This window comes from Canis lupus, chromosome 29 (assembly GCF_003254725.2).
Source record: "Canis lupus dingo isolate Sandy chromosome 29, ASM325472v2, whole genome shotgun sequence".
Lineage (NCBI taxonomy): Eukaryota > Metazoa > Chordata > Mammalia > Carnivora > Canidae > Canis > Canis lupus.
In genome coordinates, this window is record NC_064271.1 from 8,988,611 (window position 1) to 9,276,968 (window position 288,358).

Sequence of the window (288,358 nt, forward strand, 5' to 3'; positions counted from 1 at the left end):
ATATTGGTTCTTTCTATTTACATAGTAGTGAAACAGTTATTATTGTTTGTATTCTGTATTCTCTTTCTATTGTTGTAAGAACAAATCACCACAAGCCTAAAAAACAACTGTATTATCTCACAGTTGGTAGGTCAGAAATCCATGTGTGCTCAGCTGGTTTCTCTGCTTCAGGTTTCACAAAGATGAAATCAAGGTGTCAGAGGCACTGTGTTACCATTTGGAGGCTCTGGGGATGAATCTGCTTCCAGGCCTAGTCAGGTGTTGGCTAAATTCTGGGTCCTTGCTGCTGCAGCACTGAGCAGATCGTTTCCTTGCTGGCTGTCAGCAAGGGCCCCTCTCATCTTCTAGAGGCCTCTATTCACTCCTTAACTCACTGCCCCTACCTCCCTCCTCCTCCGTCTGATAGCCAGCAACCAGCAACCAAGAGGGTGATGAGGGGGCTGGTGGGGGGGATCTCTCTCCTACTTAGAATCTCTCTGTCCTGCCTTTGTCCTCATCACCACCACCCTCTCCTGCCTTCCTTTTTGTCATTTAAGGTCTCATGGGATTATACCGGATTCATTCCAATAATCCAGCAGGATAATCTCCCTGTTTTAAGGTTGGCTGATTAGTAACTTAATTCCATTTGAAAAGTCCCTTCACAGCAGTATATAGATTAGCGTTGGCTCAAAGAACCAGAGGACAGAAATCCTAGGGGCATCTTTAGAATCCTGCCAACCACACATGTTGACCCTCAAAATGTAAACACAACAATGTTTTCTTAATCAGAAGTTAAGAACTTTGGTGCATTTTAATTTTGTTACCCTACATTCTGTGGTTTCCCACCTAACAGCTCTTCTACCTATTACAAACAATTATAATGAAACAAGAATTTAGATAATATCCCTTTATGATTTGTAAGCATACTGATTGAATTGAATAATATAAAATATATGAACGTTATTAACTTTTGGGTTTTTTAAAACTACCAATAAAACGGTCTATAAAATAATTTCAACACCGTGATTAAATTTTGCTTTGGATTTTGCATGCAGCATAATGATGCAAGCTTGCACAAATAGTAAGCTGGGCTTACTGGGAAAGGATAAAAATCTCTTTCCTAGAGATAAGCTAAATTATGTCAAATAGATGATTGGTCACAATTATATCATACTAATGGACTCAAGGACTTACGAGAATTTTATGTATTGTGAAGATGAAATCAATCGTCCTCAAGATCCTTTGTGACACTATGGGGCACATGATAGTGTTCAGTTTATACTGTGGAAGAATGAATGAATGTGATTTGGTGGTGGTAGAAAGTTTACTGATGTGTTTATGAAATGCTCCATGCTTCTCATCCATGGAAAAAGGTTACAACTGCAAGTTATCTAATATCCCTCTAGCTTCATATCCTATAATCATGATTTGTAATAATTTTCCTTCTGAATTCTGTTTATTCCGCTCAAGATATTCACACATGTTCCAGGATAGAAAAAAAAAGTAAGTAGAATTTTTCCTAAGGAAAATTTAGAAAGCAATTAAAAATAGGATTGCCATAAGATTGTATCAAGTGCATAGAGATGCAACTTGTTTTCAGTGATAGCTGTCCAAAATCTATGGATGCTCAAGATATTAGTCAATGGCCCTAACTGGGGAGACAGAGGCAATATGATGAGGAAGAAAGGCTCTGGTATTTCTTCCTGAAACCCCCGCCCCCACCCCCTGCCACAGTAAATTGAAGGCAGGACTTAGGCAAAGCACTTAGGTTTTCTAGATTCCACTTTCTTAATCTGTAAGAGAAACAAGGCTTGCCAAATGAGGGGATATTTAATCTAAACACTTAATCTCTACTGGTGGATGAGGCTGCTTCTAGTGACTAGAGTTTTATGGGAGGTGGAGCTGCAGCCTACACCAAGTTGTTAGGAATGGCAGTAGGCATTGGCTCTTAATATTATTTAAAAAAAAATCTTTGCAAGTTTAAAATCTGGCCTCTATACATTGAATGGCATTGTGTGCCTAGATCATTAGAGAAAGACATGTGTCAATCTTTTAAAAATCTCTAGCGATGATTCTCCTGTGCTGGGCTCTCACTGTTCATGTTTCCTCTCCTCTGACATTTCCACTGCTGCAACCAAAGGCCATTTCCTTTTTGGTCTGTCAACAGTGGAAATTGCAAACAGCTGCTTGCCAATCCCTTGGATAATAGGTTCACTGTGCACATCATGTTATCAGATCTTTAAAGTCACCTCCAATATCTGAAGAGGTCACAGAGGAGAATTTTGAAGTTGAAAGGGGCCTTAGTAAACATCTAATCCAACTTCTACCGAAGGCAGGAGTTCCATCTGTACCTTCTGTCTTTGAGGCATCCCTTGGCCTCTGCACAAAAACTTCCAACAACAGAGGATTCATGACCCCAAAGCAGCATACTTCTTGTTCAGATTACTTAAATTGTTAGAAATATTATTCTTATATTTAAGTGGAATCAGACTGTAGTTTCTACAGGATCTTATTCTGCTATCTAGAATCAAACAGAATGTGTTCATGTATTGTTTTTATCAGGTAGTTCACCTATAAGAAGAAAGATCTGTTCCCCCAAAAGGTTTATTCCAGTCTGAACTTTACCATTTCTTCATGTGAAAGGGTTTACATTCATCTTACTTCCTTTTTATTAGTTTCTACATGTTTTTTATTTTGTGAATGTCCCTCTCTTATAAAGTTATTTGAATAACAGAATTTGCTACAGTTCAGTAAAAAGAAATAATCTATAGTCACAGGCAAAGATGTGGCTGAAACTCAAAAACAGAATATTCAATAAAGGGACACCAGGGTGGCTCAGTGGGTTCAGTGTCTGCCTTTGGCTCAGGTCATGATCTCCGGATCCTGGGAGTCAGGCTCCCTGCTCAGTGAGGAGTCTGCTTCTCCCTCTCCCTTTGCCCCTCCCCTGCACTCATGTGCTCGATCTCTCTCTCTCTCAAGTAAAAAAATAAAAAATCTTGAAAAAAAAGAATATTCAAAAAAATAAGTAGGACACAAAAGAATGGAGTATGTTTCCATTCATATAAATTCAAAGTCTAACAAGATTGCATATATAGATAATATAACCATAAAGAAAAACCAGCTAATGATGATTATGAAAGTCATAATAATGCTTACCTCTGGAGGAAGAATGAAGGTGAGATCACAGAGGGACATGTAGCTAGGTTTGGGGGATGTTTTAGAATGTCGGTAATGTTTCATTCTTTAACCTGAGTGGTGATTTCATGATATTTACTTTATAGTTTCATCAGTTTACATATTTTTTTTTCTGAATGTATATTTTGCATTTGTGCTCATTTAGCATTTTACTCTAAAAATTTGCATGCATACATTTTGACCCCAAAATTCAGTTTCCAGAAAATTATCCCAAGCAAATAATTAAGGATATACACAAAACTTTTAGTTCAAGGTATGCATAATACAACAATGATTATAATAGCCCAGCATAAGTTAAATATTCAAAGTTAGACTGCATGTCTTGATATAAAAGTATATTCATGATCTTTTTCTGAAAAAAATAAAATAAAAGAAGATACAATCTGTAAGATTACATTCTTGAAAAAATCTGAAAAGGATTTCAATTAAATATTAATAAGCACTTCTCAGAGGCTTACTAAAGTTCATTTTTCTTTTCCTTCCTCTTTTTCATCTATACTTTTAGATTATTCTATAATGATATGTGCATTGTACTCTTTTGTAATAAAAGTATTATTAAAAATAAAAATAAAAATAATGGATCTGGTGGGCATAATACTCTAAATGAGGCATGGATCATGGCCACTTGGGTCCTACAGAGTCTATTTTTCAGTGCAGTGAAATTTTTTGTTTTTGGCATCATACATTTATTAGCTCTCTTTCTCTCTCTCTTTTTTATTGGTGTTCAATTTGCCAACATATAGAATAACACCCAGTGCTCATCCCATCAAGTGCCCCCCTCAATGCCCATCACCCAGTCATCCCAACCCCCTGCTCACCTCCCTTTCCACCACCCCTAGTTCGTTTCCCAGAGTTAGGAGTCTCTCATGTTCTGTCTCCCTTTCTGATATTTCCCACTCATTTTCTCTCCTTTCCCTTTATTCCTTTTCACTATTTTTTATATTCCCCAAATGAATGAGACCATAAAATGTTTGTCCTTCTCTGATTGACTTATTTCACTTAGTATAATACCCTCCAGGTCCATCCACACTGAAGCAAATGGTGGGTATTTGTCATTTCTAATGGCTAATATTCCATTGTATACATAGACCACATCTTCTTTATCCATTCATCTTTCGATGGACACCGAGGCTCCTTCCACAGTTTGGCTATTGTGGACATTGCTGCTAGAAACATTGGGGTGCACGTGTTCCAGCGTTTCACTGTGCAGTGAAATTTTGCACAAGCTCCATAGGAGCAACTATAGGACACTGAAAAAAGAAATGGGGAATAGTCAAGTTAAACACAAGATCAACCGAATTCAATCCATATCTTTTTAAATTTAGTTTTATTAAAAGCAAAGTTGTTCAATGGCATAAAGTCAAAGCCTTGTTAGAAAAAAAAGCAACACATCATGCCTCGTCCTTTCCCTATTTCCTACCTCCCAGACAATTTCAACTGTTTCCCCTTATTCTTTCAGTATATGCCTGTCTGTTTTAAACAACATGTTTACGATGCTTCATTCTGTAGCTTTAAACATAATCTATTGACTTCCCATGGCAGAAGGTAAAGATTTTTCTCTTTTTCAATATACCATGCACATGCATATTCCTGTCTTTGCAACCTCCCAGTATCACAAGTTTGATTATACATATTTAGTGTTTACATCATCATGACAGGAATGCAATAGTTATCTAAGTCAGGTGCCATCCATCACTGAAAACCTTCTCACTTTCCCTGGAGTTAACAATTATTTTTGTTTGTTCATTTGCTTGGGTTGCAATGTGCTTATCTTCCCCAGTTGTATAAACCCCAACTTATCCCCCTGTTGTAACCTCTCAATTCAACCAATGCATCTTGTATTTATCAGGTTAATAAATTTTTTTAACAGTTTCATTTATTTATTCATGAGAGACGCACACAGAGAGAGAGAGAGAGAGAGAGAGAGGCAGAGGGAGAAGCAGGCTCCATGCAGGGGGCCCGACGTGGGACTTGATCCCGTGTGTCCAGGATCAGGCCCTGGACCAAAGGCAGGCGCTAAACTGCTGAGCCACCGGGGCTGCCAGATTAATAAAGGTTTTAAGAAATCTTTCCCAGAACTTCTGACTGTCTCTAATCACACCTGGGTGCTCACTCAGGACCTCTTTTATCTTTCTGCTTAACTCTTTCACCTCTCTCGTTTGTTGACCTTCTGTTTCCTGGATCCCATGACTTCCCTCTTGGTACACTCCCTTTGTTTGTTTGTTTTAAGATTTATTTTTTTATTTGAGAGGGAGCACCAGCGGGAGGGACAGAGGGAGAGGAAGAGAAAATCTCAAGCAGACTCTGAGCTAAGCATGGAGCCCTACGCAGGGCTGTATCTCATGATCCTGAGATCCCCACCTGAGCCAAAACCAAGAGTCAGATGCTTAACTGAGCCACCCAGGCGCCTGCGTGAACTCCCCTGTTTTGATGGGACGCATTCATTTATAGCTTCCTAACAAGGGGGGCATGGAAAGTAATTTTTTGAGATTTTGAATGCTTCAAGATGTCTTTATTCTAACTTCTCACTTAGTTGATGGTTTTTGCAAATACAGAATTCTATGCTAGAGTCATTTCCCTTCAGAATTTTGAAAGCATTGCTCTACTATCTTCCACTTCCCAGTGTTGCTATTGATAACTCTGAGCTCAATTAGATTTCCAGCTTTCACATACGGGCTTATCATATCTCTCTGAAAAATCTTGGGGTCATCTCTTTGTGAAAATTCGTCTATTCCTCTCTGTGTCTGGATACTTTGTGAAATGTTGAGTCTCAATTCCGGGACCTTGTCTTGAATTCCTTCTTTAACAATTAATTCACTTCTGTTTTCATGCTCCTTTCTTTCTGAGTCTTCTATTATTCAGATGTTGAAATTTCTGGAAAGTCTTGATTCTTATCTTTTCTCTCCTCTTCTCCTGCTTTGCCTTTTGTTCTGCTTGCTGAGAGTATTACATCAAATAATTAGTCTCTACCAGGGTCTGAAGCTGTTTCCACTAAATGGAGTCACTGAAAACTATAGCTCCTGATCATTCCATTGAGGTTTCTCTTTCTACTATTATGCTTTTAATTTTAAGACCACTTATTTTAATCTGTGAATGCTCTTTTCTTGATGACATTCTATTTTTATCTCAACAATGGAATAGCTTCCCTTATCTCTCTAATAATAGTTTTCCTTTTCATTTTTTAAGTTATCTTCTTTCTGTATTGTCTGTTTCCTCCAAATCGCTCTTGTTTTTCTCTTCTTGTTTTGGTCTTTTTCATATTTTACAGTTCTTGGTTGGGCACCAAAAAGCTGCTTGGGAGCTCTACAAAAGAGAATAGGGCCTGTCAATTATGGATGTCACTGTGGGGTCATCTGGCTGAGCCCATTCGTTGGAGAACCTCCAATGTTCATATCTTTAGATCTTTTTCCCTGGGGTTATTTGGCTGACAGAATTTTCTAGTGTCTGCCTGGAGTGAAGAAGCCAGCATCCTAAGTCAAGCTGAGGGAAGAAGTCTGGAAGTGATGATAAGGAAGTCTCAGTATTTAATATGCATATATTTTCGTATAATGCCCCATTTTCAGTGAAGAACACCAGCTTTCAGCTCCACCAGAAGTCCTCCAGTTCAGTCAGAGAGCCACTATTTTGCCCTCCCCAGAGACATACATCCAGTCTTCTATCAGAGCAAGAAGGGAACCTGGGAGCTTCCAGCTTCTTAAACATGATTTCATAATGACTTCCAGGCTCCAGGCCCACTTTCAGCCATCTTCCAGGGGTACTTGGCACTGCCAATCCCTAGCTTTGAGGAGTTTCTTGTAAATCAGATGCTTCTCAGCTTTACCAGAGCCAGCTGAGATTCAACTTTCTCAAGTGTGCTAAATTAGTAATCATTCGTTCATCTGCTTTTTAGCTTTCTCGTTATCTTCTCTTACAGTCTCTTTGTGCACACTATGTATATATACATATTTTAAATAATCCAATTTATTAGGGATTTGGCAAGATGCACAGGTAAACATGTGCATCTTAATTGGAAACTACCTATATATTTTGCCCCATGAACTTCTTTTATGACAAGTTTTTCCAACTTTTACATGTTTCATTCTATTTCTTGGGGGTGGAAAAAGTTGGCATATATACTTCTAAATTTGAATCTTGTACTTTTTGCCCATGTTTCACCTTTTTGATGTAATTTGGAAACCCAATCATGTGATAGGAATGATAGTAATAATAAAGAGAGCTACTATTTTATATGCTTCTGACACTATACTAGATCAAAGTTATATATATGTATCCTTCATAGTTTTGTATTATCTGCACATCTGATAACCACATTCTTTGCCTTCCTTTAAGTCATGGGTTGGCAAGCTACAGCCCATGATCCAAACCTGGCCTGCTGCCTGATTTTGTAAATAGTTTTACTGGAGCACAGCCATGTCCATTTGTCCACATGCTGTCTATGGCTGCTTTTGTGCTACAGTGGCAGAGGTGAGTACATACAGCAGAGTCTATATGACTTGAAAAGCCTAAAATATTTATTTACTCTTTGGTCTTTTATAGATACAGTTTGCCAATCCATGCTTTAAGTTATTGATAAAACATAGTAAGTAGGGATCCCTGGGTGGCGCAGCGGTTTGGCGCCTGCCTTTGGCCCAGGGCGCGATCCTGGAGACCCGGGATCGGATCCCACGTCGGGCTCCCGGTGCATGGAGCCTGCTTCTCCCTCTGCCTGTGTCTCTGCCTCTCTCTCTCTCTCTCTCTCTCTCTGTGACTATCATGAATAAATAAATAAAATCTTTAAAAAAAAAAAAAAAAACATAGTAAGTATGATAAGGTTAGAACGAATCTCATTGGTGAGTCACCAAACCTTTCCAATGGCTGACATCAGTTTATTAACCAGTACAGTTAAGCAACTAGCAATAAACCTGTTTAACTCCATGTCTTTCAGATTTTACAGATCAAGTACATAAAAGGTTAAGAAAATTACAAAAATGCTAACCTCACATTGAATGCATTGTCTTATAAGATAAGAAGTCCCCTGTCAGTGTGTGTTTAAAGAGTGATAACATGCAAATACAAAAGAATCACCATAGATGATATTCATGATCCTGCACATCAGATTCTGGGGAAGTATGGAATTCTAAGGAATTCTAAGAATTCACAAACTGACTTCTAAAAAATTTTAGACCTGTGGAAGGGAGAAAAAGGTTAAGGCTACATCATATTAGTGAAATATTATTTACTACTTTCTCCTTCCTGGAGATTTATAATATATTAGCACATGAGAGATCTAGAAAATTCCTGCAAAAGAAAAATATAAACACCTTTTTATGCAAATATTACCCTTTAGAAATTATCTCTTCCAATCCTAAAACTATGATTTCATCATATCTGTATTTATATCATTAGAAACATTGTTAAACCCTTTGCTGACCGAGATGAATAACCATGTTTTCCATGGTTTTCAGAAACTCGAACAACTTTACGGTTCTGTGTCTATTAGAGCAGTGTTTTACCTGGAAGCTAGTTTGAAAGAAGCTGACAGTTAATCAAGACAGAATCAGAGCACTAAGATAAATGGTGTTTATCATTCATTGCTTCCCTTTTCCTTATTCTGAAGCCACCAGAAAGGAATGAGGGGAAGGTAAAAGCAATAACTATTGGGCTAAGGACAAATGGGATCATTTGGCACTGCTGGAAGCAACTGGAATGCTCTGCATTCCACAACCAACAGGCAAGAGAGCCCCTCAGCAGATTTCATCTGGAGTTTGTCTGATCTTGGACAGTAATGGCCACTGCTTTTATGCTCTATTGGTATAGATCTGCTGAGGACCACTGATAGATGATGGTTCAGTCATCTCTCTGGCTATTGAAATCCTCTGTATTGCTCCAGCATTTTCATTACTCTTTTCCCTATCAGAGGTGATTCTAATCATTAATAAGAGCAATTTATTTGATCTCTATCTTAGGCTTTAACTTACATAGAAATAACAAAATATAAACTTAGTACTACACACCAGGTACACATTCAGGAAAAGCTACCCTTACAAGTTATTTCTTTTCACACAAAGTATAAAATGGAAAGGGTCCCAAAGGAGTGAGAGGTTTTTCTCCACTTTCAGCAACTTAAAATGATTTATTTCCTGATACATTATGCCATTGAAAAATCAAGCTGCATTACCATTCCTGTTTTACAAATAAATAAAACAAAGCTTAGAATGATTAAATAACTTGCCAAAGGTCTCAGAAAAGAGCCCAGGATTCACACTCAGAACTTCTATCTACAAATTCCAAGCTCTTTCTAACAAACCATGCTGCCTGACCAAATACTTTTTGTTTTTCTCATTCTCCAACTCTATTAGCCTAGTAGTTCTATTTAAAAAAGCAAAAAGCAAAACCAAAACTACAACTAAAAATGGTATGTGGTTCACATCATATTTCTGTTGGACAGCACTGATCTCAGATTCGATGCAATCCCAATAAAAATCCCAGCAGACCTTATTATAGAAATTGACAAGCTCATTCTAAAATGTATATGGAGGTACAAAGAATTTGGAAATGGCTAAACAAATTTGAAAAAGAACAAAGCTGTAGAACATATACTCTCTGATTTCAAGAGTTACTAGAAAGTTATAGTAATTAAGACAGTATAATATTAGCATAAAGATATGCATAAAGATTAATAGGGAAATGTAAGACTACAGAAGTAGATCTATACTTGTATAGGCAACAGATTTTTAACAATTACCAAGGTATTTCAGTGGGGAAAGGATGGTATTTTTTCATATATGATGCTGGAATGATTATATATCTGTCTGCAAAAATGAAAATAAAATAAAAATGAATTTGACCCTTACCTCACACCAAATATAAGCATTAATTTGAAATGAATTACAGACTAAAACTCAAAAATTAACTTTTAAACTGCCAGAAGAAAAACATGGTAAGCTATATTCATGAAGTTGAGGTAAAAATAAAATTCTTGGATAAAACACCAAAAAAGCATAAATCATTGAATTTAAGAAATGATAAATTGGACTTTATCAAAATAAAAAAAAATCTGCTTTTTGGAAGATACTATTAAGAAAACAAAAAAGGAAGCCACAGACTAGGACATAGCCACAATATGTAAATCTCACCAAAGGACCTGTATCCAGAAGGTATAAGGAACTCTTATAATTTAATAATAAGAAAATGAAAAGCTTAATAAATAATGATTTGAACAGTTCCACTGCAAAAAATACATTTAGATATATACATATTATATATATGTTATATATTATATATACATATGCATATTATATATGTTGTATTATATATTACATATATTATATAATATGTGTGTGTGTGTGTGTGTGTATATATATATATATATATATATATATATATATATATAATGGTATACCAATAAGCAGATGCATGAAAAAAATGCTCAGCATCATTAATTATCAGGGGAAATCAAACTAAAGTCATAAGGAAATACCACTATGCACCCACTACAATGGCTGAAATTAAAAAGAGTGACTCTACTAAGTGTTCACAAAGATGTAGAGCCACTAGGACTGTTTATATATTCCCGTTAGGACTTGGTGGGATTGTTACAGAAGGCAAAAGGGGGACCAGACAAAAAATGGTACAGATACTTCAGAGAACAGTTTGACAGTTCCTTATAAATTGTCAATTGGATAAAAAATCCAATTGCTAAATCACCATGACCTAGCAATTGGATTCCCAGGTATTTACCCAGAGAAATAAAAATGTGTGTTGCCACAAAGACTTGTCCTTGAATGTTCAGCACCTTACTCAGAAAAGCTAAAAACTCTTCAATAATAGCTGAATGGACAAACAGATTATGGTACAATTATGTAATGGAATGCAATCTGGCAATGACAACAAATGAACTAGGATACATGTAACAACATGGTTGAAGCTAAAGTAAGATCCGAGCAAAAGCAGTCAGACACCAAAGGGTGAATGCTGTATAATCACATTTTATGAAATTCTAGAACAGAGAAAACAGTGTACAGTAACAAAAAGTAGATCAGTGCATGCCCCAGATTTTCAGTACAGATGGGAGGATTGACTCTATATGGGCAAGAAGGAACTTTTGGGGGCAATATTCTATATCTTAATACTGGTAGAAATTATATGGTTGTGTATATTTGTCAAAACTTATCCCATTGCACATTTGAACTGGGTGCTTTGTACACCTGAAACTAGTAGAACACCGTATGTTAACTACACTGGAACTTTAAAAAAATTAATTAATTAATCACATGGGTGTGCTTTATTGTTGTAAACTATACCTCAATAGAGTTGATTTATTTAAAGCATATGTACAGAAACAGAAAAAAATCCCAGAGTACGTATGTCATCATGGTAATGCCTAGATGGTAGAACTGTGGTTGATTTTTACTTCCTTTATCTTCCCTTCCTGTGTAATCTAGCATTTCTATTATTATATATAATGTTAATGATAAAAAAGATAAAAGTAGAAATAATATCCCTTCATTTAAAAAGAAAAAAAGTCATGTATGTGTTTTTCTCACCCCGGTAGTAATTTTCTTATCTAATCATGAGATGGTGGATAGGCTTATTCATCCCTGAACCAGCTCCTGGCCCCCAGTAATATCTAGTGAATTGAACTGAAATGTTGGATTCACTGTAGTCATCACCAATACTTAGACTACCAGTCTATTGCCTATTGGGAATCACTCAGAACATTTTCCACCCAATGCTCTTTTTCTGAGCTTTACCTACTGTCTTCCATCTAATTTTATCACCCTATAGGGTGTGTCAGAGAGAATCCAGAGATGGACAGTAGTTAAAAAGGTAAAAACAGATTTATCCAAAAACTATTGCAATAGGGGGGAAAAAATCTCAGTGTAGAACTATGCTCAACTCCAGATACAGCAAGGAAAAGTGAGTGTTTATAGCCAAGGAGCAGCATGAAAAGTAGTAAAAGGAATCAAGAGGATGGGGGAAGGGGGGTGTCTGGCTAACCCAATTTGGTGGGATTGTTGCAGAAGGCAAACAGGGGGATCAGATAATCCCCTGGGTGGGGGGGCGGGGTGGACGGTGAGGAATTTGATCAGATATGAAGGGCTATCAGGCATTGAGGGCAGAGGATTCTCACCAAACTGACTTAGCAGGATTCTTCTTGCTCTTGAGGTCAAGGCCCAACTATGGGGCCCAGTCCAAATAGGGCTTAAAAGAGCCTGACAAAAGTTGAGTCTTTGTTGGGTGCCTTTTCTCTTCCCACTTCAAATTGCCTGCACTGGGTTGGCCGGCTCTCCTTCCCTAGAAGACCTGGGCTGGTAACAACCCCTGGAGGGGGTCATGCATTGTGATGACAACTTCTTCTCCCAGAACTGGGCTGCTGCCCTTTCTCGGGCCCTGTATGTGCTCCTTGCTGGTGAGAGAGCTTCTCCTTCGCAAGGTACTGATACAAGCTTCCATGGAAGAACTTCAACTATGGGGGGCCCCTTTGTGTGATTATACCTCCTGTTCCATTCGCTCCTTGAAATCTTTCTTTCTTGGCTAGCTTCTGCTATTGGATTTTGATCCTAGGAGGCATTCCTTCCCCTGCCTATAAAGTCAGAGGATACAGGAGCATTATTTAATCCTTGTCACTTCCTCATTCCTCTGGCATCATAGGCCTTTGGTGTGTGCCTTCTCCAAGACAGATAAAGAAAATATCTAGTCTATCCGGTATAGCATAGGAGGCTCTTCTGGGCCAAGGTGACAGGACTGATAAATGGAATGGAATCAGGGACCATGGATGTATTCCTGGGCAGAGAAAGGAAACTTCTTCTACCCCAGGAAGCTAGCCAATAGCAGGCAACAAGCTGGCAAAGGTTCCCTGTATGTCTTACCATCTTGCTTTACAGTGCCTCCTCCAAAGCTATTTTTCATCAGAGTCTTTTACCCACCATGTCAATGGATCATAAGGAATCGCCCAGGAAGTGCACTTTCAGAGACTGTAGTCAAGAGACTTGCACTCCTGCCTAGCTGTCCTGCTCCCGAAGCAGGGTTGGGGACATCACAGAGAAGCCAAACTCTTGGTGGCACTGAGCTCCTGGTGCAGGCAGTACTGGCATTTGTGACAACTTCTGGGCCATAGAAACAATGGTCCAGGTGCCTGAGAAGTCTTGCAGACACATGTTTAACTGGAGGAATATAGTTAAATTGATTCCATGTCTCCCCCAATATGGCGCACTTCCTTCTTGATCTCGAATACATACTTGCCTGTAGAAGAAAGATAAGGGAGTATAGTGATCTCTATAGGACTCATATAGCTGTGTATAGATCGGTTGCCAAATGATATTAAATTACTTTAGTTCTTGTAGAAAGGAAGAACCTGAATTTCATTCTAATGGGCAAATCTGTGGTACTTGAAAGATTGCAAGCCTTGTAAGGACACTGTCATATTCAATATTTGAAAAGAGCATTTGTAAATGATGCACAGGCCCTTTAAATGATGGGGAAACACACCCTCTAGGCTGCCCTAGGTATTCTCCATGAATGAGTGTTCGGTGCTGAAGAGAGGGCTCAGGGCTACCATACAGCACAATCAAAGTATTATGCCAAGTTCAAATCTGAACAAGCTTGAATATACAAGCTTCCCCTCTTTCCCTGTGTCTTTCCTATTACATTTAAAGGGAGGGCTTTGAACACGCCCTACTATCAGTAGAACATGCAAGACAAGGAGCATACAACTTTAACAGTTGCTCACTAGAACCCTGAGAATCTATGTGAGCTCTTCCCCTTCCAGCTTAATGCTCTTTTGTTTGCATGAAAGGCGCAGGCACCTTAATTAAGCGTGATCAATGAGATTACCCTGTGTAAGATCTTAATTAGGTATAAGATTGAAGAATAGATTAATCCATATGAAAGCTGCCATTTTGCCTGCAATATATGGTGTTAGTCATTGAATAAAATGTTTTTGAGCCCAATCTTCAGTTACATAAAAACAGGAAATTCATTTATTCTAAGAAAGACAGAAATGTAGAGTCATAAATTTTAAAATTCAAAAAAAAAAATTGAAATGCATGTTTGCTGACAGAAAGTTTTCTTAGCATTCCAGTAAAGCAGACTCACAATAAAGTTGGTTCTCCAGATAGATAGGAATGTTGTTACATGAAAGTAAAATCAAAATCAAGATATATGTATAATTTACCAACTTTCCTATTTTGGTCTGAACTTATTTATCTGGGAGAAAGGGTAAAAAATACAGTAAGGTGTTCTTTAGCATTCTTCTCTAAAAAATAAAAACAAAATTGTGCTTTTGAAATATACTTCATGTACTTCTGAAAATACTGAAGAATATTTGCATTTGTTCATTAAAATAATGAGATAAATAGGTTTGATATGTTGACAACTTAAACGTGTAATTTTCATTTTCATCAAATTTATGTCTTCATTCTGAGTGTATAATAAGTAGCTATTTTGGGATTGATTGGCACTCATTATTAGGAAGGGGAAAGCAGGATAGGGCTAAGGAGTCTTAGGACTATGACAATCTGTTATCTATGCCCAGAAAAAAAGTTATCATCATTGGTCTAAGCCTTAAATAATACTACTTTGTGCAGATTTTTTCCCTGAAGGATCTGTCCAGCTCCAGGATTCTGTAATTTTACAAGCCAGGCAGTGGCTTGTAAAAAATTATACTTATTGGTGGAACAGAACAATTATTTTAAATGTTCTGTGTTATTCTCCACAGTTCATACTCTTCTGCTTATTGGGATTTTAAAGATAGTACAATAGTGAGCAACACTGATTTCACCAAATTTCTAAACAACTGAGAAATAAGATAATGGAAAAAGGCAGTTGAAGAATAGGGCATCATTGGAGAATGTGGCTCAGACTAAAGGATTCCTTAATAGTGAACCTAAAAATTTATCCAGGGCAGCTTGGGACAAAGAACAGTGTGGGACCAGGAGAAGCCTGCCCTCACCCCTCCCCTACATTTCTCTCTCCCACAGAGCCTTCCCCTAGAGGGATAGTCGAGGAGAATGCTTATTTCTTATAGGCAACAGATCCCAAATGAAAGTAGCTAGGCTAACATACTCAGATTCTCCTTGCAAAATCACCACATGGGTCGCTCCAGGTCTCCAGAAATGGAATGATTAAGATGCATAGAGATGCACAGATGTTTCTTTTTCATCTGGAAAGGCACATCAGGATGTGCCTTTTAACCCTCTTGTTCTGTGGCAATGGCTGGGGGGTCTATGACTGTAGCATTTTCATTGTCCAACCCAAGAAAGGCAAGTTAGGTTTTATCCTGCATGACACATCCAAATACTGTGACAATCTTCTTGGAGTAGTGGTTGGCCAGGACAGTGAGGACATATGTATCCTCTGTGGCAAATAATATCATAATGGATTCGTATCATCTGCTGTGAACAGGTACAGGAAGGTGAGTGACTGAATATATGCAACCAAATTCCTAATCCTATACCCTGGGGTCTATGAATGCAGCTCTTTGAAATCAGGAATAATACAAGGAGATAATAACATTTTTGTGACACTAAAACACTCATAGGCACCCCTTTTGCCTCCAGGACAAGGTTCAAGTTCTCTTCTTCTACACCAGCTTTTTCTCCCATATTCCTCTCATGACTCTTCTGTGTCAGTCAACAAGAACTCTGTCCCTACTAACATAAAAATAGACAAGCCAACCTGGCAGAAACTTCCAGCTCTTACTGATGCTCAAGAATCAAGCAATTGGGTGGCTCAGTGGTTGAGCAGCTGCCTTCAGCTCAGATTCTGATCTCGGGGTCCTGGGATTCACGGAAGCCTACCTCTCCCTCTGCCTCTCTCTGTGTGTCTCTCATGAATAAATAAGTAAAATCTTAAAAAAAAAAAAGAATCAAGCAATGTGTACTATGATCTGAAGGTTAACATACCCTCAAAATTCATATGCTGGTGTTAGGAGGTGGGGCCTTTGAAATGTGATTGGATCATGAAGGAGGAGGCCTCATGAATGGGATTCTTAATTTTCTATAAGAGACCCCCACAGAGATCTACTGACAATTCCACTGTGTGAGGACACAGCAAGGAGGCTGACAATGAACCAGGAGAAGGGCTCTCACTAGAATGTAACCATGGCAGTGCCTTGATCTTGTACTTCCAGCTTCCAGAACAGTGAGAAATAAATTTCTGTTATTTATAAGCCACCCTCTGGTATTTTTGTTATAGCAGCTCAGATGGTCTAAGACACTGTGAATCCTTTGAAATTGCATGAATACATGTGCAGTTTTCTTGGGAGAGGATCCACGGCTTTCATTAGACTTTTCAAAAGATCTGGACCCAAAAGAGAAACACTCTGCTCTTCACAGTCCCTGGCACAGATCATGGACAGAGAACAGCATGCTTTTCTAAAATACCCTCCTTGTCATAAATCCCTTCACCAGGACCACTTTTCCTTATAGAAACATGTCAAAAGTGTCATATCACAAGAGGAGCAGGGAGATATTTTGCATCTTCTGATAGCTTGGCTACAATCCTTGCTTCACTATCATCATCCATCACTACTATAATGATATATCCAATTCTGCTCACATTCCTACCAACACCACAAATCCTAGGGCCTGGCTTTTGGAAATATCTAGTGGCCCTGTTCACTGAGAATTTCTTAATTCTGCTTTTATGTCAATCAACCTAGTTGAGCACTTTTCCCGGTAGGGACTGGGTGAATTAGTGCACTACTGTATTTCCCCCAGAACTGTTCAAGTGCTGGGCATGGAGTAGACAAAGAAGAGAATTTTGGCTGAGGTGGAATCTACCTCAAGTTCATAGTACCTTCAGGTAGGTTTGAAATGCCTGCTCTGCAGGTATTTGCCATTGCTCATGGATGCCATTTTTAACAAAGGGAAGAAAGTAAACCACTGTTTATGCAGGTTCTCCACTAGTTTGGAACTGCAAAAAAGTTCTCAGACTGGCTGTCTACTGGGGTCCTTTTTCCAAACATCTTTTCAAAGCTTGATCTGTAAAAGCAGTAACCACGTTCTCAGAGAGAGCTTAAATCTGTCCTTTTCTCTTCCTAACTTTCTAAGATTTCCTATTTTCTACTGAGATAAATGAGTTGCTGGAAGAACTCTTACTATAATGTTTTTCACTTCTTTATATACAATCCAATCTTGAAAGTGGAAGAGAGCTGTTTGTGGGAAGTTAAAAACAAAAGAAGACAAAACAAATCCCCAGTTTCTTAAGTCTCCGGTTGGTGAAGCCCAGACCTTGTCAACTTTCTTTGATATGCCATTTTAAAAAGAACTTAATTGTGGAAAAAATAATGAAAAAAAAAATCATTCAATTTGAATTTAAGAGAAATGTTGGTAAAAATAAGAAGAGTATATAAATTTGAAAGTTGGTTCAAACTGCTCTCCTAGATTCTCTTCTTCCTCTTACTTTCCTGCTGAAGTGAGAGATTTATTTATTTTCATTGAGAGCCAAAACTCAGTTTACAAGGGGCATATGCTGAAATGGTCATTCATGGTTTTCTCCATTTGTCTTTCTTCTATCTTTTCCTCCTTCTTGCCTTTGGTTCCCCTCTGACCAACTCCACCCATATCTAAATTATTTAGTTGCTAAATAATTTAGTCATTATGATTTTTCCTCGATGCCCAAGAGTTTTACAAGTATTCTAGAGGTGCTCACCAAGCCTCCTCCAGCCTCATCCAAAGAGAAGGACAATGGATTCCTGTCTCATCCACCTCATGGACAGGGAAAGAATTGCTCTCATCCACTGTCCAGAAGAACATGGCTGTTTCTATGCTTATTCTGAGAAAGGTGCGAGGAACTTACTCTAGTCAAAGGTGAGAGAGACAAACTCAATCTTGTTGCCCAGAAGAACTGGTAGCTTCCAAGGAGGTTTCTCTTCACTCAGAGCCACCCTTTCTCCACACACAATCCCCCTGGGCAAACCTCCACCCCGACTTGGACTCACAATTTAAGATTTGGAGGTTCTGAGGAAGTATCACCTACAATCCATGCTCAGGGATGCACCTAGTAATAACTTCTTCACCCCAAGGAAGCAAGTCAGGCACAGTTGAACTTGGAAAGTTTTCAAATCAGAATTCCTTTGCTCTAAAATGAAGTCTCCAAAACTACCCTGAATCAACTTCATGAATTTTTACCTACAGATGCAGCAGATTCTCTTGTCTCAAGTCATGGCATTGATTAAAGTAATCTGTATTTCTTAATTAGGTAGAGTAGGTAATAAATTAATTTGCTTGATTACAAATGTTATATCAGTTTGCTTAGTTATGCTAAAAAATGCTATTCATATCAGTAGGTTAAAGAAATGCCTCTCTTCTGTTTTCATTTCAGTGGTTTAGTAGAAAAGAAAAATCAGTTGAGAGATCTTGAATTACACTCAAATAACAGAAAAAAAACATTTTCAAGGGATTTCTTAGTAGAAATGTTGATGTTCTGGTTCTCAGCTAAGAAGAATCCATTTATGAAAATATTTTTAACAGTCTATGAAACATCATTAAATTTAGAGGAACCCTCTTGGGTGAGATCAAAGTATCAGATTGCAACATCTAGCTTCATTTATCTGATAGTTATTGTGCTAATCTCCAAATCAATATTTCTACAAAAAGAGGAAAGAAGTTTCCCTGAGTTGTTCTTAGGACTTACTCTGTATTTTCTTCTCTGGATGCCATTTCTAAACCCATGTAAAGCAGTTAATGACAAAGTTAGTCATGAGATTTCCTATTACTATGCATGTTGTTTGAGGTTACAGTTTTAAATTCCTCTTCCAAAGTTACTTTGTACTAATCCTGAATTTGATGTGTTTAAAGATGATCCAGTTTTTCAAGTGGATCCAAACAATTTGGCTTAATATCTCACCAAATGACATTTTTCAATGTACAGAGACATTTCCATAGTCTGATGAAATTCTGTTATTGAAATGTAAGGATATGCCCTAAGTGTGATCTTATTACAAGGATACTACAAACACACTCTGCAGATGTCCACTTTAAATGTAAAAAACTTTCCCAGGAAACTTTGGATAGTTCACTGTAATTCTGGAGCTTCTATGGTTCTCTGACCTACAGCCTAAGTTTAACTTAAGGAAAGTCCTTAAAAAATGTTCCCTTTGAGAAAATGAGTGGGAAATATCAGAGAGGATGACAGAACATGAGAGACACCTAACTCTGGGAAACAAACAAGGGGTATTGGAAGGAGAGGTGGGTGGGGGGTTGGGGTGACTGGGTGACGGGCACTGAGTCGGGGCACTTGACGGGATGAGCACTGGGTGTTATGCTATACGTTGGCAAATCGAACTCCAATTAAAAAAATATACAAAATAAATAAATAAATAAAAATGCTCCTTTTTAGAACTGTTTCTAGGAAACAGGGTAATAATGAATGACCTCCAAGTAGACTGGCCACTAGGATAGTCCTCACAATATATAGAACTCAGACACAGTTGTAGGGAATTTTTCAAATAAATAATTATAAACCCACCACCATGAAGATCCAACATGCTAGGTTAAATCAAAGAATAATAATAGATAAAAGCCTGCAGTTGTGCATATATATTCTTTTCATTTACAAACTGAATCAAAAAGTAACTTGATTTTGTGGGTCATTATTGTTTGATGTCCATTCTTTAAGAAGACACTCAGTGGTTTCTTAAATACTTTGATACAGTTATAGTATTTAATGGCAAGATTGTGTAGGCATATGGGGTTGCTTTGTAAATCTGTAGAAGTTTCTCTGGTTAAAAAAAACTAATAAATCTTGTTCTGTTCAATATCAACATTGACGTCATGGTGTTGAAAAGCTTTATTCTTTAAAATCATAGACCCTCAGAACTTAGTGTTTGCAATTATATCAGGAACTAGAGCAGAATAAACAAACTGTACACTGAGCTAAATCAGAATGCTGAGCATGGTAACATAGCCCCACTTTAAGACTGGGAGCAATGGAATTCTTTTTCTTCTCTGATAGAGCCAGTCATAATCTTCCTACTTCTATTAGAACTAGTCGAAACCCTATTAATTTACCCAACATGATATATGTAAGATTCAGTGAGAGACTGCTGAGACTCTGCTTCCACGTGCAGGTCTTTCTTGCCCAGCAAGTGTAATAAATTCAATTTTGTCTTATAGTTGCTTTCAGATCCTTGTTAACACTTGTTCTGTGAAATATATTTATCTGGTCAAACGTGGATGTGTTTCTATTTGTCATGCAGACAAACACTTGGAGCACGAAAACATCTTAATACTGCTTTGCTCTTAAGCCAGTCTCTTAGACCTGTCTGAACTGTTGCTCAAATATGAATAAAAGTTAATGTTCACATGATTGTTGTTATGACTAAATGGATTTTTTTAAAAAGCAAAACCACTTTGCAAATTAAAAAGTGTTTACAAACGTTATTATAATAATATTTAGATGCATTTATTATACACTTCCTTAGATCCTATCACAAAGAGAAAGAAAAATTAATACTGCAGTAAAAGACTTTGTGAAAATACTTAGGGATTTAACATGCATTCTTAACATTTTTGAAATAGATGCTGTTTTTCAAGACCCTGAAATTCATTAACTTGGAAAAAAGGATAAAAAAAAATGTAACCTTTGAAAACTAACAATTTAAAAGCATTATTCACTATCTACATTACCTGTCCACATCATACTAGATGTTGGAGTGAATATATAAATATGCATTCAAAGACAGCTCCTAATCTCAAATAATATACAATTGATTTAAGCAGATAAAACCAATGCATACAAAGTAGAGAATAAATAATACTAAATGCCATGATCCAGATTAAAATGCAATGTCAGTTTTAATAAACTATTAAAAGTTAAAATATATATATATATATATATATATATATATATATATATATTAGTATTCCTTGGCACTATTTTAAAAAAGAGAATCTTAGTAAGAAAGAAAGAAATCCATCAGACTAAAAGAAAGAAGTCATGAATCAGCCTGAAGGTATTATGAGCCTGAAGCTTTATCAGTTACATAACCATAGGAAATTACAATCTCATGGTTTATTTTATAATTATTTTTGTCTCTAAAAAAAACCATTAATATAGGGGAGCCTGGATGGCTCAGTCAGTTAAGCATCTGCCTTCAGCTCAGGTCATGATCTCAGGGTCTTGGGATTGAGCCCTACATAGTGGGGGTAGGTCCCTGCTCAGTGGGGTGGGGGGAAATCTCTGCTCAGTGGGAAGTCTGCTTCATCCTCTCCCTCTGCCCCTCCCCCCGTTCATGATTTCTCTCTCTCTCTCAAATAAATAAATAAAATCTAAAAAAAAAAAATCATTGATAGAGCTCATAAAGAACTCTTTGAGGAAGAAAATCTAACTGATTTGTTGAACAAAAGAGGTTGATTAAACAAGGGAAACATTGAGACTAACAGTATTATATCATTACATCCCAGTGGACTACCTTCTATAGTTACCTTAAAAATTATGTTAAATGTAAATTCCTTGTCTAGAACCTAGAACTATTGAATCAAAAATGCTGGGGAGACAGGGAGTAGTTCCCATCTACCTGAAGATTTAGCAAGCACTCCAAAGATTCTGATGCAGTTACTCTAGGGAAAACCATAGAGAACCACACCCTAAAAAGTAAAATTGTTTATTGAGGACATGGTCTCTTATCACTTAAAACATTCTGAGTTTAAAGTTAGAAAAAATGTTTTATTTAGTGAGTATAATTAGAAAGAGACTATATACATACCTTTCTTAGACACATACATAACATTTATAAATGTTCACCACATTCAATATAGTATGGGCTACAGCATAGGTCTATAGCAAAATGAAAAGAAAACTTTAAAAAAATTTAAACTATGTTTGGAAAATTTAAATTACACTTTTAAATAATTAATTTATTAAAGACTATATTTTAAGAAGAAGTAGAAAGTACCTGGAACTGAATGAAAACACTGTATGTTGAGACTTGCGGGACATAGCTTAAGCAGTACTTAAAAAGAGAAATTTATAGCCATAAGTTCTTACCCTACAAACAGGGAAAGTTAAAATTCAATGAGCTAATTGTCAAAACTAAGACACAGAAAAAGATAACTTATTGGTACCAGAAAAATGAAAGTAATCAGATGATAAAAATAAAAACAGAAACTAAAGAACACAGCAACTGTACCATAATGATAATCAAGACAGCCAAAATTTTTTTGAAAAGACTACAATAAAATAGACAAAAATCTCTGCTGAAACTGATCAAGACAAAAAGAGATGGTATACACACAGATGCAAAAATGTTAACAGTGAAGATGGGATATAGCACAAATAAATCATAGATTGAAAAGATAATGAGCCAATAATATGGATGACTTTATACCTATTATATTTTAAAACTTGGTTAAAATACATTATGGAAAAGACCATTATACAAAATTCATTGAAGGAGAAATACACATTCTAAGCAAGCCTATGATATGTAAAGAAATTGAATTTAATAATTCTCTACCCACGATAATATAGAATTTGGTTGTTTTGTGAACTATTTCAATATTTTATAAAATCATCCAAGTAAGAGAAAATAAAGAGCACTCTGAAGCTCATTTCATAAAACTAAAAGTACCTTGATGCTAAAATTATATAAGAAAAACAAATAAAAATTTAATTATAAACCAATTCATTCATGTGCATAGACTCAGAAATATCTTTTAGCTAAATTAATCCTAGCAATATATGTAAAAATGTAATCAATCATATCAAAGTGCTATCTTTCAGGAATTCAAGGTTAGTTTAACATTAGAAAATTTATTCAAATAATTCAGCACATTAATAGATTAAGAGAGCAGAAACAGATAACATTCTCAATAGATTCAGAAAATATTATTTGATAAAACTCAAAATCTGTTTATGATAAAAATGTAAACTCTTAGCAAATTAGAAATAGCAAATAATATTCACTAGCAATTTACAACAAATCTTATACTTAATGATCAAATGATAGCAATCAGGAACATGACAGTGATGCTTTATATCACCATTTCTAACAGACATTGTTCTGGAAACCCTAAAATTCAGGTCTGCATACATTGTACACAAGACTTCCAAATGTCACCACAGCCATATTGCCAGACACCAAATGTCACCTGGTACAGAGTTGGCACTTCACACACCCATCTTCTGTTAGAGATGCTTTTCATATCACAGCCTCCTAGATAGTAACTCAAGTCTATAAGCATTTAATGGCAAACATCATTTCAAAAAGATCTCTGTGTGTCAAAGCTGGACCAAGTCCTTGCAGAATCAAGGACACCTGAGGCATGACATCATTCTTCAACTGAAGTTAGAGGGTGACCTGCAGTCATTGATCAAGGTAGAGGCTCATAAAACCCCAAAATCTGTAAAATCTGTGAAGTCCAAATGATTCCAACTGAGGAAATTATTTATTCATTGTGCTTATCTAAGAAACTCTTCATCAGCTGCCTCTCTCATCTCTCTATTTCTGATTTCTGAAGATAAGATCACCAATATGGTGAATTAAAACAATAGAAATTTTTCATAGTTCTAGAGTCCAGAAGTCTGAAATCATTTTTACTGGGCCAAAATCAAGATGTCAGCAAAAATTTGCTCCCTTCTGAGGCTCAAGGGAAGTATTCTCCGGTTCTGGTGGCTGCTATCATTCCTGCTTGTGCGGTATCACTCTCATCTCTGCCTCATCGTCACATTGCTTCATATCTTCTGGGTATGTCATTTGCCTCTGCTTGTCTCTTAGACACTTGAATTTAGGGCCCACCTGGATAGTCTAGGATAATTTCCCCTATGTCAGGATCCTTAACTTAATCATATGTGCAAAGATTCTTTTTTCATATAAGGTAATATTTGCACATTCCAGGAATTAGGGCCTGATATCTCTGGGTGGCCATTATTTAGCCCATGACACAAAGTGACCCAACATCATAAAGAGCAGCTGAAGATCTTGACTGGTAGCAGTCTCTATATATCCTGGCAGGGTTCTACTGGGCTTTATCTAGGATGGCTACCTTCAAACAGGTGACAATATTAGGTTCTGCCTTTGCAGGACAAAAAGTGATAATGCCTGTAGCTGCCAGCATAGTAATATGTAGCCACAAGCTTGCAATTGCTGCTGGAATATATAGAAGATACTTATTTTAATTTAACAGCACATCGGTATGATCAAAATTAAGAGACACTTGCCCACTGAGTAGCACATACCGATGTATATGACAAAAAGCCACTAAGTTAGTGTTTAGTTGAGCCAAAAAATTCCATAAAGATATTTGTCAAGGAGATTAGATTTGGAGAAAGTGTTTCTAGTTTACTTCATTACAGTAAAAGCTATAGAAAGTGTACCAGAATATTTGTGCTTTAGCGAGGGGTTTGGGGCTGCAAGGGACAGAGATCTACACAAGAAAAGAGGACTGGGGGCAGCCCGGGTGGCCCAGCGGTTTAGCACTGCCTTCAGCCCAGGGCCTGATCCTGGAGACCCGGGATCGAGTCCTGTCAGGCTCCCTTAGTGGAGCCTGCTTCTCCCTCTGCCTATGTCTCTGCCCCTCTCTCTCTCTCTCTCTCTCTCTCTGTCTCTCATAAATAAATAAAAATAAAATCTTAAAAATAAAAAGAGGACTGGGGTGAGGTTATTGTTAGAATGTACACAGTATACACAATTAGACCCAAAGCTGTTCCTCTTTATCTCTTTCTCAGACCCTTTGCATTTGCCTCTGCTTCTTTACACTCACTGTGCTTTTCTCCAGATATACCCACTTACTGATGACTTCAGTCTGAGAGGGACCCATGATGGTTACCCCACTCAGCTTGTCTCTCAATAGCTTTTGGCAATTTCTTTTTGAGTGACTTACTTCAAAAGATGAAATGTTTGATTTTTCCAGCTTTTGTGGAACTAGAGCTATGGTCAGATGTTATGGATTGGTTGACCTTGAATTCCTTGTCAGTTCCCATCCAAACACAGAGCAGGGAAAGGTTTAAGACAGGGTTGTGCTCTAAAAAACACAGCCCCAGGGATAGAAGGGGCTATACAAGGATACATTTTCCCAACCTAAACTTTAGGCACCCTAAACAGTATCAACCACAATCTTCTGTTGGAAATCTAGATCGTTAAAATTCAAATGACTCCTCATAAAGCCAGCACAAATGTAAAGGTTAAAAATCTTAAAAAGCAAAATACACCATCTGGCTGTTATATTATAGGCATTTACTGGGGAATGGATTTTTTAAATATAAGTATGCTCAAAATCTAATGTCACATTCACAGTATTTCACTACTCTCTCTCTCTCTCTCTCTCTCTCTCTCTCTCTATCTCTACTGTTTCTAAACCTTCAATGAATTTTCTAAAAGTTATCTTACTTGTGGTCTTACCTTCCAACTTCTCTATATTTCCCCTCTGTTCTCACTGACCTCCTGGACTAAAAGGATAGCTGAGATCTGTAGGACTTAAATCCCAAAGAAGGGACACTCTTTGTCCCTTACCTAGCCATTTCTAAGATGCCTTGCTTTCTGCTTTATGGGAAAACTATTCTTAAATATTGAAGAAATGAAAAAAAAGAGAAACCAGTATAGAGTTAAAAATCCCAAACCAGGCCAGCAGCAAAGAGCTTGCCCAGCTAGTTAGTTCCGGAAAAATGTGATGTCAATTGTAGTGAAGATCTACTTAGACATGTCCAGCTTTATATGTTGAGTACCACTATGAATTGAGAATGGGGCAAGGCACTGAGTTAGGTAGGGCAGGACAGCCCCTGGACTTGGAGATCTCCCCCTAACAATTAAAAGAGTCATGAACCAAATGATCACAATCTAACATTCAAGCAGAAAAAGAGGTCTGTACATAGTGCAGTGACAGCTAGCAGGATCTAGAAGGATCTGGAAACACGGCTGGGTATTCAGGAAAGGTTTCACCAAGCTACTATCATGTTTAGCATATGAAGGATGTGGAAAAATTCCTCAGGCAAAAGACAAGGTAGCTGGGGCGGGGGGAGCGAACAAAGATAAATATGTGCGGAAGTATCTATTTGTATAAATATACCGAAGCCTAGTGGTTCAGAAGACAGTGGTTGGAATTTTCAGAATGCATGACAAGGGAAGGGTAAGGAAGTGAGACAAGAAGCATAAACTGAAGCCACATGGTGAAGGACCTAGATAGTCTGTAAAAGAATATGGATTTATCCCTAGGTCGTAGAGACACAGAAGGGTCTGAGATGAAGAGAAAGATGATCAGATTTGGGTTTGGCAAGACAAGGTCAAGAGTAGATTAAAATAGAGAAGGAGGGCAGCCCCGGTGGCGCAGCGGTTTAGTGCCGCCTGCAGCCCGGGGTGTGATCCTGGAGACCCGGGATCGAGTCCCACATCAGGCTCCCTGCATGGGGCCTGCTTCTCCCTCTGCCTGTGTCTCTGCCTCTCTCTCTCTCTCTCTCTCTCTCTCTCTCTCTCTCTCTCTCTCTCGCTCTGTGTCTCTCATGAATAAATAAAAAATAAAAATAAAAAATAAAAATAAAAAAAAAATAGAGAAGGAGCTGCTGGTGAGAAATCATTTGGGACACCTTCATAACAATCAGAGTGAGGAAGTAGGGAGGCCTGAAACAAGGCTCAGAAATGACAGGAAGGGAGACATTTCAAAGATGGGGTCAAGTGGAGTGTTCACACTGAGTGAGGAGAGAACCCAGAAACCCAGACATCTTCAACCAGGCTTCAACCTGGGCTTGCTAGCTTGATTCAAAGATGTGGACAATGCCGTTAACTGAAGTACTGCTGCAAGAAAGAAGAGTTGGAATAGGTTTGGAAAATTTGAGTTGAGAAAGGGGCTAGATGGGGACAGGGACAGGAAAGTACCAATGGTGAACTCCAAAGGATTGGGTATCATTTAAATCAGGCAAAACAACTCAGTGATTATACTAACAACCAGTGAATTGTACCCTTTAAAAGGGTGAGTTTTATGGTATTTGAATGATTTCTCAGTAAAGCTGTTAAAGCACATGAAGTCAGGCCAGGGAGAAAGAATTCACAAAAATGACAGAGCAAAGGTAACAAAATTTCAAGGAGTATAAGGTAAATACCTTTCAGATTTTACTTTTCTTATTCTGTTATTTTTTAATTCTCATTTTACCATTCCTTATTCCGCTTCCAATCTCCAGTTGCCTGTTTTGTAATCCCCACCAGAAAGGGCCTACCATGCCATTTTAGTGGACCCAAATCCTAATGACTCTGAGTCAGTAGTAAATTCACACATGCTAGTAGTAAATTCACATATTCACATTTCTCATAAAGGGAACTTGTGGCTAGAAAGAAATTGTAATTTTTATTTGAGCACGTGCAGAATGTTACAAGAATTTAAAGCTCTATAATAAAGTGAAATGTTCTCTTTGCTAAATTTTTGTAAATGATTTTAAACAACCGTATCAGGGGAACTTGAGTGAAAATTTTAATTGGAAAAAAAAAGAAAATTTTAATTGGATAAACTGTAACCATACATAAATATAAAAATAGTTGAGAAAAAATTCTTTACATTGGATAAATCCATAATCCTGGATGTTTTTATACCAGTAATAAATTATTGGTACGCTTACTGATATGTGATGGACTGACGTGTGATCTCAAAATCATGTGATCTATTTATATGTGCTAGAAGCTGACAATCACAAGTTTTCTGCAAAAAAAAAAAAAAAAGAAGAATGAGATTGACACCAAAATATAACTATAATTTAAAATTGGGGGTGAAGGGTGCAAAAAGAAGCCCATTCAGTGATCCTGTTAAAATGTAAGTCAGGTCATGATTATGTTGCCCCTTCTGCTCCAAACATTCCCAAATTTTCCCATCTCACCTGGAATAAAAGCCAAGGCTTCCCCCTGTCCTATCAGACCCTGAGCTTCTTGGACTTTCCCCACTCCTTACTTTCCTGACTTGGTCTCCTATTCTCTGCTCCTGTGTCACATGCCCCTGGGCCTCTGGGCCTCCATGTGTCTTGAACATGCCGCTCCCATCATATGGCCCTGACTTTTGCTCTGCCCACTGCCCAGAAAGCTCTTGAGCTGGATAGCCTCATGGTCAGCTCTCTCACCTCCTTTAGACCTTCCTAGCTTCTGCCCTGGACCTCCCCCTCTTCCACCCCTGCTCTATATCTCCCTGAGGCACCTGTCCCCAAAATGACCACAATACTTTTTATTTGGTTTTCCTGCCCCCTTTTCTACACTTCACAATGGCTCCACAGAAACACAGATGTTTGTCTGTCTTGGTCGCTCATGTGTCATCAGAACCCATAAGAATGCCTGGCACATAATAAGCTGTCTGTATATATTTTTGAATGAATGAAAGAATCTATTCCTTTAAGTTTTGACAATACATTCTCACCCAGTAAGCATTATAGAAATCAACACATTCTGGACAACGATAGAAGATTTTTCTCATTACCACATATTAAGAAGTATAAGGTATTTCCAATTAGGATTTCACCTTTTTGAAGTGCTGAGAATCTAGTGTGAATCTTAAGTACTTAAAAAATAATATGCATCCTCTAAAGGAAATCAGTATATGCAAACATGTGTTTAGCCCAGGCTACAGTTCACTGCTGTTAACATCTGGTTATGTATCATGAATCTATAAGAAGCTAACTCATACATTGAGCGAGCTGAAATTCTTTGTATATTTCTTTATCAAAATAAGTTTTAGAAAAATAATCTTGGTGAAGTCTCTTCAATTCTTTTGCATGTGTATATATGCTTTCTTTACATATATTTTTATATTTATTCCTCTGTGTTATACTTTCTGTATTGGTTGATTGTGAACTCTGGATGCAGAGATTATTTATCATTTTTTTCTTAGTATCATTTGCACAAATTTTGCCAAATAGATTAAAGAGAACTTATGATCTATGTTGCTGAATGGTTGAAAGCACAAAAAGGTGAGACTAAGAAAGTACCATATACCAATACTGTTGGCATAGTTCCCAGACTATCAGCGTGATTTTCTTACACTTGTTTTGTCCAGGGCTAACTCTTCATAGAGCTCTGCCTTGATTAAATAAATAAGAGAAAAATAATTGGAAATCTTTGGCATTTATACTGTTTGAAAAACTAACTCTCATGAGATATCAGAAAACATACACATGCACATTTTAATGAGATCTTCTATTTCAGAGTCTAAAGAACATCTGGTTCATTTGGGGACATATATCATAATGTTGAGAACATGGAGTGGCTAAAACCCAAGAGAATAAAGTGCAGGGAAAGTATATTCAGCATTATTGGAAATGCGTTTTATTGCAAAACAGTAAAGATTTATGACTGAGTCAGGAGGATTAGCAGTACAGTTTCCTCATTTTCTTTAATATATAAATTATGTTAATAATGGCTTTTAAAAACATCAGCAAGGTACACTATAATTTTTAAGTTACATAATAAATAGTGACTAGAAACATTACTAGACCAATTAAAATTTATATTTAAAATTCCCTCTTAAATGTATCTATAATTCTTTTTAGAGGTCTGTAAGGGTTTCCATCTTGCTGACCTGAATTTAATTACTGCTTAATGTGTTTTATGCACACGTGTTCAAAATTTTAAAATGTTTTCTACAGATTATTAATCAATATGTCCCATTTCAGGTCCAATTGAAAGGCATATGAAGATAAGGTGCACTAACAAGGAGTATAAGTTAGCTGTGCATTATTTCATGTTCTGAAATTTCATTTAACAGAGTACAAATATTATTCTTTTAGAAATTCATTCTTTGAGGATGGTTTCTCTGAGCATAAATAAAAGAGATTCATAATGTTATAAAGACAAAGCTAACTGGCCAATGTTGAGGTAATTAGCTAAATGTCCCCTATGGAAAATAAAATTTCTGACAAAAGATAATGAAGAAATACTTCAGGATTTGTAATAACTATTCTGATGTCAAATTTATAATATTACTTCTTTCTTCATGAGTTTGAAGAACATGAGTGGGATTATCATGAAATTCTCAGAGCCCTGGGGTTAGTATGGTGTCAGCAAGCAAGTTTTTCAGAGCCAGATCCTACTTGCCTTTTACCCAGGTGAGCTCCGTAAACACCATCTGTAAGACCCTTTCCCTCTAAATAAAGGAATATCTAAATATTCCCTTATCTAATAATATTCCCTTCTAAATATTACTAGATATTTAGAATAATTGCTTCTTTGGGGGAGGTATATATTGCAAGACTTTTACAGAAATATGGTAAAAGAAATCATAGGCAATGCTCCTCCAACAATTTTACATTTAGATAAGAATATTCTCTTACAGCAAGTTTCAAATTTTAAAACCTAGAACTTCTGGGGGGAAAAAAACACGTTAAGCCGTCTAATAACAAATACCCCAGGAATAAATGACCTCTTCCACGACATTTCTCCCAACTTCTAAGTCCCTGTCTGACTATATAACTAGCATCCATCATGGAGCTAACTAGGAGAAAGCATCTGAGGAACAAATTTGGAGGGAACCCTCTAAGCCTAGTTTGAGGATGTCTCCATAGACTTTCTGTTGCCCAGATGTGCGCTCTTACTTCCAGAGGCTCCTCAAATATTCTTCTTGCTCTATACTCTGCTTTCTGGCCTTTTGAAGGCAGGGCCAACTTTACAGTTAGTAATAGCAGAAGCACACAATGTCCCTTGAGGAACATTGGACTTTTTCTCCAGAAATCCTTCTCCTTTATCCCCTTAAGACAACTGACATTTCACCATCAAAGAAAACTTCACACCTTTGGTTTTCCATACCAGAGAGACACCAATGGAGGGCTGTTTCCAGACTTAGAAGTCTAATGGAAACAAGGAATAATTCGCATGTTAAAAGACCAACTTGCCCGGTTTCCCATTTAACAAGGAAAGGTCCAAATACCACTTGGTTCGGTTTTTCCCAAACATCCATTAATATTCTGAGATAATATTTTTTAAAAATATGAAAGCTTACATTTGCATTGTAAACTAAGAATGACAGTAAATGATACTCCAAGACTCTAGGGCAAATTTTTACTAACTACTACATGCATAGGGCTCAAAGCAGAAAAAGAATCATAGGTTACCCCACACTCAAACCAGTATAGTGTGGCTGGGAAGAAGGAATTAGGAAAACATGTTGATTTCTGCTACATCATTCATTTCAACTTCCACCCCTACCACCCACCAGAGACTGAAACTGCCAGTAAAAAATACAGCCTGCATCCTAAAGGCAAACAAAACAAAACAAAACAAAACCACACACACACACACACACACACACACACACACACACCCCTTAAGAAAAAAACATTACAGGCGAGAGGAGAGAGGAAAGTCCTCAAAGAAATGCATACTAAGAGATCTTATCTTTCATGTACCTAACCTGGACCAAAGAAGCTACTTTCTAAGCAATGAGAATGCAGGTAAAAGAGAATAATACAAATGCTACCTCTCACTTCAGTCTAAGAGAATGGCACTGAATAAATATTGTATCAATCAAGAAACTTTCTGTGGGAAATGACAGAAACCTAAATCACCTTGTGCCAAAGAGGGAATATTAATTTTTTTTGAAGATTTTATTTACTTATTCATGAGAGACACACAGAGAGAGGCCAAGACATAGGCAGAGGGAGAAGTAGGCTCCCCTTGGGGAGCCTGATGAGAGACTTGATCCCAGGACCCCAGGATCATGCCCTGAGCCAAAGGCAGATGCTCAATGACTGAGCTGCCCAGGTGACCCAAGAGGGAAGTTAATTGGCTCAGATATCTCCATGTATGGGTGGGTGGAAAGGACAGAGGTGAAGTTGGCCTTGGAGAAAGCCAGATACTACATCCAAATATCTTTCTTGCCTCTCTCCCTTTCTTACTCCCTCTCTCCTTCATTTCTTCTCTTTCTTCCTCTTTCACTCACCTTTCCTCCCTCTCTTCCTGTCTCCTTGGCTGCAGACCTTCCTGTCTCTGTCCCTTCCTTCTTCTTTCCTTCCTCTATGCCAGCTTTATTCGAAGTGCTACACCTTCCCCATGGGAAGGAAACAGGCTCCCAGAAGTCCTGTTCTCATATCCAAAAGTCTCTAACAGCAGCAAGAAAAGGAGCCTTCTCTGCCAGTCTAATCTTGAAGGACATTGAGAGGTTTGGCTTGGGTTACATGCCCATCTCTGTGACAGGGGAGAAAGTAACATGACCAGCATGGCCCGAGTCATGTGTCCCTGTCACTGTGGTTGTAGTGAGAGCACAGGGTAGCTCAAAAGAAGGGAGAAATGTTTTAGGAGAAAGGTGAAAAAATCCTGTTTGTGCTTACTGCGAAGGCCTGCAGAGCATCAGAGCTTTGGCTAGGTCAGTATTAACCTCCTCTTCAGATATGGATTTTTTGTTTTTACAGCTTTATTGTGGTATCATAAAAGTACATTAAACTTCATGTGTTAAAATGTACAATTTGGGCAGCCTGGGTGGCTCAGCGGTTTAGTGCCGCCTTCAGCCCCAGGCGTGATCCTGGAGACCCAGGATTGAGTCCCAAGTCATGCTCCCTGCATGGAGCCTGCTTCTCCCTCTGCCTGTGTCCCTGCCTCTCTCTCTATCTGTGTGTGTGTGTGTGGGTGTGTGGGTGTGTGTGTGTGTGTCTCACAAATAAATAAATAAATAAATAAATAAATAAAATATTTTAAAAAATAAAATAAAATGTACAATTTGATCAGCTTTGACATATGTATACTCTTGAAATCATCACCACAATCAAGATGACAAGCATTTCTATCACCCACAGAATTTCCTCATGTTTCATTGCAATTCATCCTCCTATACTCCACTTACCTAGGCAGCCACAGAGCCTCTCACTGTTACTACAGATTAGTTAGTATGTTCTAGAATTTTGTATAAGCAGACTCATGCAATAAAGAATCTTTTTTGCCCTGACTCTTCTGACTCAGAATAATGTGTTTGAGAATCATCAATGTTGTGCCCATCAATTGGTATGTTCCTTCTTAAGGTTGAGTTGTATTCCATTATATGAAGGCACTGTAATTTATTTATCCATTCCACTGTTGATAAACATTTGTTGTTTTCAGTTTAGGCTATTATAAATAAAGTTGTTATGGGTTTTTGTGTATAAGTCTTTGTGTAAACTGTTGGTGTATCTTTAATTCTTTAAGAAACATGCGAATTTTTCCAGTGTAGGTGTACCATTTCACTTTCCTATCAGCAGTGTGTAAGAGTTCCAATTGTTCCACATCCTCACCAACACTTGGTATGACCAGTCTTTTAAATTTTAGCCATTCTATTCAGTGGGTATTTAAGGGTTTTTATGTTTTGTTTTGGGTGTTTTTGCATTTACCTGCTACACTGATGGTGAGTATCTCTTAATGTGTATATCATCCATTTTTAGACTATACATTCAAATTTTTTTGAGTTGTTTCTCTTGTCATTAGTCATAAGACATCTCTATATGTTTTTGTTATAAATTCTTTGTCAAATATATGTTATAAATATTTTCTCCCAGTCTGTGAATTGCTGAGGTATAATTTTTTTTTTAAATGAATATTTGGTGCTTGTATACTGTCCCCAGCACAGAGCTCCTAAAGCCTTTGGAATTTCCTGAATCAAATCATTCATTTGTCATGAATGACAATCATTCAAAAAGTCATGAATGACTTTTTTTTTTTGAGCACAGTCCACACACAATATTACATTCCTTTCAAGTGTACAGCATAGTGATTCAACAACTCTATAAATTATGCTATCACAAGAGTAGCTACTATCTGCCATCATATGTTATTGCAGTACTATTGACTATATTCCCTATGCTATTCGTTTCATCCCGGTGCCTTATTCAGAACTATCTTTTGTTATTCATAATAAACCTCTTTCAACCACATTTGAGTATAGGCTAATGAAGTGACTTAGGATAAGGCCACTAGAAAGCCTCAGAGTGGAATAATCACCAGAAAGACCAAGTGATGAGATGATTGGAACTTTAAGCCCCACCCATCTACCTGATGGGAGGAGGTCAACTGGAAATTGAGCCCTATAAAAATTTCTGAACAAGGAGATTTGGAAAACTTCCCAATCCATGTCCTGGGAGGGTAGCATGCTCCAACTTCACTAGAACAAAACTTCTGTATTTTGGATCTTTCCAGACCTCACATTATGTATGTTTTTATCTAGCTATTCATTTGTATCCTTCACAAAAACTAGTAAACATAAATAAAGGATCTTTTTGAGTTCTGTGAGTCGTTGTAGAAAATTATGAAACCTTCAGAAGGTGTCCTTAGGACCCCCAATTTATAGCCAGGTGGTCAGAAGTATGGGAGGTCTGGTGCCTGCAGCTGGCATCTGAAGTCGGGGGGCAATCCTATAGGACTGAGCCTTTAAGTTATGGAATGTGTGTTAACTCTGAGTAACCAGCGTCAGAATTGAATTGAATTGTTGAATACCCAACTGAGTATCTGGAAAGTTGGAGAACTGGTTGTTTGTATTGAAGAACACCTCAAACTTGCCTTTTCATTTTTCTTAATGGTGTCTTTCAAAGAACAAAGGTTTTGCCTTTGTTATAGTCCAGCTTATCAATTCTTTCTTTTGTTTTTCATGCTTTTGGTGATCTAACAAATGTTCGCTTATTCTGAAATCTCAAAGATTTTTTCCTATGTTTTCTTCTTAAGATTTTAGAATTTGGGTTCATATTTAGCTCTATATCTATTTTGAGTTGACTTTTGTTTATGATGTGAAGAGATGAGGATTTTTTTCTTTTTTTATTATTTTTTTAATTTTTACTTATTTATGATAGTCAGAGAGAGAGAGAGAGAGAGGCAGAGACATAGGCAGAGGGAGAAGCAGGCTCCATGCAGTGGGAGCCCGACGTGGGATTCCATCCCGGGTCTCCAGGATCGTGCCCTGGGCCAAAGGCAGGTGCTAAACCACTGCGCCACCCAGGGATCCCAGATGAGGATTTTTTTTCTAAACTAATATACAATTAGTTCATCACTATTTGATTAAAAGTCTTACCTTTTCCACATTTAATTTTCTTAGAACCTTTGCCTAAAATAAATTGATTTATATGTGTGGATTAAGTCACAGCACATGGGAGTAATAGTGCCTCAGCATACCTCCAACATTCCAGACATACTTTTTACTCTGTTCCATTCATCTGTATGTTTATCTTTTCACTAATACCAAACTGTTTCAATTACTGTAAAGTAAGCTTAAAATCAAATAAGGTAAGTCATACTTGTGAGAGATTATTTCTTTCAAAATTGTGTCATCTATCACAGGTCCATTGCATTTTAACACATGTTTTCAATTGGCTTTTAAAGTTTATAAGAGAAAAGTCAACTGGAATATGGATTAGGATTGCATCAGATTGATACATCACTTTGGGGATACTTGTATTTTCACAATACCGAGTCTTTTAATCCATGAACATTGTATACATCACTCAATTTATTTAGGTAATGTTTAAATTCCTCTATGCCATGTTTTGTAGCTTAGTGTGAGGGTCTTAAATTTCTTTTGTTAGATTTATTCCTACATTTTTGTCTCTGTCAGAATTTTACATATCTATCCATTTATAATAGGAATTTGATCTAATGCAATTATAATGCAATTCTCTAAGGCTGTTGTTTTGTGTTTAATGCTGGAACAGAGCAGTTAATTCTGAATGGAAGATAGACATAAAGTGAGGAACGGCAAAGACAAGCTAAAAGCCATGAATATAAACTGAAACTGAAAAGTATCAGGAAGATAGACATAAAGTGAGAAACGGCAAAGACAAGCTAAAAGCCATGAATATAAACTGAAACTGAAAAGTATCAGTTGTCTGAAACCCATGAGGACATACTCACTGGACCCTTATCAGTTCTTATTGCTTCCACCATGGTGAATTGCATGTCCTACAGGAGAAGCTGACACCCTGAAGAACGGAGTTAAATCATATCTGGTCATCAGTAAGAGCAGAAAGAGGATTTAAGGGTAAGTGGAAGAGTTGCAGACCTAGTAGTTGTTGCTCTACACCAAAGAGATAAACAAGCAGGTGGACACCAACATGAGTGAGGTGCAGAAGCTGTTTGCCCCAACCTCTCAAGCAAATACACAAAAAAGCTACTACTTCACTTCTGTATTCCAAATATTGAATGAAAATATGACTATTATTTGTCTGAACTGGAAATATTCTGAGAAGGAAACCCCAGGAAATATTCCACCTCAGGTGAGTCTGACACATTACAAAACCACACCAGTTCATTCCTTATCAACTTGCCATCCATACATATGTCTTCAAACCATACTCAATGTCCAAATACAAATAATAGCAAAGTCACATTCCTACCAAACATGAAGCAAACAATAAAAACAGGGTAAGACATTCCCCCAAGATGCAAAGAACTTCCTGAGTCTTGGATTGATGTTCATTCTTCTTCCAGATGATTTACACTCCTCATTTGACATTTTGTAACTTAAATATTGAAATATAAGATAAACTATTATTAACATATCTTATGTTAACTAGGAGACTAGGAAAGATTAAGAAAACAAAAATATTGGTTAATATAAGCACTCATATCAAGACAAGAAAAAATACTCAACTATTACAGTACTTAGTTCTTTAAATGTTTACATGGTAATAGCTGGTAATTATAACTAAATTATTCTGCTATCCATTCAAAATTCCCTTTGCTTTCAGAAAGTACATCAGCTGGTAGTGGTTGGACACTCTTGAGTGACCCAAACCTTCATTCTTGAATGCTCTAGTTATTAGCAATCTTGCCTGAATTGGGTTTTTGTAATTTCCAATGACTTTAAACTCAGGACATGAAAGTACTAAGAAGTGCCCCCAAGGGATCTCTTACATTCCAAGCATGCTGTTCCCCTACCCCCACTGTGGAGTAACTACTCGATTGTTCCTTAATGGTCATGATAAATCAATCATCCCAGCCAATTTAGTAACAACTTTCTTTCCCTGTTAGTTTACTGGCTAAAGCATCCCAAAGTGGCCAGGTAACAGTATTAACTTCTAGTTTAGTGGAATTATTGTTGTTCTCACTGGTGGAAGCATTCATCTTTTGGAATTAAGATCTCCAAATAAGCAGTATCTATAGTTGCAGAAACAGGAAGTACAAATTTTTCTTGTAGATCACCAAGAGACAGAGTAAGACATTTCCAATCCCTCATTCCTAGATGCCTGAATCCTGAGTATGGAAGAAACAATTGATTTGAAGTACATACTGCATCCTGGAGGAGGTTTTCCTACTTATCCTACGTACTGCCACCTAACTGATGCTATAAACAAGTCTTCAAAAGGCCAGTTTGCCTGTTGCTTCGGGATAGTGGGAAACATGCTAAGACCAGTTAATTTCATGAGACTGGACCCATGTCTGCTCTGCATCTGCTATAAAGTGAGTTCCAACGATCAGAAGCAATGATAAATGGAATAGTATGATGGCAGATAAGGCATCAATAAGTCCATGGATGGTGTTGACAGAAGTGTTACAGTCAGGGAAGGGAAATTCATATTCAGGGTAATTGTCTATTGAAGTGAGAACAAAGTGTCTCCCCTTCCAAGATGAAGTAGTTTAAAGTAATCAACTTGCCACCGGGTAACTGGCTGATCACTCTGGGGAGTTGTGCCATAGCTGGTACTCAGTGCTAATCTCTGTTACAGGTTGGACATTCAGTAGTGAGTGGCTGCAGTCAGGTCAGCTTTGGTGAGTGGCAGGCCATGTTGCTGAGCTCATGCATACCTTTCATCCTTGCCACTAGGGCCATTTTGTTCATGAACCCATTGGGCAGTGACAGGAGCAGCCAGGAATGAAGGTGCCTGGTATCTATAGAATGGGTCATCCTCTTCACTTGATCATTAAAATTCTTCTTTGCTGATATCACTCTTTAGTAAGCATTCACATGGAACACAAATAGAATGACATTCTTCACCCATTATATCAGGTCTACCCACTGTTCCCTTCCCCTGGTCACTGGCACTAGTACTACTGTGAGTAAGAGCCTCCTTAAATTGTGTGTGCTAGGGACCTCAGTTGTCTCACTCACCCTAGTCCTGGCCAGGGTCTATATCTCCATGTCCAAACTACTTAAAAGACCAAGAAAATTCTGTCTACAAACTTCTACCATTTATTTTTAGAAATTGAGGAAAATGGGAAAGATACCAGAAGCCTGAAGAGGATTAACTATTGAGCAATTCTGCCCAGAAATTTCAGAAACCATTCATTCATGCATCCCTTTACATGACATTGATAGCATGCCAGACTGGGCAATTTGGACTTTATGCTGAAGACAGCAGGGAATCATTGAAGAGATTTAAGCTTATGAGAAAAGGCTGATGTCATTAGATTTATAGTATTCATAGAAGTCTCTCTGATTGCAGTATAGACTATGGAACAAAAGGGGAAGGGATCGAAAACAGGGAGGACCTATTTTTTTCCTGAATGAACGTGGGAGAAGTGATAGCCATTGTGCCTCAATAAAGCTTATATGAAAAGAAAGAGTGGTCAGTTTTTCTCAAGCTACCCAGGAAGATACTCAAGGGCTGAGGATATTGAAGTGGGAGCCAAAGAGAAGTTTCAAGGATGGGATAATAGTTGCAGAGTCATAGAAAAATATGTAGATAACTAATAGATGAAAAAAAAGGGTAAGGTGCATTCTAGATAAAAGCCACCTGATGATAGAGGGTCTAGTTTAGGAATTGACTGAGTATGGAAAACAACTTTTTTCACCAAACCATGAAAAATTCTAGTGCATTCCATGGGACTCACATTTATGTCTGAGTTCTAACTGTTCTATTTCCTATTTATTGTAATTAATTCACCCATCAGGCAATTAATTCACCCATCCACTCCCAGGCCCAGGTAGTTTTAAGGCACAATAACTGTGTAAGTTGTTTAGACAATTATGTAAAATCCAATTTTAAGCCCTCACATATTAAGTGCTCATAAACAGCAGTTTTTGTTACAAGTATTAAAAATGGTACCTTGAAGAATTGTGTAGTTATGTAAATTTGTGAATCCCTCTCTAAAACAGATAATTAATGAATGTTACCCTCAAGTAGAATCTTGAATGACACTATTTTGGGGTTTCTCTCGATTTAGATTTATTCAAAGTATTATCAATTATTTCAATAAATCCTAGAATATAAGCTTATTAAATTTACAAATAACATCAAGGCTGGAGAAAAAGTATATTTGATAGCAAATTAGAATTCAAAAAGGAAGCAAAACTGGTAGAAGCCTAAATCATTAGGTACTGTTAGCAGAGTTTTAAAAATAGTAAGAATATACCTACATTAACTTTATTTCTGCTTTTCAAACACAATGGGTTGACTCTTGCGTTGCAGCCTTTTCACTAGTTTTTTCCCTGCCAGGAATGTTCCACTTGCTTGGCTGGCTACACTGTGTCATTCAGATGGCAGCTCAAAGTATCTTTTCTGCAGTGGCTTCCTTGCGCACCCCATCTTATATAGCACTATCCTCCTACCTAGCAGCAAGTTATCATATCACTTTCTATCATTGTTTTCATTACATTTATCAAAGTCTAACAGATTTTCATTTCATAAAGCTCATTTGGAATACGGCAGGTGTTTCCTTTGCCTAACGAATATTTCGAATATTTCTCTGATAAGATTCTTTGATAACATTCACAAACCCAAGGCCCCACATATATACTGTTAACTGGACTCTGTCTAGACTCTGCTGGTCCCATACTCAGTTTTCTTCCTTAATTTCTAGAAGTAGCCATCTCCAAGCTAGAGACGCAGCTCTTGGTGAAAGCAGAGAGAACAAATAGGGAGGTCATTGTCTCCATTGTCTGTTCTCTGAATGGTACAGACTCTTGTTTTCTCCTTTGGCTGGCAGGAAGTGAGGGAGAAATTGCTGGATTCCAACCATTATTCCTGCCAGTGGCATCCCTCCATTTCATCTGACCAAATAGCTTCAGGCTAGCAACTGTAATTCTTCATTCAACTCCACTGATCCTTTTTGATACCTTCTGGAAAACTGTCTCAGAAAATGGTCTAATTGTTGTAGTAGGTTGACTGACAGTTTGGGTCTTTTCATTCTATTTTCAGGATCTTTATTTCTTTTTTTTTTAAAGCTAATGGGAGTCACATAGGGGCTACTATCCAGACTACTTTTTAACCACTTCAATCTCCTCACTAATATCCTTTGTATTTCTTTTATGTGTATTGTTGGCTACTTCAAAGTAGGCTATTTGTTGTTCTTTTAAACACACAAGAATCACTTTATACTTAGACCTCTTTAGTTTCACCTTGGAGATTTGGTTTATTGTCCGAACCTGATGTGATCTCTTTCAAATCTGTTTCATAGTTTTCCTTTAATTCTATGCAACTTTGTGCTGCTTGAGATGTAATAGACTATGTTCATATTTAGACATTTTGCAGTGTTAATTTAACTCCTTTCTTTGTATGTTTTAATACAATTTTAATTGAAATATAACTGGCATTCCAGCATATATTTACATATATTTAATTAAAATGTAACATGTAAAGATTTATATGCTTATATATATTTCATTAAGGTATAATTGAATATACAAATCTTGAGTGGAAGCTTGCTGGATGAGCACAAAGTGAACTTCTATGTAGTCACCATTTATTAAAGAAACATCAAATTGCTAGCACCTCTTAAGCCCTCAATGCTGCTTTCTGATTACTAATACTACCCCGATCCCCCAAAGAAATCCCTTCTATCCAGACTTGTAAAGGCATAGATTAAAGACCCTATTATTAAACATTATATAAGTGGAATCATAGTACACATTCTTTTGTATCTTTTGCTTCTTTTGCATTTGAGTTTCACCCTTGTGGTTGCACATATCGGCAGCTTATTTATTTTTATGCTGTAGAGTATTCTATTGTATGGTATGAATATACCATAGTTACCTGTCCATGCGACTATTGAGAATATTGGTTTTTGCCAGTGTTTGACTCTTACAAGTACTGCTGCTTTGAGCATTCCTGTGAATGTCTTTTGGTTCATGTACCTACACATTTCTTTGGGGCATATATGGAGAAGTAGAATTGCATTTGTTAATCCAATGACCTACTTCTGATTCCCTAAGAAATTATGTTTGCTATCTTTAAAATGTGATAATAAAAATGAGGCAAAACAGAAAGCAAGGGAAAGGCTATTTCTCAGACTTTGAAGTGGAACTTTTTCCAAATATACCTACCATTCCAGTATCATATTGACTTTCATGAAATAAAAAGAATCAAAACTATCTCATATTCAGCTTATGAACTGCTGAATGAGGTGGGCCCTCATTAGTGAAATAATGGTTTGCCAGGGTGTTTTCATCACTACAGTGCTTAAGCAGAGGCCATCAGCCCATGATGAAGTAGGCACTTTGAATATGTGATTGGACTACACATCCTCTCAGATCAAAGGCTGAGATTATCTGACCCTCCGGACTTTTCCTTTTAGTATTTCTTTAGCCTATATTATGTTGCATTTTCTGTTGTCAGTATTTATCAGTAGGGTTATCATTTTTCCTTATTTTATATCATCCTATCTCTAATATACAATCCATTTTCAAGTCCTATTGGCTCTGCTTCAGAAATACAACTCAAATTTATTAAATGTTCCTGCATCTTAATTATTGCCACCATGGTGCAAGCCACCATCTGCTTCCCTAGACCACTGTGAAATTTCCAAGCTGGTCACCCAGCTTTCATTCTTAACTATCCCACCACCTCTTGCAAATTTGTCACATCTCAGCTAGAATAGTCTTGCAGGAACATAAGGCAGATTATACAGCTTTCAGGAGGCATGCAGAATAAAATGTAAATTCCTTACCAAGGCCTTATTTCTTCTCCAGCCTCACCTCCAACTTTTCCTTGATCACTAATATCTAGTTGTGCAGGTCATCCTGGACATAGACCATGGGGTATGTCCCAATTAACTCATTGTAAGTTGAAAATATAAGAAGTCAAAAATGGGGATCCCTGGGTGGCGCAGCGGTTTGGCGCCTGCCTTTGGCCCAGAGCGCGATCCTGGAGACCCGGGATCGAATCCCACGTCGGGCTCCCGGTGCATGGAGCCTGCTTCTCCCTCTGCCTGTGTCTCTGCCTCTCTCTCTCTCTCTGTGACTATCATGAATAAATAAATAAAATCTTTAAAAAAAAAAAAAAGAAGTCAAAAATGTGTATAATACACCTAACTTACTAAACATCATAGTTTAGCCTCACCTACCTTAAGGGTGCTTAGAACACTTATATTAGCCTACAGTTAGGCAAAATCATTGAACACAAAGTCTATTTTATAATAAAGTATTAATTCTCTCATGTAATTTACTGTACAGTGTACTGAAAGAAAGTACACTGGTTGCATGGGGACAGAATGGTTACAAGCGTGGCCCTTATGATCACGGGACTGCCTGGAAGCTGTGGCTCTTTGCCCCTGCCCACCATCACAATAGAGGAACCTACTGCATATCACTAGCCCAGGAAGAGCCAAATTCAGAATTAAAGTACGGTTTCCACTGAAATTGGATATGGCTTTTAAACCATCGTAAAGTTGAAAATTCATAAGTTAGACCATTGTAAGTCAGGATCCAATGTACTTGTCTTCCTTTTTCTCAAATACACCTAGCTCATTCCTCCCTCAGGGTATTTGCATAGCCATTCCCTCTGCTTGGAATACACTATCCCCTCATTTTTGCATGGGTGGTTCCTCAGACATCATCTTCTGAAGGAGACCTTTCTGACCACCTGATCTAACTCAGCCCCACCCCTTTGCAGTCACTGGCTTTCTATAGCATCATTCTGTGGAAAACAAGAACAGTCATCATCATATAAAAAGATCTTATACATTTTTATTATTTGATTGCTTCTGCTCTCCTACCATGAGAACACAGTACAAGAACCTGGTCTACTTGCTTCCTGTTGTATCACTGTAGAGAAACTTTGCAGTGTATGTTGCTTGAGTGATTGAGTAATTTGTCAAACTACTGAATTAGTAAATTCACTATGATATGATATGCTCATTTTTTATGATACACTCATTCTTTCTGCATTCTTCCTCTAGTGTCATCCTCCTAATTCTGACTTGTTATTGTAAAAACCTTACATGTAATTTATGCTTGTAGTATGCTGAGTACATAACTGCTGAGGTCTCATCTTTCTTCATGAAATCTATTTATACACAATCATATAAACATTATCTTCAGCATATCAATATTTTACATTTCTTAAAAAATGTTTTAGATTCTTTAATCTTGGATCAGTTAAATTGTCATAAATGATCTGCCTGTCATTTGGTGAAGCACCAACAATATACTATTGCTGCCACCCAACTCATCTTTTCAAACACCTGGAATTTCTCTGCTATAAAATATAATTCTTAGATTCTCTTTTAAGTGTTCTGAAGCTTTTCTTATCAGTGCAGAGGAAAGAAATCCAAGTGAAATGACCAGAAGCTGGAACTCTGCAGGCATATTTGTGGCTGGGTTTATCCTACTACTTGTACATTATGTGGTTTACCTCAACATGTGGAAAAATCCAGTAAGTCCTTCATTGCTTAGGGTGTAGTTAGTGTCTCATGTAACTTAGATGCTTTATTCTTTTTACAAATATCTCACGATAAACACACAATATGTTGAAATCCATTTTGAATAATTCATGTCTATTTGCTTAAAGAAACAGAATGTTATCTATAAAAACTTTTAAATAAGCATGTTTCTGCATCCCTTTTACCTCTACTAAGAGTGTTCCAATCCCATAAATGTGGGGAAAATGCCTTTAGGTTTATTGAAGTCATTTATTCATGGGAGTATACAGAATGAATCAGACCTATCTATCAGGAAAGACAAAAAGAAAGAATTCTGAGTTGTGACTATACCAGATTTGCTTACAACAGGAAATGTACAACTTTTCTACTTCAGGTAACATAATTTCTCTACTATCGGGGTGATAAATTAATGTGTACAGTGCACCCAGAGTTTATGCCTCACTTATTACATTTTTTAAAAAATAGCTCTAAGAAGTCATCAAAATATTTGGTTTAGTTTTCCTGACACTTTCAATGACCTCATCAATTTCACTAATAAGAAAAAGAATTCTTTTTGTATTTAGTCTTGAGAATTAAGAGGATCTTAAAGATCTATTGGTTTATTTTCTTTGGGATCTTGAGGATTCATGAGGGCTTACTATTATTTTGCTATATCTATAGTAATATTAGACATACTAATCTGAATATAAAATTAAGATGATCTTAAAAATAGGCTAAAACTTTTCCTTACTCCAAAATCTCAAAGTTGTTTTTTATGTACAATTTTAAAACATCTGTTTTATATAAAAATTTGTTGAACATTAAATCACATAATTATGATTCATATTACTGTATATTTCTATTAATCCTGCCTATTTCTACATTTAAAAATCTTATTTTACCATTTAATTATGCCCATCAACAGAGGTCAAAAAGGGGGCACCTGAGTGGCTCAGTGATTGAGTATTTGCCTTTGGCTCAGGTCATGATCCCGGGTCCTGGGATTGAGTCAGGCATCAGGCTCCCTGCAGAGAGCCTGCTTCTCTCTCTGCCTATGTCTCTGCCTCTCTCTCTGTGTCTCTCATGAATAAATAAATAAAATATTAAAAAAAAAACAGAGGTCAAAAGTATTCAGCAACAATATTTTATATTCAAGTTAGTACTAAAAGATCAGTGACTCTCTTATGACCATCTAGAATCTTTGGAAACATTGTTTAGAAGCAGTCATCCAGGGATCCCTGGGTGGCGCAGTGGTTTAGCGCCTGCCTTTGGCCCAGGGCGCGATCCTGGAGACCCGGGATCGAATCCCACGTCAGGCTCCCGGTGCATGGAGCCTGCTTCTCCCTCTGCCTGTGTCTCTGCCTCTCTCTCTCTCTCTCTGTGACTATCATAAATAAATAAAAATTAAAAAAAAAAAAAAAAAAAAAGAAGCAGTCATCCAACTGGCTGGTGTGTCATTCACTGATGATTCTTATTCTCGTCATTTCTGAAGTTAACTTCCTGTTTTAAATATTTGTTCACCATAGACCCTTAGAGCAGTTATCAGTTCTTTGTTTTATTTACAATTATAATTTCTCTAACAGAAAAATGCTATGCTCCTCTTTTTAACCCTCTCTTTTTATAAAGTCATATTAAAATTTCATTTCCTCAAGGAAATTTTATAATCAGCCTCCATCTGACTTCTCCATACAGCATCTGTTTGGTACTTATTTGAAACTGATCTTGCATTATATTTATTTGGCCTTGTTATCCAGTTTTTTCATGTGTATATTCTATTACTTTAGGAAATAAAAAAAATTACCCATGGATTGAAATGACATCTTATAATTTGCTGATAACTCTGACTCCTTCCAGCCCTTTTGCATTAGATGCACAATGCACTCTCTACAATTTCAGTAGATCATTGGAAAATCTCTCATATGACCAAACTCATAATAGATGGGCACATCTCCATAAATTATGCAATCGCTTTACTCTAGCATTGCAGTTAGGGCAGAAGATTGCAACCTACATGGCCCAATCTATTCCTCATGCAATAATTTATTAAAACAGTCTCTTAAATATAATAAGCTTCTCCATTTAAATAGTTTTGTCCTTTAAAAGATTCAATCATTAAGAACAGCAAGGGCTTTCCCATGTAATTATTAATACGTGTTCATACATAGAGATAGGCAGATAGAAGCTTATGAACAACAGTTATTTACTCATGTCTTATAACATTTTGCAAAGTGATTTATAGTACACTTAGAGTTAAAGCATTAGATCTATTGCACCAGAGAGAAAAGCAGAGTCTGTGTGAAGAAAGATAAGGGGAAAATCGCAAAATAAAAATTTCTAGCACCAGGGTTGCTGTGTGCACTTCTCCAGGCAGTGCCACCTGTGGAGTTGGGCACTGGAGGCCATTTGGTTTTGTGTGGCATCCCTGCAGAAACCAGAGTGTAGAGAGGGATATTAAATAATTTTAAGCTTCAGTGCCAGTCCTTAGTTAAATAGTCTTAAAAGTTTTATGGATGTCTTGTAAATCTATTATAACCCATCCTATCAAAATATATAATGGTCCTTACCAATCATTTTTCTTAGTTGAAAATAAAAATAAATATAACAATAAAAAAGTAAATTATGTATTTAAGATACATGTGAATAAAATAGAAGTGAAGGAGAAAGCACAAAATATAATATTACCAGCATCAAAAATTAAATACTTTAAAGTCAAAACTGTCTGCAAATAAGCCATAAGCATTAAAAATTTATACTGCTTATATGAGTCTTATGTCTCAAAATAAGAGAAGTTTTTGTAGTGACATTTCAGTCTCTAAAAAAAATCATCATTCAGGAAAGCTAAAATTATTTTATGCTAAATTAGTAGCATAAAAGCTTTCATAATAGCATATGATCTTTCATGTGAATTATATGTCCTCGGTTATTTCTCAGTCATATAACGGTATCTTTTAAACATTATTCAACCACATTAAAAATTGAAACATTGAAATTTGTTACCTGACATATCAGAAAAAATATGTATACTTTTGAACTTAAATCTTTTTTTAGAAGCAGAGGCACAGGAAAACAGATTTATTATCTATTACATCAACGAATTAGCTCAATGCAAGTTAAGGAGTAGGTTGTTTATATAAGATAATCTTTCTGTATTTATAAAGCTATGTGGAAAGTGCAACATATCAGATGGGCTATATACTGGTAGGAAATGAGTGTGTATGGGTACATATTCATTTTAATTAGTCGATTTTAACTAACCAAGAATATAAATCGTATACTGTGTATATAGCTGCCTAGATGGAGCTACAGATAGCCCATACCATGGAGGAAAGCATCTTTTAGGATTTTACAAGCTCATTACTTCCTCTGCATATGTCCTGTTGTATTTGGGGCTCACATCTAAAATTATTATTTAAGAAAATATTATTGGAAAAACTGTCTTTCCTCCGGTAAGAATGAATCCTTTTCCAAATATTAATTGACCAGATATGCATGGGTTGATTTCTGAGCAGTCAATTCTGCTCCATCCATGGGTCAAGGTGTCTGTTTTTATGCCAGTACCATACTGTTTGGATTACTATAGCTTTTTGATATAGTTCAAAAATCAAAGAGTGGGATGTTTCCAGTTCCATTCTTCTTTCTCAGGATTTCTTTGACTATTCCGGTGTTTGTGGTTCCTAGTGAATTTTAGGTTACTCAATAGAGAAAAGGGTTTCATCAGTAAGTCTTGCTGGGAAAATTGGATATTCACATGAAAAAAGGAAAAGAAGGAAGGAAGGAAGGAAAGAAGGAAGGAAGGAAGGAAGGAGGGAGGAAGGGAGGGAGGGAGGGAGGGAGGGAGGGAGGGAGAGAGGAAGGAAGGAAGGAAGGAAGGAAGGAAGGAAGGAAGGAAGAAAGAAAGAAAGAAAGAAAGAAAGAAAGAAAGAAAGAAAGAAAGAAAGAAAGAAACTAGATTCTATCTTAAACCACTTGCAAAAATTAACTCAAAATAGATGTAAGACTTAAATGTAAGACCTGAAATTACCAAACTCCCAGAACAAAACATAAGGAAAACTCCTTGACATTGGACTTGGCAATGTTTTTTACTTTTTTGTTTTTGGCTATGACACCTAAAGCATAAGCAACACAAAAAGAAATTAGTGGGACTACATAAAACTAAAAACCTTCTGCATAGCAAAATAAATGATCAGCAGAATAAAGAGACAATCCATGGAATGCAAGAAAATATAAAAATATTTGTAAACCATTTATGATAAGGGTTACTATCCGTAGTATATAAAGAATTCATACAACTCAACAACAACAAAACATACACACAAATAATCCAATTTAAAAATTGGCAAAGAACCTGAATAGACATTTTTCCTAAGAAGATATTCAAATGGCCAGCAAATACACTAGAAGATGCTCAACAACATCACTAGTCTCAGGGAAATACAAATCAAAACCAAAAGAAGCCATCACCTCACATCTATCAGAATGGCTATCATCAAAAGGACAAGAAATACGTGTTGGAGAGGCTGTGGAAAAAAGAAAACCCTTGTGCATTGTTGGTAGGAATGTAAATTGGTGCAGCCACTATGGAAAACAGTATGGAGTGGCCCCAAGAAATTACAAATAGAAATACCACATCATCAAGCAATTGCACTTCTGAGTATTTGTCCAAAGGAAATAAGAACACTAACTCAAAAAGATATGTGCGCCCATTCATTGCAGCATTAATTACAATAGCCAAGACATGGAAACAATCTAAGTGTCCATCACAAAAGAATGGCCAAAGGAAATGCGGTATATACACACAAAGGAATATTATTCAGCCAAAAAAAGGAAAGAAAATCCTGCCCTTTGCAATAACACAGATGAACTATGAGTGCATTATATTAGATGAAATAAGTCAGACAGAGAAAGACAATAATGTGTGCTGTCACTTATATGTGAAATCTTAAAAACTGAAACTCTTATCAACAGAGAACAGACTGGTTATTGCCAGGGGGCAGGGCAGAAGAGAGGGTGGTCAAAAGGAACAAACTTCCAGTTAGAATATAAATATGTTCTGGGATGTAATATACAGCCTGGTAACTACAGTTAACAATATTGTATTGTGTATTTGAGAGTTCCTAAGAGAGGTTCTTAAAGGCCCTCATCACAAGACAAAAAATTTGCAACTATGTGAGGTGATGGATGTTAACTGAACTTAGTGTGGGAATCATTTCATAGTATGGTCATGTATCAGATCATTATGTTGTACAGTTTAAATTTATACAATGTTATATGTCAATTACATCTGAATAAAATTGGTGGGTTGGGGGGTAGAAAATATTAGCAAGGCCTGTACTACTGGGGGAAGAAAGCAGAGTCAGCTGTTAAGTATGCCCAAAGAACTGCTCTGCTTCCAGCTTTCCAGTATTCTGAAAAGCCCATTTTACTGTGACTCCCTACCACCTCCACCATTCTTCTGGGTGATTCACATCTTCTTTGCTACTAAAACTGTCATCACAACTCTATTTTCTCAAATATAATATTTTCATTTAGAGAAAAAATAACACCTTGCACATGGGAAATTAACAAGAATAATTTTGCTATTCATATCCTTAACAATGTGGCTTTATGAATCTTTTCAAATCCAAGAAAGAGCTAGATCTTCCTGTAATTCCCCATTTTCATTCTCTCCTGGATTCTGATGTGCATTGCCAGGTGGGAAAAGTGCCCTGCTGACTGTTGGGAGCTGCATGCAGATTAGGGACTTCTCGAGCCTGATAGCACTTTCTGTTCTCCACTTGCTCATGCAAGAAATGCTGCAGTATAGAACTTTAGACCAGTTTCTAGGCATTGAAAGTTGACAAATATAAAGTGACATAATAATTACACCACTATCAGAGCATGGATTTATCTCAGTGACTATCTGATGAAATGTTGTCAGGTGCTCTGATTTTGCTAAGTAGTGTGAGAAATTTCACAAGAGGAGTTATCTGCATCCCCTGTTCTCATATAGCTTACAGTCTTAATGAGGTTAATGAGGAGACACCCGAATGCATACTAAGGTCTAAGTTCTGAGAAATAGGCAATCTAATCAAATGTAACATAGGAAGACCTTCTAAGAACATCATGATTAAGATATTTACTAAGAGTTTGGGAACCCAGCCAATCCAAAATTCAGAGGATTATTATGGTTGATGATCATGAGAAAATTACGCTAGTATTTAAATTTTCTATTTGCTACTTTGCATAAAACTCCCAACTCACAGCTAAGTAGAAAGCAGAGAGTGTCACAGGAGATGTGCATATTGATAAATGCCATTAATTACATATCAAGATTTTTGTAGCCTGTGTTGACCATGCGTATCCATACTTCTGTTCTATCAGCAACAGCAAATTGGCAACATATGCTGATTTGTTTTTTCCCAAAAGATTTAGACATACTATGATTTAGTCTTCCTGTATATTCTCTGGTGGAGTTTGGACAAAGAATTTGGATTGCTTGGAATAGTGAGCTGAGCAATAGAGATATTCTCTTTATCACTCCATTCTGTCTTTTACTAACCTTTCTCCTTCTGTTCCTCTACCTCATTCCTCTTCTATGACAAACTAGCTGGCAACTTGCAAATGCTGATGTGCTAAAGGAATATCTACTTAGGAGTCTTGACTGCTGGTGGTGAATCTAGCGGAAAATTTAAAGTATGTGTAACTCGTGAATAAATAAAATGAATTAGTCATTGAAGTACTGCTCAGAAGATTGATTTTTACCAATTTGAGGAATGGAAGAATAATATAGAAGAGGTAACAAAGAATGTGTTTGACTGGTTTGTGTGATTACACAACAAACCAGGAAAGCTATTGTACTAAGCCCAGGTAAGATGTGAATGACTAGATGCATGAGTGAAAACATTGAAAATGAGAGATTTGGTGACAGAATAAGTGAGGGAGGAATGAGTGGGTGAATGAACTAAAATTCACATCTATACCAAAAGCACTCTGACATTTTGTTAAAAGTTCCTAATAATTTACAGGTGATTTTTCCAAATGTCAGAAATACCATTTCTCATCATTCAGATTAATACCAGGTGACTAAAAAATAAAATGCCTACACAAAATTCTGAATATATTTTTACCAAACATTTAGAGTACACTTTAAAACGAGCTCACAGGGAAAAAACACTCATTGAACCCTTAGACTCATGTCTGTATACCTACTTTAAGCATTTTTTCTATTTTTTAAATAGAACAAAATAGCTATTATGTATCAGTACCATCTGTGGCTCAGATACCTAATAGTCCCTCACTTGTCCTTTTCTCCTTGTTCTCTCCTGCTTATTTCCTATTTTTGCTTGTTAGCATCTTTACTATATAATGGTAAAAAGGAGGAGAAAGTTCAAATTAGTTCATTTTTCTGGCTACTAATGAACTGGTTTAATATTTGATTAGGACAAGGTTTGAATGAAATTAGAGATTTCAGTTATTCATGCCACTTCTGATTTTGGTTCCAGGGAAAATGAGAATTAGTGAGCTGTGCACGAAATGGATTATATTTCTATTAAGTAAGTAGCTTAATGTTCTAAGCTTACCTTGCCACAAATAGTTTAAAAATGTTCCGTATATTTGGTATATTATTCCATATCATGAGAGTACAGAAGGTATATATACATAATTTTAGAGATTTATTTATTTATTTGAGAGAGAGAGAGAGAGAGAGAGAGAGAGAGAGAACATGAGCAGGAGGAGCAAAAGGAGAGGAAGAGGGAGAGAGAATTCCAAGCAGACTCCATGCTGAGTGTGTAGCCTGAAATGGGGCTCCATCCCATGACCTTGAGGTCACGGCCTGAGCCAAATTGAGTTGGATGCACAACTGACTGTGCCACCCATGTGCCCCAGAAGGTGTATATATTAACCTAGTATTCCATATACCATGCAAACAAATTCTGGCAGCTTAACCCTTTCAAGTTTTGAAAATATGGAAGCAAGCAAAAGTTCTGAGCCAAATGATAACAAGAGTTGGTGTATTGATTTTGTAAAAGCAGACACACTACATCTCAGTTTTGAAGCATAGATCAGTTTTATGTCTGGGAAGGACCTGCAGAGTTTCGAGCTCCTCTGCATAATTAATTCATTATACACAATATTTGGCAATCTAGACTTTCTCAGGACATTTTCTATTGTGTTTGGTGTCAATAACAGACTAGGAAAATCAGTTCTTTCAGTTCATCTGTGTGTCCTCCATGGTCTTAGCATCCAGGGGGCATTTCATCATCAGCTCCAGCTCCTGGGTGCCAACGATATCAGCTTGTCCTTTATCTGTGTTCTTTGTAGTAGCATTTCTGGCTCCTGCTAACATCTAGACTGACTCCCTTTTCTTGTTTGTCTTTCAGCTTCTTGAGAACTTTTGTAAGGATAACCTTAGTTATTAACAGGTGGTAGATGAGCATTAGGGGTGTAAGAGATAGCCAGATGGAGTCAGGTACAGCATTTGGATTTGTTGCTTTGTTTTTATCTCTGATCCATTGCAGTCCATTATTTGCATACATACTATACCATACAATGCAATATAATGTTCCAACAATGGCAAATTGCTATAAAACTTCTTGAATCCCAGCTTCCACTTTCTAACCTCATCTTGTCCCAGAATAATAGTCAACTCACAGAGTACTGCTGGTCTACAGACAGCACTCTGAGTAGCACTAGTCGAATAGAGGGCAGGAAAAAAAAAAAAAAAACCTGCTCTGAAGGTTAGAAAATGATCTGGAAGTTGGGGATCAAAATTCTGGAGTCCCTGGTGAGTTAGAGGTGGCTGGGGACATGGAATTGGAAGACAACGCATAGGAAGAATGCGTTGGGAAATAGAAATAAAAACAGGTTGGGGCAGAACATCAATGAGCCCTGTAATGTGGCAGACAGAGAAACAAGAAGTGAAGATGGGCAGAGATGCCAGAAGAGGAAAGAGAAGCAGAAGCTCCACAGCATGCCATTTGGGTCCACTGAGGTATTAAATAGGCATTCCATTCTGTGTGCCCTACTGACAAAGAGGCTGCGATTCACGTTGCCTACCCCAAAAGTCAAACGTTGAAATCCTAACCTCCTCAAGTGATGTTATCAGTAGGCATGGCCTTTGGAGGTGATTAGGTCATGAGCGTGGAGCCCTTATAAGTGGGATTAGTGCCCACATAAAAGAGACCCCAGAGAGCCCTCTGCTCCCTTCTCCTTTCTGACACTTAAGGACAGAGTGAGATGTCCATTGGTGAACAAGTAAGCTCTCGCCAAACACTGAATCTTTAGTATGTTGATCTCTGACTTCCCAACCTGCAAACTAGGAGAAATGAACTTCTATTTATGAGCCACACAATCCATGGTATTTTTGTTACAGCAGTTCAAACGGATTAAGACACAGGAACATAAATGTATTACATATTTTAGAAAGAAATCCATCAAAACAGTTGGAGCAATTTACTTGAAAAATTCAATCACAGAGAACAGTGCCTTTCTTCATTAGTGATACAAATATGTGAAGCATCAGAGCAAATAGAACTTTCTGTAATAATGATGGAAATAATTTTTATCTGTGCTAATGGGGTAGCCATCGGCTATACATGGCTATTGGACACTTGAAAAGTGCCTCGTGTGACTGAGAAACTGAAGTCTTCATCCAATTCAACTTTTTAGAAAATATTTTATTTATTTATTCATGAGAGACACACAGAGAGAGGCAGAGACATAGGCAGAGGGAGAAGCAGGCTCCCTGTAGGGAGCCCGATGCGGGACTTGATCCCCGAACCCTAGGATCACAACTTGAGCCAAAGGCGGATGCTCAACCACTGAGCCACTCAGGTGCCCCTCATCTAATTCAATTTTAATTAATTTAAATTTAAATAGTCACATGTGGCCAGGCAGTATTTATTAAATAGATGATTTGTATGACTCAGAGGCAAGTTTGGGTTAGAATAAAAATATATAGGCTTTGAGGTCACATGGACCAGCCTTTGAATCCTTTGATTACTAACTCAGTGACCTTGGATACACCACTGACTTTCCCTGGGCCTGAACTTCTTGTTCATAAAATGAGGGTTATAATATTTACGTTTAGAGCCAGTGCTACAATTAAAAATGAGGCATGTAAATTGCCTAGCGCAGACCAAATATTCAATAAATGATAGCTGTTAGTAGTCTTAAATGATGCAGGTCAGTATTCGTGAACATAATTCAATTGTTTTGATTTCTCTGATCATCAGTATGAACATGTAACAAACTGTGAAATATGCAATAAGAGATAACGCTAGGGGCTGTTGCCTTTGGTGGAGTAGTCTCTTCCGGTGATAACTGACAATGCTTTTCTAGTTAGTGATTCTCTTATCTCTGCCTTGCTGTGAGCTGTCCTTTTACAGTGTGATTGCTTCTGGCAAACCCACCCTGCTCCTCCTGGGAAACATTCCTCACTGCTTTTTCTTTAACCTCGGAAGAGCTAGGGGCTGTTCAGGAAAAAAGACAAATGGAGTTTGTTCAATCAATACCTTTAGTTTTACAAACAATTCTAAGTCAATGGAGTCTGATCAGATGGCCTCTCAAGTTTTTTCTGTGGAATGCAAAGCACAAATTCAGAGACATTTACCTTAACCCCGGCTGATGTCAAACTCTTGGGAGAACTTCTAAAAACTAGATACATGACCATCCCTCCCCCCTAACCTGGTGCTGTTAGGAGCACTCCAGGCGATTGTATCATGGTTTGAAAATTATTGGTGTATCCGTTTTTCCAGGAGAGGGCTGTGGACAGATGAAAGCCCAGGTTAAATGAGAGATTTTTGGACCGCTCGAGGGCAAGGACATGGCACAGACATTACGTGGATCCAGCACAAGGATGTGGAGCAACCCTGAACATTGGGCTGAAAATTTCCCTTGGAGGATCAGAGCCAATCATTTTAAACAAGTGTCACTCAGAGCTGGGCCTGGATTCCAGAACTAACTTTTCTTTTTCTTCTAAGCTACGCTGTCAGGTTTCTGGAGATGGTTCAGCTACTTGTGCTTTTAGTGGGGCTCTAGTCTATTTATGATCTACTACTATTCAGCTCACGGGCTTTCACGAATGAAATTTCACTAGTTGTGGTACCCCCATCTGAAGAAAAACTAGTGAAAAAACTTTTCCCTTTGTTTTTAAAGATGCACTTGTTATATATATATAGAGAGAGAGAGAGAGAGCTCAGAGTGCGAGGGGGGAAGGGCAGAACCAGAGGGAGAGAGAATCCTCAAATAGACTCCCCTGCTGAGCAAGGAAGGAGCCAGATCCCAGGCCTCTGACAGATCCGGACCTGTGCCGCTTAACCAACTGAGCCACCCAGGCGCCCCTCTTTTCCCTTTAGAAAACACTCCTGCAATCAGAAGCTCAGGGCTATGTCTTCATGTCTGTCTGACCCACTCCCTTGCTACCCGAACTCTTACTGCTCACAGTGACCTGGGAGTAACGCTACATACTGATTAGTGTACGGATGCTTGTTAGGGTACTAGCCAAATATTGTTACATACTTGTGGAGACTTTCTGTGGAACAAAAGAATTCCAAGCATAGGCCAATGGCCCACTTCTCCGGAACAATATGCAACACAATAAAATTCCAGCACAACAAACCGATTTCAACAGTCCCTGAAAGTCTGTTTCAGGCCCTAAAATTTTCAGTCTAGAAAAGAGGAAAATGTCCTATATCACTAAATATTGGGGATTATGAAGGCACGTTTCATTGGAGTAATGGACAAGACAAAAAATTTACTGGAATGTAATGGTTTAGACATATTATTGTTTTCTCTCTGGTTTTCTAACCACATCTTTTATTAATTTTTGGTTCTAATGGTGGAGGGCAACGTGAAAATATTAAACGTACACTGGGCAATAGTAACACCTTGAATGAGAACCTTAGTCCTATTAATAGTTAAGGTTTCTGGGGCACATGGTTGGCTCAGTGGTTGAGCATCTGTCTTTGGCTCAGGTAGTGATCCTGGGGTCCTGGAATCAAGTCTTGCATTGGGCTTCCTGTAGGGATCCTGCTTCTCCCTCTGACTATGTCTCTGTCTTTTTCTCTGTGTCTCTCATGAAAAAATAAATAAAATCATTTATTTATTTATTTATTTATTTATTTATTTATTTATTTATTCATTCATGAGAGACACAGAGAGATGGAGAGAGAGGCAGAGACACAGGCAGAGGGAGAAGCAGGCATCATACAGAGAGCCTGACGTGGGACTTGATCCAGTCTCCAGGATCACACCCTGGGCTGCAGGAGGCGCCAAACCGCTGCGCCACTGGGGCTGCCCAATAAAATATTAAAAACAAAAACAAAAACAAAAACAGTAAGTTAAGGTTTTGTACTAAGTGACCTTCTTGGTGACAGAAAAACTAGGACTCATTGATTATAACCCTGATTTTCAGAGCCTGGATCCTGTAAGAATCTTTCATGGCTTTTAAGTGAGTATTTTGGAAAGAAATGTAACTTCCAATAAGCTAAAAAGACAATTTATTGGTGTATTTCTTTAGAAATCCAGTCAAAACTGGTTTCAGAGATGGCTTCCTGTAAGGGCTCATTAATGCCATTGGGATTCTTCCTGTCTAGTGCTCAGTTGGCTTTCTTCTGGTTTGCCCTTTATCTTTTTTTTTAATTAATTTATTTATTTATTCATGAGAGACACACACACACAGAGAGAGAGAGGCTCCAGAGGGAGCCTGCTTCTCCTTCTGGGGAGCCAGCCCATGTAGGACTCCATCCCAGAATCCTGGTTCGCTACCTGAGCTAAAGGCAGATGCCCAGCCACTGAGCCACCCAGGTGCCGGGCTCTTACTTCCTTATGGGCTACCTCCAACTGCTACAGGCTTTCATGACACCCTCTCAAAAACTGCAATATCAGCTGGCGAAAAGGACCCCTATTCACCCAAGTTGGGTCATGTACGTCTCCCCTCCTCCCTGCCTATGCAGGGGCTGAGAGGCACTCTGACTGGCAGGCCTGGGTCACATGTCCTGCAGTGGCAGGGAAAGTGTGCCTACATGCTGTGACCAAGTAATTCCCAAAAGTAAGGGGTTGGGAGAAAGAAGTTAACTTTTTTAATAGCTTACTTTGGGGTGAGAGAACTTAGTTCCAATTTGTTATGCGAATGATGAAAAATAACTTCATTCTACCATCACACGACTTTTGGATTTAGTGAAGACCACAACATAATGGGTGATCATCACATGGAATGCATTAGTCTGCAAAGGAAAGTTCCATTCAAAACCCGGTATCCTGTCGCTTTCTTAAAATGGTTCTCTTGTAAATAGCCAGAAATTTATTGTGGGAGTCTGAGTTTTATTTATTTGACAATCTCTGAACTGGAATGAAACAAGGCACACCATTCAAATATAGATGATCTGAGAAGATGGGATGAATGCAATCTTATTTCAAATGTACAAAAGGTATAAAGAAATCTCTGCTAAATATTTCAGAGAAGTAATTATGTTGTGAGTTTGTATCTCATTCATTCGTTTTGATAAATATGGATTTCATCCACTAGAGTTCCCAATGGTGAAAAACTGAAGTAGAATGTGCTCCGCATTCCTAAAACAACAAAACCCTCGAAAAACCGACCGGGTGATTAAGCAAATCTAAAGAAAAAGCAGGACGAAACCACACATTACGACATGAATGATGATGTACCCCAAAACATTTAGTTAACTCGGAAACATCAGCCGGCCCATACTGTAGGGGCTGCACACCGTACTTGAGATATTTTTTTATATTCTTTACTGTTTTCTCCAAACAGCTTTGGAGTCTTAAAAATGCCTTCAGAAATGAGGTCTAGAAATGCTAAGCTGGGTGCACTGGGTGTGCGGAAGCGAGTCCATAGAAAATGTCAGGCACTGGGATCGTCTGGGCGGGGGCACTGCCAGGTGCGGTTCTCGCAGCCACAACACGGACTCCAGGTCCCCGCCCGCAGGGGTCGGATCCGGGGCTTCCCGGCCGGCCCTTGGGGTCACGGTCACGGGGACGGGGGCACCGGGCGGGGGCGGCCGCCGAGTCTGGAGGGGGTTGGAGGGTGGGGGCGGGGGCGGGGCCTGGAGCGGGCGGGGCCTGGAGTGGGCGGGGCCTGGAGTGGGCGGGGCCTGGGGGCCGGGCCGGGGCGCCCGATGGGGGCGTGCACACTCCGCGGGGACACGCGCTCTGGGCCGCGGCAACTCGCTCCAAGTTCCCTCCCTCGCGCTCCGCGAAGCCCGCCCGAGCCCGCCCGAGCCCTCCCCTCCCCTCCTCTCCCCTCGGCGCGGACCTAGCCCTCCGCGGCCTCGCGCCCCGCGCCCCCGGCCCGCCGGCTCGGCTCCCCCCGGCCCCGCGGGGCGGCGCGAGGACTCGGCGGCGGCCCCCTCCCCGCGGGCCCGGGAGCCGACGCCGGCTGGGGCCGCACCTCCGGGACCGGGCAGCGCGGCCGAGGTAAGGCTGCGCCGGGGGCGGGCGGCCGCGGACAATGCCCGAGCGGCGCGCGGCCGGAGCGGGGGGTCCGCCTCGGAGCCTCGGCCCCGGCCCGGAGCCGCACTGGCCCGCACGGCCCCGGCCCCGGCCCCGGCCCCGGCGGGGGGTGGGGGGGCGCCGGGCTGCGCGCGGAGGCCGGGCAGGGGCGGCGGCGCGGGGCGAGGCTCGGGGAGGGCGCCTGCCGCTTGCTGCCGGGGAGCGGGTGGGCGAGGGACCCGGGCTGCGCTCGGCCCTGCTCCTGCTCCTGCTCCTGCTCCTGCTCCTGCTCCTGCTCCTGCTCCTCCTCCTCCTCCTCCCCCTCCTCCTCCTCCTCGCCGGGGCTCCAGCCGCGGGGGCTGCGTACGGGGCGGGGGGGGGGGGGTCCCAGCATCTCGCAGTCGCCGGCCGGGAATCCTTGCGGGAGACGCAGACCCGGAGGCTCCGAAAGTTGCCTGCGGTCACCGCCTGCGGCTCCCCCGCGGCCGCGGTGGCCTCGGCGTTCTTTGGAAGCGCGCACATCGGCCGTAGAACGGGGTTGTGCGGGGCCCTCCCGGGCTGCGGCCGCCGGGAGGAGCTGGGGGCGTGCGCCGGTGCCTGCTGGCCGGCCGGGCTCGGGGCGTCGTCGGGGCGGGAGCGGCGCGGAGGCGGCGGCGGGGGCAGGTCCCGCGCGGCGCGGGCTGCTGGGGCGGCCGCAGAGCCAACTTTGCCGAACGCTCGGTTACTTGGGGAAGTGGAAACAAGACACCTGGGGCCCGGCTGCTTAACCCTTGGAGTTGTGACTCAGATTTCCCGAGCCACCAAAATGCACAGGCGTTCTTTGCTGCCTGAGATGCAGGCAAACTCTGGGTTTATCCTCACGCCGTATCCTGTGCAAAATCTGCCCACATCTGTGACAACGCCGCGTGGCTGGCCTTGTAAGGGCTGCAGGCTGGTTTGTTTGGAGAAGGGGACTGTGACCGCAGAAGAAGCATTTTTGCAGCATAAATAACACGACTTTCATTTTTCTCATTTCCCCTGTTGGTGTGGAAGACCCACATGTAGCATCGTCTCCCCAAATTATAATGGAGTCATTCCACGGAAAATACCTGTACTAACCTGTGACGTCACAACCCCCGGCCTTTCGGATGAGCTATTGATTGAGCATAATTATTTTAACATAAGGGCGAGGTCACGATAAGCCAGACTCCTTTGCCCATAGCATCCCATCGACTTCTCCTTTGGTATTTATGGTGCTGCTGCAGACCTTCCAACACTAAAGTCACTAATTGAGCAGGGAGGTGGCCATGCTTTGTCAGCCTGATAATCTGTAAAGTGCTTTGAGCAGTGCCTGGAACACAGTGCTACATGAGTGTCACCTAGTCTTATTTTTAATTTTTGTTATCAGTCCATGTGTCTTTCTGTTTGGAAAACAGTTGTTTTGTTTTTCAAATCCCAGCTCTTTTCAAGTCATGGTCTATTTTAAGTCTGTGGCTTATTTTTAGATCAGAATTGAGGTTGGGTGGTTGTTTAGCTTATGACTGACAATCTGCTCAGTATATTCTTATGCACAATGTATAGCAGATCTGTAAGGACAAGAGAACACAGTCCTGAGCAGTCATATCCCAGTACATTTCATACTAAAGAGACTTAATTATCCTTCAGGGCCTAAATGTCTAAGGAGAAACCTAGACATTAGGGGAAATGTGGGCTCTGGACCCCATTCTGAACCATCCTCGTTGTTTAGGTTGACAATAATACTTGCGATTCCTACTTGAAATTCCACCATGGTGACACAACATTTAGGTGACTCCCACTGGGTCCACAGGTGGTGAAACAGAAACAGGCGTGTTGTATATACATCAACCAGATCCTATAATTCTTGTGCTTTAAAATCATTAGAGCAGCGCAATTAGCTAACGTAAGAAAAATTAAAACTACTTACTTGGCCATGTAACCAAATGATTATGTTTGCTGCCTGGATATTTTTAAAAAGAGATTGTCAGAGGTTTACTTTTATTTTGAATTTCCTCCTCCACCCACTTTTAACTTTCAAATGATACCTCTTTCATTCCTAAACAGTTTACTTGGCTAATCAAAGGCATGGCTAATTCTTGGGGCCCTGCGGTACCAAAGCTGCTGTAGGCACAGTGTGGCAGTAGGTGGTGCTGTGGATAATGCTGGTGGACAAGGTGCATTTGTGTTCCTGTAGAGCTGGAGGGGTTAATTTAGTGATCCCACTGCTTGCCCTCTCCCCAAAATAATGCTCTCACCACACGGATACTGTCTAACAATCTTTTTAAGGAATAAACACTCTTAAAAGTCTCTCTCTTTTGTATTTCTACCTTTTTTAGACTTATTTCCTTGGGCAGATTTTTCTTTCTGGAAACCATAGTGTTCAGGTGTTAAGACAAACATTGCTTGAAAATCTTATTTAATCGCTGTACTCTTTACTCTTAATTTTTCATGATAGAATAAGTTTGACCATTCTGGCACTCGGGGGTCTCCAACTAAGCTGGACTTTTTTTTTTTTTCAGTACTTTTGAGAGAGAGAAACAAATGCTGAGAAACCCAGTTGCATCAGGACTCTTAAGAAAATACCTTCTCACTTATTCTGATTTTTGCCATTTTTCTGACTCCCAGTATGATGCAATGAGCATTGATATTCAGGATGAAGACTCTGAAGCTCTGCAAAGCCATGACTCATCCAAGAAAAATATATTCATTCTATTTCGTACAGTACCAAGGGTAGGGCATGAATAAGAAGACTTAGAACAAGGGCTTTCTGGACTGTAATCCGAGTTATCTCTGTGGGCTGGCTCAGGGACTGGCCTCGTCCTGGGTAGTTGACAGTGCATCCTCTTTATTCCAACACAGGATAGCTGTCCTTATCTTCTTTCTTCGGGTGACATGAAGTGACTGGCTGAGTCACGTAGCTAATAAGTAGCAAAGCTGCGATTTTTAAGCTGGGGTGGGGGTGTGCCTCTGGAGCCCATGGATCTTTCCACTGCACTGTGTGGAATAACCTCTGCATATTCAAGAGGTGCTCACTAGGTTCTTTTGGGATTTGTTATAAAAAAAAAAAAAACCCTCTTCTTTGTAACTTAGTGACATGTTTTGAATTGCCTGGGTAGCATCTGGAGTCTAAAACAGGAGAAATTAAGCCAATTTTAATGTTCAGATGTTACCTCCTCAGATTTCACACTACTTATTAAAGATTGCTTGTTTTAGAAGGAGGTAGGTGAAGGATGGCAGGTTTAACTTCTTGGAAATATGTAATGGCCAGTGCAAATGGTTTAGATTATGAAGTGATGTTGGGTCTGTTTTTGGCTTTCTTGCTCAGGTCATCTGATAAAAGTCCTAGACTCCCCAAACCTCCATTGACTTTCCTTCCCTTGTGTTATAGGAACTATATTCACTTTAATCACTTAAATGCATCAAATAATTAAATATGTTATGATTAATAAAACATTAGACCAAACCCTCCTTTCGATGTATTCATTTTTTTAAAATTTTACACTTTAACCAGAGCATAATTTATTTTTTAATGGTCATTTTTTGTTGTTGAAAGTATTATAAAAATACAAAAAAGTAGTATTAGAGAATTGTTCAGAAATGAACACAAATTTTGTCCAAAATGTTCACCAAAGAAGCTAAGGGTAGCTTTGATTCTACAGTTTGAAAGGGTAAGTTACGGGATCGTTCACATGGAAGATTTGGGAGAGAAAGTAGTAAGAAATAACAGTTTTTCATCGTTTGTGGATGTCATCACCCACACAATAAACTACAGATAATGAAGGTATGGGCAATGCTTCAAAACGTTTGCAGAATACATTTTCTTCCTGTTTTTAAGATTAGGTTTGTTTCTAGATGATCTCTTGTGATACAAAATTAATGACCTTAAATCATGCATATTCCTATTATGACACATTAGGTTTTCCTCCTTTTTGTGAGAAGGGAGTGTGTGTGATGTTTATGTTTTTAACATTTTGAGTCTCATAAGGAGAGTCACATAAGAAGATAACATCCAAAGACATGAATAGTTTGGTTTGTTTTTGTTTTGAAACTTTAGTATTTAGTAGATGAAGCAAGTGATTTCTTCTTTCCAGTGTGTTTGGTGATAAAAATAGTGAACATGCGGATGATTAAACAATTTTAAACTGGGAACTAGAGCTAAAGCTGGGATTTTAAAATTGTAAACACTGTAGAGGGAAGTTCAAAGGTGAACACTAAGCAAAAGGAAACAATATGTCATTTGGCAGACAGGTTTCTAGAAGAATTATAAGAATTCTGTGGTATGTTTTATACTTCAGAGCAAGATCAATGGGTTTTGAAATTGTCCAGTTCCAGATAAAGCTTTTAAGGATACAATTTAGAAGCATATGGGAAATTTTTGAGTGGTTATGTTGTAAAGCAAAGCATTTGCTCCTCAGAAACCCCACTGGAAGTTTGTTTCTTTTTTAAAATTTTTGTCTTTTTGAGGAGGAATCACAAATACACTTCAAAATAATCATTGCCAGCAATTTTTTTGGTTTCATTAGCTGGAAGTTAATGAAAGAAAGTAACTATGAGAAAGAATGTAGTTTAGCAATTTCTTCTATTTTGGTTATTGTGTTAAATGGATATTTGTAGAGGATTCATTGTGTACCTAGGTCCTGGGGATAAGCAGTGCTCAAGAAAGACAAGGTTCTTGACCCTTTGAGGCTTTATAGTATCAAGGAAGAAAAAGGTAATAAAATAAATAAATGTAAAGCTAGTTCTTTTTTAAGATTTATTAATTAAAAAAAAAAGATTTATTTATTTTAGAGAGAGAGTGGGTGCACTTGAGAGAAGGGAGGGGCATAGGGCAAGCGAGAGCTAGAATCCTCAAGCAGACTCCACAGTGAGCACAGAGCTTGACAGGGGGCCAATCCCACAACCTAAAGATCATGATCTGAGCTGAAATCAAGAAAAAGACACCTAACCAACTGAGCCACCCAGGTGCCCCGTGAAAAGCTAGTTTCAAGCATTTAGTAACTGCAGTCAGGAATGAGGGTGGCATTCCCAGCTGCGTTGGGTGGTCTAGGAGGGCTCCGTAGAGGATGTTTGAGCTGAGACTTAAGAGAAAAGAAAAGAAGGGAAAGGGAAGGAAAGGAAAGGAAAAGGGGCAACCTCCACAAGGCCTTTGGGCACAGAGGGCAGCTTGTGCAAAGGTCCTGAGGCAGGCTGAACCTGGCCTTTGTGAAGAACAGGAGAGAGCATCAGAGATACCAGGTCAGCAGGGCCTTGTAGTGGAGGATTGCTGTTATTCTAAAGTAGTGGGAGCTGTTGGAGGGTCTGACACAAGGAGAGCCAGGCTCTAGTGTGCAGATTTGGCAGCTCACATGGCCTGCCTTATGGAGAATGGATTGTCAGACAAGAGTGGAAATGGGGAGGCAGTTAGGAAGCTGTCATGGTGACCAGCCAGTTGGACAGGAAGGAAAGAAAGGAAATGGGAGAGAACCCGCTGTTTCCACAATTTTGAATTTCTCCTAAACCACTATTGATCTTAAGATGCATCATTCTTGTATGTCACTTCAGAAAGAAAACATAGGCCAGTTAAGCTGCAACATACCTGGTTTCAGGTACTATAGTGGGGAAAATAGATGTGTCTGAGAATTGGTGAAATACATACAGTATATTCTGGATCTCAAGCTGAGAGGGCTTCATATTTTATTTTTGTGTATCAGTGATACAAGTGGAATCCTGTTATTTGGAAGGATCTGGGGGTCATATGTAATGGAATCCCCTACCTCAAGGATTGGGAGCTGGTGTAAACAATTGCAATCCGTGTAAGTAGTCTTTCTGAGACTTTAAAAATGTGTAGAGAAGGCATTCACGGGTTCTGTTGCCCCAGATGCAGTACAGACCATTGGTGTCAGAGATCAAGGAGACCTAGACAGCCCAGATTTGTCAGATTCAAGGGGAATCATAGACACTGTGTGTGCATTCAGAGTGGATGACAGAACCCTTAGGGATTACAGGCTTTATTTCTGTGACACCAGGAGCAGGGCAGGGGGAGGGCAGGGGGAGGGCTCCATCAGGGCCATGAGGACTCCAGGTCACACACTAGGCCATTACCGAGAGACGGATAGAACGTTTTCTGGTTGAGTCTGTGTGGGTGCAAAGATTGGCACTGTGTGAACTTGAGTGAGTTACGGAGGCTCCTGGAGCTTCCATTTCATCCTGTAAAATGGGGATAACCTTTGCGTAGTACCTACTTCATAGGATTGCTGAGAGGGTTCAGCAAGATGGTGTTTGCAAAATGCAGAGCACCCTGCCAAGGCTAGTTGCTGTTATGAGGTAACTGCGTCACGGATTTCAGGGGCATCTGTCTTGAATGCTGTCCTCATACGGGTCATGGGACGAAAGTCACTGTTTCAGAGACTCACCCTGACCACAGGAGCCAAGGTAGCCCCTTCTCCAGCTACCCTCTTTCCTGTCATCCTGCTTTATTTTCTTCACAGCTCCACTGTCAAACTAGAACAGTGTTATTGGTTTACATGTTGAAAGCACCTTCTCCAGATTGAAAGGGATGTTGTCACGTAAGAGGCCAAGTCCAGATTGCTACAACCGTGCCAGGCACCTTGCAGGCCTTCCTACGTACTTAACGAATGGAGCCCAAGGGTGACCTGCTGGTTATGAGAGGTCCTTGCCTGTGGCACCTTAAAAGCACAGCAGAAAGGGCCAGAACTCAAGCAAAGTTGTGCTCTCACCTTTGCTTTGGTGCTGTGAGATGGCTGGCTTTCCAGTGAGGTGGATGGATGTACCTGAGGTCCAGCGGGCAGGTTTCAGGCAGCCCTCTGGAGCCCATTTTGGGGACAGAGAGAGGCGAAGGAGGATTTACATATTGAGAAACAAGGATTTTTCTGGGGGTGGGACATGCTAGTTGTTTGAGCCTGGCCTTTCAGAGAGTGTCACTTGCTTCATCATCAAGCCAAATATCACCCAGGGCCTACTCTGGCAACTAGCCCTTCTGTAAAAACCACAAGGGGAAACATGGTAGAGAAGTGTACCCCCTGTAAAAAGCAGCCCTGGCCGTGCCAGAAGCTGGACCTGAAATTGGGGCCGCAGTGGACAGCCTGATGGACCTGCCAGGTCAGCAGTCTGGACTGCGGACTATCTCCCCTGCCCCTGAGCTGGATTATGTTCCTTGTGATGCCACATCTCATGATAACGGCTTTGGTTGGGGGCGTTTTGATGCTATCTGTATTTTGTAAAACGCAATCATACTCATTTCAGAAATAAGAATATTTTATATTCTCGTCCAGGCTTTTTAGCTTTCTCAGTGCTTGCTTGTGGACCACAGTGTTTGGGTGAAGTTAGTGAATACCCTGTAAGGACTTCTTTTCTTTTTATTTTTTTCCCCTTTTATTTATTTTTTTGGGTAAGGACTTCTTTTCAAATCCCTGTGCAGACGCACTCCACGATCATAGGTATATGCTCGTATTTATTCACACACACATGCACACTATTCATCTCCTTTCTTTCCCTGGCTACTGTGGGGCCATTGCTCTCACGGTTGGTCAGAAATAGACAGAAACAGAACTCAGAAGTGTTGAGAAACACCAGTGAATCCGACAGCACTTCCTGACTCTGTGGTTAGAGCAAGGAGAAATGGGAGGCTCATTGTGCTCTTGACTATGAATTGGGGATTTAAAAAAATCCTTTTAATCTATCCCTGGCCTGTGCTCATTCAAATGATCATTAATTGGAATGTTGTGATTTTTAAGAATCAGATGTTGTTCTTCCCAATAAATTTTGTTCTTGTTCAGTGACCATGAGAGAAGGGGAATCTTTGTGTTGGTGCTGAATATGACTGGTCATGGATGTTCTTAGCTTCGGGCTCTGTTCTAACCTGCAGCATGAATCGGGTGTGTCACCATATAAACCTTTTTATAATGTTTTGGTCAAAGTGGCCACCATCTTCGAGGGGATGAGACGGCGGCTATCTAGCAACTCAGTTATTAAATTTAACGAAAAAATTTTTTTTCTAATTCCTGTTAGCGAATTTATAGTTACAGCTCTTGTACGGGGAGAGTATTACAATCATATAAATCTACATTTTCTGGAAAGTTGAAATAAGGTTCTATCGGTATCGTTTGGAAATTGGTTTTAAGTGAATTTTCCCCAGAAGTGGTGGGAGTCCCATGCATCTCATGTAAGTTTTACATGCACATGCAGGTGTGTGTGTGTCTGTGTGTGTGTGTGTGTGTAAACGTCTAGTTTACAAAATGAACTTTGCAGTGGCCACATTTCCCAGTTAGAAGTGGCTCTGCCCTCTCCCCAGGGTCACATGTTCCAGCTCATGTGGCCTACTTTGCTTATCTGATTTCTCCTTCAGGTATTTTTTCCTTTCAGAATGCACCAGCACAGGACCAGACTGCTTTAGTTGTTAATCCCCATTGCTATTTCCACATGCCTTTTCCAGAGTCATTTCAGTGTGAGGCATTCAGCTGTTGAAAAGCTCTGTCTGCCCTTCGGACCTTTCCCAAAAGGTGTTTAGATACTGTGAGTTAATGATAAAGAGACTGCATCACCAGGACCTTTTGATTCAGGATACTAAGACATAATCAAACAGCTTTATACATTTTGTGTCTGAAATACTTAAATATCCTCATTTTAATATAGACTTTTTATTTTAGCAGATAGTATTCATTGGTCGTAGATACCTCGTGTTAGGGTTCTCCAGAGAAACAGAACCAGTAGAGCTCTGTCTCTGTCTCCATCTTTTTTTAAAAGAGATTTGTTATAAGGAAGTGGCTGGTGAGGTTATGGGGGCTGAGAAGTCCCAGATCCATCATCTGGGGGCAAAGCATCCGACTCTTGATTTCAGCTCGAGTCTTGATCTCTGGGCCACGGGATCGAGACCCAGGGGAGCCCATGGTGTAAGTTCCAGAGTAAGGGGAGGGGAAGATGAATGTCTCCGCTCATGGAATCAGGCAGAGATCAGATCTTCCCTTCTACCTTTTTATTGTATTCAGGCCTTCGACAGACCACCCACATAGTGGGGGAGGGTGATCTGCTTTACTCCATCTGCCCATTTGAACATCAGTCTCATCCAGAAACATTCTTGCAGGCACATACTTGCTCAACTAAGTATCTGGGCATTTTGTGTCCCAGTCAAGTTGATGCGTAGACCTCTCTAGTCCTAGAGTACCACGTTACTGCCTGTTGTAGGGGAATGGAGGTGACCTTGGTGGCGCTTCTCACCTTGTCCATCCTCTGAAGGGCTGTTGCCCTTGTTGAAAATGTCAGGGTGCCTTGTGAATGGGGTCACGTGCACCTCACTAGTGCCTACTTGATGTGGAGGGTGCGGCATCGATGAAGCAAATATTCATCTTTTTTTCTTTTTAGAGAAGAAGAAAGCTTTGTCCCTTTTTCTTTTTTCTCTCAGTTTTCGGCCTCTCTACCCCCTCTTGGCATAGAAAGTTATATAAAAGGAATATGATGCCAGCAGGTGTTTTTTTTTCCCTTGCATTTTGATACATAAAGAACCTAAACTCCTGTAAGCAGCTTCCTTCCACCAATAGAAGGATAAATTCCTCAAACCTAAAATAGCAAACATACTGTCAAGCAAGCCCGCTTTTGTCTGTGCTCATAGATTTTTAATCGATTCGTTGATGCTTTGTGGTCTAATGAAATGACATTGCAAGGATCATGGAAAGCTTGCATTTGGAGACGGGTGAATTCTTCCCCTTGCAACTGAACCTTCCTTTCCCTGCCCCTACTCTACTGTCTCCAAAATTAGCTGAGGTATTGGTCTATCACAATGCTTACCTGCTCCAAGCCTGGACCCCACGTTCAAAATAAAGTCTTATTAACATACCCTTCCAGTTCTTCCCAGTGTGGCTTCCGTGCCTCTCTGGCTCCTTCCCGTGGGCGTCACCCTGTATTACACCTGCTGTTTGCTCTGTCCCGAGTGGCGGCTCACCTCGCTCTGCTTCGTGCAATCCCAGTCACCCAAAAGGCTTCTAGTTCTAGCATGCATCCTCTCTAATTATTTTTCTTGAGCATATGTGGTCTAAATAAAAAAGAGCAGAAGAGGGGGCAAAGCATCCGACTCTTGATTTCAGCTCGAGTCTTGATCTCTGGGCCATGGGATCGAGCCCTGCCTCAGCATAGAGGAAGCTTGTTTCTCTCTCTGTACCTCCCTTTCTCTCTCTTTCTTTCAAATAAACAAACAAATAAATAAATGAAATCTTAAAAAAAAAGAGTAGGAGAAACAAACATGTCTTTTATGATGTTTGAATAATTTGGATGCCAGGGCATGAAAGCATGTCTCTGCCTTATGACTACTGTATGACTTGACAGAGAGCATAAATCATATTCAAACCAGCAGCTTCTTGTGAATATCTGCTTCAATCTTAAGCCACTCTGCTACGTGAGTAGTTTGTGTCTCAAGATTGAGGAGACACAAGGAGTTTGAAGGAGTTTGCAGCTGGGACCAAGCCATCCCTCTTGATAATCCCCTGAGAGAGCGTGGAGAAGACGAGAGGTGCCAGAAACTAGTCAAATGCCCTGATTTTTCAGAAAGGGACAAGATCCTAGACCTGCACTGTCCAGTATGGTGGCCCCTGAGCACTGTCTGTGTGGCCAGCCTGAATTGAGGTATCCTGTAGGTGTAGAGTACCAGATTTTGCAGATTTAGTTTGAAAATAGAATGTAAAAGAACTCATTAATATTTTTTGGATATTTTGGATCGATTGGGTTGAATAAAATACATTATCAAAAATAATTTCATCTTTCTCTTTTTAAGTTTTAATATACTGATTTGAAATAACGTATGGTTCACCTTTGTGGCTTGCATTGTATTTCCATGGGAGGATGCTCTTCTAGATTCTACAATTCAGTTATTTTACTCCCTATCCTTGGCAGCCTTCTAAAACGGTGTTAAGCAGATGGTTGTGTACTTGTAGAAAAGAAAGTAGTAATAACTAAAATCAAGAATAGTGTCAGTATGAACAAATCATGCCAAGCTAACCTCATTTTGTTTGCATAAGGTTACTAGCCAGAATATCAGAACAATTCTGTATATTTCTCTTTGGATTTCTGTGAAACATTTGGAACATCTCTTATAAACTCAAGAACAATTTCAAGTATATAGAGTTGTGGTGATTGCGTTGCTGTGTCCATAGCTGGTTGAACTTGGTTCTCAGAGTATCTTGTATTGATTGTTGTGATTGTTGTGTCAGGAACAGGCTGGGGACGCTCTCAAGCTTCCCATAGAGCTTGTTCCATTTTAGTAATGTGAGGGAATGTAAATTAAGTTCATTTATGAAAAACATCTCAAAGGGGGATCTGGTGATGTTTCTGGGCCACAAGTTTGACCAGGTTTCGATGGTCTGAAAGGTATTCCACACCAGCCATGTTCTGCCGAATGGTCTGTAGCTCATTTGTTGATCACATTTATTGGATTCGTATGTGCTCACGCACTACTACTTTGGGTGCTGAGCAGAAAGATTAATAATACATTGTCCCTACCTTCCAAGTTTCATAACGATTGGTATGTAGGCTGCCTGGCGATGTAGAGAATATCACCTCACCTCTGCTGCCACGAAGGATGGCTTAGTATTAACTGGTCTGAAACTAAAATCATTATCTTTAAATGGTTCATATCTAACAACTTAATGCATAGCAAATTAATACATGAGACGGTTCTTTTTTCCTAATTGGTTTTATTTGTATTTTTCAGCTTTATTGAAGTATAATTGACAGCTAAAAATTGTGTATGTTTAAGATAGTGTGTTTTGGTGTATGTATGCATTGTGAAATAGTGACCACAGTTAAATTATCAACACACCTACTACCTTACAAAGAGTGTGTGTGTGTGTGTGTGTGTGGTGGGGGGGTTGGTGAGAACATTTAAGATCTGACGCTCTTAGCAAATTTCAAAGAGAATAGGGTATTATTAACTATTAACTATAGTCATCATGTTGTACATGAAGTCTCCAGAACTTACTAGTCTTATAACTAGAAGTTTATTTTCTTTAAGTTTGTTTTCTCTCTCTCTTGCTCTCTTTTTAAAAATTTGTTCTCCTTGGCCAATATCTCCCCATTTCTCCCACCCCCTACTTCCTGACAATGACCATTGCTTCTGTTTGACTTTTTTAGTTTCTACATGTAATACATATGTGAGATTTTTTTTTCTGTAGCTGTGGTAGAAAGCTTGGTAATATCCACTTTGAACCATTTCTAGAACAAAATCACCTTGATAATATACTTTTGGGGGTTTATTGAACCTATGACCTAGAGTGAGTCCTTCAAACTATTACTTCTCAGAGAACGTTTGGCTTTGCCCACTAGGTACCTATTTGGCTGCATCCATTCAAAAGCAGATAGTTCTACATTCTGGTCAGGCTTTTGGAACTTTTTTTGAAAATTACAAATTTACTGAGCTCTTAACAATCTAAGAGGCCTATTTATTGTGGATGATTCTTTCAAGAGTCTACAGAGCCCATTCACTGCTTTGATTTTGTCAAGTTTGATCTTCCAAGTAGAAGGCTCTAGGCAACACTCAGGTGGCAATGAGTTATCTTAGACCCTTCCAGAGTTATCTTCCTGACTGAGTAGCCCTCTTACCCACTCTACTCTTTGATTTGGTTGAAAGAAATTCCAGAGGTGGCCACATGATATCGCCTGTATTTTGGTGGAGATGTCAGTAAGTATCTCTTGTGTTGTTATCATCCAGTGTGCTCTTCTACACTTTACACACTTAAAAATTTGTCAGAAATATGCAAGACAAAGAATTAGATTATAAATAATAAACTTGAAGCAGAATTGAAGCTCAACTGTAGCAACTTAGTAGGAAATTATGACTAGTCTCTTTCCTATCTTGAGCTGTTTCTGGGTTTAATTTTCTCTAGGTCCTGAAACTTTATGTTTTCCTCTGATTTTATTTTATATTTTTTTTCTTCAAGGTATCTCGCATCTTTTTGGGAAAGAAGGCAGGGTTAAAAGTAAAACCAGAGGCTTTCTTAATATAATTTTTGGTCTGTGAATTGGTTGTTTAGACTTTTTATATTGGGAAGGCATGAATTATATATTTGACCTTGTTGAAACTTTAATACTAAATATTTGAATCAGTGGTGGTCAGCTTTTTAATTATTTATTTTTTGTAGTTGGGAAAATATTTAGAGGTCATTTTCTTTTCTATCTCATATCACAAGTTCTGTTGAGCACTGTGGCAGAAACATTCTTACAATTTAATGATCTCTTGTGCAAAAACATCTCAAAGGGGGATCTGGTGATGTTTCTGGGCCACAAACAGTGCGTTCCCTGCCGGGGGCTGTTGGTGGTGGCAGTGTGAGGCAGGCATACCTTTGGGTTCCTATGAGGGAAAGTGATATGAAGTTAGATTTCAACTTAATGAAGGTGACCCAGACCAGAATGGGCTGCCATATAAAATGGACTCTATTGTTGGGATTGGAGTAGGGGTTCGGAGGAGGCTGGACAGTTGCCTTTCCATCCCCTATGCTGAGACCAAGACTGTTTTTATCCTGACACATATCAGCTTGACCACAACACTGATGGCTGTCACCATTTCTAACAGTATCATTTTGACTTCTCATTTTGGGTTTATTTCATCATGCCTTGGAAGCTGAGTCTGCTCCACAGTAGACTTTTAACAGAATCTTATTCAGGGCACTCTCTCCAGGGGCACAGTGTTGGAGAATAAGGTCATGTTTCTCTTTAACACCGAAATAAACTGATAAATACTTGTAAGCAGAGTAGGAGAGGAGTCAGATGGCTAGCCTTCAGTTTGGGGGCATTTGTTACCATGCTGGAAAGGAGACTGGGACTTGTGCTTCCCGGGAACGGGGATTTTCTGTGCATCAAGGTCCTGGCATCTACATGTGCAGAGTTATGCTTTTGCCTTCCGTTCTCTCTGGCTTGGCAAACACCCAAGCAAAATGGGAACTATGGGGGCTGACTTGGCAAAACAGATTCAGTTCTTCCTCGAAGGGCCCTTCTAGATTGCCTGCTCCAGTGGTCCACACTGTCTACTGGATAAGAGCATCTGGGATTCTGCTGTGCCAGGCAGGGGCGTGGGGGGTGAGGGGCTTCCCTGAACAGGAATTTGGGGGCACTGTGGAGGTTACCTGTGACCCTGCTGTACAGATGGCTTTGGGAACCTTGGATCTGGGTCAGTGGTTCACACACTGTAGCCCAGCAATGACCTGGATGCAAATTGCCTGTCTGTTCCCAGAGTTCCTGATTAACAGGTCCAAGGAGGACATGAGAATTTGCATTTCTGACAGGTTCCCTGTTGATGTGGAACTGCTGATATGGGTGAAGTCCTCATTTAGGGGTGCATGGTGCTAAATTGAGAACCCCCAGCTGCAGTAAACTTTGCAGGAGCCTGGGAAGGAGGGAAGGAGGGAGGGTAATTGAAAATGGATGTCTTGCAGGAAAATGCTGGGGAGGGCAGAAAGGGTTACAGACATTCTCCCAGAGAAGATCTGCCTTGTGTGATAGGCTTTAACTTCTCATCCAGAATCTGAAACAAAGTCCGTAACTTTTAATAAGCCAGGTGCATGCTTTTCCCTAACCATTTTGCATTTTTTTTTTATAGTCTGTGTGGCTATTCATTTTAAAGTATCAGTTAAGATTTGCTTTCTGGAGTACCATTTATTAAACATTTTTAGACATTTGGAAGCAAGACTATGATGAAACTATGTTTTATTTAAAAATTTAATGGAAATCTGTTTTGGAACATGTTCAGCTTTCATAAAATATTTTTAAATGTAGTCATTCTAAGATGTTTTTGTTAACATCAAAACTTTGGGGCCATGAAAATGTACTTACTAAGTAAATGTACTAAGTTTTTTAAACTTAGGTTTAAAAAACGTTTTTATGAAATGATATCTTTTTGGGAGTTTCTGGTTTTTTTTTTTGTTGTTGTTTTTAAGCTGAGGAATTTGATGTTCTTTGAGAGAGCTAGCCCCCCCCTTTTTTTTGTCTTAGAGTATGTAACATTTATATTCTTGGAACAATTTTTCTTATTTTGACAAAATTAATGTAGATATTATTAAATTGATTAAATTTGGAGGAATAAATATAGCAAAGGTGATTTCTAAATTTAGTCTTAGGTCTTTAAGTAAAAATGTCTTCAGTGAACTGAAACCTGTTTTTAAAACGTTACGGGGGCTTACAGTAATATCTAATGAAATGTGTATTCTATAATAAGTCCTATTTGGAAACAAATTTAACTCAAAGAATATTGAACTATTTCTTCTTATATCATTCCACTCATTCTTTTTTTGTGGTTTAATTATATAGTCGACCCACTTAATCTGAATACTTCACAAAACCGAAACTAGGGTATCTTTTAAACAATTTTAGAATCTGAGAAATCTGATGTCTCTTTGGTGAAGGTGGCCAGAGGGAACTAGAACATGTATTCTCTATGGCTCTTTGATGATTTTTTTTTTTTTATCTATGAAATAGATACTTTTAGATAAGTGATTATACTGAGCCAAAAGGAAGCTAGGAGTTGAAGTAAAATCTGTATTATCTCTGTTACATAAGAAGTGACCCTAAAACCTAGTGGCTCAAAAAAACGATAAGCGTCCCATCCTGACATTTCAGTGGGGATTCGGGGTGTCTCAGGAGGCTGCAATCAAGGTATTGTTGGGGCTGTGGTGACCTGGAGGCTGGACGGGACCTGGAGCAGCTGCATCCAGGGGGGCTCAGCGAGGTGGCTGGTGGGTTGAGGCTGGCCGTTGGTTGGGGAGTAGAGCTCAGTTCCTCCCCACCTAGGGCCTTTAGTACTGCTGTTTGAACTGTTTCGGTTATAGGTCCAATTCTTGGCCCCGGAAAGCACCAGAGAATGATTTTTCACAATGTCTAAGGCTGTGCTCCTTACCTAACTCCATACATTCATCAAGTTTTTTTCTGAGATGCTTCTTTGCTCTGGCAAGTGCTCTGGGCAGATACCTGCCATTTTTTTTTTTTTTTTTTTTGCCTCCAGATACCCCCCAAAATGGTGTGGTGATCAGAATGTGCTAGCCTAAAAGGTAGGAAGGGAATAGGCCAAGGAGGTCTCCTTGAGGAAGGTCAGATATGAGCTGAGTCACATCCACCTACCCAAGGAAATGTAGGTGTTAGCCAGGGGTGGGCTAGGGGTGGGTGTTGGGGGAGAAATTAAAGAGGGAGATTCTAGCCAGATGGGACGGACCCAGTCAAGGGACTGAGGCATGAAACAGCACGGCCAGTCTAGGATGCTCCATGCAATTTTGTTTTGCAGTATAAGGTGAAATATTTGAATGGGGGAGATTCGAGGAGTAGAGAAACCTAGTGTGGCAGGTAGTGGCGTTTGGATTTCTGCCTGTAAGTCTGTGCTTTTGAACCATGCAGCTTGGGCACATGGTCACCTGGCCTCTCAGGCATAGTTTTTCATTCATTCCTTCAACAAAGAATTTGAGCACTGATTAGATTTAAGGCATTATACTGCTTTTCTTACTCCTAAAAGGTGGAGATGTCTTCATTTTATAGATGAGAGAGGAGTCAAGGAGGAGTAATTGACTTGCCATGGTTATGTGGCTGGTGATGTAGGGCTGAGCATCTTTGCATCTGTTTGAAAACCTGAAGGTTTTTGGTAAGAATTGCCAAAGACACATATTTAAAATAAAGATTTCAGGGCCCCACCTTAGACCTTTTTATTTTTAGGGGAGGATCCCCAGGTGATGCTCACTATTGGTGAAGTCCAGAATGTAGCTTTTTTGCTTTAGGCTTGAACTTTGAATAGCGTGGGTTGGGAAATTGAGGGAGAGGAGATGCAATCTCTTTTTTGTATGGGATGAGGGGCATGAAGACCAAGAGGTGATTTCTCTCTAAGAGAAATTACAGTGGACATTAAAGAAATATCTTCTGCTAAGAGATTTCCAAAGTCTCTCAAAAATAAATTGTGAAGGAAGACATCCATCATCTTCCTTATCTTGGAAAATCAGCGTTTGATTTTTAATAGTTGATTTTATTGGTATTTGGTATTTGGTTTGATTTAATATTTCACTTGAGTTAATAGCTGAAAGGTGCTAATGAGGTATTTATTAATACTTGTAGTGGAACCAAAAGTTGAGAAATATGTGAATATAAGAGCCTATATCAGTATTAATGTTCTGTGGTTTCCTAGGACTTAAAGAAAACCAAAAAAGAGTGGAATTCCTAAGAATTTCTTAAAAAGGATACTTTCATGTTCCTTTGTATTTTATAATGTACTGTTCTAAACATTTCACATGTTTTGGATCATTTTGTTATCAAACCCCAAAAAACTAGGCTTCTATTTCCATTTCACATGGCTATAGAATTTGAAGTTTATTAGAAAATGTATAGGGATACCTGGGTGCCTCAGTTGGTTAAGCATCTGCCTTCAGCTTAGGTCATGATCTTGGGGTCCAGAGATTGAGCCCCACATGAAACTCCCTGCTTAACTGCTCTCCGTCTCCCTCTGCCACTCCTCACCACCCGCCTTTGTCCATTCTTCCTTTCCCTCTCTCTCAAATAAATAAATAATATCCTTAAAAAACAAACAGAAGAACATATATGCAGGTAATCTTCAACTATGATTGTGGATTTTTCTGTTTCTTTAGTTTGGTACATTTTTGTTTCATTTAGTTTGAGATTCTGTAGTTAGGTGCATACATTTAGAACTCTTAATGTCTTTGTGCTGAATTGACTCTTTTATCATTATCTAATATACCTCCTTATCTTTAGGGACAGTCCTTACCTTGGAGTCTACTTTATCTGATGGTAATGTAACCACACCAGGTTTTTATGACTGGTGTATGTATACACACACATACACACATACACCATGGTATGTATATATATATATATATATATATATATGCATATATTATACATATATATATGTGTGTGTGTGTATATATAAATAAAATCTGTTTTTAACCTATCTAGGCTTTATACTTAAAGTGTGTTTTTTATAAATGGCATATAGTTATGCATTGCTTTTTATCCAGTCTTGAACGTTATCCCCTCTTCATTGAGGGTTTTGTCCATTTATATTTATTGTAATTATTGATACTACATAAATTGATAATTTTAAGTCTGCTCTCTTATTATTTGTATTGTACTTATTTGCTGTATTAGTCTGCCTAATTTTGGATTACTCAAGTAGTTTTTGGTATTTTACTTAATCTCCTTGGCTTTTTAGCCACGGTTTGGTTTTAATTTTTAATGGTTGTTTTAGGGATTCATCTATGTTAAATTCATATTACAACTTTGAATTTAATCTAAAAATCTTAGAACTGTACATTTCCATGTACTCTCCTCTCTTCTGTTGTGCTGTTGTCATATATTTTACTTCTACATAAGTTATAAACTCCGTAATATAATAGTATATTTTACTTTACAGCTAATTATCATTTTAAAAAACTTTAAAATATTTATCCACACTTTTACCATGTCTTTGTTGTTTATTCCTTCTTGTAAATCTGATTTTTTCTGTTTGGTATTATTTCCATCAACCTGAAGAACTTCCACTATAATTTACTGTAATGTGGATCTGCTAGTGACAAATTTTCTCAGCTTTCATTTAGCTGAAAACATCTTTAACGTTGATTTCATTTTTTGAGGAGTATTTTGCTAAGCACAGGATTGTAGTTTGACAGTTTTTTATTTTTTCCTTTTAGCACTTTAGGTAGGTTGTTCCATTCTGGCTTCTATTGCTTCTAATGAGAAGTTGGCCATTATTATTATCTTTGTTCCCCTGTACGTAATGTCTTTTTTCCTCCTCTTGCTTTTTAATTTTTTTCTTTTTATTGTTTGTTTTTAGAAATTAGGCCATGATATGCCTAGGTGTGATTTTGCTTGTATTTTTCTGTTTGGGATTCATTGAACATCTTGGGTTAATGGTTTGATGTTTTTCAAAATTTGATATATTTCAGTCACATTCCTTGAAATATTTTAAATCCCATTGTTCTCTGTTTTTTAAATTATTCATATTTTGGATAATTTGCTGTTATTTCTCAGGTCACTGCTACTTAGTTCATTTTTTTTTCCTGTTCTTTTTCTCTGTTTATTTTGGAAAATGTAAGATTTACTGACTTGTTTTTTGTGATGTCCAATTAGCAGGTCTATCCAATAAACTTTTTTTTTTCCAGATTTTTACTTTTTAAATTAAGTTTTCATTTTAATTTCAATATAATTAATATACCATGTTATATTAGTTTCTGGTGTAAAGTATAGTGATTCAGCAATTCTATACCTTCTTCAGTACTTATCATGAAAAGTGTGCTCTTTAATCCCTATCACTTATCCCCCCACCCCTCTGGCAACCATCACTTTGTTCTCAAGAGTCTAGTTTTATTGATTTCTCTCTCTCTTTTTTTCTTTGCTCATCTGTTTTGTTTTTTAAATTCCACATATGAGTAAAGTCACAAGGTATCTGTCCTTCTCTGACTGGCTTATTTCACTTAGCTTTATATTCTCTAGCTCCATCTATGTTGTTGCAAATGACAAGACTTCATTTTTATGACTAAATAATATACCATTGTGTGTGTGTGTATTCTTTATCCATTCATCTATCAGTGAACACTTAGGCTGTTTACATAGTTTAGGTATTGAATATCATGCTACTATAAACACAGGGCTGCATGTATCCCTTTGAGTTAGTGTTTTTCTACTTTTTCAGTAACTACCCCGGAGTGTGATTACTGGATGGTAAGATACTCTATTTTTAATTTTTGCGGAATTTCATACTGTTTTCCGAAGTGGCTGCACCAGTTTGCATTCCTACCAGTAGTGCACAAGTGTTCCCCTTTCTCTACATCCTTGCCAACACTTATTGTTTCTTGTGGTTTTGATTTTGGCCATTCTGATGTGATATCTCATTGTAGTTTTGATTTGCGTTTTTCTGATGATGAGTGATGCTGAGCATCTTTTCATGTGTCTGTTGGATGCCATCTTTGGAGAAACATCTGTTTATGTCTTCTGCCCATTTTTAATCAGATTATTTGGGTTTTCTTGGCATTGTATAAGTTCCTTATATATTTTGGATACTAACCTTTGTCAGATATGTCATTTGCCAGTATCCTCTTCCCATTCAGCAGACGGCCTTTGAGTATTGTTGATTGTTGTTTTTGCTGTGCAGAAGCTTTTTATTTGGATATAGTCCCAATAGCCCATCTTTGCTTTTATTTGCCATACCTCAGGAGATATCCCATCCAATAAACTTTATCCCAGGTGGTGTAAATAAAATAGTAAAGACTGAAGTATAATATTTTGTTTGTTTCAAATCTCAGAGCATGCAAGCTCTTTCTTCATGGAGATTAGGGTAAGGAGCTGAATATTCAGATCCTTTAGAATTTTTTTTTAAAGATTTTATTTATTTATTCATGACGGACACACAGAGAGAGGCAGAGAAATAGGTAGAGGGGGAAGCAGGCTCTATGCAGGGAGCCTGATGTGGGACTCGATCCCAGGACTCCAGGATCACGCCCTGGGCCAAAGGCAGGCCCTAAACCACTGAGCCACCCAGGATCCTCCCCACCTTAGAATTTAACTAAACTCTTGAGTTGCACTTTTTTTTTTTTTAAAGATTTATTTATTTATTTATTCATGATAGACAGAGAGAGAGACAGAGACACAGGAGGAGGGAGAAGCAGGCTCCATGCTGGGAGCCCGACACGGGACTCGATCCCGGGACTCCAGGATCGTGCCCTGGGCCAAAGGCAGGTGCCAAACTACTGAGCCACCCAGGAATCCCCCTGAGTTGCACTTTTAATCAGACTGAATTCACCTGATCTTCCTTTTTTTTTTACTCTGTCAGTGTGTCAGCTGGGAGAGTTGGACTGCCATTTTAGATATTTTGATTCCCCTTTGCATTCAGAGACTGAAGTACCTTGAGAATATATGGGCTGTGTGTCTTCTCTTGGCTTTCTAACCTCTGTTGCTCTCTTGCCTGGTTTTTGGGATGAAGGTTATGGGGGTAAATTCTAGTAAAGTGATTTGTTGTTGCCTTTCTTATTCTTTCAGATTCCAGTCTTTCTGTCCTACCTGTTCACACTGTCCTGTAAGGCTGGTCTCTCTCTCCGTGTTCCTGGCAGATCAGGTCCTGTCTGTGGGATTTCCTCCCTCTCTGCAGGCTAGCCAGGCACACACAGCCTTCAGAAATGCAGCTTACACTGGCTTTCAACTTGCCTTTGAAGGACTTGTTTCTTGTTGAAATTAGGTCATCAAGGCTTCTATGTTATTATTACTCTTTGCTAGACTGACCCACAGAAAAGTATGTTTTTATTTTGCCCAGGTGAAATTTCTTTTTACCATGAGATCAAAGACCTTTCTACATGCTCTGTATCCTAATTGGAAATGGAACTCGTATTAAAGCAAATACCCAAAAGTTTGAAATCCATCAGTGAGTTCTCTGGATTCTGGTTAGGTTTGACCAGTGGAAAACATTGGCAGATAATCAGTGCAAGTTGAAGGTGCTGAGTGACATCCTTCTACTTTTTCCTTTTTCCAAGACCAAAATCTGGTACCTATACAGTTCTAATGAGCCATCCCTAGTTACTGATACCTGACAATAAAATAAGATATCTGAAAGAGAATAAAAGTAAAATCAAGTCCTCTTGCACTTGCCCTTTTCAATTCAAGTCAGAAAACAGGAAAAGTTAAAGATACATACATAAAGTGAATCCATAGCTGTCTTAGTCTTTTTAGGCTACTGTAACAAACTACTATAGATTGGGCAGCTTAAATAATAAACATTTATTTCTTACAATTCTGGAGACTGGCAAGTCCAAGATCAAGATTCAGGCAGATTCCGTGTATCATGAAGGCCCATTTCCCATTTCATGGACAACTTTCTAGTCTTCTGTCCTTACATGGCAGAAGAGATAAGGAAGCTCTCCTGTGTCTCTTTTATAAGAGCACTAATCCTATTTATGAGGGCTCTATCCTCATGACCTAACCATCTTCTAGTGGTACTACTGCCTGATATTATCACAAGAGGTCTATTGCAACAACATTACTACCACTAATGGTGGAAATGTAATGGATTATTTACTCTATTTCACATTTCAATCCGGTGGTATTGAATATGTTGTTATGTAATTCAGAATAACTCTTGAGTAAAACTGCGATTTAAATTAGGAAGTGCTTGACCACAAAACAAACTTTAACCACTAAGCTATAAATACTGCCTTGTTTAACTACTTTTTTTAGTGATCAATCAGTCCATTTATTTTTTATGTGTTAGGTGATCAACCAGTAGCATTTTATCGAATACCTAGTTTTGTGTGAACATTGATGTGAAATGGATATAAAAGAATTCAAAGACTATGTCTTTGAAATATATAATTTAATTAGGGAAATAAGGCTTACATAAAATAGCCACAGAGCCAAAAAGCGCTACAAAAGATAATATAATAAATGCTATATTTTATGAAGCAAGTTGCATTTTTTTATGGTGCAATTTGGTATAAACCTCAAGATAGCAAAATTGCCTTAAATGTAATGGAGCTATTAATTTGATGTTTACTAACAGTGTCGCTCTTTCCCAGCCTGTCATTTATATCAACATTAATTTCCCCAAAGCCCTAAAGATCCAGTATGGCAGACATTAAAAATGAAAAGTTCAATCCTCAGTGAAACCATATCCTAACTTACTTTACAGACATGCCAGGTGGCCTGGCTCACACACCCTACCTGCTCACTTGCTGGAAGCAGCATCCTGTGGTGCTGTGGATGCTAGTCTTCCTGGATCCTGCCAGTGCAGTCAGACTCTTGCTTTAATAAACAGTAATTTATTTGTTTATTTTAAGTTGTTTTTTTTTAAGATTTTATTTATTCATGAGCGACCCAGAGAGAGAGAGAGAGAGGCAGAGACACAGGCAGAGGGAGAAGCAGGCTCCATGCAGGGAGCTGGACGTGGGACTCCATCCTGGGTCTCCAGGATCAGGCCCTGGGCTGAAGGTGGCGCTAAACTGCTGAGCCACCCTGGGATCCCAACACAGTAATTTATATTGGGACTCTCCATTCACAAGGGCTTCATGGATGAGATGCATCTGGCTCTACATTTCTGTTCTGAAGATAAACGCTTTCCTGTGGTACATGAGGTAAGAAGTGCCCAGTAGACACATGCTTCAACATGGATGAACCTGGAAGACTTAGGCACAATGAAATAAGCCAGTCACAAAAGGACACATGCTATAATCCCACTTACATGGAGTACTTAAAGTCAAATTCATGGAGACAGAATCAGTGTTTGCCAAATATTGTGTGTGGGGTGGGGTAGGGGTGGGTGTAGGGTACAGAGTCTATTAACTTCTATTTAATGGGTACAGAATTCCAGTTTTTGAAGGTGAAAAGAGTTCTGTAGATGGATGGTGGTGATGATTGGACAAAAATAGGAATATATTTAATGCCACTGAAGTGTACTTAAAAATGGTTGAGATGAAAAAAAAATGGTTGAGATGGTGAATTTTTTTGTGTATTATACCACTGTTTAAGAAATGTATTAATACAAAACATGATGTCTCAGTGTGTATTGAAACATTAAAAAAAGAAGCGCCTAGTAGATTGATTGTATTACATTTCATTAACATTATGCTTCATTTCTATAGGATAGCAGAAAATGCCAGTGTTATTGTTCTATACTTATTAATGAGACTTATTAATGAGACAAATAGCTTTTTTTAGAGAAAGCTAAAAGTAAAGATTCTTTGCCCTGAAGTCATTGCCACCTACTCTGGAAAGTACTTGAAAGAGACTCCAGTAATACTTCTAACCTAGACAAAGAGCCCCAGAATTCAACGTTGTTAAATAGAGATCCCTCTCCTGAGGACCAACTAAAAAACAACAATGTGGGAAAGCTGCTGTGCCTGCATGTTTGATGAGCATAACAAGTGTGTGTGTGTGTCTTACAAACAGTTTAATTGATTGTTAGAGTCCCTGCGGTCCGGCACTGAATATATCATGGAGACTATTCTTTTAGGCAAAAAAAGGTGGAGGGTAGGCTAGCATCTCATCAGCATTCTTTTTTTTTTTTTTTTTTTTGTATTTGGACATGCCTGGTAGGATGGGACATTGCCAGCTTATAATAATAGCAGAAAACCGAATTTTGTTGACATAATGTCTTGGAATGATGGTGTTATTTAAGTACTATTACATAATCTTTGTATTTTGAGGAACATAATGATTGATTTAATTACTCATTGACTGAATTTACTCATCCAAAAATTATAACTTGTAAAAGTAGATTTATCATATGACTTGGCAATTCCACTTCTGGGTATACATCCAGAAGAATTGAAAGCAGGGTCTTGAGATATTTGTATTCCCATGTTCATAGTGGTATCATTTATGGTAACTAAAATGTACATGTAACACAAGTGTCCATCAGTAGATGAATGAATAAGCAAAATGTGGTATGGCCATAGAACGCAATAGTATTCAGCCTTCAAAACAAAGGAAATTCTGACACATGCTACAACATGGATGAGCCTCGAAGACATTATGCTAAGTGAAGTAAGCCAATCACAAAAGGACAGATACCATATGATTCCACTTTATGAAATACTTAGAATAATCAAAATCACAGAGATGGAAAGTAGTTGCCAGGGGTCACAGTGAGTGGGAATGGGATTTGTTATTCAATGGGTACAGAGTTTCAGTTCTACAAGAACTGAAATCTGGAAAGAGTTCTGGAAATGGATGTTGGTGATGGTTGCATAACATTAGGAACATATTTAATACAACTGAACTGTACATCTAAAAACAGCTTAAGATGGTAAATTTTGTGTTGGGAATTTTACCACAATGAAAAATTAAAAAAATAATAATTTAAGGGGTTAATAATAACAAATAATATATATTTGTTATTTACATATAGTAATATACTTTATACATTAATAAATTACATATGAAAATTAATATATTAATATATAAAGAATAAGTAAATATTATCAGGTTCCAGATAAGATAAATGCTTTTTGCCTTAGGTTAGTAAGTTCCTTACTCCTATGTTTTTTCTTTTTTTTTTTTTAATTTTTTTAAACTTTTATTTATTTATGATAGGCACACAGTGAGAGAGAGAGAGAGGCAGAGACACAGGCAGAGGGAGAAGCAGGCTCCATGCACCGGGAGCCCGACATGGGATTCGATCCCGGGTCTCCAGGACCGCGCCCTGGGCCAAAGGCAGGCGCCAAACCGCTGCGCCACCCAGGGATCCCTCCTATGTTTTTTCTTGAAAGAAATGTTTTCCCATAATGTAGATTAATCAGAGATTTTGTACATAAAAATTTGAGTAGCTACAAAATACATGTTTTTTTTTTTAAAATACATGTTTTCTATAACAGTTTCTGCTGGACAAAGAGATAGTTACTTGACTTTGGAAGAACCATTCTGACAAAAAATGAGTATCTCAATATATTTTGCATTTAGGAAATCTGTGGTGTTGTACAAGTTCAAAAAGAAATCCTTTTTAAAGTTTTATTTATTTAAGCAATCGCCATACCCAGCGTGGGGCTCAAACTCACAACCCCAAGATCAAGAATCGCATGCTCTTCCTCCCCAAGCCAGCCAGGCACCCCACAAGGTTGAAAAAAAAATTTTTTTTAAAGATTTATTTAGTTATTTGAGAGAGAGAGAAAGCATGAGCAAGGTGGAGGGCCGAGGGAGAGGGAAAGAGAGAGAATCCATAAGCAGACTTCCTGCTGAGGATGGAACCCCACACATGGGACTCTATTCCAGGACCCCGAGATCATGACCTGAGCCAACATCAAGAGTTAGAGGCTCAACCGGTTGAGCCACCCAAGTGCCCCACAAGTTTGAAAATTTTAGTGCAAGGAAGCTCCTCTATTCCTTATTTCCGATGTACCATATTAGTCCTACAGGATATATCAACATTATTCTTGCTTATATTCATGTTTTTGCATCTAAATAGCTGTCCCACCCAGCTGCTGCTGGCATGTAGGTTGAGAGCTACTTACCATAAACTGTTTGCCTTGTAGTTTTATTCATCTTTTCTAAATGAGATATTATTTTAGCTACTGACTCAGAATCATTAAAACCCTAGAAAATGACAATATTAGTAATTGGATCGTAGCCAGTCAATAAGGTGCTAGGTTTATAAACACTTATTTGTATAATAGGCTCTGTGCTGAGTGTTAAAAATGAACTTTTGAAATGTGCAACACTGTACAAAATGTGTTGTTTGGAACCAGGTGCATTTATCCCTAAGATAAATTTGTGAAATAGACGCTGTACTTAGTATTTTATGGATTTTGCCATTATGACATTTTCCAGAAACCTCTCTCTTGGATATAACACTTCTTTGACCAAATGTAGTTTGAAGCTAAATGTTATTGTTTATAGAGAATTGATGAACAAAAGTGATGGGATACATTTGAGTGAATTTAATGAAACTTTTGAGTGTGCCTTTTTTTTTTGTCAAATCTAGAGAAATACCAGGATCTGTTTAAATTCTGTCTAAACAAATTAATTATTGGACTGCGTAAAAAGCTTCTTTTTAAGGGATCTTCACAGCATGTAAGGAGTATTATGTGAGGTGATTATAGTCTTTGTGCTTTGAACCTCATGAAGATTCTCTAGTTGTATAATCCTGGAAAGAAAAAGTAATTTTCTTAGTGTAGAAATGAGTGATTCATGGACGCCTGCGTGGCTCAGTGGTTGAGCATCTGCCTTTGGCTCAGGGTGTGGTCCTGGGGTCGTGGAATCGAGTCCCACATTGGGCTCCCTGCATGGAGCCTTCTTTCCTCCATGCTCATGTGTCTTCCTCTCTCTGTATGTCTTTCATGGATAAATAAATAAAATCTTAAAAAAAAAAAAAAGAAATCAGTGATTCATAATCCAGTGACTCCTATGTACCCAGAATTTTTACACATTTAGTTGAAACACCTTATTCCAGAGTAGGTAGTATTTCCATTCGTTAATGGAAAAGTGGGCAGGACAAGGTTGCTGAGCCATCAGACATTTAGTGAGCATTTTCCGTGTCCTGATTCCTTCACTACCTCCTTTATAACACATTGGCATGCAATCCTCACAGTGACCCTTTGAGGTAAGGGCTATAATTATCTTTATGTTGTAGACCAGGGAACCTGGGCTTTGAGACCTTAAGTTAATTACTCAAGGTCACATAGATAATGAAGATTTGATAGGAAGCAAGATTTGAATCCAGCTGATTTCACAGTGGCCAAGAGCGTCTGTGAGATACTCATTTTGGTTCTAATCCTCTATCCCGACTAAGGCTGCCTGGATTGTTCAGAGTTGCCCCAAGATGACAACATTTGCCTGGGCTCACTCTGTACTTCCTGCATCACCCCAGTGGATACACTGCTGGTGGGTGTAAGGTCAGCCAGGACATAGAGAACTGGGCTGTCTTGGAATCCCTGACTCGTCAAAAATATCTATGAAGTATTGCAACCTGAGCTAAATCCTAGGGATCAAAGGAACCAGGCAGGGGTTTAAGATTTAGCAGGGAGATACAGCTGTAACTTGGTATCTGGGGTGAATGTTTTCATGGAGACCAGTAAGGCGCCACGGGCATGGAGAGGAGGAAGTGGTAACGCGTGAGATGCTTCTCGGAGGAGGGATTGTATGAACAATGTGAAGGCCGAGTGGGCTGAAGCCTCCAGACACCCATCAGGAGGTGTAGGCTGTTTCACACAGTGAATGGCAGGCACACAGTGAACGGCCAAGCAAAAGCAAGGCCTCACGAGAGTGTTGTGCAGTGATTTGGAATTGCTGGATACAGCATGTAAGGGAGCGTGGCCAAAGAGGCAAATCTGACAGGGGACCCTGTCTGCCAGCATGACCAGTGTTTGGCTTTGATCCTGTAGGTGATAAGAGAGCCACTGAAAGAGTGTCAGAATTGTAGGCACGGGGGTGTGTAGTCATGGGCCTAACCGAAGAGGAGAAAGATCGATTTTGTTGCTGTTGTGGAAGGTTGAAAATCTGGGCGTTGGGAGACAGGTTGTGGGATGACAGGTATCCCTACCTCATGAGGCAGCCTCTTTAAATTTGCAGTTGTTCAGTGCTGGAATGCTCATATCGTGAGCCATATATGCCCCTCTACTTTCTGCCACTCAGAATGAGGTCTCTTCCCTCATATGGTGGTCCACCTTCCACCTACACTTCCCTAGTTGATTTAAATATTTCTGGGTCCTTTTGCTATCTGCCCATGCCTCGGTTTGTCAAGATCTGACCTTAACTAACACTCTTATCAGCCTGGATCGTATAGGAGGTACAGGGTAATTCCAGGCTTGTGCATCATGTTAGGGACTTTAGTGGTGGGGGGATGGCCACATGTAGCAGATTCAGGCATCCAAGCTGGGCTTTTGAATGGACCTGGAATGAGGACATCCTGAGCATAATCAAGAATTATCCACACCCTACACGGTTGGCCATTTAAAGCAGAGTAGTACTTATGTTTATTTGCCTTGAATCTGATACTTCTGTTACTTCAGCCTGTAAGTTCACTAGTATTTATGCCATAGGTAAGAGCTGAGTGATAAACTCAAGCTCGTAGGTCTTTTTCAGATTAAGTAGTTAATAACTCCTACCTTGGAGCACATTACTTACATTTTTTGGTTGATAAACTTTGTGAGGGCAAGGGCTCCTTTTTAGTTTTGGTGTCTTTTTCCATCTATTACCAATACAAGGTAGAGAATATTTGTTGAATAATGAAATTTTTTTCCTCTGTATTTGACAATAACACTATCCTATTCCATCTTTATACATTTAGAATCATAATTCTGTTATATTAAATTTTAGCCGTTTTTATTTTTACTTTTTTAAAGATTTCTTATTTATCTTATTATCTTATTTATTATCTTTCTTATTTGAGAGAGAGAGCACAGAAGGAGAGGGAGAGGAGGAAGCAGAGTCCCCGCAGAGCAGAGAGCCCAGTGCAGAACTCAATCCCAGGACCCTGAGATCACGACCTGAGCCAAAGGCAGATGCTTAGCCACTGGGCCACCCAGGTGCCCCTATTTTAGCCATTTTTAACCTCTGAATCAGCTATACCTTTGATAAGCCTATCTTACATCTTTATTTATATCCTAGATAAGCATGTCCAGTAGACCAGGTCAAAGCTTTGTGAGTGCTTAAGAGATGTCTCCCAGTTAACGCATCAAAGAGTTTTAAAGAATAATTTTGGAGTTGATTTATAAACTGACCCATATTTCTTCATGTTTCTGTACTTGTTGGTTTTCTTCTACACATTTCTTGGTAATTCTTCAGACTCATATATATATTGCCCTACATGAATCACCAATAGCTTTAGGAAGATTATTCTTTTACAGTGAGGAAGTTTATTTTATTTATTATTTGTTTTTATTTATTTTTTAACTGAATTTTCTTAAAAAAATTTTTTTAATATATTTATTCATGAGAGACACAGAGAGAGAGAGAGGCAGAGACACAGGCAGAGGAGCCTCCCCATGTAGGGAGCCCGATGTGGGACTCAATCCTGGGTCTCCAGGATCAGGCCCTGGGCTGCAGGCGGCGCTAAACCGCTGAGCCACCCAGGCTGCCCTATTAAAGATGTTATTTAGTTGAGAGAGAGAGCATGAATGAAGGGGTGGGTAGGGAAGAGGGGGAGAAGCAGATTTCCCACTGAGGGAGCCTGATGCGGGGCTCAATCCCAGGGTCCTGGGCTCATGACCTGAGCTGAAGGCAAATGTTATCCACTGAGCCACCCCAAGGAGGTTTATTTTAGACTAAGTATTATTAGACCACTTTATGGAAATCTATTATAAAAGTAAAATCTATTGGAAGTTGTAGAAGTGGCATAGTTTAGTTTCCCTATAAACAGTTAATTTGACTATTGTTTTTTTTCTTTTTCTCTTTTGGTGGTCTCTAGCTACTTACCCATCACAGATTGTTAAGTATTTAAAGATGGAGAGTACCATCTGCTGAAGGATTTTCAGATCTTAGTGATGAGGTTACTGATTTCCAGGGTAAATGATGTGGCCCTGAGTTTCGTTTTGTTTTTAACCAGTTTAGTTGGAGTATACTTGAATATACAATTAACTTCACTGGTTAAGGGTACATTTCAGTGACTTTTCACAATCATGATGTAGACTATTTCCAACCCCCCCACTAAGTCCTCTTTGCCCCCCTTTCTCTCCACACCCTGGCCTCTGGCAGTAATTGATCTGCTTCCTATTGTTACGGTTTTGCTTTCTGATTTTAGTATTGTGAATGATTATGAGGGATTATGAAGAAATATGTGGAAGGTATTTTGTTGCTGACTTATTTTCAAGAAAAGAGTCCCTTTCAAAGGATATTTTGTTTCTTGCACCATTTTTTTTTTTTTTTTTGCTGTTTGGGGCATGATTAGAGGGATTCTTCTGCTTTCTGTTGCTTTATTCTAATTTATCTTACCCTGCTTTTGTACATATGTAGTTGGCCCTTGAACAATGCAGGTTTTAGGGTGATGATCCCCCACCTGTAGTAAAAAAAAAAAAAAAATCCACGTATAACATTTAACTCTCCTAAAACTACCAATAGCCTGCTGTTGACCAGAAGCCTCACCTGTAACATGAAGCGTCAATTAACGTATGTTGTGTATGTTATATGTATTATATACTGTATTCTTAGAGTAAATTAAGAGAAAACAATGTTATTAAGAAAATCATAAGGAAGAGAAAATATATTTACAGTACTGTACTGCCTTTACAGAAAAAATAATCTGGGTATAAGTGAGCCTCAAAGTTCAAACCCACACTGGTCAAGGACCAGCTGTACTGTTTACTAAATCTGTCAAGTCATGTTCCCTGAGAAAACCCAAGTAGTTCTATTAACTGCCCCTCCAAGTGCACATTCACAGATATACATTCATCACGTGCACACCTTGACTCGGTCAGATGCCACTATGAGAGCCTCCTTAATTATCTCCCTCATCAGCCCCCAGTGAGCAAGGACAGCATCTCCTGCTTTTGGGTTTCTGTGCACCTGGCACTGGCAGTGCAAATTGTTGAGGAGTCAACAAATGATTGTTGAAGATAATAAGTTGCTGAGCTAGGTAAATTAAGTGCTCTTGAGTTTTAGAGAATAAGAGTTCTGTCTGCACTGATGGATCTAATGGTAAATTATCTTTAAAATTCTTACTTTAAAAACTGCTTATATAAGCTTTTACTGTAGTATACCTACATTTTGCTTGCTAGCTATCTATAAAACCTTCTTGAAAATATGTTGTAGCAAAGCTATGATTATGGTTTGACTGTGATTAAGAGGGGAATTCTATTTTTAGAGTAGACGTATCTAGGTTAGACAACCTAAAAGTATCCCAAATTTTATTTCAGATTTCTCATGGGCATTAGTGGTTTAATCTTTTCAGTGGAGCGAAAGGCAGAGTTATGTTTTTGATCATTTTGAATAGTGTTTCATATTAATAGAAAGTTAAGTTGACTCATCAAGTGGTGTTCATGCTGTGTGGAGTAATAGAAGCTTAGAAAATAGATGAAATTGTAAGCTCTGAAGAGCTTGTTTATGGAAATCAAAGATCAGTTATGATCTAATAGAGCGCTAGATTGGCACCTATGAAATCTGAGCTCTAGAACCAGCTGAGCTGTGTGACTTTGGAGAGGTCAGTTGACCACTCCAGGCTTTCATTTCCTTAGATGTGAAAGGAGTGGGTTACAAGCCCTTAGCTTTAAACTGTGATATGAATTATTTTTTATTAGAATGGTTTTGATGTCACATGGCGACTTTGAAGATAAACCCAATCCTGAAATTCATTTATGGTATTATTCTCCATCCCAATCATAATGGTGTGACTGGCATTTCTCAAACATTAGAGGAAGGATTGACCTCTTTGTTGTTTTCTCTCTTCATAAGTAAAAGAAAGGAGAGCAAAAATAATGATAAAGATGAAAAGGATTTTTTAAAGACATTTTTGATATAATTTAGGGCAAGACAAAAAATACTATTTGGAAAAATAGTTAAATATAAAACTTTTTACTGTGTTATGAGTCACCATCAATCTTAAATAGCTCAGGGTCCAATTTCAATAAAAATTTCTCCAATACTTTGTTAAATGTGTATGATTTTATTCATTTGAATTCTGGAATCCTATATTTCAGCAGGCGAATAAAACCTTAAATTGCAAAGAGTAAACAATCAAAAAGATCTGAAGGACATAGAGTTCATATTTCTATTAGAATCTGGTACTAATTTTTACCTAATGTTCTTGTTGAACATTGTCAGATACAAGGATGGGGGAAAGTAGATGATTTTGAAAGTTTTAAATGTGGGTGTGGGAAGTATCAGTCTCAGTTGTTATTTAAATAGACATTTTCAGGCTCTGTTTTTTTATTTTTATTTTTTGAAGCTATGCAAAATCTAGGTCAAGATTTGCAGCCTTGTTAATAAACTTCTGGCATACTGTTCAGTACACATTACTCCAGAAAGAACGTAATGATGGTTGGGACGTTGGCATTGAAGTGGTTCTTAGCCATTGCCTGTCGAAGTCCCCATGTATCCATGGGGAGAATACAGTGCATCTGAATAAAAAAAAAGATATCTTTTGCAATCTGAGCATCTTCCTTCCCTGTCTCTAGCTCTCACTTTCAAGTAAACAAAGATGTGGTTATTTGGATTGATGGCATCCAAGGAAAGCAGATGCTGAAGGGGGAAGGTATTTAAATTTTCCACCACTGTATCGTCTTGCGAGTTGCCAGGTATTTAGATAACAATCACTTTCATGATTGATCCAAGTCTAATAAAAGCATTGATGTGTCAGACCTCTGGTATCCATCAACTTTCCTCAAAAAAGCCTCAGTTTTTCCCCTTTGTAAAATGGAATCTCATTGTTTCTGAGCCCAAGTAAGTGCTGTCAGTGTTAATTGTTTCCTTCCTAAAAGATGAAACATTGTGTGCTCGCAATTTGGGACAATGTTGCCTCCAAGCTCTGCTGTCCTGGCTCCAAGAGAAAGAAGCCCCTGGACAACTGGGCATGTGTGTGTGAGTTCATGCATAGCAGCATTTGGAGAATGAGACTGGCTAAAATGCCTATTTTGTAATATTTTATTCGCTTACAAACATTAGCAAAGTTCCTAAAGTCTCTCAGATTCCCTCTGCAGTGATGCAGCTGTTGGTGAGGGGCTACCTCGTTTCCTGCATGGTTTAGTGACCTAGAAGGACTGACCAGGTGGGCGGAGGTGTTGTGTTTGGAGTGGCACAGGGCACCGCGGCGGGGGCTATAGGCAGTAGCAGTACACAGGCTCCTTGTTTGGTTTGTTTTCCAATAAATGCACAAACAAAGCCCACCCTACGATTGATTTTTGTTTTCTTCTAGAATCAACTTCAAGTTTGCTAGAGCAGCTGTATTTATTTGCAAGAGGCTTTGGGCATGAATTTTTTTCCCCAGGTATATTAGGAAATACACTGTCTCTTCAGTGAAAATCGGTCTCTTTTTAATGATACTTGAAAAATTAATCACTTTTGTTCTCCAGATTGACTTTTAAATCTTTCCCTTTAGAAATCGCCGGCTGGACATCCAGAGCACCTAGCCTGTTTTTTTCTGCATCTTGAATTGAGCATTAACAGGACTCTTGAAGGTATGAAAGGGAGGGGAATCAAAGGTAATTCTGTGTTAAAACGTCTATTATTAAATGTATGTGTAACACTGACGATCATAAAGTAAAAACGATCTTTTATTTGTCGAGCAGAATTTAGATGTCCACTGTTTCCATTCCGATTTACCTTCTATTCCTCCCTTCTGTTCCCTCCTTTCCCTGTCCCTTTCTCTTCTCGCCTCCTCCGCTCCTTCCTCCTCTCCTTTCTTGCCATGAATTCGTCCAGCACGCCTTTGGGAAGTCCGCCCTGTGCTGCGCACAGTCCTGGGCACACATACCCGTCCCTGTCTCTTGGCCCGTGGCAGGAATGCGAGGGCTCTCCTGGCCCTTTCTCAAGTTGCCCGAGTGTTTACCTGCAGTGGCTTTTTGTGAATCCTGTGGATATGTATAACCTCCCCGGTGTGGACTGTTAGAGTCACAGTCGCTTTCAGGGATGAGTAAAAAGCACAGCAGGTGTACTGTCTCCCGACGAGTGAATTTCTAAGTATTCTCACTTGGCATGAGATTTGCTATATTTTTTTTGCGACCACTAACACAGTACCTAGATTGCACAAAAATGAGATGTCATAGGTCTATAACATAGAACGTGGCTGTCTACACTAAAGCCACTCTCCAGAGATAGTACTGCTTCAGTCGAGGTGTAGACATGTTACATTCCTCTCCATGAGTAGACTCCTGTTAATAAAGGTGTGCAGTCTATACTGAGTGCCTTCATCTAGTTGGTAAACGTGGTTTCGTAATTTCTGCCAAATATAGTACCTTATTTATTTTTTAGCACCTTATTTATTTATTTTTGTTTTGGTCTTTGCTAATTGAAAGGGCAGTTTCTATGGGGTGGGGTGGCTGCTGGCACTCCCATGTGCTTTTAGTTCACGTTGGTGTTTTGAGGTCCCTTTGTGGTTAAGCTGTCACTTAGGCCAAATGGCATTAAGAATGCATTAGTCATTGCAGTATTCCTTGGGATGCCTGGACTCAGGTCAAGGTGAGCACCCTCATTTTGAGTGCTGGGTGGGAATGGAGAACTTCTCCCTAAGCCGAAAACATCTTCCGTAGTGAACATACTACTCTATGTGATTCTTGGGACATTAGTCTCATTTTCCCAGTGCCTCTGTCTGTCCTTAGGTCAGTGGTTGTGAGTCAGCTCATGGCCAGCACAGGTGTCTTCCTCCCAGCGGGACTGCTGCTCACCGTGGCTTCTTGCCTTCCTCCTGGAGTAAGGCTTCCTGGCCTTACTTCCAAGACTTGGCTCCCTACTACCCTTCCCTTTAGGCTTTGTTAACCTCCATGCACACTATTAGAATCAATGCCCTCCCTCCTTGATGCTCCCTGCTGCAAGAACTTTGCCATGATTCCAACAGCCTTTGTTTCCATGTTGTTGGTCTCCCTACACTGTAGGTTGTTGAGGTTGGCCTCTGGCTTATTTAGCTCAGTAACCTGGAGCCTAGTGTGGATGGGCACATAGTAGATCATAATAAGTAAGCAGTTGGTGACCACTGAATGGACATAGGGCACCTATTCAGAACAAGGCTCTTTATTGGGTCACACATCCCTGGGACCTGAGCTGTGCCAGCTATGAGGCCGGATTTCAGTTTCCTGGTTGTAAGTTTCTTCAGGGAACCTTGGAGGATAGGTCCTAACCTGATTTAAGAGTTGGCTTGTGGATTAGGGGTTCAGCTCTGGCCACACCAGCCCTGGCCCCTTTCCTATCTGTTCTTCTAGCCCTTATTGTAGATGGGATGGAGGGCAGACATGGAGAGCCACATTCCTTGGGGACGGTGGATAAGATCGTGGCTTTGGCATCCCAAAGATCTGTGTGCTCTGTCACATGATGTATATGATGTTGGGAAGACTGTTGGCTCTGTGCCCCGGTGTCTTCATCTGTCAAGGATTATGGTGAGCATTAAATGAATGAGCTGCAACATAGAAGTAGCTTTTGTTGCACTTTCTGAAGAGTAGAGATAATAACATTTACTTCTCATGGTTTTAAACAGGCTGCTCCTATACAGTTGATCCTTGTACCACATGGGTCTGAACTGTGTGGATTCACTTACATGAAGGTTTTTTTTTTTTTCAATAAATAAATGTACAGTATTGTAAATGTATTTTCTATTTCATATGGTTTTAACATGTTCTTTCCTCTGGCTTACATTGTTGTAAGAAACAGTATGGAACACATGTTACATACGAAATACAGTGAATCGATTATGTTATCATTAAGGCTTCTGTCTGCAGTAAGCTATCAAGTAGGTAAGTTTTGGGGGAGACAGAAGTTATATGTGGATTTTTGACTGCATGGGGGTTAGTGCCCCTAACATGGGGGGTGGTGCCAGGCACATAGCACTCAACAAATGGTAGCCCTTAGGGGTAATGGTAACCTAACAATAGCATTATCAGCAAAGGTATTTAGAATGGGACAGATATGGTGACCCTGAGTGCTGGCTAATATCTAATAGTAGTATGTGAGAATGGCTACAGATTCATGGGGCACCTGAGAGGCTCAGTCAGATAAGCCTCTGCCTTTAGCTCAGGTCAGAATCCTGGGGTCCTGGGATTGAACCCCTGCCTTAAGCTCCTTGCTCAGCAGGGAGTCTGCTTCTCCTTCTGCCTTTGCCCCTCCCCCTGCCCGTGCTTGCTTACTCTCTCTCTCTCTCTCTCTCTCAAGTAAATAAATAAATAAATAAAATCTTAAAAAAAAAAAGGAAAAAAAGAATGGCCACAAATTCAGTTTGTCAATCAGACAGTATGTATTTATTGAAACATTTTTGTACAATCTCATCATTAGCTTTATTAAATTACTGTCTACTTAGGACACAAAAGTTAACTCAAAAAGGCTTTGTTTATGATTAACTATTGGAGTGAATAATTAAGAGTTATATACTACTATAATCTTTTTGTTCCTATTAGCGTCCACTTTTTAAATAGGAAGGACAGCCTTCTGTTGGATTTTTATGAAATTGTAAAACTACTCTATGAATAAAGATAGTAGATCTTGAATGACTTTAGAATACCTTACCCTACCTATATATGTCTTTAATCACAATATATATGTGTAAATATTTTGGTCTTTCTCATTAGTGCCTTTCTTTCATCATTCTTAAATATTAAGTATATTGAAGTATTATCACCCATGTTATATGGTTGTTCCAAAACTATAAAAGGGGAAACAAACTGAACTCTAATAACATTTTATTCTACTATACCTAAATTAAGTGGAGCTTCTAGGAAAAACTTTGACATTCTTTTTTTTCCTATACTTTGAACCAAAACACATTTGAGTTTTTGGTATATTAGAGAATTTCTTACTATTTTTTTTAAAGATGTTATCAATTTATTTGAGAGAGATATTGTTGGGAGGCAGGGGCAGAGGGAGAGAAAGAAGCAGACTCCCTGCTGAGCCGGGAGCCTGATGTGGGACTCAATTCCAGGACCCTGAGATCATGACCTGAGCCAAAGGCAGATGCTTAACCCACTGAGCCATCCAGGTGCCAGTCTCACTATTTTTTTTTTTTTTACACATTTACTTTTGGTACACTTGAAACAAATGACATTCCATGGCTTAAGAATGTCTCTTAAAGAAAAAAGTATGTAATTCAAGTGACCGTGAGTCACCTGAGGATGCAAGTGTGTTTGAGCCCTTCTGGTGGTAGAAGCCTGTCTTGTGATCCTTGCACCTGGGCCTGGCAGAGAGCATGCTCAGTGAAGATGGGAACTGAATTAAAGACACAGCAAGGCAATTGGAGAACTGAAAATGCCCTTGTTAGAATACTGAGAATATGATGATTTTTCAAATTTGCCTTTAGTATTACTGTAATTGAGTTTAAACTATAAATAAAGACCTTTCAGTGGGAGTGACATTTAGTGTGTATTTGAAAGCAGTGAAACTAGTTCTTTGTTCTGTCCTTAGTTTAGGATGCTTATGGCCTGGGGATCTGTCTCCTCCACCCCTCCGCCCTTCTGCCCTCCCTTTGAAGCTTCTACTTCTTTCTTTTCTTGCCCCCTCTCCCTCTATTTCTGCCCTCCTGCCCCTCCCTACCCACCTCCTGCTTGGTTTTAAGAAGGACCTTGAGCCAGGCCCTATCTGGCCCTGCTCTCCTATTCCTGGGCAGTGGCCTCAGGTGTCTTCTTCAGAGGTCCTGAGGAGAATTCAAACTAACAGCAGCAACCACCCTTGAGTAATAATGCAGCTACCCCTGCCCTTCTGCTGACTTGGGCACCCCCCCCCCCCCCCCCGCTCCCAGCCTCTCTGTTAGAATCCCTGGTAGTACATCTCTGACATGGAGTTAAATCCAACTCTTTGAGTAGTTTTGTCAATGTCCTTTGCTACATCTTTCCTCAGCTAACTTGGGAAGAAAACATTCTGCTTCTATTAGCATCACTGTTTTCTGGCAGAGAACAGTATTCTGGTTGCATTTCACAGGAAACACCCAGGTTCAGCCAGAAGTGCACAGTTCTGTTTGAAATCAGACTTACTCTCTTATCTGCCAGCATTTCTTCCTCATGACAGAAATCTAGCACTGTAACTCCTGAACTGGCTTATTGGCATTTTTTCCAGCAACAGATATTCACCTCTTTTCATCACAATCTTTAAAGATTTTTGCATTTGAATGAACTGACACACAATCATTATGGGTTTTTTTTATTATTATTTGGATATTTGCACAACTTAAAAATTTGACTTTGTTACATGGTTGTACATAGATTATGGTTTGCCCTGAGATTAAACAAGTAAAAAAAGTGCAGCTACTTAAGATTTGTAGCACCACAAGTGAAAGTTTCTGGAAACCAGGGAGTAGTTTAATTCCTGTTCTGAATGGGATGTTAGTGAGCTCCTCCCCTCCATACCCCTGGCCCCTGCCAGAGTAACCTTTGGTTTAAAACTCTCGGAGACTTCTTTGCTTTTGGTTTAGATCTGACCCAAGTACCATCAAAGAACAAACCATTTAAGCAGGAATTTATTTGCATATGTAATATACATACAGTTCTTCAAATCATAGGAACATTTGAGTTTTTCTTTTCCAAGTACTGTTTTTATTTTTCTTTTTTGAATTTCTGTAATATAAACTCAGATTTTCCTAGACTGTGTTTTTCTGATTAATAATCAATCCTCCTTCCTTCCTTTTCTCCTTCCTTCTTTCCTTGCTCCCTCCCTTCCATCCTTGTGTTATTGTTTAGTTGAAGAAAGAGAAACATCTGATGGTATGTTTTAGTTTTTCAGAGTTTTTAGACACCAGTAAGTTATTGATAGATCTTTCATATATGAATGACATTAAGTACGTGTTAATTTTTTGTGCCAACTTGGTTTTCTAATCCTAGGCTCTAATGAACCTGCAAAACCTGTTATTTACAGTACATAAATTCTAATTGTTACTACATACGATTCTTTAAAAAAAAAAATATACTGCTTTTCCAGGGTTTCATACCCAAATGTGAAATTTGGCTTTCCTTCTCTGAAAGGAAATTTGCCTGTTGTACTGATTTAAAATGTTCCCAATTTAAGTTGCAAACTCAAATCATGTAGATGAAGCTCTGTTTTAACAAGGAGTACTGTGTATAATCTTTAAAGTTTTTCTAGTAGCATCCCTTTTCAATGAGTACCATTCTTGGCTACGTTTTGTGACTTGTTTCCTGAGTTAATTAGAACCAGAGAGCAAATATTTCTTCTCTCTCTCATTGTTGTTCAGGGTCACCTTTCCACCCACCCTGGTTAGCATTCCACTTCAGAGGTTGCTCTTCTCTCTTTGTCTGCTGGACAGATAGGCATCACCAAAACATGACACAAACAGGGACTGTCTGGGTTTGAAATGCAGAATGTAGGGGCCAAATGAATTCTAGATTGTTCTGACCTAGGAACTCACCCAATTTTTGTTTCTTAATCTTCAAAAGGTATGACTAGGAGGATCATTGCACCTCTTGATAAGCCGGTTGGCAGGGCACCTGGCTGGCTTAGTGGTTGAGTGTCTGCCTTAGTCTCAGGGCGTGATCCCGGGGTCCTAGGATCTAGTCCCACATTGGGCTCCCTGCAGGGAGCCTGTTCTCCCTCTGCCAGTGTGTCTGCCTCTCTCTGTGTCTCCCTCTGGTTGTGTCTCTGCCTGTCTCTCTGTGTCTCTCATGAATAAATAAAATCTTAGAAAAGAAAAGAAAAAGCCAACTGGCCTTTTCTCCTTGAGTGATTGCTAATACACATATAAATGTGTGTTAGCCTCTTTTTGCTTACATTTTAAGTCTCAGATATTACTCATTCTGGATCAGGTGGCAAAGCTGCCATCATGCCTCCCCATCAATCTTGGGAACATTATTGATGACTGTTCTCTGTACTAGAAGCTGTATTGTATTTGCATGTGAAATCATGGCATGCTTAAGATAGAGATGCAAATTTCACTTCAGCTTCTTGATTTTACAGAAGAGAAAATTGAGACTATTTTATAGTTGCCATCACTTAAAATATTTATAAGAATTCAGCAAAGATAAAATTTTCCATTGTTATTCTTAATATAAGTATTTTATGTAATAAAAATATTTATGGGAAGTAACTAGTACCTTAAGTCATATTGAAAGTGATTAAGTACCTACTCCAGCAAGGGACAGAATTCTTTTATCTGGGACCCATAGGAGGAGAACTGGTATTGGGATTTCCTAAATAGTCATGTGTTTCTATTTGTGCATCTAATAGTTCACGTAACATGTCTTGGGCAGCCACTGGACTGACCTTATGGAAAGACTGGGCTCCTGCCTTTGGAAACAACAGACTTAATTTGCCAGATCGATTTCACCTAATCCTGGGCTTCTGTAAATTTCGCATTCTCCTGGGCCACAGAGATCTTTTTTTTAGGATTTTATTTATTTATTCATGAGAGACACAGAGAGTAGAGAGAGACAGAGAGGTAGAGACACAGGCAGAGGGAGAAGCAGACTCCATGCAGGGAGCCTGACGTGGGACTGGATCCCAGGACTCCAGGATCATGCCCTGGGCTGAAGGCTGCGCTAAACCACTAAGCCTCCCGGGCTGCCCCACAGAGATTTTTTGATAGAAATTTCCTGAGGGAGCTGAAGAAAGCATATTACCACTGTGTTAATTCAGGCAAATGCATTTCCCCCTTGTCCCTGAGGTAATTCTGCACAGTGTCACCTTCAGTGCCTGGGATTAGGGTACAGTTATCCTGGCTGGCTGGCAATCCCCAGCCTTCTTACTGGCCCTGCTATAGGGAGGTAAACTGATCCTTGAGTCATCCTCACACTAAGAGAACTGGGAGACTGTCCTTGTGAGAGCCTCCTATGTAGGGGTTATGTTAAAAATGCAGAGAGCTTAGATGATTCTTAATGTGATTCAAAGACTGAACTTGAGGCTCCTGGGTGGCCCAGAGGTTGAGCATCTACCTTCAGCTCAGGGCGTGATCCTGGGGTCCTGGGATCGAGTCCCACATTGGGCTCTCTGCAGGGAGCCTTCTTCTCTCTCTGCCTGTGTCTCTGCCTCTCTCTTTGTGTGTCTCATGAAAAAATAAATAAAATCTTTCAAGAAAAACCCACAGAAAAGACAAAGACTGAACTCATTTCCCTCAGAATGCATGAAATGTGTTTAATACCTATTAGATCCCATGCTGCTTGGCAGAGGCGTGGCGGCAACCTAAAGCACCATGGGCTTTGTGTTCTACAGAAGGCTTTGTCACCAGCTCCCTGTGGAACTTCTCACCATCCGTGTAGAAAGTCTCATCAATGTGGGATCGCACACAGTCTTGAAATTTTACTCCCTAGTACTCTTTTCACACGATTTTTAAAATAGTAATTAAATAAATTTAATAAATTTATTAAATAAGTTTAATAAATTGTTTCCATTTCATAGGCTGTGTTAGGAGCCGGGCAGGTCTGTTGGGTACTGGGAAGGGCACCAGGAATTTCACAGCTGAGTCCTGCTCTGTCCTCTTGCCGCCGTGGTTTGTGGCACATAGAGAGGTCACGTGACCTCCTTCTCTGAAGGTCACCTCTTTTTTGACAAACCATACCTGCCTCCACTCTCTGTTCTTTTTCTTTTGCTCTTGCAAAACATTTACTTTTTCCTGCTTTGGGGCACAAAGTATTCTGTCCCCAAAGCTAATGCATCAGCATTCTGTGACAATTTTTTTGAACATAAAAGCAAAAGTAGTTTGTTTTTCTCTAAGCATTTCATTTTTACCAGTATCTGAAATAATACTCATGAAGAGAAGTTGATATACCCACAGAGACCCAGGTGCTCCTGGATGGTCACCCCCTAGATCAGAAAGCATTTTTAAACTCATTTTCAATGAGGCTTAAAATGTCCACCCATGATGCTTTTCCTTTCTCTACTGCCCTTCTTTTTTTTCCGGCTGCCTTGTTGGCCTTTGGTAGTTTATCAGTAAAATAAATTTTAGTGGCAAATGCACACAGTTTTTTGTTTTAAGCAGGGGGCTAGGACTAGGGAAGTCTTAGGGTACAGCACAGTAACTTAATCATGTGAATAAACATTAAGTGGAAATGTTTTTTCCAGCAGGAAGTAGAACCACACTTTTAATGTAAAACATGATATGGGACACCTGGGTGGCCCAGCGGTTGAGTGTCTCCTCTGGCTCACAGGATCCAGGATCGAGTCCCACGTCCAGCTCCCTGCATGGAGCCTGCATCTCCCTCTGCCTATGTCTCTGTGTCTCTCTCTGTATCTCTCATAAATAAATAAACAAATCTTTAAAAAAAAAAAAAACATGGTGATGTTTCCCACTTTCTCCTAATCTCCCCTTTTACCAAAACTGAAAACAGACTGCCATGATTAGATATTTGGTGGACCCCATCACTTAATAGGTGGTAGTATCTCAGCCACCATGTTAGCAAATGTTCTTTCGTGACGCTCTGTCCCCTTCTCCCCAATTTGGATTGGTCAGTGTCCTGTAGCTTCTGCCTACTTAGGGAAGCTACAACAGGAAGAACTCGCAGCAGGTACACCTATAAACTGGGGAGTGTTGCAGCCAGATAGGGAAAGTGAGGGCGTTACTCTGAACGGTGCAGTTCACTCACCATAGTGGTCGCCACCTGTCACCAACATGTGACATTGAGGTTCTGGGCTGCAGTGGTTGGTGGAGGAACAACTTGGGATGCACAGGACTTCCTGGCGTGAACCATCTGGTAAGTGAGGATGTTCCCTAAACATTCTCCATTTTAGCTACAGGACTTGGTAATCCCACAGTGATCTTATCACCAGATGGTTGGCAGACGGCTAACTTCTGCTTTAAGTCTGGAAGTGGTGCTGAGAATTACCCATATTTCCTTGTCCCTGAGTCCGTCTGGTAGGGAATAAGCATGGGGGTGGGGGGTGCCTAGCTTCAGTTCTTAGTAGGATTTGACCTCAAACACTGTGTAAATTTTCCAAGCCTTAGCCTCCTTGTGTTTACCACGCAGAGAAGTAGATTCTTGCTTTCTTTGCTTCCGTAAGACATGTAATTTATGATTTGACCCTTACAATCAGGTGGCAAATTAGAACAAGTAATGTTATTGGGCTGAAAATAATGTTATTCCTTCTTCCTAGATACCATGCTCTATCCTCGATCCATGTTATTACACTAATTGCATTTATGATGAAGACATTCTAAAATCACAGATGTTAATTGGTTTAAAAATAGAACATATGCATTTTTATTAAGTTGTTAAGAAACAGGGTTTGGGTGCTTTTTCCTGATTTTCTAGCCCAAAGCAACTGTAATGAGAGTGGTGGGTAAAATGTCAATGTCATGCAGAGACAGATATTGTGTGACCTATTTGGGACTTGGCTGCTTTGTACACAGATTGTTTCACACAGCAGGTCTGTTTCTAGTTCATTCACCCTTCTAGTTTACCTGGATATTTGGCTATGCACATTTTAATTCTTCCCACTGAGCTCTCCCTGTCTCATTTCGCAAGTGAGGGGAACTGGTTAGGTGATGCTAGTACAGCAGCCTCTCTGGAATGGTTTAAGAGGTACTCTGAATGGCTGTGGCATGCCTACGTAATGTGTGCACCCCCTGTGTGCCAGAGTTGATGGGGTGGGACGGCACTTTCCAGTACTCTAGGTCGAGATGGGGGTAAGGAACTTGTTTCCTGTTTGTCCTATTGTTTTCCACTATCTAAAAGCTACAATCTGCGTCAAAACCAGTTACTAAATCTCCCTGGATCCTTGTAGGAGAATTGAAATAGAGAAAAAGCAGCTGTTCATTAGCATGCCAGGCCTTTTTATGATTTCTGGCAGCCCCACTTCACACTATGGAAATGGGCCTGGCTCTTTTCGGCTCCTGAGACTTCGAGTGATGCTTTCATCTTCAGAATACACCCCTCTCCCTCAGGGCACCCGGAATAGACACTGTTTGCACTGAAATGGATGACATGATTTTCCAGGGTACGAGCGTAGCACACCAGGGATCGGCTGATATTTAAAGAACATGAATGAAAGCAGTAGACACCTCGCTGGGGCAGGGCAAGAGAGCTTTCGGACCATTATTCCCACCTAGGATTGGAAGTCTTATTGACGGCTGATTGTGTAAACTGGAGTTATTTGTCTACTAGGTCAGAAGAGGTGGCTGGTAAATAAATGTCAGCCCCCGGCACATGGCTTTGGAATGCCCTGTGTATCAGCCCTGGTGGCCTGTGAAGGATGACCCGTGTCAGTAATCAAAGCACTCAGGTGCATAGGAGTTTGCTTTTCAGGTATCAGAATTACTTCAACTTATGGGTTTTACCTTCATCAGAAAGTTGGGATGTAGAACACTGTGGTCTCATGAGAACTCTTTCCTGTAAATCAAGAGGTGTTATTTCCATTCTGGAATAAATCACTGGCTAATTCTGAAACCCATGACAAGGTATCTAATCTTTCTCTGCTTTGATTTTCTCACCCAATGATACTCATTCTAAATCTGAACACTTAAACAGTGTTTACGATGGTCAGGCACTATTAATAATAGTGAAAAAGGATTTGCACATAATCAGACTGATTCTAGAATTCCATTCTCTTAAATGCTATGCTGGTGGACTGTCTCTCTGAAAAATTAATATAATGGTCCCTGATTTCTTCTTTATGTGGTTTGATCATGTGAATATACATTTACTCTTTGACAAGAGGTATTTGACCCAATGACTATGACTACTATTTGTCTGGTACTTATATAGCTTTTCGAAGTGGTAGGGGCTTGCCTAAAGCACTGTGCTACCTGGAAATTACTTCCTGTAGCAGCCTGGACTCATACCTAGACATTTAAGTGTTCAGAGGTACCATATACACTTGTACAGATGAATCATATATGGTCCTAGGGTGCCACTCACAGAGACCACCATGGTCATGACATTCCTCTGCATCATCTACAGTCTATACAGCTGTATGCCCAGCCCTTTATAAGCTAACCGATAGCCTTATTTAGAAAACTTCTGTGTACATACAGAAAATATATTGTACCTATGATAATAGTTTATGCTTTATAAGCTCACCTTAGTGTATCAAAGCTACCTTTGAATGAAGTGAAAAAAATAAATATTTTACACAGGAAACCTCTATATGCTAAAATCCCCAAAGGAAAGCAGTGGCTACCAGGTAAATAAAGAAGCTGTTAGGATTGCAACAAAAGAATCAAAGTAAGTCCCTGTAGTAATTTCTCATTTGGATGGACATTAGTTGGCCAGACTGTGGGTATTAGAATTACAAACTAATCAGCTTAGTAATTTTGCAAATTATAGACCTCACCCAATAGAGTCACAAAATAAAAGCCAATTTGAAATATTTCAGCTGTCGCTTAGCTTCAAGCCAACACAACTCACTCCCCCATCCGATTTTAGAGATTCATGGGTATTTGTTAGAGGAGTACCAGTTCTGGTTAAAATCGGGTAGCACTTGGAAATTCTCATGAGACAAGGGCAAAATACTATGTGAATGAATTGAAACAAGGCCCTCAAACTGTTGTATCCATTAAATATGTTGAGTAGTAAAGAGGTTATATAACACTTACACCATTTAGTTTTAGGAAATAATGAGTTAACTGGGTGAAATAAAGCTCTCCTTTTAAGCAGCTTTAATTAGTTAGAAGTTGAAGCTTAATAGTCTGTTAAAAAGTTATTTTAAAAATTAGTGAAGTGAATTAATTGTAATCTGACAGTAAGTCAGTGTGGTGTACGTCTGTGCAATTAGAATAGTTATTACCACGTTTATTACAGGGGGAGGCATAGCCCTGAGTCTGCCATCTTGTGTGGTTCAGAGCACACTAGAATTGCATTCTCTAGCCGCCCAAGGCAATTCTGGGTACATCAGCAGTAATTAGGGCTGCACAGCACTGTCCCCTCTCTCACAGCATGATCACACTCTCCCTTGCTGCTGCGTGGCTCTCCGGTGAGAATGTTTTCTAGTAGAGGTGCATGGTAAGCTCCATGAGGTCAGGAAGGTCTGTCTGTTGACTGCTCTATCCCCAGGGCCTAGAGAGCAGTGCCTGGCACCCAGTGGGTACTCTATAAATATATATTCACCGAATCAACGAATTGAACTATTTTCCTGATCTAACCCATACTGTATTTCTAAGTATGTTATAAGTATTTTATAGGCTTTATTGTAAAATCTTAATAATCCAGTCTCCTAGGGCTTCCACGTTTTCAGAAATTATTTGCATGTTTCTGTGGCAATTCTGAAGAGGGCCCACTTCATAGATAAAGAAACTGAGGCACAGAGAGGTTGTAGGAGCCCAGACATAACTTTCAGATATAAAATGAAGTCTTGTACTTCCATGCACATGTATTTTTTCTGTTAAGACTGTGTATACCAAGAATCCTCATGAAGCGTGTGGTCACCGGTTAACAAACCCAAGATAATCAGAATGGCTTCCTTGCCATTTCAACTTTAGGAACCCACGGAGAGCAGAGATTTGAAGAAGGAAATCATACGCACATCTTACTGTAGAACACACGGACTTGTGTTCACATTTCTTAATCTTCAACTTGTATCATGTGCAGATTCACTTTTGTGAGAACATGACGTATGTCAAGTCAGGCAACCACTGCTTGGGCAGTTCAAAATACTGCATCTCCTGTCTTACACTAGACTGCACCATTCTGCCAAATGATGGCTGTGGAGGTCTGATTTGTTATAGTGACCAATGTCCAACTCAATGTGCAACGCTTTGTGGCTTCACAAATACTGGAGAGAATTTGTTAAATTTACAGTCCATAGGGTCTTCAGGTCTTACAGCTTGAACTGAGGAGACTGGTGTATACACACATTTGACACATTTCAACGGCTGATGTTGTTGGACAACCATAATGCTAACGCACTTTAAAAGTCGAAGAAGGTTGGGTGGAAGAGTTATAAAGAGAAAATACTGGTGATGGTAGGGAGCATTTTCAAACAATACTGAAATGATATTCCAGGAGTGAACCTAAATGAGTGGGAAATGGAAACTGTCAGTAGAATTCTTTTCTTTGAAAACGGTAAAGACTATAGAAGAATGAGATACCCTACATCTTTTGGAAGCATGAGCGTTCTGGAAGATTTCAAATGGTGAAGGAATTCTCATCCCCTCTAGTCCAGCAGTTGTTGCCTGTCTGGGGAAAAGGTAAGTACTAGTTCCCTGAGCTTTGACATCATGGTCTGTGTTTGGTAGGATTCTTGTTGTGAGGTTTGAGGGCTAGGGTGTATAACTGCGGCTGTATCTGGGGTGTACTTGGAGGGCACCATGTTTGCTTCCTCCTCTGGTGTCCTCAGCGTTGTCCCTGGAGGCCATGGGGCCAGGGCTATGGTTCTAGCCACTGAGGCAGGGCAGCTGACCAACCAGGGGCACCAGAGACCTCCTGAGATTGGAATTAATCTGTGTTCTCTTTTTCCCTCTCTCTCTTTTCTTCAAACTGATATTAATCAAGCAATGATACTTTGTAAATCTTCTAAGAGGTCATTTCCCATCAAACAGTAATAGAGGAATTCTCTCTTTGTACATTTTATACTTGTTTCGGTAAATTATTGCTCACTTGCAATACTTGAGAGGCTATTTCATGTGTGTAATGAATATTGAGATTTTAGTGTTGTTGCTGTTGTTTTTTTTTTAAATAGCTTCTTCCTGTAGGAGGTTAGTGTGCTTGGTCACCAATTTGAGAATTTTGGGAGAAAAATGTTAATGTCAAAGTAGGACTTAATTTCTTTTAACTCTTTTTCAGCTTCTCCAGAACAGTTATTAGCATATGAGCATAATAGATTCACACTCCCTGGGTTATATATGTGCTGCTGAAGTTCAGTATTTGGTTCTAAATACTTGCTTAATAATCCCGAAACCCAGCCTGAAACACTAGTGTGCTTAAGCATAGTTCATTATTACAGAGCCAGGAATATTTTGAGGATAAAAATAGAAGCATTGAATGTTCCTTTGTTGAAGGGTTGGGGAAGAATATTTTGGTGCTGCTGAATATTTTTCATTTTAAAAAGAATGTTAACATTGATCTCACTGTTGTTCTTACCCTGCTGAACCCTGACTCCCTCATCTCCACTGTGGAGTCCCCTCTTTGCCTTGTACCTCACAACATATCTGTGTGTTGCTGTCCTGCTTGTGCTCACCCTGGACTTCCCTTCCCTTCCGCCTTCCCTCGGCACCGCCTCTCTTTGGTACTTCCTGGAGGTTTGCCCTCCTGATCTACAAATCTGCGCCACTTTCATTCCTTTTTTCCCTGGCCTCAGGTCCTTGGGACTTGCTGCTCTGTTTTCTGTTGACTTGCTAGGTCAGAGGTGCTCAACTCCCCCACTTCCTGTCCTCTTTGTCCCCCCCACTTCCTGTGGCTGCCGTGTGCACCTGCACCAGGGCACATGGCTCAGCCATTTGGTCATTCTGCATCCGGAACATCACGCCCACGCCTGATTCCACCTATTCTTTGCACATTGATGATCTCAACCTTTATGTCACTTGCTCGATTCACTTAATGGATCAGCTACTCCGAACTCAATTCACGTGGTCACCAATGGATCTCTGGATCTTCCTGCTAAACCAGCATCCTCTGCTAGCTTTTCCGCTAGAATACCACTGAGCTCCTGTTACTAGGAACTGTCTTTGGAAAGCCGTGGAAAATCACCTGAACCCCACAGCATTCATTCATTCATTATCATGGTTCCTTGACTTTTTTACATGTGCTCTTTCCTCTGTCTTTCCCGAGTTTCAAGTCAAGTGCCCGTCTTCTTTCATCACATACCATCGCTGAAGCTGTCTCTAGTTGGTGACTCTGCCTCAGGTGTTCTCTTTCTAGTCTACCTGGTGTATTGCCTACAGGTGCGTCTTGATAAAATTGTCTTCATGTCACCTTTATTCTTACAAACCTTTTACTAACTCCCGTAGACTTGGGGGCTAAAAGGTACAGGTAAGGTATGGTGGATGCTCACCTCTTGCCATCGGCGAGCTCTGATTTACCTGACCAGCCATTTCTGTTCTCCAGCTTGGAATCCTCTTCCTCAGCCCTATTGATCTACTTGAGATCTTGAATGCTTTTTTGCAAACCCTGCTCATTGCCTCTGCTCTCACCCTGGCATAGAGTCCCCGCCCCCTTTCTTCACTTGGCTAAGTAATGGTAATGCATGTTGTAGTCAGCAAAACTGGAGGCGCATCTGGTGCCTCCTTTAAAGACAAAACTCTCACTTGAATTTATGGCACATATTGTTTTGTGATCTCACAGTTAGTTTCGAATTACTGGGTTTTTTTCTTGTTTTATTTTCAACTGTAGTAAAAAAAACAAACCCACATCACATGAAATTTACCATCTTAATATCTAAGGGTACCTACGTTCTCTGTGATGGTGTTATTTTTTGTAAAATTATATCTTCTTAATCACTTTTAGATTTTCCATGTGTTTATTAGCCACATCTCTACAGCTTATATATAAACTCAGGGCTTGAGTTAGGTATTGTTTGCTTCATTGCCTTTGCTCATGAATTCATTATGTGCCGACTGTTTTCTAAACACTATGTTCTACATCCCTGACTTTGTCTAGCTCAGACAGCAGATGTGAAACATCTGACAACCAAGTTTAAGAAATTTCTTTTAGGAATAATTTTTAGTGGTGGAATTTGAAAACAGCTTATGTGAAGAGTCATAGCTCATTCTTTTTGAAAAATAAATGCCAAATAAGATAAGCATTATCCTGGGGGGAAATTTCTCACTTAAGAAAAATCTTTATACAGTTATAGGAATTAAGATTTTTATTTCCTCCCAACAAGACTGGTATGATAGATATTCAGGGGGTGTGTGTGTTCCAAAATTGTAATGTTCAGTATTTTCTATTATAATCACTCTGTCTCTTCAGTTACATAGTTATTGTCATTTTCATTGCTGGGTAAAGAATGAAAGGTTTAGTATGTTTGATTTAGGTCCCAAACTCTCATACGCTCTACTCTGTTTCTAGGAAGTCAGTTTTATTTTAATATAAGTTTCTATTTGGAGAATTTTAGAAGTTTGTGAACTAAGTGGTATTCTGTTCCCATGGATGGGACACTATTTTGTGGTACTCGGACTATTGTTTTAAACATGGGAGAACTTGATTGTGGCAGGTTAAGAACTGTCAACTACCTTTCACATGTAAGCAGATGACAGATAGAAGTATTTCATGAAAAGCTAGCTTTCTTTAATAATAATAAAAAAAAAAGGCCACTGGTCACAATCCTTAGGCTTACAACAAATGTCAGAACTGCCCTTAATTACATGCTTCTGTGTTTCTGTGTAACTCTTTAATAATCTTGGATGGGGGCAGCCCTGGTGGCGCAGTGGTTTAGCGCTGCCTGCGGCCTAGGGCATGATCCTGGAGACCTGGGATCGAGTCCGATGTTGGGCTCCCTGCGTGGAGCCTGCTTCTCTCTCTGCCTGTGTCTCTGCCTCTTTCTATATATGTCTCTCATGCATAAATAAATAAAATCTGTTTTAAAAAAATCTTGGATGGATGGAGATACACTTTTTTTCAAAATTCTGACTTTATTTTACTCTTTTTTTCTTGTGTTTCATTCAATTTTCTTTTTTTTAATTGAAATACAGTTGACACACAATGTTACTTTAGTTTACTGTGTACAGCATAGTGACTTAACAATTCTGTGCATTATGCTATGCTCATCAGAAATGTAGCTACCATTTATCACTATACAACTCCATTACAGTAACAATGATTATATTCCTTATGCTGTGCCTTTATCCTCCTGTCTTACTCATTCCATAACTGGAAGCCTGTAGTACCCACTGTCTATCACCCATTTTACCCATTGAGAAAGTACTATGAGGTTCCTCAAAAATTTAAAAATAGAAATACATATGGTCCAGTAAATCAACTACTGAGTACTTCTGCAAAGAAAACAAATACACTAATTCAAAAAGATAGGCACCCCATGTTTATTGCAGCATCCTTATTGGCCATTGTAAATAAGCCAAGATATGGTAGCAACCCAAATAGCCATCTAGATAAATGGATATAGAACTGGTACACACACACAGACACACACACTCTTACACATGCATGCACGCAATGGAATATTACTTGGCCATGAAAAAGAATGAGATCTTCCCATTTCTGACAACATGGATGGACCTAGAGAATATTATGCTAAGTACAGTCGGTCAAAGAAAGACAAATACCATATGATTTCATTCATTTGTGAAATCTGAAAAACCCAAATAAACAATGAAATCTACACTTTCTTAATTGATCACTCACCACCATCACACCAAACACTGTGTAATTCCCAGACTATACTACATCTTATATATCACACACACCAGTAAATAATACTGTATTGATTGAAATTGTTTTAATTCTTTAAATTTTTTTTTTTTTTTTTTGAGAAAGTGTATGCTTGTGAGCAAGGGTGAAGAGTGGCAGAGGGAGGGGGAGAGAGAATCTTAAGCAGGCTCCACTCCCACCCTTAAAGATCCCCAGGCAGGGTTCAATCTCACACCCTCAGATCATGAATTGAGCTGAAATCAAGAGTCAGACATTTTTTTTTTTTTAATTATTTATGATAGTCACAGAGAGAGAGGCAGAGACACAGACAGAGGGAGAAGCAGGCTCCATGCACCGGGAGCCTGATGTGGTATTCGATCCCGGGTCTCCAGGATCGCGCCCTGGGCCAAAGGCAGGCGCCAAACCGCTGCACCACCCAGGGATCCCAAGAGTCAGACATTTAACCAACTGAGCCACCTTTGTTTTAATTCTCAATAGACTTTTCTTTTTCCTCTCTCCTAAGAGTTTGAAGGTTACTGGAAAGCAGGGGCTGGCTTACTTACCTGTTTTTGGTGGCTAGCACAGAGCCTCATATGGAGTAGAAACAAATGTGTATAAATTGAAATAACAGCCGACTGTTTATAAAAGCAAAAGGAAATGCTAAATATTTATTTATATTTTAACAATACATATCTAAGAAATACATATCTTTTTCTTAAGAAAAGCAATGAGCAAGCATCCTCTGATATTTACTTTTTCTTACACTATGTGGATGGCATGTGTATCTTAGCATTCCTTGGAATTCATCAATAAGCACTTACAAAGGATATAGTAGATAATCAATTACCATTTTGATGAATAAAAGATGAATGCTTTTCCTAATATATATCATAGAAACCTAAGTAAGTTATAATGTTGATGTTACTCTTATTGATGTGAACATTAGTAAAATATTGCAGAAGCGCTGATTCCTATTTTAACATTTCTGAGAAGTAGTCACTATCATTAAAGATGTGTATGTCCTGTTCGTCCTCAGATTTCATGGTTTCATAGGAAGGATAGAGATTTCCTTTAATGCTTCTTATACTTTTCTTTCTTTTTCACTCATTGAGTACACATTTAGCCCATGAGGACAATTGACAATCCTGGAATTGATGGGAGGTACTTTCAGGGTGATGTTATTTTTATGTGATGTTATTTTATGTTATTTTTATGGCTGGCTTAAAAGAAAGCGTATTAGTTTTCTGTTGCTGTGTAACAAATTTCCACAAGCAACTGTTTCTTAGTTCACAATGGTATTGCTCAAAAGTCTATCATGGATCAACTGGGTTCTCTGCTCCCACACAGTCTGACACTCAGGGTGCTGGCTGGACTGTGTTCTTGGTTGAGACTTTGGGGAAAATCAGTTTCTTTCTCTCTTTTTTTAAGATTTTATTTATTTATTCATGAGAGACACACAGAGAGAGGCAGAGACATAGGCAGAGGAAGAAGCAGGCCTCCTGCAGGGATCCTGATGCAAGACGTGATCCCAGGACCCTGGATCACGACCTGAGCCAAAGGCTCAACCACTGAGACACTCAGGTGCCCCTAGAAAATTGGTTTCTAAGCTTATTCATGGTTTTTGGCAGGATTGAGGTCCATATGTCTTGGCTATCAGCCAAGGGCTGCCATCAGTTCCTAGAAGTTTTTATAAGCCACTGGCATTTCCTTGCCCTAGGCCTTCTCAAGTGCCCTCTCACCAGCTCCAGCAGAATCTTGTATCAGATCCCCCTTACTTCTAATCTCTTTAGTTTCTCTTCTGCGACCAGCCAAAGAAAACTCTCTGCTTTTAAAGGATTCATGAGATCAGGCGAAGTCCATCCAGGTAATCTTCCTATCTTAAAATTAAGGCACTGTATAACCTTACCTAAACATAACAATAAAATCCATTATATTTACTGTCCTGGGATTTATGCAGGGTATGTACGGGGTTGGGAATTCCTGGGGACTGTGTTAGAATTCTCCCTTCACAGAAGGTTCAGTTAAGATACTTGGGAAATGCCAAATGTACCTCCACGCTTTTTATTTTGAGAGGCTGAAGACTATGTTTGATAGGCTTTCTCCTCCTCAACCCTACTGCATTTCTATAGGAAAGAGCAGTAGTCTGTTCTTCATATAAAGAGATGTTACTACAGTCAGTAGGTAGGGCTTACGGTTTACTGTTTGTGGTTTTCATTCATTGATCTGTATATTCTTTGAGCCAGTTGCTCCAGGGCCAGTGGTGACCAGATGAGGACTGGAGTCAAGTGTGCAGAGTCTTGGCGATTAACATGGAAACCAAACTGACCCAGGGTTAAGTAAAGGCTTAATCCAGGAGAAGAACTTGACAGGTGAGGCTACGGGGAAGGCTATGAACTTGGTGTGCTAGACCATAGGGAGCTGCCCTCGCTTTGTGACCAGATGAATTACTTGCCAGAATCACTGTTCTTGGCAGATTAACCTGGAAACTGTATTATGGTTAAAGTGGAGAAGCCAGAAGCAGGAATGAGCCAGGAAGTCAGAAGTGAATGTTTATTGATCAGTGGCAAGGGAGATTTAGAAATGAATTGCGTTCCTTGAGTTACATTAATAGTAGTGGCGCTAGTAAAATAAGCAAGAGTGGGGGAACCTTGAACATGATTAAAGAGAAAATCGGGCTGCTTTGTATGATCTGTGATCACCTGAGTGGAGTTTGGTTCATTTTAATGGAGACTATGGATAAGTGGTTTTAGGCTGCATGTCAGGTAAGTAATCAATTTGTTATTAACTTGCTGTTGCAAGTTTATAAGTTTTGCTTTAAGTGCCTATACATTTTTCTTATCATCCAAACAGCTTTGCTAACTAGAGGCACGTGGGGTAAAATGGATACCCAATGTGTATTTTACATGGAGTTGTATTTCACGTTTATAGCATTTGGCTTTGCCCATTCACCTACCCCTTGCAAAAAGCAATACTCCCTTTAAATGAGATGGATAATGGATTGTCACATTTACTACTGTAGTGATAGGTTGTTCATTGCTTCTGAATACCATACTTCCTTGTTTAAATCACATGCTCCTGGTTTTCTCAGTCAGTATTCAAAGGGAGTTTTTACTTCCTATTACCTCCATTCATTTTTTTGACTGAAGAATTTTTTTAAGATTCAAACAAACAAACAAACATAAAAGCCATCTCTGAGCCTGGGAACCAGACAGTGAACAGATCTGTTTTCACATAAGTATAGAAATGCTGGTTTTGGAAATATTCACTGTGGAGTTCTTGCCACATAGTTGGCTGATAAAACTATAAATAAGCTAAAACTACAGAGCTTCATACCATGAGAAGAAGAGCATTTAGCTTCATCTTCTGTGACTAAAAGACGCAATGCAACCACAGTAAGAAGAGGACATGGTAATTTGCAGGGTAGCGGTGGAACCAGAGACGTTGACATGCTGATGGTTTTAAAGCAACCCTACAGAGTAAATCATTTATTCATGCCATAAATATTTATTGGTAACCTGCTCTGAGCCTATTCTTCTATAGCTGGGGTTATGGTAGGAAACAAAAACAGTGAGTTCTGCCCTTGAGAGCCTTCTATTTCCATGAGATGGAGCAGAAATACAGAAGATAAATAATACATATTTGATATTTGAGTGGTTAAAAGTAGTATTCAGGAAACTGAAGGCTAGGGGATAGATGTGTGTTATAGGATGAGGCAGTAGCATTTTAGAGGGTATGCTAGGCAGGGCTGGAGGATGACCCTTTATTGGGTAGTGAGGCTCACAGAGCATGGTGAAAGTGGTATCCTGCTGGAGCTATTAGATGATGTTATCTAAGACCACATCTCTGTAGACTGGGGTTAGAGAGTCTCCTGCTGGCTGTGAGAAGGGCACGTAGCCCCTGGTGGATGAGAGTGGCCCCAGCCTGCAGCCAGCAGGAAACCTGGGACCTCAGTCCTGCAGCCCCAGGGACTGAATTTTGCCAACAGCCACAGGAACTCAAAGGAGAACCCCAAGCTTCTCAAGGAAAGTTGTCCAGAGGACACCGTGGTGGCAGCCTTATGAGACCTGGAACCAAGGATGGAGGTAAGCTACACTTGGGCCTTGACAGATACTGTGAGATGTTAACTGGGGCTGTTTTAAGCCACAGAGTTCATAGTAATTTGTTACACAGCAACAGAGAACTGGTCAAGCCTGTACCTGGGAGAGTATGAGGCAGCCAGTACAGCTTTCTGTGGGAAAGGGCACTGGGCAGAGGAAGCAACCAGGAAGGCAGCATTTATGGGATGAAGGGGGAGTCCCAAGCTATCAGAAGTGAGGTCAGAGAGTAGAGTGGGCTGTTGGGCTGTTAGGATTTGGGCTATTGCCCTGAAGGCAATGGAAAGTCATTAGAGGGGCAGGGACAGAAGGGTGACCTTCATTTTAACAGGGTCTCCCAGGCTGCTGTGTGAGACTGGTTGAGACCAGTAAGACACAGTAATTCAGAGCACAGGTTTGGCATCTTGGGCCAAGGTCCAGCTGTATGGAGGTTGAGGGTGGTGAGTAGTAAGGAAAGGTCAGGTTCTGGAAATATCCTGAAATTGAGTGTATGGGATTTAATAACATCTTGGATGCATAGTATGATAGAGAAAGGAGCATGAAGGATGACTCCAGAGTTTCTGGCCAAGACACCTGGAAGGAAGATGCTGCCAATGATTGAGAAGTTCAGGGTGGGCATAGGATCAGGAGGGGGTTCGGGAGGCCCCTTAAGATTAAGCTCCTGGAACGCCTGGGTAGCTCAGTGGTTGGGCGTCTGCCTTTAGCTCAGGGCATGATCCCAGGTCTGGGTATCGAGTCCTTCATCGGGCTCCCTGTGAGGAGCCTGCTTCTCCCTCTGTCTCTGCCTCTCTCTGTGTGTCTCTCATGAATAAATAAATAAACTCTTTGAAAAAAAAAAAAAAGATTAAGCTCCTGACGATATACAAAGGAAGGCGCTGAATTGCCACTGGGTGTACCCGTCTGGAGTTCCAGAGAGAAGATGGACTGAACATATACATGGGGAAGTAGTTAGCACATATATGGGACCTAAGGCCATGAGGACCCTAAGACAGTCACCATAGAAAGGCAAGCAAAAAATTGGAGGCCGAATGTTGGTGCTCTGATGAAATATTTTCAGTTGTTTTATCTCAATGGTAAAATGTTTCTCTATTCTTCTCCAGCACTTCAACTCACTCTTAACATTTTCAGTTTGGTTTCAACATATGGTACTATATGTTGGACTCTGGTGGGTAGGGAAGTGAAGCTGGGTATGAAATCCCTGTTGCCACCTCCTGCTGGGAAGGTTCTAGCAGGTCTAGGGGCAGATCTTTTCTTCCTAAGGGCAAATAGATGTGTAAGCCTAGGGCCTCCTTCCAACTCCAGCTGAACAAGAGTAAGTGAAGCATTCATGTATCTCATCCTAGACCTCAACTTCATTCCCAAAGAATCGATAAGCAGTCAGTGTGGCTTTCAAGATGGGGTTTGCAAGAAGTCCCATAGTTTGCTGTATAGTTTACTTTTTAAATTTTTTAAAAAATTATTTATTTATTTATTTATTTATTTATTTATTTATTTATTTATTTGAGAGAGGGAAGGAGCAAGCACAAGTGGGGAGGGGCAGAGGGAGAAGGAAAGAGGATCTTTCCTTCAGTGCGGAGCCTGATATGGGACTTGATTGCATGACCCTGAGATCAGGACCTGGGCCAAAACTGAGTTGGATGCTTAACCAACTGAGCCACCCAGGCACTTCTGCTTTGCTATATTTCTCCAGTTAGATAGCTAAACTGATAGGCAAAAATAGGAGGGTACCTTCTGGGACTTTAGGGGATAGGGAAGATGGAGTCTCCAAAGAGGGCAGTTGAGAGGAGGTGAGAGTAGGCTCTGGACCACTGTGTAATCTTCATTTACTGAGAGCCCCAGCACTGGTGTATATAGCTCAAGCCTCATTGGAGTTGGTGGGAGTGGGGAGAGCTGTGCCCCTCACAAGCAAAAGACCCCTTCCTATGGACACATCCGTTTTTATATAAGTAATCTCTTTAGTTCATAAATTTCTTTTTCAGGCAAGTTACCTATTTATTCCTAAATCTTACAAATTAACAATTACTATATAGTACTTTCTCTTCTCTTTTTCCTTTCTCCATTTTCCATCATATTATCAGATGGGCTATTTAATCTAGTATCGAATTGCTACATTGTCACAGAAGTACCTTTTTAAAAATGAGACACACAGGTGGTGATATAAAATCTTTGGGAACTGAGATCGTTATTCATACCCTCTCGTGTTCCAGAAAGAGCTCGAGCAGCAAACCTTGAGAGTTTGAGTTTCATCTGGTTGACCTTCTGGAATGAGGATAGCATGCTGTCACCCAGGACAGTGAGCAGTGAGGCCAAACAGTGTTTTGGATGTACGCATCCTGATATATGTGTTAAAAGTCCAGCACACCTGTCCTTTCTACCTGCCTTGAGCATTTGCTCAGACCTGACTGTACACCTCTGACTTCATTTGCACAGGCTCAGCCTTCTCCTACCCCTGTATGGCATCTTTTTTTTTTTTTTCATTTCAGGTTGTATTCCCTTTTGACATTTAAATAGTTACCATTCCTGATCTAAAGATTACATTTCAATTAATTTTCCTTCAACCTGTGAAAGCAAAAATTCTTTTGCATCATTTGAGAAAAATATATCATGCTTTTCCCCCACTCCCTTACTGTTATGTGTGCACAGCATTTTCAAGTGCCCTTTTCAAGTTGAGCGAATCAATTGTGCTCTTAAGTAGCAGTGGTGACCTTTTTTTTTTTTTTTTTTTTAAGTGCTTTGGGCCTGTGGAGATCCATTCCTGGCCAAATGAATCCATTCCTTCCCTTGTAAGAACACTTTCTCTAGCCATCTTGAGTCACGCATGGGACGTGGCTCAGTTTCCAGCTGTGCTCAGCATTAACACCTGCTAATGTGTTTCTTGTGTGCAAGAAAGGATAAACACCCTCAAGTCTTCTGCTTCTTGATAGAGATTAGCAACTTCCAGAAACTCTAGAAACATTTGCCACATCTAACATTATCCACTTGGATACAAAGAATTGCTTATTTAGAGATCTTTTTTCTTTTTTGCTCTGAAGTATCCGTTTCATATATATATATATATATATATATATATATATATATATATATATATACACAACACAGATTCCCACGTTGTTTTTAGTCTAGTCTAGGTCAGAGGTTGACAAATGATGTCCCATGGACCAAACCAGCCCACTGTCAGGTTTTGTAAATACAGTGTTGTTGGAACACAGCCACGACCATCCGTTCATGTGTTGACTGTGACTGTTCCATGCTCCAGTGACAGAGTTGAGAAGTCATGACAGAGACTGCATGGCTTGCAGAGCCTAAAATACTCACTATCTGGCGCTTGACCAAAACGTTTGCCAACTGTGGTCTAAAATACATAACTTTTTTTAAGACTAAAAATTTTCAGTCATAACATAATTTTGGAATCATTGATATCTCTGGCTTTTTAAAGGTGTCAGGAAGAGTCCCTTGAGAAAAGAGTTCCAGTGGTTTAAAATAAATAAAAATTCAGCATTATTTGGTTTTCTGATAGCACTTCGATTTCCACGGGTCATCAAAATGTATTTAACTTAAGCATAATGTGTGGAAATGTAAAATATAAAGCATTTCAAGTCACACTGAAAGGGAACATTGGCATTTCTATATAACCTAAGTATTAGGTTGCATTTTCACAGGGCTCGATAACATTTAAAATTAAAATCTTTGTGAGGGCATAATTCACACGTCTCCAGAGGTCTCCCTTATAAGCCACCCAGTTTGACATATGTATAGCCTCAGGTGAAGGCCGAATTGGTTTTACTAAAATCAAACGAGTGCTTAGTTTGCATAGGCTTCTGTGTGCGCGTGCGTCTGTGAAGATTTCAGTGCTTTTCTGGTAGGTTAATTACATTTTCATACTAAAGCGTAATTTCTTTGAACTGCTCTTCTATTTTCCATAGGCTTTGGGTTGTTAGCATGTGTTCCAATATGATAAGGACAGATCCCCTCTCTCCCCGTGCCCTTTCCATCCCCATCACTGGCATAATGGCAGGGTATTGTCATACAGCCCGGACCCCGAGAGAACGTTCTCTCCGTGGCTGTCTTGTGCTTTGAGGGCCAAGGCAGGACACAAAGCTCAAAGCAAAGAAGTCTTGTGTTTTCAGTGGGAATGCTCTGCCTTTCTTACGCATCCAGGCCTGGCAAATGAGGGCAACAGAGGGGTTGCGTTCAATGTGGCAAAATCTAATTAGTGCTTGATTGACAGCCACATGCACACTAGAGCCGAGGGGCGAGTTCACTGCCATGAAGCACACTCAGCCGGTTACGGGCTGCCTGAAGGGCTCTGCTCTCCTCTGCTGGGCCCTGCAGTGGGTGCCTGCCCTCCTCGGGGAGGTCAGCAGCCCTGGGGAAATCAGGCCAGGGCTGCTAGGGCACATGATGCTGGCACAGGTCAGGTGCTGCTGGCGAGCTGGATATGCGCGCGCGCGCGCGCACACACACACACACACACACACACACACACACACGGTACGTTGAGTCAGCTACCTGCAGTAATTTTGGCAAGGCTGCTTGCTCATCCCCATTTCTTGGATCCTGGGAAGTGAGACTAGTTTATTTTCCTAAGGAATATAACCAGATGCTCTTGCCTTCTAAATGGTTATTTCTTGTGCTGTTGTGAATCAGGCCTGAGGATCCAAATTCTCCAAGATGACTCTCTTCCATCGAGAGACCCCCACCTTTTCTGCTCCATCCCCCTCCCCTCCCAGTCACCCCGAGAAGGCTCTGAAGCTCAGAAGCTGTAGTGTGGCTTCACGGTGGCAAGAGTGCTGTCAGGGTCATGGCCAGCATGCCCCTGATTCGACAAGTACCTGCTGGCAGCCTCCAGGTGACAGACCCGACTACAGAACGGTGACAGTAGTTAGTACCTGCTTCATAGAACTGTGGCAAGGAGGAAGTGACTAATGTGTTTCCTCATGGGGCCAGGCACAGAGAAAATATTCAGTGAAGGTTAGCTGTTCCTGGACCAGAAGTGAATAGAAGACTCAACCCATCCTGTGTTCTCCTGCTCCTCCCTTCACCCTTGCAGGTGGGCAGACTACGCTGCTTTCATTTCTTTTGCATTGTCCCTGGGGACAGGCAGTTTATCACTGATACATTTTGGAATTGTCTGCATGGGGCTGGGCTATTTTTTAAAATTTTCTACAGACCGTCCACCCCCTTATTAGTTTCAGGGAGCCAGCTCCCACCTTTCCTTCTCTCCTGTCCCCTCTCAAAGTTGTGCAATAGTTATCCATACAACTGTTTTTATTTAAGAAGAAACTGAGTCTTAAGGAAGTTCAATCATTTTACCTAAGTCCATGTAACTAGTAAGGAATAGCATAGATCCTCAAGCCCAGCACTGTCTAAAAGCCTCCTATGACCTCGAGATGCTTAACTGTGAGTTCATTTCTGTGACATACAAGTCAAAAGAAAGGTAAATGGATATAGTATTTTCCTGTAAGATGTGTTTTCATTTCTTCCAGAAAACTGCTTTATTACAAACGAGACAAAAGAGAAAAAATGGTCAGGTAAAAGCAAAAAAGGTGAAAATAACTTACAAGAAAGGTGTTTTAAATGGGTGCTAACTGGTTAACTGTTGCAAATAAGCTTTCCTGGGGCCTATAAATAGAAAAAAAATTCTCAGGTCCTGATAGAGTAATCTAAACATAAAGGTGCAACATGACATTCAAATGAGTAAACTATAACTGACATGAATTATGTGGGACCAAGTCATTGTTTCTTCTTTATATATAAATATGGCATACTACACATAAATACGGGGTTGGCAAGTACAGAAGAATTTAAAATAAAAATAGTTTTAGGAAGATGTCAAATCAACAAAACCTTGAAAACTTTGTAATGCCAACTGTGTTGGTAATTTCTTTTAAAAACTATGGGATTTCTTTTGAGGTAAGAATTACAAATCTTAAGTGTACAGTTTGATAAGGAAGGTCTAGCAAACAAATACTCTCTTAGAACCACCCTAATAAAAATGTAGACCATTTCCATCACCCAAACAAATTCTCTCTTGCCATTTTACAATTTCCCCAGACAAAATCATTATTCTGCTATCATCATAAATTATTTTATCTGTTTTTAAGTATATATAAATGGAATCACAGTAAATACCCTTTGTGCTGATGCCTTTCATTTGATAGCATGTCTTTGAGATTCGTCCATAGTGTTGTTTCAGGAGCTGGTTTCTTTTATTGCTGAGTAGTATCCCATTGTGTGTATCTAGTGCAGTTGTTTTTTCTCCAATCTTCTGCTAATGGATATTTGGCTTGTTTCCAGTTTGGCATTTTGAATAAAATTACTACGGACATCACTGAACAAGTTTTTTTTGTGGACGTGGGCTTTCCTGTGCCTTGGATAATACCTCTGAGTGGAGTTGCTGGGTCATAGGCCAAACGTTTGACTGACTTCAGACCTTCCCATTAGCAGTATGTGGAAGTTCCAGTTATTCCACATCTCTGCCAACATTAGGTATCATCTTTTTATGTTTAGTGATTTGAGTGGCTGTGAACTAGTGTATTATTGGGTTTAAATTTGGATCTCCTTCACAACTAATGATGAGTCCCTCCTGACATGCTTATACGTCTTTTATATATCTTCTTTTGCGAAGTGCTATTCAAGTTCTTTTCCCTTTTTAAGAAGTTGGTTTGTTAGTCTTTCTGTTATTGATTTGTCGTTCTTTATTTTTTCTGTCTAAAAGTTCTTTTCAGACATATGTATTAGGTATATTTTCTCCCATGTAGTATTTGCCTTTTCATTTTTCTGACAGTGTCATTTGATAGGCAGAGGTTTTTAATTTTTTTAAAGAACAATTTGTCAACTTTTTAACAGTGTTTTCTTGACTCTAGGGAATTTTTACCTGCTTTAAGTTTGCAAAAATATTCTCGTCTGTTTTTTCTAGAAACTTCACAGTTTAGACTTTAATTTGTAGGTCTGTTATCTGTTTCAAGTTGATCATTTTGGTGTGAGGTAGGGGGTCAATGAATATTCAGCTGTTCTATCATCATTTATTGAAAATACTCTTCATTCTCCATTGAACTGTCGGAGTTCCTTTGTCATTTGTGGATCTATTTCTAGACTCTTCTGGTTCATTGATCTAGCAGTTGATTCTTATTAATGCCACAATGTTGGAATTTCATTGTCTTTATGGAATAGATTATGGTCCTTTTCTAGGAGGAAGATGTTTTCTTATCAGTGGAAGCACAGATGACCCAGCATGCAGATTCCTCACAGTGGGACACATTTCCACAAAATGTAAAACCTCACTAATACTTGACTCTGACATGGAATTTTGCAGGTGGACTTTGTTTTGCAGTTGGATTACTTCGGTTTATTCAGATATGAAAAATTTGGTGTAATATATTCCATTTCATTGCAATTTAGGTCCGAGAATAATGCTGAAAAGCAATATGTATGAAGGCCTGAGTGAACATAGACTATAGAACAGCCCAAAACTAGTATATCAAAAAGGAAGATAGGTTAATTGAAATTCCAATTAATTTCACACAACTGAGTCCAACCAGTGTTTGAAATGACAGTACTTTAGTACTGCTCTTTCTTGGTTATCAGTGGAGTATTTTTTTCCTATCCAAAAGCATTAACACACAGCATTAACACCCAGCATTAACATTTTGGGCATCTTTTGGGAGAACAGAGATTACGTTTTTCCAAAAGAAAAACATAATAGAATTTCTGTTTAAGTTCCATTTGCTGAAAATGATGAAATTTTAAGAAAAGTATGTAATTACAAATAAAAAAAGATCTTCTTTCTCTGCCCTTCCTCCCTTGTCCTATCCTAGCTTGGGTTTGAGGCAAGTGCTCTGGCCCACCTTTGCAGGGCCCTGACTCACCTGGAGCATCAAGAAGAGTAGGAATATTGATTTTCAACTAGTGGACCACCCATCACTACTGATGGAGAATCAGGACCTTTAGGAATTTCTAATTACTTCATCCAAAACCCAGGATCTGCTCTTTTGTGTGGATAAGCTGTGGTCATTGTAGGCAAAATGAAATTAACTAAGAACCACCTCCTGCACCCCCAACTCACTTTCAAGATAATGGAACATGGGGTACTATCTTTTTAAAGCCTGGCCTTGACTCACATCACATATTCAAATTGTATTTGTTCTTAAACAACATTAAAAACAAATGTAAAGATTATGCTTTTGAAAGAAGATGATTAAAACTGCAAATGCTTCTTTAGTCTATAAAATGTGCCAAATACCATCAAAGAGTATCAAGTGGGCAGTTTCTGTTGCCGCCCTCTGGGTTCCTCTAGTGCTTTTCCTCCAGCCTGTTAGGCACTTTATGCCATTTATTACTATTACAGAACATTTCTGTGATGTTAATTTAAAAGCCTTCTCTATAATTTAGTACACAGGCCACTTGTGTAGGCTTGACTCAGACTTATGTTATGATAAAAAAAACATTTATCATGTGCTATTCCATGTAAGAAGAATCTAAACTCCTCTTCATTAGTAGACCTGCCTGCAGTAGAACTAAAATAGCTTTTCCCTGAATGGGAGCACTGATTTGGCAAAGATCATGAGCAGTCAATTCAAGAGGAATCTAATCGAATACTTGAAATGTAAATTAGCTTGTAATCTGACTTTGAAAATAAAGCAAAAGAAAAGCCCAAGAAAGTTTCCTAAAGGTGAATTAATGTCCTTCAAACTGCTTCTGGTTTCAAAGTTAATAACATACAGATGATAAAAATAATATGCAGTGAAGCTTATCTTTTCCTGTGCTTGTTCCCTCTGATACACTGGCACCATACTTAGAGAACATTCCCTGCAGAGAGAACCCACATCCACAGAAATGATTTTCAGATATCACTAGAGATTTACAAACTGTCTCAGTAATGTTTGGTGGACTAACTTTGTTCCTTATTGTGTCCATAAAGCATGAAGTGATAACCCAAGATAGAACCTTAAATAAAATAACACATATTTTCTTGCTTCTCTAGTTAAATGTTCCTATTTTCAGAGAATTTTTTTTCTTCGAATAACCTCTTCCTCATTCTTGAAGGACACATTATTTCTCCCCTTAAATCACTGAGCAGGGGACACCTGGGTGGCTCAGTGGTCGAGCATCTGCCTTCAGCTCAGGGCATGTTCCCAGGGTCCTGGGATGGGGTTCTGCATTGGGGTCTCCACAGCGAGCCTGCTTCTCTCTCTGTGTATGTCTCTGCCCCTCTCTCTGTCTCTCTCAGGAATAAATAAATTTAAAAAATAAGTAAAAATAAAATCACTGAGCAGTAAATGCTCCAAAAGAACACTAGTTAAATGAAGGTCCCATAATTATTGTCATTGCCTATAACAGGTTTACATAATGCAAAATTGTTTCTTTGCTCTAAAAGAAACCATGAAAAAGAATGTTTACATGTGGAAATAGGAACAGGAGAAATATAGGGAATCCAGATTCAGAAATGAGTCACCTGGTATGAAAAACTTAACATTCAAAAAAGAAACTGGGTGGGATGGGGTGGGGAGAGTGATTATTTTCAATAGGAAAAAAAAGTCTTGGCTTTACAGGTAATTACATACCTAACACTATAGATGGAGTAGAGCTCAGGTTACTTCAAAGCAAATTTCTTTTAAGTAATTCCCACTTGCACACTAATTTCTATTGTGGCACTTAAAAATTGGTCCCTAGATATAATAAAATTACCTTTAAAATATACACATATAAATGGAAACACCTTTCTGACAAAACCTTCCAACCATTATCTATTAATGATATTGTGCCAGGGTTCACAAGATTTTTTTCAATTGTGAATGTAAAAAAAGTCTGTAGAGGCAGATACTGAAAGGTGATTGTTTTGCTTTACTGTATTTTAAACTCACTTCCTACTGTAGTAACAATCCATGAGGCTTCAGAAACCTGCCACGGTCCGCAATCAATCTTGAAGCATGCTAATGTTCCTAACTTTATATCCAGAGAAATTATTTTCCATTTCCTTCATCACTTAAACTTACTGGCTTCTTTCCAGGCATTTGAACTTGGCCATGTCTTCCAAGTGTGTAAGAATGCTTTTAGGCAAAAGGAGAGAATTATCCAAATAACTAAGGCAAGGAATAGTTAAGCTGCACTTGGCAATGAGGGCTTACACCGGGGCCAGCAGAGGCTTGCTCTGATGTCTAATCAGCAAAGTGACTGACAGTCCAGTCTGAACTTTTGATTCCCACTCTAATGGTTTGACTTATGGCTGGGAGCAGTTAGCTCATCAAAATCCTTTTTTGCTGGGGCTACTACTTACTAGCCAGTTACTTACCTGCTGGTGAGCAAAGCTAAGTTGCACCATGAAGATTGGCTGTAGGCTAGATCTTTTGACCAGGACATGGGGCAGCAAGAATCTCCAAGCCTGAGACATTGGAGCGGCTATAGTCATTAAAAACTTGCCACCTCAGGTTTTTCTTTTCCTTGGGTGGGAGTGGGGAAAAACACAAAGTTTAAATAAATAATTTATGTTCCATGTTAGTAATAGCACAATAGAAAAGTTTAAAAATTCAGACAAGCCAACCATGCAGAGATAAAAACGATTCACATTGTGGTATTTGCTCCTAGACTTTTTCTCTGTATGTATTCAGACATATATATGTACGTACACAGAGAGGTAATTTTAACAAAAATGGAATCATAATATATGTTGATTTAGGACTCTCACTTAATATTTAGCTGATAGTCTCATTTAATAAATAGCCTTCTAAAATATCACTTTTGAATAACTGTATAATGTTCCATTCATCTTATTTATACACCATAATTTATGTAACCCATTGGCTGTTGTTGAATATGATTTTCTCTCTTTCTTTTTTTTTTTTTTTTTGCTCTATAAGGGATACTGTGATATGACAAATACCATAATTTTTGGTATTTTTTGTATATATCCTCAATTATTTCTAATTTATTTTTGCTCATAATCCTTAGAATGATTTTCCCATAGTGGATGGCTATGGGTAAAGGTGTATACATTTGTAAAGTTTTCAATATGCTTTCCCAAATTGCACTTCCCCCCCAAAAAAAGCCATGTTTATTTAAGTCCCAGAATTTCTAGATGTTATTAACAACCTCTTAACAGTGTAACATTTCCCATGTGGGTTGTGCTCAGGGCATGATGATTATATATTAATGTTATACACTTCTTTTTCTAGGAGAGGGTCTGTTTTTCTAATACTATTAATGCCATCTAGCCTGGATGTTTAATTTTGCAGTCACCCAAGTGTGGAGAACTTAGATAATGTTTACAAAATGCTAGGTACTCTCTAAATGCTTTCTGTATATATTAACTCATTTAATCCACATAATTTCATCATCCTCATGTTACTGATGAGAAAATTCAAGCATGGAAAAAAGTAATTTACCCAAGGTTACCAGCTGGAAGGTAGCTAGATTGGGATAAAACATAATGGGATAGGAGGTGAGAAGTACATGATGATGTTCTAGCAACATAATTTCTCCCAAAGAGCATCATTCAGGAGGTTATAATGTCCAAAATTTTGAAATGACCCTTCTCAGGACTCCTATCCTTTGGCTTCTACTGATTTCGAAAGTTTCAGAAAGACTCCAGATGAATTTCATAACAAATTATATTTTGTAGTTTCATATTTGTTTGGATGAAAGTAATCTTTCAAAGTTAGTACATTAAAACATAATTATGAGCATTCATACCATGCATAGTTGAAGTTCTTCCATGAAGCTTTTGCTTAAAATAGCAGCATGCATTACTCATGCAAGAGGATACGCCTTGATTTTGGACAATAATTGTAGAGATACGCTCAAGCACCGGTGCTGATGCTATACAGAACTATTTATAATTATAGGAAATGTCATTTAACTGAAATCTGAAATGTTTATGCATTCCACTTAGAAGACAAAGCTACAATTTAGGATGTTAATCCATTTATTGGAATTTAAAGTTATAGGAATTATCCATGGTCAGTAGAGAAAGAATCCAATCTGGAGCCTTTCCAGTAGAACGGAGATTATTGATAAGGTAAACACTTTCACATCTTAGAAGATGCCTGTCAAGGTCCATAAAACATGGTATGCTTTGAAAACAGAAGGGAAGGTAATAAGCTCAGGATAATTATTAGAAATTAATTCATAGTTTAGTATATTATAAAAAGATCATTTATATAACGTGTATGTTATGTGTGCTTTATTTATATTATTTATCATTATATATAATGTATGATATATAAGATTAGTAATATTTAATTATTACACCCATGGGGTAACTAATTTTTTGAGTATAAGAACAAACATAGTTTTCATGAGAAAAGGAACAAAATAGAAACAAAATGAGTCTGGAGTCCCTGAGCAAGTCTTAGTTTGTGGCTCTCCTTCCTGAATTCCACACCCCACCCTCCCCACCCCCCAGGAAGCAAAACTCCCAGGTGCCTACTGCTTCTCTCACCTGTAAATTCTATCGAAGGAGAGGATATATTCTCAATCCATGATCACATAATAGGGGCTTAGTATACATTTCTTGAACTATTGAAGCAATGTTGCCATAGTGTTTTAGATTCTGAAATAACCCTCTCTTCTTTGTTCTTAACTTCCATGTCTTAAAAGCTGCAAGTCAGAATGCCGAGGATTAGTGTTATTGGTTACTTAAAATCATTCCTGTTAAGGTTTAAATCGCTGATGTCTTAATCCACCACTTTGTTGTTGTTAAAGAAAGTTCCTTTTTTTAAAGATTTTATTTATTTATTCATGAAAGAGAGAGGCAGAGACATAGGCAGAGGGAGAAGCAGGCTCCCTGTTTGGAGCCCGATATGGTACTCGATCCCAGGACCCTGGGATCAAGACCTGAGCCAAAGGCAGATGCTCAACCACTGAGCCACCCATGTGCCCCAAGAGTTTCTTAGTGATGTTAATTTTTAATTCCTGAATGCCCATTCATGCAGGGCTCTCTGTTGTCCAATGCCATTTGGACATGTGGGTTCTGATACCAATATGTACTTAGCCATGTATAGAAATGTCCTTGTACATTTTATCTCATCAGCTGAATAAACCCATGTTTGACTTGTAGATGTATGTAAGTATAAATGAAAGAAAGGAAAAAAAATAAATGAAAAAAAAAAGGAGTTTTGATTTCTGGAGAATATAGAAGTTCTTTTATTATGCAGTGCTTAAAGTTGTGTGCAATGAGAGACTTTTAAAATTCCCTCTAATTGACTATTTGACTTTATAATTAAGAAACAGTCATTTGGGTAAAACTGGGCTGCTCTAGAAAACAGGTGAATCAAAATGATGCTTTCCTAAGAATATTGTTTGTGAGTTAGAATCCTGAGATATAAAACACTCTTAATGAAGTTTTTCTTAAGCTATGTTCATGTAACTGTGCTTTTTGCATCAAAATTTCAAAACTTCCTTATGTTACCCTAATCATTTAGTTTCTTGGGTTTGGGGGGGCAGGGGAGTCCCTTTTGCACTATCCTAGCTCTCTCCTTAACCCTGTCGACCTGCACAGAAGTCCCTCTGTGTGTCCTTAATTTGATCCACCTTATGCTGAATGTTGAGGTTACCATTCTTTTAACAAGTTGGAGAGCTCACCTCCAGGGCAGGAGTCTTGTGTACTTCTTCTGCAAAGTTAACTAAGTGGGAACAGGAGTCCAGCTTTGTGTTTTCCTATAGGAGGATGAGGGACTAGCTGGTTAGTTTTAAGACTTGAGGAGTGTGGGGGCTGAGCGGACTGATGCAGTCTGCTAAGTTTGTAGGCACTTGGTACTTTTTGGTCAGGGTGCTAGGTGTTAGAGAAGGATACAGAGGGTATGGGACATAGATACGAATTTTGTCTCTATAGACTTTTTTGACAGTCCCATACCTAAGAAATTCTTTGTTTGCTTCTTTTATCAAGTGATTTCTTGCCTTCTAGGCCTAAGAAGCCAGGTACATTCCTGGTTAAATGGCATAATGGGGCTAATCCCAGTGCAATATTGACATATGATTAAGCCATTTTAAAATCCAAAGTCCTAACTTCAGTGGTCCATGGATTGAATAGGGTGGCAAACTGTAAGACAGGCTGAGAGCCTCTAGGGTTTCATAGGTTTATCATAGGGGGCTACAGCAGGAAAGTGGCCTGAGGAAATGGGGAAAGGGGACCCCTGGGAAATGACCTGTCCAAACACTGTGGTCAAGGACCCCTGACTTGTGCTGTCCAGAAACATACCTGTGGGTCCTGTGAAGTCCCTCAACCAAGGTGTTCAGGCTGCGCTGGATCTTCACTGTGCTAGCAGCTGCTGGCCATTCAGAGCAAGCCTCCGTGACAGTCTCTCCCGAGCCAGCCACCCCTCAAATTCATAACTCCTCAGCTGTCTCATTGTTTCTATCCTTCCGTCTCTCCTCCTCGATACTATAAAATATGAATCATTAAAAGAAAAAGAAAAAAGCGATGGCATAGGCAAGGCTTTGAGAAGACACTACAAGACACAACTGAATTGTAAACCGAGCCCCTGCCTCCTGAGAAGACTCCTGCAGTCTGCTCTATGAGGCCTGGCAAGATGATCATCCACACATAATTATCTTTTTCAGCAGACAGCTTCCCAGGCAGCCCCAAGAACTGACTCCCAAGAACGGTGTCCTGCACTGATGTGTAAAGGAACTTTTGAGGTCCTATTAATGCGGGGGGGCGGTCACTTCATGGTAAACAGGGCAGCATGGTAAGTGTCTGAATGAAGAGGGGCCTGAGAGCTAAAAGTGGCCTTGGAAGCAGCTGGGGTAACTTCCAGCAACCCCATTTCGTCTTTCCCATCCTGTCACCCTTACACCTGCATTGAGCACCGTGTATACTGCATTCTGAGGAAGGAAGGAAGGAAGGAAGGAAGGAAGGAAGGAAGGAAGGAAGGAAGGAAAGGGGAAGGGGAAAGGGAAAGGGAAAAGAAAAGAGAGGAGAGGAGAGGAGAAGAGGAGAAAAGAAAGAAGGAGAAAGAAGGAGGGGGGAAGAGAAAGGAGGGAAGGAATGGATGAAGAGCCAGTGTTTAGGTGTTATGAACAGAGAAAGAAGGAGCACTATACCTCCTACCTACTCCTATGCTGTTCCACCAGTTGGCCTACCCCTTGTGGCCAGAAGAGACTCTCACAACCTGGGCATGCTTTTCTTTTCCTTGGAGTTGGGAGTAGGTGGTATTCTAAAGCCACTCCTTGCATGATCTGAGGGGAGCTGATTGTTAGCATCTCTGCCCAATTCCATGTACAGTGACTTCACTTCATGTCAGTTGGTGGCTTGAAATCCCATAATGGAAATACTACTGGTCAGGGCCACACCATCTCAGGCTGGCTGTTCTGACACTTGCTAACCCATACTCTACAAGAGTTGGGATCCGTGGCACGTCCTGGACTGTGGCTCGACTGCTGGTCCTTGCTCTTTCCCCTGGCAGTGTGGTGGGGAATAGAGCTGGGCTGGGGCTCCCCAAATAGAAGAATCATAGGTCCTGGAGGTCCAGCTTTTGAGCAGCCCACCCTACACACTGATCCTGTTCTTCAGAGCAGAAACAGCCCTCCTGGATCCCTTTTCAGCAAGTTGGGAGTTTGACAACCAACCAAAACTGAGACACTTCTGATCAGTCTAAAGTTATCTAGAAGCCATAGGCTTAAAGGGAATAATTTTTAGTATGTGAACCCTGGTTTCTGTACCAAGGAAAGAAAACTTTGACAAAACTCTACATGGAAATTCTTGACACATAGGCTTTCTCCTTCTCTCCTTGTTCTCGAAGCTTAGAGAATCAAAGCAGAACTTGAGGAAATCCATTCCCAGAGGTAAACAGTGTCTCTGGTGAGTGACTGTCTTCCTTGCCAGTGTAGCAAATGTGAAATGCATACATTTTTGTTCTTTGTACAAGGAAGGGTATGTGAAGGTTTTGACTTGGAAGATTGTGGGAACCTGTTAATTTTGGAAAGAACTGAAGAGGAATCAGCATTCAGATTTTCAGAGGGGTTGGACCAAAATCCCTTCCCCTTTGGTGTATGCTGTTTGCAGCTGTGTCTGCGTGTCCTTGCTTTGTCCTCGGGCCCCAACAGCCTCTCCAGGACCTTCACACACTCTTGGCCCTCACCCACGCTCCAGCCAGAAACCTTCAGCCACGGACCAGGCAGTCCACCCCCACTTCACAGCATTCTACATTCTACCCCATCGTAATTACTTATTTGTTAATGAATCACTTAATGTTGATCTACCTCATTAGCTTGGAAGCTCCATTAGGAATCAGAACACTCTGGCTCTCTCCCTGCACTATTCTCAACGTCCAGCAATGTCTTTGCACACAGTAGGTGCCACAAAGTGTTCATTGAGGGAATGAATGTTTTTTCAGAATCAAGGATGAGTTGACAAAAGGTCAAAGACAAAAAGTGCTCCTTCCTGAGGTCAAAAGAATCTGTAGGCTCACCTCGCAGAGTGGCAGATTACCAATTAACTGTTACTCAGTTTCAAACAAATATTAGTTCCAAACATGTTGAAAGATAAGACCAAAGAAAGGACTGTGGCTTCTGTTTCTTTGAAAGGGTCTGTTTAATTCTTATACAAAACAGGCATGAGAGAAATTAATCAAACGGCTTTTAAAGTGCCTTTTTTGAGCTAGCAGCCTGTTAAATGAAGGGGAAGGCAGAGCTGTTCGATGTTTCCTAGATAAATGCCTGGAAGTGTTACTAGTCTGTATCCTGGCAGCCTCTGGGGAGCTGTGCCTTAGGCCAAATCACTGAAGCCAATTCCTCTTGGAGATTTAGCTCCTGATGATACTGATTGCACTTTGATAATTCAATGGTCGATGCTTCCGGGTAGCGCACCCAGCAATCATTCTTTTTAGCGGGCTTGTCTCCATCATATTTTCCCAGAGTTTTTGTCTCTGTGTACATTTCTCCATACTTCTCCACTCTTGAGCTTATGCATCCTGAGTTTCTGTGCTCTCTGTTGAAGTTTATGGGCCATGCCTTCCCTTTCTGTAGCTTATTTCCCAAACAGGTTGTGGGACACAAAGACTAGAGGATGAAAAATGATCCTTAGGCATGATTCCTTTTCCATGGCTACTGATTAATCTCTGGGGATATTTGGTTCCTCGGAGCAAATCATAATGCCTTTTGAGAACGTCCGCTTTCTATGAAGGTTTTCAAATGAAAATCAGAGCAAAACAAAACTACAGAAATGAGAGGTTTGCATAGTATCATTGGATTAGAACTTGACTGGCAAAACATACCAATTTCTGGGAATTACTGAAGGAAAGCTTAAGATATTAACAGATCTGATTAATATCACCCCGGGATTGTTAATTTTGTAAAACATACCAAGAAGAGAGAAATGACTCTAAGGGAGAACAAATATATAAACAGTCTATAGGTATGAAAAATTGTCTTTGACTAGCTGACTTCTCTTAAATCTGTCATTTTACAGTTTATCAAACTTCTCAGTATCAACTTTCCCCAATTTATTCAATAGAAAACATTTTTAAAATGTATATCATAATCGATATTGCAAATCATTAATGAAATACTATTATATGCCTATAATTTCCTGAAAATACCTTTTAAAATTGGTTTATGTAGAGTCAATTGAAACTGTAAGAATTACGTAGACAAAAAGGGGGTATAATTATTTTTATTACTAGAGTGAATACCAATAATGATTCTCTGTGATTATTCAAGTCTGCCATTAGCTTGTCACTGTTAATTCTGAATGATTTTTCTGACAAAACCCAATGGTGGAGAAGTATTTAGATAATTTTTTAAAGTAGTATGATGCTGGAAAAGAAGGTAGACAATACGATGTAGCAAGAAGATTGCTGCTATTAATAATTGCTTGATTGGAACTCACTGTGTGCCAGGCCCCGTGCTAAGTGCTAATAGATCATTGACAATAATCCTGCAAGGTGTCTCCCATTATTGCCTCGGAGACACAGAGAAATCCAGTCACTTGCTGAGTCACAAAGGTAGGAAATAGCAGATCCAGAACTTAAACCCAGCCAGTCTGACAGTTAGATGCGTGCCTTTTGCCTGTGCATCAAAACACCTCTCACAGGAATTGGCTTCTAGAACTAATTTTACCATTACATTGTGAGTTGGGCAAATTTATTTAATTTTTGCTTTTATAATAACCTCTGATACCCTTTTTCCATCTCTTGTAGCTTGGAATTATCACCATAGTCAAGATTATGACTTTTGACCCCTTCGTTAGCCCTTTTCCACTATGGATGGAAATGTGCGCAGTATTTCCAGTGATATTGATTGATTAATTAGCACTTTAGGACAAATGAGTGGCAAATTGCTAACCAGGGTAAATAAAGTGAGGCTCATAATCTTACAGCACTCAGATTTTAATATCTGGCTAGTATCGATTTTATTATTTCTCAGTGCTGGCATCTGTTAAGTTTAAGTAAGCTGGTAGTACTGTACATTGATTGAACCACTCCTTGTTTCTCTACACTGGAGAAAAAACAAGAATGCACTTTTAAAAATCAGTTATAGTTCATAAGGTGATGCATTAATCTCCAAAATGACAGGAAATCAAGGTGATTTTTGTCTGTGGGGTTTAATTTATTAAAATTTAATTTGCTCCTGTGCTTCGCTCCAAGAGCTCTGTGCTAGCAAACTAGCTATAATTAGATTAGCAGCCTGCTAAGCGCTGGTGACAGCCTGCGCCTCAGAGAGCATGTGCTGGATTCTGCATGAGCCTCTCCTCATTGGTTGCTAGCACTGCTGCTCGCCAGTTTGATAGGTTTCCACAGCACTCTTTATGCTGCATTGGAGACATAGATACAGAGATACTCTTCGGTGTTCTTGCAACGGTGGAGGTGCTTAGCTGGTAACGGGAAGGAAGGAGCAGGGCACCCGGGAGAAGGTGTCTGCCTTTGTTGTAGCGCATCGGGGGCACTGGCTGCCGGCTGCCGGGGACAGTGAAGAAGTTTCAGTTCATGGTAACTACTTTGAGGCTTTCTCTCGCAGGAAAAACAGGGCCATGCATGAATTGAAGCGTGTTCATCATGTCATCTGTTTAATTTCATCTCGCTTTTGTTAATATCACGCGTACTCCAGCGTCCCCGGACTATAATATATTCTCCTGGAGAAGGCTCGGCTGCTAAACAGCTACCCTGGTCATGAAGGAATATTGTTTTTACCTGGATTCAAGAGTGCATGTAGTGGGGAATGATGCTTATTGGTTCTCCTCTGTTTTGGAAAGTCCGATGTTGCATCAATTTATGTGTCTTTGGAGGTGCGTTTCAGCAGCCGGTTGACTTTGTTTGCATGGAGTCCGGACTCATGAATAATGAGCAATCAAGGAGAGTTCGGTGAGACACACTTTAATTAGGACAGGGCAGCGATTCTCCTGGTGTCGGCGCAGGGTCTTAGCAGAAGTAATGTGCTATTGTTTCTTCGCAGATGTGTGCAGCCTTCATTTTGGACGATTTCCTTTGTTTCACCTTTTGTAGTTTTCATTAAGCCTTTTTAACATGGAGAATATTAGCATATCCCATTCTGCCCAGAATATGCCTAGGTGTGTATTCAGCCGTTACAAAGAGAGAGAATTTGTCACTCGGGGCTTTGTTTTACAGAGACGGTGCTTTCGGAGTTGAAATGAAATCGCGGAAAAGGTGGGGTTCTTCCCGCTTTGACTGAGGTCTGATTCCATTAACGATGGCCTGGATTATTTTCCAGATCAAACCATAAGTAATCTTAAATTCTGTAATAAAGATGGTATGTTCTGGGGTGGGGGTGGGGGGGGGGACATCTAAATGGCCAAGGCTGAGCTGAAAGAAACCCAGACAAGCGCATTGTGACTTTCTGTTTCTCAGTGTACCTTTGCCATAGGGTGGTTTTATACCAGGAGAACCCCTTGGTGTCATTTTGTCCTCAAACTTAAAAATTAATATCCTTACCGTGTCAGACTGTGGAGACCACAGAAACTTGTGTATTGACTCACCAGTCACACGGCTGGCTGGCTGCCACCATGCGTCTGCTATCAGTGGAGAGCCCTGCTGCTCTCTGAGGCTGTCAGGAATTATTTCCCTGCTCCTGAGAAGCCAAACCTTGCCATTTAACTGTTTTTGTTAAAATCACTGCTTTGATTTGGAGCTATAAGCTGGCTGAAGGGGTTCCGTATATTCTTTGGCAGAGGAAAACTTCAGAATATGAACTGTGCTTCGCTCCCCCACCCCAACTCAGAGTCCCCCTCCCTGGCCTATCCTAGGGTGTAATAAGTCATCCAATGTAATATGTTTCTCAAGTCACAGTTTTAAGAAAAATAAAGAATACTGTGAAAGGCTGCCATTTATCATGATAGAGCCTCATCTGTAATAACAAAGTTTGCTAGTTGCTCACTGTGATGCAGGGTCTCTATGACTCTGGGCAGTCTGCAGCAGTTTGGTTTTAAGGTAGCACGTGTGATGGGTTGAATGTGAGAAGGGTCCCTCTCCTGAGAGCACTTCCTTCCTGTTTGGCCTCCCGCTGACACCAGCCGCAGCTGCTTCAGACTTCAGAAGGTTGCGTGGCCCAGGCAGAGGAGGCACCATTCGTTCCGGTGATCTTGCTCTCCATGCCCCCCCATCTCGCTCTCCATGCCCCCCAACCCCGCTCTCCCTCTTCTGCCGTCCATTCTGCCCCTGACAATGCTTCCTGCCTCCAGGCTTGGAAAATAACCTGCACCTGACACTCAGGCTTGGCTGCTCATTGGGGGAGGAAGGAATTGATGCATTCCCATGACTGTCTCTTCCTCTCCTCCTCTTAATCTCCTGAAATACTTCCTAAATTGCCTTGGTCTTACAGAATTTCCAAGAAGTAGGGCTGCCTTAAGAGTAAATTGTTGCTCTCCTCCTCTGTAAACATTGTAAACCACCTTTTGTGAGCACAGCTCCATTAGGCTGTGTGTCATAGGAAGCTGCGGGAAATACTTCTAAGTGACGTTGACTTTCAAGGGCTGGATCCTAAAAGACTTGCTGCGTCTAGAAGGAACTCCTTAAAAATGTGATGTAAATATAAATCTGTGTGGATGTTGTGTAATGTGCTATGATAGCCCAAAGGGCCTTTCAACATATACTAAATGGGCATTTTTCAGATAGTGCTAAATAGAATGTTATTTATCTTTTTGCAAAGAAACAGAATCTGTACTTTTATCCTCGGATGAATTACAGCGCTCTCTCTCTCTCTCTCTCTCTCTTAACGACATTCAGGGAAATCTTTATGTGTTTCAGAGATAAGACAGTAAAAATAAATTTCTGAGACACTTTAAAATTTTGTTCTCTCCCCCCTTGTAATTCTGTAGCTCTTTACCGATGAGGGAATGGCATTCCTAACCAATCAAAATTAGGTCCGTTAGCGTGAACTAAAATATAAAATGTATAATTTTTTAAATTAAAACATTAAGTGATACTTTCTAATTTTTTCTCTTGGGGGCTCATAATCACAGCAGGAAAGATGGTCATCAGTTTAAAAAAAAAAAGTCATTCCATGTAGAATATGATGCACCACAAAGCAACTGGGCTGAACATAGCCTGAAAATAATTGTAGAAAAGAAGGAGCATTGTGCACTACATGCTCTTGGATGTAAAGGTTGCAGTATAATACGTGTAGGTGGCTTTCTGGCTGGATACTTGGGCATCTATGATACCAAAGGACCTGAGGGGCATCTGTCATTAGCAATTGATTACTATCTCAGGAATGACCCTCCAAAATATTGCCTGGGTTGGAAAAATATTTGAAGAGACATTGGGTCTTTTATCTAAGTGTATTTCTTTCTTTTTTTTTTTTTTCGTTATTTTATCCTGTAGTTATGTGCATCTACCATGTGCTAGGTTCTGTGCTAAGCCTGAGTGAGAGAAAGATAGATGGCACAGCCTTCTCTGTAAGAAGTGGCCCTTTTGAAGAGAAAAGAGAGTGAAATAATAATAATACGGGGCACAAGGAGAACAGAGGCATTTAGTGATACCGAGGAGGGGTAACCAGTTCTTAAGAAAAGGTAGGGAGGGAGAGCTTCAGAAGAGAGATAGTAGCACCCAGTCTCCAACCCAGAACTCTCTAATTGCCACTCATCTTACACCGCATCCACTACTGCTAATGTCTGCTACGAGTTGGTGTGGGCCACAAATCTGTTCCGTATCTTATATTGACCTTCAGTTTCACTATGTGGTGTAACTTGTTATCTGTAATAAATGTAGTAAATAGTACTATCATTTTTTTCCTCCTGCTAAGCCTTTTCAGAATACACAGTGGATTGTTGCATGGAAGTAGTTTTGTTTTAATAGATTTACATAGCATGGGACTTTAAAAAGATTTTTTAATATCTCCAATAATTATTCAAAGATTTTATTTATTTATTCATGAGAGACAGAGAAAGGCAGAGACATAGGCAGAGGGAGAAGCAGGCACTCCACAGGGAACCTGATACAAGACTCGATCCCAGGACCCTGGGATCAGGACCTGAGCTGAAGGCACATGCTCAACCACTGAGTCACCCAGGTGTCCCATTGTCTCCAGTAATTTAAATGTATCCAGTAGTTTTATCTTAAAGGAATCACAAATACTCTCATCATTGTTGGACTCCTAAGTAATTTAGTGATTACTTTTGGAACTGTTTGCATTGCCAGGAATTATCATTTGCTATTGAATGCCTGTTGACTCCTTTATTTAAGTCATTTATTTTGTACATGCTCATTAAAGACCAGCTTGTAAAACCAGGGCTTGGATTCTAAGGCCAGCATTTAACCTTACTTATGATTAAGGCCTTCTGCTTTCCTTATACGTTTAATTGAATTTAGACCTATCTTAAATCTCGCCAAATTTGGTGGGAGGATCAGCTTTAAGGATCATGTGTTTGCATTAGATCTCGCCAGCAGTGAAACGTCCAGGTGGAAACTGCATTTCCAGTATGCAGAGCCTGCAGCCAGGGAACCCTCCAAACTCTGCGGTGTTTTGCCCTAGTCAGGCTTGCACATTCCTTTCTCACAACTGGGCATATAGCAGCCTTTACTTCTCTCTGGCTTCACCCACCCCTCCTCCCTGTGTCGCAAGTATTCACTTTCAGTTCTGACAGCCAGAGCCTGCAGCTCGCCCACCTGCTGGCCTCTGGGGAGACAGCTCCCTCCAGTTTTTCTCCTGCCTTTTTCTCCTGTTTCTTCCCAATCTCCTCCTTTCCTGCCCACCTTTTAAGTAGATATTCCCCAGAGTTCTGTGCATCATCAGTGTCCCATCAATTGGCTCTTCCAATGCCATGGGCTTGGCCACTTCCGTGTCCCCGTGCATCCCCTGCAGCTGTGCCACCAGCCCTCCTGTGCTTTCTGTGTCTCGGGGTCCTCGCTGCCCCTTCTGCCTGGAATGTGCTCCCCCAGTAGACTGGTGGCTTGCTCCCTCACTGCCTCCCCATGTCTCCAGCCACCATTGCAACAGGACCATTCTGAGATAGTACTTATTGGATTTAGTCTCCCCTCTCTGGAACAGAAACTGAGAGCTTTTTCTCTTAACCCACAGAGCCTAGGACAGAACTTGGTCCATAGAAAGTACTGAGTCAGTACTTGAGAATGAATGAATGAATGAATGAATGAATACTGGCATGGGAGCATGATTGCAGGGGAACGGTGCTCCTGTGGCTCTCAGGAGCTCTGTCCCAGCCAGCTGAGTGGTCTGTGCCAAGCACCTTCCGCTGAGTGGGCCTGTTTCCTGTCCTGAAATGGGGGTGGTGCACCAGATGAACCCTGAGGCCCTTTGAAATGCTAACACCCTATCACACCTTGGGTAGACTCAGACTTAGGATATGCTTGGCAGACATTCAGGAGTGAGATGACATCCTGTAAACCTTTATGTGACTTCTCAACACCTGCTGTTTATATGTATAATTGCTATGTATGGTTAAATGTCTCCTTAAAAAAAAAAAAAGTTGAAGTGAGCAAAACCCTTAGCTTCTAAATGAAGTATGTACGAATGAACACATTTCTGTGTACTTACATGTTTATCTTTTTTTTCTAATTTATTCACCAGATTTTAAAAGAATTACCGTTTTCTGTTTGCTGTGTGTATTTAGCAGCCTGCCTGTTTGTGTCAAATAAAAAAGCAATAGCAATTTTTTTCTGTATTTTCAGAGTACATCCTGCAGAGAGTAGCTTAAGCTAGAAAGGACTGCCTGTGACACCTGCCTGCTATCTATAAAACACTCATTCCTCTTTCAAGTAAGTACATTGCTTTATTTTGGCCCATTCTAAGCAGAAGGTATTGATTCTCTCTGAAAATGTGTGACATTATTACATTAAGACAAAGAGGCTGAGAGGCTGAGGTTTCAGATATTTTGCTCTCTGGCAAAAAAGAAAAAGAAAAAATAAAGAAGAAAAGAAAAAGGAGTCCCTGTCTTCAAGGTCTCTGCTAGGACTGAAATAACAGTATCCAGGATTTACTTTTGTTTTTGCAAGGTTTCCATGATATGTCTTCTATGTATTTGCTCAGTAGTTTTGGGTTTTTTTCAAAGGCCATGTTATATTTACCAATAATCATTAATCGGGTATTTGGAAGTGTATGGATTTGAAGACAGTATAAAAATGAACATCTTTGCACTTTAATGAGAAGTACACTGTCTGTGATTGGAGAATGAAATGGTGTTTTCTGACAAGCCAAATAGTGTACTGCCAGCAAGGAGCTCCCTGGAAGTTTTGGGGAGAGCTTTGCAGGATGGCCTCCCAAAGGAGGCCATACCGAGAGGGCAGTGTGTGCTTCATGGAAAGTACTGTGGAAGGGTTCTTTGCCACATGTCCACAACACCCCAGAGCTGATGGAGAGCCAGGACATATCTAGAACCAGACCCATCTTCCCATGAAGGAGCCAAGGAAGTGAATGAATAGTGGTCAAAGTCCAGATGGTTCCCCCCGTTGCCAGAGAAGAGTTCAGTATCACCAAATGAGGACATTGGGAATGGTTAGAAAGTTGGAGACAGCTCTCCAGTAGACTGATGTCTGCAGTGACATAAGAAGTGATAAAGAGCAGCTCTGATGAGAACACAGTCTTAACCTCAGCGCCATATTCCCAAGTGACCATATGCTTCGAGTTTATTGATAGCCTTCCTCGAGCCTCCTTTCCGGCATCCATATGTAATGGGCCATTGCCTCTAGAGCATGTAAGGCACTGTATAGTTTATTATTATTGGATTATGCATGACCTTTGTTGGGTAGATGTTACCACTCTCCAGAAACCTCAGAACCTAATTTAGGCCGGCGGGTAAGAACCAGCCTATGCCACGTAGAATCCTGCAATCCATGGACAGAGAGGCATTACAGAAAAACCAACAGTGCCCCTCAATAATACACCCTGATATCCATCACTCATCACCATATGACCTTATCTTCTGATCCCCAATATAAGAAGTTCTGCGATGACAGCCCTGGGCTCCTGTTGGCTGGAGGGAACTCCACGTCTCCCATCCCTAGGTCTGAGATCGCAGAACTGCACCTGGGCACAGGTGGATTTAATGGGGAATGCTTCAGTAGCGCTGGCGTTCTCCACTTCGCCTCATTCTAGGAGCCTACCCATCCCCATTTGCCCACAAGTGAGTAGTTTTCTGGGACATATGCTAAAAGCAGGAGAAGTCCCCAGCAAATGGGCCTGTTGGTTGCCCAGAATGACTGCTCTCTCATACACAGCCATGTGATGTGAATGCTTACTGATGCTCACCGAGCTGGCTCCTAATGGCAGGTAAATTTGCAGCCCTAGTGGCCGAGAAAGACCTGAGAAGTTGAGTGGACATGAGTGTGACCTCAGCTCCACTGCTTACCAACGCTGCAAACGGACTTCACTTGTCTGAGCCTCAGTTTCCCCCTGCCAACTAAAGATACCAGCAAACTAGTAGAGATTTGAGGAAGGCTAGGGACATAACATAGTTATAGCATAGCATATAGCATGAGAAGTGAAGGACCCTCCTTTCTCCCTTCCAGACAAATTCTGGTGAAGACAGTCAGTTACCTTCTCAGGTATAACCGTCTTGAGTTTGTCAGTATTTGTCATTATTCTTATTTAGCTAGATCTCGAATTGGGGAGATTAGAAAGGATTCAACCACATGACTCCATAGTGCAGTGTCACTAATTCGTGGCCCTGTATCGAATTCTCAAATAAAGTCAGGTCATTGTGTACAAGTTGATTATAGGTGTTTTTATATCAGTTTTCCCATAAATAAAATGGAAACATTTATTTTAAAAAGTGCTCTAAAGATTGCTGTGAAAAGCATCATTTTTGTCTTACCATCCAAATATTTTTAGCTGTTTTTCGGCGACTTTTACATTTAAAGTTCATTATAACTTCATTCTTTTCTGAGCTCTTACATTACAGATGCGTAGCCTTATGAAGACATATGTACTAATCTTGTCATTACTGTTTTTCACTACTTCTCCATACGTGCATTTAAGATTACTTTGCTGTCAGAATACAAAATATGTCTTTTTAAAACAGGGTTCCTTACTTAAGGAAACTAGAAAAGAAAGGTATAAAATGACCTTGTAATGCTCTTTTGGTTAAACTTTTTAAGTTTTTTCAGCCTAGAATATGAGACCTCCTATATGACGATGGATATGTGAGTCATCTGTAAAGGAATACACGAACACCAATTTCTGTGCATTATCCATGTGATTGCAATTTCAGAGAATAAGTTGCAATGTTCACTTTGTCTTTTAGTTTCTTGTTATTTGAGTCAGACTTAAGTCACTGATAAGGTCAGTTTCTCCTAGAAAGTTTCCTTCTTCAAAACTTCCCTGGGATTGATTTTTTTATTCTCTTATAGTGTCAGTGCTAGGTAATGAAGAAGTTGCTGGGAGTAGAAACAACCTTTGCAGGACGTTTTTGTGGGTTAAATGATCTTGACCAAAAATACAAATTAGTTTTCCCCAAACAGCTCTTTTTTTTTTTTTCCATGTCAGTGTTTCCCAAAGCTGGTCCTCTATAACGAAAGATTTGTTCCTTGCTCATGACTCATCTACCTTTCATGCCAGCATCTCTGACTTTTGCCTTTTCCCAGAGCAGCTCTCTGCCAAGCACATGACTCAGAGCTCAGGTTCCGTAGGTACAGCCAGGTGTGGCTCCTCTGAAGCTGGCTCAGCTGACCTTGAGCAAGTTCTCCCCAGGAGCCAGAGAAGCCAGCCACAGTAACGAGAGCCACCGTGCAACCCAACGGAGCCAGGTTTTGACCTTGCTCGCACTGCTTTTTAAAAAAGAAGAAGAAGGTGAGGGGCCTTCTCTGGAAAAAATAGCCAAGATTTTACTTGTTTTTTTCTCCTTCTTCACAAAAATGATCCAGGCTTCTGTAAGGATAGACATAGGGATATTCTCCTCTCTGATGCAAAATACTCCTGTACTCAGGTAGACAGTATCATTCTGTTTTTGAGGATTGAGCACATAGTTAGTATGGTGTTCAAGAGGCCACTACTGATTGCAATTTAAATTGTTTAATTGCCAATTGGGTTATCTGGTATATGTAAAAATGCTGCTTTTTAATCAAATGGAAGAAATTCTATAAGTTACTGTGTGTGCACAGTTTTTTGTTGATGTTAGTGATTAATGGCTGCTATGGTACAAATCAGTTTGTTGTCAGTGTAGTCACTGTTTTTCTACAAAGATCAGCGGAAGAGTTAAGCTCCTAGTCTTTGGAAGGCCTGCTCAAGGCATCATGTCCCTGATCTGAAGGCTACACACTTGCCCTGCAGAGAAGGTATTAGAATTTTCATTGTGTGGATGAGGATACAAGAATTAAAGATTCTTAAACCTGATAACCTAAGGGCAACCATGTGAAAAGATACACTGGGTATAAAACCCAAGTCTACTCTAGGTTCTTCTGTCAGAGTTTTACCAGACTTGTCATATCAATTGATTTGTTTGTAGTGATGGGTTCATAAATGGAGTGGGAAAAAGATGATAGAGGATAATTGGACAGTGGGAAAGTAGATGGGAAAGTCAAAAGAAAACATGGATGTCTGGTGGAATATTAGATCAACTCCCTAGAAACCACAGGAAGTCTTCAATTAATTAGAGAAAGGATGAGACCAAAAAGACAGTTAATGAGAGAAACGACCATAAGAGCACACCCATGAGAGAGAGAAAGACACACATGGAGTGATTGCGGTTGTGGTGGGTGAAAAGCTAGACTATCATGACCTTACTTTTTATTCTCCAACCTGTTGAGTTTCTACTCCATCATTGGGTGTGGATTGAAAAAGTGTTCATGCAGCCCTACTGCTCAGAGAAGTTCAGAGAGATGGAGGCTCATCAGGACCAGGTGACTAGTGAGCATTGGAGTGTTGTTTCCACACACTGGTCTCTCTCTTCCATAGCCTGGTGCTGTGGTCTGAATGTGTCCCCTACCCGATTCATACGTTGGAATCCTAATGCCCAGTGTGATAGTTCATGGGGTCTTTGGGAGATACTTCAGTCATGAGGGTAGAGCCTTCGTGATTGGATAGTACCCTGGTAAGAGAGGCTCCAGAGGGATCCCTTGCCCTTTCTGCCATGGAAGGACACCATAAGAAGCCTGAAACCCAGAAGAGGGCCTTTACCAGAACCAATCATGCTGGCACTTTGATCTTAGACTTCCAGCCTCCAAAACTGTGAGAAAGAAATGTTTGCTATCTATAAGCCACCCAGTCTGCATATGGGTTGCAGCATTGTGTTGTAGCTGCCCTCTATAGAGATTAAGGCACCTTGGATGAAGTTGGTCTATGCACATGGCTTTGGGTAGTGTTTGGACATACCTATTCTTTAGCTTCGCATAGCACTGGTCTGTCATTGTCTTGAAATATCTCTCTTGCTCTTACTCGATTCTCATGGTTCTGACTTCTCTAAAAGGTACATTTAAAGCAGAGCTCAACTCAGCAGCATCCTCAGACAAAGAGATACAGTTTTTACCACGACAGTCAACAGAAGGAGCTTCCTCTGGAAGGAAGCCCCACTGAGGAACTGCTAGCTCTTTACCATGCATTCCCAGGAAGGCATCAAGCCCTGCTGGCTTTTCCTCATGCATCATACGTTGGCATCACCGTCTCAACACCAGACAGCTCCATCACTGACTTAGCCTTATTACATCAGCCAGCCTGCCTCTGGTCTCTGCTCCCAGACCAGTTCATTTAGCAAGCAGAAAATTATTTTACAGGCACTATGTTCATCTTGTTACCTCCCTGCTCCAAAACCCTGATTTCTCCCAGTTACCTGTCAGTCAGATTAAGTCCAGAGCCATGCCGCAGAGTTAAAGCCACCTCTCACCTGGACTCCTCACACTCCTCCAAAGTCAGCATCCATTACCCTTCTCCTGTTCCCTACACACCTGGTTCATCAGAATGTGTGCTGCTTCTTGCCCGGAATTCCTTATCAGTTCCTCATTCTCCAGAGCCCAGGAGTTCCTTGAGGCCCATTTCAAAAGTTTATTTTTCCTTTATTTAAAAAAATTAAGAAAGAAAGCTTTTTCTGAGCAAAATCCAGGAACATCTAGTCATTCATTCAACAGATTTCTTCACAGTTCAGTATATAGCATGTACCTTTGCAGGTAGTCTTGAAATTATCCTTTGCTCTAAGCATTTATAGGATTCTCAAATTTCATGATGAGTTTATTTAAGACTTTTCTTTTACTGTAAGGAACACAGACTCTTGGTGGTGTACGAGCCCCTGTGGGCATCCATCTGGCACCTGCCCTGAGGGATCACAGGCTGGGCTGAAATTTTTAAAGACTTGCGGATGCTCTGCAGTCTCTAAGACAGTTCTGTGGTCTCATTAACTTCCTGAAGAGGAATGAAGTTCTTTACCAGCACTGCAGCCCCTTCATGAAAATAACCATTTCGTTCAGCAACACAGATTGGAAAGCTATTATCAGTTCTTAAATCTTCAGGATACAGTGACATCTAAATAGACTTAGAGAAAACAAAGTTGAGAGGAAAACACAGCATCTCCTCTGGAAAGTAAAATGGACCCACTGACAGCAAGAAACACAAGTAGAAACTCGATTAGAATCCCATCCATTTGGGGGCTCCTGGGTGGCTCAGTGGGTTAAGCATCTGCCTTCGAATCAGGTCATGATCCTGGGGTCCTGAGATGGAGTGCCACATCAGGCTCCCTACTCGGCTGGGAGCCTGCTTCTCCCTCTCCCTTGGTCCCTCCCCGTTGCTCATACTCCCTCTCTCTCAAGTAAGTAAGTAAATAAATAAATAAATAAATAAATAAATAAATAAATAAAATCTTTTTAAAAAAGAGTCCCACCCATTGGTGAGGCCCTCATTTGGGTTTTCTCTCCTATGTGGAAAACCTCACTTTTCCCCAAATCTTCATTTATTCAGAAGGGGCATTATGAGTACTCAGTCTCTTGTGACTCTGAGTGCACGTCATGTACTTTCTTCACTTTGTGAGTACGTACAGTGTACTTACCTCATTAAGTTGCTTCTGCTTCTTGCTGGAGCTTTACAAGCAATTGGAGGGTAGGAATTATGTTTGAACCCGATGGCTTTGGAATCCGCCATGGACCCTAGCAAACTACATTAAGATTAAGAACAGTTTGTGGACTTTAATAGGGAAGGAAGGACCTTCTCTACAAGTAGAGGAAAGTCACTGTAGGTTGCTCATCTGCCTCTGATGGCAGCCTCTGCAGATAGAAACACGGCAGCACCAGGGGGAACAGGACCAGGGATATCATTTCATTGAAAGGGAAAGACACTGTCTACTCTTGGGAAAGGGAAGGAGAAAATGAGGTCAGAAAACAGGAAGAAAAACAGAAAAATTTGAGTTATTTGTAAGTGGGTTATTATGGATGAACATTATGGAATAGAATTATAAGAACTGGAGCTTCAGGGATCCCTGGGTGGCGCAGCGGTTTAGCGCGCCTGCCTTTGGCCCAGGGCGCGATCCTGGAGACCCGGGATTGAATCCCACATCGGGCTCCCGGTGCATGGACCTGCTTCTCCCTCTGCCTATGTCTCTGCCTCTCTCTCTCTCTCTCTCTCTCTCTGTGACTATCATAAATAAATAAAAATTAAAAAAAAAACTGGAGCTTCAGCTTTAAACTAGCCAAAGTAGAGAATAATTAGGGCATGATTAGCTTTATCATAAAGCTCTTTAAATCTGGACTTCTCAGCTGTATTTAAATATGGTTTTGTTTACAACATTTAGTTTAGATACAATCTGTTTTTTAGCTCAAATTCAGTGTTCCCTAGGGACCCATAGATTCAACATTCAAAAGCTCAATTATTGATGCTTGGCCCCAAGTTCAATAGTTGCCTTAATTCGCAATTTGAGGGAGGTACCACCTCAAAAGACACACATCAGCGCTGATGAAAAACAAGGAGTGAGCACAGCCATGCCTGCTGTTCACACCCCAGCTTCGAGTTCTGCCTGTGTGTTAATCCATTCATCTCTTCCATTACAAAAATGTGTGTGTGTGTGTGTGTGTGTGTATACACATTATAGGCAGAACAGAAGCTCTGCTTACATGCAAGAAGAGTGCAACTAATTCCTGGTTAGATCAGATCCATGACATAGGAAAGATTTGAATCCTACTAAGCTGTGGGTCTCTTCTCATAGATCATAGTCTTTGAATGCCAAGGGTCTATTCTCTGTGTCCTCTGAAGCCTCCGGCTGTGTTTCCTGAGAGGTGTGCTTGTGACCAAGACCTTGCTGGCTGGCATTCATCTCATAGAGTGGAGGTACTAAGGAGGTGGTGCGGTGTATTGATGGGGTGTCCCCCACTTAAGAGACAAACACACTGTTTTCAAGTATCATTTAAATGGCAGTTGGCCTATAAATAGTGTCAGAGTTTCAGACATTTAAGTGGTTTTATCAGATTCTCATGGTTGCTTTCCATCCAGTTAGCAGTGGACTTGAAATCTTTTCTTTAAAAAAAAAAAAACAAGACTTTTCACTGAAAAGCTTAACCCTTTCCTACCCTACCACCCTCCATCTCCCAGGTAGAGAGGGGGCTGTGAAGCTAGTTTCTTCACCTGTTAATGTGGATTACTTCCCAGGAGGCCCCACCGAGGTGCCGGTGGGGTTTTTATACGTCATCACTGGAATCATGGTAAATACCCCAGCCAGCAGCGTTAGATCCTAAGTAAGCAAGGTGCTAGTTCCCATCCTGTGTTCCCAAGAGCCCCTCTGCCACCGCCTCGCAGGGTATGTCAGAGTGGTGGTCATCCCTCGTCAGTCAGAGTGGGGATTGATACGTGACTGTCTTCCCCTGTCCCATTGCCTATCCTGCGTCAGCCTCAGGCTCTGTCTCCTTGCTACAGATCTATCAGCAGACCGAAAAAATAAGGGGAGAAGCCAAGGGCTTCATTTTCTCTTATTCTCCCAGTTTCATTTGTAGTTCATTTCATGTTGTCCTTTTAAGTAAAAAAAAAAAAAAAAAAAAATCCTCCCTTTTTTTTCTCATACCATTTAATCAACCAGGAGATATTAGAAAGTTGATAGATACCCTTATAGATTTAAGATTTTGACCATCAGATTTTTGCAAGCCAGAAAGATACATGCATTTGTTGAACTTGAGCCCGAGAAGGTTTTACATTAGTAGTTTTTAAAGAATGTAATCAATTATCTCAGAATACACCTGGCATATTTATTTATAAGGCATTTGAAGACTGTGTTCATCTTCTCTCCCACCGATGTGTATTTCTCCACTTTGAACCTTCCCTGAGACTTGTCCCTGTTATGTAATGTGCTGCATTCTGCTTTTGATTATTCCGTACCGCATTCCTTGATGCTGCCCGTTTGCAGATGAGGCATTGCCCACTACCCTGCTGTTCATCTGCTGTGTACAGCGCTCACATCTTCATAACTGACTCTCCAGCCATACTGAGCTGGTCTCCAGGAGCACCAGACCAACACAAATAGCCTCATTTGGAGTCTTTGAGAGCATCTCTTATTCTTAACATCCTTTGGCCACTAAGTATTCGATTAAGAGAGGCTAAAGTACAATTAAGAAAAATCATGTGAATATGTGACTTGAAGTCTCTTAGCAAGAAACAGAAAGTTAAGAGATTACTAGAAGATATTTTATGCCAAATCTGCAATCTTTGGGGGTTTCTCGTTGTACTTTATTAATGACACTTGACATCATGCATTAATCTGAAATAAAACAACTGTATTTCAAACCACTTTATAATTATTAGACTTTTGCATCCAATTGATCTCATATTTTTTAAAGATTTTACTTATTTATTCATGAGACACACAGAGAGAGAGGAAGAGACATAGGCAGAGGGAGAAGCAGGCTCCCTGCATGGTGCCTGATGCAGGACTTGATTCTAGGACCCCGGGATCATGCCCTGAGCCAAAGGCAGGTAGGTGCTCAACACTGAGCCACCCACATGCCCCCAATCTTATATTTTTAAGACTATAGAAACCTGGCTTTGAAGTGCTGTCAAGACATTCTCATATTTTCAAGTAAGAAGTAGCCACATCTTTGGCACTTAGTCCCGTTCATAAGTAAGACGTCTCAATGTGCACTTCTTAGAATATTTTGTAGAGAATGTGACCTCTGTTTTAAACTTATGCATTATTGCTGTGATGTGTAAAATACTCTACAGACTGCCCCCTTGACTTCCAGTCTTCACACTGGTTAGTAATGGATAGTGATACTCTAAGAGTACTTGTTAATACTGGTATGTTTCCCGGTGAAAACAGTGCAATGTTAATGGACAAACAGCCACATAGCATAGTGATTTACATGATGTGGCATAAGCAGAAGATTGTGGAGCTAGTGTTTGGCTTAGCATTTACTGGGCCCTTTTCAGGGGGCCAGTTAGGGTGGGAAAGCCTTTATGTGCATCAGTCATCTCCCTTAATTCTCATAACAGGTAATTATTGGAAGAAAGCAGGTAATGAGGGGGCAAGGTACAAGCTCACGTTTGTCTATCTGCAGGTGCAGATTTCTTATACACCTTGCCAAAGTGTATCAAGAATGATGGTTCATGTGCCAGATGTTTCTCAGACTTGAGAGCTAAAATGTATTCTTCCTATTTAGAAACCATTGTCTTTTGACAGATTAGATTTTTGAAAGGATTCTCTGAACCAAGAAACTTGCTATAGATGCCAACAAGAGTTCCACTTCAGGCTGTTTATTAAACAGTGGCCTCAAAGAGACTCATGTCCTCCATCATCTCCATACTCATCAGGGAGGTGGGGGTTGGGTTGGGGACTTGGATGGGTCACCTGGCTGTCTGGGATGCAGGTCATTGGACTTGGCTGTCAGCTCTCTGGTTTGAAGCTGGCAATTTGCTTTTTTTTCCCCATAGATTTACACATTTTATAAAGCACTTTGCCTTGAACAGCCTTGAGGTGTGTGGGGGGGCACTGTCACCTTAGCTTTATAGATGAGGCAAGAGAAGTATAGGAAAAAAGTGACTTCTCGAAGTAGCATGGCTCATAACTGGAAGGCTGGCTTACGAACCCATCTATCTCCTTCTGTATCACAGCTCTAAAACAAGACCTGTGCCGAGGGGAACCTCATTTGCTCATCAGTAGAATGAATGCACTGAACTTCATCAATGGTTTTTGCTACTGTTCCCCGGAGTACAGAGGTTTCCAGGCTGATGGGGCACTGAGATTTGAGGCTCTGCTTCAGCCAAAACCACTGTGTGTCTGTGTGTTTTACACACCAATGTTCCACATAACCTTTACTTAGAGACAATTTCTGTAGCTAAAAAATGCTCTGAAGGCTAATGAACGTCAAGGTTCTTATTACATTCTAAGCTCTACCCTTTAGAGTCCAGTGCCAACTGAAAAACCAATGAAATTAACATAAACATGAGTAAATGGTCAATGGGAAAATGGGAGTTAGCTTACCAAATTAATTTGCAGCTTTCCAAAGACGTTTCTGTTGGGGAAGCCTGAAAGAGCCCTCCAGAAGTAAGACTCCCTGATAGCTAGCTCAATACCAGCCACTCCCTTCAAGTCCTAGTCCTACCTTCTCTAAAGTTGTGCTGCTCCCCTTGCCTGCTCAGATCCACCTGATTGCTCTAAATAGCATCAGTGATTTTAAGTATCAGGTTGCTCCCTGCTCACCACCAGTCACTGGCTCCCATCACCTGCAAGGTCAAGTTCAGGCCCCTTCACTTCAGATTCAAGATTCTCCTTGATGGTTGTCTGTTTACCTTCTCTGCTTTGTCTGCCCCCACCCACCCACATACACGTGATTTCCTTGTAGGATCGTGAAACAATCACAGCCTCTGTGAATACCTGGTTCTCGATGCCTCTGGGCTTGAGTTTAGACTGTTCCTGGCCTGGCACTCAGCTTCAGGTGTCTGCTTACACGTCATTTCTTCCAGAATGGATTCTCATCACCCTTGGCTCCGTGATTTACCTCCATATGCTCTTTTCGGGTGGTTTTGTGGCTTCTCATACACTTCCATTTCTGCACTGAGTTCAATCCTTTGAATTCCAGTGGTATCTCTTTCCTCTCTAATCTGATCTCGTTGATGACAGAGCACAAGATGCCAGTCGTTGTATCCCTCATGGTTAGGATAGCACCTAGTTCAAGAGAGGGGCCCAATAAATGTTTGCTAAGGTGAAATTCAATGAAAAAATAAATTCTATTATAGTATATATCTTAAGCAATGCACATAATATCAAAACTTTACTTATTTTATACCTGTTATAGTATGCAAGGATTATAAATAATTTCATAATTAATTTTAAAGGATAATCACATTTTTTAATTTTTCCATTAAATCTTATTTTACTATGTGCATACATATATTTAGTGAGTTTGTGTGCAACAGTGAATTTCCCGGGACACCTGGGTGACTCCGTGGTTGAGTGTCTGCCTTCAGCTCAGGGCATGGCCCCAGGGTCCTGGGATCAAGTCCCACATTGTGCTCCCTGCAGGGAACCTGCTTCTCCATCTGTCTATGTCTCTGCCTCTCTGTGTGTTTCTCATGAATAAATAAATAAAATCTTAAAAAAAAAAAAAAGAACTTCCCCACTTACCCAGTCACTCTATAGCTGTCTTCATTGTTTTACTGATTTGATGAATTTCTAGTTCGATCGACGTCCAAATGTTTTCAAGTCACATAACTCGTTTAGAACTCCTGTAATAAGATGACATTTCCAGACAGAATTCTCCATGTTTTGTCGTTAAATTTTGAATTCAATGAAATGTTCCTTTTTCTTTCCATAATCCATTGTCTGTATCATCTTCATTCTTGGAGGAGATTTGAGTAGAGGGATTGTTTATGCTTCTTTTTATGGGATGCCATGAACACTTAGTTTAATACACCAAATTCTGTTTTCCACATTTTCCAAACTTCAGAAGGGTTTCTGATTGTCAGATGATTGCATGCACTAGAATTTGTGTGAAAGTCCCAAGAACACTGAATACTGCTTCGAGTTATGCCTTCTGCTTGGTGCAGCCCCATCTTGAATGTGAGGAGGAGGGCCAAGAGTTATGACCACATCCCAAGGGAAAGTGATAATTTATCTGAAAACCATCAAGGATAGATTTTTTTGCGTTTCATGCTACCTTTTTGATCGGAAGGTTTACAAGATGAAACCCATGCACCTCAACTTGCTGCCTTGTAAATTTGATCCCTTGTAAATCTGTGACATTTTTCCTTGTAACAACAGTTTTATATTCCTTTGTACATAAATACTGCCTTTGACAGGATCAGAGCTAGTGCCATGAATATTCCTTTAGCAGTGGTGAAAACTCTGCAATAAAGCATTGAAGTTTTAGGATGACAATCAAACAGTCCAACAAAGGGCAGGGAGAAGCTAAAATAAAACCTTCACAGATGAGTGGTTTTATTTCACATCAACTATGTGGTCTTAATACTGTCTATCAATTGCTGCCTTTGTGCATGATCCACGTGAATCGGTGAACTTAGTGTACGAGAATCATAAAGTATTTTGTCACTTGAAGGTCATCTGTGACTAAGCTATAATCTCTACGGTTCTGAGAACATTCCAGATCTCTGTCAACCTCATCTCACTGGGGATCTGTTTTGATGTTTACTGCTTCTATTTTGACTGCTGCTTCCCTCAGTGCTTAAAACATGGTGCCTTAAATTCACAGTAATTTAATTTCATGGTTTGATCTATTTGTGGGTGCCTTAGTTTTATGAGTTTTGCTTTCCATAAATATATCTATATAATATATATATATAATAGAATCTGAGTCCAAAGCCATTACCTTCTACTACCCAAAGTACATTTCTTTCCCTGGTAATTTTTTACAGATTAGCATGGTTTTACTTTGCTGTTACTCTGTTCAGTGTGATAAACGGATTATGACCAAAATAAAGATGAAAATAATTATGACAATTTGAAAACACGTTATGTGGGCGGCAGGAAGCCATAAACATCCTAACACTGTAATGATTTGATACAGAGAACTTGAGAAATAGATTTAATGTGAATGCATTGATAAGTTTTACTTCTCATCTAGTTATTCATGGTAAAAGTTAACATAGTCTTTATTTATTTTTAGATCAGGGAATCATCTTTTTGAAGAAAACATTTCATAAAAGTAAAATACCACTAAAACTGATTTTTACTTTAAAAACATATTTTTGCCATGATAGCATTTCTTAGAAAGTTTTATTCTTTTATACATCTGAGGTCTGATTTCTGTACTTCTCCCCAAATGTGTCCCGTATTAGCAAGACTCGAGGGCAAACCTTCAATTAATTAGTTTTATTCAAAATAAAGCCTGATGTGTCCATATACTCTTTTTTTTTTAAGATTTTATTTATTTATTCATGAGAGACACAGAAAGAGGCAGAGGGATAAGCAGACTCTCAGCGGGGAGCCTGATGTGGGACTCAATCCCAGAACCCCGGGATCATGACCTGAGCCAAAGGCAGATGCTCAACCACTGAGCCACCTAGGTGCTCAGGTGTCCATATACTCTCTTGGAGAGTTCCTCTGAGAATCTCAGTGTTGCCATCTCATCATTTATAAGGGTTGAGCTGAGGTTTTCCCCCACAAGATCTCGTGAAGGACACTGCCTCATTTTTGATAGTCATAATACAAATAACATCCACAGTAATAATACATAGCAGCTGACATTTGTTGTATGCTTGCTGTGCTCTTTGCCCCCTTTTAAGCATTTACCTGGATTTTTTCACTTCATCCTCACAGCATCTCCTTGGTACAGATCAGGAGCCTGGAGTGCACAAGCTCCAACCTTGTGGAAGCACTTTCTGCTTGGGGTCAGCTGTGCATTGCAGGTGTGGCCCAGCTGTGCCTCGCAGGTGCAGCTTGGGGTCAGCTGTGCATTGCAGGTGTGGCCCAGCTGTGCCTCGCAGGTGCAGCCTTGCCTTCACCAATCTAGTGAATCATTGGGACTATACAGTCTCTTAATGGACCAAAAGTTAGTGCCACTCTAGAAGGTGAGCATTGAGAGACAAAAGAGAAGGGCATTTCCGTGCTTGTCTCTCCAGCTGGAATTCTATTAGAAGTAAAGCAGAATGAAAACATTTCCTTAAAAAAAAAAAATCTCTAATGAAGACGCCCTGACTTAGGGATCTGTGACTTCTCTTTTCTGGGTTATGGAGCATCTATTGTGCTCCTTGTTTTCATTTGAGGCATATGCCTCTGCCCTTATGGAAACCATGCTTCCAGCCTGATCCTTCTAATGGCCCCTTGGTCATTTGTCCCAACTCAGTTGTCCAGCTGTGTTCATGAAGCCCCTCCTGGACAGCAGCCGCTGGCTGTGCTTCCTCTGCATGAAGGGTGTTGTAATGTCTAGCTTTTTGTTTTTTAAGATTTTATTTATTTATTCAGGAGAGACACACAGAGAGAGGCAGAGACATAGACAGAGGGAGAAGCAGGCTCCCTGCAGGGAACCCAATGCGGAACTCGATCCCAGGACCCCAGGATTACATCCTGAGCCAAAGGCAGACGCCTAACCACTGAGCCACCCAGGTGCCCCCATGTCTAGCTTTTTGGCTCAGCCCCTCGCCCATCAGGATTCTGCTTCAGACTTTTATAACCAGGTGTGCTATAACCTACAGGATAAATTAAAGTGAAATCTGTGGGTGACTTCCTCACCACCATGCCTCCCTCGGAGCACATGCCCAGTGGTCGTGGACACTGAAGAGTAGAGAAAAACAGGAAGCTCGGGTAACTTATAAACATTAATGCCATGTGCATTCTCATAAAAATTAATATGCTAGCAAAAATCATAATCCTGAAAACCCCAAATACAGGTCTCCCCCTTCCCCATGTGGTCGCTGGGTTATAGGGAATGTGTGAACTGATCTCTCCTTGGCAGAGCAGCCTGTTACCATGGAAACGTGCTTACTAGTTTCTAAACCCTTCTGGCTAGTTCCAGGAATATTAACTCTGTACTAGTACTAAAAAAAATCAATCTAACATTCATATCTGGCTCTTGAATATGTATAATTATTGAAAGGAGCGTTCATTTCAAATTACAAATAGACTCTGCTCATCTGAAAAGTAATACATTTGCTATTATTAATAATAGTGCTTCATTTATGCGGAGTAACTGCTAGTAGATTGACGTTCTCTTGCCACTAAGTAAGCCCTTTCCCCCCTGTATCATAGTTTTGGGTTTGGCGCTGGAATCATCTGGGAGAACATAATTTTATTTAGTCATACTTTGCTGTTTATGTACTATTTTTGTCTTTTAAACCTCAGCTTCCTTATGGAGACATGGTGTATTTACCAAGCCTACTGTCCCTGCACGGACAGGATGAGTAACTATTCACTTTTCCCCCTTAACAGTAGATTTTAGGCACAGTGTCTATACTCCTGCTAATTTCTTAGTTTAAAAGTAGGAATAGCAGGCAGCCCCAGTGGCTCAGCGGTTTAGCACCTGCCTTCAGCCCAGGGCATGATGCTGGAGACCCAGGATCAAGTCCCACGTCAGGGTCCCTGCATGGAGCCTGCTTCTCCCTCTGTCTGTGTCTCTGCCTCTCTCTCTCTCTCTCTCTCTCTCTGTCATGAATAAATAAATAAAATCTTTAAAAAAAATAAAAATAAAAGTAGGAATAGCATCTAAAGTAAGGTGCCAGGGATGCCTGGGTGGCTTAGCAGTTGAGCATCTGCCTTCAGCCCAGGGCACGATCCTGGGTCCGGGGATTGAGCCCCACATCGGGCTCCCTGCATGGAGCCTGCTTCTCCCTCTGCCTGTGTCTCTGCTTCTCTCTCTGTGTCTCTCATGAATAAATAAATAAATCTTAAAAATAAATAAATAAAGGAAAGTGTCAGAATACTCCAGGCTATATAGTAATTGATGGTGATATAGTAAATATTTAAATGTAGTTTTCAGAAATGAATATTTACCCTTAAAAAATTGAACATGCGTCATTTTCAGTATTTAAATGTATTTTGTAAACTTCAAGGAAAGTTAAGTTCGTTTATTCATTCCAGCTATTAAGTTCTTGCTTGTAATTTAGGTCTGATCCTCTGGTCTCCCTGGGCGTATTCAGTGCTCCCATGTAGACATTAATTTGCAGATATTTACATAGATGTTAAGGTGTTTAAATGTATATAAATGTGAATGCTGTACATATATATATATTTACACACACATATGTATCCAACCATACTATCATTTACTTTCAGAGTAGATCTCGTCTACTCCTGTAATTTTTATAATCTTTCTTAATACGTGGTTTCTTTTCACCCATGTAGCCTGTGGCCATATACACATAGGTGTGCTTAATGAAGGCTGTGTGTTTTATGTGCTTCATTTTCATTTTTGAAAATTTTCACTGATTTCTGTTCATCCTTTCATTTTCTTTCCCAATACCTGATTGCTGAGCATTCAAAAATATTATCCTTTTGTTCTAGTGGCCTAGTCACACTTTGTGAACTTATCTATGCTTTTACTTTTGCCTCTCTCGAGTGCTCTGTCAATACTGGCTACTAAACTTTTCCTGGCCCCAATCCCTGATCCTTGCCCCTTTCTTTTCTCTAGTATTGTAGATTCTAGGAAATCTTTTGGAAGTCAGGGATGATAAACTCTGTGCTTCTAATTCTTCATACTCAGCACATAGACATTCACAAGTTGTAAATACTGAAATGACACTTCCTAAATTTCCTTGGTGCTTCCTCCTGTACTTTGGACAAAACAGCTATTAATTCAACCTTGGGTACTTGAAGTTATTCCCAAAAGATGCATTCTGAAGGTGAGTGGGCTCCTTCAGAGAGCAGCATGCAAGTGGTTATATTTTGGTGCCATTCTCCTTTGAATACGTTTCACATTGGCCTGCTAGCACTGCCATAACAACTTACCTCAGCCTGAGTGGCTTCAAAGGCAGAAACGTATTGCCTTTCTGTCCTGGAAACAGAGAAATCCGAATCAAGGTGTCCGGGCTTCATTCCTTGTTTCCTGCCTCTCCCCAGTATTCTGGTGGTCTGCCGTCTTTGCAGTTTCTGGTGGTCTTCTTTAGTATTCCTTGCTTGTAGAAGCATCACCCTGATTTCTGCCTATATTTTCATATGATGTTTTTCCCTGTGTGCATGTCTGTGTCCATATTTCCCCTTCTCATAAGGACCCCAGTCCTATTGCAGTAGAGACCACCCTTCTCCAGTATCACTTCATCTTAAGTATTACACCTGCAAAACTATATTTCCCAACAAAGTCACATTCCTTGTTACTGAGGAGTAGGAGGGACTTCAACGTGTGGGTTTTAGAAGGACAAAATTCAACTCATAATTCATATTATTACTATAAAATTCATTTTGTATCCTAAGCCTATTCAGTAATTTACGACCAGTAGATCTTGTGTTTGGATCACATTACAAACGAAACATAGCTGGTGCAGGTGCTTTTAACAAATGAAGTCTTGAGCGTTTATGTGTTGGCCAGCTCCACCAGGCACTCTGATTGTTTCTGTACTCGGAGGGTCCATTTATGCCTAATCATGCTAGCTTAACTTCTTTTGAAAAATAAATTCATGTGTCTAAACTTGTGCCAGCAGTTGTTACTTCCAATGACAACGAAATCTCCAACATCTTTGTAACATTCTCATCAAATGATAATTTCATTTTAATCCAAAAATAGCCATGACTACATGAATATTTAGGCCGAAAATAAAAACACAGTATATTATTAATTAGAGCTGTATTGATTTCCAATCTGGATTAACTGACTTCCTCCAAAATCTAATATTTTTTCCTGTTTCAAGAATTAATTTCTTGGTGGTGCTCTATGACATTGTCATTTAATCATAGTGGTTGTAAGACACCAGCCAATAAGAGCACCAAGGCATCTACGAGGCAGATGGCATCTAGTACCTTGCTCAACACTGTTTGTAACTCTTTGTACCCATTTCTTTGAAGCTACAGGGCTGTGACCTCCAGCCATGAGTCAGTAGAAACTATCAGTTCAATTCCCAGGGCATAGGCTTCCTGTATCCCCAAGGGGAGGCACAAAAGCAGTAAGCTAAAGCTATAGCTTTTTAGCGTAAAGTTATATTTATTCTGTTTAAATGGTGCTCCATTATAATATAGGTGCTCCCTATATCTAAAACTTGAACAGAAAGGAAATATTGAGTATCATTGCTACTTTTCATTATTTTCTGGACCATCACGTCTTACTTTTCCTTTCATTCAGTGATGCTGACTTATTCACCAACACTTTCCAAGAATGTGTTTACATTAAAGCAGAGCCAGGATGTTAAGAGTACCAGATTGCAGATTACTTTGCCATTGCTTCAGTGGCATCCAGAGTGAGTCACCCTGCCTCAGTTACAGCAAGAGGAGCTCTGATTGACAGAACTTGGAAAAGATGACACAGAGCAACAAATGGATATTTCCACAAATCACTTTTCTTCTATTTCAGAGCCTGAAATTAGGAAATGATCTATTTGCACTGTACCAGTTTCTTATTATGCAATTTGATTTTCATGCTAGAGGCTTACTGTTGTTTATAGAATTTGATCTACAATAAAATACATCATTCTCATGTCTGACTCTTGGTTCAGATCATATCTAGTCAACTGTTCAAGATGTTTTTTTAGGGGCACCTAGGTGGCTTAGTGGTTGAGCATCTGCCTTTCGCTCAGGACATGATCCCAGTCCTGGGATCAAGTCCCGCATCGAGCTCCCAGTGGGGAGCCTGCTTCTCCCTGTGCCTATGTCTCTGCCTCTGTCTGTGTCTCTCATGAATAAATAAAATCTTTTACAAATATATATATATATAAATCTTTTACAAATATATATATGTATATATATATATATATATGTGTGTGTGTATATATATATATATATATGTGCAGCAAACTACTTTAAACCAGAATCCACAAGTTCTAATTGTGGGAAGGAATTTATTTGGGAAACTGTTAGCATAAAGCTAATTATATTTGTTGCATAAACAAGTTGATTTCCACCAAAGTCATAACAACATATTTCCCTTTGCAGCCCCCAAGTGGGGTTCACATCTTAACTGCACACAAGCTCACTGCCTTCTTGCGTATATGACTCCTCATACCTTAGCCATGCCATTTCCCAGGATGGACATTGATCACTCAGTCTAGAAATTTCAAAACTTGAGGTTTTGAAGAAGTTCAAGAGAAGAGTGACATGATCACACTTGTGCTTTAGAAAACTCCATCATCTCATCTTTCCGTATGCAGTATTATATAGTGTGGCGCCTATTACAAAAAGACCTATTGAATGAAGCAACTCTTCAAAGCAATAAAAAGAATATGTACCAAGGGGTTTTAAACCTTAATTTTAAAAAAATTCTTATTTTGTTGAAGGAAAGATTCAGTTCTCAAAATTAATTAAACTTTGGAAAGAAGACACACAGGTTTATGCTGTTGACCCAATTAATGCAATATGTAGAGTATGACATATATTTCTACAAGCAAATACCCGTAACCTGTCAATCAGTCTTGATAATAAATTGCACATGTGCAGTACCCCTGTGTTCCCATCATTTTCACTACTTTGACTCATTCCAGGAGACATAAAGGTACAAAAATGAGTCCTAATAGTTTTATTTTCCCAACACATTCTATCTCCTTATTTGCCCCTTGCCAGCCTTTCCTTGAAGCTCCCCTAGTGCTCTGTCCAGAATTCTAATAGACTGTACATGACGCTCTAATGTAGCCATCTGGTTGCCCTGGCCAGCTAGAGCACACTGTCAGAGCTGGAGCCATGTTATTCTATGACTCGCTGCTCATCATCCAGCACCGGGCTCATTACTCAGCCTACCCAATATGTATTTGCAAAATGAACGAATAAAAGATGAAGACAAAGCTGTCCTGACTCTACAACCAGCTTTTTAACCTTTGCTTCTCTGCACACTTTGATTTTTCCCAAGACTAGTCTTTCGAGGTTTACCAGTCATCCTAAGAAGCACATTAATTGGCTAAGATGTTTCTTGGAAGTGTAAGATGGAATCCTGTGGTTAGAGGGGGACACTGTAATCCACCTGTTCTTCTCCCAGAATGGCAGCGAAGCCTTCACAATCTCATGAGCATGCCGCTGATGCTAAGGAAGCCTAATGAAGAAGATTGCAGAACACCAGAGAGCGGGCCCTTTGGACGAAGTAGAAATCCTCTGTTGAAACTGCAAATAAAAAGGAAATGTAAACACATCTCTCTAAGTAGGGACCATTTTCTTCCTCACTTTGCACCAAAAGGAAAGACCACAGGGCAGAGTGAGACTAGATTAAAAGACCGTAGACCTTTTTATAACAAAAAATTGATTCTAATTGTTAAAAGTCAGCCTGCTGCAGTAACTGGCTTGCAGCCTTCCATGCAGGATTTAATTTCTTTTGCAGTAATTATTTCCCTTAGTTTTTCTACTGATATTCTTTATTTTTATGTTATTGTTACATATTTCCAGAAATTTATGTTCAATTACCTTTTTCACTGTTGTTTAAATATTTGAAATTGTGCTTTTATACGCAAATACAGCCAATCAGAATAAAAGCGCATTGTATGAAATTATATTCCAAAAAGTTTCTCAAATGACACGGTTCAGTGATTTCTTAAAGGATAGAAGAACAATTTGTTAATGGAGAAAACCAGAGTCTATCTTCTCATTGGGAATATAGGTTCCATTTTAACTGAGTAACTGTTAGCCGCTTCATATTATCAACATATATCAGGCAGTGGATTTCTATGCCAGCAGTTCTTTACAGAAAAAGAAGCCTTTCTTCTTGACTTTCCCAAGAGAGAAGAGCTTCCTCAGATGGGTAACCATCAACTCCGCAGCCCGAGAGCTGTAACCAGTAGTGGAATTAGGTGTTCTGGGCTGGTGTTGTGTGGGCATAGTATCAAAGACTTTTGCCATTCTCCTAAAATTGCTTTGGGCTCCATGTTGCTTAAGGTTGAAGAACAAGTTCTGGAGCTGGAAACACCTGGATTTCATTATAGCTCTACCATCTAATAAGGGGGTGATCTTGGCAAGCTAGTTAACTTCTAAAAGCCTGTTTCCTTGGGTCCTATGCATGAAATGAGAACTTGGATATGAAGTACTTAGTACATAGTGTCGTTTTCTTATTATTTTGATGGTCCAATTTTCATTACATTAAAAAGGACTGTTGAATTATTTTTCACAGTGTTTCATTTTTTTACAGTTTTCAGGTGTCACTTCCACTCTGTGTAGGCAAAGCTGAGGAATTTGGTTATTGCCCCCAGCTAAACAAATAAATAGTTCCAGGCCTTGGAGTTAGAACGAAAATGTCTAGTGGTTTTATATTCCACCCAATCATTTCTCTTTCCTTTACGTGGTTCTGATCTACATGAATTTCAGCCACACAGTTTAGTTAATAAAACCAGTTGCCCAACACCACAAGTCAGATTTCAGTTACCAAAGTATATTAACCGTAATTGCATAAAGTGGAGATGTCATAGCCAGCTCTTCAGTCCACAAATCAGTACATAAATAGCAGGTGCTCATCATGATGAATGAGCAGTCATGTCACTTCTTTCAAAGTCTGTCAGGGATGGGTCACTGCCCATCTAGGGTCCAGGTCATCCACAGATGTATGTGTAGTTGCATTGTCCCCTTGTCTTCCAGTAATAACTCGCAACATTTTATAAAAAGGGAATTGGCCAACCAACATGGAAGTGCTGCAGAGGAATGAAATTGGAGTTGAAGGTAAAAAGAAGAAATGACTTCCTGGAGAATGTTGACCCAGCGTCATTTGAAAGATTCCAGATATGCAGTAGGAGCCAAGTGAGAGATGCTGATCTCATCAGTGAGGAAAAGGGTAGTGCCCAAAAGGATGAAGATGTTCCAGAGGAAGTGACACTTTCAAAGGCTTCATGTTAAAGGGGTTTTCAAGGATAGTCATGGCATTGAAAGCATAAAGGATTAAATGTTGGAAGAGGAGAATGACAGTTCACCAAGACATAAAAAAGATACTTGCCTCATTCCTGTAGGATGAAATGGGGAAGGCAAGCATCGATCATTTGAACTACTCTTGCTTGTTCTCACAAGAAATTAAAAATTCTCGATGTGTTTATGTTGTCAATTATAGGGTTTTAAATTATAGTGTTCTGTTCACTACACATTGATAACCAACAATAAAAGAGTTTTAAAGTTCTGACAAGAAATTTTGAAAGCCACAGAAGCTTCATAATTCTTGGCATGCATTAGTAAGTACCTATTGCATAGTTTTAGCTTTTGTGGTTCTTTTTCTAGTCATAACCTTGGAAAGCAAGGCCCATCTGTAGTGAAAAATAGTCAAAACAAATACTGCTGCCATTTGAATTTTCTATTACTGAAAACTTAGTTCATACATCCTCTTCAATATTGTCATTATTCTCCTTTTAAAAGGAAGATACTTCTTTTTCCTTTTATTTATAGCCTTTTAAAGGCAGTCCATCCAGTAACAGATGCCTTATTGATCATAGAACTTCCCTGACTTTCAAATATTTGCTATTTTTAATTTTTAAAAAGTCCAGAAATTAAATATTCAAAGAATCCTATTTTTGTGGTGCTTTTAGTAAAATATTTTTGCACTAGGAAAGTTGTCTGTTCTTTCTTTTCATCGTAAAAGGAGGCCACGCTGGCATGTTTCATAGGGAAACACTGTATTGGACATAGCAAGTTTTAGTGATAGTTCTATAGTGATTACCGGATTTACTTTTCATATCTGCAGTCTCTTGAAGGGTGAGGAATGTAATCTTGTTTGCTAGCTTAAGTCAACATGCTGAGGGGATCCATTGTGCATCTTGTAGTATGTGTGCACAGTTTTGATGTTAAGACCTCTGAAATAATTAAAACTGTCTTGTATCATTCAACCTTACAATAATTACCTATAATTTAAAACCTCCAAATAGGTTGGTTTTGAAAGATGTTCATCTAATCAATAATACTAAGGGCCCCTGGGTTATCTTTAACGTCTTGTGCTATGGTCTGTGCAAGAGAGAGGAACCTTGATTACAATTCTGGAGAGTGTCCCCAGTGCCACCAGCATGCCCACGTCGCCTTGCCCTTCCCTGCAGGGCCTCACGCTAATGGCAGGCTTGGTCACATACAGTAATGAAAAGCCTTGTCCGGGGAATGTCGTGCTTTCAGATTGCTTTAATCATGTTCAGGGAGTGAAGTTGATTTAAACAGAGCTCAGAGTAATTCTTGAGAGTAGAAAGGTTGACTTTTCTGCCTGCTTTTCCCATTCTTCCTGAGGGGAAGGAATTCTTTCTCCTAGTCAGTCACGTGGCAAGGAAGCCAATTGCTTTTGTTCTTTTCAGGATCTGCCCCCTTTGTATACATGAGTTAGCATACCATTTTTCATGTAATTTATTTTATCATATTCATCAGCTCTATAAAGAGGAAATATATGTATTATATGTTAATTATATTATATATGATATATAATTATATATATTGATTATATATACATATAATTTTTTTTTTACTCTGAAACATTGTTTTGTGAATCTGAGGTGGAGATTCCCATGAGGCATGATGAGGAGGTGACAGACACAATCAAGAAAGGGGTCGGAAATGGTGATTTTGAAGATCCTTCACCAGTTCTCAGATTCTAGTTATTTTATTTCTTTACTTCCATCCATTAAAAGGACAGTTTCAGGAATAGGAAAATGAGGAATGCATAGACCAGAGCCAGCACGGATGCAGGTGAGACCTTCAGCATCACTGGCCCACAGCAGGCGATCCTGAGCCCCTGCAGACAGGCCTTCACCTCAGACTTGGTCTACAATGTGACGGGAAGCCTCGCCTTTGGCTTGAGTCCAGTGGGAGGCTTTCTAGCACATTCAGGATAATGGGCAACTTGGATTTGTGCTGTTTCTTGGCCTCCTGGCCAGTGGTATGCCCTGCTCAGGGGTGCTGGGGGACTTCCTGACTGCGGCCTGCTGCTCCTGATGGCCAGGAGGACGGCCTGTGCACAACAGCCCTCTAGGCTCCAGCCTATCCTCCCCCTCCTCCAGGAGCAGCGAATTCCCATCCCACCCCCTCATTAGGCCCCTGGTGGCTCATGACCTCCTTGGGACCATTCCTTCTGCAGGAGTGCCTGCCTCTCTCCTGCTCTCACTTTGTGAACACCAGATGCTGTTAAAGAATTCTTTCCCACCTTTCCCAAGAGCTTCATTACTTGTCTACCTTCATTACTTCTTCTTCCAGGAGTAATTTATTCTTGACCACCATGATACCTCCTGTTGGGGGCGAGGAGGGTACCTGTCATGCACTGAGACACTTCACATGCATGATGTGGATCCACCCAGCAGCCCGCTTCAGCCCCATGACAGACTTTAATAGATGAAGGAATAACTGCCCCACTCAGGAAGTTCCTAGTAAAGAGTAGAATTGGGATTCAAACATTTGTCCACTTGTACAGCACATCACACGTTACTGTGTGGTTACCTTGTGTCTCTTCATTTTTCTCTTCCTCAATAGACTATAAAGTCCTGTCTTACCTGCTTATCATTTCTACCTCCACCCTAAACATCCAGCACCACCCTTGGCCCATGGCCCTCATTCCATAAATAAAGTTTATTGGAGGACCAGATGAGTGACTGAATGAAAAGTTTGAACCAACTCCCAAGAAGCTACAAAGTAAGAATCAAGACTAAGATCCAATTTTATAGGAACACCTGGGTGGTTCAGTGGTTGAGTGTCTGCCTTTGGCCCAGGTCGTGATCCCAGGTCCTGGGATTGAGCCCCACATAAGGCTCCCTGCAGGGAACCTGCCTCTCCCTTTGCCTATGTCTCTGCCTCTCTGTGTCTCTTGTGAGTAAATAAATAAAATCTTTTAAAATAATAATAAAATAAAATCCAATTTTATAAAATTAACATAATATTTGCAGGAATATTTTTCGGCTTTACCTGTTCGGCCATGTTGAGAATCTATGGAAATAGCACTCTTAAAGACTCTAGTGCTAAATTTACCCACTGGCCACAAACATAGGCATAGTCTCTATGTCTACTAAGCGTACTGAGAAGTGACCATTTAGTTTTTCCACAGTACTCATCGTGCGTAAGTCCCTTTTCTGGTTACTGGCCAGGTGGCGTGTGAGGGTATTTTGGAGAGGCCATTATTGTCTAGAGTCTCTTATGTTCCATGGCCACAGTGGAAGGGCAGACAGGAAAATGAGGTCGACGATGCTGGATGGTGGCGAGGTGCCCAGGACACTGATGGACAATCCAGAGGGCCAGCAGGCATGCCACTGCCATCAGAAAAGAGAAGGTGGTGGGCTTGCCAGAGTGGCCCTTTGAGCCAGTACAGTGCCACCTGCTGTGATCGGTGACCCTTCAACTAAATAACACCCTAGTGCCCTCGAGTCATTAATCTGCCCTTCTTTGCAACTAATTTATTATGGAAGTGAGTGCGGCCTAGAGAGAGCAGTCTACTGACTTATTAATTTTATTTATTCAAAGGCTGTAGTGACTGGCTCAGAGGGAGACAGGGCCAAATCGAAAATTTGGAACATTCTACTGCCCATGTTTATTCTGACAATTCTTCTCTTCCATTGCTAACAACTATACCACGCAAGGGGCAGGAGTCCCTGAAAAACTGAGCTGCGGAGTTCCATCTAACAGAAGTAATCTGTGATTTGGGGCTAGCAAGAATTAAACTTGCTACCAATATTCTATCCATCATCCACATTTAGGCTGCATAGAATGATTTATTCAAAAACCATGCAGAGGCAAATGATTATATTGTTATAACTATTTGTTTGGAGGAGGAAATGTACTTACTAGGCTATTTGCCCTAAACCAGAAAGTACTACTAACTGCTTTGATCAAAAAAAGGAAAAATAAATCTATGTTAGTTTATTTATGGCATGACTTGTGTGCATTATAATTAGTAGAAAAAAAGGAACTGGGTGAGATGCTTAAAACTCAGTTTTTTCTTTGGGGAATTAGTGACTCAAGAAATGGCTCAGAAAGTGGTCATAGTTGCAAATGTTACCCTGATTATTTATTTTTAAAAATTTTTTTAAAAGATTTTATTTATTTATTCATGATAGACATAGAGAGAGAGAAAGAGAGGCAGAGACACAGGCAGAGGGAGAAGCAGGCTCCATGCAGGGAGCCCGACGTGGGACTCGATCCCGGGTCTCCAGGATCCCACCCTGGGCCAAAGGCAGGCGCCAAACCACCATGCCACCCAGGGATCCCCTGTTACCCTGATTTATGTGTAATGAAAAGTTAATTCCATTTTAAGTAAAGGTAACAGTATTTCAAGTATATTTTACTTGGTAGCATTATCTTTCTAATCATTTTTTTCTGTCCCTAAATCAGAGCCCCTGACCAAAGAGTCTTTTTCTTTTAGAAAAAAATTATTCAAAACTTGATTTGGACTGTGATATTGGCCAAATATTACAGTTTCTTTTTTATTTCTAATGCAGAACAACAGGGATTAGAAAATAAGATTAAAACACACATTTTGGGGGGCTTTTTTCCTTTCTTGAGAAAATTTCCATGCGAAGTCAATTATATATTAGGCATTTGAATGTGTCACTTGAACAATAGTGTAAAATTGTCCCAAACACTTTGAGTGACACAGAGGGGGAAAACACTGATGGTGATTATTTCTCAAATAAAAGGTTAGCCTTTAAATAGCTATAAAAGATGCTACAGGAAAATAGATTCCAGATTATAGTAGGCCAAATATAAAATCTTTAAAATGTTATTTTAGAACATCACTTTTCAGAAGATAGCATAATTTCTTAATTGTATAAAATGGATTTGATTGAATACTGTTACTTGATTATAACAATTCACAAATTTTATGTTCTAAAAAATATTGGACTTCTGAATAATATGAATTAATTAATCTTTATGAAAATAATTTTAGGTTTTATATTTATTTACAATTCTGTGAATCTCTTTTGGCAAAGAGAAAGCAACGTTCTAACTACACATGTTCATTTTGCACCAGACCCAGTATTCATCTACTAATAAGTTTAAAATACAATGCTGTGCTCATAAATGGGCTATATCAATGTCATGGCACAAAAATATGCTCCTCACCCCTAGGTTGTCTATTCAGTGCCTTCTGGCTTATATTTAATGCAAATTTTAAAAAATTTAGTTATCTGGGTTTTGAACTCAGTAGATTAGAAGCGGGAATTGTTGGAGGGGCTGGGAAACTTTTGGACACAACGAATAATGACAAGACAATTGGAACTAGCAGCCTGGTTCCATGAAGAACACCAGAAATCTAAAAAGCTGACCTCTCCATGCAGTGTTTCTATGCACTGTTGTTCCATAATAACCACGAATGATCAATAAACAGATAGTATAGAAGCGGCTTTTAAAAGATAAAAGATTCCATCACAAATGCTCATTTAAACAAACTGTTTGGATCCTTCATACACATGTGGTGAGTTAGTGTAAAGACATAAGCCTCTGATTTCTCGGTCTCCCCAAGTGTGTATGAGCCCTTCATGCACTGACAGTGGGAAGCAGTTTGTGTACGGCAGAGTGCTAGGCACTTTACTTCTCTTATTTAGCTGAGAGAAGGAAACCGATTCACCCTCAGATATCCAGATATCCGTCCTTCAGATCAGTTACACGTAAAGAAAGCAAAGGCCATCAGTAAAAAACAAATCTGTTTTGAGTTGGTTTTAGTACTGTTTAAATTGTAATGATGTTTAAAATCAGCATCTTCTTGGGGTGCCTGGGTGGCTTAGTCAGTTGGGTGGCTGTCTTAGTCTCAGGTTGTGATCCTGGAGTCCCAGGATCAAGCCCCACATCGGGCTCCCTGCTCAGTGGGGAGTCTGCCCCTCACCCGACCTGTGCTCTCTCTCTCTCTTTCTCTCAAATAAATAAATAAAAATATTTTTTGAAAAAAAATCGACATCTTCTCATTGACAGTCCACCAAGTAAATTCTAATTTGTTTTTGCTTGAAAAATCATGAATATATCCTTGTAAAAAGCTAGACTTCCAGAGTCTGGATATCCAAATCTGTACCTTGAGCATTTGTTCGTTATGCTAGTAACGACCCCCACTCATCCTGCAGCAGAATGTCACCTGGCTGTGACTCCCCTGTGCTGTACAGGGAGCTGCTAAGGGCTGGGCCTGGTCCCTGGGTCCCCGTGGTGGGCTTGTGGCCCCACCTCATGGTTACGTAGCCCTGACCTGATCCAACTTCATTCCAGATGAGTGCTGATTCCCATGAAACCTGGGAACGATTTCTAGATGTGTCTTCCCAAGAACACTCCCATAGGAAATATCATCTGGCTTTATGGTTTTAAGGGATCTTCTAGTTTCCTGCAAAAGAAGGAAACACATCTCTGACTGTGGGTGATTCATTAATAAACAAGGGTCTCCTGGGTGCAGATCTTTAATGGTATTTTATAGGTATCAGCGCATGCAATTGCTTTGGATTCATGTCTTGGCTCAAACTTGGTAAGCATAGATGATAAATGTCAGAGGAGAGTGTAAGGGACTTCATCATTTTTTAAGAGGCTCATGTGCACTCACAGCCCCTTGTCCCTTTCCTTTGGTATTCTGTGTTTTAAAGTAACTCACACCCTGCCCTGCCATTAATGTCATCTGCAAACTTAATAAGTTTGTGCTAGCCTCCCCTCTGGGTCTTTAATAAGCATGCCCTGTCCCTTGCGAAGGGAAAGACTCACTAATAACTCAAAGGCTAATATTTGTAGAGGGAGCCAGTATTTCCCCAGATTATCATTATGATATGAGACAGCATCAAAAGTCCCAATAGGTTCCATCTATGACTTGTCCACTTTCCAAGACAAGAGATTGTAACAGTCTGAGAGAATGATTCCTAGGACCATAATTGCTGTTCCTCAATTCAGATAGATTTCTATTCCATAATTATTTATTCTAGGAATGACACAATAATAAATATTTCCGTGGATTCTCAGAACTTCCTTTGAAAGCTGTGATTATGAATAATATTTGTGGGTATTCTCTGCGAGTGTGTTCCTCCTCAGGCCCTGTGGCCCCCACCGTCACAGCCAGCCTCACACTGACCTCAGTGACTTGACATTCTTGATAATCAGACTCCAGGTTCATCTCTTTCGAACCCCAGGCACAGGACACCAGGTTTGTCCTTCTGGACTCAAACATCATAAAGGGATTCCTTTTCTTAGTTACCTGGATGAATTGGCAGTAGGGGTGGGGTTGGAGATGGTAATTTAAGTGCCTTTTGTGGCACCAAGGCGAACCCTCTAGGGGAAGTAACCAGTGTTCATTCAGTAAGGGCCAACTATCAGTGGGAGCCAGGCACTGTTCTAAATGTTTTGCCCTGTGTTAATATAGTTAGTCCTGACTGAATATCCTAGGAGATGGGTAATATTTTATCTCTTTTTACAGATGAGGAGATTGAGAAACAAAGAATTCAAGAATGTTGCCCAAGGATATTTAGCTAGTCAGGGAGAGGCGGTATCTCAACCCAGCAGGTGCCTCTCCAGACTTGATGCTGTGCTGTCCTCTGATTAAGGGCACCAGGAGAGAGGCTTAATTGGCATCAGACCTCTAGAGCAGCTGAGCGCTCTCGGGTTACCTGTTCCTCTCCATTGGAAAGTTTGTTGTCGTTTTCATTTGTAGCTGGATCACTCTAAGTTCTAGGAAGATCCATTCTCCTCAGAATCTGTGACTTTGGGCAGCCCTGGTGGCGCGGCAGTTTGGCGCCGCCTGCAGCCTGGGGTGTCATCCTGGGGACCCGGGATCAAGTCCCACATCGGGCTCCCTGCATGGAGCCTGCTTCTCCCTCTCCCTGTGTCTCTGCCTCTCTCTCTGTCTATGAATAAATAAATAAAATCTTAAAAAAAAAAAAAAGAATCTGTGACTTATCCTCACTAACACTGTTTTTTTAAATATTCCCTTGCTGACCTACCTGTGCCCACCCTGATGCCCCACTCCATTCAGGTTCTTAAAGACTGCTTCCCTGACTCATTTTCCATTTTCATTAGAACTGCAAGAAGGAATTTCCCTTGTATATCTTTTGTGTAGCTATCGAGCGCTATTAATAGAGTATCTTTACCAGAAAGGAAATTCTATACACAAGCACACACACACACATGCACGCACACACACACACTCCAACCAGGGCTGTGTTAGGGTCATGTTAGAGTACGTAGGAGCTTCTTAGGACCTTTCCTTGTTTCTGACCCTTATCTTCCAGATGTCAATACTGTGCACAGATGGCTAATGATATCTTGTGCCTTATAGAGAGATGTTGAGGAGTGCATTGCCCTGAGTATACCTTAGTGTGTGTGTGGAAGTGGGGGGACCTTTTATTCCTGGTAAAAAGTTATGCGAGTAGAAGCAGAATAGCATAGTGACTATAAACTGAAACTTGGGAGTGAGAAATCCCTGGATTGGAATCCTAGCTTAGCCTCTTGACTGCTTTTCAAACTCTGGCAGGTTCATTTATGTATTGCAGATATTTGCAGAGTCGTTATGTGCCAGGCACTGTTCTGGGCTCTGGGGATGCAGAAAACAAAACAAACCCAAGACTGCTCTGGTGCAACTTAATACTAGTGTGGGAGACAAACAGTAAATAAATAAATACAAGATCACCCTGTTGGCTGCTCCTTCAGTGTATTTCCAGAGAATGACCGTACTGTATTCCAATAGAATTCCAGAGAATGACTCCTGATTATACTGCTGTTATGGAGGTGGGAAGCCCTGGGATCATGGAAGTAGTTTTTTCACTTGTCCCTGCTTCCATCCTGCCCTGAGCTCCAGCTAACTCATGAATCCGAGTTCTCATTCCTGGGCTTGGAACAGGGGCACAGTGGCACTCATTCCCTGTGGAGGTGGCCGTGGTCTTTATAGCATCCCACAGCATTGGACAGTTGTGCCTGTCCCTTAGGTGGCCCCCTTCCTTCCTTCCTCCCATGCCCACCATACGTGAACCTCCAGGCCTCTACACTTGTCTTTTCACATCTCTGTGATCACTCCCTCACCTCCTTCAAAACTTTGTTCAGCGGTCCCTTCTTCAGTGAGGCCCTCCCTGTTTGACATATAGAATATCGTCTAAATGTGGAAAGAGCTACCATATATGTTGCGCAGACAAATATGCTAACCCTAAAATTCAGACCACACATGTTCCTTAATACCTTTAATAATTCAGTAACCCACCAGTGGAATCGAGGCCTGTTCTGAAAGCCTTGGGTGTCCCCTTCCTTACAGATGCTGATATGTGGATGTGTCATGATAGCAACCAGAGATCATGATGAGGGAACATTTAGCCATATTGGGAAGAGATGAGTAAAAGGAAATAAATTACTTTATTTGTTCCTTTCCTGAATGTCTTACATTTCAGGCTTGTAATTCTGGGTTCTGGAGGCTGGGGGATAAAACTGACTGTAGAGCATCAGGAATGGTTTGTTAACCACAAACCATTTCAAGCTTCTCCTGAGTGCAGTGCATGCATCATGAGGGGGTGCCTCTGGGATTGGAAGCTCCCTCAAGACCTAAAGAAAAGGGAGTGAGAAGGCCAGAAAGCCCATGGCTGAGGACCCCGTGGGATGGCTTAAAGCAAAGCGCCTCTATTGTGGCAGGTTTATTTTATAGCATGTTTGTGCTCGCCCTGTCCAGAATCCCTTAAGCAGAGGGGGAAAGATCGATAGTAGGTAAACCAATTAGGGAACCTAAGTGAAGTGGTGTCTGTGAGTCTAATAAAGCAGAAGGCAAGCTGAGCTACATGAGAAGAGCTGATAGGATTCTGGGCAGTGCTTTCATGGTGGCAGCTGGACACAGATACAGGAACAAAGAGAAGTTTCTTCACGTTTACTCCCCAGTGGGGCGATCCATGAACCAACATTCAGGAAAAGAGCCAGAGAAAACTTAGAAAGGGGAGATCTGCAGAGGCTTCGGTTTGCATGTAGAGGCCCAGAGCCACAGAACTTTGCCAAAAGAGGGGTTGGCTGATAAGGGGGGTGGGGGGATGTGGGGCCTTGCCTCTCAGGGCCGCCATTTCTTTGTTGGCCAAATGAGATGGTGAGAAGCATCTGGCCTGGAGCCAGATTGCCTCCTTTGCATTCTGGCCTCACTTCTTTCTAGCTGTGGTCGGAGGGCGCTTTCTTGAGCAAATTCTTAAACATCGTTAACATCTTAGGGCCTCAGGTTCTAAACTTGTAACGTGAAGGATAGTAATGGCCCCTCCTAAGTGCCCTAAAGAGTTAATCTGTTAATATTCATGAAGCACCTCAGAACAGTTCTGGCACACAGTAAGTACCACTTTGGAGTTATCTCTGTAGTCATTCCTACTATTTATTAGGCACCTAATGAATATGTATATCAATAAACATAGTCTATAACCAAAAGGCATTTTTGCAATTTCCTTATTTAATCTGCATTAAACTTACTAGATACTTAGGTCCCCTAAGTATGTAGTCTGCATGGGATTTTCTCCTTCTCCCTCTGCCCCTCCTCCACTTGGTCTCTCTCTCTCTCTCTCTCTCTCAAATAAATAAAATCTTAAAAAAAAATTTAAATCAAAAAGTGTATCTATCTCTGTGAACGCTTATACAATACTGTGAAATCTCTAGACCTCCAAAAAAGTGCTGGAAAGATTCTAGAGTAAGATCCTTATATATGAAAAAGATATATCCTATGTGTACAAATGTCATTAACCTTAAATTTAAAAAAAGATGTTTACCCAGTTATCATCAATTTCTATATTGATAATAATGCCATTTCCATAATCCCAAGAGACTTAATCTGATATATTCCTTTTCTCTTTCTTCCCTTTCTCCCTTCCGACCTTATTCCATGACATCATTTTTCATACATTTGATGGATGAGCATGTACTGTCCTGGAAATGCCAATCCCTGCTACTGCAGGCAGTGCGGGTTGATAGTCAAGAAGCAAGCATCATTCCCTTCTCGAGAGCCGGAAAACGTCTTCCTGACAATGAAAAGGGAACTAGCCATACATTCCAGGGCATTCAGATTTCAACCGCTTCCCATTCCAAAACTGGTCATGTATTTTTGCAGGTTGTGGGGGGAACCAAACGTCAGGTCAGAGTGCTGTTCATCAGATCAGTGCAGGGAAGTTTAGCTAAGTGGCTAGTGGGAAGTTTCATTGCCAATGATTACCTCTAAGCAGAGCCTTCTCTGGGAGGGGAAAGCATGGCCATGGTATGGGTTGCCAAGATGCTTCTGTAGAGACTGCGCTAAGGAGGGTGCTTTTACTCAACACACTCAGATTTTCAGTTACAAAACAGCAGAATCTCTAGTACCTTCTGTTGTGACCATCTTCCATGCTTAAGTTAAAAAGTCCAAAAATTCCTCTTTGAACCTTACAAATGTGGTTAGCAAAGTCCCTCTTTTTTACAGGTAGAACTTCAGAAGTTAGTTTGATGCAGGCTGCCAAAAACTGTTGACCTTTGCTACTCTAAAACACGTGGTGATAATAGTAATGATGATGATGATGATGATGATGATAATACATCTACAAAAGCTACTCAACCGTGTTTGTGCTTCTGGCCTTATAATCTCTTTTTTAGATTTTCATTTTAACATTGGCTGCAGACATTATTCCTACATTTTATTTTGAACATTCAGAATTAGTATTATTCATGATTCTTTTGAGCCAGAAGGATAACGGCATGCTCTAGTAGCCAAGTAAACTCTGATAAGTGCGCATCCCCGTGCCCACGATCTCAGGATAGCTGAACTGAAATTCAGGATGGAGCAAATAAAAACCAAGTGCCATCTCTGAAGAAAGAATGCCTGCTGTCTATTGTCTTAATTTGTTTTTCTCTTCATCTGGGTTTGGGGAAATGGTGGCATGTAAATTTCTCATTGTGACAGGAGATCTAACACTTCACATAACTTGCTTCCTGTCGGCAGGGTTTTGAGAAATCGATTGCAATAAACGCTTTTCCTTGTGGGTCCTTGTGGGTCTGTTGCAATTGCCGTAATTTCTATTCAGACAACTCTCATGGCTTTAGTTCCTCCCACTGACCTGTTTTCAGACATTCTTTGGGACTGTACCACTTCTCACATGGCCCCGTGGAGGAGAGTGGCCGATGGCCGTTACTGGTGTGCCCTCTGCTGCTCACTGTGCCTGGCAGCGTGCGAAGTGCTTTGTACATGTTGGGTCCTTTTAAGCCCATGTCCGTCTGGTAAGATAGGTTATATGTGTCCTTCCTTACTGTCAAGAAAGCCATAATCTGCTTCAGGACCATGCAGCCAGTAAGCCATGGAGCCTAGATTTAAGCCAAGATCTGTCTGATGTCCAAGTTCATAACCTTTAGTCACATTCATACCGTCACTGAACAAGTGAACAAAACATTCTGCCTCTCGGACCTGTGTCCCAGACTCAGTGATTCCAAGGGCACCTTCCACTAAGGCATGTGATTTCTGAATGAATGAGGGCTGACGAAGGGCACATCGCCTGAGCATCCTTTTAAAAAAATTATTTATTTATTCATGAGAGACACACAGAGAGAGGCAGAGACACAGGCCGAGGGAGAAGCAGGCTCCCTGTGGGGAGCCCGATGCAGGACTCGATCCCGGGACTCCAGGATCACGCCCTGGGCCAAAGGCAGATGCTCAACCACTGAGCCACCCAGGTGCCCCTCACCTGAGCAACTTTAGGAAGATAGACAAAATGCATTTGTTCAAAGATACTTATTATGTGAGATACCCTGTACATTAGACGTTGCTTTCTTACTGTGATTGCCTTGGGAAATCACTTTTTCCAGGTGGTCTCCTTTTGAAATTCCTGATCTGACCTTTCTTGTGTGGGATGCCCTATAAATTATTTAATAGTGAAGAATGATGGGGGATGTAGGAATAAGAGAACAAGCCCACTGATACCTCTTCTCTGTCAGGAGGAATTCCAGGCAGGCTACCTCAAGGAGTTACCCCTGGAATTTCAACAGGTGAACTTCTTTCTGTGTAGTTTATTTTTGTATCAGAATACTAGCTTGTAGACTGCTGGATCCCGCCCCAGAGCAGCTGCCCCTTGGCTGTACATGAAGATAATCCACAGCGAAGGAACTGCTCAGGAACTCAAAGGGAGGGAATACCTCACCCATACTGTTGAGGTTTGGATTTCTCTGCCCAAGAGCCATGTTATAAAGAACCTAGCATTTTAAGAAGATGCCTCTGTGGGATCCATGAGGTTCCCACAGTGAGGAAACAGGAATGGATGTAATGGAGCCGTGAGACTGGGAGGAGAGGGGGTTGTGATTTTCCCGGAGGGGGCAGCCCAGGTGGCTCAGCAGTTTAGCACTGCCTTCAGCCCCAGGGCCTGATCCTGGAGACCAGGATCGAGTCCCACATCAGGCTCCCTTCATGGAGCCTGCTTCTCCCTCTGCCTGTGTCTCTGCCTCTCTTTCTCTTGTGAATAAATAAATAAAATCTTTTTTTAAAAAAATAAAAAATAAATAAATAAAAAAGTAAAATCCCGGAGGGGTGACTGGAATTAGAATCAGCTGACTGTGTTCAACAGACACATCCCTTACCTATCCAGACAACGTCCACATGGGGTGGAGTTTAAAAGTTAGTGATTCAGGGTGTACCCCCCCCCCAGAGGCACTAGTTCAGGGGATGCTCAGAGAAAGCTGCTTTGGAGGCACAGGAGAAACATGTTTCTCTCCTCTCCTTACCCTTTGCTCCTCTAATCCCTTTAACACTCATGGTGCTCCCCGGGGATGTAGAGGTGAGTACCAGATGCCATGATGTCCTCATGGGGCTTACATTCTGGTGCAGGAGACAGAGCAACAAGATTTCCATTAGTGACAGAAAAATAAGCATTTAATAGGTTGAGGAGTGATGGAGTGCACAGGCTGTGTGGCTTCTGGTCTGAGGAAGTGACATCTGAGCAGAGGCCCTGGGAAGAAACCAGAAGGGCACTGCTCTCCTTTGTCCATGTGCATAACAACAGCAGCCTCGATCATCTCACTGATAGAACCAGTGCAACAAAACCTTCGGTTTATTGTAATGTGGGTCTGAGAAATCTGGTTAGGGTTCAGTGAACTTAGTAAAAGCCATTTGGTTTCTGGTCAGTATTAGGGTCCCAGATTCCAGACATCCATCTGAGAATGCTCCATACTGAAAGTGTTAAAGGTAAAATTTTACTCTCTCTGTGCTGTAATGATTTCAACTCATTTTTTATTGTTTTCCTCTTCATGAATTTAAAGTAAAGGTAAAAAATTTGTTATTAATGGTAAAAAAATTTAATCTGTGCAGTAATGATTTCAACTCATTTTTTATTTTCTTCTTCATGAATTGCCCAGGGAATATGCCAGACAGCAGAACTATATTAAGGTTAGAGTCTTCCTAGTTTATTCTTTAGTTAATTTGATCATAAACAACATAACAAAGCTACACATCCCACATAGTGTACTAGAAGCATACCTCCGTTCTTTTAGAAAACTGCCCTACTTCATAGAGTTGTTCGTGGCCTCCTCTTGTCTTAAGGCCTTCTTTCCTGATATACCTAGACTCCCTCTTTCCCCCAAACGTTCCAACATTTCTGCCATATGTCTTTGAATAATATTTCACAAATACTCAAACTTGCCTCCCTCCTGGAGCTCAGGAGGGATACTTCAGGGTCATTTCCAGGCCAGTTCCTCTCTAAGCTGCTCCACAGCTGCTGTGCTGTGACCTCTCAACGCAGTGTTAAAACCTCCCTTGACCCTTGGAGGTGCTGGAGGGGGGATGTTGGGAGATCTCTCTTCTTGGATTCCTGTATCTTTCCTTTCTAGGTTTATTCTCCCATCTGACAAAGCACACCCTCTGTGAGTTCCCTAAATAAAGTTTGCCTGGGAGGTGTGCTTTTGAATCCCTGCATGTCTAAAAAGTGTCTTTATTCCCTCTGTGCTTGAAGAAAGATGGCCTGAGCATACGACTGTAGGTTAAACAAGCATCTTCCCTCAATTTTGAAGACATGGCACTCCTGTTTTCTGGAATCTAGAGCTGCCCTGAAGAAGTGCAATGGCATTCTGGTTCCTGTATGTGTCTTGTTTTTCTCTCAAGGTATTTTTTAAAAAAGATCTTCTGTTTATCCTGATGTTTTGAGATTTCACAGTAATGTGACTTTCTGTATTTGTTTCTCTCTTTTTTTTTTTTTTTTTTTTTTTTTTTTTTTTAGACTGCTCTTCCCAGCTCTGGATACCCGTGACTTTTTAGTATTCTTTCTTAAATAATTTCTTCCCTGCTTTAACCTCTGTTCTCTTTGCCTAGAATGTTTATTACTTGAACATTGGACCTTCTGGATGGAACCTCCTTTTTATCACTTTTTTCATAATTATTTCCTAATTCTGTTGTTTGATTTTTGCTCTACCTTCTTCGAGAGTTCCTTGATTTTCCTTCAAATCCTCCTATGGAATCTTTGTTTCGATTAAATATTTAATTTTCAACTCTTATTTTGCCTTTTTTTTTAAGGAGCATTTGGTTTTTATTTTAGGGCTACAATAGCTTTACTTACTTCACTAGACAATTTCCTAGGCCTTTTGAAGTTTTTGAAGAAAAATGTCCTTTGGATATCTTGTTTTCCTCCAGGTTCCTTTTTTCTGTTTGATTTTTTGGGTCTCTGGCTTTCAAGTTAGATGCTTGTCTGCCTATTACCATTTAAAAGGGAGTTACTGAGAAATCTGATCAAGATCTCAGTATGAGAAGGTGGGACCTGTGGATGGTGGAATGTACTGTATATGAATCCTATGCTGAGCTAGCTTTCTCCAAATTGGAACCCCCTAAAGTTCCAGGAGGTGCCCCCTTTCCCTCTGCTCCAGTGCATATGTGCATGCATGTGCATGGATGCACCCCTACCTGGGCTGAGTTTCTGCCAAAGGAAAAAAGTCCTTCCCAGAAAGCATTCTGTGTCTGGCTGCTGGCATTGACAGCTAGGCAGAGGGAGTAAAAGACAAAGACCCCAACACTTGGCACCAGTCAGTCTTGCTTTTGGCCCATGCTGTCCACCTGGAGTCCTGTGGGTGCTGGCAGAAGTAGGGTGGGGGTGGGGGCCTCCATGCCCTATCAGGGTGAGGGTCTCAGGGGCCCAGCAGTACTGTGTTTGGAGTTTCACAGGCTCTATATTTTCATCTTGGTTTCTAGCCCCCCCCACCACCACCACCCCCAGCCCAGGCTCCCATCCTGCTCCAGTGGCCTGTCTCTTTGGGGGCATTGCTAGGAAAATCCACTCCCTTATCACTGGGATCTTCCAGCACACACTTAGATGTAATTTCCACTGTCCTGTTAGGGTAGCTACTGCTCATTCCTCTGCTTTGTCTCTCTCTTGTTCTTCTGGCCATTTTTATTATCTTATTCTCATTTTAACAAGATTTGGGTAAAGAAAGGAGATAAAAGAAGTCATGTTACCATTTGGAACCAAAAGTAACATTTGGGATTTTTTTTTCCTCCATTTTCTTTATATATATTTCACATTATTCAAATTATAGCAGTTGCTCTAGCTATATTCTCCATATGATGCTTCCATCTTTAGAAACCATTGTGCAGAAAATGCTAACATTTTCTGTAACATATCAACATGATATGGCAAAGATTTTGTACACTGATACTAATTATAGGTTATTTAATTAACATGACTTATGCTTTATAAAGATCAATGGAGAAAGAATTTGTCAGCTGTGCCAGACTTGTTTCTATAGCTGTCCTGATTGTAGATGCTGAGATATAGTTTCTTGCTATACAGACTCGCTTTGGAAGACAGAATAAAAGCAGATTTCTAAGTTAATTAATAGTGTTTGTAACAGAGATGCAGTTTTGTTCTATTTATATAGAAAATGTGTTATTTGAAAACGTGTTCAAAATCAGGAAGATATGATATCCATATAGGAAAAAGTTCTTTTTAATTTGATATGCTGGTTTTTTTAAAAGATTTTTGTTTATTTATGAGAGACTCAGCGAAAGAGGCAGAGATAGAGGCAGAAGGAGAAGCAGACTCTTCAAGGGGAGCCTATGTGAGACTCGATAGCAGGACCCCAGGATCACGACCTGAGCCAAAGGCAGACACTCAACCACTGAGCTACCCAGACATCCCATTAATTTGGTATGCTCTTTTACATCTCTGCTAACCTGCCTTGCTTTATCTCTCTTTTATCCTTTTTAACATCTTATTCTGGGGAGAGGATCCCTGGTGTCCATCTACGGAAGATAATAATGGAAATATTCAGCTCTAAAAGGGAAGTCAGAGTTCCCAAGTAACATCCCAGCCACTAGGTCTAATGATTAAGCTTGGTCTCTCTTCTACAAAGTAGAGGCCATAATATAGATACTGGCGGAACCTTTAGTACTAGATTAATTAGGATACTCTGTCATCCTGAAATAAAATGAATTGGACCAGATGGGTCTCATAAGTCCCTTCTGATGATAAAACCCGCTGTGAAACTCCTCTTTCTTGGTAGCAAAGCATAGTGGATCATTGCTCCCAAAAGTTCTATTGGATCCATTCTTGGGTTGTACTGTCTACCAAAAGTTTCATTCCCAAGGCCAAACAAATAATAGAGTAGCTGTATGTAGAAATTGGGATTTCATATTACACTGCACACCTAACTTTTTCATTATCTTTGCTTTCAATCCCAGAAGTGCCATAACAGCCTGTACCCTAGTGACACATGTAGAGAAAGGCAAGAAGGGGAAGATATCCTAAATTGGCCCGGTATATTCTGAGATAGGCCAGAGGGTAGGAAAATTACTTTTTTTGCATCACCAACTCTAGAACAGCTTTCCATACTTAAAACAGAACTTAAATTTGCAAGGCACACGTTTTTAATACTTTGCCACTGACTTAACACACTTCTCTGTTAGAATGGTCATTTAAAATATAGAATGAATGAGGAACACTTAGGAAGTGTCAAATATGAGATCACAGAATCATGTTCTTCTAAGTCAGTTACATAGAAACTGGGGAACTTAAAAAGAAAAAAATGATTCATTCCTTTTAAGTTCGGTAGATCAAGAAGTCAGTTCTGCCCCAAATCCTTTTTCTTTGATGCTAATTTTTTTCTTTTAATTTCTTGTTAAAATAAGTTTAAAGCATTTCAATCTGGAGTAGGAAATCATTAAAATTCTGGAATTGTTCCATTTGAGTTATATGCAATTTTTCCTTGAAAATAGTTTTGAGAAACCGTTTCAGAGAACACTATGAATGTATTAAAATGTCTTTTTAATTTCTAATCTCATACACTTCCTTGGTATCTTCATAAGCATGAGTAAGTTCATATGTTAATGCCTTATTGTCTCCAGTACTATTTTAAAAACATATTTCAATCCATGCAAGATTCTGAACCATAAAAAAGAAATTTTTTTTTCAAAACAAAGTTTAATTTTAGAATCTTATAGCAACTCAGAAAACATAGTCCCTATGTTTATGATGTTGAGGCCAAAGTTTGAGTCTTCAGTTATTTTCTCAATATCAATATATGAGAAATGTTAAAGCCTATTTCTCCACATTAAATATCTCCTAATCTGACAAACATGTTGATTTCTATTGTAGTTTCACCTGTTAGTTTTTAAATCTGTGTTATTTTTAAAATAATTTTTTACTTATTTGGGAAACAAATTGTGTGTTCCCCCCACATCTCCCCCATATCCTGGACAAAGCTTTTTTATTTTTCACTTTTTAATCTGAAATTATAGATTCATAGGAATTTACAAAGGTAACAGAAATGCCATATACTGTCTCCCAGCACCCCTACCCCTATGGTTATGTCCTATAATTATAGTACAGTATCAAACCCAGGAAGTAAACACTGTGACAATGTGTGTGTGTAATGACATATATATGTTACTTTATCTCGTGAGTAATGACATATATATGTTACTTTATCTCGTGAGTAGTTTCATGTAACTACCACCACAGTCAGGATACCATTCCATATCACAAAGTCTGCCTTTCCATACTTCTTTACACACACATATACAAACACACCTCCCTAACCCCTAACGACTATGTGTGTGTTTTCCGTCTTTGTAGTTATGTATTTTTGAGAATGTTATATAAATGGAATCATTCAGTATATGACTTTTGGATATTGGCTTTTTTCACTCAGTATAATGCCTTTGAGATCCATTCAACTTGTTGCATGGATCAGTAGTTCTTTTTTATTTCTGAGTAGCATTCCATGGTCTGGATATGCTGAAGTGTAATTAACCATTCACCCATTAAAGGACATTTTGGTTGTTCCGAGTTTTTGACTGTTACAAATTAAGCTACTGTGATCAAGCGTGGGTAAGTCCTATGTGGATATAGTTTTCATTTCCCTGGAATAAATGCCCAGGAGTGCGATTTTTGAGCTTATATAAGTTTACACTTAGCTTAAAAGAAAAAAAAAAAACCTGCTAACTATTTTCCAGAGTGTCTCTACCATGTAATATTCCTACTCCATGCATACAGTGATCCAGTTTCTCTGCATCCTCACCAGAATGATTTTGGTGGTGTCACTTTTTTATTGTAGTTGTTCTAACAAGTATATAGAGAGAACTATTTGTCATCTTAAGGGTTAGTGATGTGGAACATCTTTTTCACGTGTTTGTCTGCCCTTCATATGTCCTGTTTGTTGAAGTGTCTCTTCATATCTTTTGTACATTTTCCAGTTGGACTGTCTGTTTTTTCTTAAAGATGAGTTTCACATTTCTTATATATTCTAGATATGAGTCTTTTGTCAGATACATATCTTGCAAGTGTTTTTTGAGTGTGTAACTTATCTTTTCATCCCAGTAACACAGTCTTTTAAAGAGCAAAAGTTTTCTAATTTTAGTAAGTCAAATTTATCTATTTTTCCTTGTATGGATCTTGCTTTTGTTGTCATATCTAGGAACCAAGCCCCAGTATCCCAAAGATTTTCTCCTTATTAGCTCCTTAAAAGTCTATAGTTTCATGTATTCCAAGTAAATCTGTAATCCTTTCTGAATTTTTGCATAAGGTATGAAGTTTAGGTCAAGATTCTTTGGCCTACAGTTGTCTAGTTGTTCCACCACCTTTTGTTGAAAAGACCATTCTTCCTTCATTGAATCACTTCTGAACCTTTGTCAGAATAAGCTGACTGTACTTGTGTGTGACAATATTTGTACTGTATTTGGGTTCTCATTCAGTTCCATTGAGCTGTATTTCTATCCCTCCATAATATCACACAGGCTTTATTACTACAGCTATTTAAGAGTGATTCCTCCCACTTTGTTCCTTTTCAAAATTGTTTTACCTATTATAGTTCCTCTTCCTTTCCACATAAATTTTAAAGAATGTGTTTGTTTGCATGTAACTGATAGAAGGATTTGCTTGATACACTTGCTCTAAGTTTCATTTAACCTACTTTGCTTCTCTCTGCTTCTTCTTTGTTGTCTGTATTGTCTGACATGACTGTCTACTTGGAAAATATCAAGGAGTCTACAAAAAGTTAAAAAAAAAACTATAATTAAAAAACAGATTCAGCAGGTTGCAGGGTACAAGATCAACATACCAAAGTTAATTATATTTCTATATTAATAATGAGCACATGGAAATTAAAATAAAAATCCACTATTACTTACAATGGCTAAAAAAAAATACTTACGAGTGAATCTAACAAAATATGTATCAGACTTGTATTCTGAAAACTATAAAACTGACAAATCTGAGAAGACTTAAATAAATAAAGAAATACGCTGTACTGGGACACCTGGGTGGCTCAGCGGTTAAGCGTCTGCCTTTGGCTTTGGGCGTGATCCTGGATCCGGGATCAAGTCCCAAATCAGACTCCCTGCAGGGAGCCTGCTTCTCCCTCTGCCTGTGTCTCTGCCTCTCTCTGTGTGTCTCTCATGAATGAATAAATAAAATCTTTAAAAAAGAGAGAGATGCCGTATTAATAAACTGGAAAACTCAATTTAGTAAAGATGTCAGTTGTCCAAATTGCTAAGCAGATTTAATGTCTGTCAAAATCGCATAAAATATTTTTTTTATAAATTCAGTTTGCAATTTTTTTAACAGGACCCTCTAGAATTTTCACGTTTTGAAAATGATGACTTGACTAGGGAAATGACTTTCCAACATTACCAAGTACTTTTTTAATACTTTAAATTAAAGTGGCACCTGGGTGACTCAGTCAGTTAGGCATCCGGCTCTTGGTTTCAGTGCAAGACATGATCTCAGAGTCATGGGATCGAGCCCCTTGTCAGGCTCCACACTCAGCAGAGTCTGCTTGAGATTCTGTCTCTCTCCTCTCCTCACTAGTGCACACGCATGCATGCACTCTCTCTCTCTCTCTCTCCCCCTCTCTCTCAAATAAATCTTTTAAAAAATAATTTTAATTAGAAATAACATCTTTACTATAAAACTTGAACATAATAGCTTCTGTATGCCAGGGCCCATGCTGAGTGCCTTCCATCCATCACGTCATCCTTCACAGCCACCCTGCAAAGGTGCTGTTGTCATCTCCATTTAACAGACAGAAAAGTGAAAGCACATGGAGGGAATTTACCCACCCAAGATCACGGAACTAGAGCATACAGAAGCAAGATTAAGATATATACCAACCTCAGTCCAGAGTCTGCCCTTAATTCAGAGGTCTTGCTGTCTTCCTCAGTGTCAGCAAGGGACTCACACCAGCTTCTTTCTCAGAAAATCCTACTTTTTGAAAATCACCGTAATCCTTATATCATTTTGATTCCTAGTTTCCTGCAAGGTTGGTGTTTTGTTTTGTTTTGTTTTGGGTTTTGGGTTTTTTGAGAAAGAGTACATGAGCCGACAGTGGGAGGGGTTTGAGGGGTAGGGTAGAGAGAGATAAAATCTGAAGCAAGCACCATGCTCAGTGCAGAGCCTGACTCTGGGCTCAATTTCATAATCCTGAGATCATGACCCGAGCTGAAATCAAGAGTCCAGATGCTTAACTGACTGAGCCACCCAGGCACACACCCCCACACACCGAAAGGCTATATTTTGAATATTCCCAGTGTACCATAGCATTCCAGTTCTAGCTAGAGAAGTAGACCCAAGGATAAAATTAAATTGTCCAGCTATAGGGCAACATTTAATAGATACTTTTCAGGATGACTTTTTTTGGGAGGGTGGGGCGACTCATCTAAAAGAACCTTTCCCATCTATCAGAGAAGGATGACTTACTTTTGCCCCGTAATTGGAAGAAATGGATTTTGGAATGACACATTACTTTTCATGGGTGTCAGGGGAAGTAGGTCACTTTATAGTATTTATCATAATATTTGAAAAAGCTGACATTGAAAAATGAGAAGTTGAATATTGAGTAGCTCTTTGTCCAAAGACTGGAAATGGATTACTGAGATATTTTCTTCTGAGATAGACAATAGCTTTTTTTATATAGTTTCCTGTCTACTGTTTCTCCCTAAGATAAATTTCAATTTAATGGTCAATTGTAGCTTCATAAAAGGAGTCATTTTGTCTTTATTTATATATATATATTTTTTTGGCTTCATTTATTGAAATATTTTCCTAGATATACTTGTATACTTATAAGAAAGCTCTAACCAACTTGTGCTCCAGAAACAATTGGAGAGATCCAGAGCCTTAGTAAGTAAAAGAGGTGAACGCTTAAAAGCCTCCATCTATCTTTAAAGCTATTAAACAAAAGAGAAATATCCAGTGCCCTCCCTCTAGAAATCGATAAAGAATATCACAGAAGAGTTAGATTCCCTCTAAGCTAATGAAGGGGGAAATTACATGAATCAAAATGTTCATTTAGGAGACGTGGGCATTGCGTCCAGTGGTTCCTAGTGATATCTCTCAGTTCAGAGCCAGTGGCCTCCTGTTGCATGTGTACCAAGTCCTGACTACAGGATTTAATGGCTCCATTTCTAAACTGCAGTTGTGGATAAATGTTTTCTTTCTTTTTTTTTTCTTTTCTTTTTTTTTTGATAAATGTTTTCTAAAGAATTTGGGATGACATGATATCAAAAATAAGCTGACACATCACATGCAAATGTAACGCTCTGTTAGCGCAGTACATCATTGTTAGCCACCCAGCTCTTGATCACAGTAGAGGCTATTTCTGACCTCCAGGTATCAACCATGCCTTCCTTGCCCCTGTAATCATTTCTGAGCCCAATACATGGCTCCTCCATGGTTATTAACTTGGTCAGTCCATAAACTCATGGGGCATCTTCAGGGCCTGTGCACTGCTTAACATATATAATTCCATATACAGTCTGTATATGGAAACACACTGTGTAAGAAGTATGAGAATTTCAGAGGCATAAAAAAACATAAGAGATCAACTATGGTGCAGATCTAGAACTACTAGAACAGTGTGGGAAGAAAGGTGGTCTGCTTGCAAAGCACAGGTGGGTCTCCATGGCCATGATTGACAAGATGTCCTGCCCCCTCTTCCTTCCCCTCTCATTCATCCAGCCCTCTTCATCCATACATACCTTCCTTTTCTTTACTATTCCCTGGAGGATTTAAAGTGCTTATCAGAAATACTCTTGCCACTTTCTTGGGGCACCTGGGTGCCTCAGTCGGTCACTGAGGTTGTCTGACTCTTGATTTCAGCTCAGATCATGATCTTGGTTGTGAGATCCAGCTCCATGTCAGGCTCTACACTCAGCAAGGAGTCTAATTGGGAGAATTTTCTCTCTCACTCTCCATCTACCAGCCTCCCAAAATGTTCTTCCCACTTTCTTGATACAGTGTGTTCAGTTATTCTCTCAGCGCTTAATAACTTAGGACAATTTATCTTTAAATGTTTCTGCTAACTTCATGTTATGTCTTTGCGTTTTCTCTGTCCTCGTGTTCCTGTCTTCTTCCTTTGAGCATGGTATATTAAATCTGGGCAATGAGGACATTTCAGAGAAACAGACCTATTGGGAAGGCACTGGACATGCACCTGTCATACCCTCTCTCCCACGGCAGGAACCTCTGAAATTTCTTAGACAGATGGTAAGCCTATGTCTGCACAAACCCTTCCTGGGAGAAAGACCTCACTCTTTACAAAGGAGTTAGTTCTAGTTCGGGATAGTTTCAATTGTTCAAAAACTCTTCAATCAATGTGCAAATTGCCTCTGCAGTGTCTGATGTTCCGTGGTAATATTTCTGCAGCTCATTAAAAAGAACAGTGGCTAACACATATTGCCCCTTGCGCTAAGGTAGATCCTAGGGCCATCTGCATGGCACAGGTAAGGAACAAGACGACCAGGGAGATGCGGTGGCAGAGGGTGGAGCTGGGGTGGGAACCCCAGAACCATGGAGGATGCAGCCGCGTGAGCCCTGTCTGCTCATGGGCGCTGGCCTCCGGGATCACACATGCCTGGTCTGGGCACCTTCTTTCCTCAGTGCATTTGGGCCTCTCTGACGTCTTCGCCTCGCTCGCCGCTGGAATGGGTTACTAGTATTCCCTCCCTTTCGGTCTTTGGCTCTGCTCCCCGGCTATTCTTCCTTAAAATGCAGACATCAGATCTCACTTTACTCTGAATTGTGCAGTCCGCTCGCTGGGATGCTGTGAACGCCACACTCAGCGCCGGTATCTCGGGCACCGGGCACCGGGCACCTGCGGCGGCGGCTGGCGCGTGGTAGACACTCAGTCGCTCTTTGTCGGATGATTGAATTCCTGCCTTAGTTACTATATACTCTGTAGATTCCGAGCTCTTTCTCCCTGGGGTCTCTGATTTCCCACTGGTGAACTCCAAACTCGCGGCAGCAGTATGTTCTTCCTCTGTCTGTTAGGAGATGGAATTGTAATTGAGCAGATGACCTGCTTTTGGCCGAAAGAGCGGCAAGTGGAGAGTTGTCGCTTCCTGTCACTCTTCCTCGGTGGCGGTTTGTAATGTGTGCTGGAGGGGAGCTGCTGACTCGCTGGGGTCCAGTAACAGCCCCACGGCAGCATCCCTGGTTTCCTGTGCATCTCGCAGCGTGCCCCCCTGGCACTCTTTGAGAGCCCTTACCATTTAGAACGGTCTCCTCCAGTGTCCCAGGCCACTTACAAGACGTCCCATACGGCCTTCTGGCCCCTCGGAGCCATCACTCACCACCTGTGTTAAAGTTTGGGGTTCTCGTGGTTATTCGCTTGTTCTCAGTACTTTTGTGTGATGTCTCTGTCCTGCATCTACTGGATCATATTGTCAATGTACACACGTGCTGTCATTGCTAGTGTCTTAAAGAAAAAACCCCTCTCTCTATCCTGCTCATCCTCCAGCTGTCACCTCCTCTCAAAGCTCCTGAAACAAGCCGCCAACACCATTCCATTTCTCTCCCCAGTAGACACCTTACCACACTCTTTTGACTAAAGTCAGCGGGTAATTTCCCTCTTGCAACATCTTTGCTCTCCTCTAATTTTCAGCAACTATACTTAACCAGACTGGGTACTTTCTTTATTTCTCTAGCTTATTGCCATACCGGTGAGCTCCATATATGCTGTTCGTTTTGCTCATTGCCTGGCGTATAGTAGATGCTCAGTAAACATTTACTGAATGAACCAGGATGCTGCTGGTGCTTCCTGCATTCTAGACCTTCTGTGTATATAAACTTGCTTAAACATGTCCCCTTAGGGGTCTGCTCCCTTGAGAGCAGGGAGGTTATAGAACGATGTCTTTGTCATATCGAGTGAGTCTCTTTGGTCTGAAGGATTCGTGCCCTTTTATGGGCAAGCCCAGAGATGGGCTCAAGCTTCATCAAGACAGAGTTTGGTGTTTATCTCATCAGGTGGTGGCTAGATTATTTATTTTTTTTCTGTTGTTAAGAAGACAGTCTGATTTCCTTAGCAAGATATTGGTATCATCATTTTCCACTAAGGAGGGTGAAGTGAAATTTTGAGATCCCTTTAGAGAGTCTTACCAAAACGAGTTTTTATTGTCACTGACACAAATTGGATTTATTGGGCCTATCTTTTGTATTTTTTGAATGCCTTCTCACAAAGTTTTAAGAACATCTTCCTGTCTCTTATTCCCCCTCACTGTGTTATCCTCTGGCACAACCAACACTGCTAACTGCAGTTTCTCCCGACAGATTCTGCTACCACAGCAGGAAGGAGGTTTTGTTATGAAAGCAGCCTGAGGCCTGGCATCATATGGTTGGGGGTGGTGACTTGGGAGCCTGCTCTGTTCTTTTGCCTCCCTTCCTTTCTGGCTCAAGTCCAGATCCAGCCCCTCTTCACTCCTCACAGGGACAGATGTTTCCATGACTGTTCAGAGCAGTGCAAGGGCACAAGCTTAGAATACAGACAGACCTCAGGTTGACAACAAGCTTCTTCCAACTGACCAGCTTCAGGCAAGTCCCTTAAACTTTCTAAGCCTCAGTTTCCCCATCTACTAACAAGGACAGATGATACCTGTTGGGCAAGGCTGACAAATATAAGGCATCCATCCCATCTGGCCTGATGTCTGGCAGAGGAAAGGGAGTCCTCCCCCCCCCCCCACCACACACACACAAATGGTTGCTGATCTATTTCTCTTTTAGACTTAGTGACTATGCCACAGATCAAAAACTTGAGAGATCATGAAGCACGAAAGAAAACAGCCAGCACGTTTTGGCACAAGCAAAATAATTCTTGTTAAAAAATAATGGAAAACTCCTGTTTCTTACTAAATGAACCAAAAAATGCTAGGGACTGAGGAAAAAAAAAACCTATTTCAAAAAGCCTCCCCCCTTTTACCACTTTGAATGAGTCAGTTTTCTTTTGTAAACAGGAGTGAGAAGCTTAAAATTAATCAGGATGGAGGCAGGTAGCATCATTTTAAAGTGAAAGCATGAAGGAAGGGAGTAAAAAAAAGTTCATTGTATGTGAGTATATTTTTAAGGCAGAGTGTTCAGAGCTCATGGAAGATGCGTTTTGTCCATCCAGCAGTGTCTGTAGTTCTTTAGGTTTTTATCAGATTACTTTTACTATAGATTTGCATTATTGTAATCCTTAGAGAGCCCCTTAAGCGAGCAGCTGTGGTTTGTTTTGTTTGTTTTGGCAGCAGGAGCAGGGAGATGGGGAAGGAAGCAAAGCCTTTTTGATAGTTTTAGCTTTTGTTCTTTTACACTGAGGCAGAGTCACATCCTGAACTGGACACATGTGAGACAAGGTCCCTGCAAGAGATTCTGAACTCTGTTGTCACCTGCGTGAAGTGTGGTGCAGGGTGGATGAGAGTCAGGCAGCCTGTCCTCAGGTGTGTGTGGTGGGAGAGGAGAGGGTGGCAGAGGAGGGCTGGGGGGTTCCAGGGCAGGGGGAAGACTATGGAAGCGGGCGTCAGAGAGCGTGGCCAGGAAGAGGGGATCCTGGCAGTAGGTGAGGATGGCCAGGTGGGAGAGGGCTGTGGCCACACACCCAGATGTATCCTGGTCACCAGTATCTCCCCCTCCCTCCTAATGGCAGCCTGCCTCCAGACACATCTCGACTGAACTGCCTACCAGAGCCAACGGTTTGGCCTTCTGCCTGTTACTGTAGTTGCTGGGAGCTCAGAAGCAAGAGCTGGAATGGGCCTGGGCATGTCAAATGAACTTACTAGTCATTCCTGAGTTCCTTGTCACCTGGACCCAAAAATAGTATTTCAAGTGCAAATTGTGGTGAAGCCTTCCTTTATGCCATTCTGGGTTGAAAATGATTGGTGTAAGATGTGTTAAGTGCTAACAATTAAAATACGTGCTGCAAAACTAGACGTCTATCTACTTACATATCTTACTTTGAGAATTATTAGTTGTGCCACATTTCACCCTGAACCCTTAAAAATGAACAAATACGGTTGTCCTTTCTGAGTACACTTGAGGCAAAGAACTAGTTGTTCTAACAGCTGCCATACTAAGAGTGATTCAAGAAATAGAAAGTAATTCTGGGTGCTCCTTGGCAAATGAGAGCAACAGTATGTGTTGGTTTGCTTTAAGTGAACTTAGTTGGTATACTTTAAAATTCTACCTTGTACTTATTTCCCTTTGGGCCATATTTTTGCTCTAAGCAGAATTCAGTGCTAATCTGATCAGAAAGTTGTAAATGAACAGTTTCTGTGCATTTGTGTGCTCTTCATACCCTCCAATCAAAAGGAGGCACTTTGAGTGTTTCAGATTTCTCAACAATTTAGTCCAAGTTTTACTTCCCAAGCTTTTCATCTAACATCTTCTTTGAGTTTTTACAATATAAAATGTTGTGCTAGATCTTCTCCTGGGTATTTAGCATTTTACATCAGCCTACTATGTGCGTGGCTGGCAGCTTTTCTAGAAATAGCAATAAAATGCGTGTGATTCCTGCTCCCCAATGCTGTGTAGTAAGAGAGTATGAAATCGCAGTCTTACCTTGCTTTTGTTGTTCTTTTTAATATGGTTCTCATGATTTTCATCAAAGTTCAGTTAACTTTGACAGATCTGCAGTCAGTGGTATCAAGAAAGAAAATTAATGAATGGAACCCAATTTATAAACACTTTACTTTCTCTGCTTGTGCATTTAAGCTGTTAGCAAATAGCATGGTTATTTGATTTAACAAAAGTTAAGAAGGTAAACAGTAGGGCAGCCCTGGTGGCTCAGTGGTTTAGCGCCGCCTTTGGCCCGGGGTGTGATCTTGGAGACCTGGGATCGAGTCCCACATCGGGCTCCCTGCATGGAGCCTGCTTCTCCCTCTGCCTGTGTCTCTGCCTCTCTCTCTCTCTCTCTTTCTCTCTGTCATGAATAAATAAATAAAAATCTAAAAAAAAAAAGAAGGTAAACAGTAAATAGTAAATACCTATTTGCTAAACAGTAAATAGCCCAAAGAGTAGATTTTAGGAACTAAAATATAATTAGTGTGAGTTCCTTAGCCATATTACTTAAACATAAGACATTTAAAATGCATCATACATATCTTTTTAAGAGCACTGACAGTGGGACCTTGTGAGATGGGCCAAGGTGTACTATACAGACTTGGGTGTGGATCATTCACCTGCTCAGTAGCTGAGTATCTTAGCTTTCACCATCCGGACATCAGTTTCTTCATCTGTAACATGGGGACATATAACACTTGCTTTAGAGACATTGGCAGGATTGAATTTAAAAACCTGCAAGATGCATTAGAACAGTCCTGGGGACATCCTATGTGCTTACTAAGAAATAGTCATCGTTAACAGGTTAAGTTTTAAACATAATACATAGGAATTTACCTAATCCATTTACAGTGCACTTTGTCTACTGCCCAAAAAGATGCTGCTTTGCTTTCTCTCCCTTCAAGTTGAAAAATGTTTCATGATTTTAACTTAACACACTTTCATGTGTATTTGAGAGCAAATATCCTTTGCCCCAAAGGCTGATCCCTAGAAATGAAAAATATTTTCGGAAACAAAGGTTCGGTCTGTATTGCCATCCTTAATCTTTGTTACTGTACGTATGTGCCACCGTTGCTGTAGAATACAAGTTGACACAGCTAAAGGACAAGGCAATTCGCAGAGTGCAAATGCTTAAAATTGATGTTGGGGGGAGAGCTGGGTACAGGGTCCCCAGATCTGTACAGTGGTGGATTATTCTGGTCAGGGCTCTCAGAGGCCATTCACAAGTACTTAGCCTCCATGCCAGGGGGGATCAAACAGCCCTGAGGGAGTAATCGTGAGGATGGATGAGGTGGCACTCTTCGCAGTATCTCCCTGAACAACACACATTGCTGTTAGAGTTCATAATCTGTGAGATCGTTGAGCCCTGCAAGATCCTTGGGCTCCTGGTCTGCCTAACTAGGGAATCCAGCTAACAGTGAGACCCACGGTAACTAGTGAGTCTTCTAAAGCCTGTGATTTGAGTGTACTAGTCTGTAGAAAAGGACAGTGGTCTTTTGAACTCAACATTCACTTGGAATTTGGCCATGGCCTCCCACATTCTCCCAGCTGAGCATAAAGCCACATAAAACTCTCTAGGAGAGGATAAAAGCTTTCGAAATTGGGATCGCGATATGTTTGTTTGGAAAAGGCAGGCAGTCCTATTGGGTTTTCATTAGGAATTCCAGTAGCTCTGCTTTTTAATTACTTGTAGTTATTTTCATTAAGCAAGCCATTTTATTGGCCAGTGATTTTTGGCACCAGCTACACACTACAGCTATAGATTGATTTCTATAATCTCAGGTGAAAGGGCAGGTCTCCCCCACACTGGAACAAGTTAGCGGCCCTCTTGTAGCAACATTTTCTTTACCTTTGGCCAAGGAAGAATGTTGAACCAGAAATGTGATTTTTTTTTTTTTCCCCGCTGATGCACCGTTCTGCTTTCTTTGTCTTAGATAGGAGAAAGGCATTTTAAAAGAAACCCATAAGATTTTTTTATAATGGATTGCCTTCGAAATGAAAATGAAGCATATGAATACATTTTCTAAATGACCTTGGAGAATGACATTGAAGAATCCATCATGGATTGAGATTTGACCTGCTATTTTTCTCCTACCAATTTTAGGTTTGATTTCATTTTTAATAATGGCTTTATTATTTACTCTAGCCTGGTTCACTCATAACTGTTTGCTTTGAAATGCGAAACCACATATTTTCTCTGTAACTCAAATAAAAATGGGGTCATGCGAATGACCTTTCAGACAGAAACGGCATAGTCCATCCACTTTGACAGCAATAACACGCGCACACACACTGTCGCTCCAGAGTAATGGAATCATTTTAAGACAAAAGATCATTCAGTTACCGAAAAGCCTGAAATCTAATGACGGTGATTATCAGTGCCAAGTTGTGGACACTGGGGACGAAATTTAATAACTGCTCACATTTACTGAGCAAACGTGGTGCCGAATTCCACGCTGAGCACTTTCAGTGTATTACCTCCCGGAATTCCCACATCAGCCCTAGGAAGTGTAGGAGTCATTATCCATAAATGAGGAAACTGAGGTTCCCTGAGCTTGAGTAAAACTTACAGGTAATCTGTGACCCTGGGAAGTGGCCAGGCTGTGGAGGAAGCACAGTTGACCTTGACCCTAGGACCTGGGCTCTGAACCAAAGAGGAGCGGGAATCCAAAGGCCAAAAGGCCACCTGAAGGATACTCTGTAGAACCCTTTTGTTTTCTGCCCAGGATTCATGATGGGTAAACAAGAAGTGGGTTACTCTTCCCCACCCGCACCCCCACTCTGTGCCCTGAGAGGTCACCCTGCCGAGTTCTCCTTTCCACCCCTGGGATGAAATCTCAGATGGGACCTATAGCCTCTTCAGTTCGTCTTGAATAATTCAAAGTTCTCAGATCAGTTTCAGGATGAAAGAGCCCAGTCCAGCATTTGTCAGGACGAAAACTCCAGCCTCTCCTCCAGTTGAAATTAGCTTCTCCCTCTTCCAGCTCAGGCCTGTGTGGGCTTGGAAGGGGAGGAGGAAAATCTGCTGGGCAAAGGGAAGAAGTAAACATGGTGGGCTTTCCCCCTTCCTTCTTGCTCCAGCTCCTTTCCCACTTTGATTAGGTCACATCTGACCTCTCCCAGTAGGTCCTGGGACACTGTGCGAATATGCAGGGCAGGCAGGGTGCGAAGGGGAAAGCCACAAGGCTCCCCTCCTTGGCTCTTGACACCTGGGATCTGGTGACCTGGGGGCTTTCAGAGCGGGCTCTTTGGGGTTTCCCGGGGACAGCCACATCCCTCCCACCGCTGAGGGGTGCTCACAGCCTTCCCCTCGGTGCAGGGCCGCTGGCTTCCTTGGGGGTGAATCTCTGGGGGAATTCCTTTACCATAACCCCAGACCACCTTTTCCCAAGTACGTATGTGGACCTAGGAAACTCCCACGCCTGTACTCATGGAAACACAGCTTCCTCTCCCTGTTGGAGACCAGGGTAAGCATACAGAGCCACTGCCCTCCATCACATCAACAGCAGAGACCTGGAGCCTGCCCTTGCTCCTGCTCTCCTAAAGCAAAGCTGTCTCCCCTTCCGCCTTCGTTTGCCCACCTGACATGAGGAAACACCGTGGGTGACAGTTTGCACCCCCTGCGCCCTCCCTCCAGCCTTGCTCAGCTCACGGTGCCACCTGGAGGATGTTTCCATAGCGCAGTGCCTCCTCCACCAGGAGAATAATTCTCGCACATGTGTCGAAGGCAGGCCCAGGCGTCGTGCCCCAGCACATTGTACGGGAGCCAGCGAGACAGACTCCCTTCTGCGTCCGTATCTGTGAAGTCGTCAAAAGCTGAGAGTTGGCCTCTCCCGCCTCTCACTGCAACGTCTGTCTCTGTCCCGCGGATGTGGAGGATGCACGTGGCAGGGGACAGTGCTGAGACGTGGGGAGGTGGTTTGCCCAACGTGTGGAAAATTAAAACAAAGCAATGGAAACCTAGGGCAAATCTGAAGACCAGTCCTCTAGCCCACTGAAAAACGAAACTGCAAAAATGACGAGGCTACCAGAATCAAAAGTCGAAATGTTAGTAGGAAAAGCCCCTGGCTTCCAAGAATACACAGAGCGATCCTGTGGCCGGCCAGAAGATTGTGTCACTTGCAGCCCGGGAGCTGATGCTGACAGCAACTCCGAGGTCACAAAAGGGAAGAAGATTCAGTCGTCAGAATTACAGATGAGCGGGATCCACCGGACGATAAGAGAGCACGAGGCACGTCATCCAGTAATTGAGAAAGTACAGCCCCTGCAAGGGCCGTGGCTTTGACTTAATGCTTCCAGATGGTTGGCCCTCTGGTTTCTTAGTTTCTGTTCAGTCAGTACTGTGCGAATTCCGCCTGGGTTTGTTTGTTTTTGTTTCTGTGGGGGGTTTTTTTGTTTTTGTTTTTGTTTTTTGGTGACTTCCCCATTTACTTTTCTCATTTCACTCCTTTGCTTTTGCCTTGTTTGCAAGTTACTCTGCAGCATTAAAAGAAACGAGTACAAATGAGTATGCGCTCGGAAGGGAAATATGAAAACACGGCATATTAACTAAAATGGATAAATGAGTATCTTCCAAGTGGAATGGCATTGCTTCCTTTAGCCCACAGAACTAAGCCTCATTTATGAATACATTTTGCTTCTAAATGGAGTGTTTTTGTGATAACCACGGGATTGTTCACTTGGTGCCGTGTGTATGAAGGTGACAAATTTTGTGAGGCCCTGCTGCTTCAAAAAACATCAGAGGCAGAGGTACGGGCAGATGCGTGCGAGCACACAGCTGGTCTGGAGGAGCTGCCGTCGTTGGGTTTGGCTCAGGCCTGACATGCAGAGGACGAAGGAGAGTGTGTAGCTCGCCACAAACCGCTCCTCGGTAGTCACACTGGAAGCCAAGAGTCGGCCTCAGCACACCCCCTCGCCTTCCATACCCCTTCCATCTCCCAAGTGTGGCACCTCACCAGCATCTCTTGAAATTGTCCACACTTCTCTCCATCCCCAGAGACACCGTCTTCATCATTGTTTAGTGAATGAAAAGCGTCTGTGCCCATATTCAGCCTTCTCCAATCCCATAAAGAGGTGGGAACTATCATCATCCCATTTTGGAGATGGAAAATTTGAGGCAGAAAGGGATCGTAACCTGCCCAAGGTTACTCAGCCTTTACGGGGCTGAGGCAGGATCCAGACCCAAAGGTGGCTGCTCTGAGCCCGGCCACGGTCTCCCTCCCCTACTGTACTGACTGGCCTCTCTGCAGTCCCTCTGTCTCCCCTCTCCTGCCACCCATGCTCTGCCACCAGGGGGATTTCTTAAAAATACAGATCTGACCATGTCACTGATGCTTCACTCCCCTCCAGCGTGCTCCCTGTACTCTGCCTCTACCCCCACCACCTCCACTGGTGGGTCTCTGATCCCTGTCCCCCTAGCACTCCACACCAGCTACTGGCTGTCTTTGAAGTTTCTGGAATGTACCATGAACTCAGTAGACAGCCTTTTTGAGAGTGGATGCCCCCGCCTCCCGTGCCTTTACTCCAGATCCTCACCGCCCTTCATCTGACTTCTGAGAAGTGGTTTGTAGGGAAGGACACCTTTGGGACAGTCCTGCCACATTTGTCACCAGCATTATTCAGTTCATACTTGTCATATGCATGCTGGATCTTTTTTTCTAAATTGTCATGACTTTCTGTTGCTTTACACCTGACACTTAATTGCTCCATCAACAAGTACTAACTGACCACAGCCCATCATTCAGTGAGCACTCATATATTGTGGGGGCATTTCTCTTACATTTGTAAAGAATTCCAAAGTTAACATTGTCAGTGAAACTCTGGATTTTTACTTCATTGACGAGGATGTTTCTCTGTCCTTAAGTGGGATTCAAAAATAGAGCTGCGAGAGTGACCCTCCCAGCAAGTTCAAGTCAGTGGCACAAATAGTATTACCAAAAAAAAAAAAAAAATCAGAAAGCAACATGGCACAATTTTATACATATCGTCAGTGTTCTGTGAGCAGACATATTAGAAAATTAAATCTTTTTTTCAAGAACCCTTCTTAACCTCAAAGGTCAGCTGCTTTTTTTTGTCATTTGCCGCCAAGTACATTGGACCTGAAGACGTTTTCAAGCTCACCAAATTCAACACATTTCAATTGTCACAGACAAGGTCACGACGCTGAGAGGTTTGATGATTGGAAGTTGAATTAGACTCCCAGAGGACAGCGACATTACCACCTTTTCTGTGTCGTGACACACGTGGGAAACGGACAGTCTTCACATATTTAAGAAACTTCTGTGGGTGGATCTGGGACTATGTTCAATCCCAGGGTCCCCGCTCTAACTGCAGTGCTTTCTTCCTATTTAAAATTTAATGGCCAATTAAGCATCAACTAGCGCTTGCTTTTTACTTACTAGAAGCACTCGGCCCACAGTGTTTCATAAATGAATCTTAAAATCAGGAGAGTTTCTGCAGACATCTGGGTTTGCCACCTCCACGGTGAGCGGCAGTCCCTATGGCAACCCTAAGCTGGGGGTCCCTTCGGAAGGCCACTGTCACCCGTGATCAGCCTGACTGCAGAAGCATTTGAGGCGCCTTGTGCCTGGTGCCTAGATTCCAGGAACTTTGCCTTTAAGCATTTTTCATATAAAATATATGCTTTGAGGCTCATTTTCTCTCCCTAACGGCCTTCAGGGTTGCAAATACTCCTGGTCCTAGAGCGCTGGGTCTTCCCAACATTACATGTTACCTAGCAGCCCCTGTGAGCAGCTGGCAAGTTTGGAGTTGGAAAGATTCAGGCCACTTTGGTTTTTAAAGTTTTGAATCTAACCTGATGCTCGTCAGTACAGCAGGGGGCTGTTGTCCCCTCCCCCTGGCCACTCAAGGGCTGGACCAGCTTCCTGGGCATCACCCGGGATCTTCGAGATACCCAGAAGCCTGGGCCCCACCCCAAATCCACTTCAGGACCCTGTCTTTCAAGGACAAACCCAGGGATGCTCAGGCACATTCAGGTTTGAGAAACTGCTAGTGTGAGTGGGAGTCACTGTCTGTGGCCCCTACTGTCCCTGGCCACCGGGCCCCTTCAGCCTCCCCACCCGGAGCAGGACTCCTGCACAGGTAACCGTGACCCCTGGAGCCCCACTTTGCCATCGGAAAGGAGCTGGCAGGGCTCTGCCCCCCGTCACCCCAAGCCAGATTGCTGTGGAGTTCGTGGCGGGCCCTGATTCAGTGGACCATTTTGTACCTCAGTTCACCAAGCTTCATTCTCCAGTTCGTTTTATTAGTCTATGAAATTTTCAAATGGATATTAAATGGGGTAGAATGTAGCCAGATAGTTTGTGAGTGAAAGTTTCTCCCGCTTTCCAGTTTATGTTCCCCCTTCTTAGGGATCAAGCAGGACTGTATAATTACTGTTGTTTATGAATCCTATGCAGCTGAGATCTAATTCTGCTTCCCTGGAAGAAGAGGAAACATAAGCCTCTCCTGGCCTGTTCTCATCAGAGCCTAGCCACACCTGGGGGGTGTCAGAGGCTGGTGAAAGGGCTGCAACAGTGACGGGGGTGGGGGGGTACGGGGAGACCATGTGCCACAGTGCTCCCTGAGCATAGTTCCTGGCTGTCACATCAATGGCATCAAGATGTAGCCCCAGGTATCCAGCCAGGTGTGTCATCTACCCTTTGACCAGCCTTTTCAAACGTACTTGGTCTACATCGTAACAAAGTCTATACTCCGGAACTCTGGGAATATACAGCTCTGTCCCAGCAGCACCGTTTAAGCATTTTGAGAAAAAAAAAAAAAAAAAAACGAGAAGTTAGAGATTATACAAGCATTAGAAAAAGAAGCAGCCTAAGCCACCTTCATTATTTTTGAAGTAGGTAGTTTGCTGGCTAAAACAGATCCTCTGGCACCCAACTTGTTCCTCTTTAGCATTGTCTTATGCTTTCCATTCTTCCAGGAAGATGATTTTTCTTGTCCTTCTCCAAAGGGTCCAGATTAAAACTTTTAAACTCTGAACACAGTCATCTGTAAATATAAGTGTGCTGAAAATTATTAGGGAAATTGGGAATGACAGACAAAAGAGAGAGGGAAGGAGCGGAACGAAAAGGAAATGAAGTGGAAAGTGGTTACAGTCACTACCTTTCCAACATAATCCTTTCACACTGGTTTTGTTCTAGAAACTGCTCCCTAAGGTTAGATGGCTTGGAGCGGTTGGGAGTTCCTGCAGGAGCCCTCGTGGGGGCATCTGCCTCTGTTTACCCATTTTCACGCCCTTTTTTCCATGAAGAAGGCAAACAGCGTGAAAGCAGGACTGTCAGCTTCCTGATACATGCACCTGCCTGGTAAATAGACTAGTGTCCATCAATCCTGTGGGTTGAGAGGAACGATTTTTATTAAGTGTTCCGATAGTCTCCGAGCCCATCTTAACAGACAGGGCATGCTGGGAAGTTGTGTCAGTGGTGGGGGATTCTTGGACTTCTGGTCCTAGCAGGATGGAATTGGAAGGGAAGATAGTCATACAGGCCACCATGGGCATCAGTGCCAGTTCACATTATATGATAAGGACAACTCATCATTCAGGAAATGTTTTCCTAAGAAGAGTAAATGCAGGAACCTGTGTGCAGTCACGTGCCAATAGTCCCATGTACCATTTTGACATTGGAAAAAGTCCACTCCTTCTTAGCTCCTCAGAACCACATGATTTAGAGGGAGAAGGGGTCTGGGGAAGCTCATCCAAAACGTGGCCCTTCCTGGGGAGGGCAGCCCTCTCTCCAGCACTGCGGATGTGATCCAGTGGGGTTGCCTCTGAGCCCAGGCTCTGCTACCTGTTCTGGCTCTGAGCTCCTCAGTGAAGGGGGACCCCATTTCACCTTCCCGGTCAGGTGGGCCCAGGGTGGTGGATGAAGAAATGCAGAAGGTTCCGCAGGGAAATTGCTGCTCCCCTCGGGCATCTCATTCAAAATTTGTTCAAAGAAACGATCTCGCTTAATCTTCATGAGAGGGGGGTGGAGGTGGCTTTTTCAACTAAATTGAAGTATCATAATAGAACTGCACAATTAAAGGAAGTCATTATGTAGGAATTGCCTTGGGGCTTCTCAAGGCTCACATAGGAAAATATTTTTATTAGAACAAATCCTTTTGCAGATTACCGGAATTGTCTCTTAGCAAAACATGGCGATGGGTGTATTTGGAGATGAAGTTTTAAAAGATGTTAAGGGAGAACTATCAGGCTTCCACTCCCCCACCTCCAAGCTTGTTATTAATTGACTCTCCATTTTCTTACCATGAGAGCAGATGATTTTATAGTAAAGCCACTATATTTATTTTGTAAATTAGTTATGTGATGTTGGTTGAAAATATTACCCTTAATATTCCTAATCATAACCAAAGATGCTGAAAAGGTCTGTAACCAGTTACCCTCTGGGATGCTGATGCGTTCACAAATGTTCTCCATCGGCAGTAAGAGGCAGAGGAGTTACTCTTGGAAAAATGCTACATATATTATTGTGCACGAAGTAGAAAGACAGCCTATAAATTTATCCTGGGAGTATCCATAAATGTTTCCCTTAGACTGGCTTTGGTTGAGGGAGGGGGTGGTCAAAGTGTTCAGAAAGCCATCACTAGTAAGGCCATGAATAATTAACTATTATACCAGTTTTCTGTAAAGTAACATATTTAGGTGTGGTTGACATCCTAAGATTTTATTCTTCGTTCCCTGGGGGGATCTGGGGAACTACATACCACAAAGCAAACTTTTGATTTCTGCTCGTTGAAGGTAAAAAAACTATGGAGCACTTTTATAATCAAATGATCTAGGTACAAGGTTAATCTGGAGGTATTTGTAAGTTTTCTTGTTTAGTTCAAAACTAACCTTGTAGTTAGGGGGAAGAAGTCCATGCCTAGTCTTGGGCTTCGGGAGAAGGTGTTTTCAGATACCCTGGTTGGCAAAAGTAAAAGGACTGAAACGTGCGTTTGCGAAGTTCCTTCATCTTTGCTGCCAGTCCCATCTCCTGCCAAATTTCTCAGTTTTTGGAGAGTTACCGAAGTGCGCGTTTCCGATGTTAGCGAGAGATTGGGCAGTGAGAAATCCGAAGTCGTGCTTCCCGGAGACGGAGACGGAGACGGAGACGGAGCTCCCCGCCGCGGCGGCCGCGAGCGGACACGGGATGGGGGAGTCCCGGGGAGCCCCGGGGCGATGCGCGCCGGGAACGCGGCCGGCCCGGCCCGGCCGAGCCCGCATTTGCACCTTCATGCAGGATTGCCTGGGTTTGGTGCTGGGAAAGCCAGCCGGGCGTGCTCGGGGGCGGATCCCAGCCACGGGGAGGCGGCGGCAAGGGCCCCCGCGGGGGACAGCCCGCCCCCCCCGCCCCCGCGCCCCCAGCGGCCGCCCGGGCTGCGGGGCCCCGGGAGCGGGAGCGGGAGCGGCGGCGGGAGCGGGAGCGGGAGCGGGAGCGGCGGGAGCGGGAGCGGCGGGGCCGGCGGGGGCGGGGGCGGGGGCGGGGGCGCCGCGGGTGGCTCCGTTGCTACAGCCGTGATGTCACTCGCCCGTCCTAACCCGCGGTTGGTTGTTGTGTGTTTCAGCTCTGCCTGCAGCCGAACACAAAGACCTGGAGGAGACTCCCACATCCTTCGGGGAGAAGAAAGGAGGCAGCGGCGCCGGTTCCGGGAGCTCGTGGCTCGTGGCCTTCGGGAGGGGGGAAGTGGATCGCGGCGTTGGCGGCGGCGTTGGCGGCGGCGGGCGAGCCGTGAGATGCGGCGGCGCCGCGGCGGCGCCTGCTGACACCCCGGTCCCCGGCGCCGGCCGCTGCCCTTTGTGCTTCGCGTACATGTGTCAGCTCGGCGCATCCGGAGGCGCGCGCACCGGAATCCAACACGGCCGCCGGGGAGAGACCGCCCGCCATGCCCACCGAGACCCTGCAGACAGGTAGCATGGTGAAGCCGGTCAGCCCCGCGGGCACCTTCACCTCGGCCGTCCCCCTGCGCATCCTCAACAAGGGGCCCGACTACTTTCGCCGGCAGGCCGAGCCCAACCCCAAGAGGCTGAGCGCCGTGGAGAGGCTGGAAGCGGACAAGGCCAAGTACGTCAAGAGCCAGGAGGTCATCAACGCCAAGCAGGAGCCCGTGAAGCCGGCCGTGCTGGCCAAGCCCCCCGTGTGCCCCGCCGCCAAGCGCGCCCTGGGCAGCCCCACGCTGCGGGTGTTGGGCGGCCACGCCAAGACCGAGGGCGGCGTGCAGCGCGAGAACCTGAAGCTCGAGATCCTGAAAAACATCCTCAACAGCTCCGAGGGCTCCAGCCCGGGCTCGGCGCACAAGCTGGGCGCGCGCAACCGGCCGCCGCCCCGGCCCGACGCGCCCGACCCGCACCGGCACTCGTTCGCCGAGTCGCTCAAGGTGTTCCCCACGCAGGGCCGCGGCAGCCCGCACGAGGGCGGCTCCCACGCGGGCAGGCGGCTGCCGGAGCCGGCGGCCGACTCCTTCCTGCACGTCTCGCACAGCTCCTCGGACGTGCGCAGGGCGACCAGCGCCAAGCCCCTGCGCGCCATCCCCTGCAGCAGCTCCGCGCCGCCCCTGCCGCCCAAGCCCAAGCCCAAGGCCGCGGCCGTGGCCGTGGCGGCCGCCAAGTCCCCCGAGGCCGCCGAGCCCGCCGAGCCCGCCTGCGGGGTCAGCCGGAGGCCCTCGCTGCAGCGCTCCAAGTCGGACCTGAGCGACAGGTACTTCCGCGTGGACGCCGACGTGGAGCGCTTCTTCAACTACTGCGGACTGGACCCCGAGGAGCTGGAGAACCTGGGCATGGAGAACTTTGCAAGGGCTAATTCCGACATCATCTCCCTCAACTTCCGCAGCGCAAGCATGATCAGCTCGGACTGCGAACAGTCTCAGGACAGTAACAGTGACCTTAGAAACGATGACAGTGCCAATGACCGGGTGCCCTACGGCATCTCTGCCATCGAAAGAAATGCTAGGATCATCAAGTGGTTATATAGCATCAAACAAGCTAGAGAGTCACAGAAGGTCTCCCACGTGTAAGACGACCGTGCGCGCCCAGGAGGGACCAGGGGGGGTCTCTGTCCGCGCACCCGAAGTCGTGAAGGTCCTGAGGTCTCCTCGAGGTGTCGTGAGCTTCTCCGCTCTCTTTGTGTTGCCTGTGGTGCAATGTTTCCAAGTCGCATGCCTGTCAACATGGGGACTGGCCTGGCTCCCGCGCCCACCAGCCCACCCTCGCTGCAGAGCCCGGCTGAACGCGACGCCACCGGCCCAGGGCCTCAGGCCAGAACCCGAGTAGGGCTTCGATCTTAAGCAAAACTGTTTACACGAAAACGGTAGACAACTTCTTCGATATTTATGTGGTTCTTGTGTTTTTATATCCCGCGCTATTGTGTCTTAATTAAAAGTTTTATCAACTGGCTTTTAAGTTGAGAGTAGAATCTTTTTGAAATAAAAAGCCAATTTGCCTACGCGTGAGACCGAAACAGTGGGGAAAATCAGTGGGATCCGCTACCAGACAGATAACAGTGACTGACCTAAAAGAGAACCAGGCCAACGGTTTCTGAGAAAGAAAGCCGTGAGCCTGATGGTCATCATTTGCATATTGGAGTTCTCCCGCCACTCACTGTAAAGTGATGGTTGGGGCCTCAGCGCTACGTTTTGTGTCCGATTTAAGTGTGTAAATGTTGGTGCTTCTGTGTAACACTGACCCCCAGGGAAAGACAATCAGAAACCATGAAGGTAATTAAATCTAAGAGTTTGGGGGGAGGGGGTTGGGGGGTTTTGTTGATATTGTTCTGATTTGGCTTGATTCCGAAAGTTCTACTATTAATCATTTGATGGGAATGGCCATCCTAAAGCTGATACTAAATGTCTTTAAAAAAAAAAAAGTCGTTTGTTTTTTGATCAAGAACTAATTCTATGCTGACTCTCTTCCCTCTCTCCCTCCCTCCCTGTGTTGTTGGTTTTCTCGGGAGAGGGGCGCTGGGGGCTTGTGCAGGGTCGAGCTATGGGAAGACATGAACACGAATGGGAACACCAGCCACATCGGTATAGAACCTCCCACGTAAAAGGGAATAATACCTTTCATAGCTGAACCGTATCTGAGCAGTGCGATTGTGTTGTCTTGCATATGTTATCCTCCTCCTAGTGTTACGGCGCTAGAAAGCTGTGGAAGCAAGATGCCATGCCATGTAGCTCTTCCACCCTTTGGTCTCTATCGACTTATTTCCATTCTCCCCAGTAACCTGTCTTGCGGGTGGTTAGTTAGCTGTGGACCAGCTGACACTTGTGGTGCGGTGGCCGGGAGGGAAACGTGTAGCCGTCTGCTCCTTTGCTCTGTAGTCCTGCTCTGAACCTCTCAGCAGCGCTACCTTAGACTTCATCAGCTAACAGGCAACTTTTTATGGTGTGTAAATGCTGTAAGACTTTGTACATACTTCAGTTGTTATGAAATCTTTAAGAAAAAAAAGAAAAAGTGATGCTAATAAATAGCTCTGGTGCAGGCACTAATGGTGGTGGTTTCTCTTTGTCCTTTCCTTTGCTCCGGCCCCGAAAAGGTGGACTCTGGACTGTGAGCCAGAAAGCAGATTTTTGATAGTCTCGAAGGAACATTTTTTTTCCCCCTCATTAAGTGACTTCGGCCATATCACAATTATTCTGAACAGTGATGGCAGTGTGCTTTTGCTAAAAGGGTTTCGTCAAGGTTCCTAAAATATGCTGCCTCTTCTTTACTTAGTTCGCACTTGCGTTATTTTTACCTTTTCTTAAACATCAGAATTTTTCACGTCTTCCGCAAGACTCTTCGGTTGTAAATATTTATGAGTTCTTGCAGTGGAGACCTACCTTTGAATGTTCTTATTTGTAAAAGCCCAACAGCATTAGCATCACACGTGTTCATACATTTGTCCACTTGTTCGTTCATTCGTTCGTTCCTCTTTCAACAGGTTATTTGGCGAGTGGCCCCCTTTTCAGGCCTCATGGTAGGCACAGGACAGCTTTGGGCAACAAATAGCCTCTGCCTCGAGGAATGTAGATGCTCACTTTTAAGAAGAACAGCATTCCTCTTGGGAGACAGATCTTATGTCTTCTTATTAGGACGCAGAGTATTCAAGTATCTCTTGAATCAAGTTATTTGAAGATTAACACCTCTTCAAAAGTTCCCTGTACTATGTAAAATGCAAAAGAAAGCATTATTTTAAAAAATATCTTCAGAAGCAGAAATTGTAAGATTCCCAACTATTACTGTTTGAAATTTTTTCCTTCTGGAAATCAAATGTGATTCCTTGACTCTGCTGGCTTGGGATCCTTTCTGGTTCTCTGATTAATGTTCAGTTCCACTAGAGCTCTACTTCCCGGAAGAAACATTTGGAGATGTAGCTTTCAGTGGGGATGACACAGTGCAGTTAAGATAATAGAATAAAAATCGGTTTCTTTCATTTAGTTCATTCATTCTTCCCTCACCATTAGGACAGAAACGTGGCCATTTCAAACATTTATGGCTTAGCATTTAGATAGCCGTTTCTTTCTAGGGCTACTGCGATACCAAAAATAGATGTCATTTTTATAAGGAAACCAGTTTTTTTGGGAGGCAAGCACTTCTTAGCTAATTTAATGTCACTGTCTATGCTGTTTTAGTCATGGATTCTGTTGAATGTTTTAACATTTCAAAACCACGTTCAATCTGTATCCCACCATAATTCAGTCTAATCCTCTGTGGCCTTATTTGTACAATGGACAAATGTGAGCCTTCTAGTTCCCTTTATGGAAGGGGGAGCTCATTATTTTCTTTTTTGTTAGTGAAATTAGAGTTGGTATACAGGACTGTGTCAAAGGCTTAATATTAAATCCTAAGAGTGAGACATTTCCTAATTGTGAAGTCCTTTTTACCAAGTGCTGATTCTGTTAGTGCATGAAAAGTATCTCGTGTGTGTGTGTGTGTTTGTGTGATGATAATGATCATGTCGGCAGGAATATTCAGTTGTCATGTAGTTCAGCATACTTTTTCCCTGACACAGTGCAGAGTGAAGCGTGATTTCACAGGATGGCCCTAAGTACTGAAAACCACCAAATTTTAAGTCCTCCTAATATTCACCCCCTCTGCCAGAGTCTTATTTCAGGCTCTCCTACCTAAACTATTGTTCCTGTAACCTCCTAACTGGGGGATGCTTAGCCCCCAGCCAGTCTCCTTTCCCCGCCATTTCATGCCAGAGATAACATAATCAACTCTGATCATGTCACTTCTCTATGTAAAAACATCCTCCAGCTTGAGTATGTTGCTGAAAGAATAAATATTTACTTCTTATCAGAGAGTGTCAGGATTTACCTTTCAGACCCTATTTTCTGTGTCCCCAGGCCCCTAGGCTCCAAGCAGAGGAAATTTCCTTTAGGAGCTCTTTGCCACTATGTTAAGTGATCTATTGCTACAAAACAAATTTCCCCAAAGCTTAAAATGATAAATACTTATTTATTATCTCCCTTTTTGTGAGTCAGGAATCCTGGACTGTCTTAGTCAGATGATTCTGGCACAGGGCATCTCCTTAGGCTCCAGACAAAATGTCAGTGGGGGCTGCATCATCTGAAGGCTTGACTGGGGCTGGAGAAGCTAAAATTCCAAGATGAATCATTTGATGGTGGCAAGAGACCTTACAGCGTGGCATCTGGCTTCCTCTAAAGGGAGTGACCCGAGAGAGAAAGCATTGGGAGAGCCACAGTGTCTTTGACAATCCAGTACCTGAAGTCACACACCTCCACCATGCTCAGGTGGAGCATATCACTAAATAGAGCCCACACTCATGGAGAGGAGAGTTAGAATTCATCTCTTAAAGGAAGGGATGTCAAAGAACTTTTGGACATGTTTTAAAAATCATCACTACTGCTGAGTTTCAGTAGCTTTTCATTCTGTGAGTGATGCTTTTTTCCTTCCTCCTTGACCTTGCAGACTTCTGTTCTTTGAGACTCAACACAACTATCAACCAGTGAGATTTTTGCATTTCTGTGTTGCCTTTTCCCATTACCTAGTAATTTTTGCCCTGCCCATGGGCCCAGCCTTTGCTACTTTAAACAGTGCCTTTGTTTAAATTGTTAAAAGGTATACCTTCCTCAAAACGATTTTCTGTCAGGTTAAAAAAATCTGTCCTAATAATTCATAAATCTCTAATGATTATAATGTGAATTGTGATCCCAGAGTCGGCCAGTACATAGCACAGCAGCCCAGAGTATATATAGCAGGTGCTTACTAAGTGTTGACTGGATTTTTTTTTTAACCTATGGCTTTTAAGTCCTGTGCTAGTTACTCTGTAAGTGTTATCAAACGAACCCAAGATGGGACACGTGGATGGCTCAGTGGTTGAGCATCTGCCTTCGGCTCAGGTCGTGATCCCGAGATCCTGGGATCCAGTCCTGCATTGGGCTCCTCGAAGGAATCCTGCTTCTCCCTCTGCCTATGTCTCTGCCTCTGTCTCTGTGTCTCTCATGAATAAATAAATAAAATCTTAAAAAAAAAAACATTAAAAAAATGAGGTATAGTTATTGTCCCATTGTCCCAAGGTATAGTTATTGTCCCATTTTACAGGTGAAGAACCTCAGTTCCACGGAGGTGAAGCCTCTTAATCACGATCCCAGAGGAAGTAAGTGGCAGAATGGGATTTGAACTCCATACTGCGATTCCAGCTCCACCCCTTCTCCCTGCCACAGCCCAGCTCAAGACAGAGAAAGGCAGACTAGAGTGTGTTTTTGTACTTTAAATCCAAAGTGCTCCTAAATTCATCTTGTTCATTTCATCTGCTGCCTGTATATACAGACATGTCTCAAACACTGAGTATTTCAACAATTTCACTCTTACCAAAATGGCACCCAATAAAATTTAGAAAAAGACTTCAGCTGTTCCATGATACGTAACGTAGAGCAGGCTAAATCCAAAGAGGCAAGGCTGTTAGCATGGCGTTCTTTCAGTTTTGAGCATGCTGTGTTTTGGAGGTACATCCTGTCTTTTTTGGCCAAGGACTTTTAGAAGGGTAAACAGAGATAAATGTCTGCCCACAATTCAACAATCGGGAAACACATTGTGGCGATCTGGTGAATCAGCATCACCCGCTCCTGTGGTCCTTGAGGCACGTGGTGTGTCCTTCCCCAGAAGATGCACTGGGGAAAGAATAACAAGGTTAAGGACGCTCTGAGGAAATGAATAGATCCTTCACTCACAATGGATGACTAATGTCACTGCAATTTTGAAAATGTGAAACCTGCCTTGTCCACTTAGCCCTGTAAGATGACCGAGAGTTCTCTTGGCTTCCACAAGGCTTCCAAGAGCGGTACTGTGAAGGACCACAGGCCCGGTGGCTGTATGTTTGGCCCTGAACGAGACCCCTTTATGGAGATTTTCTCTCATATGTTCAACTCACACCCCCTTGCTTTGGCAGAAACCCCAGCAGAAGGAAAAGCCAGAGGGAGATGGGCCTCAGCAGCCTTTTGAAACTTCTTCCTCCAATAACTGAGATCCGTCTGCCTAAAACTTTGCCTCCATTCCCTCATCTGTAAAACAGAAAGAAACTCATATGATGTGTGTGTTCCCTTGACCTCAGGGCTATGGGAGCACAGAGAGCTGTTTTCGGGAACATTAGAATGAGGTGCGGGGTTAACAAAAATTCAGAGAATACTGGGTTCATGGTGTCATGGCAAGTGGGATGGCAGACAAGGCCTGATGGGGACCAAATTCTTCACTGACATTTTATGTACCAGCTGCCTGAGTGAGTTCTAGTTGGTGAAGGAAATGCAGTCTATAAAAAGATTCTTCTCTGAGTAGAAAGAGTCTCCAGAAACATTACAGGTTGTCACACAGTGTGGCCAAGTGTACACCAACATACAAAGCTATGATAATAATAATGATATATTCACTAATTGGACATTTTTTTCATTCCACATTCATGAAACAACTATTAGTATGTCTTAGATTGATGCTAAGCCCTTTGTCACATCTCATTTTCTCAAGAACTTTAGAAGCAAATCAGAATCCATTTTGGCGATAAGAGATCTGAGGGCTGAGCAACTTAAAGGCACACGTCCCATGAGGGGCAAGAGTGAAATGCAAACCCATGTTATTAAAGCACATGATGAATTTTTAGCATCTAGGAGGGTGGGAGCCATTTTCATTCCTTTGGAGCAGGTGAGATGTGTTAGGGAACATTCCCCAGAAGCTTAAAACACAGCTGTGTATTCTGGATTGTGATTCTTCCATACAGTGAGTGACTCAAAACTAGTTCTCATATTTGATCGCATCAGGACTGAAGCCTCTGGGTTCTTCTGAGAGGGACATTAGTGATCCACTATCCCTCTCTATCCTATTTTACAGAGGAGGAAACAGGTGCAGAGCAGTGAGCTGGTGGGACCTTGACACGGATGTGATGGCGCTAGAACAGGGAGATTAGTGCTCCACTACCCCGGATAAGCACCGGGGCCAGGGAACGGTGGGACTATGCACCGCCAACAATTCCATCACATGACTTAGTTAATATATATTATTTCTGCGCGGTGTTCCTTGTCCTCAAAAACTATCAGATATTTAAAGAAATTTTAATGAGATTTTCTATTAATACACATTAACTATTCTTCTATTTAACCATAGCAGATATCAAATACTTAATAGAGATTAAGAAATCTCTCTAAAGAAGCTTTTAGCAACTTGGGAAATACTATTTTCATGTTCTTTTAGTAACTCCACTGTCCATGGGTGCCCTGTATTCCTCGACAGCTTAGGGACCATTTTTATTAGCCTGATTTTTGCCTCCTGTATCCTCGGGTGCAGAAGTTGCCATTGGTTCCAAGATCCATTTGCTTCTCCTTCCAGCTCACAAGAGGATTGCATGTTCACACCTCAAAGCGTTAGGTGTGGCCAAGGAACCATAAATGGAAGTGAGCACGTTACAGTAGGGAGGAGCCAGTCCCCAGATCCTCCATCTTCTCTTCCCTCAAACGCGGCAGCCAGCAAAGTTCCAGAAGGCGGAGTTCCCATTAGAGTTGCCATTAGGATCCTGAATGAGGACAGTGTGGAACAGGGCCCTCCACCCCCAACATGGAATGGATATGTAACCCCCAGGGGATGAGCTCTGTCCTTGTAAGCCACAGTGATTTGGGGCATTATTTTGTCCTGCAGCACAACCTGGCCCAGCCAGACTATTGTCTCAGTTGAAAACTAACCAAGAAGACTCAGAAGACTGCCCTATTATTCCAAAGGCAGGATGGAAGGACCAGCCCTGACACATTGTTTCTCAAACTGTGCTGTATTTGACTTCCTTGAGGTTCTCAATACAAGCTCCTGAGCTCCATTCTAGACATCCCGAGTCAGAATCATGAGGAGTGGGCCCAGCAATCAGCCTGCCTCTTTAACCCGTACCCTCCAGATGATTCTTAAGCAGGTTTAAAATTCCAGACTTTCTAAGATCACAGTTAATCAACTTTCAGAGTCACTAAATGGAAAACAGGGCAAATGCTAGAGTTGTCAGACCCTGGAAAATACTTTTGATACATTTGGGAGTCCTAATTATAAGCGCTGCCCGCCCCCCCCCCGGAGTCTTGTCTTTTTTCTTTTAAAGATTTTGTTTATTTATTCATGAGAGACACAGAGACCGGCAGAGACACAGGCGGAGGGAGAAGCAGGCTCCGTGGGGGAAGGAGCCCGATGCGGGACTCGATCCCAGGACCCCGGGCTCACTACCTGAGCCAGACGCTCAACCACTGAGCCACCCAGGCATCCCTAGCCCCTGGAGTCTTATTTTCGGGAATGAAAACCCACGGGGGACCGCCCACCAGTGCCGAGAACCACAGCAGGCAGAGAGTGGCAACGTGTTGCCATCTCTGTCCATTTCCTGGCCTCCCTGACCTTGCTCTACGACCACCACCGTCGCCCCTGAGTGGGTGCTCCACTCTGCTCTCCCCTCAATTTAATCCCATCGAGCAACCGCAGGTGCCCTTTGCAAAACCAAGAGCGTGTAGGGTCATTTCGCTGCTTGAAACCCCGCAGTGTTTTTCCTCGGTGGTGGTGACAAAATTAAAAAATGCCTCCCCTCTGGCTGTAAGACGGTGTCTCCTTACGGCCTTGGTGCCCCCGACACCAAGACTCCCCATTCTCTCCGCTCCCACTCATGTCTGTGAACAACACAAGCTCCGCTCACCCCCACCCCGGAGTCCGGGATCTGGTGCCCTCCTCAACAGACCCTGATCCCTCCTGATAGCCCACCCTCGCCTTCGACTGCTCCTTTGGGATTTCACTTCAGTTGCCACATCCCCTTCCTGCCACTCTCTAAGTCCATTCCGAGCATTAATTCATCTCTATCCTCTGCTATTAACTTCCAGGCACTGAGCACAATCTGAAATCCTCCTATTGGTTAAGTTATTGTCGGTGGTGGGCATTCTTCTACCCCCTTTGCCTGGTTCAGTGCCTGGCACACGGATGCCAAATAATATGAATCTTTGGAGCGAAGGGATGGGTTCCAAACCTACCTCCTCACCTGATCCCACATCGTGGCTTCGGAACCCCCTCATCAGCTTGTCCTTCTGCCCTTCCTGTCTCTAACTGTGACACTGTCGTTCTACTAATGAGAACTGGAGTTGGCCTCTAAGAGTCTCTTGTCCTAGTATTTGTTTTTGGAAAAAAGAAAAGAAAAGAAACAGCAGTACATTTAAGGTCATGGAAGTCCACAATATGGACTTCTCTGCATAAAAGGATTTTATAAGCAAGAATTTCTCATTCATTGCGCAATGACCTTAGGAAGAAGTGAAAGTATCCTTCTCCCTCCTGACCATAGCCCAAAGCAGTGAGGAGCTCTACTTAGGACTTGGGATGGGTTGGGGGCTGGGGGGGCGGGGACGACCATCTAAGAATGCATGATCTTTATCTTGACCTTGTCTCAAGGAATAAACATGCCTCATTTCCTTGCCTAAATACAAAACTTTGCCTTTTCTATGAAAACACATTCTCAGGGCCCCTGGGTGGCTCAATGGTTGAGCATCTGCCTTTGGCTCAGGTCGTGATCCGGGGTCCTGGGATTGAGTCCCATACTGGGCTCCCCGTGGAGAGCCTGCTTTTCCCTCTGCCTGTGTCTCTGCCTCTCTCTGTGTCTCTCATGAATAAATAAATAAAATATTAAAAAAAAAAAGAATACATACTCAAGGTAAGCACCACCGGGCATAAAACACTGAGGCCCTCCTGGCAGACTGTCTTGAGGTAAATCTGCTTCAGAAACACCTCCCATTTTAGCCTGTTTCTGCCCACTGACCTCTCAACCATGGGCTCACCGTCCTGTTCTCTGAAAATTCTGCTAACTGGGAAATTAAAAAAAAAAAAAGAAAGAAAGAAAGAAAAAAAAGGCAAGCCACGCATGAATGCAATTGCTCTCTCAACTGAATGAAACTGTGGTGGCTGGTAATTGAGAACATATGGAAGATCAACTGGGAAAAAGGAAATCGGGAGGGAGAGCATTCATCGCACTGCCTCCTAGATGCTTGGGGTAGCATGTTTTGCCTTCCTAAGTGTAAATAAGTTTGAGGCTTTCGAGGATTTCTAGGCATGCTTAATGTGTTCTGGTTGCCCCCCCCCCCTTTATTTTATAATAGATGGAGAGCAGCAGCCAGGTGAGTTATTTATGTGCATCTGAGCTTCTGGCAGCCAGGCACTCCAAATGTTTCAGGCAGGCGCATCATTTCCCTACCGAGTTCTCGATCATTTTAAGGACTTGAGCTCCTGAGCATTTTATTTTGGAAGAAAATGATGACACATTTTGCCCACTTCATGGGCATGTGGTTATTTCACTAAAGGCTTTTTCCTGTTTTCTCCCAATGAACTGACAGCCGCACATGGTACAGGAACGTGGGGCCGATGTCTGCGGCTGCGAGAAAATTGCTCCATTTGGTCTGAACAAAGGCTTGGTGTGTTTTGTCCGTGTTTCGAATTTCTCAGAGCATCTCAGTGGATGGGCATCCGATATAAAACCGACCCACTCTCCTAAAGAATCCTTGCTCTGAGTTTATGGATCTGCTTCCATCTGCTGAGAATTCTTCAGCTTAAAGAATCTGCCAGTTGAGATTTGCACAGCATTTCAGGTTCCCAAGGTTTTGTTTTCAGGCTTTAATTCACCACCTGATGCCTTTTAAATCCAGTTTAATGGTCAAAATGGATTTTTGTGCTTTCTCCTCTTAAATGGTTGTGTGTTCTTATGCACGCACATGTCAGATTTCTTAAAGAATTTATTCTAGACAAATGTGCCGAGGGTCGAATTACATGACTGTTACTTTTTTTTTTTAAATTAAAATCCTGGCGGGTTGGGGAAGGGGGTCTTTGCAGGGAGAGTTTGACATGATATGTAGCCCAGCAGGTAGTCAGGCCAAATTCAAACTGGAAAGAAAATGTAAAGCACCATCCTTTCTTCAACATATAAAGACCCTTAACCCTCTTCTGGTGATTTAGTTGCCTTTAGGTGCATTCTGATTGCGAGGAAAAGACACATTGCAGAGCAAACAGCTTGCCTGGTGAGAAAACAGAACTACAGCTAAGGCGGTGACATAGTGACATAGTTGTGTTTGATTTTCTTCTCCCATTCATACTGGGCCCACAAGGAGGTAACCTCCCCTGAAAGCAGGGACCGTGACCACTGCCTCGTTACCTGTCTGGTATGAGTGGGGTATAGGTGCTTAAAGTTTGTTGAATGAATAGGGGTCCGAGAAAACCCAAGGTCTCCTTAGGACTCCTAATGTGAAGGGAGAGAGCAGATAGGCTCCACAGGGTGCTCTCCCTTCCATTGCGCCCAGTCCCTTCACAGGTCTCCAACTACTCACGTGCTGCTCATCCTTCCCCTTTGGCCTCCTCTGTCGCAGGTCCCTTCTGAGAGTGGCTGCCCTGTGGCAGGCTCTACTCTAAGCCGGGGGATGTCACGGTGAGCCCACCAGGCAGGACACCCCCCTACCTGGCCACCCCCAAGGAGCTCTGGTCTCCTTCTGAGACCAGTTAGTGGATGCGCTAAATAAGCAGATATGTAGAGTATGAGACAACGACCCAAGCTTAGGAAAAAAGAATATGGTGCTGAGGCACCTGCATGGCACAGTGGGTTAAGCCACTGACTCCTGGTTTCAGCCCAGGTCATGATCTCAAGGTCTAGGGATGGAGCCCTGCTCCACATTCTGTTGGTCCGACTACTTAAGCTCAGATTTCAGTTTTCAGAGGTGAGTTGGAGAAGGTGTTAGCCTCTAGCCCCACTTGGAGAACAGAGACGATAGAGACCAACAGAACAGTGCAGACCAGCAAATACTCACGGGGTGGAGGCACCTGGAGACAGAAAAAGCAGTCACCTAGACTGGAGCCAAACACAGGCAGGCAGAAGCATTTCTGAGAACCTGAAACTTCAGTGTCCATGGCCCAGCCAGGGGCAGCAACTCACCCTCTCCTATCTGCTCTGGAAAGTGCCAGGCCCTCCCCACCTCCCTCTCTGCTCTGAGGATTCCATTCCCAGTACCTCCTCTTCCTGCCTTGAACCTTCCTCACCTCACTCAAACTTGCTGAACCTCTGCTTCCTTATCTGTAAAATGGAGTCATGTTGCCTCCTCCTCGGGAGGAAAGGGTAATCCTTCTGTGAGGGATAAATTTGTGTGCGCAGTAGCCAACAGTGGGGCCTGGTATCTCCCTTCCTCTACCATGTTCTCTTCCATTTCATGACTTGCTGACTGCATTGTCACTTCAAAGGGGGCTTGAACGTTAGAAAATGATTAGCCTAGGGAAAACTTCCTTTCGGTCATTTACATAAGAATTGCCACTGCAGACTGGCTTTTCCTGGGTTTGTGGGACACAAAGGGAAGTCAAACAGGTTAGTAGTGGACAGGACACTACTCGTGGAGCATCCTTGCCCCTCACCTCAGCTCAAATCCTATGAACCCCATATCAAAGGACCTCCTTTCTAAGCCTTCCCGTCCTGCTACACCAGATGCCTGGTCCCTCCCACCCCGCTCCTGCATTCGTGTATGATGATTATTCATCATAACAGAACATTTGGCAATAAATCACATATGGCCCTGTGGCATGTCTTCCATTGTTGTTTTAATTGTTGTTTAAAGATGTTGTATAAATCTCACATTAGTCTATTTGACTTTTCCCACTGAGAAAGCAATGGAAAACCCACCCATCTAACTGTTCACACTGTGGCTTCTTCTGGGAAAACCCACTTTGCATACACACTGCCCAGACTTAACTCCCACTTGAATTTACCTTGTAAGTCTTTCTGGGTTTGTTTTATCTATAAAATTAACCATAGTTCTAAGAATCATTGTAGTTCAAATGGGAAGTAGAGACGTGTAGACGTGTACAGTTAACTAAGACCCTAGGTAGACAATCCCCTCTCTGAATTGAACATTGCTATTTCTTAATTGTGAATGCCTGCAGTCCAATATCGTTTAAAGCCATTGGGTTTCCCATTGTTCTGCTTTGTGACAGTAATAGGACCCTTAGTGAATTTGGGTAGGAGGGAGGGAAGGAAGCCAAGCAGAGGGAGAGAAGTTGTCCTAAGTGCTGGGTACTGTTGTGAACTTGATTTATTTAAATAAAGCTTTTTGTAGAACTTATTATTCATCACAACTTTGCATGGGCTAGAAACCATACTACATGCTGTACCTAGTAGATAAGTAGTTCTATCTACGGGCGGTAATTCAGGGCTCAGTTGTGCAGAACTGTATGATAGCACTGAACTTGAAATTGAATGAGGCAGTTTGCTGCAAAACAGACCAAGAATGGTGACTGAGTGAAAACAACCATATTTGCAGAGCTTGTCTGAGTTGATTTAGTTGTGTAGCTCCTACCGCTGGCCCAGAAAGGCTGAGGAGCTGCAAGACCATCAAGCAGGATTAAATGATATTCTAGATGATACTGGAAAGTGAAGTCTTTGAACGACTTCACAGTGTTGAACTGACAGGATTTTCTGTGTGAAAGCTTAATACAGATGTCGATGTGTATGTGTGTATTCGTACTTTTATTAGAGAAGTGGTACTCTATAATTTCGGGATTTGAAAATGTGAATAGAGGGGACAGGATTCTGCACTGTGGGTTTGGTTTGCTGATTCTTCATCTCTCTGAGCCAGTATTTTAAGCACACTGATCTCATTTCCACCCTGAGACCTTGCAGACAAAATGGATGTTCCTGCAGATAATACATAAGGCTGGAATGCACCCCGCGCACCAGCTCGTGGCAGCTGCATAGACGCCCCCCCCCCCCCGCACTGTCCCCTCCCTGCCCCCAGTCAGTCACAGGCCAGCAAAAACAATGGCCCTGGCTCTCCAAAGAGCACTTGGGTGCCCAGCATAGCTCGTTAAAACTCCACCAACACCGACCTCTGTGCGAGGTGGCATTTCTTTTAAATGACTGCAGTTTGTCAATCTGCAAAACGAATCCTATGTCTCCCTGAGAATGCATGGCTGACGGTGGGACTCTGGTGCCGTCCCCAGAACAAAGGGCAAAGTCTGTTCTGAGGGCAAGTGGGCTAAAGAAGTGAGCAGCGACATCCACCCAAGAAATAGAAGGCAGCAATGGGGGTGGGGGTGGGGGTTGGTGGCAAGCCAAGACACTTCCAGAACTAAAAGTCTAACCAGGTCAAGGAAGGCTCCTAGCCTCGATTTTGGTGGTGGTGGTTTGATTTGCAAGTGCTCAGATGTCTGCTGACCTCGAGCAACTCTTCTCTTTCGAAATGAACACCTAAGTATTTTGTCAAGCGGTCGCATCATCGATTGCGCCTGATTGCTCCAGTGTGACAGCCCCGAGGGCCTCCACAGAGCAGGGCAGCCCGCCTGCAGAGAAGACCAGGCCGCCTGGCACTGAGCCCCAGAGCTCTGGCCACGTCGCCAGTGAAAAGGAGGTTTGCATAAAGGGCCTGCGCATTGCTGGTCCCTTCTCCTTAACTGTTTCTGTTGCGTGGACTGTGAGGGAATTCTAAGTGGTCCACTGTAAATAAGCTACAGTGATTGATCTCAGATATTTCTCTGTGTGCTGCAGTCCTTGGAGGTCATGCCCCTGGGCACCGCTGGTTTGATTATGCCGTAGCCCCCTGTCCCCTCTGTAAACAGTACCCCTCATTCCCTAAGGAGCCCCACGCAACCCCGGCCACCACTTCCTCTCATGCGTCCAGCTCTCAGCAGAGGGTCTGCCTGTGACCCAGGCAGGGTCAGTTATACAGTGTCCCAAGTCTTGGGCCACAAGGCCTAGTCAGAGATCTTCCCAGTGGGAAGCGGGGAGAGGCTCCACCATGACAAGCAGTACAGGTGACCCTGGAGCTGCTGGGGCCAACGCCCAACCAAGAAAGCACCACTGTTCAGCCATGCCCATCTGACATTCAGTTCTGTAGGCCACCCCCTGTCCTTTATTGCATTTGTTTCAGTTGGGTTTTCCATCACTTTCAACACAAACAGTCCTGCCTAATGCCCTGTGTATGCTGTCTTTGAGAGTTTTTTAGTTTAAAGACAGTGAATAATTACATTGAGTTAGCTTTAGTTAGTTTCCAGGACTCATGCTCTCCTTGGAGACTTTGCCTGCTTGCAGTCTTCATGAGAGCTCTGGAGTGGGACCAGAAAGAGTCCATCCTTGGACCATTAAGAATGATCTGGGCCACATAGCACCATTCAACCACTGAAGCCAGGGACTCCCTCTGCCATGGGGTGAAGGGTCTTCTGAAATGAAGGGCACTTTAAAACATAAACTTGTTTGTTCCTATTTTGCAAGCAGTACATCGTAGTTCTAAAAAAAACTGAGGAAGTTAAAAAGAAAACAAGGATTATTTCTCCATAATTCTCACTATACGTGTAAGTAAAGATGTCGCTAATTCTTGTCTACCACCCCATTGCACTTGGAACACACAGACAGGACTGTTACGATTATAATTCCAAGATCTAGCACTGTGCTTGCCTCACGATAAGCATAAGTGATTAGAATAGTGAGTGAGGGAATGCATACAGAAAATGGTGCAGCACATCGTAGCTCTTCCAACCCTTACCAGCTCCCATGAAAAAATTATATTTGCAAAGCACTCTGGGATAAGTGAGGCTTCTTGCAGCTGGAGACAAGACCTGTCCCCTTCCTCAGGCACATCTTGTAATACAGTTTGGGGAAGCTGAGGAGCAGTTCTGCACAGCAGTTGGCTTTGGAGTCAGGTTTGCATTCAGTCTTGGCTCAGAGACTTACTAGGCTTTTGAGCTTCAATAAATGCCAGGTGCAATGATCTTATAGGCCGGGTGCTGTTCTCCCACTACCATGGTTCTTCTTTCTACCATAGAATCAAAGCTCACCTGTACAGTGGCTTTTCTCACCCCTTGTCCTGGGACAGGGAGTATCCTCCTTGGTGTGTGAACTTGAACCCAGGCCCACAAACCTGAAGTGGGACACATTTCCCTTTGGATGGATCATCTTGATATTTAGAAATTGGATCCATTTGGGGAAACAACAAAAGGAGAATAAAATGAGTGATCAAATTTAGCTTTTATTTTAGGATAAGATACAATTATAGAAGATGCATTGATCATTCTTATGTGTTTTTTTTTTAATGTATCGTAGAACCATTCCAAAAACAGAGCTCCAGAATATTTTAAGAAATGACACCTCTGTGAGAATGTGTGTATCCTCTCCCGCTGTAACTGCTCTGCAGGAGAAGCCTCATTTAGATGTTTGAGTTCCAGCCAGTTTATTGAAAAGCATATGTCCTTATCGTAATACCGTACAACTCCAATCATTTTGGAAATACGCAGTCACCTTAGTTTGGAAATGTGTAATGTGCCTCTCACAGCCACGTCGATTTATTGTCGAAGAGAGCGTTAGTGATACACAGCCAATAAATATGTGCTTCATCTCACCGCTGGCCCCCACAAAGCCTAGTGACTCTGCTGAACCTCATGGGTCCCAGGCACTGAAGAGATTAGAAAGAATATACATATACTAATATAATATATGTGTGTGTGTGCTGCATTATGTATGTTAGTGGCATCCTATATTAGGCCATACTGTATTGTATTAATTGTTGGTGTGTTGTACCATATCAACAACAATCACCAAAATATATTCTGTCTCTAAATGAGAAAGAAATAAAATAATAATGAGAACCAACCACTAGTACATGCATCTTCTTAGTTAGGGACAGGCGCTAAACAAAAATGTAATCACACTTTCTTCTAGCAGCATCCTTGAGAGAGAAGACTCTGATTCTTTGGCTACTGTATGGCCAAGGAAACCAAGGCTGAGGCCAACCAGGTAAGATTTTGATTGTACATCCTCAGTCCAAGCACTATCTCAGGGCTTCAGTTTCTGGAGTAAAATCTGGAGGATTTGAGGTCTAACCCAGTACTTTCAGGAAGCTCTTTCTTTTTTCTCTCTCCAAGACACAAGCACATATCTCTGACTAGGTCTGTCTGGGACGAGAGGCTGGAGGTCAAACAATATCTCCCTCCAAACAAGCTGACCAATGGGTGTTCCCTCATGATGAGGGGAATTCAGACACACTGGCCTTCACTTCCATGTGAGTAGCAGTGGAGGGGGTTGGCTGGGAGGGGCATTGGAGGGAGAACTTCTGTGGGTGAGAAGGGGCATCCCTAAGAGCTGTCTTGTCCCAGCCTCTGCATGTGAGGGGCCCTTGCCTGGCATGTGCTTTTCTTCTTTTAACACCCTCACCATCAAATGCCACCTCCTTCTCTGTTTCCTTTTAAAAACCACTTATGGAGAATAAACAGCCTTCCCTGACACCCTGGTCACATGATCCCGTGGCACTTTTTGCACATTTTGCCTACTTTTAGTTGTTTGCTCTTCTGTTGATTGTCGTATATTTGGCATTGGACAGTAAGCACCATGGAGAGAGAGACAGTGCTGTTTTGTTGCTTGATATACCCCCAGTGCTTAACCACAGTTCCTGGGACATGACTACGTATTGAAAGCACTTTTAAAAAGCTATGTAAATCCCTTGATGCAGCCTTTGTGTTATTCATTGTTAATATTATCAGCATTCAGTTTAGGCAACTAATGAATGTGGAAGAAATTATGGGCTTCAGATTTCACCATGTTACCACCAACAGAGCAATAATTGATTCAGGCAAGAATCATCAATGCATGCCAAAATTTCTAGATACATGTTTGATGAGGAACAAGAATATTTACATAACCTCAGAGAATCTCCCCAGAAATGATTAATTAGAAAGTAAAAACAGTCTACTTACAATAGAGAAACCCAGTGGATACCACCTTAACCAATGGATCCCAGTCAACATCACCAACACTGGGGCCAACCAAAGTCATGTAATTCCTGGAATGATGCACCAAAAAGAGCATCACCTCTGTGGAGTCCCTATGAAGTAGGATTGGAATGCAGAAGAGCAGAAAGTCTTTTCCTTGGTTCTTACGAGCAACCCTGGTGATTATAGTAATAACCCATCCTATAATATAAACAAAGAAGCCCCTGCAGTGGAATTAGATGACTTGGCCAACAATTGCCTAGAAGGTATCAGAGTCCTGCTTTTAATCAGGACTTCCAGCTCCAGCCTGTCTTCCCTCCATGTCCTGCTGCCTTTCCCAGGGCCTCAAATCCACAAGAAACATAAGTGGTTCCATCAATGGGAGGGAGCTTTGTGGGAGGACATGGAAAGGGAATCTGTCAGCTGTGAGTCCAGTCCCGCCACAGCCACCATTCATGGGAACATGAGGGAGGGATACTCGGCATCCCTGCTTCCTTTTCTGTGAAAGATGGTTCCCGTATCATCTATGATTCCAAGAAGTGGATCTTTCCGTCTAGACTTTTGATACATAGACTTGGCAACCATTCATTTGCAGTATGATTTGGAAACTTGCTATGCCTTTTAAGAGAAGTAATTTCCTTCAGAGTCAGATGTTTTGACACAATGACTACAATATCTTAGATTTGAGACTGGAATAAAGAAAGGAGAAATCATACACAGTTAGGAAAATCTTTCCAGGTGTAATAGAAAATGAAGCAAAATTTCCAGCAGCCCCAACAACAGGTCAAAACCATCCATCCATCCGTCCAACCATCCATTCACTTGTTCATTCATTCATTCATTCATCAATCATTTGTTTGAACCATAATTCCCAAAGCCACATCTCTATCAAACAAATCTTCATTATATAAAACCTCTCTAGAGGTTAGAAACCTAAGTCTTCATTGGCTTAACTCAAGCACAGAAACACACTGCCCCCACTATGAAAAGGAAGGTGTTTTCACTTATATGTCTTCTTCAGGGATATTTAATGAGAACTAGTATGTGCAAGGCATGATGCTTTGGGATACCAATGAAGGTTTCATGTAGAATGTTAATTAGGGGGATAAAAAATGAATAGACTGTGCATGTGGAGATGGGAAGAAAGAGCCCTACAAGGAAACATGAGGGGTGAGAAGCATGGGTCCTGTACCGAGAGCTCTTGGCGCCATTTAGTTCAGCGGCCTGCAGGGTGTGTTGTGTGTATAGGGAGAGGACAATAGGTAAAAAGGGTAGATTTATGGTTAATGAATCTGAAATCTGTCTTGTAGCCCTTTAGGATTTTGTCAGGATGATTTTTTTTTTTTTTTTTTTTTAGCAGAAGTTCAATGCGGAGGTGTTTGTTTGTTTGTTTGTTTGTTTGTTTAAATGATGTTGGCTGAAGGAACCTTGGAATATTTGTAATGTCCTGGGAGTAGCTAACAGGCAGCAGCTAGGTAAGAGGTGGAGCCCAGACCAGGGCCCCAGAAATGATGCCTCTGATTTCAATGGATACTTGAAGTACAGTGAGTTGAGAGACTCTCATGGTCTCTTTTGCTGTTCGGATTTTTTAATTCTCTCTGTAGATATCATGCAGTGAAAAATAAATACACCTTCTCATCCACTAGATGAGGTTGGTTTCCCTCACCTCTGGGGAACCTTGTCACTTTCCTGGACACACCCTTGGTTATCTCCAAAACCTTCCCTACACCTCCCACCCACTTACACTCCTCCTGTCTTGCACAGTGATGAAGCTCTAGAAATGGGGGTAGAAGATGGGAGGAGGAATAGCAGGAGAGTACCCCCTGAATTATCAGATCTGGATGGGTCAAGGATCACACCCCACCAATAGGTCGAAAAGGCGTAGGGGGTGGTGGTGAGAGAGAGAGAGAGATTGGGGTATTGGAGAGTAAAGGCACATCCAGTCTGATGGGGAAGGCTCCCTTGCCCCTGGAAGTAGGAAGCACAAAAGGGGGGTGACCCTGCTGCACAACCCTCCGCTAGCTCCTGGAGGTTGGGGGGATCCAAAATGCTGTGCCACCTTCCCCCCACAGATAAGAGCTGCTCCAGTGCAGATCAGTCGGGCCACAAGAGCAGCAAATGAGATGCAGAAGAGAGGGATTTAGGTTACAGGTTTCAGACACCTGTTCGGGGCCTGAGGCTCTTCATTCTTCGGGAGCCTTGGATCTCACCCCTGCCTAAATTATGCAGAAAGAGTCAATGCTAAAGTCACAGCTGGAAAGATCCACCCAGGTTATGCAATAGGCTACTTGAAAATCCAGAAGTAGACAGGAGGGAAAGAAACGGCCCATAAATACTTGATGCTCTGGCACTTGCTCTTGTCTGGGTTCTCAGCAAATGTTATTGACGGTTCTGGGCGCCTCTGAGAAAATATTTGCACAATTCTGGCAGAGGCCAAGCTCTTTTCCTGGTGGTGATAGTCCCTTGCTGGAAAGGTGTCAGAGCCTGCAGCACTCTCAGAAACCCCTGAACTGAATTCTTCGGAGTCATTTGCCCTCCACTCATGCACCCGCCTCTGCAGCAGCTTCTGCTGTGTCTTCATAGGAAAACCAGGCTGTGGAGAAGAAGCAGGGATGCATTACCTGAGAGAGACCGCTGACAAAATAAATGATGGTTTTGCCCCTTGGCTCTAAGTATCTGGAAGGATCGCAGAAAGGGCGCACCTGCTTATCCACATACTTTACTCCAAAAGGATTTTCCATCAGATTATATAATGAGCAAGCTCACAAACTGTACAGCATCACCGTTCCACAGGGGGTGCCGGGGAACCGGTGCCGGTCTACAGAATGATTGCTGCTGCTTCACAGAGAGATCAGTACAGAAATAATGAGTAAATGTTTAGAAACTTCTTTGGCAATTTGACATGGCCATGACACTCAAGCATATAACCAAGGGATCCGTCTCGCTGAGCAGAGTAGAGACAAAACACACTGGTCTGTGACAGATTGGAAGTGAAAACAACAAACAAAAGCCAAAGTGATCCACCACTGAGGCTAGTTTTAACAGCAACACTATGGCCAGTACACTGGGGAGAGGACTGGATTTTGGTTTACCATGAACATGCATTGAGTGCCAACCATGTGCCAGCAGTGGGGAAGGAGGCATCAAGATTGTCCTTGGGGGTGCACAGGCAATTGGCAAAGCAGATGGGCCCACGGACCCATGTAACCTGATGGGACAGACACTAGACTGAGAGCTTACAGTAATTTCCTCCCGGGCACCGCCAAAGCAAGGATGCTTTTCCTGGTTATTTGGGATGCTGGGTATTGATGACGCTAGTGTCCATTTACTGAGCATTTACACTATGCTGGCGACTACATTGAAAACTGTACATGCATCATCTGTTTAATCCCCACCAGAGGACTCTGCGGTGGCTACCTTACTGTCACTTTCAGTTTGTAGATGTGCAAATTGGGGCCCAGAGAGGATACAAAATCTTGCACAAGATCATAGACTTCATAAATGGAAAAACTAAAATTCTACAGATCGCCTGACTTCAGGATCCAAATTCTTTTGGTTTTTAAAAGATTTTATTCATTTATATGAGAGAGAGAGAGTGCACAAGCCAAGGGAAAGGGTAGAGGGAGAGGGAGAAGCAGACTCTTCCCTGAGTGAGAAGCCAGATGCAGGGCTCAATCTCAGGACCCTGAGATCATCCTGAGCCAAAGTCAGATGTTTCTCTGACTGAGCTTCCCAGGAGCCCCCAGGATCCAAATTCTTAACCCCTACCTATGTTGCCTTTAATGATCACATTGTACTTGCCTGCTTAGTGACAGACTCTGCGCTTCTAGAAGGCATTGCTTCTTTAGCAGCTTTCAAATGCTTGGTACATAGTAGGTGCTTGGGATAGCAGACATTCATTCCCTCCCTCCCCAACCAGACTCCAAGAAAGATGCATACGCCCCACATCATCGGTGGTGAATGTGGCCAGGTGACTTTTTTTGCTAACAGAATAGCAACTTTGACCTTCAAAAGTGCCAGCTTTGACCACAAGAGCATCACATTTCCACTTGCCCCTCTTGTGCTTCTGCCTATGCCATTAGAAGATCCTTGGGGATCCGGTGGTCTAGATAGAAAATAAAGAATGAATGGAGCAGACCTGGGCCTATTTCACAGAACCAAACTCGGCAAAGCCAGCTTCCATCAGGCAACACCCATCTAAGATGACAAAGAAATGCCTGATGTTGTATGTCAAGTAATAAATGCTTGATGTTGTATGTATGAGGGTTTGTAATCATGATTGTTCATTTTGTAGCAGAACCTGACTACCAAAAGGTGCAAGAACATCTGTAGAATAATATATCTATTGAATAATATATCTGGCTCCATGGGGGGCATAGAAAAAGGTATTGACTCACTGGAAGAGGGAAAGAAAGGAGTCCTCCTAGAGGAGCTCCTCCTTAAGTAGTTATTTATGCACACTCTTCTGTATGCAGATCCCTAGTGCTGTGACGAGCACCCAGCACTGGGTGGAGAATTAACATAAATTAGATGAATGAATACCAAAAATAAAATTAGATTAATATAAAATGATATCTGTGATCTAAAAAACAGATGTTTTTATCTAAGAGATTAAAGTTATGAATACTAAAATTTACAACTTAGAGGCAGAGTGTCCCTCAAATTGATAATAATTCAGTGTCTCCAGTCTACAGATTGGTCCTTCAGGCCTGTGCATCCCTCAATAGCACATAGAGCCAAGGCCAAAAATGCAGCCCTTTCTTTCTCTCTCAAAATGTGGGTGTTCACTCAGTACCTGCATCTGTCCTTTGCTGCCTGGGCTCAGAGCAGAGGTGATGGAATGCCATGAGATCGACAGTTGGCCAATCTGAAAGAAAGCCAGACGTATCAACAAACGTCTGAGAGAGGCTGCACTCAAAAGATTCTGGCCAGATTTGTGCAGATGCAAGAAGTGTTTTTTTGTTTTTTTTTTTTTTTAAGATTTTATTTATTTATTCATGAGAGACACAGACAGAGAGGCAGAGACACAGGCAGAGGGAGAAGTAGGCTCCCTGTGGGGAACCTGATGCAGGACTCCATCCCAGGACCCTGGGATCACAACCTGAGCCCAAGGCAGATGCTCAACCACCTAGGCACCCAGGCACCCCTAGGTGCAAGAGTAAACCTCTTGTTTAAACAAACATCCAAACTTTTGTCTGCTTATCAAGACTACATCTCTGAACCTGTCACGCACAGAAAGACTGAAAGCAAGAGAATAAAAAAGACTGAGTGAGCTCATGAATAAAAATTACATTTAACTATGAATGCCCCCTTGCCCCTAGTGGCTTCCCACTAGAAGGAGGATACAGAGTGTTTTGAACAGATCAGCCAAAACCATCAGCATATGTAGGTTACATCTAAGACAAAGTCAACAGCATGTGGTATGTGCTTAACAGACACAACCCAAACAACAAAATGCAGTAGGTTTGTGTGTTGTAGCACATCTAGAGGTAGAAATGTTTTTTTCCTGAAGAACATATTTCTATTTGATCTCCATGAATATTTGATGTATATATATATTCCTGGGCTTCCAATTTGTCTGCTGCTTGAGCAGATGGCTAATAGTATAAAATTTGGAGCTTATTAAAATATCTGAATCCCAGGCCCTTTGGTTTATTTTGAATACCAAATTGAGTATTTGAATGTTTTAAATTAAAGCGCATAATTCTTACCACCTTGATTAGAGTTTTAGCTTCTGTACTCAGATTAACTAATGAAATCACAAATCATGGAGAGTTAAAAAAAAATAATAAGGCATGATAGAGCCTCTTTAAAAGTTAATTTGTTCCTCAAGATGGAGAAAACAAAACATTTCATGCCAACCCTTTCTACCCAGATTATTTATTTAACACACATTATAAAGGCATCTTATTTTCTTCTATGCCACTTATGTGCACTCTCACTATGTCACTCATCAGTCAAAACGTTCTTATCTTATTGTGCATTAAACCAAGTTTGTCTCCTAGTTCTGAAAATCCCTGGACATGCCCAAGTCTCATTGGCTTTACCTCCTTTCATCAGGGTTTTATTATTCTCTTCTTTCTTCTACCCTAACCAATCCACTCCTGGCTGTAGCTTCCCAAATCATTAGGCAAAGATATGGCAATTAATTAATATGCTGTGATACTTGGTGACTCTTTGAGTGGGGCAGCAAGAAGGAAGAAGCCCAGTGTCTTGCTGTGCTGGGGAGCAGTAAAGCTGTGTCCTGCTGCCTTCCGTTCCCTCCCAGCAACAGTCTTGGGCACCTTCTCCCACTCCCCAAGGACTCAGTCCCTACAGAGCTGATCCCCCATGTACAGCTTCAGATGTCCCCTCTTGTGTGGTCAGGGCTATCTGCCCTTAATCCTCATGTGGAATCCCTGAAGCTAAAAGTCCCACCAAGGAATGCAAGCTGGTGCAGCCACTCTGGAAAACAGTATGGAGAGTCCTCAAAAAGTTGAGAATAGAGCTACCCTACGACCCAGCAATTGCACTACTAGGTATGTATCCTAAAGATGCAAATATAGTGATCCAAAGGGGCACCTGCACTCCAATGTTTATAGCAGAAATGTCCACAGTAGCCAAACTATGGAAAGAGCCCAGATGTCCATCAACAGATGAATGGATAAAGAAGATATATATACAATAGAATAGTACTCAGCCATCAAAAAAAAAAAAAAAAAAAAAAAAAAGAAACCGAAATCTTGCCATTTGCAATGACATGAATGGAACTAGAGGGTATTATACTAAGTGAAATAAGTCAATAAGAGAAAGACAATTACATATGAGCTCACTCATATGTGAAATTTAAGAAACAAAGCAGGATTATAGGGGAAGGGAGGAAAAATAAAACGATGAAATCAGAGAGGGAGACAAACCATAAGAGACCCTAATTCATAGGAAGCAAACTGAGGGTCACTGGAGGGGAAGGGGTGGGGATGGGGTAACTGGGTGACCTGCATTAAGAAGGGCACATGATGTAATGAGCACTGGGTATTATATAAGGCTGATGAATCACTGACCTCTACCTCTGAAACCAAGAATACATTATATGTTAATTAATGGAATTTAAATACAAATAAAAGTAAATAAAATTCCCACCAAACAAACAAGCCCCCTTCCCTGGGTTGACCCATATCGTCCTCCAGCTACCCTGCCTCATTTCTCTCTATCTGCTCAAAGCTGAACTTTTCAGAAGATTTGCCCACAATCTCTGGTTCTGCTTTCTCCCGTCCCATTCACTTCTTAACTCACTGCCACCAACCTCCAATGCTTTCAGGTCACTGAAACTCCCCTTGTCGGGGTCCCCTGTGATCTCCATGTTTCCAGATGAAGCAGGCATTCCCAGCTCACCTGGCTCTTGGTAAGTTTGCAGCAGCAATGGGCACATTCACTTGTTTCCTCCTTGGGTCGCCTTCCCCTCCTGGCATTTCATGGCTCCACCCTCTCCTGCTTTCCCTCTTGCTTTGCTTGCCACTCTTTCTGATTCCTTTGCTCTCTTTTGCCAAAACTTAAAAAATGGTAGTGTGCTTCAGAGCTTTCTTTGGAGCCCATTTTTCTACTCTGCTTTATTTTTTCTGTATTGTCATTCAGTCTCATCAATATCCTGATGACACAGATTGGTATCTTTAGCTCCAGCATCTCACCTGAGTTACAGACTTTAAGACCCTTTCTCTGCTTGTTATCCGACCCCTGTAACTTAAAGCCCAAAATGAGATACACAACAACGAAAGACTACCTAGTCATTGATTTTACTTCTTGACTTCTCTCCTCAAGTTCAAGTCATTACACTACCCCCACTTCGGATCACTAAGTCAGTCCTGTTGGCTTTATTGTCATAATGTGTCCCCAGTTTCTTTACTTCTTTTCACCCCCACCACGATATACCACCTTTGTCTAAGACATTACTGTATGTCACCAAGAACATAGCGTCAGACCAATGGTTCTCAACGTGTGGTCCCTGGACTGGCAGCATCAGTATCATCTCAGAAATGGCTAGAAATACAAATTCTGAAATACTGAATCAGAAATTTGGGGGGAGCAGCCCAGATACCTGTGTTTTAATAAGTCCTCCTTGGGATTCTAGTACAATCACATGTCATGGCACATCCTTCATCCTACTTCAATGCTCCTATCACATTGGCCTTCTCTGTTCCTTAAGTGAAACCCATGTCTACTTCAGTGCCTCACATTGACTGTTCATTATTCCTGGAATGCTGTTCCTAAATCTCCCCAATCTGCCTTTTTCCTATTGGTTAGATTTCAGCTGAAGTGTAAACTCTACAAAGAATCTCTCCTAACCTTCCTATCTACTCACCTGATCACCTTCTATTGAACAATTCTTTTATTTTGCCTATAACACTTATCACTACTTAAAACCATATTATCTATCATCTTACCTGGATATTGTTTGTCTTTCCCAATAGAATTTAAGCTTCCGGATAACAATGACCTTATCTCATTCATTACTCTATCACCAATGCCTAGAACTGTGCCGGACACATCCACATTTGTTGAATGAGTAAAGATCTGTGTTCTAGAGCTATCTCTTCCTTGAACTTGTTGTGTGACCTTGAGTTAGTAACATTTTGAGTCCAGAATATCTCGTCCTGTATAAGTGAAGATGTTGGAGTAGCTAATTTCTAAACTCCTGTAAATTTCTATATTTTGTTAAAATCTATAAATGTAAACCCTCTTTCTGCCTCATGTTTTTAGAATCATTAAAGGCATTTCAAATAATATTTCTATACATGGTAAAGGAGATCAGAAAAGATGTATTAAGAAGAAGAGAAGAAAATGACAAAAAAGGATATAACAGAAAGTGAGAGATGATGAGAAGAAAAAGAAAAAGAAGACGAAAAGAAAAGGAAGAAGAGAGAGAAGAACCTTCTATGGTCTCACAAACCAGAAATAATTACTATTTGAATTTTTGTATATTCCACTCAATATTTTTGCCATGGGAATTTCCTTTCCCCATCCTTAAAAATGGAATTATATTATACTCTTGTTTGTAAATTCCCAATCACTCTTAATATTTTATAATAATCTTTTTATATGTGTTAGTTAAGATTCTTATTTACAATCAACAAAACTTGACTCTGGCTGAAATTAACAGAAAAGGAACTTAGTGAAAGGATATTGAGTAGCTCATCTAGAGGGCTAGAGATTCAGGGCTCAAGCTTACCAGGGAAACAGCACTCAAAATGATACTACAAGATTGGAAACTAGGAATACAGCTGTTGCCACCCATGAAATCCATCACCAGAATGATTTTTTTGCATCACCAACTTTCATTTCAATACAAGACTGGCAAAGGCTTATGTTATGTGCACACATCTTAGCAGCAAGAGAGGCAGGAAAATAAATATCTGGCCTTTTCAGCTTCTATAGGTGAAGCCAAGTTTGACTCCATAAAATAGGGAATTTGCCCCAGTGCAATTCCTCATAGATGCTACATGGCCTGAAAAGAAGACAAATTTCCACTTCAAATCACCTCTTGAAACAGACACAAGACATAAATCCCCCCACACACACACACACAGTGCAATTGTAATGCAACATATAACTTCTCACAACTGAAAATATGCTCACCACTTCCCCAAAAGTGATTAGTCCAACTTCTTTATTTTTTTAAAGATTTATTTATTTATTTACGATAGACAGAGAGAGAGACAGAGACAGAGGCAGAGACACAGGAGGAGGGAGAAGCAGGTTCCATGCAGGAAGCCTGATGTGGGACTCGATCCCGGGACTCCAGGATCACGCCCTGAGCCAAAGGCAGGCGCCAAACCGCTGAGCCACCCAGGGATCCCCAGTCCAACTTCTTTAATTACTACAGTCATCATGATCCAAAATGCCAAAATTATGTCCATCCTTTCCTTAGCTCTATCATAATTCTTTCTTTTTTATTCTGTAGCCTATGGACTACAGGGTACAGTCAACAACCACTAACACACACATACAGATAAAAGAGTAGTAATTAATAAATATATGCATCAAAATAGAAGGAATAAAATGCAATTACATGCCACAGTCCTTGTTTCTGCAGCTAGTCCCCAGGCTTTATTTGATAATTATGTCTTGCCTCTTCCTCTAACCAGTCTCTTTACCTTCAGCCAGCATTTTATGGAATGATGAAAATTTTTGTTTCTAAAGACTGTGTTCCCTTGGTAGTACTTTTTTTATAGGCTTATTTTAGTTTTTCATGTACCAGTTCATTCCCTAACTACTTCTGTAGTTTATTAGCAACTTGATTTTCCCTAGAGTTAATCACCCCACTAAACTATAACCTGACTTTCTTACCTGTTTTTCCAACTAATGAAATGCCTGAAATAGCCAGGTAACAATCTTAGCATGACCAGCTACATAATTTGCAGAACCACTTGTGAAATGAAATGTGGGTCCCTTGTTAAAAAGTAATAAGGATTTCAAGATGGCAACATCAGAGCACTAAACCAAGCATGGGGTGCTTCTAAGCATGGGACACTGTGGTACTACAGTGACCACATGGCCATGGGCTAGCCCTGAATTTCATATTTTAACTCAATGGAACAAGTATTGTGTCCTATAGTATACTGTATTTCTTTTTTTTTTTTTTTAGTAGACTGTATTTCATTGCTGCATCAATACATATTTCATTCCACATGTTCATCTTCCAATGTGCTATTAGCACTCCTCCACTGAGAAGTGAGGCCTATGTCCCCTCCCCTTAAACTTGGAAAAATCCTTGTAATATTCTTGACCAACATAATGCTTCTCTCTCCTTTCCTCCCTCACTCCCTCTCCCTCCACCTTCTTCCTTTCTTCACTCTCTCTCTTTCCATGTACTCTGGGAACTTTGAGCCACCCTGAAGTTGCCATGCTGGGGAGCTCATATGAAGAGATTATGTAGTGAGGCACTCAGTGAGCCCAGCTATTCTGGCCCCCAGCTGTTCAAGTCTTCCTAGTCCAGGAACTAGACTAAATGAAGAAGCCTCGGACCCCAGTCCCAGCTACCATCTTAGTACAACCTCATGAGAAATCTCAAACCTGAATCATTCAGTCAAATATCAAATTTTTGATCCAAAGGAATCATGATAGATAATAAATGATGATTACCATTTTAAGCCATTAAATGCTGGAGTGAATTTTTTTTCTAAGGCAGTAGATAACTAATCCATATCCCTTGAGCAATAACCTCCAGCCGGCAAGTCCAAGTCTTAGGTACAGGAAGCAAAAAATTATGTAAGAGGGTCATTAAGTATAATAGTGAGAAGTACACTCATCCTTACATCCAATGGTTTCTGGATGATTGTGTTCTACTTATAGAGAGAACAGCACCATATACGGAGGTGGGTTCAGACCTAGTACTTAATTGTAAAGGGTAGCACCACAAGGGTGGTTTCCCAGTTAAATCTATAGTTGAAATCAGTAAGTAGAATGGCCATATAATTTATCACCTAAAGGCCATTTGGAGAGCAAAAGGGGGCACTTTAAATAATTATTCTAGAACTACAAGGCATAAATCAAGGCCATCCTAGGCACAGCAAGATGTGTGGTCACTCTATCAATAATACACTTCTGAGTCATGGGATATATAGACTGGAAGACATATATGTGACTGGAAGTCACATGAAAATTAATAATCATCTTACATCTACTGAAGTACAGTAAATTCCTTGGCCAAAAACAATGTTGTCAGGGATACCATGATAGAAAATAAAGTCTTATATTTTATATTGTTATTTGCATGAGAAAATAGTAAAATAAAGAAGGAAAGAAAGAAAGAAAGAAGAAAGAAAGAAAGAAAGAAAGAAAGAGAAAGAAAGAAAGAAAGAAGAAAGAAAGAAAGAAAGAAAGAAAGAAAGAAAGAAAGAAAGAGAGAGAAAGAAAAGAAAGAAAGAGAGAGAGAGAAAGAGAGAGAGAGAGAGAGAGAAAGAAAGTCTTCAGCAAATCAATGATAAATGGTTTGGACATGAAAGTAACTTCAAATATAGAATACCTGTGTATATTCCACTCGTGACAAATTGCTGCTCCTCCATGAAATGCATACCTATCTGTTGCCAGGTGACTGCCTAGTCCACCCAAGATGTGTCACTCTATTGAGACTCACAGTGGTCACTGCTACTGTAGTTGAGCAGCCAGATGGCCATAGTAGATGTTCAGTAAATGGTAGCTGGTAATTACAAGTCTGTGTTTCAGTATTTGGTAGACGTGCTCTGATTTTCCTTTTTTTTTTTTTTCTAAAGATGCTTCACTTCTTGAACATGTATTATTTTAGTTGAATTTCAGAATTCTGTTGCAGTTTCCAAAAATCTCTCAAGGGATTCTGATTGGAATTCTGTTACATTTATAGATTAATTTGGGATTTAATGAAGGCTATAGAGGGAAAGTTGCATTCTGAGACCTGTAAAGTAGTAAAGGTATACTTAAAACGATTTCCCACTGCCTACTTAATACCTGGCACATAATACCTCATAACAGGTTCTATTGTGAGCCCTTTAAAACGACTGCTTTCAAATATTTCCTGGAAGAAAACAAAATCAAGTTTTCCCAAATGATTATTGAGATACGTACATGGTAATAATTCAAGTAGAATGTGTAATAACAATCTGCAGTTCCTTAGAAAACATCAGTTAGATATTTTGATGTTGGCTTCATCCAATGGTAATCAGACATATGGTCCTTAGTGTGACTTATATAAGTGATCATTTCAAAATGTATTTCTTATATTTTAAATGAGCAGCTCTTCTGGTGTGTCAGCTGTATTGGTAGGAGCTAGAATTCCATTTCCTTTTTATAAAAGATTTTTATTTTTAAGTAATATCTATACCATTGTGGGACTCAAACCTACAACCCTGAGATCAAGAGTCACATGCTGGAGTTGGTTCTTTGAAACAATTAATAAGATAGATAAGCCATTAGCCAGCCTTATTAAAAAGAAGAGAGAAAAGACTCAAATTAATAAAATCATGTATGAGAAAGGAGAGATCATCACCAACATCAAGGAAATACAAAAGATTTTAAAAACATATTATGAGCAGCTATACACCAAAAAATTAGGCAATCTAGAAGAAATGGATGCATTTCTGGAAAACCACAAACTACCAAAACTGGAACAGGAAGAAATAGAAAACCTGAACAGGCCAATAACTAGGGAGGAAATTGAAGCAGTCATCAAAAACCTCCCAAGACACAAAAGTCCAGGGCCAGATGGCTTCCCAGGGGAATTCTATCAAACGTTTAAAGAAGAAACCATACCTATTCTACTAAAGCTGTTCAGAAAGATAGAAAGGCATGGAATACTTCCAAACTTGTTCTATGAGGCTAGCATCACCTTAATTCCAAAACCAGACAAAGACCCCACCCAAAAGGAGAATTATAGACCAATATCCCTGATGAACATGGATGCAAAAATTCTCAACAAGATACTAACCAACAGGATCCAACAGTACATTAAGAAGATTATTCACCATGACCAAGTGGGATTTATCCCTGGGATGCAAGGCTCGTTCAACACTAGCAAAGCAATCAATGTGATTGATCATATCAGCAAGAGAAAAAACAAGAACCATATGATACTCTCAATAGATACAGAGAAAGCATTTGACAAAATACAGCATCCATTCCTGATCAAAACTCTTCAGAGTGTAGGGATAGAGGGAACATTCCTCAACATCTTAAAAGCCATCTACGAAAAGCCCACAGCAAATATCATTCTCAATGGGGAAGCACTGGGAACCTTTCCCCTAAGATCAGGAACAAGACAGGGATGTCCACTCTCACCCATTGCTATGCTAAAAGTCTTAGCCTCAGCAATCAGGCAACAAAAAGAAATAAAAGGCATTCAAATTGGCAAAGAAGAAGTCAAACTCTCCCTCTTCGCCAATGACATGATACTGTACATAGAAAACCCAAAAGACTCCCCCTCAAGATTGCTAGAACTCATACAGCAATTCAGCAGTGTGACAGGATACAAAATCAATGCCCAGAAGTCAGTGGCATTTCTATACACTAACAATGAGACTGAAGAAAGAATTAAGGAGTCAATCCCATTTACAACTGCACCCAAAAGCATGAGATACCTAGGAATAAACCTAACCAAAGAGGTAAAGGCTCTATACCCTAAGAACTACAGAACACTTCTGAAGGAAACTGAGGAAGACACAAAGAGATGGAAAAATATTCCATGCTCATGGATTGGCAGAATTAATATTGTGAAAATGTCTATGCTACCCAGGGCAATTTACACGTTTAATGCAATCCCTATCAAAATACCATGGACTTTCTTCAGAGAGTTGGAACAAATCATCTTAAGATTTGTGTGGAATCAGAAAAGACCCAAAATAGCCAGGGGAATATTAAAAAAGACAACCATAGCTGGGGGCATCACAATGCCAGATTTCAGGTTGTACTACAAAGCTGTGGTCATCAAGACAGTGTGGTACTGGCACAAAAACAGACACACAGATCAATGGAACAGAATAGAGAATCCAGAAGTGGATCCTCAACTTTATAGTCAACTAATATTCGACAAAGGAGGAAAGACTATCCACTGGAAAAAGCACAGTCTCTTCAATAAATGGTGCTGGGAAAATTGGACATTCACATGCAGAAGAATGAAACTAGACCACTCTCTTTCACCATACACAAAGATAAACTCAAAATGGATGAAAGATCTACATGTGAGACAAGATTCCATCAAAATCCTAGAGGAGAACACAGGCAACACCCTTTTTGAACTCGGCCACAGTAACTTCTTGCAAGATACATCCATGAAGGCAAGAGAAACAAAAGCAAAAATGAACTATTGGGACTTCATCAAGATAAGAAGCTTCTGGACAGCAAAAGAAACAGTCAACAAAACTAAAAGACAACCTACAGAATGGGAGAAGATATTTGCAAATGACCTATCAGATAAAGGGCTAGTATCCAGGATCTATAAAGAACTTATTAAACTCAATAGCAAAGAAACAAACAATCCAATCATGAAATGGGCCAAAGACATGAAGAGAAATCTCACAGAGGAAGACATAGACATGGCCAACACGCACATGAGAAAACGCTCCGCATCACTTGCCATCAGGGAAATACAAATCAAAACCACAATGAGATACCACCTCACACCAGTGAGAATGGGGAAAATTAACAAGGCAGGAAACCACAAATGTTGGAGAGGATGAGGAGAAAGGGTAACCCTCTTGCACTGTTGGTGGGAATGTGAACTGGTGCAGCCACTCTGGAAAACTGTGTGGAGGTTCCTTAAAGAGTTAAAAATGGATCTGCCCTACAACCCAGCAATTGCACTGCTGGGGATTTACCCCAAAGATATAGATGCAGTAAAACGCCGGGACACCTGCACCCCGATGTTTCTAGCAGCAATGTCCACAATAGCCAAACTGTGGAAGGAGCCTCGGTGTCCATTGACAGATGAATGAAGATGTGGTCTATGTATACAATGGAATATTCCTCAGCCATTAGAAACTGCAAATACCCACCATTTGCTTCGACATGGATGGAACTGGAAGGCATTATGCTGAGTGAAATAAGTCAATCGGAGAAGGACAAACATTATATGGTCCCATTCATTTGGGGAATATAAAAAATAGTGGAAGGGAATAAAGGGAAAGGAGAAAAAATGAGTGGGAAATATCAGAAAGGGAGACAGAACATGAGAGACTCCTAACTCTGGGAAACGAACAAGGGGTTGTGGAAAGGGAGGTGGACAGGGTTGGGAGGGGTGAAAGTGACAGGGTGACGAGCACTGAGGGGGGCATTTGATGGGATGAGCACTGGGTGTTATGCTATATGTTGGCAAATTGAACTCCAATTAAAAAAAAAAAGAGTCACATGCTCTACCAACTGAACCAGCCAGGCATCCTCTGTTTCTTTCTTTTTTTTTTTTTTAAGATTTTATTTATTTATTCATGAGAGACACAGAGAGAGAGAGAAGCAGAGACACAGGGCAGAGTGAGAAGCTGGCTCCCCACAAGGAGCCAGATGGGGGACTCGATCCCAGACCCTGGGATAACACCCTGAGCCAAGGACAGGCGCTCAACCTCTGAGCCACCCAAGTGTCCTGTCACCCTCTGTTTCTAACTAAATAATTATTATGCATTAGTTTCTTGCTTGGCAAAAGAAATAAGATCTAAAGAAAAGATTATTACCATTTAGTTTTTGAGAGTGGCAGAAAACTACATATGGTAGTAGATGAGAAACATTAAAAAGCTTTTATTTTTTTTTAAGATTTTATTTATTTATTCATGACAGACACAGAGAGAGAGAGAGAGAGGCAGAGACACAGGCAGAGGGGGAAGCAGGCTCCATTCAGGGAGCCCGACATGGGACTCGATCCCGGGTCCCCAGGATCACACCCAAGGCTGAAGGTGGCGCTAAACCACTGGGCCACCAGGGCTGTCCATTAAAAAGTTTTTAATTTAAATTCAATTAATTAACATATAATGTATTATTAGTTTCAGAGGTAGAGGTCAGTGATTCATCAGTCTTCTATAAGACACAGCGCTCATTACATCATGTGCTCTCCTTAATGCCCATCACCCACTACCCCATTGCCCAACACCCCTGTTTTCCAGTTACCCTCAGTTTGTTTCCTAGAGTTAAGAGTCTTTTATGATTTATTTCCCTCTCTGATTTCATCTTGTTTTATTTTTTTTCTTCCCCAACTATCCTCTGTTTTGTTTCTTAAGTTCCATATATGAGTGAGCTCATATGATAATTGTCTTTGTCTGATTGACTTATTCCCGCTTAGCATAATAACCTCTAGTTCAAGAAACATTTTTAAAAAGTTCTTAAAAACCATTAATTGATTAAATATATTTACAGTGATATGAAGATTCTGCTTTGCTTTTCTATTCTCTTGAGACAACTTTACAAATTATTTGGTGAGGTTACAAATCTTGTTAATTGTATTAGCATCTAACATAATTAACCTTAAAGTGCATTTTTAAAAAATTTAAAGTGCATTTTTGTGGCATTCCAATGTTAGGAATTACTGATGCTAAACTAATCTAAGAAGTGGGTAAAGATATATGAGATTTGCCATAAAATATTTGGCTTTATGGGAAGAAAAATTTACTATATAGAACTTTATCCTTGTGATTTCTAAAACTTCTAGTTAGAAATGATTTTCTTGCACTTCAACTGGAAGGAGATAATAACCTCAGAATAAAAGTCATACAAAAGAGGTTTAAGATTAGTTATGGAGACATCCAGGTAGAAAAGGGGAAAAAAACCTGTAAGATTCCTTACTACTCACTTAACCCAAGACTCATATTAGAGCACACTATTCCCTTTCCATTAAATTTTTATTGAAGTACATCATATATAGAGCCCACAATTCTTAATTGATGAATTTAATATGTGTATATACCATGAATTAGTCCCTCCTCCAGATCAAATGACAAGATATCCCTGAAGGCTCCCTCCAGGGTCTTCCAGCCAATACTCCCCCAGCCAAAGGTAACTGCTATTCTACTTCTATCACTATAGATTACTTTGCCTGCTCTTGAACTTCGTGTCAACAGAACCACTTATAAATGTAGTATGTACATTTTGTTTCCAACTTCCTTCACTCAACACTCAACTTTGTGAGATTCATCCGTATTGTTGCATGTGGCATCCATTCCATGTTCATTTCTGCATGAATAAAAATTGAACAATAAAAACTTTGAGTTTTTGTTGAGTAAAAATTGAAACTAAAAACTTTGAGTTTAGAGAAGAGCAAAGAAATAACTAAAATTTGGTTAGTTAACCATTGGTCTGCAACTACATTTAATCTCCAAATGAGAACCACCAAGATTACCTTCTTACTCTTTATACCTCTCACATCCCAGAATGATCAGCCATGGACCCCAGGGGATCTCAAAATTGAAAGCACCCATAGGCTGGGTGGATAAGAATAAGGAAGAAGACACCTGAAGGCATTCATCCTACGGGGTCAGGGCAATGAAATAATTTACAGAGTAGTTTTTTTTTTTTTCAGAGTAGTTATTAAATGAGTATCTTGAGTATTTTCTTGAATCAAAGAGAATAATTCTCATTCTGGTGAAAATGTAACAGGTTGGAGTATTAAAGTGAATGGGCAATGACACCAAATTAAAAATGAGGAAGATTTAATCCCCAAGAGAACATGGAATAACATGGAAGGCAATTATACTATCTCCGTCTCTGGGAAGTTTGGGGAAAAAAAATAGGAAATCAGCATTTCCAATAAGTACATGAAAATATTCAACTTTACGTGACAATAAAGTAGAATTGATCTTGAGCTGCCCAAGTCCACTAAGATGCACATTTTTTTCAATAAATACCATTCAGTGCTATAAATGCATTTTCTCTTATGATTTTTCTTAACATTTTCTTTTCTCTAGCTTACTCCATTTTCAGAATGCAGTACTAGTACATATAGCAGACAAAATATGTGTTAATGGACTATGTTATCAGTAAGGCTTCTGGTCAGCAATGGTGGTCAGCAGTGATCTGCCAATATCAGTGCTGGCCAGAACATGAGGAATGAGCACTCCAAAATACAGCTTGTGGGGTATATGTCAGTATACCATTTCTGGAAAGCTGTTTGTCAGTATGAATTCACTACACTCTACCAGTAATTTCATATCTAGGAATTTCTTTTCAGGAAATAGAGATACAAAATATTTATCACAATACTATTCTTATAATATTTTCTGAAATTTAAAAACATCCAGTAATAAATTTTTAAGATTTTATTTATTTATTCATGAGAGACACAGAGAGAGGCAGAAACATAGGCAGAGGGAGAGTCAGGCTCCCTATGGGGAGCTCAATGTGGGGCTTGATCCCAGGACCCTGAGATCACGACTGGAGCCAAAGGCAGATGCTTAACCCACTGAGCTACCCAGATGCCCTTAAGACTTATTTTTAAAGGAATATTAAATGGCATGAGCAAATACTCCTGAATGATGCCAGGTGAAGAAGAAAAGCATATGACTATACCTAGCAGCTGTCATAAACTGTTCTCTGACCTACACAATGCTTTTGAAAAGTTAAGATTTATGGGGTGCCTGGGTGGCTCAGTCAGTTAAGCATCGGACTCTTGGTTTTGGCTCTCATGGGTTGTGAGATTGAGCCCCAGGTCAGGCTCCACACTCAGTGTGGAATCTGTTTGAGATTTTCACTCTTTCCTTCTGCTCCCCCACCCCCAATCAAATGCTCTTTCTCTCTCTCAAGTAAATGAATATATCTCAAAAAAAAAAATTTTTTTTTAACTTAACGTTTCCAGGGACCTTGATGGTTTAACTTTCTGCAGAATGTCATGTAAGTCTCCTATATTGATGACATTGTGCTAAAGGAACACGGTACCCAGGAAGGGACACATTCTCTGGGTTGTCCTAGTAAGTGAGAGAGTGCAAAAAAATAGGAGATTAATCTTACAGATATAGAGTGACCTGCTGCATTGTAAAGCTTTAAGGGGCCAAATGGTCTGGGCAAGCCAGGTCAACCCGTCTATGATAAAAGACAAGATATTGCATCTTGTACTTGTATTGCTTGGATTTGTAGGCAACAAATACCATGCTTGGGACCACCACTAACTCTAACCATTTGTTAAAGGACTCAGAAGACTACCTGTTTTGAGGGGAGCCCAAGGCAACAGAAACCTCTGCTGCAGGTCTATGCCCTGCCATTCATGCTTTCTGGCCTAGCAGACCCAACAGTGCTAGAGCACCCTTTCTGTGGCAGTCCCTAACTAAAGAATGGGAGCTCAGATCCCTAGAGATCTGGAGTGAGTTCTCGCTTCTGCAGCAGGAAACTGAACTGCATCTCCCATGTGCTACTGGGCCCTACTAGAGATTGAGCAGTTGACAATGGGATATTAATTGACAGTATAATCAGCCTGGTACCATGGGCTGGGATCTGTCACAAGGTAGAGTAGGACTGAGAGCAATTTGCTGTGCTATGGAAATGGTACACAGCAGGGGATCATATCAGAGCCCATAGATACAGCATAAGTAAGATACATCAGTCTGCCACTTCCTTTAGCTCATACCTGTGGCCTCAAAGGATGTTGATAAAGAGGAAAAACCTGGAGTTCCTCCTGAATTAACTCAATATGTATTTGTGTGAGCTGAAAATGGATTCATGCTTCATTAGAGCCAGTTTTGACAAATGGCAACATTCATACAACCCACATTTCTATCAGGACAAGTCATTTACTTTTAAGGAGTGATTTGTATACAGACTTTCTCAAAGGCAGAAACATAAACTATTCTCTCAAAACTATGTTTTACAGGAAAATGACATCATTCTGTAATTACAGTACCAATCTTAAATTAACTGTGACTTTACCTATTATAGTCAGGTTATTTAGCTAGAATTAATGATTAAAACTCACCATTAAGCTAGTAAACAATTGCTAGACTTCTAAGGCCAGTTTTAAATGAACTGCCAAAATACTTTATATCATATATAGGTTTGTATGGGCAGTGAATAAATATATCATTTTTAAATTCTTGGTCATTTACTGTATTTCTCAGGATAATATTTTATATTCATAATATTAGACACAAATCCATTATTTATCTCTATCATCTATCTTCTATCTATCTATCATCTATCTATCTATTGATCAATCTATCTGTTATCTATATTTTGTATTCTGATACCTTTTCGTTCTGCTGGGGAATAACCTTTGGGTTACATTAGTGTTTGTCATAAATCAGAGATGTCCTGATTCAGGTACTCATAAAGTTTTAGTGACAGTTTGCTTGTATTCAGTAACAGAAGGAATAGAATAGACTTTCAAATGGATTCTTTGGTACTAGCGGCTGTTCTAAACATATCTAATTTGAATTTTTCATTTACACAGCTGGTTTTATTTGCTCTGAGGTATTATTGCAAAAAGGATAGAAGCAGCACATGTGTTATACTAAGCTCAAGGCTCATTTAAACATTTTATCTTCCAAATCCTGAACTACAATTGACCCCTTCAAAGTTTAGATTTATACTTACTCTTGGAATTATTAAAATCCCTATTTTTATAAAAGAAGTCACAGAAAAAATATTGGGAATAAAATCTGTCTCTCAAAGTCTACTAAGTAATTATAAATGGAACTAAAATTGTTGATTTAATTTTTCTTAGGTAACTCCAAAGGGTATGATTTAACTATACAAATAAAGTAATTCTATATTCGCTATTATTTCATTTGTGTAAAATATTATTTGTTTCTACTTCTTTATTATCAAAGCTCCTGATTCCAAAATGTCAGACACTAAAGGCCTCTTGAATTTTGTACTATCTTCAAATATTAGAAGACTTACCTACAAATATTAACTTTATGTTTTGGTGATGACTTTTTTTATGGAATCTATTATAAAGCTACTAGAGAAAGAAATGTAGTGGTGAAACCATAAAAAATACATATAATACATCATGTGGAGTATTTTATATTCATCTTAAGACTAAAAGCTACCATAGACTGGGATATTCTGAATAAAATAAATCATCTTAAATCATCTCTTTGGGAGTCATTTTTTTAAATCTAGTTTCACTTTAGGAGGATGAAATGCATTATTTGTGAAAACTCTGGTTTCCCCCCACCAAAGTTACAATTGATTACCTATGGAAACAGAAACATGCCTTTAGCAAACCTTAGCAGTGAACGCTGTGATTTGCATCACATTAAATTCTTCCTGCAATAATCAGTCCTTTTACTTAGTGATTTATCACATCTTTGAAAGATAGGCTGGGGACAGTTAAGGAGGAAGATGATTGGTGTCTCAGTAATGGCAGGACCAAGGGTATGAAGGCAGATGCTCATGGAACAATACTGAGAAGAGTGTGTGCCCTTGTCTATGACAAGACCCTTGGCTTAAGAGCCCAGATGATCAGACATGGTGGACAGAGAATGTGCCAAGGCATGAAGGCTCTTGGATGCAGAGAAAGAAGGGCTTTGCTTTTTTAGATAGGCCTGGTTTAGGAAGGGTACTATAACCTGTGCTTATTAGTTCTTTCATTTAACAAATAACGCTGAGTTTTTAAAATGTGCCAGGTGCATTCTAAATGATGGCAACACAAAGAGACCTTTGGATGGGTCCTTTTCCTCAAAAATTCCATACAGTCTCCAGCGAAAGTGTATAGGATTAATTGGAGAAACAAAATAATGAGGGCTGTTAGAAAACATTTTCAGCAGCCCAGGAGAGAAAACCTAAACTAAGTTGGTGACAGTTGGGTTGGGTTCAGGATAAAAAATTTAAAAATCTATGGAAAGTTGATAGAAGTTGATGAATCATTTTATATAGAAAAGAAGAAGACTTTTTTTTTTAAAGATATCAATAATTTGGTGATTAGAGATATCGATAACACATACAGCACCCTGCAAGCGTAGGTTTTCGCAGCAGAATTTGGGTTAAGATTGGGATAAACTAATTTTTGAGGTCTTTTGAGATGATCTAGTTGGGTCAGTAGTTAGAACAAGAAACCATAGTTGGGTTAGAGAAAGAGTGACCATATAATTTATCATCCAAACCAAGATTCCTTTGAAAGTGCACTGAACACTCTTAATATGTACACCAGGACAGTTAAGTGTAAATTGGAACTACCACAGGCAATCCAGAATGGATGGTGACAATTGGTTATAACCATTCACATCATTGCAAAAGTTGGCTTTGTAGGATAGTATAAAATTGTTAATTCTATCCCATGGAATATGTCATTAGATTGTGGTTTGGGAGATGTTGCCAGATTATATCCTGGGAAGTTTTCGAAAGCTGTATATTTCTTTAGAAATCCATTTTGTAGTAACCATTTTGCCACAGAAAAAAAATCAAATAGAGGAGACAGTATGTAAATTACAGTGCTTCTGTAATCTCTGTTTTCAAGGCCATGTCCAGGGTTGGAAGGGGTGCTTTCCTGTCTGAGCAGTTAGGGCAGCACTGTGGATTGTGGCCTATATGAAATGGAGTGATTGGAAAAGCATGGTGACCAGACATGCTCTTCATAGGACAAGAACAACCTCAGAGGAGGAAATGTGAAAATGAAGTCAGGGATCAATGATAATGTGTTTGCTCACAGGAAACGTTTATTTCCCCATTGTATCTCATTCACTGAAAATGTGTGTTGGAAGATGCCTTAAACGTGTGAAGGGGATGGTAATTGAAATGAGATGTCTAGAAAGTACTCATCTAGATGCTAACTGAAGGCCTTCTAAATTTTCATCTTCTAAAAGTTAAAAAAAAAAAATTTTAGGAAAAGTATTACTTAGTTCTGAAAGTCTTACTGTCATTTGCTGAAACCAGCTCAAACTAAATTACAAGAATCCATTGTTAAATTTTAAGGAATTTTTCAAGCCAGTTGTTAAATAGAGCCATTATTAAAATTTGCATTATATATTATACAAAATTATGTTAAATTATTATATAAAAAGTTGTAAACACTTGAAACTCAATAGTTTCTAATTGTTTTATTGCATTGTACTCTATGCTCTTGAGGGTTTTTGCTTCTTTTTGTACCTTTTTGGTAGAAATACTATGTAGAGGTGGCTATCTGTACATCTCTCCCCAGTGATGTAACATCAAATTGGTAGCTTGAAATCGGTCATGATGGGCATATTACCCAGAATATAGGTAAACATTATAAATCAGGACAACACTCCAACCCTTTGTCTCAAGAACTGGTTGTTCAATATTTATATAGATAGTATCTATTACTTCAACTATATATTTTATGATAAGAATTAAGGGGTTTGCATGTAATATTACCTGCAATACAAACCAATGACCAGTGTTAATTGCAAATTATAGTACAGATTGTTAAATGCTTTATAGGACTCCTTTTTAGAAGTAAACTCTCAAGAGTGACAGCACCGTATTAGCACTCATTACAAAAAAAGCAACTGTTTGAGGGAACCTGGGTGGCTCAGTGGCTTAAGCATCTGCCTTTGGCTCAGGTCATGATCCCAGGGCCCTGGGATCAAGCTCCATTTGGCTTCCTACTCAGCAGGAAGAAATATTCTTCTCCCTCTGCACCTCGCCTCCCTGCTTATGCTCTTTCTCAAATTAATTAATTAATTAATAAAACCTTAAAAAAAAAAAAAGCAAGTTTAGGAGCCGCCTGACCATTCACTTTAACTGAAACATTTTGTAAATATTTCTCTGAAACCTTTGCACTCTGGTAACCATATATTCACCACAAAACCCAGAGTCGTAAGTAGCTTGGGCCCTGCTGTGTGTTAGAAAATATAGGTTTTATTCTGTACCCCTGGATTATAGGCAACAAATCTCAATTTTCTGAGAACTGGCTTCTTCCCAACTCATAGACTGACTGGACCCTTTTGACATTCTATGTATTATTTTTACATTTGTATTTACTGCTTTATCACTTTGATGATTTTTTTCTTGATAAAAATATGCTAACAGAGAAAGCTTGCTTATAAAGCCTAAAGTAATTTCATTTTAACCACAATAGTTTTGCCATGACATGTTCATGTGCCAGAGTTAAATAAAGTTATTATTTAATTTTTCTAACCAATGAATCTAGGTCAGATTTAAAGAGCAGCGGCCCCAGTAACGTGCCTGCCGGGGGGGGGGGGGGGGGGGGGGGGGGGCCCCCCCCCCAAAGAGAGCAAAGCCAAGACTATCTGCATTTGCTAATGGAATTTCAAGGAGTTGCTAATCAGCTGATTTTTATTTTAACTTTACAGTAGCTCCTTTTATTTGTTGCTTTTGTGTGCTGGTGTAGATTTCATTGAGACTCTTTTATCAGATTGGATAACCTAACAACTGAAAAGTTTGATTTAATTTCTCTTCCTTCTGCCTGTTATAAGAGGCTTACAAAAAACTAGCATGCATAAGAGGTGCATTTTAATTAATCACAAAATAGGCTTATAGCATATCACATTCAGTAGATCAAGAGGAAAAGCAATTTACATGAGGCACCTAAGATGTAGTATTATTTAAGAAAAAGATGCACTGTAACATAATACATTAAGTACAGCCATTATTTAGAGTTGGTACGCTCCATCCTTCCCTAGATTTATGGACTTAAATAGGAAGACATGATTCTAATGACTCTTCCTAAACATTGTGTTAACTGGGCACTTTCAAGGAGCTACCCATGTGAAGAGATCTGCATATGAGACTCCAGAAAGTCTTACTGTGCCATTTAATTTAACCCTTAGCTACAGCTAATGACTGCAACATTCATGGTGAATTGGGCAAAGTTTGAAGCTCCTCTTAGCTTTCACAAGGCTTGCTGAAAGGATCTTATAGAAGAGCATGGTAAAAAAAAAAAAAAAAAAGAAAGAAAAGAAAAGAAAAGAAAGAAAAGAAAAGAAAGAAAAAAAGAACAATTTGAACATAAACAATGCCTGAAACTTTATCTCTTCTTCCAAAAATATTTTCAGCATTAGAGCTAAAAAGTATTTGGCTATATTTTAAGCAACAAAGTTACTAACTAATTGCATAGTGACATGCTCAGTGCAAGCCCGGAGTGGAGAATTCTTTTCTGAGGTAGTGCATTCTCCAAAGATATTTCTATAATAGATAAATCTTATGGGTATATACTCTCTTTAATAGATAAATAGGTGATAGACAGGAAATAGAGATAGACACAGGTATATGAAAGTGTACGACCAATCCCATTTCTCTTCTTCCTTCACTCTGTGCATATTCCATATGGGATCCAGAAACACAGGGTCTGTCAATCTCTTCTTTCCCTGCTCACTGAATAAATGTCCAATATGCAATAAAAGTATGTAACCTAAGCCTCCGTCCTCTCCATTTTAAAATTTCAGCTCCACACTAACCACACACCATATGACCACCTACCTCAGTTAAAGGAAGTATTTGATTAAAGAATTCATGGACGTCTTACTAGGAGCCCGGGCCAGCCTTGGGCACCAATTGACAGTTTCTCTCTTTCCCCTGTAACTCTCCCAGGAGTGTCACTGCTTTACACATTGTTTTGATAAAAGCCTCCTAGAAGAAGCATCTTAAATACAAAGCATATGGAGGCACTTGGCAATGCCCCCCAACTGAGAGAGAGCTGTTGTCAGTAAATCAAGCTCCTTCTATTGTGAAGTCCATTTTATGTTACTAAGGGAAGAATAACGCTGAAACATTAGTCATCTAGAATATGTTTTTCAACTCAGAAAGCAACAAAATGTATCTCTGAGGAAAATTAATCTGAGGCTATCTCTGCAATTGAAACAGGAGGTTTCTGAGTCTAGAAATTTGGTTTCAGAATCATTTTTACATAAATAGATTTATGTCCACATTTTCAGGGAAATGTAAGTAGCACTGTTTCATAGGTCATCTAGCTAAAAATGGTGGTGATGGTGGGGAGGTTGGTTGGGTGAGAACAGTTGAGGAAAATTATAAGAAGATAATTCTTCAGGGGTGCCTGGATGGCTCGGTCGGTTAAGCTTCCAACCCTTGATTTTGGCTCAGATCCTGATCTCAGGGTTGAAAGATGGAGTCCTGCCTCGGGCTCTGTGCTCTGTGGGAGTCTGCTTGAGATTCTCCCTCTCCCTCTGCTCCTGCCCCCATCTCCCAAAATAAGTAAATAAATCTTTTTTAAAAAAAGATAATTCCTCAAATGAAATGATAGGATAATGTTGTAGCCTGGCATTTTTTTTTCTCCTTTTCTCTTGAATCACTTTTTGGTGTAGACAACAGGAAAAGAACATTTTAAATACTTTTATTAATAAACTTGAGTTCCACACAATTGACAGTCGAAGTGAGATTGGCAGGTGTTTTGATTGACATTAGAAGTTCTATTCCTGTTTATTTAATTCTGAGTTATCATGATTTTGATATTACTTAATAGAGAGGGAAAAGACATACCATCATCTTGTCAAGCTATGCAGATAAATAGATCTGATTTCCTACTGGGAAATTATAAACATATCTTCTTTCCTGTTGGGATAAAATCAGAACTGCAGTTCATTTCCTATTGGCCTTATACTGGCTGCCTCTGTGTTGCTGAGAGTGTAGAAGTGGTGGCATTGTTTGTATATCAGAATCCTGATTGTGAAAAATATCTGTGCAGGAAAAGGGTGAACAGGGCAGCCTAGAGTATAAGAATATGAGATCATCAAATGTATATGTTGGTTCTCCAACTATATTTTGAGAGTAAACTCTTGAATGTGCATAATTAGCATGTGTTTGTCTTCAGAGGGTTAGTGTTTTTTTTTCTCTTCTTTTTCTTTAAAGATTTTATCCATTGATTTCAGACAGAGGGAGATAGAGATGGTGACAGAGATAGCGAGAGAGAGGATGAGTGGGAAGGAGAGGGAGAAGCAGACTCCCCATAGAACAGCGAGCCCGACAAGGACCCTGGGATCATGGCCTGAGCCTAAGGCAGATGTTTAACTGACTGAGTCTCAGGCTCCCCAGTTTTTTTCTCTTCTGAAAATGTTGGGGGTTTTTTCTTTGTTATAGCTCAAAGAGTATTTATCAAAAGACTCAATTTGATTAAATGTAATTACATGTTTATCAGAAATAGATGAAGAATATTTAGACTTTCTGGTCTTTATGGGACAAAGTCTGATCTATGGAGGTCTCTTATGAAAAGAAATCCACCTCTGAAGTAAGAAGGCTGAAGTGACTCCATCTTAGAAAGGCTCCACTCTGCTGTTTTTCTTCTAGGCCCCATTTACTCATGTTCTGTATTTTACCTCTAAATAATCCAAAGAAGCTATGTTCCCACTCCAAGGGGGAAGCAAGAAAGCTAATCATTCTCTGAGTTTTGTCTTAGGCCCCCAAACACCTGATAACATCTAAAAGGAGCCAATCCCAAACATGTTCCAGGATATTAGCTTCAAACAAACCTCAGCTGATGCTGGCATCAATACCCCCCACCCTGGATGGTTTACAAAATAACACCTATTACCTGTCACTCACCTTTGATTGAACCCTGCCTTAGATTCCTGAAGGAGTACATATCCCAGATCCCTTTTCAATATAAAGCCCTAACCCCACCCCAGGTAGAGAGGAAACTCATTCCTCTTTCCTTTCTGAGTCTCCCAGACACTGTCCGCTATCCTGTATCTGTCACTCACACTGTTCAATAAACTCTGCTTTCACTTTCTCCTGCTTGAGTTTGATTTCTATCCTGTGCAAAGCCAACGTCCATCTCGGCTGGTCCTGCATGACCCCCTCTGGCTCCTCAAACCCAGCCTGCCTGCATCACTTCCATGAATTAGAACTTGATCAGAGTTAGCAGTTCCATGAAATCTGTCACTCCCTCCATGGGCGTTTGAGAGAAAATGTGCTTTTTCTCAAAAGGTGCATTCTTGCATAAGTAACCAACTGTTGACAAATGTGGTCACCACACAGACCTGGGATAATTAATGAAATTCAATCTCGCCTATGGTAGTCAAACACGTCCTGAGGGACCACCATTCTCTCTTCTGCTTTATGTGATGGAGGTCGGTGCCTTTAATCTCTAAGCACCCTCTGTTTTCTTTCCTAACATAAGCCCTGGTCCTCTGATATATCTATAAACCTACTCAAGAAAGGGATCTTCAGTGCCTCATAAGGACTTCAAGGCTGCAGCCAAAATAAAAGTAAAAATGTAGAGATTTCATGGACCTTTATTAGAACATCAAGTCATTTTTCAAACTGAATTTCAGTGTTTCATAGAGTAGAATTCTTTCCTCTCTTGTTGATTTTTACTTTAAGATTGAAGAAGTCATTTTTCCTCTTACATGATTACAAGGACATGAAATTAGATAGAAACAATTGTATTTACTTAATCAAAAAATAGTTACTGTAAGCCTACTATGTGTTAGGCAGTATTCTAGACCATCGGGATGCAGTGGTGATTAGACAAAGTCACTGACCTCAAGGGTTTATGTTCTAGGGGAGAACCCAGGAAATACAAAATAAACATGTAAACGATAGCCACACTGATAAATGCTTTGAAAAACAAAGCAGAATAGGTGGGTGAAGGATGATCTGGGAGAAGAGAGGAGATCAGAGATCAGAGAGCCTGACCAAAGTCAAGCCATGGGTGGCATTTTGGATTATGTGAAGCGCTTTGGATTCTTTGCTCGGTGTGATGGGAAGCCACTGCAAGGTTTACAGCATAGAAATGACATAGCAGGTTTATATTTAAAATAAAATCTTTCTGATTGCTGTGGGAAGAATCAAATATGGGGAGGAGAGTGGGGAGGTCAGGGGCAAGAGTAGAAGAAGGAAGACCAGCAAGTAATGATGGCTTAGACCAAGAGATAGACAGAAGTGGCAAGATGTCAGACTTGCATACATTTCAAAGGAAGAGCTGGTAGGATTTGCTGATGGACTGGACATTAGGGGAGGGATGAATGGTGGATATAAGAATATTTGTAGGATTATAACTAGAAGAATGGAGTTATAAATTATGAAAACAAGGAACACTGGAGAAGGAGCATGATTTGGAAGTGTCTTCATTATGGCCTTGTTAAGTCTGAGATGCCTGTAGAGGAGTCAACACAGAGTTTAGAGAAATGGTCTTGGCTGGAGAAATATATTTGGTAAGCATCAGGATATGGACGGTATTTAAATCCATAGGATGGAGCAAGAGCCTCTAGGAGATGAGTGTAGATAAAGAAGAGATCTAAGGACTGGGCACTCGGCTCTGAGAACTTCACAACTTAGCAACTGAGGAAAGACAGAGACAGCAATCAAGGTTGCTCCCGAAACCAAAAAAAAAAAAAAAAAAAAAAGTTTCAGGAAGAGAAGAATGATCCCTATGTCATATGCTCCTGAGAGATTGAGTTCAATGACCTTGTGGCTTTAACAATTATGTTTTCAGTCTGGAGGCATGAGTATAGCAGAGTGGAGCAGATTGAAGAGAAAGTTCAAAATGAGGATGTGAGAGTCTGTAGAGACAACTCTTTCTAGATAGATGGCTGCAAGGCAACAGGTAAGTATGTCAGAGGCCAAAGGAAATTAGGATTCTTGGAAGAACATTTTTATTTTTATGGGAATTTTAGTATGCATGTTGACAGTCATGATCTTTTTTTTTTTAAGGATTTATTTATTTATTTATGATAGAAACACAGAGAGAGAGAGAGAGAGGCAGAGAGAGAAGCAGGCTCCTTGCTGGGAGCCCGATGTGGGACTCGATCCTGGGACTCCAGGATCACGCCCTGGGCCAAAGGCAGGCGCCAAACCGCTGAGCCACCCAGGGATCCCCCATGATCTAATAGAGAAAAAGAAACTGATGAGAGAGGAAAAAGGGAAAATAATTACTGGATCAAAGTCCTTGAGTATCTGAGATACAAACACACATCAAGTGGTTGGCCTCATATAATGGGAAGAGGGGGTTTAAGTATTGTGAGAAGGCACACAGAGAAGATGGGCAGAGATGTCAGTAGGTTGGTAAACTTGATGGAAGGAAGGCAGGGTATTTCTTTTCCTAAGTTACTATTTTTTTTTTAAGTGAAATGAGAAGAAAAGTCATCATCTAAGAGTGTGAAGAGGAAAGAGGTGATCAGTTTTGAGAAAGGAGATGTGCAATGGTCATCTCAGAGAGTGGAATCATTAACTGATGAGGGAATTAAAGTGAACTTTTGAGCAATGTTGAAGAAATACTTGAAAACTATGGCTTTAAATTTATACCGAGCATATTGAGTTTATGCTTGGGCTTTTGCTCAGCCCATCCTGCTGCTCACAGGCAGGAAGCAATAGATACAGAACTTGAGTCATTCCAAGTGAATATGATAGACAGTGTTGGGCATAGATTAGAAAACCTTTCTTGTAAAGGGTCAGACAGTAAATATTTTAAGTTTGCTTTGTGGGCCATACAGTCTCTGTCACAACTGTTCAGCTCACCATTTCAGTGCAAAAGCAGCCAAAGACAATACATAAACTAATGAGTGTGGCTGTGTTCCAGTTAAATGGTATTTATATAAACAGCAGGCTGATTTGGCCTGGGGACCTTAGTTTACTGTCCCATTGTCTGGAGAGTTGAGAGTGTATGCAAAGGACTGATTGTAGTAATGGACTCAGGCTGGTGATGTATGGCGGGGACACAGGAGGATGTGATAAATTGCAAACGACTTGGAGGTCTAGATGGGGTTAGTGAATAACTAGAATAGGGACACTAATGAAAATGAACTGGAAAGAGAGAAGTTAGCAGTTGGACTGTTTGCTGCTTGACATCTCCTTGTGAGAGATGACACACTCATTGGCTAGGAGCCATATGAAAACAGGAGACTGGGAGTTTTATAGGCACCCTTTAAAGTTCTGGAGCTGCATCTTGGTGAACAGAAAGAAGGATGGAAGTGTCTTACCAAAAGCAAGTGGTACTCTGGAAGCTTCTCTCAAATCAGGGGATCCGCAAGCAGCAAGATGGGCAGACATCCCAGGACTCAGATCTCTCTCAAGGTCTGTGAGTGAAGGGGTGGCCAAATAAGAAGTAATTTTGCAAGAGTATGTGCACCATGAAGTCTACTTTAATTTTTTTGTTGGGGATCCCTGGGTGGCGCAGCGATTTAGCGCCTGCCTTTGGCCCAGGGCGCGATCCTGGAGACCCAGGATCGAATCCCACGTCGGGCTCCCGGTGCATGGAGCCTGCTTTTCCCTCTGCCTATGTCTCTGCCTCTCTCTCTCTCTCTCTCTCTCTCTCTCTCTCTCTCTCTGTGACTATCATAAGTAAAAAAAAAAAAAAAATTTAATTTTTTTGTTGGTTATTTCCAATGAGAGGGGAAAATACAGGGTTATTATTATTCTTGCAAGATCATCTTACTTGATAACATCTCAGCACACAGCATTCTTGATACACTTCTCACAAGTAATGCAGCATTTATGCTGAAAGTCCTCTCATTAGGAAAATTCAATGATCATTGCAGATGTAAAATGTTATTATTGGTAATTCAAATATTGGTAAATATTATTATTGGTAAATTAACTCATCTATTTGCTTATTCACTCATCTTATATGCTAGGCAGATAAATATTGTCGACAGTGAACAAGGTAGGAGTTAGGGGCACCAATGCCCCCTCAACACAGTAAAAAATCCCAGGATAACTTTAGACTCCCCAAAATGTTACTAATAGCCTACGGTTGACCAGAAGCCTTACTGATACCATAGCAGTTGATAAACATATTTTGTACTATAGGTATTGTATATTGTATTCCTATGATAAAGTAAGCTAGAGAGAAGAAAATGCTATTAAGGAAATCATAAGAGAAAACACATGTACAGTACTGCACTATATTTATCAGACAACATCTGCATATAAGTGGACCTATGCAGTTCAAACCCAAGTTGGTCAAGGGACAACTGCCTACTTAATGCATAGTCTCTACCCTCAAGATACTTATGGTGGAGTGGATAGTTGCAAGACACTGAAATAATTGCTCTGACAAAGCAGAGAGTAATTCATTTGTTATTCATCACGAGTTTCTTTTTTAGTCCTTTCTATATGCCAGACAGATACAAATGAATGAGATACTTTCTTTCTCTGTCCAGGTGCTCAGAGGCCTGGTCCACCGGGAGGTAGATACATAAGCAATTTCCAGAGGCTGCACTTGTTGCTACTACAGTGAAGAGATTCAAATAAGCTATAGAGAGGACACAGAAGAGATGGAGATCACTTTCCTTGGAAGGTCAAAGAAGGTCCCAAAGGCAAAGACCCCTGGGCTGGGTCTTGTCTGGTGGTTAGGATGTCATTAATTGCAAGAGAACATGCCTGAAGGGAGGAATTCCAAGTATGTCCAGTGCTAGTGGGGCAAGAGAATCAGGACAAAAGAGGTGAGTAACAGGCCAGGAGGCTGAAAGGTAGGAGGGGGTGGGGGGTTGGGGGTGGAGGAGCTGGAAGAAACTGCAGACTTCCTCAGGAAGGCTGTGGGAGACCCTCAGGGGCTTTACTGGGAAGGTGAACCTGGCATTTGCACCTCAGAGAGATGGTGAGGATGGATCGAGGAAGGCAAAAGTTTTCTAGTTTATCTTTTATTTCTTGCTTTTTCCAGGATGAAGCAGCCTGAGCACTCCAGTAAACATTTCGGAGCGCTGGGTGGAGGAGTGGAAGGCGCTTCTCAGGGCAGGGTCCAGGGCTTGGCAGGGGCTGCTCCCCAGACTCCTGGGTCAGACAAAATAGGGCAGCCTCTGGAAGGCCCGCCTGGCGGCCCCCCGGACTGTGGCAGGCTACAGCACCCCGAGCTCCCTGCGAGGCCGCCGCTGAGCAGGTGCCGGGAGGTGTGGGGCCTGCACTCTGCATCCCTTTGGGGCTGACCCCTTCTGAGCACAGGTTGACAGCTCCTCGGAACCTCGGGGAGCCCACTCAGAGGCGGCCCGGCTCTCGGGAAAGTGCAGGTGCACCTCTCTGAGGTTCCCAGTCCCCCCAAGAAGCTCCTAAAATGTCTTGTGATTCCAGCGAGCTCTCGGACCTTGGATGACGCCCTCTGGGGAGCAGGACTCTGGCCAGATATGGCAGGTCCTCAGCGGGGGCTCATATCTAGCAACAGTGGAAAGAAGGTAACAGGCCCAAACGTCTAAAACATGGCTTCGTTAACATTACAGAATTGAATAACCTGAAGGAATTAAAAAAAGGGGGGGGGGGGAGTTCTACTGGAAATAATGCGATTCTAACTTCTTTAAGGAGGGTATTTTTTAACCTGTTTGTAATTTATTTCCTAAAATGCTTCCTCATCATCCCCTGCATGAACATGACATAAAAGCAATTTCTGAGGCAATATTAGAAATGTTAAAGTTAGGGTCTAACTTAAAAGGACTGTCAAAAGCCGAGGTAGAAAATGATGTTATACACATTGCAGTCGGCCAACTGTTTGTGTCTCTGTTGGACTGTGGTGCTTAAGGCAGTGTTATCTCTGGTTTTGTCACATTCACCTGCTTGAATTGAACCCACACGGCTCTACTGTACAAACAGAACAACTGTCTTAGCAGACTTTACTTTTTCATTTTTCTCCTGTATGTTGCCTAACACTGTTTGATAGCAGTGGCTCTATTTCACTAGTTATTAGTCACTGGATAAGATATAACATCAAACATGAATTCTGTATTGTGCTCTCCTTAGTATAATCTCAAATATACTGATGCCCTTCAGCACTATGGAAGAGCAAAAAACGCGGATAACTCTATCTTGAAGATATGGGTGGTCTCTTGAAAGTTGTGTCATTTTTAGAGAACAGTGGCAAATAAGTTATTTATATTATTTACATTTAATAAATTATTTATATCTCTAAAAAGAAAATGATCCTCATGTGACCTGTAGGAATGGGAGGGGCAGTATCTGTAATCATTACTGGTTTGCTACCTATAGTTATGATATCAAGAATGGGTATGTCCTTTCTAGGCTTACACTAACATTTACAACTGAATGTTGAAATGCTCACCTTTACAGTTGATAAACAGACAAAGGCGCATTCTCAGATCGGATTTGTTTTTCTTCCTTTGGACAATGAAAACCCCAACTATATAACTCATCATCTTTTTTGCAAGACCATAATAATGCTTTGCACTTATATAATAGACCCATGTGCTTTAAAAGATTTGTTGATCATGAATCAGTTTGCCTCTAGCACATTTCTATGAATTAGGTCTTGTGGCATTGTTTATATCATAGATGATAAACGGGTTGTCTGGCTTTTCAAGAGGAAGAGGAGAAAGAGCAAAAAGAGGCATTCTTCAATGAGGAATCTCATCATGCGGTCATAGCAGCCAGAAGTCTGTTTATCATTGTATTTCTTGATGTAAAAGTTAGTAAGCAATCAAGGAATTTCCAATGTGACAGAATGTACTAAATCATTCTGAAACAATCACTTATCCACTAGTCAAAATATGACACTGGTTAGCTGCCAGAAACCCCAGGGAGACTTCCATCAAGGAGATCCTATCAAGATGGCACAAACATTTCCTTTTGCTTACAGCTTCATCTTCTTCTTATCAGTCCCTGTTGCTCTCTGCAACAGTGCTATATGTGTGAAAGTTCATAAAATTTACTTAAGGAAAAGCAAAAGTGATTGGGGCTAATGAAGAAGTGAATTGGAATGAGTCCCTGAGGAAGACTATTGAATCATGTTCACTCTGTGATATTTGAGTTGTTTTGGATGTGATCCCAAAAAGTATATGTGATGGTTAGTTTTATGTGCCCACTTGGGGGTATTGGGTAAGATTAACATTTAAATCAATGAACTCTGAGTAAGCAGATTGCTCTCCATAATGTGGATGGGCCTCATCCAATCTGTTGGAGGCCTGAGTTGAACAAAAAGACCAGCTTTCACAGGTAAGAGGGACTTCTCCAGGAGAGTGGCTTCAGATTTCATCTGCACCATTGGGTCTCTTGGTTCTCCAAGCTCCTAGCTCTTGGGCTAGAATTTCACCATCAACTCTCCTGGGTCTCAAGCATACTGGTTTACACTGCAGATTTTGACTTGCCAGTCTCCATAACTGTTGATTCAATTCTGTGTGATAAAGCTCTTCGTGTGTGTGTGTATGTGTGTGTGTGTGTGTGTGTGTGTGTGTGTGTATTGGTTCTGTTTCTCTGGTAAAACTTAACTAATTCAATATTCATCAGCAAACCAATCGTACCAGTTGTTCATCAGTAGACTTAGAGAACTCTGGATCCTATATTTACTGGTCTCTAAAACCACACTAAAGATGACTGATAGAGTAGATATGCTTTATCAATATCTAGCTTACTTGCCACTCTTTGAATTTCTTCAAGACTCTGGGAAGAGGCAGGTCTGGATGGTCATGACTGTACCAGGTAACCCAGTCCCCTTAACCCAGAGGTGAACCAGAGGTGGATAATGACTAGGGGCATTGGAGGGTAGCTAATCCATCTGCAGATCTGAGCTAAATAAGTATTTGATCCTAGGGATCTAACCTAAGAGACATTGAAACAGAGTAGACATCGCTGATGAAAACAGGTACATATGGGGCGCCTAGGTGGCTCAGTCAATTAAGCATATGCTTTTGGCTCAGGTTATGATCTCAGGGTCCTGGGATCAAGCCCTGCATTGGGCTCTCTGCTTAGCAGGGAGTTTGCTTCTCTCTCTCCCTCTGCTCACCACCCCCCCAACTCATGTGCTCTCTCGCTCTCTCTCTCTCTCATAAATGAACAAAAATCTTAAAAAACAAAAAGAGAAAGAAAGAAATGAAGTGCTTATAAGAGGCTTTGCAGCCAACTTCTAAGCCTACTGGAGACTAACCAAAGGCGCGAGAAGTGAGAAGTGAAGAAAAGAAGATCATGCTTATGGTGAGCTAAAGCAGGAGGAGCCTGAGGCTAAGAGGAGAATCATACATTCACATGCTAAGAACTACAAAGGCTAAGAAACTTGCTTTGCACAGAGAACACTGAGAAAGAGCCATCCCTGTCAACACGCTATGGATCTGGCTCCTGGCTCCTGGCTCCTGGCTCCTGGCTCCTGGCTCCAGCTGCACCATTATTTGACCTTGGGATAAGTCACTTCCCTTCTCTGGGCTTTAGTTCTCTCCTCCATAAAAGAAAAGGCTTACCTTTCATTATGGAATGCTAGAGACTCCAGCAATTTTAAATTTGTCCTGTGAAACAGACAGATTTAATGATGAATTTTCCTTTAATACTTTTAGGCTCTGTATTCATCAGTTGCATCTGTGGCAACAATGAGGTTGTTTTCCTTAGAGAACTAATTTTCAAACTTTTTTTTAATACCAGGGAGTCCTTTGTTTAAAAGAAGTCTTACAGGGAGATTTAAGCAAATACAACAGATTCTAAAAGCTGAGCAGATCTGATCAGAGCAACTGGGGCCTGGGGCCTCACCCTAGTGGCCTTTCCCAACCTCCCCCATCCCCACAGGCCCCACATCTCAAGCTCTGCGACTCCAGTGTGGAAAGCCTTTGCCCTTGAGAAATGGCTAAGATGAACACAGAAGAGGAGAATGAAATAAAGCATAAACTGCAGGAGCAGCTGGAGACCAGCGGGATTTTAGAGATACAATCTGGAACTATTTCCTGCCCTGGCATGGTGAACTCTAGCCAACAGCACAGACAGGGCAGGGGCTGAGGAGAGACAGCTGCAAAATTGGGGCCAGAGGTGACTGGGTATTTTGGAGAAAAATAAGAGAAGAAAGCAAACGTGTGTGTGGTGTTTTTGTGTCCCCGATTTCAAGCAACAAAGAAAATAAGAGAAACAGTGAAGGAAAGAGAATCTTTTTAAGATACTCTTAAGAGCTTTAAGAGAAGGATGCCTGGGTGGCTCAGTGGTTGAGCGTCTGCCTTCAGTTCAGGCCGTGATCCCAGGGTCCTGGGATCGAGTTCCGCCCGCATCAGGCTCCCTGTGGGGAGCCTGCTTAACCCTCTGCCTGTGTCTCTGCCTCTCTTTCTGTGTCTCTCATGAATAAATAAATAAAATCTTAAAAAAAAGAGAGAGATTTAAAGAAGGGAAACTTCTTAAAGGGGGACTATAATTGCCTAAAAAGAAGAAAAGAGACCTTTCTTACACATTTTCTAGGAAAGACCAGATTTGATGCCGTTTCCACCAGAATCAACGGAGCTGAGGACACCAACAGAAATGGTGAAGTAAAGACCTCCAAACAGACTCTCCTCCATAAAAGCAAGGAGAACAATGGCAAAAATAATCAGAATCAACTTTTTCCCGAACTCTGCAAACTAACCAAAGCTTGCAGCAATTGGGGGAGGACTTATTCAAGTCAAGGAACTATCAGCAAGGATAGTGAGCTCTGGGGTGTTTCCACTTCTCCTATCCTCATTCTCCCCTCAAGCTCTGCAGGAACCTTGAACACTTACAGCCAGAGATCATGGGGAAAATCAGCAACCTGGCAGCTTCAAGACAGAATGGGGCTGGGAGAGCTCCTTCAAGACTCCTCCCCAGAGAATTAACATTATCTGACCTACGTGATATTTTCTTGCAATATCCCACTTGCAAGACTCCCTTTATGTGACCTGAGTTCGCCTCATATAATCAGCCTTCTTCCCATGGACATTTGTCGAAAATAATCAGAAGCAATTGAATGTTGTAGCTACCTGAAGCAAAAGATAACAGTTGGTGCAAACAAAACCTGACCAAAATGATTAAGAGGAAAAGCTGGGGCATGCGATATCCATAGGGAGCTTTGAAAGGCTCCAACATGTTGCTGGGAATCTAGAAAGCAGCAGCCTCGTATAGGGCTGTTTGTACGCTCAGGGTTTCCCACATGCCTCAGAAAAGACCAGAGGATACCCAAAGCACTCACTTTGGGTTAACCTTAAAATTCTGCACGAGCAAGAAGTGAAAACCAGACAGAGTTGCAAATTGCCTGGCTGAATGTTGAATGCATCCCTCAAAATATGCAAAACTTCTTGCAAATACTGATAGGATTATTGGTTTTAGGGAGAAAAGGATGTCTCCTTCCAATTATTAGTTGACCAGTATGCTAACCTATCAGAGATGTCAGTGGCCACACAAAGAATACAGACTTTACAGAATTAGTTCAGAAAAGTCATTAAGCAAATAAACAACAACAAGTGGTCAAAACAACAAACCCTGGGAAGGACAGGGAATCTGATTTCCAGAGTTTTCACATTATATTATTTAAAATGTCTAGTTCAACAAAGAACTACGGGACTGGAAAAGAAATAGGAAAGTATGGCTCATACACAGGAAAATAAACAATTAATAAAAACTATCCATGAGGAAGCCTGGACACTGGACATACAAGGGGTCTTTAAAACACCAAATAGAGACAATCAATAAACAGAGAGAAGTTACAGAAAAGAATCAACTAGAAATTCTGTAGTTGAAAAGTACAATAACTAAAATTAAAATTTCACTAGAGGATCTCAATAGTAGATTTCAGCAGACAGAAGTAATACACAGACTTGAAGATAAGTCAGTTGAGATTATCCAGTTTGAGGAACGGAAAGGAAAAAAAATGAAGAAAAATAAACAAACCTTCAGAGACCTGTGAAATGCTATGAAACATCCCAACATATACATAATATGAGTTCCAAAAGATGAAGGAAGAGAGAAAAGGACAGAAAGAATATTTGAAGAAATAAAACCTCCCATATTTGATGAAAAACATTAGTTTATACATCCAAAGCTTCAATAACTGCCAGGAATAATAGTGCAAAGGGATCCTCACCAAATAGACTATAATCAATGTACACTTCAGTGTCCCATTTTCAATAATGAAGAAAGCACTGTACAGAAGATCAGTAAGGAAACAGAGGATTTGAACAATGCTAGAAGCCAACTAGAACTCCCAGACATCTATAGAGCACTCCACACAACAACAGCATAATGTATATTCTTCTCAAGTGCACATGAGACATTTTTCAGTGTAGACTGTGTATTAGGATACAAAATAAGTCTTGAAGAAGTTTAAAAGACTGAAATCACATGAAATACATTCTCTGACCACAGTGTAATGAAGCTAGAAATCAATAACATAATGAAAACTGGAATTCACAAATATGTGAATATTAAACAATTCAAATTGTTAATGTTAATCCAATTACACAACCAAAAGGTCAAAGAAAAAAATCTTAAGGGAAATTAGAAAATACTAAAAGACCAATGGAAAAAAATCACAACACACCAAAGCTTATGGGTTGCAGAGAAAAAACAGGCTCAGAGTAAATTTATAGCAATAAACACATATATCTTTAAAAAAAGATCTCTATACCTAACCTTACATCTGAAAGAAATAGTAAGAGAAGAGCAAAGTGAATCCAAAGCTAGCAGAAGGAAGGAAATAATATAGTGGAGATAAAATAGAGAATAAAAGACAATAGAATCAATGAAATCAAAAATTGGTTCTTTGAAAATATCAAAAAAATTTACAAACCTTTAGCTAGACTTACCAAGCTAAAAAAGAGAGAAAATTCAAATTACAGAAATCAGGAATGGGAGAGGGAAACATCACTACTAATCTTACAGAAATAAAAGGATCCTATGGGACTAACAGCCACTGTTATATGCCAACAAGTTAGAAACCCTACTTAAAATGGACAGGTTCCTAGAAATATACAAATTTCAGAAGCTGACTCAATAAAAAGTTAAAATATGAATTGACTTGTAATAAGAGATTGAATTAGTGATTAAAATTTTATCACACACACACACACACACACACACACACACACACACACAGCCTAGGACCAGGTAGCTTCACTGGTAAATTTTACAAAACGTTTGTATTTATAAACTTCTCAAAGATAAAAAAAAAAAAAAGTATTAGAGCTACTAAACAAGTTTATCAAGTTTGAAAGCTATAAGATTAATTTACAAAAAATCAATTGTATCTCTATATACCAGCAATGAACAATTTGAAAATAAATTTTTAAAAAACCCATTTATAATAGCATTAAAGACAATAAGATACTTGGTAATTTAACAAAAGAAACAAAACACTTTTACACTAAAAACTGTAAAAATTCATTGAAAGAAATGAAATAAATTCTTTTTTAAAAAATTTATTTTTTTCTGACAGAGAGCCCAAGCAGGAGGAGCAGCAGAAGTAGAGAGAGAAGCAGACTCTCTGCTGACCAGAGAGCCCTGTGCAGGGCTTGATTCCAGAACCTTGGGATCATGACCTGAGCCAAAGGCAGACACTTAACTGACTGAGCACCCAGGTGCCCCAAGAGGTTCTTACTAAATGGGAAGGTATCCCATGTTCATGGATTGGAAGAGTTAATATTGTTAAGACAATACTCCCCAAATTGATATATTGAATCAACACAATTCTGATTAAAATTTCAGCTCAATTTTTTGGAAAAATTGGCAAGTTGCTCCTAAAATTCATAATAGGAAATGTATGGACCCAGAAGCAAAAGTAATCTTAAAAAAGAACAAAGTTGAAAGGATTCACATTTTCCATATTCAAAACTTACTATAAAGCTACAGTAAATCAAGATAATGTGTACTGGAATAAGGTACCAATACAGACCATTGGAATAAAATTGAGGGTCCATAATAAAACCAATATATTTATGATGAATCTGTTCTTAACAAGTATGCCAAAACAATTTAATGCAAAATTTTTGCTGGCATAATTGGATATCCATATACAAATGCATGAAGTTGAAACCCTATTTCATACCAATACAAAAATCAATTCAAAATGGATCAAATACCTAAAGGTAACAGCTAAAATCATAAACTCGGTCTGTGCTTCAAAGGATACAATCAATGATTAAAAAAAAAAAAACCCCACAGAATTGGAAAAAGTGTCTGCAAATCATATGTATAATAAGGGCCCTGTATCTAGAACTTATGAAGAACTTTTACAATCCAATAATAAAAAAGAAAACAATTTATATTGAAATCTCCATGGTCCTAAATTAATGTAATCAGAAGTCATAATACATTTAAGCATGTAAAAAGTCATTTTTTACAATTTTCAGTAAATAATTTGTTAAGGTCATAGGTAAACTACATATAAGTAAAATACTGTTAGCATATTTTTTACAGAATTCAGTGAGTTCAAAGCTAAATGTATATACTTATATTTCTTATATATTTTCAAAATTAAACTTTTTTAAAAGAAAAGCAATTTAAAAATGGGCAGTGAATATAAAAAAAAAACATTTTCTCAGAGATTTACTGATGTCCAATAAACACATGAAAAGATGTCATTACTCATTAGGGAATTGCCAACCAAAACAACGAGATACCACTTCACACTTGTTAGGAAGGCCATAATTTTAAAAAAGACAGTAACAAACAGAATGTAAAATGGTGCAGCCACTTTAGAAAATAGGCAGTTCCTCATATGCTTAAATATAGTAGATTTACCATATTATCCAATAATTTCAATTCCTCAAGTGAATGCCCAAAAGAATTGAAAACATATGTCCACATTGGTGCTTGTACATGAATCTTCAAGAAGCAGCCTGATAATACCCAAAAGGTGGAAATAACCAAGCAACTCGAAATATCCAGCTGATGAATGGAGAAACAAATACAACATAATCATATAATATAATATTATTCAGCCGTTTTAAAAAAGAATGAAGTCCTGATTTATGCTACAACATGAATGAACTTTGAAAATATGCTAAGTGAAAGAAGCCAGATACAAAAGGTCACATATTGTATGATTCCATTTATATGAAGTGTCCAGAACAGGCAAGTCCACAGATGCTGAATATAGATTTAGTGGTTGCCAAATGCCTAGGTAAGAAGGGAATGAGACACTGACTACTAATGTGTTATGGAGCTCATTTTGGGAATCATGAAAGTGTTTTAGAATTAGGTAGTGGTGATTGTTGCACAACTTTATGAATATCCTTTAAAACATCACAGAAATGTATACTTTTAAAAGGTGCATTTTATGGTATGTGAACTATACCTAATTTTTTTTGTTTTTTTTTTAACTAATTTATTTATTTATGATAGTCACAGAGAGAGAGAGAGAGAGAGAGAGAGGCAGAGACACACAGGCAGAGGGAGAAGCAGGCTCCATGCCCCGGGAGCCCGATGTGGGACTCGATCCCAGGTCTCCAGGACCGCGCCCTGGGCCAAAGGCAGGCACCAAACCACTGTGCCACCCAGGGATCCCCCTATACCTAATTTTTAAAAAAAAATCAAAGGAATCATTTTGCGGCTCCTCGCTTGAGTGACCTGAGCCAAGAGCTAAAAAAAATTTCAGCTCAGTTACTATTACTTCTTACTATTGTCCAGTATGATTCGAATTCTCTTTTCCTATCATCTAACTCATCTCATGACAACCCAAAACCCCTCTGTTTTGGGATGACTTGTCTTTTCCCAAGTGGCTGTGGAAGATTCTCACTCTACTGATCAAAGGATGTGAGACATGGGGGAGGCCCCATGAGACACCATTGAGCTAAATGTCATGAGATATTCATAGTTCAAAGAGGAAAAGATAGGAAGGGACTTCTAGGGCAAGCACGTGCAATCAGGGGTGCAGTACCTGGCATGGGATTCTTCTCCTGCTTGTGAAGGTGATCAACCTAGAGGTGGCCTGTGAAATGCTTGATGAACAGAACGAGTTTCATATATACACCTAGATCCTAGCTTCCCACTTGTGCAAGCTGCACTTATGGTGCTGGGGACACCATAACATCAATCAAACTTCCTAAAATTCTGTGAGTGAATTCTGTGTTATCCCAGTACTCTTGGAACTAGAGCTACTGGAGATATGGTCCTAGAGTTAAAAACAAAACCAAAACAATAGATTCTTAGGGCTTTAAATCTCCAAATACATGTCTGATTTAGATATATGCATGTCTATGATATTTGGGGGGAAATATGAGAGCAAAATTGACCACATCTATTGGAATTTTATGATAATTACACAAAAAAAAACAGGACAAAGATGATTTTCATTTGCCTTAAAAATTAAAGATTGTAAATTATATAAAATATGGTATTAAAATACTATATATCTGATACTAATAGTCCAAGGATCATGGTTATTGGTTGACCAATTCAATTGTTAAAAGAGGAAGAGAAGGGTAAATTAAAAAAAAAAAATTAAGCCAAAGCAAATTATTCATGCAATTCCTGGGGCATTTGATTTTGACATATCCTAAGTTATAATAGCTGTTATTTGTATCAGGAATGTTAGCATTTCCTGGGTCAGAATATAGGATAAAGAGTGTTTTCACATTCTGGCTACCAACAATTTGGTACAATTTGTCCATGGAACAAAAGGAGGAGGTATACCTGGCCGTCATCGGAAGCCCAGAAGCAATTTATAGAAAGGTATTGTTGGTTGTCCAAACCTGAGCTTCAAGGACTGCAAAATAGCTGATTCAGTGCAGCCCTGGCCAGGTGTATGCAGATCTATCAGAAACTGTTTCCAAAATGAGAAAGATGGACACAGAGCATTGCAACAAGAGGTAAAAGTAAGAATGGCATTTGAGATTATTGTGATGCAACTTATGGAAGGGCAGAAAAGGAACAAACACATTTTTTTTCATTTTTCCCCAAAAAAATATTTTTTAAAGGATATCTGTGAAATAAGACAGAAAATAAGACTTTACAGGATAGAAGGACCATATGCCATATGATTAAATAGTTGAAAGATTTAAATCAAGGTAATAAATTATGAAATAAAATGTGTTCTAGCCTTCTATTTTGACAACTATTCCTTTCTAACCTGGAAATCCAGGTCACATTTAGAATTTTTGTGCTCGTTGGAGTTTTGCAATGAGAGCTTCCCTGTGGGAAAGCCTGGATGCCTGCAGCCCTGCATCTCTTCTCTTTTCACTCTGATTTCATCTCATGTAGAAGGGGTCTTCTGCACTTGCCTGGCTGGAGTTGTCTGAGTCCAAACTGTCCACATTCAGACAAACTGTGGCTATTTGGTAGGTTCTAGCTGCCCTTGGGAGCATGATCTCGGTGAAGAGATCTGTGGAGGCCCAGGAAGTGGGCTTGGGCAAGGAATTCCAGGATTCTAGGTACCTACATGTAACTTTAAAAATTCTAGATGGGGGGGCGGGGGGGGGGGCGGCATTGAGCTCCCTGCTCAGCAGGGAGTCTGCTTCTCTCTCTTTCCCTCTGCCCCTCTCCCTGCTCAGTCTCGCTGTCTCAAATAAATAAAATCTTTTAAAAAATAGATAGATGATGATGATGATAGATAGATAGATAGATAGATAGATGATAGATAGATAGATAGATAGATAGATAGATAGATAGATAGATAAAATAAATAGAAGATCTAGGAGAGGACATGGGATTTCAGTTGGCATGTTGCCTTCGCCCCCACAGATTCCTCACCATGGGAAAGGGTACTTCCAGAGGAGAGCCAAAGACAGGCTCCTTCAAGCACAGAGCCTGGGGCAGGGACTCCTTTAGTCTGGGTTAAGGGATGGTGTTGACAAGAGTTCTGCTCCATAGATAAAACACTTCTACTGATGGTTAGTGGAACAGATAAGGAGGTAAGAGAAATGAGATAAACAGAAAAATGGTAGAGACAGTAAGACTTAGTTTGCTGCAAAACAAGCTGAGATTCAATAAAAACAACCGATAAAAGAAAGAGTAGTAAAAAACTGGAAACAAGGGGAAGGGGGAAAAACCCAGAGGAGGAAACTTAGATCATTCTAGGAAATTTAATTCATCACACTCAGTACGGACAAAATACAAAATTAGAGCTGGGTTGTGAAGAAGTAAAATTTAGAAAGAAAGAGATTTTGATAAATGTTTTTGGTTTCTTTTTAGTCTAAGTTTAAGGGATATTTAGCACTCACAAAGATTAAATTTGGTCAGCAGGAGAGGAGTCTTGCAAAGCAAGATAGAATATTGATGATGAGGCTGCAGGAAAGGCAGACAATATGGCAGAAGGTGCTGGATGTGGAAGAAGAAGGCTGAAGAGGGGAACTTGCCTCCTTTTACCCTATGTAAAGAGTTGTTAAGCTGAGAGGGGTTCTAGGGTGCAGAGCACGTTTGTAATGGAGCAGCCACAACTAGTCCTTTAAGCAGCATCAAAAATAAACCTGCATTTTTGCTCCTAAGATCATTCTTCCCCTTCCAATATGGGCACACAAGAACAATTCTATTTAAATATTTTTTCCATCATCCTAAATCCTGAAGAATATAAAGTAATTTTTCTTGTAAACAATATTAATCTATAAAATGCCTAACCATTTACAATTAAAATTTCCCTCTGTAGACAAAGCATGGGAGTCTATCTCATTTAGAAAATAATTTTTGCCATTAATGAAAAATTTCTTTCACATGAAGTCATTTCCTAGCCATCTTTGTTAATAAAATATGATAAATTGCTATATTATACTTAATCATTACATATGCAGTTCATTATTTTAAACCTTAAGCTCTGTTGAATTTAAGGCAAAATGCCTTTGCTCTGGGGATAGTGATTTAATTGACTAGTGACTTAATTGACGGCATTTAAGGTGCAGAAAAGAGAGTATCAGACTTGTACACAAAAGCAGAGACTGGAAAATTTCCTCTTTTTATTGCAGCTGGATATTCTACATGACAGGAAAAATTAAACTGGGATTTAGAGACTCTTTCTTATACCGTAGAATGGAGAGCTTTTACAATTTTACTTTAATTACCTTCAGATTTGTATTTGTTGTCTAAATTAATCAATGAAATTTTTTGTCTTCCATTTATTATTACCATATCTCTTGAGCAAAATCACTTTCTGTCATATCAGAGACAGACTAAGGAAAAAGAGTTTTTAGAAATAAAATACTATTTTTCTGAATTTTCTAGAACATCGATATTCTTTTTGGTACCCAACTCCATAATCAATATAGGTCTATATTTAATGGATTAAGAATATTGTATTGCAGGGTAACTCATGCTCTCAACTTTTTCACATTTTCCCAAATATTTGCCTCTATCCACCACTTGGCATACCCATGAATAGGCATTTGGTGAGCACTTTACAGTGGAAACAAATGAGCCTGTAACATTGCAGATGTATTAGTGTCCAATTTTATCAGATGAGTTGCCGCTAAGTTTAAGTCTCAAAGTGTTTCTGCTCTACAACCAGGCTCACAAATAACCCAGCTAATATATTCTGAGCACATCTATCACACAGCATTCTGAGATTGTAACATGTATTAAAACTCATCATCTTCACAACAACCCTATGAGGTAGATAATGGTAGGATCCCCTATTTGACAAATGAGGACACTGAGGCACAGAGAGGTTATATATCATGCAAGGAAGCACCAGCATAAGGACCTGAAATTTCAACAGTCTGGTTTCATCCCCTGTGCTTTCAACTACATTCCATCCAAATATCTTCATTGCTGTACTATTAATTAAGAAAATGCGATTTAGAAGTATGATGAGGGTAATTTTGAGGTTATCACTCTTTTTTTAAAATCTACATTTTTGATAGCCTAATAATTGCTACCTCACAATGCAAAGCACAGATACCTGGAAAAAATCCCCTTCTCTATCTCTAGGCTCTTCACCAATTGCTTTAGTACCAGATGAGGAGAGAAGCAAGTGACAAAGAAGGAGAAATGTCCACCACTTTAGTTCCAAGAGGTCTATCTGATCTCTAGGTTGAGGGCATAGGTATAGGCATTCTGGCTGTATTTAAAATGGTACTTTCTGGTGGGATCTCTTAGAGTGAGATGATCAAAGGAAGCAGATTCACCTGGGTCTGAACATCTTGGAGATTCTGTAGAGTGAGGTGAGAAACTCAAGGGTAGTGTTTACCATCTTTGATTCACATGGAACACAAGGTTGCTCCTGATTTTCAGAGATAGTGGTGTCTTTGCAACTCTGTTTCTCTCCCACATAGTTTCTTCATCACACCTACACTGTAAATATCATTCATCATAACACTGTGTTGTCATGTTTCTTAGATGTTGGCATTCTCCTGATAAAAGTATTTTAAATTTTTTCATGGAATGCATGCCTAGGGAATTTAGTGAATTTATAACTTTTCTTCATTGCTTGACTAAAAAGACACACACACAGACATGCACACACACTTATCAGGTAAAGAAGGAGCCCACCTTATAGGATTCAAAACAGTGGAAATGGCTCTATATATGAGCAGTACTTTTTCTTAGGTGGAACTCAAAAACATCCTGCCAAATTCCAAGGCAGGAAAGTCACTCTAATGGTATTTTGAATCCGTCAGACTATTTGAGAAGAAAAACAGCAGTGCTTCTTGACCATAAGTGGGGAGCAAAGGTTGTGATTATCATGTGCTGCATCTAGGAAATTATGTCTGTTGTCCCCTTGGGAAATAATTGGGAAAATCAAACGATCAATGCAAAATCCAAGTTGTTTACGAAAGTCTTCTCTGTACTGGTGGAACCATTATTTCAACCTCCCAAGTGATGAAAAGTTAATATATAGGAAAGAGATAAAAAAAATTAAAAAAGTAAAAAATAAATAATAATAAAATATATAGGAGAGAAATTATACCCAATATAGTTCCTTACAAGAAATGATTTAATAATTTATTAATATGGCTTTTCCTATTTAGCAAATAGATGATTACTAGACAGAGACTTAGAAAGTCATCTAGCAACTTGGCCTTTTGTACCAGCCTATATTGATGGGGCCCGTTTTGGTTTGGTTTGTGATAGGTTCATCACCTATGTGCCTCATCCTCATTACTTGTTGATAAGAAGCACATAATCCATTGTGGGACTTGAGAAATCTATTGTCATAAGAGGTCTTGGATCTTAATTCTGTAGTTGAATTTGGAACAAGATGAAATCATTCGCATAACAACAATGAAAATTACACCAAAAAATTAAGGCATCGTGAGAATAAACCCCAAATCCTTGCACCCTAAAACCTGTGATAGGAGAGGTATACGACTGGTCTGGCTGAGGAGAGCAAAGCTCCCCAGCTTTTTGCTGGGCCTTTTCCTGGGTAGTTTTTTTCCTAAGAATCAAGTTATAGCTGTTTCTGAAGACAGAATGTCCAACTCAGAAATAAGCAAAATATGCCTCACTGATCTTTATTGAACAATCTCCTCCCCAGTGGTGTCAATGAGGTTTCAGGATTATGCTGTTGTTTTTTTTAACTGAATGGCATGTCTCATCTAAAAATTTGGCCACAGTGTTTGAAGAAGTCATTCTCTGACACCTTGACATGGCAGTTCAGATTTAGTCTAGAGGTACAGAGCCTCTGCTGACTGCAATAAAGGGTTGTCAGGGAGAGAATACCTGGGATTGTCATGTGATTTAATATCAGAACTCGGATTTTAGCTATTACACACACATACGATGATATTCACCAGAGAAACGCTTCTGTGGGATGTGGTAAGAAAAATATCATATTCTGAATTTCATGCTTCTAAAAGTCGAGAAATGTAGACTTTAAATACTTGCTGCAGTGCTAGGGCTTTCTGCTGTGTGGCTTCTGTTCTGTGTGGCAAGCATTTTGGAAAGGTTCTATGTGAATGTGCACATTTTTAAGTGGATGAATGGATTACAGAGGAGACCCTGAAAGAAATATTCAGAGAGACCCCTTTCCCATACCCCCCGGTGCTGGATCAAACAAAACAAGCAAGCAAACAAGACAAACAAAACAAACAACATGAACAAACTGTGGGCACTTGAAGAAAATTAAGGCAACAGAAAGGGATCACACCAAAATATTAAAAGAAGAATGGTTAAGGCATAATTATATTTCATCCTTACCTTATACATGGTGAATTTGTAAAACTAGCCCCTCAGTCTTTATTTTTAATAACATTATTTCATTAATAATAATTTAATATAGTATTTAAAATTTTTGCCTTGTCTTGCTTGGAAGAAAGAAAAAAATATCTCAAATCTAAAACTATGTCTATTTGTGAAAGTTGAAAAAGTTTTAAAATGAAATACAGATGAGCACAGCTCTGTTCATTAGAAATATAAGAAGAAGCACATATGTACTTTACCATTTTCAAGGGGCCACATATTAAAAAGAAAAAAGTGAAATTAGTTTTTATAGCATATTTTATTTCATCTAACATATTTAAAATACTATTATTTCAACGTTTAATCAGAATGTAAAATTATCGGGATATTTTATATTTTTTTTCTTTTTTTAAGATTTTATTTATTTATTCATGAGAGACACAGAGAGAGGCAGAGACATAGGCAGAGGGAGAAGCAAGCTCCCTGCAGGGAGTCTGATGCGGAACTCAATCCTAGGACCCCAGGATCATGACCTGAGCTAAAGGCAGATGCTCAACCACTGAGCCACCCAGGTGCCCCTTACATATTTTTTCGTACTGTCTTTGAAGCTAGTATGTACAGCACATCTCAACTTGGACTGGCCACATTTCTCATCTCTTGTGCTCAGTAGCCACATATGGCTTACTGGTTATATACCTCCCATATCGGACCATTTACTTTTAACACAAAGGTAAAGGGTCCTATCTTTGGATTGGACTAATTTTTGTTCAAAACATGTCTAATTTTTGTTCAGTGGTTTGGCATCGCCTTCAGCCCAGGGCGTGATCCTGGGGACCAGGGATGGAGTCCCACGTCAGTCTCCCTGCATGGAGCCTGCTTCTCCCTCTGCCTGTGTCTCTGCCTCTCTCTCTCTCTCTCTCTCTGTGTCTCTCATGAATAAATAAATAAAATCTTAAAAAAAAAACATGTCTGTGCACTTATTAGTTATTTGGCCTTAGGCAAATAATTTAATTTTTCCTTCTTTTCCTAGAAATTGGAGAGAATAACATCTAACTCCTAGAGTTTTACAAGAATTGAAATCAGTGCTGTAGGTAAAACCCTTTCCACAACACCTGTCTTGTGGCAGTACTGAATAAATGGCTAGAGAGTCATTTGGAGCGCAGTGTAGATTACTATAGTGCAGCTATAATAGTGAGTTAAAAATAATTATCCTAATATTGAAGTGTCTGCTCTGTTCCACATAAAGTGAAGGCAAGCCCAAATCAGGCGAGGCCGAGCCATCTGGCCTCATGGCAAAGTTTGAACATTGAAGCACAGAATTTCTGTTTAGGTTTTGAAATGTATATGCATTCGGGAGATTGGACTTTTTCTAAACCTCACATTAGGAGCTACTAGTGGGAAACCTTTTGGTATTCAAGCACGAGATCCTCATAATAAGAAAATGAGCCTCTCCAACACTCTAGAAGGGCTATTTACAGTATTGGTAAGTCACAGAGGACCTAGGGCCAGAGTGCTCAGCCAAGTGAGGTGAATGAATTCCCAGAGCCCCTGGATATCATCTAGTTAGTCATCCTATCTAGTGCCATGATACACTCATTTAATATTTTGGAAGAATTTATTGTTCTCTTGATCCTCAAGGAATGGCTAATGGTTACTGGCTCTTCAGAGGATAGTATTGGTCCCAAGACTAGGATTTAAAAACTTGATCATGATGTCAATGATAAAGGCGCTTTTTTTTTTTTATAAGATTTTACTTATTTATCCATGAAAGACACACAGAGAGAGGCAGAGACACAGGCAGTGGGAGAAGCAGGCTCCCTGTAGGGAGCCTGATATGGGACTCGATCCCAGGACCCCAGAATCATGCCCTAAGCGGAAGGCAGACGCTCAACCACTGTGCCACCCAGGTACCCAAAAAGACATCTATTGAGTCCTGTGGTCCACACTGGGGTATTATTGACTCTTCTAAAACCCAGCCACCTCTGACTTGAAGGAATTTACACTCTGCATTCCAAAACTGAGTGGCCTGGTGTTTTTTTTTTTTGTTTATTTACACGGCCAGATCATGTTTATCAAGATCTCTGTACCCTGATTAATCAGTCATTTTAGAATTATCAAAAAGACACAACCAGGGAAAGTCACAGCTGTTCATCTTCATGGCTGAGCTGCCTTTCTCCTGAGGGGAGGCATGGTGGTAACTGAGGTGGTCAGTGAAAGGTCAGTGAAACTCAGGGAAAGGTTTGTAAACACTATCCCTGAAAGCTTACAATGAAATCACGTATGGCAAAGTCTCTTCTCAAGAGAGTTCATTCTTCCCTGTTGGGGGGAAGCATGGAGCAGGACCCCGTGATGTTGAAGGCAATCATTTTCCTTTTTCTTTTCTCAGCTCTGCAACATGGAACTTAAACCCAACAGTAATCTGAATAGACTTCCAATGACTAAAAGATCCTCTTTGATTTTCACCAGTCAGCAGCAAAAGCGACACATTCTGAGCATGCAAAGTAGCTCAGCTGAGTTGAACAGCTGAGTCGATGCTTTTCATAAAAAGCCACTCACAGCCAAAACTCAGGGAATCGATATCTTGACCCATATTAACAAAGCAGCTGAGGATTTTAAGGCTCATTTGAATAAGACTGGGCACAGACGTGCAATGTCCCACTTGACTGGGGGTGCGTGGGAAGTGAAGTAAGCGCTGTTTGTCACCCTCACATCTGAGGGACACTGGCAGTGAAGTGTCCAAGGCTGAAGTCTGGTCTGATATGAAGTAGTTAGGCTACACACCAGGAAGGAGAAGACAATTACATCTGTCTGTCTAGGATGGAGAGAAGAAATCTCCTCTGCTTTGCATATTCTGTGGCAATATGCTGGGCACAGACAGCATATTCTATCAATCCACAACCCTGTCCCCAGTAAGAGCATTTCATCACTTTTCAAACTGCAAGGCTAGGTGTTTTCTGGCCTTACAAGATAGGCTGCCTCCTTATAAATCAGTGTGGCAAGGCTGCCCCACATACCTAGTTCTTGTTTATCAAGAGACCTGAACCAAAGCATTGTGCAAATTCCAGCTGTTTACAATACACTCAGAAAAGCCAGAAACCCCATGGTGTTTAGTTTACAGGCTCCTGTGAAGACAATACTTCAGCATAAATGTACAATATTGAAGTTTTCTCTCACCACTGCTTCCCTGATAGATCTATAGGGGAGCGCAGTTTGGGGAATGAAGAGACATTCTTGGAGGGGGCTTTGTGATGATCTTGGAAAAAAAGTGACACACTGAGATATCCCTGCCTGGTGAAATAAACCTCAAAGAAAAAGCTCAGAGGCACAACTTCTATTTCTGGTTCTACAAGCTGTTTGCCCAAGTACAAAATGCAGATGATAAGTGGCTTGTTAAATTATTAAAAGGAGTTATGAATTAAAATGATTATAACACATTTCATGATTATGAAATTAACTGTAGAAGGTTCTACAAGATATAATAAACCAAGAATCTGCTCCTACTATAAAATCCAATAGGCCTTTCCAAGATATACACTTTGACATTCCACGTCACTTATTTTATATCCATTCTTAAGAGTGTGGGCACCTGCTGGAACAAAAACTGGGGGACAAGCTTAAAGTATGTCTTTAAAAAATACACAGAATGTGACCGGGAAAAGTTATTGCTCTACAGGGCACACAGATTTATAAATGGAATGTGAAAGTAAATCTGCCTCTACCCAGTCCCCATCTCTTATGAGGGAGGTAAAATAAATGGGAGAAGCCAGATTCCCCATGGGATATCTTTGTCTCTAGAACTGGGTAAACATCTCCTATTGGAGAACCTAATAAGCAGGCATAATTCTTCAGAATGCATCCAGACTGCTCTTGGAGGCTTGGAAGGTAGAAATATGGTGTCTTCTAGCTATGATCCTGCCATGGCTCCTGGCACTCAGACTTTTAGTGCCAGAACATTCTTAAAGGTTTTGGCCCGCTTCTAATGCTTCCTGTCCCAGGGGATCCGTTGGGAACAATTGAAGAGAGCACGGTTGTAATATTGATGCCAAGAGAAAGAAAAATATTTTAGAGCAAAATAACACTCACCATTTGGGTAAATGGAATTTATTTTTGGATATGCTCAGTGTTGGGTCAGTAATAAGCATGTGGGAAATTGAAAATTAAGTATTCTTTTTTTTTTTTTTTTTTATTTATGATAGTCACAGAGAGAGAGAGAGGCAGAGACACAGGCAGAGGGAGAAGCAGGCTCCATGCACCGGGAGCCCGACGTGGGATTCGATCCCGGGTCTCCAGGATCGCGCCCTGGGCCAAAGGCAGGCGCCAAACCGCTGCGCCACCCAGGGATCCCGAAAATTAAGTATTCTATGCCATTTGGAATTCATCTAGGCCATGACCAGAGGAGGATCTTTTGGTTTTCTGGAAAGATGCAGTTATTAGATTATTATTGACCTATGAACATTTTTGCAAAAGCAAAGACTCTTGACATGTTCTGGGAAAAATCTGGTTAAAACAATTTTGTCTCTTCCATTTCCCTCTGGAGGTAAATATGGATATGCTATTCATTGCCATTTCTTTCTAGGTACTCTCGGATGATCTTAAGGACCTTGGGAATCCTCATTTTATTTCTAAACTTTCCTATGTAAGCCATATATAGTTTTAGGGAGAGGAGAACTGAATAAACAATTAAAATCAAAGAACATCTTATTCATGTTGTAACGCCTCTCCACTCTTCATTTACCAGCTGGAATTTGTCTGGTTTTCTTCAATCCAAAAGATTTTCTCTATCACCATAGCTTCATTCCACATTATCCCAAGGACAAGTCTAAGTTCTTATTCTTCTTCTTCTCAGAAGTTGTATTCAATAGACAAGCCACCTCCTAAATCCCTTCTAAAGCTTCACGTACTCTTTAAGGGCTTAGTAAGTGTCTAATTCCTACCTTTGGTTTGATTTCTGAAGGTCACTCTGCAAAATCATTTTATTTGCTTCTCAGCAAGCAAAGTCCAAAAAATCTGGACTCTCTTGTGTTGTGTCAAGAAGGTAGGGCATCTCATGTACTGTCCCACAGAATCCGCCTCCCCAAGATCTGTGGGAAGATAAGTCCTATTTACTAGGCAGTCCTGAAAATAGAACATTGCAGTGAAGTATGGAATTTAAAATTATCTTTTCTCTACAAACTGGCATATGCAAGAATGAAAAAGTGCATTTTACTCTTCAGCAGGACAAAGAAGGAATAATAGCAGGCTACTTAATGCCGCCACCAACCACAACAGTGGCTAACATCCTGGAGAGCTTATGAGCCCCCGTTGTTTTAAGCTCTGTATTGCTCATTTTTCCTTTCAATCTCCCCATGAGAAAGAATTATTATCACCTCTATTTTGTAGCTGAGGAAACTGATGTACTGAGAGGTTAAATGACTTGCCCGTGCTCATACCACAAGTCAATGGCAGAGTCAGGATTTGAGTCTGGGAAAAAAAAAAATAGGTAGAAAATATCAAGTGGAAAGTAGCATCTAATGGATATTTGCAGAATTCGGCATTGGCTTTTATGAATACCTATTACTGAGAAATTACACATGAAAATGATCGAATTTTATTGTAAGCATTCTTCAAGCAAGGATCTATGGATCCCTGGCAGAGTCAGATGAACATCAGTTTTGTGTAAATCTGAGTGAGTATATGCATGTGTCTGTGGCTGCGGTCAAGAGCATTATTCAGTCTTTAAAGGGCTCTGAGACAGCATGCCTCCCCCCTTCACCTCGTAGTAATAAGCCTCCATTAGGACCCCAGAACACATGCTGCGCACCTTCTCCTAAATTCTTTTTTATTTTTATTTTTATTTTTATTTTTTTTACCTTCTCCTAAATTCTTCAGCAAGACTAGCCATTAGCATTCAGTAAGCTAAGGCCTTGTGAGGTGCTTGTTCTAGTAATTTACTCATTTACCTGATCTAGTAATCATGAAAAATTGGCTGAAATGTCAGTAAGCTGTGCAACCAATGCCATAATGATGCTTACTGCACCAGCTGCATCAGGAATTTGCTATACTTCCACCCAGGAAACTGGGCTAGGCTTTCAATGGTAGCATCTCTATATTTTAATCTAGTTTTGTTGGCTTTGCAATCAGTAAAACTACCTAACATGGCAAGAGTTTGATCATCAGTGCTGTGCATTTTTATTCTTTATTATGTCTGTACAATTATCTTAGTGGAGGTTTGGAAAGTCTATTAAGGGCATGATAATCAGAATCCTCCCAAGAATTTTAGAAGCCATTTCTGATATGCTAAATGCCACTGGTGAAGGCAGGTGGCTGCAGGTTATATTATGCAGAGGCAGAGGCTGGGTATCTATTGGGAAGCGGCCCCCATGGGTGGAGAGGAGGCAGAGGAAGCAGAATTGGGCAGAAGGAAAAATCAAATCATGATGCAGGCAGAGCAAAGCCTGAACTAACCTATCCAGAAACTCTGTAGCATATACAGTCTAGCAGAGTTGCCTGGTTTCAGGATGAAATGGTGGCGCCTCTATACATTCGCTTCCATCAATCGTTGGATGGGTATGACTTTGGGAGAGGTGACTTTGCAGTGGAGGCAAACTCTTTAGGAGCTGATGGCTGGAGGCTGTATGCTAAAATCTGGGGTTCAAGTCCTTCCTCTGAGTCAAATCTGGGTGATGCCCCCTTGTCTCCACTGTAGTCTGTGCCCTGAGCCACTACTTCATACCAGTTTGGGAAGTACCTTCTGTAGGATTTTGGAGGGCCTCTCTTCCTTGGAAAAGAAGAGAAAGAGGAAGGTTGATTGCATAAACCAGGGCCCTGACACCCCTGCAGATCTCAACTGACACTGTGCGAGTCGCAACTGACACTGACTCTTTTGTCTTCCATTCCCCATTCAAGACCACTGTCCCCTTCACCCAGCACTTTTGCCGCTCTCGGTGGCTTACCTGATGGCCTAACACTCTCATCCCTGAGAGGCCTAAGTGCTTCTCAGGCCATGGCTGATCCATTTGCCATCAAAGTTGAGCAAGGGAGGGCCAAAAGGCACCCAAGTGGACCACCTGGATGCCCACTGTATTCCTCTAAGTTATGTGTAACTGCAGCCCTTCCTCCTCCACCGGTTGACTGCGGTCCAGTGTCCCCTCTGGATGGTGAGTCAGCTCCTTACTTGATGGTCCCTTGGCACAGGGAGGCTCATGTCCTGGAGGCAGCAACAGCTTATAATGAATGGGACACTTGCTGTACCCTCTGGTAGAATATTCCAACACCATGAACCAAGATCTCCAAGCTTCCCTAACCTAGAGTTGTGGGAACAGGAGGCAGAGATTCCCGAAGTGGATGATGGAACTGACCTACATATATATAAAAGTTGGTACTCTGAGCTGCTCTGAGGAAAAATGCTGTATTTAGAAAGATTCTTATGGGGCACCCGGGGAACTCAGTAGGTTAAGCATCTGCCTTCAGCTCTGGTCATGAACCCGGGGTCCTGGGATCGAGCCCCACATCGGGGAGCCTACTTTTCCCTCTGACTCTGCCTTTCTTTCTGTGTCTCTCATGATAAATAAATAAAATCTTTTTTAAAAAAAGAAGATTCACACTAAGAATTCTTGTTGAAGAAGGTAGGTCTTTTTTTTTTTCCAGCGAAAAATCTAGGCTTCCCAAAAATGATTTGGAAGACAACATTTTTACTATCCATAGAAGCCCTTCAGATTTCTTCTCATATGTGGTAGCAGGTTTTATAGTACCTCGTGCTGGACCCAGAGCTTTATATATATTTTTAAATCAGTATTTACAAATACCCATCAGATTACAGCTTGAAGCCAAACTGACACTTTTGAGCAGCAAAGTGATGACTTAAGGTCTGGGAAGAAGGCACCTCACAAATGGAGGGAGAGATCCATTCATCTGTGGTTTCACTTATGAGCCTGCTTTGTTTTCCCTCAAGCCCCCAATAATTTTAATCATCTCTTTCCCAACCGGTACAAGTTGCTGATATTCATGCTTTTAATGGAGAGGCAAACAAAACCTGTAACACTGCCTTTTTTTTTTTTTCCCCCTTCAACAACATGAACCTTACTGATTTTAAAGGTTAATAAAGTAATTTGAACATCTCATGCTAGGTAACGAATGAACATGACAATTTAGTAGCTCATTTTTGAGACACGATTATAGTTGAAATGTTTCTTATCTTAGTTTTTTATGCTTGTGTGATTGTGATAATTGAAAATAGATAGGACAAACAGCTCTTTGGCTGGCTCCTTTTTCAGGCAAGTGAGAGATTGAACCATAGGAATGTATGACTTGGAAAACAAATGTGGGTAATAACAAGAGACAATGGTTGTACTGCTTATCCGAGCCCCACATTCTAATGATACTAATTAGACTCTGAAAATTGTATTTCAACTAAAGGAATGACAATTCCAATTTAAGCTTTCCTTTCTCTGCCTGGTTTCAAGAAATATATAATGTATTTTATGGTACTGCTGATTATAAACTTCCATAGAAAATGTTAGAGCAGAACCCTGATAAAATCTGCAACTTCTGAAAGTTTTAGAAAATGAGCTTCAGGTGTAATATGCAAGTCAACTATACATATTCTTATAAACGATATCTGCATTTTAAATAAACTCACAAAAAATAAAATAAAGAATCAGGTAATTCAATAATTGTAGAGTAATTTACTCGAGTACCTCTATAGGGAGACACATGAATGTCTTTGGGCATCAATATTTAAGTAAACCCAAACAATTCTTTACACAGAAAATTAGCTATAAATCTACCTCTTATATGTGGCAAAGTATGAATAAGTGTCTTCTTTAGATAGAGTTTATTTACTGGCTATTCTATTTCAACAGTATTTAAAATACCAATATATTGTTATCCAAGCATGCAAATAAAAGCTATTTAGTTGGTTATACAAACCCCCCTGACTCCTAAGAAAAGGATGGAACATTCTCATACTTATTGAAAATATTCAACTATGTTTTCAGTTTTCTTGTAGAATGACTTTAAATGAACATAGGGAATATCTCCCCAAAATCATAAATATAAAGAACAGCTTCTATTTTCTTTAGGATTATTATATCTCTGGAAATGTTATCAGACTAAATAAACCAGCACTGAAAAAAATAAAATAAAATGACATTGTTGGGAAAAGCAAAGCAATGGAATCCACACTCCTATTTCAAGCATTTTCATCTGCTAGTCTTAAGACAATCATTTCCAATTTCATTTAGACAGTCAGTTCTGATTTTACAAAGGGTTCTCAAATTTGTATTTAGAGTAATGCTAAGTAGGATTATTACTTGCATGACTGAAATTTATTGAAATATTTTATTGCATGAATAAGAGTGAGGAAGTTTGATAAATAGCTACAAACAATAGCTTCAAAAACAGCAACATTTGTAGATTTTTAAAATATTAATGAGAAATACAACAACAATATATATGTATGTGAGAAAATACAATACTCAGAAATAGAAAGGTCAATTTGAACCTCGAATAACCCTATGTTATCTGCTAAAACTCTTTGCATGTCAAAGGGTATGTGGACATGATGTTTTCTAAGTCTTGCTCTGTGGCATACCAAGTCAAGGGCATACCAATCTGTCCTCCCAATTCCCTCATCTTGCGGGTGGTGGTAACGGCACTTACCTCCAGTGGTAGCCATAAGGATATACTAATTAAAGGATGTGGCTCAGAGTTAGTGCTCAGTAAAGCATGGGCGTTATTATCAGAAATTAAAGTGGCAATTTAAATTGAAAAGACAAAGTTGTTTTAAATCTTGGGCTAGTGGATTTTAAATTTTCAAATAATGAGTTGTAAACATAGCAAACATAGTAAACATAAACACTTTGTAGTCTTATTTGTAACTTTGGAATGTGTGTCTCTAAATTTCTTCAAAAAGACAATAATATCACAACCTAAATGGATAATGAGGATATATTTTTGCAGTTGTCAATTAAGAGTAGTGAGACATCTTAGAGTGATATCTATTTCTGTCCCAAGTGCATATACCATTGAAGAAATTGAGGCCCAGAGAAGTGAATCTACTTGCCCAGAGAACTCTTGGTGAAGTCAAAATGAGGAGCTTATATCTTGATTCTCACTCAACACCAGTGCTGCCCATCCTACCATCCTTTTCATATTCACCTGGCCGGCCAACATGACAATTTCCTCTGCTGTCTTCCGTAACTGGTAACTTGCATCCCATTTCAGGGTTTCATTACCATACTCTCCATTCTTTTCTCACAAATACTCTTTACTCTCATCATGGTTGAAAATGAAGTACAAAGCCAGACTGTACCATTTTTTTTCCTGGGCATTCATCTGGAGTATACTTTTCTGACTGCTATAGCAGTTAGGTGAGCCATGGACCATGGACTCTTTTCCAGTGCAATGTGATATGTCTCACTTCCATTCCTAACCCATAAGGTCTTTGTACTCCCAATCCTTATTTTTTCCACACCACTGGCTACATGGAGCAAATGCAGAAAACCTAGAAGGGAATGAAGAAGGAATAGGGATCCTGAGTGGATTAATGGAGCACAACACCCCCATCATAGCTCCATATCCCCATTGCCTACAGAGTGGCTCTGGATAATGACATGAGTAAGAAATAAAATGTATTGGTTAAGTCTTTGAGATTTGATATTGTTTGTATAGTAGTTAGCCTATGTCATTAAAATTCATACTCCAAATATTTCACTAGAACATATCTACTTGCTCCTTTTTCCCAAGACTAATATTGGAGAATCTTCTAGAATTAATCTTCTATCAGCTACCTTCTGAAATAGAAAATAAAAAAAGAGTTGTATGGAAACTAAAATAGACAGACTCACCATTTCAAGGAAACCATTAAGGTGAGAGGGGCAGATCTGGAATTTCCACTATGGAGGGTCTGAGGAGAGGGCAGTCCTGTTGAAGCAGGGTGCGGGGGGGCTTTCCTGGAAGTTATGGACACACATTTTATTAAGGTTGTTTAGTTGGAGTGACTTCGTTGGGAAATGCCATTGATATCAATCACTAGGCCCATGTGAGAAATTAGAGCAATTAGAGTTGTTTTCATTAAGTTGAGACCCCAAAGACATGGAATCTTCTGTAACAGAAATATACTGGCAAGAGCAATTCATTCACTGAAAGAAGAAATTGGTTGCCTTAAAAATGAAGATAAAGAGACATTTTTATACATTAGAGATAGAGACCAAATTATATACATTTGTAAATATCTATTAAAATTTTACCATAATAATTACATACCATTTGACCTCATAATTTCAAGTTGTGTACTACACATATAGAAGCAATTATTTCAGTACTTATGGACACGTGTGCAAAGAATTTTTTTCAGTAATGTTTCCAGTGGTTGAAAAAGCAGCAAAAACAAAACAAAACAAACAACAACAATAAAAGAAAAACACACACAGCCTTAATTTCTATTACTAGGAGAATCATTGAATATTTTGTGGCACATCTCCATATATAAGAAGTGTTCCTGGGCAATTTAAAAAAATTAGTTTGGTCTGTGACTAATTGACTTGAGGCAAGGTCCATGGCATACTGCTGAGTGAAAAAAAAAAGTATGTGGTGATATAATAATCCCATTCTGTGTAATCAAAGACAGAAACAAAATCTGTACATTTGTGCATGTAGGAAAAAATGAAGTAAAAGATGACATGGAAAGAGGCAAGACCAACCTATGGTCATAGGTTAACTTAGAACAGTTGGAGAATAATATTGGCATCTTCTTTACACATTCCAATGTTGTTTTACTTTCAACAGTTATGCTTTCTGATGTTTTAAAAGCTACTAGGACAGAGAGGCACTTGAGTGTGGTGGCTAAAGAGCATGGCGTCTGGAGCCAGACTGTCTGGGTCACAATCCAACTCTTACAGTTACCAACTGTGGAGCTTTGGACAAGGCAGCCTACCTCCTCTAGTGGAGGAATAATAAAACCAACCTCTAGGGTTGCAAAAAGTGCTTGGTGAGAGCAAAAGCTCTTTAAGTAGTTATTCATAAGAAGGAGAACTCCGAAGAGCCTATTTGTATCGTGTTTCCCAGCGATGAGCACCATGCTGAGCGGAAAACTGGGGTGCATGCTAGGGGTGACCAGGTGACTCACTGTGTGGCTTTTTGCACAGAAGTAGTTGGTTCCCCTATTTTTTTCCTGCCAAGTGTCTAGAGAGGATGAGTATGTGAAGGGGAAAAGCCAATAGCAGATGATGGCACTGAGCAGTGAGCCTGGTAGCTGACATCACCGTTTCTCCATCTTCTCTCCTTAAAAACATTCCAGTGCTGCTGATTGACTCAGCTCTTTAGGAACTGAGTATATCAGGTTGGTGTGTGGTGGCAGCCTGAGCTCTGGGGGCAATGGCTTCGCTTCTGAGCCCTGCCTCTAGTCTCAGTACTACTGAGTTGCAAGATTCCAAAATATTTTAGTTTATTAAAACAACAACAACATGAGGCAGCCCTGGTGGCTCAGCAGTTTAGAGCTGCCTTTGGCCCAGGGTGGGATCCTGGAGACCGGGGATCGAGTCCCATGTCAGGCTCCCTGCATGGAGCCTGTTACCCCCTCTGCCTGGGTCTCTGCCTCTCTCTCTCTCTCTCTCTCTCTCTCTCTCTCTGTCATGAATAAATAAATAAAATCTTTTAAAAACAACAACAACAACAACAAATCTTGGGGCTCCTGGGTGGCTCAGTTGGTTAAGCGTCTGCCTTCAGCTCAGGTCATGATCTCAGGGTCCTGAGATCGAGTCCCACATGGGGCTTCCTGCTCAGCGAGGAGTCTGCTTCTCCCTCTCCCTTTGCCTCCCACCCCCACAACTTGTACACACTCTCTCTCAATTAAACAAATATAATCTTTAAAAAACCCAACAAATATTAAGCATTGTGTGTCTCTGTTTTCATATCTGCCTGTCTGACTCTCAAACACACACATGCGCGCGCACACACGCACACAACTCATTCATATTTGCTCCCATCTCTGCATTTGTTTGTTATGCTCTGTATGTTTTCTTTCCCCTCCACCTACTTTTGTACAGATGAAGCTTCAAGTACAACCGTTATATCACACTTCAGGCCTCTCTGACCAGGGCTAGACACCACTCCTATCTGATGTAGAGAGGAGATGCCTTTGGTGACCTTGAATGTACAAAGTCACAATTCATGGAATAAAGCTTATCACAGAGCTCAGTGAGGCCAGTGGTCTCCAGTAGTGCCAAAAATATCCCCCAATAACAAAGTCAACTGACTGGAGCTTCTGATTTCCTCTGCTGCCTTTGCCAACAAGGACACAATAGGACCAGAATGTTGCCTGCCCAATGACAAATGGCACAATCAGTTTCTCAGGAACTGGTATCTTCTTCACTCATAAGTGGCAATGGAGCTTTAGGCCAACTCTGACCAGTGCCTGTTCAGCTCCTTATAAGGGAAGCCAGCTGATGTGCTTGGACATATGCATCTCCTCTCAAGTTTGTTTGCTCCACGCTCCTCCTTCCTCTAAGTCCTCATCCTCGCTGTCACTGTTCTCCCTATAGCAGACAGAACACAGTTCAGATGCCACAAAAAATATACATGGAGCATTTGTTTTGTGCTCAGTACACAGACATGCACTGGATAACTTTCTTAAGGAGCTTCAAACCCATATCTTACTAACCTGTCTTCTTTGTAACATATCATAATGTCCCAGAACATGAAAGCATTTCCACTCAATCCAGGTATATTTATTCTAATACATAAGAACCAAAGGTGCTTTGGAAAATAAAAAGTTGCTTATAGACCCTCAAAATGTGAGTAAATGTCTCAAAATCTAAGTAGGCAGTCCAGTCCACATTCTTTTGTACCCATAGAATGGTGTGAACCCACTAGTCCCTCTAATCTGACAAATACAAAAGAAAATGTCACAAGACTAGAAAAATAGTTTGTCTTCTGATAAAACATAGTTGACAGCTAAAGTAAAATACAAATTAAATGATTTTTATTTTACTTCAGACGGTACATGTTCATTTAGGTATTTTAGAATATAATACCCAGAGAAGATGCACAGGAAATTGAAGTTGTTTGACAGTATTAAAGATGGACTGGTTTTCTCATATCCTGTCATCCTCTCTCTCTGACTGCATGCTCTTGGCACAATGAACAGACATAGGTATCCTTGAACAACGTCATACATTGTTTTAGCATTATTCTCTTATCCTTCTATATTCACGAAAATCAGACAATACTCTATGTCTCTTGCAATACCCATGCCGATGCCATTGAGGGTACTCTTTCACTTTGCCTTTGGTCTTTGTTCAACTGATTCTGAAACTAGTTTCTATCAATAAAGAGACTTCCGCTAACATTCTACTCAGCTGAGAGGAGCATCCTGGTTTTGGAGGATGTAGTGTTGTGTTATGGAAACCCTCTGCTGCCCTCCCCCCACCCAGCGGGGTAAAACCTTTCTTGACCACTGAAACAGGAGTCAAAGTGTCCACTCAGGAGGTGGTACACATGATCTCAGTCCCTGATGAGAATATTTGTCAATGTGCTAAGAATCAACTGGACTTGTCTCCACTACAAAAACAAAGGAAAAAAGCAAGACTATGATCTGAATCATTCAAATAGCATTTTAAAGGGCTCCAACAATTAAATAAAGGAAATGAAAATAAAACTCCTGGGCCACCTCCTAGCGACATTCGAAAGACACATGGAATAATAATCATTAAGGTTTTATATCACATGGGAGGCAAAAGGCCTTAAACTATAAGCTCAATTTATCTTATTTGTAATCATCATCATGTTGTTTACATGATAATTATACTTTAGCCCCATGGGCCTTTGTAATGGCCATTCTTACCTAGTCGCCATGAATTTATTTTATCTCTGCTTTCATGCTACTTATAATATTCCATGTGTCATGTTCATATACTCATTTATTTAAGTTATTTGATGAGAGTTACTATGTTCCACACATTGCATGAGTAACACTCAGTTCCCTGCCTTCAGGAAGCTTGCCTTCTAGTGGGTGCTAGACAATAAATAAGTGAAACAGAAGCATATCAGCTAGTGATAAGAGCCAAGGAGAAAAATAAAGCAAAGAAAGTGCCTTGAAAGTGTTGGGCAGTTGGGGATAGATAGTTAGCATTTTAGACAGAATAGTCAGGAAAAGCCTCCCTGGAAATGTGATGTTTGTGAAGTGAAGACCTGAAGGAATGGGAGCAAGCCATGAAGCTATTAGGGGAAGAAGCTTCCAGAAGGAAGGAACAGCAAGTGAGGGAGGGGCATGCACATAGCTGGGAGGAACTGCTGGCAGGGAGGCATGGAGAGGAACGGGGCAGAGAATCAAGAGATGAAGTCAGACAGGTGATCTGCGAGTGGGAAACTGTAGGGTCGTGGGAAGCCACTGGAATACTCTGAGCAAAGGCATATGAGGACCTCACTTAGGATACTATGGCACCACTCTGGCTGCAAGTCGTGAAGAGGATAAAAGAGGCAAGTGTAGCAGCTGGGAGACCAGTGGGGAAGTTACTGCAGTGACCCATGTGAAATGTGAAGGGGAGAGGGCAAAGAGGGCCCCCAAAGGTTTTGACAGGAGCCACTGCAAGGTCATTAATAGAATTAACAGAGAAGCAACCTTGGATTGATGTACACTTGAGATGCCAATGAGCCAGCCCGAGGAGACAGGCTGGGTATGCAGTTTAATATGCAAGTTTGGAATGCAAGGAAAAGACCTGGGCTATAGAGATCCATCTGGCTTGTCACTGGAAGCAGGGAGGAAATAAGTAAGGAGAGAGAAAGGCCCTTCATCTCCTTGTCCTTAAAAGGAGGAAGCGGAACCAGCGCAGGTCAAGAAAGAGCACACAGGAAAACCAGCCCGCTGCCGTGTCCTGGGCACCAAATGAAAAACGTTTTTCAGGAAAGAGTGTAATCTGCTGTGTCCACTGTAAATGAGAGGTCAGGATGGTTGACCATTGCCTTTAGCGATGTAGAAGTCACTGGCAATATTAAGAACCATTTCAGTAGCATGAGAGAGGCAATATCCTGATTGCTATAGACCCCAAGAGAGACGGAGAGGAGATAGATTGGAGACCATAAATATAGACAACTGTGCTGAGGAATTTTGCTATACAGAGAAGGGCAACAAGTAGCTGGAATGCAAGTGGAGTTGAATTGAGAGTGTCTTTTCTTTTACTCCACAAACTGGCTTAAAACAGTTTATTCTCCCACAGTTCTAGAGTTCCAAATGTCCAAAACTGAGCTATCAGCAGGACCGTGTTCCCTCCAGAGACTCAAGGGGAGAGTCCTTCTTTACTCTTTCCAGCTTCTGGTGCCCTCCACATTCCTGTCTTATGGCCACATGACTCCATGGTCACACCACCTCCTCCTCTTCTGTATCTCAACTCCCGCTGCTTCTCTCATGTAAGGATACATGTGATTGCACATAAGGCCAACCCAGACAATTCGGGCTAATCTCCCCATTTCAACATTCTTAACTTAATCACATCTGTAAAGACCTTTTTCCCCAAATAAGTTGACACCCACAGCTTCCAGGGGATAGGACATGAAACTATCTTTGGGAGCCCTTATCAGACTACCACATAAGCAGATGACAGTGATCCAACAGAGAAAGTCCAAATGATAATGCAGAAGAGGAGAGAGTTACTGAAGCAATGTCCTTGAGTAGGACAGAAGGGATTGGGAGTAGTGGACAAACAGAGGGGTTACCCTTACCTAGAGTCACGGATAATTTGTGAATGATATTATTAGCAACATAAGTTTATGTTGAAGTTTTAGAACAGTTTAGCTTAGACATTTTCTGGGGTCTTTATTTGTATTAGTTCTCTATCACTGCTTAACAAACGTACAAATTTAGCAGTTTAAAACTGTACACATGTGTTATCTCCCTGTTCCTATGAGTAGGTGTGGAGTCTGGGCACAACCCTGCTGGGTTCTCTACTTGAGAGCCTCCCTGGGCTACAAACCCAGGGTTGGCAGGGCTGTGACAACAGCCTCATCAGAGACTCACTGGGGAAAGATCTGATCTCAAGCTCCTCAAGTTGTTGGCAGAATTCATTTTCTTGAGATATTGGTCTGAGAATGTAGTTTCTTGCTGGAGGCCACCTACGGCTCCTAGAGGCCACTCACAGTTCCTTGACACATGGGCTTTGTCAACATGGGCATTTATCCCATGGAAGTGTGCTTCCTCAAGACCAGTGAAAGGGACTCCTCTAGAGTATCTGCAAGAAAGACAATCTTATACATGTCAGAACTCCCATATAATATAACCTAATTGTGGGAATTGCATGCTATCACTTTGGCCATATTATTTTGCTCAGGAACAAATCACAGGTCTTGCTCACACTCAAGAGGATGAGTTATGCATGGGCATGAGTATCGGGATGTGGAGATCACTGAGGGGATCTGTCTGCCACATTCATGATCAAGATTGAAATTGAATCAAATACCCATAGATTTAGTGAACTCTCATATTTTTTATAGTTAGAAAAGAAAAGAGACAAGGAGGATGCTTGTATATGGCATGTAAGGTAAGGAAGGATTCTCTGCTTTTGCACAACTTGAGTGCAGACTTAGAAGGAAACATGAAACAAGGGATGAAGAAGCACCAGTTTAGAATATTCAGATGGTAATTTTAAAGAGTGAACAAACTGCTCCTTCAAAAACTACCCTTGATTCATTTTTCTTGTTCTACTCACATGCCCAAAGATTAGTGCATTAGTGCATTCATTATCTAACTGCATTGGTAAGAGAAAATAACACTGGACTTTGCAACAGAGTGTTATGCACTTATTTTATTAACTGGAGTCTTGGTCAGATTATTCTCTCAAAGCCTCAAATTCTTTATCTGAAAATGGGGATAAAGGTTTCTATACCATGGTATTATTGTAAGAATTAAATCAGGTAATCTATTTGTGATGATCATTGCAATCAGTACCTGGCAGATAGTAAGAAGAAATAAATATTAACTGCTATCTTTTTTAGTAGTCCATGGCTAGAATTCTACAGACTCACAAAAACATGAAAATATGTACAATAGATTATTCACCCTAATGCTTTTCAAGTAAACACATTGTTTATTGGTTATCTTATCTTCTGAATATTTCCTACATAAGATGGTCAAACAGTACAACCACATTGTTGTTAAGGTGAAAGCTTTTGAATTTTTCCTGCTTTTGAATTCTGTTTCTTAAAGCTGTGAAACCTTGGGAAGCCACAGCCCACGTGGCTTAGTTCCCTCATCTGTAAATCAAGGCTAATTGTATTCCCTTCCTAGGGTGTGGTTAAGCTTAGATGGGATAATTCATGCCAAGCAATTAATTCAATGCTTAGCAGAGGGTAAATGTTCGGTATACAGTAGCCAGAAGCAATGAAATAGTCCAATAAATAATGAGCTGGCCCTCAGAAACATTAATAGGGAAAAATTACCTGTATTATTACATGTGGGTATTTCTTCTGTGTGTTTCATTAGTTACTTCCAATTGTCAGGCAAATCAGTATGAATATTCCAATTTGGGGATTAAGGGCCAATGAACAATCTTTAGGATTTCAGGACTAATAAATTAAAAAAATTAGAGCCAACATTTTATAAATTTTCTTAAATAATAATAATAAAAAATAGTGAGTTTCCTAGAACTGAAAAAGTAGGAAGGACATAATTGCAATTTAGAGGTCAATTGCAATTTCAAATGAAATGAATCTGGCTTTATAAATATTCTTTTTTTTTTTTTTAAGGACTTGTGGAAACTTTATCTTAGCCTACTGCTGCCTGCAAACCACTGATTAGGAAATACGGGGTTATAACAAATTTAACTGTGAGAGCCCAAACATGGACTGATAAACAAACCTGTAGGACAAATTTCACTTCCCAGCTGCAGGCAGGGGACAGACCATTCCGACCACCTAGATAGAACACCAGGAAGATGTGTGGTAATGACTGAGGGGCCTTCACTCACCAGGGAAAAGAAGGTCCTATGTAAGTCAGGAATCTAGCTACTCATACTTAATTTCACCGTATTCACCATTTATATTCTTCTGCCCTAAGGAGACAGTCACCTCTGAGATTTTCTTTATGAATCATCCTAATATTGTTAAATTGTTAGTCATTTTTCTTGCCGCTCCCCCTCTTCATCACCTTCAAATATGTTTAACCTGTTAAACCTTTTCATAATGAGTCCTCTAATCTGACTCCACTCTGAAGTCCCCTAATGCAGATAAGCTTTTGAAAATATGAAGTTGTTGTGCATTCCAGGAACTTACATTTTTAACGTGCTTTTGGAAGCCTCAGAGTGTGAATGGGAACTGAATTCTATTTAAAGCTATGTGAAGGAAAATCTCTTTCCCTCATAGATATGCACTTTCTAAAGAATTTCCAATGATAAGCACTTCAGCATCAAGTTTCTGGCAATATACGCCCATAAAACTAATTCCATTACAGTCTTTCACATTTCACATTTTTGCTATAGGCAAAGGCAAGTTCAGCTGTAAGCAGTTTTCTTTCAACTCATTTTGTACAAGATGAGCCAGATTCTGTAACATGGTATTAGAGGGCCAGTCCAGGCTGAACAGAGTGAGAGGAAACTGAAAGACAAGATATTGTTTATCTGAGATTTGAAATGGGTTGAAGCATTAAGTGACACTATATCACATAAGGGAAAACTGTCATGTGGAGGCTTTTTCCTTAGCTCTGACATTTCTTTAGACTCCCTTCCACCTTTTTTTTGGCATGGAAAATTGGGGCTTTGGGGAAAAGTAGAAATTTCATCTCCTAAAGAAAATCTCATCCTGAGAAGTAGAGATGAGAGGGCTTTGCTCTCAGAGCTGCATGCCCCATCTTTGACTAGTTCACTGTTCAAAAATTTCCACCCATATTTAAGGGGAGGTTGTACAAGCAGTGACACAAAGATTAAGTTCTACGGAGGAGCACTGACAGAGGACCACAGAAAACTGCATTCTCTGAACTCCAGGCAGCATTTATGATTGGGCAATCTATAGCAAAAAGGACTTTCCTTGGAAGCAATCATAGAGACAGAAAGAATGGATGGTGGTGGGAACAGACGCCTCTACTTCTTCCCTGTCTCCTTTGGTAATCTGTGAATACTAGGAAGAAATCCAACAAAATGTCAATTTTCCAAGTGTAAACTCCAGTGAATCAAAGACCATGAGCACAAATTATAGCAAGAAAGAGGAAAAGAAAAAAAAGAAGATATGTCTAAGAGTACCTTTTTCTATTCATCTTGTAGGCTATTTCCTTAAAATAGATAGGAAAATATGACTCGTGACTTAGTATGTGTCCCCCCAAAATGATACCAAAAATAGCTGCCTGTCATTACTTTGTATATCCTTTTTTTTTTCTTTTTAACTCCACTCAGCAAGTGTGGGCCTTAAACTAAAGATTAGTTTTGACAAAATAGATAGGAAACCACTACTAGTTGCAGCTCTGACATGAAATAAGCTTAAGCATTTGTCTCTCCTGCCTTTAACATAAGAAAAGCGAAACAAATGGAAAAAGAATGACTTTCCTTGGACCCATCAGAGAGCTAAGGTTGCAGATAAAACCTTCTACCCTGAGAGCTGGAAGAGCAGCAGAATCCAGAGACCCAAACATGACATCTGCTCCTGGAGCCACACCTCGTAAGGACATTTATTTATTTATTTTTAAATATTTTATTTATTTATTCATGAAAGACAGAAAGACAAAGAGAGAGAGGCAGCGACATAGGCAGAGGGAAAAGCAGACTCCCCATGGGACTTGATCTCAGGACCTGGGATCATGACCTGAGCCAAAGGCAGATGCTCAACTATGGAGCCACCCAGGTGCCCCTAGTAAGAACATTTAAATGACACCTGTGACAAGCTACTTCAGGCAGTATGGACAGGTATGAGCATGAGCCATTTTGGTGGGCTGTAACTCCAGAAATCTTCCCAGGTTCTCACAATGAAGGTCCAAGAAAGGTTCCCCGGAGTCTCTAGGAGATAAAAGAGAAGAGTCAGCATCATGAAGGGTCATGAGGCTCCTCAACAAAGTCTACTTTTCTGGGGAAAGCCTTTCCCAGCAATTTATCTCACTAGGAAGCTGAAAGACAACTGTACAACTCCAGAGCCTTCTAGACTTCCTATCTCGCAGGCATTCAAGAATAATCACCACAAGAAACACTTGTGAAGGTATTTGCCCACAGACACAAGCCAACTAAACATGTAAGATTTAATCATAAGATTATAGAATTTTGCTCTTCCTCCACACCTTCCCACCACATTACAGGGCTCTAGGATAACAGTGGATTACATCAGCAGAACTGCAAGATGCAGAATCTATCTGAGAATGAGTAGTTAGGGAAGCCCAGAGACAGTAGAAAAGACAAAAATAGGTACAATACAGTAATTTACAGTGACAACAAGCATTATACATGGCCCAGTTCCTAGGTAGATTAACATAAAACCTTGTATCAAAGTCCCATTGACCTTAGTTCCTATTACTTAATACAGCATTTCTGGCTTTCATCAAAAAACTGTAAGACATGCTAAAACGTCAGAACAAATCACACTCTGAAGGCACAAAGCAAGTATCAGAACCAGACTTAGATATGGCATAAATTTTGAAATTATCACACAGGGAATTTAAAATAACTGTGACCAATATGTTAAGAGCTCTAATGAAAGAAATAGACAACATGCAAGATAAGATGATTACATAAGTGGAAAAAAGATGGAACTTTAAAAAAGAACCAAAAGAAAATGCCACAAGTCAAAAACACTGTAATTAATGAAAATGCCTTAGGTGGGCTTGTCGGTAAATGGATACAGCCAAGGAAAGACTCAGGGACTTCCAACTAGGTCAATAGAAATTTCTTAAACTGACATGAAAATAGAGAAAAGAATGAATAAAACAGAACAAAACATTTAATTACTATGGTACAGTTTCAAAAAGTAGAACATATATGCAATGGAAATAGCAAAACTAGAACAAAGAGGAAATGCAGCAGAAAAAATATTTTAATTAATAATGACTAAAAATTTTACAAAATTAATGACAGGCAACAACAACAAAAAAAAATCAGTAAGCTCAAAGGATACTCAGAAAGATAAATACCAAAAGGTCTACCTCTAGGCATATCATATTCACACTGTAGAAATCCAAAGACAGAGGAAAAAAAACTTAAAAGAAGCTAGGGAAAATAGAACATTTTACCTATAAAGAAACAGGAAAGAGAGACAGTCTCCTCATCAGAATCAATAATCACTTTAAATATGAATGGTCCAATACACCAATAAAAAGATAGAGCTTGTCAGAGGGGACTTAAAAACAAGACCCCAGGGGACACTC

At 40.6% G+C, this 288,358-nt stretch overlaps 1 protein-coding gene and 2 long non-coding RNA genes across 17 annotated transcripts; 2 read left to right on the forward strand and 1 right to left on the reverse strand.

The window, feature by feature from the left end:
* Positions 1-3,520: 3,520 nt before the first annotated feature.
* On the reverse strand, positions 3,521-32,942 carry LOC112678482 (uncharacterized). Its single transcript, XR_007406971.1, has 5 exons — positions 32,892-32,942; positions 27,700-27,779; positions 22,055-22,111; positions 21,866-21,936; positions 3,521-4,424 (listed from the first exon to the last, which is right to left on the reverse strand). It is a non-coding gene; the product is annotated as an uncharacterized LOC112678482 (long non-coding RNA).
* Positions 32,943-57,696: 24,754 nt separating this feature from the next.
* FAM110B (family with sequence similarity 110 member B) lies at positions 57,697-238,533 on the forward strand. 15 transcript variants are annotated; one of them, XM_049103728.1, is made up of 8 exons: positions 57,697-57,997; positions 91,476-91,554; positions 111,492-111,617; positions 137,417-137,503; positions 215,993-216,064; positions 216,193-216,329; positions 224,333-224,416; positions 225,769-238,533. In XM_049103728.1, the coding sequence occupies exon 8, from the start codon at positions 229,770-229,772 to the stop codon at positions 232,212-232,214; it is 2,445 nt and encodes an 814-aa protein (XP_048959685.1). In that variant the 5' UTR covers positions 57,697-57,997; positions 91,476-91,554; positions 111,492-111,617; positions 137,417-137,503; positions 215,993-216,064; positions 216,193-216,329; positions 224,333-224,416; positions 225,769-229,769; the 3' UTR covers positions 232,215-238,533. The 15 variants fall into 15 exon arrangements, with proteins under 15 accessions (XP_048959685.1, XP_048959679.1, XP_048959680.1 ...); XM_049103722.1 differs by lacking the exon at positions 111,492-111,617; XM_049103723.1 differs by lacking the exon at positions 111,492-111,617 and having other exon boundaries at positions 216,217-216,329.
* An 8,285-nt stretch (positions 238,534-246,818) lies between these two features.
* LOC125753961 (uncharacterized) lies at positions 246,819-251,431 on the forward strand. Its single transcript, XR_007406972.1, has 3 exons — positions 246,819-246,928; positions 249,483-249,764; positions 249,983-251,431. It is a non-coding gene; the product is annotated as an uncharacterized LOC125753961 (long non-coding RNA).
* The last annotated feature ends 36,927 nt before the right edge of the window (positions 251,432-288,358 follow it).

What these genes read in the sequence shown, in the direction of transcription:
- FAM110B (XM_049103728.1), top strand. Translation starts at nt 229,770, where the DNA reads ATGAGCAGCTCTTCTGGTGTGTCAGCTGTATTGGTAGGAGCTAGAATT.